Source organism: Watersipora subatra, chromosome 5 (assembly GCF_963576615.1).
Source record: "Watersipora subatra chromosome 5, tzWatSuba1.1, whole genome shotgun sequence".
In the NCBI taxonomy this organism is placed as follows: domain Eukaryota; kingdom Metazoa; phylum Bryozoa; class Gymnolaemata; order Cheilostomatida; family Watersiporidae; genus Watersipora; species Watersipora subatra.
In genome coordinates this window covers 54,291,967-54,517,114 of record NC_088712.1, presented here as the reverse complement: position 1 = coordinate 54,517,114, position 225,148 = coordinate 54,291,967, and the positions used below count along the sequence as shown (strand labels likewise).

At 35.9% G+C, this 225,148-nt stretch overlaps 5 protein-coding genes, 2 long non-coding RNA genes and 1 pseudogene across 13 annotated transcripts; 4 read left to right on the top strand and 4 right to left on the bottom strand.

The window, feature by feature from the left end:
• The first annotated feature begins 6,891 nt into the window (after window positions 1-6,891).
• LOC137396689 (RRP15-like protein) lies at window positions 6,892-58,884 on the top strand. The gene is made up of 8 exons (XM_068083004.1): window positions 6,892-6,980; window positions 7,185-7,276; window positions 9,090-9,248; window positions 9,561-9,674; window positions 13,314-13,399; window positions 14,986-15,082; window positions 25,345-25,455; window positions 58,187-58,884. The coding sequence occupies exons 1-8, from the start codon at window positions 6,917-6,919 to the stop codon at window positions 58,313-58,315; spliced, it is 852 nt and encodes a 283-aa protein (XP_067939105.1). The 5' UTR covers window positions 6,892-6,916; the 3' UTR covers window positions 58,316-58,884.
• A 4,593-nt stretch (window positions 58,885-63,477) lies between these two features.
• On the bottom strand, window positions 63,478-64,938 carry LOC137396310 (uncharacterized). Its single transcript, XR_010978525.1, has 2 exons — window positions 64,769-64,938; window positions 63,478-64,664 (listed from the first exon to the last, which is right to left on the bottom strand). It is a non-coding gene; the product is annotated as an uncharacterized lncRNA (long non-coding RNA).
• Window positions 64,614-77,660, top strand: LOC137396309 (transcription factor kayak-like). Of its 2 annotated transcripts, none has more exons than XM_068082527.1 (4): window positions 64,614-64,740; window positions 65,582-65,887; window positions 71,021-71,131; window positions 76,519-77,660. In XM_068082527.1, the coding sequence occupies exons 1-4, from the start codon at window positions 64,678-64,680 to the stop codon at window positions 76,879-76,881; spliced, it is 843 nt and encodes a 280-aa protein (XP_067938628.1). In that variant the 5' UTR covers window positions 64,614-64,677; the 3' UTR covers window positions 76,882-77,660. The 2 variants fall into 2 exon arrangements, with proteins under 2 accessions (XP_067938628.1, XP_067938627.1); XM_068082526.1 differs by lacking the exon at window positions 64,614-64,740 and adding an exon at window positions 65,048-65,289.
• A 7,365-nt stretch (window positions 77,661-85,025) lies between these two features.
• Window positions 85,026-202,038, bottom strand: LOC137396285 (uncharacterized). The gene is made up of 3 exons (XR_010978523.1): window positions 201,893-202,038; window positions 91,912-92,044; window positions 85,026-85,351 (listed from the first exon to the last, which is right to left on the bottom strand). It is a non-coding gene; the product is annotated as an uncharacterized lncRNA (long non-coding RNA).
• On the bottom strand, window positions 96,546-116,051 carry LOC137396346 (sprouty-related, EVH1 domain-containing protein 1-like). Of its 3 annotated transcripts, none has more exons than XM_068082578.1 (8): window positions 115,921-116,051; window positions 107,371-107,618; window positions 106,850-107,045; window positions 104,554-104,588; window positions 102,253-102,395; window positions 100,672-100,737; window positions 98,867-99,011; window positions 96,546-97,834 (listed from the first exon to the last, which is right to left on the bottom strand). In XM_068082578.1, exons 2-8 carry the CDS (start codon window positions 107,560-107,562, stop codon window positions 97,214-97,216), a joined length of 1,398 nt encoding a protein of 465 aa, XP_067938679.1. In that variant the 5' UTR covers window positions 107,563-107,618; window positions 115,921-116,051; the 3' UTR covers window positions 96,546-97,213. The 3 variants fall into 3 exon arrangements, with proteins under 3 accessions (XP_067938679.1, XP_067938680.1, XP_067938681.1); XM_068082579.1 differs by having other exon boundaries at window positions 96,546-97,831; XM_068082580.1 differs by having other exon boundaries at window positions 100,672-100,734.
• Window positions 117,123-152,546, bottom strand: LOC137396283 (protein numb-like). 2 transcript variants are annotated; one of them, XM_068082480.1, is made up of 11 exons: window positions 152,465-152,546; window positions 151,160-151,322; window positions 148,285-148,359; window positions 145,176-145,316; window positions 137,239-137,379; window positions 133,512-133,620; window positions 133,036-133,249; window positions 122,099-122,229; window positions 119,209-119,409; window positions 118,607-118,787; window positions 117,123-118,485 (listed from the first exon to the last, which is right to left on the bottom strand). In XM_068082480.1, the coding sequence occupies exons 2-11, from the start codon at window positions 151,301-151,303 to the stop codon at window positions 118,122-118,124; spliced, it is 1,701 nt and encodes a 566-aa protein (XP_067938581.1). In that variant the 5' UTR covers window positions 151,304-151,322; window positions 152,465-152,546; the 3' UTR covers window positions 117,123-118,121. The 2 variants fall into 2 exon arrangements, with proteins under 2 accessions (XP_067938581.1, XP_067938580.1); XM_068082479.1 differs by having other exon boundaries at window positions 119,221-119,409.
• On the top strand, window positions 155,347-196,144 carry LOC137396805 (nicotinamide riboside kinase 2-like). 3 transcript variants are annotated; one of them, XM_068083115.1, is made up of 7 exons: window positions 155,347-155,375; window positions 167,761-167,844; window positions 169,899-169,992; window positions 170,272-170,320; window positions 171,910-172,015; window positions 184,882-185,060; window positions 195,587-196,144. In XM_068083115.1, exons 2-7 carry the CDS (start codon window positions 167,804-167,806, stop codon window positions 195,667-195,669), a joined length of 552 nt encoding a protein of 183 aa, XP_067939216.1. In that variant the 5' UTR covers window positions 155,347-155,375; window positions 167,761-167,803; the 3' UTR covers window positions 195,670-196,144. The 3 variants fall into 3 exon arrangements, with proteins under 3 accessions (XP_067939216.1, XP_067939218.1, XP_067939217.1); XM_068083117.1 differs by lacking the exon at window positions 195,587-196,144 and adding an exon at window positions 186,113-186,183; XM_068083116.1 differs by lacking the exon at window positions 155,347-155,375 and adding an exon at window positions 155,869-155,963.
• A 992-nt stretch (window positions 202,039-203,030) lies between the features above and the next one.
• Window positions 203,031-208,879, top strand: LOC137397478 (uncharacterized; annotated as a pseudogene).
• The last annotated feature ends 16,269 nt before the right edge of the window (window positions 208,880-225,148 follow it).

Here is a 225,148-nt window from a genome sequence, read left to right as displayed (position 1 = left end):
AGCGAGTAGTACGCTTGTTGGATATGTTATGGTAGATTAAGGAAAAATTATGCCGAATTTGGATTTTTCGAATGAATAACGCAATTCATCCGAATCTACATACACATCAGTGTTGATCTCGCTTTGTAATCTTATTCTATTTTGACTATGTTTAGTTTGCGCATTTTTGCTCAGGTTGTGTGAGCTAATTTGATTGTTATTGGTCCAGGCACTAGTGGAGGTGTTCAGCTATTATAAGCAATGCTAATATTTGCCAGTAATAGTACTTCATTCTATAAAACCAACAATTAAAATACACAACTAAAAAATTTCTGAAACAATAATATTAAGGACAAAAGGTTAAAAATAGCCAATGAGTGTCACACTTTTACTTGAATGGTCATCAATATTCGTTCGCTTAGTCCCGTACATATGCGAGTCTCGACAGTCAAATGAGAGTCTCGACAGTCTACAGATAAAGAGGCTTAGAAATTGAAATAGAAGGAACCTTGGCAGTGAGAGAGAAGTAGCTCGGCAGGTGATAAATAGAGGCTCTGCAGGTAGTAAAAAAAGGCTTCGCAAACATAAAAGAGACTCCACAGATGGAGTGAACAAAGATTCCGCAGACAGAGAGGAATGAGGCTAGGTCATTGGAGCTGCTTTTTATAGATGTCTCTGTTAACCTAGGAGAAGGTTTTTAGGCGCTCAAGTTCTGTTCTTTGTTGCAGGGGGCTAATATTTGAAAGTACTGATCAGAAATTATGACTAAATCTAGCTATTTTGATCATCTGTTAGAGGTTTAATTTTTGGTAACAGTGCGTCTTAGGTCGGTACAACGCGCATAGGCTACAACGCATGCGCAACGCGCATACAAGGCACTTGCAACGCACAACCATTGTGGATACAACGCCGACACAAGTAATTAACAACACTTGCGCCACAACGTGACACTGTTAACACATTAATATTATTAATAATATTAATGTGTAATAATAATAGTAGTAATACTATATTATTATTCAATATTCTATTTATATTTATAGTCTGTTAATAAAACAGGTCTAAAACATTACACAAAGTATTCTATTTATTTTCTATTGACCGCTGTATGTGCGTTGTATCCACAATGTTTGTGCATTTCTTGCAAACCGAGTTGGTCGAGAACCAAAGCGTCCAAGAGCCAAGGTTCCATTGTATATAATCAGTACACAAATCGCAAAATTTTAAGTTCGAGATAAATTGTTGTCGATATCTTGTGGTGGAATAAATTAGCCCTGACGGAAAAAACACCGAAGGAGCATCGTGTTGCATTTAGGTCCCAAAATATTTCTGAACGGAGGCATCATAACTCGTGGACGCATTGCGTATAAAACTTCGGTACATGTGTATGAATACATTATGATCACTACTCAGTTGTAGAGTGTCGAGATAAGAAACTTGTCGAGGCATTTGCGGTATTCGTCGTGAGTTCAAATCCATCAGAACGCAGAATTTTAATATCAAGATTATAATTATGAGAATTATATATATAGACGAGCGGTGCCTCCTGGCGTTGCCCGGGTATTAAAAATCAGCTTATAAACAATCAGAAGCGAAGAGAGTTGCCTACCTCTTGCTATTAGCTTGGCACAATGCCATTGGAAGATAGTATCAAAAATCAAATTATAAACAATGAGAAGTAATGAGATTTGCCCGCCACTTGCTATTAGCCTGGCACATTGCCAATGGAACATTCCAGTAAGCTAGTTGATAAACCTAGGCTTCTAATGACTACCCAATGACGTTGCAGCAGCGTTGTCCAGCTACAGCTATTCTAATAATTGCTGTAGCTGAAGGGACACACATACACGCATACTTTGAGAAATATATATATAAAGTCCAAATCAGGGTCAGACAACTAGTAATCGATCTTGCGTGTTTACTGGCGAAATTTCACTTCGATATTATTTTCTTATTTAAAATTGGATTGTATGGTAATCAAATTATTAATTTAAATAAGTTGAAAATGGCTGATGACATGTATCGTAACATGAAACATACTGCAAAAATAACTTAAACCTTTGTCGTATAGCAGGCAATCATTGGTGCACACAATCAAAGCTGGTTGGTTGCGATCAGTTGGAAGTCCAGATATGCAATATACATGTACTAGTTTTAATGGCTTGTTGTTTTAATGCAAATTTCAAAATATTTTTGCTTTGCAATATTTTGCAGCGAATTGTTAGTCTATCCAGCAATTCAAACAAGCGGTGTCTCTGTCAGATTTTGATTCAGGCGCATGCACACTGTTCATAACAGGTCACCATACCGTCTGGTTTTAGAACGTCCGCCAGCCACGCCATTACTGAATTATACTACCCCTGGAATGGCATTGGCCTATCTAAACCAATGAACTTCCGTGCAACGATTTGAGCGTCATCTTGATTACTGCTACAAGGGCTTCCGGCTGTAATTAGTCAAACGGTGGATCATAGTTATCTCCAAAAAAAAACTCGTTTATCTGCTGGAAATCAGTGTTTTGCCATTAATTGCTACCACCACGACAACCCTGAAACATGGAGGGTTAATGATATATCATTTCACAGGTGAGTTTAGCGTTTTATTCCTGCATTAGTAGCACTACGTAGTACAGCAGTAGTTGTTTAGAAGACGCTTGCTAGTAGCTGGTTAGTAGCTTGCTAGCAGATGGTTAGAAGCTTGCTAGTAGCTGGTTAGAAGCTTGCTCGTAGATGGTTAGTAGTAGCTTGCTAGCAACTGGTTAGTAGTAGCTTGCTAATAGCTGGTTAGTAGCTTGCTTCTGTTACTACTCACAGCCAGCCTCTAGTGAACCTTTACCTGATTTTTATTATTTTACACATCACTATCGTTGGCTGTTTTTACTAGAATTAATTTGTACTGCTGGTTGATTCATCTTGGCTGGTGTTGGAGACAAAGTAGGTCAGTACTGGTGCTGCTAAATTCAAATAACAACAGTCACTGTTCTCATAAATCAGGAGTGCCAGTTACATGGAACAAACTTTGTTAGTAACTGCAATCCTTATCATTCTCACTAGAGCAAGTTTTTTTTCAATAAAATAAACTTCTGCTAGTTGATAAAAATGTTTTAAAACACAAAAAAAACATTCTGAGCGTCAAAGGTACACTTTTCTAAAAGGTTGAAAGTCAATCTTTCAGTTTTTTCTTTGTCAAAAAAGTTTTCCCTAATTATAACTGACTATAAGACCACAAATCCTAATCTGTATGTTTTTTTAGTAATTTGATTACCTAGTTTTCTTATTATCAGGTTTCCGAGTAAAGAGAAAGAGCCAGGAAGATGGCATACTTGGTGGACTGTTTCCAGGCTGCAGGAGATCTCCAGCAAAAATACAACTCTATGTAGTGCCCTCTTCAATGAGTCTATGATCGATAAAACTGGTCAAATACGGTCAAATCTAGAGTTGTTCTTTAATGCTGTGCGGATGTGTGGTATGTAGTACAGTGCTTGTTAATTCATCTCATACAAGTATAGCTGAAAACGCACATATTATGCTTTGCAGTATGTGATTTCACCTGCTGGATATAGCTTTTCAGACCACACACTGCTTTCAAGCAAAATAGATCAAGTGGGCGAAATCAAGGATGATACAAAAAATGGTATCACCAAGCTTCAAGATAATGGGCGCCAAAATTTAAATATAATCAATTCAAATATTGCTGGACACCATGATATTGCTCGACTATGAATCCATTTTCTTGGTATGTTTGATTGTAATGGGGACATTTTGGCTGATACCTTAACTGCCTAACAATTTTCTTTTAAAAATCATTATTATTCAGTTCATATTTTAGCCCCATTCCCATTTTATTTCCAATTGCAACCAAGGATAACTGTTATAATTTTAGGAGGCTGGAACAACAACCCATCAGTAGAACAGTTTCAGCATATCTTTAGGCGCTTGGTTACAAGATGTGGTGTTTCACTAGGAGCTACTGGTAATGTCAGATCTATGGATGACACTGTATTGTTACAAGCTTCTACTACCTATGTGCCACCAACTGTTGGTAGTGAGGATTATGTTGAAGATATTATTGACAGACAAACTATGCTTCCCAAAGGAATGCTAAACATTACATCACATCCTGTTTTGGTAACATTGCTGTATATTTATCTGGTTGGCTTGTCAAAAAACTGCTTAAAAAGTTGCGTTGTGAGCCATATAGACTCTCCCTAATTCAGTTTAAGGAAGTTAGCAAATATGATGATAATCATGTTCTGTTAAAAGTTAAGAACAACGATGGCTTGATTTCTCCTTCTGATGGTGTCGTAACAACTGCTCTTTGCACCGAAAAGTATCTGAAGGCGGCTACATCAGCAAATCAATGTTTGAAATATCTCAAGATTCTGAAGTGTGTAAAAGAAGAGATTGCACGCTATGATATATTTGAATTAAAGCAACATTGTACTGACACTTCTGTAGGAATTGATAATCATCACTTTTCACTACTAGCTTTAGTGGTTGAAACATACTTTGATTTAAGACAGCACCACTTTGCCAACTTAAGAAACCTAGATTTACATAAAATGAACACCAGACATAATGCTACAAAAACATATTATTTAGAGGACAGTGAACTGTTATGTCGATGTGACATAAATTGTCTATAGCCAGTTTAAGTTAGTATTTATTTTTAAGACTATATATATGCATACAAATTGTACAGTTTGCAGGCAAGTAGTAGTTCAATTTATTATATAATTTATATATACTATAATGCTATTAGATGTTATATTAGGACCATCAGAGCATCTGGCTCATTAATTTTTTATGCATAGATCATTTATTTTCTAAATCACAAATAAATTTTGTGGTCAAGCATACTGTAGTTAAGATTTATAGTTTGCTTTTGGTCTATATCAACGAATAACACATATAAATATAACAAGGCTCGAGAGACAGCCCCAGTAATTTTAGACCAGTTTCACTTACATGTATTGCATGCAAACTTTTAGAACATATAGTACTAAGCAATATTAATCAGCATCTTAATGTAACGCTCAACCCAAACCAACATGGATTTAGACAGGGTCTCTCATGCACTACCCAACTTGTCACAACAGTAGATGACATTATGAAAATGGTGGATGGAAATGACTCGGTACACGCTGCAGTGTTGGATTTTTCGAAAGCTTTCGATCGAGTACCTCACGGTCTCTTAATTGAAAAGCTGTTATTTATTGGTATTGACTCAGCAGTAGTTAGATGGATAGCACATTTTTTGGCAGACCGAATGCAGAGAGTGGTTGTGGAGGGAGCAACGTCTGGTTCTCTTGCAGTAACTTCTGGTGTTCCTCAGGGTTCCGTGCTGGGGCCCTCTCTTTTTCTAGTTTACATTAATGACATTTGTAGCATTGTAAAGACATCGACAATAAGACTTTTTGCGGACGATGCCCTTCTTTATTGCCCGGTTAACAGCTTAGATAGTTCCCAGAAATTCCAGGAAGATTTGTTTTTGTTGGAAAGGTGGGCTGAGCATTGGGGTATGGTGTTTAACACTGATAAGTGTCAAATAGTCAGGTTTGGTACGAACGGTCTTGATAGTTCTGTGGATTACTTTTTAGGAGGAATAGCGTTAGAGAATGTATCAGCTTTTAAATATCTTGGAGTTGAAATTACTAGTGATTTTAGTTGGGACTTGCAGATTGATTCGGTGACGGCAAAGGCTTCTCGGAGGTTGGGTATGATGAGGCATGTGCTTTTTAAGGCCCCCAGAAAGGTGAAGAGGGTTGCATACCTCACCTTGTGTAGACCTATAATGGAATATGCAGGTGAGGTATGGGACCCTCATTTAGTTAGGCAGATAACATCGTTGGAGAATGTGCAGCGAAGGGCTGTGCGTTTTATTTCAGATTTGAGGGGAAAACAGAGTGTTACGGAAGCAAGGCAGTTTTTGGATCTAGAGCTGTTGGAGGCAAGGCGTAAGAGTGCTCGCATGACATTGATGCTAGAAATTTTAACGGATAGCAAGCACAGTTCTTTTGTTGATAGTTTTAAGCATTTACAAGATACAACTCATGATCATAATACAAGGTCAACAACTAACGGGGAACCCCCCGCCATTGAGTCAAATTCGAGTTTTTATCAATATAGTTTTATGCCCAGGACTTCCCGCAACCTGCGAGGAAAGCCATGAAATTTTATCGAATTTTTGACAGACATTTTGAAGGCCTTCTTTTACCCGCGAGCGGGGTCTAAAGGCTCGAGTTTTACCTAGACCTAGACCTAAACACAAATCACGATATATTGAGTGTTGGGACCTACTGGCGCAGTAGCTAAAGTTAATCTAGGCTCGAGGCCAATCTAACCACTTTTTGAACAAAGCAATGTAGGTTGCAAGATTTTAGATCTTAGTCAATTTTAACCATGCCAATAGCCATCTACAACAAAACATATAGCCTAGAATCTATAGATCTTTAGCTAGCTTGACTTTGATATATAGGTTGAATGAATATGTAGATCTTTATCTTGACTCTGATATACAGGTTGATTAAGATTGGAGATGGATAAAAGCACTCACAAGCTCATTGAGATTAAATGTTGTACAATGTTGCTAGGTTACTATATAATAAATTGAGCATGACCATGTAACATGAAACAAGATGGCGCTCAACTTTGAACGCAAATAAATGACCTTGGCCATTTTAGGAATAGTATAGTTCAGTGCACGCCATCAGAGCCATCGAGTGTAACACTCGATGAGTTGTTGCACTCGATCGATGTTACACTCGATGGCTCTGCACGACATACTCTCCAGAATATTGTAACGTACGTATACATCTTGTTTACGTTACAAAATGTAGTTCTGACAAAGGCTTTAGGCTAAATATGCCGACTACATTTCTCACTGTTCTAAAAGCATTTCCGTAAATATGGTGAGCGTGGTACCAAGAACGACCGAGATGCAGCGAGCTTCTGTCCAGGTTGAAGTCGATGACAGTGATGAAAGCTCTAATTTCGATCATGGTCAGAGTGATGTGTTCATTTTAAAATTATTATTGTTAAAATTTAGCAAATACAACCTGTAAACTATTCTCTGAAAGAAAAACATTTCATATCTTACCTTCGATACTTACAAAGCTTCTTGTATTCTTAGCTAGTTATTATATTCGTTTGGTGTTATGTAGCTTTCTGATTGAATTATGATATAACATATAAGTTGCCATTTAGATGCTGACATTAAAGACGAGCCACTAAGCGATGAAGGGGAGTTTGCTGCTGGGATGGCTAGTGATAAGGATCTTAGCTTTAATGATATCGAGGTGCATGTTTTGTTACTCAGGATTAGCATTTCTTTTTATATGCTTTAAAGGATTTTAGTAAATAGCTTTTGGCTAAAGTCAGGTTTTTCGAACAACCTGGTTTTATCTGAAGATATTTTATTGCATCATTTTAAATGTCATCTGCAAGTTTAATGTCATTTTGGTTGCAAACTAATTTTCATTTTTCAATTATTTAAAAAAATGTCTTTCTTCACTAACTGTGTTATTAAATTATTATTTTTTCAATTCAATTATTATTCAATGTCTATGCTAGGAAAATTTAATTAAGTTACGTTCTTCATCTGCATGAGGAAATATTTTATGCCAGTAATTAATGTTTGACAGCCCTAGTTTGCTTCACCAAAAAGACACCATTAATTTCTGTTCAGTTAACTTTACATTTCAACTTTAAAGAGTTTTTAGAGACATGATTTACTTGTTATTTACAGTAAAGGTGAGTTGCTTTGAATTAGTTTGACTTTTCCTAATATTCTCTTTTTTTGTTCAGTTCTGTTGCACCTTCTGTTGAGATAAATGAGTGGAGGTGATGCAAAAGTGTATTTGCTAAAAGCTACACAAACAATTTTGCTCATAGATGTAATATAAAATGCTTTTTAGTTGCTTGTTGTTGTTTTCACAAAAGTGGAACAGGTGAAACTTTGACACATGATAAGAAAAAAAGTAAAATGTTTTTACAAAACGGTCTTTCTTCTATGGGAGGATTTGAAGTAGCCACTGAGTTTGAAAACGCATCAAATGGCAGCGAGGAATATTTAAACAGGTGTTCCATCCAAATTTATTTATGGTTAATCCTAGCACAGCTGGGATTATTGTAAGGAAATTTGGGAAGCAGCGTAGTTCCTTTCCTTTTATCTTTAAATTCATTCACAATTTTGCGTTGGCATCTTGTAAAATACTGTGAAGTTGAAACTCTACTGCATGTTGCAGTATTGACAAGAAATTGAAGCACATTGAATAAAACTTGCCTGACATCAGGCAATTTCTTTTGATTACTATTTACATATCTCTACTTTAAGATGAGCTTACAAAGGTTTTAGAAGATTTTATAAGAAAATATCAGTATTTTTTATCATTTGCAATTGTTTTTGATGTTTGAGGTGATCTGATTACCAGGATGTTTCAAGATTAAAATTGATAAACTTGCACCACAATTAAAACGCTCAGACCAAGCGAAAGTGCGATTATGGCGTATATAATTGCAAAGAGGCCAACAGAATAGAGACATGAAACGCTTCAACTTAACTGCAATAGCCGATATCAACTATAGCAACAATATCAACTAGTGATGTCATTTCACGTATGTTTTCCTTTTGAGTGTTTTAATCGCGATCAAGTTTTATCGACCTTAATCTTAAAACATTGTGGCAATCAGATCACCTCAAACATAAAAAACAATCTCAACTGATAGAAAAATACCGATATTTTCTGATAAATCTAAAAAGAATTGTGTAAGTTTACCTTTAAATGGTTTTTTCTGTTACCCAGAAGTCATTGTTAATATTGCTAAAGTTAATAACAAGTCGAAAAAATTAATTGATAACAAATCCATATTGATACAAATTGATACAAATAGCAAACTATTTGGAGGAGTGTAAGTAGACACCAGCACAGTCTATAACATCAAGCATTCACATTTTATAGACCAGGTTCTCACATATTTTGTGTTATAATATGTCCTTGAGGAGTACTTTTAATGAAGTTGTCTCATCAGAAAATAACATTGTATAAAGACGGCGCTACTTGGTGACTAACAGAGGGATGGGGCATGAACTTGTGGTTTTGTGTTATCCAGGTGAAGGAAGAATGTAAAGACAATGTTAATTTTGGCATGGCCTCTGTTATGGCTAAAATATTAAATAAACCAACAGAAGGGTCAGCCATTATGTCCAAGTCGGTCTCAGAGAGACTCCTCGCTGCTCGTAAAAGGAAACATCTTGAAAATGCAGAGCCTGTAAGTTCATCGATTTGCTAGTAGACAGGCTTACTATTAGACTGTATTTACTACTTTGATTGTTTATGTAGGTCAGTAAAATATTAAATTCATAGCACTTGCTTGACTTGCCATAAAATGTTGCATTGCTGACAACTGATAGTACATAATCTATGAGAAACTAAAATTGCTGAATGGGATCTACCACCAAAGTTCTCTGGTCTAAGAGAACCTTACCATGTGCCTTTTTTGTGAGTTTGAATTGAGTGTTATCCTTATTGATTCCCAGCTCAAAGTTGAACTCTTTTCATCGAATAATTAACTTGCATTTAGGGAGGGAATTTAGAAGTGGTCAAATCTGAAGGGGGAAAGCTAGCTACAGACAAATTGGATGTCTCTAGAAAGAAGTTGAAGAAGACAAAACAGGCCACTCTCTCCATACAAGAGGTAGGATAATGTTATTTACTGAGTTGAGGAAGGTCGTTGTGGCAAGATGTCCACCACTATGTTTTGTCTACAGTACTCGTTTTGGGTGAAAATAATAAGAAAATGTGCTCGACCTGCTGAAATTATATCAGCATCTTTACATATAATACATGCCATTTGTTACCTCCGTCATTTCTGCAACTGTTGCAAAGATTAAGAAGCATTTGATAGCGTATGCAAGAACTTGCATACGCTATTTGCACTTTTGTTGGTGGTATCTTAGAAGTTGATATAGCAGCTCTATAAATAGGCTGATTAAACAAGCGAGGACAACTCTGTTTATATTTTACACCCATGATTGGCTTCTCGCACACTTAATATGATGGAGATAAGCAGTGATAGCTGACAAGAATTGGAAGGTTTCTTTGGCAAAGTCCCTGTGCGATTGAACTTTACTTCATCCATATGCATCATTGTCTATTGGTTGGTCTAATTTTGCTTGTGCGGTCAGGTCTGCCATCTGATAAACTGCTGCGTATTTTGTTGTCTTCTACAAATGCAGTCTAACATCTACTTACAAGTTCATCAACATATAGTGGATCCTCGTCATACGATTTTAATTCGTTTCAGTGTTGTAGCGAGAATGTCGTATAGTTTATAAAAACCCATAATAATTATCTTTTACAAACAACCCGTGGTAAAAATCATCAATATATTATACCGTAAGTCCTTATGCTCAAGCCGCGCGGCTTGTCGTTGGGCGCAGCTTTTGGTTCAAGGTCATAGGCCGCGGCTAAAGTCAAGTTTTTAAAACTTACATGAGGCTTAGGGCGGCTTCTTGATAAATGCGGTCTCTTCTCAGTTTCGCCCTATAACCATAGAATCGCAGTCATGATACACTTTTATGTACGGGATTTTGGCGACCTACTCGTATATTTTCAAGGTCATGTTTATGGAATACTTTAGACTAAAGAAGAATTTATCGCTAATGTTTAACTCACCAGTCATAGGTTATTAAAACCGTTTCATCTTTCCATAAACGTGAAGCCCTCTAACAGCGCAATAAAAATCTAGCTGAGACTTGGCAAGTAAGTTCTTGATGCAAGGGTTTAGGAATTTTAATTCGAACTTGGAAGTAAAAGAAAATTCTTTTCACATGTACTGATGTAGCCTGTTTTCTTATTCAAGAGGACGGGGGTATAGCAAAACCCTTCTCAACACTCTTGCTCCGGAAGGGGTCAAGGACGACAAAATCTCAGTCATTAGCCGCGGTCTGTGGGCATACGCGGCTTGTTGGAGGATTATTTTTTCTTTCATGAGTCATCTGGTTTTGAGCGCAAGCCGCGCGGCTTGAGCATGAGGACTTACGGTATACCCACTGTACATATTAAAAATTAGAAACAAAATAATACGTTAACCTTAATAGCTATAATTACCTACAGTAACTAGTGTGTTTAGTGGTATTATCTGCTATAAAATGTAACATTACAATGTACCATGTGCAGTACGTACCGTGGGGAGCTCCTACCTTCGAGGCAGACATAAAATAAATGTTGAATTTAACTTGAATGAATTTAGCTTAATAAACACATACTTGAAGCTAAGTTTTAGTATGTATTTTTAACTATTTTACTAAACTTCAATTTTGTCATCGGCTAAAATGTTATCACATTGTTTCCGGTTTCGTTTTTCACTATAACTAATAACGAATGATGCTGAACTGAGAGAGTGCGAGCATCGTATCTATTTCATGCGTTGTGGGAGGGATTTTGGCCAACAGCGTATCGGCATAATTGTTATTCCGACATATTCAGCACACCAACTGCTAAATTTTAATTTTGAGAGAAATTTTTGTTGATATTGTATGGCGAAAAATATTTTCTATAAAGAGGACGAAAAAACATTGTGTTCTGCATCGTAAGGCAAAAAAAATCGTATAACAGGGTCATCATAACTCAATCTTATATTTTAATAAATGATGTATCATTTTAGCTAATATTTGACACTCTACTTGTAATCTTTTCCAGCATTCGAAAGTTAAAGTTTCGAATTGACACAACAGTAAAAGTAAAGAGGCTGGGCAAAATAAAAACTGAAAACTCTAAAAAATATATAATGTATAATCCCTCTCAAGTCTAAGTTGGATTAAGTTACACTCCATATTTCTACCACCCATCCACCTCTAAATTTGCACATCACCCAGCATGTCTCTACGCCTACACCTAACTTCGGTGTGTAAGTAACAAGATGATTTGCTAAATATTCGAGTAACTAATCTAGTTTTTCAGTCTTTCATTTCTGGGCCGCTTCTGATCAATCTGCCATGTTGATGTTTATTCTGGTTATCAAACATCTGCATAGGCTGCATGTAATGAATGACTGAAAGTACCCCATGATATTATTTATCTCTTGGTCTTCTGTTCAGACAATATTGTATCCTTGCCCTGGGTCACTAGGTCATCAGATTTCGCACTGTTGACTGTGCCCACGTAGAACAGAATGTCAGTGGTCTTCAATATGACTAGAAATATTTTTGATTAGAGTTAATAAGATATTTCAATGTATGATAAATCTTCGTGCATAAGCCCGACTGTGAACCTGAAATTTTGTTTAAAAATTTGCGATGTGGATTGTACACGCCATCTAAAAAGGATATCTGTAAAATTCTCTCTATATTTGGGGTTAAGGCACATTTTAACATTCGCAAATACTAAAAATAATTTATTCGACAATAAGTCGCAAGGAAACAAACATTCAGTACTTGTGCTGACGTAATAAGTTTATTAGTCGTACACACTGCCATGCGCCATCTTCAGCGCTTGGTTCCATTTGTGGAGTTGCTTTGCGGTAATATCAAAAATTGCAGCAGCGTTTTGGTTGGTAATTATCAAAGCTACATTCACAGCTTTTAGAGGCTTCAAGTTGTGAACGTTAAATGCGGTGTTGTATTTTGCCCTTTATAGCTACAAAATGTGATCGATCATCTGGTTGAATAGGTTATATTGAGTCTATTAAATGAATAAAAAACTATGGTTGGCTCTTTCAGTTTTTCAGTCTTTTTTTAGTTCTTTCTATGTTGCAGACATGGAGGACAACTTCCTACTTATTTAATTTTGTCTGTAATTTCGGTGTTATCATTCCATTTATTATCTTCTTGACAGATTGGTTGCATCTAATCTCTTTCTTGAATTATAAAGAGAACCAAAACTCCTAGCAGGTCAATCTTTTAATCCTGACACCAAACTTTGTTCTCATTTGCAGAGTGATTAGTCTCTTCTGCTCCTGATGTATCAAGTTGATCTCCAATGATAAAGCAGTAATCATTCAATTGCTCAGACTCGTTTGTGTTTTAGTATTTTCTGCACCAAAATAGGCTAAAATCTTTCAAAAATAAGATCTGTTCCGTTGGTTATTGCAGTAGATTGTTGCAAAAAAAACGGCCAATGAAACTTGAAACAATTTTTACACCAGTCAAATATTACAGAAAAAACAAATTACCTATTAAATAAAGTTTATCTTTTTAGTTGCGAGTGAAGCCTACAGTCGTCAGAGATGTTAATCTTTTATAAAAAATGACATTCAAGTCTTGTAGTATTTCTCTATAGTTTGTATATGATTGAAAAGGAATCGTTATAATTTTCTGGATGTATTTGATTGTAGAAGCATGCTAAAGAGCATCTCTGTCATACCCTTCCAGACCCTTTGGACAAACCAGCTGAACTGAATCTCATCAAAATAGCTACCAGGTGTGTTCACAAGGTTTACCCCTGACACTAGTAGTCTACCAATCACAGACCACCTCTCATAGTCTCCCTATCACAGTCCACCTTTCATGTTTTGCCAATCACAGTCCACCACACATAGGCTACAACCCACTGCTGACCACTCATAATCCACAATACATAGCGCATCGCTCACAGTTTCTCATTGAGAGTCCTCAACTCGTAGTCCACAACTCGTAGCCCACAACTTGTGGTCCCCAAGTCGTAGTCCACAACTCGTAGTCCACAAATCGTAGTCCACAACTTGTGGTCCTCAACTCGTAGTCCCCAATTCGTAGTCCTCAACTCTATGCTTTTAGTTTGTAGCTCTTAGTTCATCATTCATTGATCACTTTTCACATCGACTTGCAATGCAATATTTTAAGTTTCACCTTCGGCCATTGACAAATCTTCACATAATTAGGGCATTTCTTAGATGCTGTTCCAAGATCCACCATTTGTAATCGGCATCACATCATTTTCTCACTTTGCCTACAGCTACTACATTTCATTGCTTTTCATCGTTTGCTGCTTAACATTGATATCATCTTGATTTGTGACAACCTCCTTAAAAAAGCTTTAGTTATGATATATTTCATTTATGAAATTGTCTTCTCTTGTCATGCTGTATTTCATCCCCCATGGTACTACGGTAGTTGTTTGTTATGGTGAATGCAACTCCAAGCATATGTGTTTATCTCCAGGTATAGCCAGCATCTATAGAAAGCTTGATTACTCACAGTTATTACTGCTGGCTTTGATTGGGTGTGACAGTGGCGAATCATTTACTTGCGCTATTTTAAAGGTTTCGCCAGCAGAATACCTTAATTTTTTTTTGCAGAGAGACTTGATTACTTTTTCAGAAATGTAAGAAGTTTAATGTTTTCTTTGTCACTCGTTTGACTGAAACTAGCTAAGGTGTACAGATGTTTTTAGGTAAAGCATGATTGCTTATTTTACCATCGGTGTCTACTAATTGAAAGTGATTCATTGGTGATGCGTGTACCTTCTGTCTTTCAGTCTTGCGCAAGGTTAAAGACATAATTATTAAAGATGAACTTGCACAACATTTAATAGATTGTATCAGAAAGTATCGGTATTCTCCTATCATTTGCGATTGTTTTTGATGTTTGAGGCCATCTGACTGTCAGGATGTTTAAAGATTAAAATTAACAAAACTTCATCGCAGTCAAAATGCTCAGGTCGAGCAAAAGTGCAATTATGATGTCCGGAGTTGCAAAGAGACCGACAGAAAAGAGACGAATCCTTGGAGTACAGCTCAACTATTTGTTGAGCGCCTTGACTCTATTCACGATATTGGTTTTATTGGTTCTCCAATAATCATTTCTTGAGAATTTTAAGTCTTTTTATTAATCTACATCTCGCTAAAATATTTATTTACAGTTTTTATTCTTTCTTTGTGTTACAAGTTATCTCCAATAAACTATTTACCACTATATTCTCATAAACAGTGCTCCTCCGTAATAACTCGTGTGGTATTTCCTCACGGTTCCTCCAAGGATTTGCATGTTTGTGCTAAACACTGAAGTATGCTGTGGATACTCTTATAGGGGTGTTGTTCAGCTGTTCAATGCTGTCAAGCAGCAGCAGGGAAACATAAAGGAAAAAGTTGATGCCGTGAAAAAGTCTGTGAGAAAGACAGATAAGGTAAAGTTTAATCATATCTACTTTAGGTAAAACATCTGTGATACTTACCATATATACTTTACTTACCATATGTTAATTACTTACCATATCTGTGTTACTTACCATATCTGTGCTACTTACCATATCTGTGTTACTTACCATATCTGTGTTACTTACCATATCTGTGTTACTTACCATATCTGTGTTACTTACCATATCTGTGCTACTTACCATATCTGTGTTACTTACCATATCTGTGTTACTTACCATATCTGTGTTACTTACCATATCTGTGTTACTTACCATATCTGTGTTACTTACCATATCTGTGTTACTTACCATATCTGTGTTACTTACCATATCTGTGTTACTTACTTTGTCTATGTTACGTACTTTGTTTGAGTTACTTGCTTTGTTTGCATTCCTTACGTTGTCCTAGTTAGTTACTTAGTTTATCTGACCTTTTTTGTTACTTACTATATCAGATTTACATCGTCTGTGCTACAAACATACATTGTTCACAACACTCATCTTGTTTGCCATACTTAACTCGGTTAACACACTTTTTATTGTCTAGACTCACCCTGTTCATCACACCTACTCTATTATACTTACTTCATTTGCCATACTTACATACTTACATCTACCATATTTACCTCATTTACTCATTATTTTCTTAAATATACATTTCTTGTCTTGCCTTTGTGTGTACGTAGGAATACTTTAAAGTATCCACGAATACAAGACAGTCTGATCTTGTTAGTATATACAGTAGATGCTCCTATAACATAAACCTCCTATAACGTAAATTCCAGGTAACGTCAAAAATTCACGTGAAGTTTTTGCTTCGTACTACGTAAAAAGTTCCATATAACATAAAGTGTCAGTACACTATAAATTCAATTTAAACGGTAACCTATATCACCGCACTTGAGAGAGAAAAAACCATGTGCGTATAATGTTATATCTATTATATATATATATATACAACTTCTATGACATTCTAGTTCGTCATGATAGATCGTCAGATGTGTCTACAAAACAGAGAATAAGGTAGCTGCGCAGTTGTTTATAAATACTTGAAAGCGATTGATTGGTGCAGGTGTTACAGGGTTGGTCTACCAATCTGAATGTCACGAGTTGGAGTATCATCGAAAGTTATCTTTTATTCTAACCTTGATTCCTGGGTACAAATGGACGACGAACATGTAGTACCGCTTTTTATAATAAAAAATTTTTTTGTTCTGATTTATTGTAGATGTATAAAATATTTGTTATTAGTTTCACTTTGCAGAATAGACTTTGCTGTTTAAAAAAAATGAGCAAATTGTTGTAAATGAACATCGAAGATGTGCGCCCCCCCATCAACTTGTTGTAAAACTACCCGATCATGGTCTATAAAACAAGTGACATTGGTAAGAAAAAGAAAAGTTGTCGTTGCAAACTAATAATACTGCTGTTACGGTACAGCCTACTAATTAAAAAGCTATTTTTAGTTTTTTCCTTTTTGTATGGCCAAAGATGTGAGTTTGGAAAGATTTTTGAACGGATTAGGCAATTTATATTTATTTTACTTTACGTTTAACGTAAATTCCCTATAATGTAAACTAAATGCTCCTTGAACAGATAATTTCGGTTGTGAGAGCTTTTACCATATTTACATGAACTAGTTGTGTGGTAAGTAGGCAAGCCTCCATATCATAAACAAAGGGCTTTCTTATTAACATAGAACTCGTGGAGAAAAGTAGACGATGTATAGGTGCATGAATATAACTGTTTTTATTGGCGACTAGACTAGTTCTCAAGTACTCGTAAAATTGCTCCTTAACTCACCATATGTAGGCATATGCTCTCTGAGCCTGTTTGCCATGGTAGTCATGTTCCTCTAATATAGGTCAATTCTGGCTCAAATATAGGTCAACTCTGGAGAATCATCTCTGCTAACAATGCTTGTGTAATAATTGTGTAATTATTGCAAAAGGCTTCACCAAGCACTGCCTGTCGTTCATTTGCTAACTTGTCACTATCCTAAGATCGCTGGGAGGTAGCAGATGGTAATTATAGAATTGTTATTATCAAGTGCAAATGGGGTGGATGGCATCTTATGACATAGTGTACACGTTCATTTTATCTGTAATAAACAGATGTATGTAACCTTGCATGGTATAATGCCTCAGGTATACTAATATTCCAGAAATAAGCAGGTCATTGGGTGCTATGCCATAGACTTTAGGATTCATCTTTTCTTTATAATGATGAGACAACTTCATATAAGTCATGCCATACGCTGAATATGCTAGGGTAAGGCCTGAATGCACTTGCAGTCATTCGTATGTATGAGCTTAATGCGTTCCAGGGCCGAGCTCGTATGTTAATTCTCTTGTATCTCAAGTAAATCTTTTTCATATAAACTAACTAAATACAAACTGATCAATTCCCAACCTTTGAAAAAGCACCTCAAATCCTGGTTTGAGGTGCTTTTTGGCCAATGCCTAATTCAAATATTTGAAAGCTTGAAGCATAGTTTAAACGCAATGTTGAAACGCAACTAAAACACAATGTTTTAAAACATTTTTATACTTCTTATGCTAAACATTTGTTGAAGAATTGAAACAGCTTATAAACAGTGGCAGGTAATGTAGTTGTTCCTTGTAATATCCTGGTATTACAAGGAACAACGTGTTTAATTGCTCTGATTCATCACCTACGCTCACAAAGTAACAGTACCTATCTAGCGGTTATGATCTGCAATAAGGTGTGACATCATTACATACAGTATTGTATATAGTTCTTACCTTCGAGACAGACGTAGTGGCTAACAAAGGTATGAGAGAGACAATACACTATGATTTGTGACATAAACTTAAATAATTTAACTAAACATAACATAAACTTTAAATTTTACTTATGCACATTCATAAAAAAAATTAATTTTACTTTTTTTCTGAACTTGCTTCTAATTTAACCTTCATGTTCATGTTTTATTATCTTTTTTGGTTTGACTCTTTTTGTCCCACATTTAGACTTGCTTTCACTTTTAGCTGGTCTTTTTAAATCCTTTTTGATGCAATGAGAAAGACCGATCGATGCTGTTCTCGTGAACGGTTTCGCGCATACGCGGCTACCTCGAGAACCGTCTTATATGCTCATATCTCAAATTCATCTCATATCTCAAGGTAATCATTCGCTTGGAATTTTCTTCAGATCTCAATTTCTCGTATGTTGGGGCACTCGTATGTCGAGGTATGACTGTACCCACAAAATACATGCCCGACACGTAGTGTAGATATTGCTGTGGCTACACATATCTTCACTACCAAACAATTGCATGGTGTTGACAAATAAATTGACCAATAAAAACTGGCCTCAGCCGTTTTAAGGCTACGAGTTCATTAGTAAATTTGGCAGTACCATCAACACATTTATTATGTTATATGGATCATCAGTAATTTGGGATTGATATGAGGTTTGTAGACCTATTTGTATTTTATATTTTGCTCAAGAAAAAAATGTTACTCGTTTGCAATAAAAGCAACAAAGTACAAAATGCTTTAGGTGCATAACGTAAATCAAATTGTAAAAAATGAGATTTATTTACCTAAAGTGTTTCATAAATAGTTTCAATTTATTTTAGTACTAGATGAATGCACGCGCGACGTTGCACAAGTAATAAAAAATGTTTGGACTGGTAATTTAATTTTAATCAATATATTTAATTACCAATCTAACTTTTCAAATAAGGGGTTTGTTTGTTTCTGTGTGTATCTGGCGAATGCATAATTAAAATATTTGAAAGCTTGACGCATAACTAGAACAAATTGAAAAACATTTTTTTATTTTTTATGTTACACATTCGCTCAAGATTTGAAACCGCTTATAAACAGTGGAAGGTAATGTAGTTGCTATTGACTAGGTTTCGTTACCTAATAAATTTGAGTAACTTAAAGATGTGGTTGCGTCAAAAAGGTCAATTTAATGAAATTAAAACCAATAAAAGCCTAAAACATCAGCTACAATTTGATGTCATTTTTGTCTTTGTAGACCAATCCTGTCCAGAGATATATGCATTTGAATGAGGCCATCTTTTAAAAAGCTCACATTCCAGCGGGTGCTTCATTCGTGACGTAACTAGTGATACATCTGAAAAGAGTCCATGAACGATAAATATAAGGTCGCTTCATTAGTCAATCATCAGCACGAACTTTTTATATAGGTCGTAATAAATGTTATCACTCGTAAAACGCGTTGTCTGTGATTTCAAATTTAGGGATTTTACTCTATTATTAAATCGCATGGACATCGATATTTATTAAATTAATTGACATCGTTACTTTAATGAATTACTCGATCGAGACATTTTATTGACGAACAACAGAATTGTAAAAATTGCTGTAAAGTTACTGCGAAGGGGACTCCGAGTTTTCAGGGCATCAGGTGGTTAAAGTGCTACGGAGGAAGATAGAATGGAGGTAAATTTATCTTTTACTTTGTGTCACCTATAGATATACTGTTGTGTTTACATTCAGATTATATTTCCCTGTTTGAGGTTATAATGTAATTTTCTGTGCTTGCGAGATACGTATGTACAGTGAGTTCTTGACGGCTTCTTTTTAATCCATAGCATCTAGCAATACAACGGCTTAAATTGATAAATATACTAGAAGTAATATTTTTAGTACTCATTAATACATGTACTAATTAATAAAATTATAACTTTTTGCTATCACCGATCATCGTTTTATAGTTTTTTATCGTTTCACCGAGCTATATTTGCTTCAAACTTTCGGTGGCAGTTTTATCTAGTAAATTAGATGTATGATTTGACTTTAGATGTTCACTTCTCACTTGTAGAAAGTGAAGAAAATCGATTGATCAATGCAAATCTTTAACTTCCAGAACCAAAGCTTCGAATCGTTGGCTTGGCGTACTTATGCTTTTGTTAAACATTCATTTTTAAAATCACACTCGCAATCCATCTACGGTAACTCCCAATTTGAAAGCTTTCAGTAGATACGCCATTAGAATGACATATCTGTGAATGACATATATTTATTGCATTTGTTTTACTCATTACAGGATGTTTATGTGGTCCCACCAGCCGAAGCAGCTTTGTCAGTGTAGAAACTGCCATAAATGGGAAAGAGAGACTTGATTGTGTGCTGCATAAACCATGATGTTTTGTTTGAGTTTGCTGCAGTAGATGAATTTGTCTTATTGTATCAGCTGAAACTATGTGAGTGGCCTCGACTTGATGGATGTTTTTAATAAAAGCTTTATGCCGAGATGAAAATTTTTTTGCTTGTAGAAATTATATAATAAAATAATATTGTTGAAAATAATGCAAAACATGATTTGCAAAACATTGAATATATCATAGCCCCGTTGACACCTGTGCTGAAATCTTTTCTGATAGATGGATTTATGAAGTGCAATCAGAGCTGCATGGACAGGCACTTTTGCATAGCTCGACCATTTGTTTAGTACTTGAATCAACTAATCAAATGTGACCAGTGAATTTTTTTCTACACATTGATACCAATAATAACTCGATAACATTGACAGTCGACTATACAATGTACATGACTTTTAGGGATGTAATTGGTTTTGCCACATATTTTTTTCAAAGATGCAGCTTGCTTATTTTACTTAACGGTAGTAAGAAACTAGTTTTCGGTGTGGGCAATGATATACATCCCCACCCCAGGATAGGTGACAGGCATAATGTGGGCGAGGCTTTTGGAGGCTGTATATCATTAGTGTGGGTAGCGACGGAACTGTGCCGATACAAAGACCTTATTCTACCTAGCTTGCTTGACAAAATTACCGTAGACTGGTAGAATTGGTAGTTGGTACTAATATGTTTACACAGCATTTAGAAGAAGCTAATATGGCAAGTTTTTAATTTTCTTTGTTTGAGGCCTTTGAGACATTGGTAATAATGTATCTGTAACTGGATTAAAAATTTTATTCTAGCCAACACGAGCAAATACAAGATAAAATATATGCCAATAGAGCCACGTTGGACTAGACTTTGATCACAATAGCCGATGTGAATACCAGCAATAGAGACAGGTTGTATCACGCGTTACATCATTTTGGGCAAGTCTGGGCATGTTTTTTTGGCCTGAGCGGTTTTACCGCGATCGAATTTTTTTGATTTTAATCTTCAAATATCTTGACAATAAGAGCGCCACAACAACACAACAAACAACATATCAACTGATAGACAAAAAAAATCCTTTCTTTTAAAATCAACTCAAATTTGACGCAACCACATCTTTAAGCTAGTTTAAATCTTTACTATAATAAGAGCCATGTCTGTTCTTTCGCATAATTCAGCACTAAGCTTGCCATGGCTTGAAATACATGTACTTGTACTTATAAATGTTACGCATCATGATCTTTCACGCAATCATGATCTTCAAATGTTCCAGATTATTAGTACGCTTAGATAAGAGTCATCATTCCATAGTATGGCGAGGAGGCCGTGTGGCGAAGTGGATAGCACGCCTGTCTGCAGAACTGGCGTTTCGAAGTTGTATTCTAGTGCAGAGCAGTTTTTCATTCCTAAAACTTTATTGATATAACTGGACACACAAACAGTCCAACAAATGACAAACAAACACTGAGATTTATATATATGTAGACTAGCTGCATTACCCGTGTTTGGGAACAGATTTACAAAAAGCAATAGTTTTATTGAGAGTTGTCTTTCATACTGTAAAACAACTCCAAATATGCAATCTACTGAAATTTTCGTGCTGATCAGAGTGCATACACATATGCAGTCGTAATTGTCAATAATGTTGAAGAGACCAAATGGAAATATGCAATGTGTTTTACAGCTAGTCTAAACAATGCATCAGTCTCGAACCACTCAAATCGCTATTGTCCTAATTTTGTACACAGAACTGATAATGAAATTGACATTGCTAGGCAAACTGAAGTTCTTCAAACTGGCAGTATTGAAAAGTTTTACAAATTTTAATTTTACATGTTTTAAGAAATTATAGAAAATATTTTGCTATTGCACTGCTAAGCTATCGCCAGCATTTATTGAATTGAGACCTCTACATGCTTAAAACACTAATCATGACTCACCAGTTCAGTTCATCAGCCTGTGTTTTGACATGGTATATACAAATTATGTAGCAGGTATGTGGTTGTGTTGATAAAATTTATTATCAATAAAATCTACTATATAAACTACATATATGGCCTCTCGCCTTTCCAACGTAAGGCATTGCATTTGGAGCATTTATTGGACATTCATTTCATAGAAAAATTCGGCCCTATACTGTGTTGCATGACTGTAGTCAAGTGCGAAGTTTTCTGCTCATAGACGGCGCTTGGTAGCAGCTGATGTAGTTAGTGCATCTTGCTGTTGTCGCCGTTTCATCTGCTCTGAAAATTCAGCTCGCCGAGCAGCTGTTGTAGCTAATGCATCATGTTCTTGTCGCCGCTGCACTTGCTCGAAGGTTTCTGCACGTCTGGCCGATGTAGCAGCTGCTCTGAGTCGTTTGACTCGCTGCTGGGTCAGCTCAGCAGTCCCTGCACTTCTAGCAGCTGCAGTATCTATTCTGGCTTGCTCTCAATGTACCTGTGTTTGTTCAGCAGTTTCTGCTCTTCTAGCAGCTGCTATTCTGTTTTGTTGTAGGCGTAGCTGTGTTTGCTCTGCAGTTTCTGCACTTCTAGCAGATGCGGTAGCTATTCTGTTTCGTTGTAGGCGTAGCTGTGTTTGCTCTGCAGTTTCTGCACTTTTAGCAGCTGCAGAGTAGCAGTTCTGTTTTGTTGTAGGCGTAGCTGTGTTTGCTCCGCAATTTCTGCTTGTCTAGCTGCTGCTTTGCGAATTCGGTCTCTTTCTCTACGGGAATCAATCTGTTCTTGCGTTTGGGCAGTAGGCTTTTTGGGAGGCATTGCACTGCTTCAAGCGTTTCTAAAGGCGATTGAGATGGTGTGATTTTTGAAATATACGCTCCTCGCTTTTTTCTCACCACCGCCTTTCGTAATGCTCGGACTGCCCGTGCAAGTTCTGTAGTAGCTGTAGTTCTGTAGTACTCGTAGCTGGAAAAAAAAGTAAAAGTAACTCAGCTGCGGAAGGAAATTAACATGTTTACTATAACAAACAGTCGCAAATCCAACGTTTTCAACCCTTTCACTGAAGTAGACTCATTTATGCGTTTTCTATGGTCGACCACCGTAGACACATTTTTGCGACTTTACCAGCAATTGCTAGTAGCTGAATTTTATTATTCATTGATAAGATAACTAACGATCTTAAGGACTTTTATGGTAGTGGTGGTGTTGTCCTAAAATTTCTCTATAAAATTAGCCCAAAGTTTAATATTTTAATCTTTGTTTGGGGATTTCCAACTTGAAAACGAACATTTTTGTGTAAGTTCATCAAAGGCATCAGAGTTAGAAAACAAATAACTACTTACGTTGATGACATATAGCCGATTCAGATTTTTTTGATTACACAGATAATTAAAATAGCAATAGCAACTGACTCTGATGGCGATGAAAGTAATGGTTTTGTAAGAATAAGGAACATTGTAGAGGATCATTTTGCTTTGTAGCTTCACATCGCTTTATCAATGCACAAAGTATAGATACAATGAAATTTTTGCATAGCAGTGCTTGTTAACATGTTGGCAAAATGAAATATATAACCAAAACAAATGTTCTAGATGGAGTTTGAAATTGAAAAAATATTGTATACATATGAAGCAATATTGGCAAAATGGCTGGCAGTAGGCCGATAGCTAAATTTGTACATGGACGCAAGTGAAAGGGTTATGTAGAGGAAGTGTGGCAATTCATAGACAATACAATATTGAATAAGAAGTACTTACCTTTTTGATGTGGAAATTTAGTAGGTGAGAACTGCATTTTTTCCAGTGACCGCAAGAAACAAACGTTTACACGTTACGGTACACGTTGGCAGTAAATATTAATTGCATGTAAATTACTACTCATTAATTTATTTTATTTAATGAGTAGTACATTTGTCTAGCTGTATAGGCACCTTTTTAACACCGCAACAACTTTGCTGTTTAAAACGGAACAGTGCCGTTGGGTACTGAAAAGAGGTGCGCTAACCAGAGATCACGTGATTTTTGTGTAAAAACGATGAATAGGTCATGTATAGAGGCGCACTAACCGAAGATTCCCGTTAATGCGCCCTAGCGGTAAAAGAAAAAACCCCAGAATAGTACGGTACTCTATAAGGCTGAAACGCAATTACACAGACAGACAACGATTGCCGTTTATATAGTAGATTAGTATTACTCTTTCATATATCTGTTGCCAGTGAGAATATCTTTGTCAATATGTCGATAGTCATTTGTATGAAGCCTTGTGTTGTCATTTGAAAGCGAATTGTTGATAATGAATAAAATCGAATCGAGATAGTTAATATCAACGATTTAAGCCAATCACAGATGTGCCGGTGAAAGGTATCTCCACTGATGTAGATCAACATGTTCATTTCAAAATTACTCATGACAATGTGTTGGCTACACAAAACATGCATTTGTAGGTGTGTTTAGTCAGTATTTCGGATTCCAATCGCATGCTCCATATCGGATTAGCCCATGTTGGGCGGTGCATCAGTAAAATCCATTGCATGACTTTATGTAATTATATGTTAACATTTTAAGCTACAATGACTGAGCGCTCATCTCATAACAAATGTATGATAAACTGCTCTATTGAATCATTCATGGATCACCAATAGAGTACTTACCATGTCAGTCACATGACGCCTTAACATATTGGAGAGGATAACTCCAAGTTTACTGATAGGCATACTACTTAATTAATCCTTATTGTTTAGCCGACGCCAAGATACGTCTATTTTCCAAAAGTATGGAAGCTGAAGACTCCTCAAAAGTGGAATATAATTTTACCATGTATTGATTCCTTGTATAACAAGATATAATTATCATTTTAATGGCTTCAGGTTAAAGAAATAGGCAATTTTAAGTTTATCTTCGTTTGGCAAAGATGACTGTCGGCGATCTGGCCAATCCTTCGATAATTCATGATAGTATTTTGAATGCAAAGTAATTTTCTTGCTAAGCACGTGCAAAGGCTGTAAGAAAGTTGTCTATCTAAGTTGTATCTAAGTATCTAAGGCTATCTAAGTTGACGTAAAAGTTGTAGTAGAAGTTGAGTCCAAGTACAAGTTGTCTCCCTTCTGCACTTTTCTGCACACTGCCCCCTCTACAGTGTTTACGTGGAGTGGAAGGGGTGATACTAATGTTTGCTATTTTGTGCAGGCCATCTCAGAGTTCACATCTGGTGACTTCCTAGACAGACTAAAGACACAGAAGGTGAAGACGGTTGGCAACCCAAGCGATGGTGAAAATGCCGTGAAACAGGAAATCAAGGTAGGTGGTTTAGTGTGATTTTAATAACCCTCTTACCAAGGTTAAGAATGTGAAAAATGTGCGTGAGTGAAGTGAATCACAATTTTCACCTTAATGCGAGTTTTTAAATGAGAACTAGGTCAATCTAATGACTAGATAAGATGGATTACTATAGTAACATTCTCACCTCCTTTAAGCCATAAATAGCTCTCGCGATTGCCTGCCAATAAATGTCAATTATCAAAAAAATATGTAACTTTTACTGTTTGATGTCACTCGGCGACTCTGCCAATATTTAAAATTTAATAAGAAAATTTAAGGTTTTTGCAGATTGCCTTGATTAGCATCTGTTTCACGGAGCCAGAGGCGCAGGGCAGACCTTGATCTATGGCTTACCGCCAACCGAGGTAGGAGGGCGCGAGGTAACGAGTTGTAACAGGTGTTACCGGTTACATTCACAAATGAGAGCTAGGGGTAGTAAGTTAGGAATGGCTAGAGAGGTTGATGACTTGGAGCGCTGATATATGGTAAAGGGTTGTATGCTGACGCATTTCTGGCAGCAGTCTGAGCACACACACCCCTCTTTTTACTCACATGTACTCATGTTATTAATAACACCTGCAGTCTAGTATAAAGCGAAGGCTGATTTATTAATCCATACCTATGTATATTAGTTTCCAGCACCTGCCGAGCGCTTTCATGCCTGCACTTAGCCACTGCTATTAGGAAGATCAGCCCACTGCTGATCTTCCTAATAACCATGGAAGCCATAGTGAGGCTGCTACTGCAAACCAGATTTTGCTATCATAGATTTTGTTAACATTTTCGGAGGTGTTTAGTAAACCGATACTGTTTACCAGAGTTCTCACTGAATACTTGATGAAGTAGGGATGTGGTACTAAACTTCACAGTCAGCATCCTGGCTCTGATTGGAGGTCATCGCTGCCTTGGCTACTCAGCGTCCATTTATTAGCATAATTAGTGGATGTTGTTGGCAGCATCCGTGGTGAGAAATGCGCAAGTAGACGTTAGAGATGTGGGTGGATGTATCGGACTTACTCATGCTCTGTTACGCGATTGTTTTTGGCATCATTCAGTAGGACAACCATGCATGGCTAAATTTGTGTGGTGATTCATTACTCTTGTCAGCAGATGAGTTGCTGTGGCGCTGCAATACCATCTCAAGACACATCTCTCTTTATTGTATTGCTGTGCTTCCCTACCTACTCATTTTCATCACCAAACTGATGACTGATGAGAGTAATCTCCCCTTGTTTATAATGAAATAAAAAGGCTCAAAACATGATGAAAAACAGACATATTTGGAATATATGAAAATAATATATTGTTAGAAGGTCCTTCTAAGAAGATTGTAATGTTTCCAGGCAGCAGCAACATATAAAAACAACTCACTTTACTATCTTTGACCGTTTTCCTGCCTTTTTGATTGTGGGTGAGTGAAATGCACTGTTCATTTTCATGATTGATGATGTTACCATATTTAGTTTTGATGGATAGAAGAGATGGAAATTGATTCCGGTGCCACCACCCACGACAACTAGCATCCCTTACGGGTGTGAGCTCCTCCAATCAGAAAGCCCTGTTTTATCGAGTCTCATGCATAGTTCAAATAAGGACCTTCACTGTTTTCCAAACGCTAATCCCAAAAGCACATAATAGTTTGTTTTATATAACCATTTGTGATGAGATGGCAGTTTTATTTATCTTCAGTTCAGGTGCTCCCATAGCGATTTAGAAGATTGTTTATAGCATATCCAGGCTAATTGCTTCTAATTATAGCACCGGCATATCGTTATGATCAAGATATTATTATGATGTGTACAGAGATTTATTGGATATATAACGCTCGGATTGTAGCTAAGAGGTAGGCGATAACAAGCAACTTTGCATTTAGTGGCAGTTCTCTGCTTACCACACAACTAGGTACAGAAAAACTATTGATTTGCACTCTCAATTTCAGAGGTTGTTCACCTGCAAACAAACGTGATTTCCTGTCAGAGATTATTTAATTATTTGCGCAACCATGTCTTGTTACCAAAGAAACCACAAATGCCAGTCATAAGACCTGAGTACATTTCGATGAAAACTCCCAGAAGCCTCTTTATATAAATCTGATAGGTTATGGAGTTATTTATAGTCATTTGAGTTTGTTTTATAAGTTAGAGGTTTTTGAAGAACTCTGGCTATTTCCGAAGAACTATGGCTAATGGTGAAGAAATATGGCTATTTCTGAAGAACTGGCTATTTCTGAAGAACTATGGCTATTTCTGAAGAACTATGGCTGTATCTGAACAACTATAGTTATTTCTGAAAAATTATGGTTATTTCTGAAGAAATATGGCTATTTCTGAAAAACTGGCTATTTCTGAAGTGACTTGCTATTCATTAAAAATTTAAGATTAAAAAGCTCAAAGAAACTAGAATACACAACATATATAAATCTCTCTCATGCTCTGGCCCAATGAGACCCCTTCGCGAGCATCATGCTGGAAGCAGTCATTGTGGTTTGTTGTTTTCCTGTTACATTATGCGGAGTGTAAAGGTGTGAGGTACTTGTGACACCCTTCATCATGCCTCTTAAATACCCTCAACTCTCAAAACATCTAATGAACTGAAGAAAAAGAGGATAATACTTGCAATTGATGAAAAAATGACTTAATTAGTAACAAGTTTATTAGTTTCTGTTTCACGGATTTTCACTTTTCGCAGGAGTTGTTCGTCCCAATTAACTGCGACAAATGAGGTATTACTGTATATGTGCATGTAGAAGCTCATATCAAACAATACTCTTACTCATATATAAATGAATGTGTTGATCTCATCAAGCCACAAAAACATCATCCAGCATTTCTTTGATTACTTCTGGGAATTCTCGGAACCCCCTATTCTCTGAAACCTCCTAAGTCTCCCCGAGGTATCACTTTTCCTTCTCCTTTGGGCTTGACTAGGGAATCTAAATTCCACTGACCTCTCAAGTGGCTGTTATTGTTATGGTACCAGTGCATAATCATTGATAGTCCGAAATGGGAAATTCTGGGACAGCGTAAAGATTCCATCAATGTCCTTATAGACATTAGATTCTATGAACTTGTTTGCTGTAGAAGGCTCTATTTTTTGAAGCCTCTAATCCAATGACCAAATCATATCCGTAATGAGGGCCAAAAAATTATATCTTCTCTCTTTCTTGCATCATATATTCACAGCTGCCGAGTTCAAATTCATAGTTTTCAGCATCTTATAGCGGGCAACAGGTGTTTGCAATCTCGCTGCCAACGTGTTACACGAATAAGACTGGAGTGTGGGAAATGACATGGCCACTGTAACCATTACACTTGAGTTCACATCCTATGATATCATAGGAAATCTATTGCCAAACCCTCTAGCCCCTTGCGCAATGTTCTTAATGTCCAAATTATTCAATTAACATTTCTAAAATAGTCAACCTTACCAGCGGCCATCTTCAAGACTGATAATAATGAATAAGAATAATGATAGTTGACGTCTGCGACAGTCTGTGACAGTCTGTGACAGTCTGTGACAGTCTGTGAGTCTGTGAAGGGATGTTTGTGCATACAAAGGTATAAGGATAATGATCATGGCAGTTCTGTCTCAGATATAGTGGTAGACTGATGACAAACAGATAATATGTGTGATTATTAATTGTAAGAACCTCTTGTACAATTCTCGAAACGTTGAAATCGTCCAACTCTTTCTTTTTTCCGGTTCTAGTAGATACTCTATTGAATTTTTGATAGGTGTCCCATCAACTGAGAGTCCCGAGTTGTTGTGCACCGCGGTTGAAAAATGTGCTGAGTTACTTTTCTTTTGGGTTTCAAGTGTCCTAGATATGATAAGAGTTTTTTCACGCTCATAAAACATGAAATCACTGAGAAGTTTTATACAAGGTCATGTGATTTATAAACATGCCCTTCCACTGATAAACAATCATCTAAAACTACATGTGTGCATGTAGATGTACATGTGGCAATATTGTTCCAGACACTGAATGCCAGACCTGTTGGACTCTAGTTAAAGAGTTATCCTCCCTTGTTGATAGTTTTGCACAGTTTCTTCCTCTTAGTATATTAGCGTGCTATTTATTATTTATGTGAATTGTGTCTGTGTCAGTGGGCTACCATTGTGATAGCTCAAGCCATTATTCTGGCCTTTGCACCCAGTGCAGGAGTTGTTTTACTCTGCCATAGGCTGAAAGGTATGATCCTTTAATATAAACAAATTACTGATATATATCAGTAATTTATGTATATATATATAAATTACTGATTATTGATAAATATGCATATATCAGTAAATTTACATTTACTTTTGTTATATATTTAACAAAAAGTTTTATATATTTGTTAAATATATTATTTATGTATAAATATATTATTTTCATATAAATGTATTATTTATGTAGAAATATATTATTTATATGTAAATAGATTACTTATATATAACTATATTATTTATATATGAAAACAAGTATGATACATGGGTAGTCTCGCTGTTAGAATTGGAATTCAATAAATGCTGACGATCAGTAGGATTTGTTGTATAAGTTGTAGAGAATTTTAATTTAGTTGGCTGTACAGTCGGATCTAGACACAATGGACTTTTAAGAATTTATTAATATACAATGTAAAAACTAAAATGCCATCAAGTTTTCAGCTCTCCACCTGAAGTAGTCTCCAACATATAAAGTGAGAAACTTCTTAAATCACCGCTGTTTTATTAGTGAGAGCGAAGAGGCCGGTTGACATTTCAGAAGAAAATGGGGGAAAATGTCTAGATGGCAAAAGATATAAACCACGTTTGTTTAACTTTCACCTAGGCTATGTTAGAGTAAGTTATGCCTCTACCCCTGTCACCACCTCTACCTCTGTCACCACCTCTACCCCTGTCACCATCTCTACCTCTGTCACCACTTCTACCCCTGTCACCACCTATACGTCTGTCACCACCTCTACGTCTGTCACCAGCTCTACCTCTGTCACCATCTCTACCCCTGTCACCACCTCTACCTCTGTCACCACCTCTACCTCTGTCACCACCACTACCTCTGTCACCACCTTTACCCCTGTCACCACCTCTACGTCTGTCACCACCTCTACCTCTGTCACCACCTCTACCTCCAAGACGGAACATTGCCTAAACTCTGTTTGCATGTTTAATGTAACAGTGAAACCAATTCTATTGATTGTTACTTTATTATTATATAATTTATTTGTTTTAATGCAGTAATTATTGAAGAGTTATCTACTTTTTTGGGATTTGGAAAAAAAATATTGCAGTGTTTATTTTTAGGGATATTTTCTCTAACATGTGACACTTTTGATGTATGAAACAGATCTTGGAGTGAGGGAATTAACAAACATTTTTCACTTGAGCATGCTGGGGTCAGTAAAAAACAGACTTCTGTGTCATTCATACCAAAGGTCACATATAATTAAGAATATCGTGACACGGAGTATTTAAAGAATGTGTATGATCGTGATAAGAATTTGTGATAGCCCTACGAAGGACTTGCAAAGTACTTAGCTTTCTACTCGAGAGGGTTATCTACACATGCATTAGGTTAGCTATGAGTCAACAGACGACGTGTTAATCTACTCTTGTCTTGCAATGGCAACGCCAGCAGCATGCGGATGCTGTTGCGTGCCGATATATCCTTTATTACACTATATCCCACATCCCACCAGGTGTAGAATTTAGGATATTGCTTTACATCCTGCACCTACGACCCTTATTTAAAATGGCTTTTGTTGCCTGGCATCTGCTTAGTATTTAGTGTAATATAAATCCAGTGCTATAGGTTATGCTGTTCTCCTTGACCTTCAGTCTAAGTACGTCACAGTAACAGGATAAAAGTACCCCCTCCTTGTTGCATCAAGACTTTAAGCAGCATGTAATGTTATGACTAGTCGGAAGGCTGTTTTGAGATGAAAGCTTAAAGGTCCGGCCACACGTAACGAATTATTCGTTCAATCTGACCGAATCCACGAATTTCACAGAATTCACAGATTTATTCTGCCGAATATCATAGATTCGTCTGAGCTGCGCATGCACACCGAATTCGTTACCGAAACGCGTTTAATTGGCTAACCAATTGTTTTTAGCGAGCACGATTCTAGTAGCTTTGACAAGTGGTATAGTCCAAGACACGTACGACGACACACAATAAAAGTATGACCGCGATATGACTTGATATATACGATGCAACTGCCTATATGCGCTAGAGATAGCGGCTGTTTTTGCGACGAAGCTTTTGCTGCATAAAAAGAAATTATAATTATTGAAAAAGAAATAATTCAAAGCTTCTAAAACATCTAAAAGAAAATTCTGGATACACGATGAGAAGTTCCTGTCATGGTGAACCAACGAGAGAGAACCAACAATAGCGCATATAGGCCGTTGCATCGTATGTATCAAGTCATATCGCGGTCATACTTTTATTGTGGGTCGTCGTACGTGTCTTGGACTATACCACTTGTCAAAGCTACTAGAACCGTGCTCGCTAAAAACAATTGGTTAGCCAATTAAAAACGTTTCGTTAACGAATTCGGTGTGCATGCACAGCTCAGACGAATCTATGATATTCGGCAGAATAAATCTGTGAATTCTGTGAAATTCGTGGATTCGGTCAGATTAAACGAATAATTCGTTACGTGTGGCCGGACCTTAACACTTTGAAGTGTGGCCCTGAGATAATTTGAGGAGTTGTTTTTCCATCTGATCCTATGCCAGAGTAAGCTCGGCTGTGTAGTTTTGCTTTGTTTTTACGTGCTTTCGGTTTACGTATGATTATGAAAATTTGGTCGCTTTTTGCATAGAACGTTTTCAGTATAATTCCGAAATTTCAAGTTGATTGGACGATCAGTTCTTGAGATATCGTCTAAATACCGAAGGCAATTCTAACCGACCAAGAAATGAAACATGGCAGAACATTATTTTCTAATGACAAACTGATTGAAATTCTAGGAAACTCAGCAGCCTAGTTTCGCTTTTTTTTGTCCTTTCAGTTTACACAGAATTTCAAAAAAGTTGTCTCTTCGCACGCAATACATTTCAAATCTAACTTTAAAGTTTCAAATTGATTGGCCAATTAGTTGTTGGAATATTGCCAAAATACTGAGGGCAATTCTAACTGACCGAGAAATAAAAAAATGGCCGCTGCCAGAACATTAGTTTCGAATGACAAACTGAGTGAAATTCTTTGTAAGGGATATAAAATTAGGTAAAGCTAGAAAGCTTCCCCCAGCAACAAGAGCTTTACACTAAAATTATTTTATTTCGTATTCAAAAGAAACATACAATAAAAATATACACTACATTTATTCATCAAAACATACCCACTCTATCAGGCTTGGTTTACATCAGCCATTATATTTCTTTAGTTACCTCTAAAACAACACATCTTTAAAAGAGTGTGAAAAAAAAATTACTATATTTGATTTCTGTTTGTTATCATAGAGCTTTACGAACTTGGGAGCTGCAAAATGATAATCAGTTCAAAAGGTATTGCGTTATTGTTATTCTTATTGTTATGCGTTATTATTCTAATTGCTTTCACAGTCATTAAAAGTTGCTAATACAGTCTAGGATCAGGAGACCTGCTTGTGTATACAAGGTTAGGTTTCAAAGATATATGCCACAACTGGTAGTAGGTTTGTTTATTGTTTGGCATTAGCTTGTTTGTTATACTAATCATCATAGAAAGTCACAACTAACTTCATGGGTATGTTGTCTAAAGTGAATAGTTGTCCGTGTGATAGGAAAAGGCAAAATATGAATGTGACATGGTGGTACAAAGATTTGGTTGCTGACGCCATCAGCGTACACTGCCTGAGCGTAATGTCGCCCTCAGTAGAGTATGTTATGTGGGCCTGTTATAAGGTCGCGGCTATCCTTGGGCATATCATTCTCTCTGTCGGGATCTGGATGCTTTCTAGGAAATCATGGCTTTACATTTGGTTGATTTTTGCGACTTTTTCTGGCCATTGTCTCTCGCACCTATGGGGACTCTCGGGCAGTGTCTATAACCCCCAATGGACTAATATGTCTACCAATCCATTCACTGCATTCTGCCATTAGAATACAAACCAGTTTGCTGCTGCGGGGCACTTCCTTTGTATTTTCAAACAAGTGTCAACCGCATAGCTGTGATTTTTAGTGTAACTGTAAGATATTCTGCTACACCTGCAAAAAATTCTATGCTATAATATATAATGGTTTATGAAAAGTTGACAGTTATGATGTAGCCCTGTGAAGGATAACAGTCTATGGATGATCTGAACAGCAATCTGAACAGCATTTAAGATGCACTGTAGTGATTTTTTTTAAAGATTTAATGACGTCCATAACTATTATTTCTTCAACATTTTTGTGTACGAGACAGCTTTGTCTAGAGAACTATAATGTTTTAATACTGTAATTGCCAATTTTTTTTGTACAAAATACTTCTGAAGCTACAATAAATTTTCGAAACATTTAGTGCTGGTTTCAGTCTAGCCATGTTGTCAAATAATGACACGCAGTGGCAGGTGAGTGGTACTTTGGGAATTGCATTTTGAATGACATAATTTGGACTGAAAATGTCATTGTTTGCGATGTCTCATATTTATATAGTTGAAACACCAGTTAACAGAGACCACAGTACATTGCTGTTAAGAACATCATCTCTTTTAGAGCTGTTAGAGCTGTTTAGAGCGTTATGTCTCTGGTAGGATGTTAGGTCTCTTGTCATCACCTGCACTCTTATCATCACCTGCACTCTTATAACCTCACATGTCAAATTCACAGTCTCGTATGATTCGCAAATTGATATTCTGTTGTCACACATACCATCCAAAATTTGTGTGACACCATCGGTGCAGTGTGTGGCTTGATTTGCAATTGAAATGAAATCCAGTAATAAAAAGATACAAGGGTGGTACAGTGCACTATTATATATCAAAGTACCTGCACAGCGTGCTACATGTATACAAGCACTTTCCTAATGTGCCACTCATGCGCAAGTACTTGTGTAGTGTGTAACACGTATGTCAGTACCTGCCTAATGCTTTCTCTAATAGGCAACTGAAGTTATTTTTGTCCAGTGTACAGGATGGTGCAAAGAAAATTGAATGAATCATGCTGCATCTCACTATAATTTTGCTCAATTCTAGTTCAAGTGTGAATCATGAATAAACGACCATACGCTACAATACATTCGTTGACTTTCATTAAATCATGAAATATTTGAATAAAATCAAATACTTTTGTCAAAATAGTGACAAGCCTTTGTTAGCAATCGAGCATCTTTCATCAACTTCCTGTAACCAAAGTTCAATGTTTACTAAATACAGTAATTTGTTGCAATCAGTGGTCATAAGGAAACTAATGATGACATCACAAGTTGGCTGTGAAATCATAATCCTGTCACGAACATTCACATATGTTGATGGATGAACTAAGAAGGTTGCATATTAATATCATATATATTTGTGGGAAATATGTCTAAATTATATATATATAATTGCTAGCTAGCTAATTCGATAAATAAATAACACCAAGTATGTCTGCTAATATAATTATATATATATATATAATTATATTAGCAGACATACTTGGTGTTATTTATTTATTGAATTTATTATTTTTATTCTTTAGTTTTAGTAATTTTTAAATGAATACAACAAACAGATAAGCAAAGATATCAATAAGCAATTTTAATCTCTGGTCGGCACAAATATTCTGGGGTTTCGGTGAGGGTGACAGTCCAATAAGCTGTGTCATGGGTTCGAGCCTCGTAATGGCCAACATGTTAGTCATCTCATTGCGGAATCGTATCTAGTGTCATTTTCATTCGAACAAACGTCTTTTTTGGCTTTAGCGTCCCTTACGGGTGGTGGCCTCAAATATTTTTGTGCCCTAAACTCCGAGAGTATGAATAAAACCCATGCACAAGCAAATTTTCACACAGATTGTTTAATTAGAAGGTAGCTTCAATAGATGACATACTGATGGACAAACACAAGTTAATTGGAGAAAATGCTCGCTTGGAAATGGCAAAGATCTAACTGCTCAACCTCTCGGGTCGCTGGTAGAAAACCCGGAGCTTGAGTAGAAAATTTTAATTATATATATAAATTAGTTTTTCACCCAAGTTAGTCCAAGTGGGCAGTAATATCGACTCAAGCGCGGGTCTCCTACCAGAGACCTCGGGGTTTGAGCACTCACATCAAGATCTTAGCCGTTCCAATAGCCGATTTTCTTTTACTGACTTGTGTTGACTGTTGCTGGTATTTAGGTAAGCCACATTTGATATGCTGGCACTATTGCACCCAATGCGCCGATGACTACCGGAATTACAGTTGTTTTAACACGCCAGCACTTTTCAATCTCCTTCTTTGAGGGGACATAGTTTTAAGCTTTTTCCTTTTATTTGCTGGCTATGTTGTAGTCATCATTACTGCTGTATCTATTATAGTAGTCCCCCTTGCTCTCCTAATCTACAGTATCTATATATGCATACATTTTTTTAAATATATTTTCAAGCTGATATAAATGAAGATATATACCATAAAACCTTTATTTGAACTCCATGGCGTTATATTTTTCAACACTTTCCTTAGAGTGGCGGTTTATTAGAGGTGACGTCCAAATAAAGGGTTGCGTTGTGTTTTTCAAACACCTCGTCAGAATGATCAGAAGACAAATTTAACCTTTTAACGGGCGAATTGAATGCCGCCTATATTTTGGACTCTCTTTCGGACAGTGTGACATTACCCCTTTTTGGCGCAAGAAATTTGCTAATTTACCTCCAATTTGTCATAGACGATTAAATAATTATAAACAAGAAAGCTGATATATGTCTCTACCAGTTGATATTTATTGCTTACAATTAACCTACGATGATCTTACAGCCTGCGTTGCAATTTGTGTGAGCTTTAAGTTTTACATTTCATTTTAAATTTCAAGGCATACTTTAATGTTATAACTATATTTAACTATATTTGTATAAAAGCTCATTGCACTCATCGATGTGTTTGCAGCCAAAACTGTCTTTTTATGTGCAATAGAACATGAGTTACGAGCGTCGACCTATTGGAAGATGAGTTCAGATTACCGCAATCATGCTATCAAATAATATGTTATAGATCTGCAAATTTTAGCATATATATTTTAGCATTTTAGCATAACGAATATTAGCATCGTTTGCTCGGCCAGTGGGCGCTCTCTCTGATTGCTGCTTCTATCGGAAACCATTTCATGTTCGTGAATAATTAGTGAAGCAGTTGAAAATAATTCGTAGAATAATTATACAATTAATATAATAGTTAAAATGTTAAGTATTCGTAAAGAGTAGTTATCTTTTTACTCTTATTTAATATAAATAATATAAATTAATGTAATTATTACTTTCATGCTATAAATGGTTATTTATGGTACACATACTAGCTGAATATGTTTGAAATTGTCTACAAAAGGAGTTGTAAGTATTTTAATAAATACAAACACACAAAGTGTAAAAGGTATTGCAACAAAAATAACATTGTGGCTAGGAGATGACCCTTGATAACAAGCTGATCTGTGATCTATCTGATATCCGTCATCCGATATCCGTCTAGCCATTCATGGACAAAGGAAGTTGCAGATGTACAAGAGTTCAGTTGCATTTGTTTTCAATGGCGTAAACTGAAAAATTATGGAAATCTTTGAGTCAAATGATGTAAATTCCATTGCAATGACCTAACCGACTGCGAATCACCCGGAGATGGCTGTTTTGGCTTAGCCAGCTGTCAATAATAAAATAATTTGATAAAGCTTTCATGAATGAGACAACTTCAATGAAAGAATTAAAGAATAATTATGTAAAATTACCAAACATGGTAATGGCCTGTTAGCTCAGTGGGTTGCGTATGTGATCAACAGGGATCTCTTACCAAACAGAAGTTATGCTGTCTTAGACTAATAACGGCCAACATATTACTGGTAAAACAACCAAAGCAGCCAGCAACTTGACCTACATAAATGTTATATGAGTAACTAACTGCTCTTGCTTTTGTCAATTTATAAAAATGTTAGCTTTTCTATGGATTTGTGTTTTTGTAAATAACTTTGTTCTAATTACAGTGCACCCTCGAGATATGATGTTAATCCGTTCCAAGACTGGCATCGTATGGCGAAAAAATCGTATGTCGGGGTATAGAAACCATTGTAATTATACAATGAAAAAATGCAAGGTAAAAATCGTCCAAAATTTTATAAAAATGCGGTACATATTGAAAATTAGTAACAAAATAGTATGTTAATTTTGTTTTAGTATGTATTTTGAATTAGTTTACTGAATTTCAACTTATTATCACGAAATTGTATCCTTCATAAGTTTCTGTCTTCACTTTCATTATAAAATTTAGCGTGTTTGGTTGAAACCTTTTTCAACCAGAATCCAATAAGAAAGGCCGAGCGATGCAGTTATCGAAAGCGGCCACTCACACACCTGACCATTTAATGGCTACCGAAAAGAAAAAAGAAATTTTATTTACTATTATACAGGACGTACATACCTCTGGAGTAACGTGACTTTAGCTGGTACATGTAGCGAATAAAGCAGAGAGGAGGTAAAAACGTATCAATGTTAATTATGTTGCTGTACACTTGAAGGTTAATTTAATACGTAATGAAATGGAATTTTTAGCAAGTGAAAGAAAGTTGTCTAGTCCTGTCCAATTTTTCTTCTGATTTAAAAGAAAAAATGCTGGTGCAATGCAGAAAACTGCTAGCTAGCTAATGCTTGTAGAAGGATCCAGAGAAGGTGCTACAGTAATTTTTCTTGTATGAAACGTGCACAAGAATCAATGTAACCATACGTACAAAGTTTGTACGTATTTATACACTAAAAGACAAGGCTTTAACAAGTTTCAGAAAGTAATGTGAATGCATCAACTATCTTGAGTAGCTAGTTCTATGAGTTACATACATACGATGAATTGTATTCACATAGGAGATAACAAGCCCATCTGCAAAAACATGGTTAAACAAGAAAATAAAACATAAAATCAATAGGAAACAAATAAAATGAATAAAATATGAAAAACGTGCCACACAAGAGATAAATAATATATATTATACATGTATTGTTTTAATGTACCATTCCACATCAGTAAATTAAACACTTGAAATATTTCTGCCAATGTGGGGTTTTCTGTATCTTCTACCTCCTCGCCGTTACTAATTGGTTGCTCCTTTTGAATGCTGATCGCGTGCATGGCCTTCTAACTCCTTCAAATCTTCAGTCGTAAGCTTCTTCTTGTGCTTGCTTTAATGGAGTTCTTGTTTTAATAATAATTGCAAATGCTGATTGGTTGCGATCATATTCCTTGCCAATGTTTATAATACGGGTGCCTTCTTCTTATTTATGACATCCAACTTTGTTGACATAGAAATCATTTTTCCTTCGTTTTGTATCAGTCTCAGATTCCATAGCTAACAAATTAAATGTAGATACTCGTAGTTATATATGTATGCTGACTAAAAGTTTATAGTAAAAGATGTTATAACGCTACAAATGAATATTTCCTCTGCCTTGAGTATTTTACATGAAATTTTCCACGCGGATTTCTGACATGAGAGAAGTCGATCATCGTGTCTCTTCTAAACGTTCTGAAAATGTTTTCGGCACACTATGTCTCGGTGTCTTTTTTTATTTCGACGTGCGTTATGAGCACACCGACCGCCAAATTTTAACTCGGGCGAAACTTTTCTCATAATCGTATGGTGAAATAACATTCGTATAGCGAGGTGAAGATCTCACAATGTTCCACTTCGTAAGGTGAAAAAATCGTATATCAGGGTAATAGTATCTCGAGGGTACACTGTATTTTATTATATTTATATCTATTGAAATTACATAGTAAATTTAGAATTGACCTACTCGTTGTTAACATAGTTATATTTTATAGGCGAGTTAATTATAAGTGCACTAAGCAAGAAGTTAGGCGTTACTTTTTACTTCTACTCAGGAGTAATCTTCCCATGGTTTGTCTCTTCACTTTTTGAGCTTTCTCCTATAGCACATTGTCAAGCAGTGTCAAAGGGGCGAACAGTCAAACAACCTTTGTAGCCAGATTTATTGTTGAAGACTATATGTACTGCAATGGCGGAATCGGTCTCACTTGGAAATATAAACAAACACTTACGCGTACATAGACACAGAGGAATCTAATTAGGCAATTTGGAGTAGTTGGAGATTGCATGTAGGTTTAAATATATTTATGTATACAGTAGGCGCTCCTACAACGTAAATAATGCGTTCCAGGAACAATTATGTTGTAGAAATGTTATGTTATAAGAACAGTAAAATACATGTTCAGTTACAGTAAAATACAATATCAGTTCCAAGATTTTTCCAAACTCACTCCTTTGATCATACAAAAACGAAAAACTTGACTTACCTTTTTTAATTTGTGGGCTGTTACATAACTGCAGCGTTATTAGTTTGCATCGACAACTTTTCTCCGTTTTCGGATCAATTTCACTAGTTTTATAGACCAGCATTGCGGTAATTTACAATATTTGATGGGGAGCGTACATCTTCTATGTTCATTTACAACGATTTGCTTTTTTTCTAAGCAGTTAAATATACTCTGCAAAGTAAAACTAATAACAAATATTTAATATGTCTATAAGAAAGCAAAACAACAAAATGTTTTACAAAAAAGCGGTGCTATCTGTTCGTCGTCTATCTGTATACTAGAGTCAAGATTAAGACAGTAGAGAACTTTCGACGATACTCCAACTTGTGCCGTTCGGATTGTTGGACTGACACTGTAAAACCCGCACCAATCGATTGCCTTTGTATTTATGAATAATTGAGCAGCTACCCTATTCTCTGTTCTGTTGACACATCTGACGATTTATCACGATGAACTAAAAATGTTGCGAATATTGTATACATATATAACAGGTAAACCGCTATACGCATGCCGTTTTTTCTCTCGCAAGTGCCGCGTGATAGATTAACGTTCAAATCAAATTTGAGAACTCGCCCGACTTGACGCTACGTTGTATGAATTTTTTTCGTGTAGTAGGAAGCAAAAATTATGTTTTCTGAAATTTACGTTATAGGAGCGTCTACTGTATGTATAAATGTATAAGCGTAAGAATATTAACTCCACGAGCTAGTTCATATTTGACTTTTATAAAATTAGATTTTCTTTTAAGCGCTCTAAAAAAATTTTATCAGTTCAAAATACAAAATTGTTAGAGTTATTTGCGAGATTGTTAGTTTTATTTGAGAGCTTCACACTTCAGTAAGTATTTATAAGGAGAGAGTTAAGAATACTAAATTACTTTGTTTAACTTGATATCGAGGCGATCTCATTTGATTATTGAAAAAAGACCCTGCCTGGGTCTTGAACTCCAATCCTCATGAGAATAAAACTAGTCTTAGCATCAGTATGAATTATTCTTCCCCAATTCTTACAAATCGTACCAGAGCCCATCTAAACACAGTTGGTGAGGCTTCAAGGAGAAGAGCTTTATAAAAATATCAGCTAATTTAGAAAACTTAAAAAAATCTATTTGGTTGTTTTATTTTTTCATCAAAGCTTCATTTTCTGCGTCGTGAAACAAACAGTTTTTAGGGCTTGTTCAAAGGCATAGATTAAGGAAGAGTACTTTACATTTAGCGAGTCTATCCATATCTTCATCTTCACCATCTATTCTCGACAGTCATCTGATGCAATTCATTAGGAAAGCTTGAATCATCAAGCGCTATCACGATGAGTCAAAAGCCCCTAACGGCGCTGAGATAGGACTTTGGAAGGAGGTGCTCTTAGCTTAGTCAGCCGCTGACTCAGCTAAGGGGCTGATTCACCGCCATCTGACCGATTGTATGGCTCTTAGATTGTATGGCTCTTAGTCGCCCAAGGCAATTACAAGAGCAGTTTCGATCTCTATAGAATGCATTAATATTCTCTAGATAGTGTTAATCAATATCTCGCTGTCAGTGCAGCATTTTATTTTCATCAACGGATAGTTGCTCGTCTCTGATTGGTTAAGAGCATAGTGCCGAAGTTCATAATTAAATCAAAAGCTGTCAGGTCGTTTCAGTGTTAAGTACATATTACGGCATTAATGCTTCCGAGTGAGGAGCTTATCTCTAAATAGTTCAACTCTCTGTCAATTGGGTCGAAAAAATGATGCTGCTTGGACTGGACCAATTTGTGCACTTTGTGCTTCTTTCAAGTCATAGGCTATACAGTAGACCCCCGAGTTACACTCTCCCTACCTGATGGTTTTTCCGCCTTACACAGTCAAATGCGAAGTTTTTTGGTCCCTTATTATGCAGGGTGGGCATTTTTCCTAGGAAAAACTGTTTGTCCCAGGGCAGCGGGAAAAACTAGTAAAAACTGGGAAAAACTGGTAAAACCCGGAAACAACTGGTAAAAACCGGGAACAACTGTGAAATGTTATAACGCCAGAATTTTTTATCCAAATATTTTGCTAAACTATGAAATTTAATAAAAATGGAAAACTGGGCTAAACAATTAGTTGTGTGACTCCATATTTATATCAATCAATAGCAATGGAGATAAAATAGGGGTTAAAAGTGGGAAAAATTAGAAAAAATCAACACCCAAGATATGGACCAACGTTATATAACGATGAGCCTTTTACAGTCCAATAATAGAACTGTTTTAATGTATATTGTTTAGCACTTTTTCCTTGGTGCAGACCAAGCTGCGCAACAGGCTTGGAGTGGAGAAAGCGTCCAAACTGGTAGCTTGATCCCAAAACCTAAAAACAATTTCTTTAGGGTATGATTCGGCCGAATACGAGGATTAACTTTTCTTAGACAATCAATTCTCAATATTCTAATCCGTTTGTTCAGTTCACCGGTCTCAACTACTTGGCATTATCTTCATTTGTTTTCGGTTTGCAATTATTTTCTAATTGTTGTATTATGCTTACTGTCATGTTTCACACATATCAACTTTGCTTTTCATTCAATATTACAATTTAATATATGTAAATAAACGAATATTATCTTGTGATCTGGTCTTTTCATTCAACATTCAGTAAATAAACCAATTATAAAGGTTATGTGCTTTCTTAGCCTGTGTACTGTTAAAGAGCCAGAAAGAAGCTCTATGACAGCTAAAGGTATAAGTGTATTGTTATTCTTTGCCTAAGCATTAGTCAACTTGTCAAAAAAGAGGTTTTTTATTTTTTCCATCTTTTTCCCCACTTTTGGACAAAAATAAGTTTTTCCCGAAGCGGTAAAAACCGGTATAAATCGGTGGTAATAACCGTCAAGGGAAATACTATGCCAACCCTGTTATTATGGCATTTTCTCCACCATATGGCAACAATAAATTGCCAAATTTATTGTTGAAATCCAAATTTGAACAGTATTGCTCAGTTTTTCTTGTCGAAGTAGTTTGAAAAATTTTTTCATAAGGTCAGCCAAAAGTTATAGTGAAAGCGAAACAAAAGCGCAGAGCCGGAAACCGGTAATAAAAAAGTAAGACGATGACAAAATTAAAGTTAAACCATAACTGTCACGTACAATTTTTATTGTAATTTCTAGGTAAATCAGACATGCTGATGCCGATTTTGTACTCAAAATAAAGATTGGTCCACTAACTTTTAGAGTAATGAAGGCTTTTTTACAGCGTTTTAATGTCGGTCTTGACAACAACACGATTGACATAACAAACTCCCCCCATAAATATTTGACGTAAATAATAAAATCAAAATAATCTCAGTCTTTTCTGAAAGGTAGATAAGCTATTTAACATTGCATATTTAAAAATGAGCTCAAAAAAGCGCAATAACAGCGCTAGCCTGTGATAAAATTGCGCTTTTTTGAGCTCATTCTTCTCGGTGTTTTTTCAGCCTATTAAACATCGTGTAACAAGCTACGAGCAATTTTAAATAGTTTATCCACCTTTCGGAAAAGACTGAGATTATTTTGATTTTATTATTTACATCGAATATTTATGGGTGGAGCTTGTTATGTCGATCGTGTTGTTGTCAAGACCGATATTAAAACACTATAAAAAGCCTTAATGACTTTGAAGGTTAGTGGACCAATCTTTATTTTGAGTACAAACTCGGAATCAGCGTGTCTGATTTACTTAGAAAATACTATAAAAATTGTACGTGACATTTATGGTTTAAGCTTCGTAAAATATTGAAGGTTAACTCTAAGTGTGTGTTTAATAAGCTAAATTCATTTAAGTTAAATTCAAAGTCAAGGGAGGGAGAGGTTTGCATTAGATAATTACTATAGGTTCCTATGACCCTCCTTACGATCTCAACGCCAGAATGTCGTATTTTGGGTCCACTGTACATGCATATGACTTAAAGATAAACTTACACAAAATTTTAGTAGATTTTATCAGAAAGTATCGGTATTTTTCTATTATTTTCGATTGTTGTTGATGTTTGAGTTGGTGTTTCAAGATTAAACGCTCAGATTCACAAGGTGCGATTATGCTGTCTATAGTTGCTCTTCGGCAAAAATACCGACAGAATAGAGATGCATGATGATCAACTTTAGCGATGATAGCAACTAGTGACATCATCTCGCACATATTTTGCTTCCGAGCATTGTACCCACAATCGAGTTTTGTCAGTTTCAATCTATGATCGCAAATGATAGGAAAATTTTGATACTTTCTGATAAATTCACAATAAATTTTTGTAAGTTCAATTTTACAATAAGCAAATCAAAATGTACGCGGTCATATTTATACAGATTGTCATCTGTAACCATTAAAAAGTTGAGATGTTCAGAATTTAGTCTAAATAATCATTCAAAACATTGTTTTACAGATGTTTGGTTTAACTATTTGAAATCAGGGCAAAATGAGGATTAATTTAATATATAATTTATGGTGTTGACTGAATTTACAATGAATAACAATGTTGTAAAAGAGAATTTAGTTTTCCAACAAAGGCATCCAGTTTGTTCCGCCCACCTCTGTAGATTTCATCGTGGAAGGCAGAACATACAAAAAATCTGTATTTTCAATAAAAATCTAATGGTATAATTCTTAGCAGAAGTGACAATGTAATCCCACGAGCAAACGAGCGGAGCGATGTGTGCGAGTCTTTATGATAAACGCATGTGCACACAACTTGCGAAAATTATTCATCAACAATGAGACGAACCCTTGGCTAGAAATTTCATCAACAAATTTAGGCATTGGAATGTAAAGTCGTTAAAGTATAATAACGATACAAAACACATTTAAACTTATTTAAATATGTTACCAAGTCTTTGTAAACCGTCGGTATTATCTTTAAACTTACCCATCTGATCGGATTATACACAAATAGACAGATTTATTTGAACGAAAATTGTCACAAAAAGCTTGAAAAGCTCGGTTTAATAAAAGTTGAGACCGAAAATTGAAACGCCAATAAAGCCGTGCGACCGATTGTAGAACTATTTAGTAGTGCGTTTTTCACGAGAAAACCGTGTTCATTTCACCAATCTATGGTGCTGTTTACTTGTAATCGAATTTATTCGAAGGTTTTTGTAATAAACGTAGACCGTTTGAGGCGTAGACCGATTTACAGGTACGAAATTGTGGTACACCGTTTATCAGCCTATGTTTTTTGTCCAATCACCGAAGGTTTCATTATTTAAAACGTTAGCCGAAATTCTTTACAACTTACGTACCAGCTAGGGCCGAACTACAACGCCCGTTTATGACGATAACATTTTTTTTATTTTGCTGCAGCTTTATACGCGTGAATGCTCCTACTGGCTTTCTGTTAAATATCGCTTATCAAAACCATTCTACATTCAACACAACCAACTTTCAAACTGTGTATAGTACATAGTTTACATACATTACAGTAAATTAGGCCTACAGCTTTATAACACTTTTATTACAGCTTTTATTTTGCTGCAGTTTGCAGAAATCTTCGAGACGCGTGAACGCTCATAGGTTTTCTATTATTGCTGTATTACTATATTAACAATATTGGTTATTTTAATAATATCAGTGCATTTTACTTATAATATTGGCCAACATTGCATTTCTCCTATTGCAAGGGAGAGATATAAACGTGTAATATTTTCCTTACATTGTTTTTGTTTGTCATGACCAAACACTTTTTAAATAAATTTTCTAAAAACCTATATATAAATACCACAACTTCTCGATATTGCTACCTATGACGTTTTGAAATGTAAACAAAATTGTGTATTGGTTTTCTATTATTACTATATTAATAAAATTGATTATTCTAAGAATATCAGTGCATTTTACTTCTAATATTGGCCAATATTGCATTTCTCCTATTGCAGGGGGAAAATATAAACATCTTTTCCATTCATTATTGCTTATTGTTGTATATAATAACACCCACACCCAGTACATTACAGCTACCATTGCAGTTATCCTATTGCACTGCAGAGCCATTTGATTGCTAATATTGCATTTCTCAACCATCAGTACCCTTTATTTTTTTGCCAATATCTCTGGCCATCTCTTTGGTCGTGGGCTGTATGACAGTGGAATTTCTAGTATTATAATAATATTTTTAAATATATTACAAAGTACCGTTTTTTTTTCAGTTGACAACAACATACTGGGTCGTCAAATACTGCTGGTGTATTAGCATATGGTACCTGGCTTGTCTTCTAGACAGTCGTGTCATCTAATCCAAGTTTAACTTCATCTACTAGACAAGCTAATTTGAATTTTGAATCATCATCTGGATATTTTGCTAAATTGTTTTAAACTTAATTTCGACACAGAATAGAAACCACCTTAATTACTTGAAGTTATAAAGCAAAGGCAGAGATATGTGCTTCAATAACAAATTATTGGAATTCTTTGGTTCGCACAGTCGATTCAGAGACTTCCGCTTGGTTTTCAAAGCATATTCCTAGCTTACCAAGCCCTGCATAGTTACTATTATTGTTGTTACTTGTGCAGTTCGGGGCACCATGAGAGATCATCAGATGTAATAACTATGTGTACAATTATTCCAATTATAACTATCTGCTGAATTATTCCAAAATGTGGCAAGATGGTCAATTGGTGTGGGCGGTCTATCATGTTGCAAGTCGGGAGTTCAAATCCAGTATAATAGAATATTTTTTATTATACCGCTCTTATAGTGAAGACTAGGTGAGTGTCTAACGTTGTAGGGGTTATTAAAAAGCCTTTGCACCGAAAATTTATTTTTATTTAACATAAAAAATTTACTATCATAACTTTTAACCTTCGTATCATGAGTACAGTGTTTTGTGCAGTTCAAATGAATTAACAGAAAAACTAAAACAACTGTGAAGGTGTTTAAATGTGAAATAATTAGCAAGTAATTGCTAGATAAAGTACGATTTGTTACAATGATTACAATGAAAAGTGAATTGATACTGATACAATTAAAATGAACTGAAAAGATAACAAAATAAAAATCACGATTAAGGCAAATTAATAATAACAAAAAGTATATAGAAGTGTGTCCATAAAAAGGTTACTGTTGCCGCAGAAGCTATCCATCAAAATTTTGAATATGGCTTTTGGTTCCTCTCAATAGTCGATACTGGCACAAATACAAAAATGAGATAGCGAAATTAAATACATCGGTGAAGCGCATGAGGGTACTTTGTCTCTCCAAACCAAGAGAGAATGTAGAGGCAATTTCTATCTGTAAATGTCCATGTGAACATTTTTTAGTTTTACAATTTCTAGCAATTGCCTTTTGCGATAACCGGAAACTGAAGACTGAAATTGTGACGTTGCAGTTGCACTGTAACGGAACATTTGAAATTGAAACGGCACAATTGAAAATTGCAAAAAAAGAATAATGAATAAGAAGAACAAACGCACAAGGTAATTCATAATAAAATGTACAAATTTAGCTTTTATCGCAGTAAGGATACTGTAGATGAGCTAAATCAGATAAGAACAGCTTAGCTTTGTGGTTAGGTGCGTGTGTTTGCTTACTTGCATTTACAGTCATCTCGAGTTCAATTCCAGTTGCAACTTTTTATTGCAAGGTTTTAATCGCTAAAAAAACAAAAACAAAAGACACACTGATATTTTTATATATAGATTATTAAGGAAGAATTCATTTATTGATATTTGCTCAACTTTTCAAAACAATTATTATTCACATTTTATCAAGTCTAGTTGAAGTTTCACCCAAAGGTTAGCTAACAGGTGATTGGTCTGTTAGCAAGCACCTGCGTCTCACAAACGATATATCAAGAGAGGTGCAACAGATCAAATGTTGTGCAATGTCAAATGTGTCTTTAATGCAGCTACTCAGAGAGATAGGAATGTGACAGGGTTTTAGTCAGGAAAATTTGTACTCGTTGAATGTTTTGCAGGTGTTCTCAGCTATAGGGTTGTAGCTAAAATATTTTCAATACTTAATATTTTACTATTTTTATAAAAAATTTATATTATTATATTTTAAAAAAGCTTTGTATGCGATTGAATTTTAACCATTTTTTAATTAGTTGAATTTCATCATATTTTAGAATTTCTGTAAAAATGACGAAAAGTATTAGAATGTGTTTAGTATTCTCACTAAACGCATTCTAATTCGCAGTATAATTATTTCGCTGATCATGCCAAACATATTCAGCAGCCAACTTTTATGAATGAAAAATTATTATTGTTTTTTTAACTTAACAGCTAGTTCCTTTTTGCCATCATTAAGTCTTATAAGCATCAGGCAATCTCACCCCAGCCAGGAATTTTATCATTGAAGGTTGACAAATTGTCACAGTCAAAATATAAGGTGTAAATTACCTTAAATTATAACATCATTTTAGCTGATTACCAAAACAAGAGTTTTCTAGAAATATTATTGTTACCGTTGTTGCTACAATAACACAGATATTTTTGTTTTTAGGTAAGAAATGGTTGTTTACAAAAATTATCATTAACTTTAGTAGTAAAATCCATAGTTTGGAGTTATGAAGTATCCTAGAATTAGAGCTTCATGATTTCCAAAAGTCACTAGACGATTCAATATTGCAAATGGGCGATTCGCGATATATCGCAATATTATTATTACAATCATACTTTGAGATACGATTGTCAGGACGTACGATTTATTTGAGATACGACATGAAAATTTCTAACGATTGCTCCGTTCATGGGAGCTCGCTTATTGTGTTTTGTTTTATTTTGGCTTATATACCCTTATTTTGTTATCAACCATGGGTCTCAAGGCTGCAGGGTCTCAAGGCTACAGGGTCTCAAGGCTACAGGGTCTCAAGGCTGCAGGGTCTCAAGGCTGCAGGGTCTCAAGGCTGCAGGGTCTCAAGGCTGCTGGGTCTCAAGGCTGCAGGGTCTCAAGACTGCAGGGTCTCAAGGCTGCAGGGTCTCAAGGTTGCAGGATCTCAAGGCTGCAGGGTCTCAAGGCTGCAGGGTCTCAAGGCTGCAGGGTCTCAAGGCTGCAGGATCTCAAGGCTGCAGGGTCTCAAGGCTGCAGGGTCGCAAGGCTGCAGGGTCTCAAGGCTGCAGGATCTCAAGGCTGCAGGATCTCAAGGCTGCAGGGTCTCAAGGCTGCAGGGTCTCAAGGCTGCAGGGTCTCAAGGCTGCAGGGTCTCAAGGCTGCAGGGTCTCAAGGCTGCAGGGTCTCAAGGCTGCAGGGTCGTAAGGCTGCAGGGTCTCAAGGCTACAGACAACGGTGGTACATGAAATAAAGGCTATACAGTAAAACCTCTTTTTTAATGATTTTATTGACATTTATCATACATCAATATGTTATTTTATCGTTGTGTGTTATTTCTGGTTCATTTAAATACAAATTGTTATATTATAAGTTAACTGTTTTTTGGGGTGGTTTTATATCATTGGAATGCATTAATACATATTACATTGTTTTAAATGAGAAAAATTGCTTTGGGATACGATTTTTTTAACATACGACGACTATAAAACGATTTAAGTTTGTATCTCAAGGTACTACTGTATTATGCGAAAAATTTGTGAATTTTTGTTAATATTTTTTGTATATATTTAAAAAAGCAACTGTTTTTTGTTCGTAATAATTAGAAAAATTTATTTTATGAACGCCCGTGTGGGTGAAAGACCAAAGAATGAGCTTATTTGATGACTACAATGCCCGTGAATTTTTGTTCCAATATCGCTCACTCTAAAAGCGTCAGATATGAAATCGCCATTATACGTTTATATGATTTGCAATATCACTTCAAGTGGTGGCGATTTTCGAATCGCCCTCCTTAAAAATCGCCACTAAAAACAGGTTGCAGCAGAAGAAACCAAGCGGAGGAACCACTGAATTCATAAAACTACGGATTATTGTAATAAAATCTTGAATATGTGTCAGACCACAGTCATTAGTTAAGGTCTGGCATGGTATTTGTGAGGGCTAGGGGACAGTTATGGGGTGGTCACACGAGCGCCGAACCGAACTAAATGACGCAAAACGACGTCGCTCTCAGCTGTAAAAAGTTCGGCCGAAGACATTTCTGGCCGAAACGAGCCATTTCGGTCCTGATCGAAATTTCGTGGCCGAACCCTTGCTCTTATTGGCTGGTTAAACTTCTAAAATTCTAGCGAGCATGCGTCACATTTCTCCTTACGTGCGTGTGAGTAAAGTTAAAAAAGAAATGAGACGATACTTTTATTTAGTTAAATAAACAACATGAAGCAATTTACGACAAGGTTCACCCAGACTTGTGATTGTGTTGCATAAATGTAAGATGTTGCACTTGAGTTTTGCATAAATGTTAGAGAATGGTTGTGATTTTCTTTCGTGTAGAATATAAGTAATGTGTCATGTTCATCCTGATGAAGTTGACTGATTTATTTATGTAAAACCACAGTACTATGATAAAGACTTTTTTTGTTTGTTATGTACTCAGCATAGAAAAACATTCATATGTTAATAAAAAAATATGATTATGTTGATGGGACGGGTTGGCAAAATCTTTGTATTGAGTGATTTATTTTGAGCAGCTGAACGATCTTCTGATAAATCTGCTGTGTAATTATAATTGTTCCTCAAAGTTTTTGGTTTACAATAGAAATATTTGACTCAAATACATAAAAACTACTAATGAAACCATGTCCTGTCTCTATACGTATGGTATCTAGGAAGCGAAGTGACTTCGGATGCCGTGTGACATGTGCCACGAACCGAACCAGCCTCCGAACCGATCCCACGTTGGTTCGGTGCTCGCGTGACCACACCTTTAGTCAGCCAAATAATTTATTTTTATATATGTTAAATCATTAATAAATTATTAGTTACATTGCTAGCATTGTTATTGCTTGTTTCCTGGCGGTTCCATGACATGAGATATCTGACAAGTGTAATAAGTAACTGTACAATCATTCTTAAATATGGCAATGCAGTCAATTAGCACAGGTGTAGGAGTGTTGTCTAGATAGTCAAAATTAGTGAGTTCAATTCTAGTTGAAAACAGTCTTGTTCCCTAACGCTGTTAGCATGGCTTCCAACAAATGCAAGGATGCACAGACACGGTGCTTATTACAGTGAAGGTTGTTTATTGTGTTGTCTGTCATGGGATCATCGCTCACACCTTCCCATGGGTTACTGTACTTGCTGTACATAGCTCTCTGCTGACACATGCTCACAAGGTGTGACATCACGTGTTTGTTGTTTGTTATGAAGTTATATAGTAGAATTTATACGTGGTAGGAACGATAAACACACTTCCAACTAAATCTGGGAAAGGTTCCTCAAGTTGTGGCTCATTCGCATATTTAAACGTGATCTATTTTCATTTCTATTTACCGTGTGGTATTTGTCTTCTTGCAACAGAGCTCTGACAGTTTGTTAGTCGAACAACAGACTTTTAAATATTGCTGTTATGCGTAGAGCTTCAAGATATGGTGACTTAATTGTTTGGTGGTGATTTTCAAGGTAGATGATTTGAAAATCGCCACCATTAAGAAGACATTGCGCATCGTATAAAAGATATAAAAGCGTAATGGTAATTTACGTCGCCTGACGATTTTCAGAGAGCGATACTGGAACTGAAACGCACGGGCCATCTAGTCTTATAATAAGCTCACTCCATGGCCTTCTACGCACACAGGCATTCATGAAATAAATGTTTCTAATTATCACGAACACGAACTAGTGTATTTTTAAATTGAAATATACAAAAAAATATTAACAAAAATTTACCAGTTTTTTTACATAGTAATAATAATGTCACGATATATTATACAGTACCACGCAGTCAGATCACCTCAAACATAAAAAAAATCTCAAATAATAGAAAAAAAATCGATACTTTTTGATAAAATCTACTAACATTTTATGTAAGTTTATCTTTAATATTCTGTGATATGAATTATTCATGTTGCTAGTCAGTTAGCTGTCAACTAACTATAGATTCTGGGACAAGAAAATGTCAACAATCTGATGATTTTTAGCTAATCTTCAATCGTTGTGTCTCTACCTTGATAACACAGGGACATACGGAGCATGATTCAATCTACCAGTTTTATCAAGTCTCCATCATTTTAACTAGCAGAACCCTGGCAGTCTCGCGTGCCATGAGATATTGTCAGGTGTAATAACTATGGGCACAATTATTCCAAAATATGAAAAGATAGTTGATCGCCGCAGCTGGTTAAGTGCTGGCTGAAAGTCTCAAGTTCGAATCTTATTGAAATCTTTTGTCTTAACCTTCAAGTCGTGGCTTCAAACAGACGGACATGACTATTATTATAGTAAAGATTTGTTTAAGTTACAAAAGTTGAAAACCGAAAAAATCGTTAACATATTTACAAAAAACTATTTTAGACACATTTATATACAGTGTATTATATTTCACTAAGTCTTCCATTATTGGCTATGTAACGCAAGCTCAGCCAGTATTCCTGGATTTCAGAGAACGTGCTATATACAAGTATCTATAACCTCCATAATCCATACAAAATATCATCGGTTTTAAGTTATCAGTTTTTTTGTGAACGGGAGAGAACGGTATCTCGACCACAAATCCTATTGCTATTCAAGATTACATAGACGTATTATTTCTGTTGTAACATGCCATCAATGAAGCATCAATTAAACTGTAAATTAAAGCGAATTAGAAACCTGATTATTGTATGCATTATAGTTTAGTATTTATTCTCCAGTTTACAGTACCAGACGGTGCAACGCAATCAATACTCTGGGACAATAAGTCAAGTTATCTTTAGTTGTCACCTCCCTTCTCATGGTGCAGGTCTCGCTTTATCCGCCATTGTCTAATAGATTATCGTTAGCTGATTAAAAATAAACCTATGTGATGTCACTGATTTTGGGTGTGGTTTGGAAACCTCTCAACAAGTAGAGCGGAAAGGATTTTAAAGTAGCTGACGTAAAAAGTGATATTTCAACTTAGCAATGTCATCAGCTAGTTTTTGGTACAGATTATACAGAGCAAGAAATTTTTTGTTGGAATCTCTGTTTTTTTAATATTTATTATATTTTATGTGAATGTAGTATTTTGGTAATAGACATTAGGCAATAGACCAAAGTAATCTTCCTTAATCTGTGACTTTGAACAAGCCCTCAACAGTGTTTGTTTGACAAAACAAAAAAGAAACTTTGACAAAAAAATAAAACAAAAGCAAATAGATTTTTCTAAGTTTTCTAAATTGGCTGATATTTTTATAAAGCTTTTCTCCTTGAAGCCTTACTGATCTCACCAACTGTGTTCAGATGGGCTCAGTATTCAAGTTGTAAGAATTTGTGAAGCATAATTCATACCAATGCTAAGACTAGGTTTTATTGCCATGAAGACTTTAGTTCAAGACTCAGGCAGGGTCTTCTTTCAATAATCAAATGAGATCGCCTCAATATTAGGTTAAACAAAAGTAATTTAGTATTCTTAAAGTTCTCCTTATAAATATTTACTCAAGTGTAAAGCTCTCTCTCTCTTTCAACTAAAACTAGCGATCAGGCAAGATAACACAAATAACTAAGAAGATGATCTTGTTCCCACTCGTCCAAGTTTATCAAATTATCACGCGTAATGACAGCTTTCGACATGAATTTATATACGGCTTTCTGAAGCTCAAATGGTCTCTGATGACAGAAGGCTGGTCTGATTTAATTTTTCATCCCATCTGTTGCTAATAGGCTACAGATGAGGTGGCAGTTAAAAGCATTTTTGCTGTTAATTAATTAGCCATTATAAATTACTGATGAATACCTTGAGTCAATCTTATCTGTATATCTGTAATTGATCTTGCCACTGACTTCCTTAGAGAGGCATAAAGTTGATCAGAGTTTTTTAGGCTCAATATAGAGATGCAGTCTGATGATTTCTTCAGCTGATTCTGTTGAAACTGAATCCGTTGAAAGGTACAAACACTTTTAAAAACTAAAGAAAACTGAGAGCCTTATTTTCAGATCAATTTTTATAAAGTTTAAATATTCTTCGGTAACCCCACTTGACCCCTTGGTGTCTCACACTTTTTTATTACATGGTAATATACTTTAGCTGTGTTTTTAACTGCTTCAATACTTTATATGTTATAATTTTGACTGCTATATTTTTAGTGAAACAATATGTAATTGATTTCGTGTATCTCATTCATCTAAGTGTTCTTATTAAGAGGTAAAATATAGAGAGGTGCGTTGCTTCTGTATTACAATTTCTGGATACAATTTGGGTATCTCTGCGATGCATCATCTTACATACCTACATAATCATGGAATTTAAATATAATTTAGATTTAACATCATTTTGAGTTGACTTGAAGATGAGAAAATAAATTTTTTACGAACAGCTGTTTTGCATCATAAAAAGGTAAAACAACCTTTCTGATATTCCCAACAAATCAGTTAAAAAAAATAAAACATTACACATTTTAATTTTTTATGTTTTACAATGCATAATACATTAAGGATGGCATAATATAATACATTTAAAATGGTTTTCCGACAAAAATTCTTACAAATAATTAGCATGGTTTTATTTAAATCGAGTAAGTTTAATGTCAGGTACGAGCCTCTTCTTAAGTAGAACAGGAGGTTTGGTAGACTCTGCTTTCCTCTTCGTGAACTCACTATATTCTTAGGATTTTCCGTTTAATAAGAAAATTAATTTAACATTTTTTGTGTTTCTTGAGAGATTTGCTTTTTTTGCATTTATCATGTCAGTACAGCCCGATCTGAGAAGAGCTAACAAAGGGATATAAGGATAAATGTGACATTTATGTAATTTACATATCTAACCTGGCAGCTAAATATTTTGTTTTGCTTTCAAAAGTGGCTTTTTGGTATTTTTAATAATATATAATTATATATATATTATATATAATAAATTTAATAGAAATACAAAAAATGGTTTTGAAACACTCGGTGTATATCTGTGTATCTTAAATATTTGTTCTTATTTCGAATCAAAAGGGTATATCTAGAGAAACTTTATTTCAATATACTTGTATCTTGAGGTGGGAAGCTTGATTACATGTACAATGGAACCTTTGTGTAAGCAAGTATATACATTGTTTCGATATTAGGTTTCCGATTTTGCTGTTTTTTTAATTTGCAATGCGAACAACAGCGGATCTTCTAAAATATAGTTAACCTGACACTACGCAGGACTTTTGTTTATATCGAATCTCATTTTTTATGTTTTGTCAGTCATGCTCACTGGTTTTGGCACAAGATGGTCATGTGAGAGATATTGGCATAGCATATACTCGAGCCTAATTTTTAGTGGAGATTCATATCTCAACGCCTCCTGCCACTTTGTCTCAACATAGCTCATGCCCAAACTCAGTCAAGCACTCAATTTATTCCCTTCTCCAAGGTGTCATACAGCCTCATGGTTGGCTGGTCATACGTCTTTCCGACTAAATAATTAGTACAGACAGTCTTGGTACAGCTAAATCACCTACACCTGGTCCATCAACTCATTTCACTGATTAGAGAACCTGAGGAACCTTTACTTCTTTTGTGCCTTCTTTGTGAGGGTGTAGGGAACAGCCTCTAATTAGTTAGTAGAGCAAGTTGAAGGTACCTCAGTCTATGTCAATGGGATAAGGAGAAAATTGTAAAGCTCAGATGCAGAAGTGCGGAGGTTCGTGATGGAAAAAATTTCTGATTATGCAGAAATCAAAATGCGTAAATAATTTCAGATTTCACCTTCGTATCTGGCCAATCGGGTACAGCTTGTCTGAAAATGCGAGCCTGTCGTCTCATGCTATAGAATCTGATCTGCTTCTCTAAGCAGAATAACATTAACCTTGACACGCTTAATTTATCCAATGAGAATACATCTCGCAAAGCTGACAAAAAAACTGATCAAAAAAAGTTCAACCGGCGTTCGTTAAAGAAAACAGCAAGGGAATGTTCATAGTTCTGAATATGGTAACACTTTTCGTCCTATGTCGCCCTCGCATGTGCCGGTCTTAAATATGTGTTGTGTAGTTAACCACCAATTTATGAGGTGCTAGAGTATGCTAAAATTGTTCAGTATTTACAGCTTGAAAGATGCGATGACATGAAATGTTTGTAAGTTTGTATCAGATAGTATAGATAGTTTTCTATCCTTGGAGATTTTGTTTGTCGTTTTAAGTGATCTGACTGCCAGGTTTTTTCAAGATTAAAACAACCAAAATTTGATCGAGGTTAAAAGTCTCAGAACAAAAGACGTGCCCAGCCTTCCTCCTAAATGGCGGCAATGGTCGTGCTTCCTGTTTGTCGCTCTCATTATTGACATCGGCTGTTGCGGTCATGTTTGCTGTGTTACGTGTCTTTATTGACATTGGTTTCATTTTGTACTCGCTCATAATTGTTGTAATAACCTCAAATACATTGCTCCAGATGTCTCAAGTAATTTGAAGATACATACATGTAGGTTGGTTAGAATTTGTCCCTTTGTTTTCCCTAAATGCTGTGTAAACATGAGTTCCTGATGCTGATGATTGGCTAAACAAGACTTTATTAACAGGATTAACTATTGACATGTTTTTTGAGGAAGTTTGAGCACATGTTTTTCATTGTGATCAAGTTTTGTCAATTTTAATCTAGAAACCTCCTGGCAGTCAGATCTGCTAGATCAACAAACAAAATCTTAAATGATTGAAAAACTTAAATTGAAATTGAAAAATCTTAAATGATTAAAAAAATACCTACAATTTCTGATCTTATCTGAATCTTATAGAAATTTTTGTGGTCACATTTTTAAAAGTATGTGTAATATATATAGATAATAGATCTTATAGATATTATAGATCATCTTATAGATAATACGTAATATATATTTTATATATTATCTATAAGATGTATTATGAAGTGCAGTATAAATATAGCCCCTTTCTCAGACTGGGCTTATCGTTTTGTATTCACCGTAAAACCTCCATTTGAATGCCATCGCACTCTATTTTTCAACCCTTCTCCTATAATGGTGTTCAAATAGAGGTGGGCGTTCAAATAGAGGCTGGTGTTGTATTTTTTAAATAACTCATCAGATTCTTGAGAAGATAAATTTAATCCTTTTATGAGCGAAGCGAACATCGCCTATATTTTGCACTCTCCTTCAAGCAGAATGACATTAACCCTTTTAGATGTAATAAATTTGCTAACTTACTTCCAAGTTGTAGTAGATCTCTAAATAAATATGCTTTGGGAAGCTGAAAAATACCTGTTGATATCATTTGCTTGCAATTAAGCTACGATGATATAGCCTGTTCCCTGCTTTGCAATTTGTTGGAGCTTTCAATGTTTCATTTCATTCTAAACTTGACGGCATATTTTCATTGTATAATTATATTTAACATTGTTGCATGAAAGTTCATTGCACTCTTTGATATGTTTGCTACAGTTTGCAGCCAAAACTGGCTTTTTATGTGCAATAGAAGAGGAGTTATGACCATCGATTCATTGTAAGCCGTGTTAAGATAATCACACGGATGCTATTCAAATAATATGCTATAAATCTGCAAATTTATAAGTTGTATAATAATAATCTATGAAATACTACAAATATAGGCTACATATATTCGAGAATAAGTGACATAAACGAACCGTACTTATAATCCATACAGAAACAAAAATTAACATTTTTGAATCAAAAATATTTGCATCGTTTGCTCGGCCAGTTGCTTGCTGGTTGTTGCTTTCGATGGAATGAACATCTTCTGGCTGTTCAATATCTTCCACAATGTCTTCTGACCTCAACTCTTCTGCTCAGCTGAATTAGTCGATATTGATGTCCAAACAATTTTTGGAGCATAGCAAAGCTTTTACCCGTTGCCTTTCTGTTGCCTTTTGCACAAATAATAAACTTTTAGCCTCATGGGTGCCAAGCACAACTTTTAGCCTAAAATTAATCTTTTATATACCGTGGTAAGTGTAAACTGTCATTCACATACTGTACGTCGAAGTATCAATACTTTGGATTTGGGAAATGAACTTCGATACGAACAGAAACGACGAAATAAGTGTTATTCATGTAACTGAGTCATTATTACTACGATTTTATGGACACTATCTACTGATCACTTGCGATTATGGATTCGGAAAGATCAAAAAATGTGAGAATGGTGGTCAAATAGAGGTGGCGTTCAATTAAAGGGCGGCGCTCGATTTTCCAACCCTTCTATAGTGGCAGTTAAATGGAGGTGTCGTTCAAATAAAGGGGGCATTCAATTAGAGGTTTTACGGTATTCATTGTCAAAGTTTCTGCTTCAAACTCCATGCTATATGCTGAGCAAATATCTTGACCAAATCTCTCATGCTTCTGTTTTAGGAAGAGCCAACATGGAGCGCCTTACGGGATGATTTTATGATGGGATCTCAGTCTATGAAAGACTGGGATAAAGAAGACAGTGAAGGCTCATCAAACCAGGGTTCTGTTGATTTAGACGAAGAAGATTAATAAGGGTAGTGGGTTAACCATCACCTAAACTGATGAACTCATGCGTAAAAACCTAGGCAATTGAATTGTAACAACGCAAAGAGTCTGAGCAAAAAGTGTTCATTCTCTAAATATTATGCTTATAGCAAAATATTTTAATGTTTGTATTTTGGCTCCATTATTATCATTATCATTGTTACAGGAACTTACAACAGTTAATTAAACTGTACTTTTACATGTACCTGTAAGTCTGTAAAGTGTGTAGATACCTTTCTGATGGTGACGTCTGAGATGACTTAATATTGTGAACTATTGTTATAAGGCTCATGGTATTGTCTCAGCATTGCGGTGCTGAAGTATTTTAATATCAGGGATAATGTTTAATTTCAAAATATTTTCTGTGTTCGGAAGAAATGAACAAGAAAATTACATACTGCGTGTCAACCAGCCAATAATCTTACAAATTTTTCTAGATTTTGCAGCCAAAAAGTGTAAAATAGGCTGTTGGAATTAAGTGATGAAATACCATCAGTTATGATCATATGAGGTGAATACTTCAAATATTTAACTGGTGATCAATTTTCATAGATTGGTTTCCTTCACAAAATCTTACACATACTTTGCATTACTGTGAAAAACATTCTATTACGAATTTATCATTGTTCGCTTTTAATGAACTATCAGTAAGCCTGTCAATGCCCAGGATTTTTTGCACTTTCAATCAGATGGCTCAGAGGTGGTGTTCAAGAGGCTGGTTTTCAGGAACTAGATGGAGTTTTAACACCAAACACTTTTAGTGACCTGACAAACGGCACAGAGCATATGTATGTTTAGTTTGGATGAAATCGGGCAAATATTGTGGAAATGCGCAGCAGACTAACAGACAGACGCAATGATAGAGTGGGATTTATTAATATAGATTTTAATGACAGTGAAAGATATTTTATGATTAATTAATGAATTTTTGCTTAATTAGTTATTTTAATGAGATGTACAAATTACTATGTTTCCATGATGCGCAGTGCTTCGGAGTTGCGCTATCTCCGAATCATGGAAACGACGTATTCGCACTGAAATCGCTGCGCACTGATCAGTGCGAAGCCAGTGCAAATTCGCAGCAAGGAAACAGCGACTGCGCAGTGGCTGCGCATAGCTCTCATGCCGTGGGGACGGATTCTTCGAGGGCCATAAACTAGTACAAAGGTTGTCCTGCTAATCTTGTTTTTTTACTATTCTTCCGATCTTTCACCTAAATTTAATTATGGTCTGCATTCACGAGTATGATGAGGTGATTACTTTCCTAGACTTTGTTATCGATGCCAACACTTTTCGAAAAAAAGGTGACGAGTCCTAAATTAACTTTTAAATAATAGATTACTTAAAAATACTTGTTAAAAATATATTACTATGTAAAAATTGTGTCAAGGTTTGTAAAACCTTGTGAATGTGTATTGTAAATGAGAGTATGACGACAGAAGCATAAAAAGGCCGTTTCTGACGTTAGGTATCCGTGATCGATTCTATTTCTCCATCAGGCGATTCGATTTATACACTTTCTCTTATCTGGCTAATTTGCGGTATTTGCTGAAAACCACTGCGCAGCATGGAAACGTACAATCCCCTCAACTTCGGAGGGGGCTGCTTCGCAGTACCGCGCACCATGGAAACATAGTGAATGTGAATTCTCTGATAAGTAAAACAACAACTAGGCCAATCAATCATAAACAAGGGAAAAAGGCATGTAAATAAGGCTCAGCATGATCGTCATGTTAAGCGCAAGCCTTCCCTATATACATCTTTTAAGAATATCATGAGGGTGGAACGATCAGTAGAGGCGAAACCAGTTTCACTGTTAAACTTGCCCGCGCATTAGTTTGTGTGTTAAGAGTTACGGCCAGACGACAGAACTGAAGGGTGACAAAATAAAAATTGAAAGAATATAACAATAATAAAAATATATAGGATATGTTTGTTTAAACTTTTATTATTCTGCGGTTGGAGTAACGTCATGGTAACAACCCCTGTTGGTGTTATTTACTTACAAATTTATTTTTTACATATAATGCAAATTTTACACTTATATTTTTCAGACTTATATTTGCAATCACTGAGGTATTCATGAAGGGGGTATTATAGGTTGGACTCAGAAGTGAACAAAATAAAATTTGAGCTGATTTTTATAAAACTATTTAGTTTTTTTTTCATGCAATTCAGATCTCGGAACGAATTGAGTTTCTTTGATGCGTTTGAGATTTTTTGCTTTCTCAACTTTCTCTATGATTTTTCTTTTGTCTGCTGTAGACCTGTGTGTTGTATAACACACTGCACGTTAACAGTCTGGTTGGCTCATTGCCATTTTGGTGGTTTGGCTGATTGAGGACATAAAACCACCTGCTGGTGACACTTAAAACGTGTGGCAGACTTTGACAAGTGCTTGCGATAAGGACAAGTCAAAACCCAAGTATCAAAGGTTATTGCACTGCACGCTTAACGATATTTGCCTGTTCATACTTAAATCCCATGCCTACCGTTGTTTGTTGCTCAATAGTTGCAACAGATGTGAGGGGTCATGTTTCAACAATAATTAGTTTACAAACAACTAAAATGAACTTGTCAGGTGAAGTAGCCATAGTTTGCACACGGCAGATGAAGCAGTTGTTTGCTACAACAAACTTTTCCTAATAGCGTGCTGAAGGAAATGTGCATCGTAAAGTTCATCAGTCTTGCAACATACTGGATTCTCTTTTATATAAATGATTTAAAATGATATATATAATAAATTATGTCTCATATTATCAGATTTATTCTTCTAATTAATGTTTTTTGATATAGTAATGGGGTTACAAAAAGGTTGAATCAGTGCATTTCTAGGTTCTGGAGCTTCAAACATGTTTTTGTGAAAGTGTTGCGCAAATTTCAGTAGTAGCTGTACCACTTAATTCTTTGATAACTAAAGAAATTTTTGCTAGAGACAATTGTAAACGGGTTTAAGTATGCCATCAAATTGTTATTTTGGGTAACCTTGTCACACTCGAAACGTAGGAAGATTGCATTCTTGAGGGATGGCACTCCATTTTGCCTATGGTTTATAAGCATACACATTCACTAGTGTTACATGCTACAAATTTTTGTCGTACTTTTCATCTTCTTAGCATGTAAATGGTTCAAAACGCCGTATAGTTAATTTTTCGAAGCGATTCAAGGGGACTATTTTTGAAAACATCGTATCAACAACAAAGTACTGCGTATGATGTAAACATCAATATCGTATTATTGCATAAATATTTGCGAACGGAGTTTGGATTTTCATTGTCTTCATTGGTGACGTCTTTACATCATCCTTACGCAGCTCTCAGTTTTAAAAATATATCTCCAAAATAAAAAATAATAATTCCAAATTTGAAAGAAAAATATTCCGCACGTTTCGACATTGATATTTGACCTTGGACGCATTTTAATCGTGTCAGCTGTGATATAAAATATGCACCCTGCTGTAGCCAAAAGCGCAACAGGCTAATATAGAAAAACGCAGAGTTGTGCGACAAGTTATTTGTAGCATGTAAACTTGTCGACTACGAATAATCAAGAGTTGTGCGACCGCTCGTGCATATCGTGTAAATACCTCCACCTCATTCCTACGATCAAAACCACCACTTCGAAGCTCAAAGATTCTTATCATGTAACACTAGTGATTGTGTGCTATAAGCTCATGTATATTATGGGCCATAGTATAAGTAAATTCTTTTAGAAATATACTGAAATATATATGTAATAGCATTTTTGTATTGTTTCCCAATACAGGATTCAAAATTTGTTAACAATTTGTTTGTTGTATTAACACATAATCATTTATGAGTGGTGCAATCTGGATTTTTATAAGGGAGATTTTCATCTTCCCAATTGTCCAGTATTAAGCATTACATCAATAAATATGCGCTTTTGGGAATCCCTGAAAGATGGAGTATTGTATCTACTTTGCTCGCAAGGAAAACCTGCGCAATTGTCACGTAAATAATGGCTTTGAGATCTTGGCTTGTCGTGTCTAACCCAGTGGCAAAGAGAGCCTTGATGTCTCGGGGACATGCCCAGTTGCGGATGGCAGTTTCAGCCTAGATGCCATTTCTGACACCGCTGGTAGCGTTTCCTGAGAATTGAGCCTCAGTGTGTTGTTCACAGGTCTGAAGCTTTAGACCGCCAGGCCACGGTTGCGCTGGATACATTCACAAAGAACAAATAGGAGATATTGTATATAATAGTAAGTTTTAAAAGTGACTGTTTCAGTGATATAAAGTAGGAAAATCCAGGGTTCCAAGTGAGAACAACTTTTATCTTCTCCTGCATTCAGTGGTGGTGACTAAAACTGTTTATGGTTGTGACTTACTGCTTGTATGAGTGGATTTCCAATCAGCTCAATTGCAAGCAGTCATCTGTGGCGAATTGGTATTGATCTGCCTCTTTTGGTTGGAGGCAAAGACCGGTACATTTAAGTATAACAGAGTAAACCTATTTTATATCACCACGAAATACTTGAGTTCATAGCATCATGAGAGCTAGCTATTCAATTTTTCTATGTTTTTAGTACCATTTAAGTAAAAGAACGAATTTCAATGTTCACAGAAATAATGAAATACATTATTCTATCTACCCTGTTGGACACAGTTAAAAAGAAACTGCACATTTTTGGTTAACCTAGATGGGATTCTACTTGTGATTATACAGAGGACACTCACTTGCAGGTCCTCAGTTGAACATCAATATAAGTACAACTGATATTGGGTCAAGGTGAATTGAGTACTTGCGAGCGAGTACTTGTCAGCGTTAACTTCAATTGATTTTCCAACAGCTAAATGCAAGATGAGTAATGCTTGTTTTATGGTGATGCAAATGTAAAACATTCAATTTTTATAGATTAATTTGTAGCCAAATATTTTACCTTATTTTGTAAATTTCAAATAAAACAACACAAAATTGGCATTTGAACACTGACTATGTATATAGTAAACTTATTATCTTCAAATATTCGGAGCGCAGCAGCTATCCGGAAAGTTCTTTTCTGTAGCATGAATGTGTAGGAAGACCAATTCTAAGTATTCTTCCTCGGTATGCATTCCATAAATTCCCTAGGTCACCACCTGTCTTTGGCATTATTAGTCACAAGGATGGCTTTTTGTACAACAAAAGTATTCAAGTCATGTTATCGTTTATTCGAGTATTATAAGGTACTATCACCTGCTCAAGAGAACAATATAACTAGATGATCCTTTTAAAATGAATCAGAAGTTTAAAGCACGAATTGTTAAAATAATGTCATGACCATCCAGTTCATAGGTTGTAATAATATCACCAAAATGCTCAAATATCACCAAAGCTTTCTCATGTTAATCTGACAGAATCCAAAGGGCGTAGCTGGTCAGACCATATGTAAGTTGGTGCCTAATTTATACCCTGGAAAATCCAAACTCAAGTTCATGAGTAATGGTTTTTTGACAATACTTATATTACAAACTTGTTATATGAACAACAAAATAATCTCTGTTAAATTTTTTAGTAAGTTTAAATGGTTTGGAAACAAGTTATTAAAGAGCATGCTGGGAGACCTGCACCGTAACTTCAGGTTCTCCAGCATGCTCTTTCTGGGAAAATCCAAATTGTTCTAGGCTTCATACTAATCGCATTGGGCGTTGGCCATTTCCTTATCAAAGTGTAACCTTAGGCTTGTACTTAGCATGATATTGATGACCTACACAAGCAAATAAATATGAATCAATTTTCATCGTGGTCAGTGCTTAGAATTGATCAAAAACTGTTATAACTCCATGACAAGGCAAGCTGACTAAGATGCACTTAGTAAACCATATATGACCTTAATTGACCTTTGCCTTTAGTTAATTTTACTGGATGGATTGATCTACTTATTCCACTACTACAATAGTTAGCTGGTTGGTGGCTTCTAAACAACTGATGAACTCAACATTTGAGTATTCTCTATTATTCCTGCTTATTGACTTCTCATCATCACTCTTTTGATTTAGTAGAACACAGCAAGTGCTTGTACTGTTTTCACAATATGTGCTCAGCAAACAGCTGATTATGTTTATCGTATCGATTTTTCATTCTTGTACTTCCGGCTCAACTCCGGTTACACAGCGAGCCAGTCATGAACTACGCGCTTGAACTCTTGTACCATCAATTGCGAAAGGCATAGTATGTGCGTAAACAAGGAGGCGTGGTTTCCTTTCTGGCCAATAGTGAGCAAGTAAAAGTGAAACTACACATAAGTAAAGAAACACGTGCGTCGTACATGCTGATGAATCACTACTAGCGATCCAGCTGCCTGAAGAAGTATGATCAATCAATTCGCCAAACGTATCTGAAATAGAATCATGCCAATGCTGGACTATTACCATCAACTTGTGGATCTAAACATGTACGACGATCAAACATTGGTGAGTTACTTCATCACACAATTCTTACCTAGTGAAGTTTGAGTATCCTAATATTCTAAGGATTATTCCTGGTCCATTTCCAGGTCAGCCTTACTGTGACGTGACGTAGAGCTAAGTCGTTCCGTTGCCTCTGATTCATGATATTTATGTTTACTACTTGTCGTGGTACCGAACCAGGGCTCTGTGGTAGTACGGTCCTAGCACATGGCAAAGAACCTTCAGTACTTTGGCCACTAAGTAGCGTCCCAATAGGTACTGTCTGATTGGCTAATCATTTAAAATGCTAACCAGTCGCGTGGTTCAGCCACATGAAGTTTGATGTTTGATCGACGTGGTAGCTGATAGCCTATATATCTGGTTTTCCCAAACAACTCTTTGTTTCACTCGTTAGCGTAAAACCAAGTTTCACATATGTTGATGACTTCATGTTATCCGCCAGCTTGCTATGCTGACATGTACAGAGGGCATGTGCCTGCCTATACATCGGCAGCACCTCCGTTATCTACGTCCACACCTCAACATTCCTATCAGCATAACAATAATCTTACGGTAGGAAAAATCTGCATTGAAGCTGCCTTTCAAAAGGGCTTTACAGATCACTGTCTGATGTATTTCTAAGTACTTTTGTTGTCTGCACTTATTTTTCTTTTTTAACTGATGAAAATGCTTTTATTGACCACATTGTATACTCGAATTTATTTTTATTTATTTTGGATAGAAGGTATCAGAACTCGCCAAGGTATAGTTATGTCACTTGAATTTTTTTACATCAGGGGATTTTTAACTTTGTTCTCTGACTATCAGCTCTGTTTTTTTCTGATTTTATGTTTGTGTTTTGTAGCCCGAGTTTTATGGAAGCAGTTCTCAATTGACAGCAAATTGTTATAATCCAACTCCGTCCCATATCGACCATGGCAGTATTAACCTGGATAGCACTAACAGGGCAGTCGTCCCCCCTATGTATGGAGGTTATAATTCGTGTACAATGCAAAGTATGGACCCTACGCTCAGCATGTATCCTTCACAGAGTATATGGCAGGGTTCTCAAACGATATCTGACGAAAAAAGAGGCCCTGTTATTATGGGTCAAGCACCCGCGCAGCCACCGGTGAAGCGAAAAGGAGGTCGAAAGCCTAAAGACGATCCGGTAAGAGAGGTTTATTATAAATAAGCATGAATAGTCGATAGGTATGATAGTATTTTAAGACAGCCAATGTGGAAGTAAAAAACTATAGGGGTGGCTTCATTTTAACAAAGTGCTGGCGCAACTAAGCAAGGCTACCTATTCACTCCATATTCAATCTCATAAACATAGCGTACTTTCCTAATTTGTAAATTGAACAGCTGGCCTTCTTGCCTACCCTCCAGTAAAAGAAGTGACATTTGAAGTTATTTTAAGTTTATACACAGGCTTTGTGGGTCTCAGCATACTCTAGCAAAGTGTTATGTGGTTTTATAGGTAGCTTTTACAAACAGAAAACTAACTAGAAATTTTGCCAGTCATGAGTGACTCAAAGTGATGCAAGGTTTGCATTATTTTAGACACGAACAGAAGTCAACACGCTTTATATTAGTTGCATCATAAACTTGATATCCTGTTTCTTCACTTAGCAATCACTAATCAAGCTTTTGTATAGCTTTAAAAAATAGCTACATCACAAATTCCTTGGTCAATGTTCAAGAACTGAAGTTGTGTTTCCTTCACATCTTTAGTAGCTTTCTCTTTGGCAGATAATAAATCAATTTCACATTTGAATCGCTATGGGATCATAAATTGTTCTAAGGTTAAATATCCCGGAATATGTTTTTCAAAATTATATGAACTTTTCAAAAAATCAGCAATAGCCTAGTAGTCTAGAAGCCTGAACTGCAAACAACGGGTTGGTGTTCAATTCCCAAAGAAGGCCACAGCTGTGACAGGAATGACACCCACCTTACATTTCTTTTTCTAGCTGTTGAGGTTCCTTTGCTACTTGACTCAAACATGTCCAGCATGTTTATGCAGCAATTTTCTTTAAAACGTCTCAGCCTCTCGGTGCAGTTAGCTAAGCGGACATGTTTGATCTTTGAGGGATTGCTCAAGCATATCTCCAAAAAATATGTAGAAAAGTGGCTTTTATCGAAAACTTTTGAACTTGCAGAAATTCTTATATCAGTTTTTGTGGCAAATGCCACTAAATCACTCAAATACATAAGGATTTTAAGCTATATGAAAATGTTAGACTACGTAAGGGCTATACTCTATGTAATCAATAGCCTTAGAACTGGTAAAGAAATGTCGGTGAATTCACTTTTATGATCTTAACGTCGAATTTCACCTTGCCAAGTGAGCTGATGAAAGAGGCCTGATGTAGTTACCATTTAATCATTAGAATTATTGCCATCTCGCAATAAAAGAGAGTGAAACGAATGCCAAGGATTGTCTGGATGGATTGCGTGAAAAGGGCAAGGCTATCAGCCAGTCCTTGTGTATGTTTTGTATTAGAATCTGCCAACTATTATGAATCAGAACGTAACACTAAACTTAGCATGTGTCTATAAGGAGTCAGGCTAACAAAGAAAGACACTCACAAACAGCGCCTCACAAAGAAACTTTAAACGTTGCCAAGTTTTTGTTTCATCATTTTTAGCATTTGTAGAGGCAGCCTGTGACCCCAGCCCTTATCTTCCTATGAACTTAACTAGCTAGTGATTTAAATGCTCAGTGAACAGAGTTTTAAGTAAGCCGGGTGAGATGTTATGCTAGGGCTGCCCATAAATGTATCATATTATTTAAAGTTTAAATACATGTTTTCTTGTAATATTTCTATTTATTTATATTAATATTTCTATATTTCTATATATATATTAGCGCGTGTATGTATGCACGCGCTAATCCATATACTTAGACATGCTGCTGTTGGCATCGGTCCTAGGCTCAGTGTATTGGCGTATGTACTACTTCTGTTTCATCTGTTTCATTGGCTAATTATTTCAGCATCGAGCTCACTTTTTGCTTTTTTTAAAACTTCCTAGAAATAATAAAATTGCAATAATTATTTTTATAATAAAAAATGAAAAGGAAGGTTACAAGTTTCCTAAAGCGTCCAACTTCCTCTGCCGATATCTATCCATGATTGGTACTATAAAATGAAACAGTGAGTACTTATTAAAAATGATGCAGCAACATGCATGGTACTGATTATTGGTGCCCGAAAACCTAAAGTCTGGTTCCCATATACGCCCCAAGCACCCGTGGCAGGATCGCAGGCTATCTGCGGTGGAATGGAAACCTACGCAATGAGTGCTGGCGGTTAACGCAAGAGTTCAGTGCGGTTCAACTTTCGCAAGGAGACGTAGGCAAAACATCTCCGTAATACAGGTGAAGGTCAGCACTTTTTATACGGCATTGCGAGCGGCCATGTTTATGCGATAATCAGTAGTGCAGTTTTATGTGAACATGAGCCACCTAGCGCCACAAGCGTTTTGCTGCCCGAGATTCCCGTTTCGGTCTTGCAGCCAACATAGGAACCAAGCTTAAGAGGGTACGTTAGTAAGGCTTGTTAGATAGTTCAATTCTTTGCTACTTACAGCGGTATTTGAGCTATAACCTTGGCTGCTGAACAACCTCGAAAAAAACTATCAAGGTTTATTTATTACGTTGATTAGGTTTTAGCTTTTTTGTAAACAAGATTTCTGTTATGCGGTCTTCTCACCATCTATCAGACTTTGGCAGTATAACCATAAGATTATGATATTAACTATTTCAGTTGTTCTTTTTTGATCAAATAAATTATCATCAAGGAAAACTTAAAATTTGTTGTAGAAATGTTTCTGCAGACTAGGAATGTTTTATTAAAATTACTAGCGAGCGGCAGCATTCGCCTGTTCGATTATACATAGAATATTGTGCAAAGCGATCGACAATGTCACTTCTGAAGATGTTTTATGAACCGTCGCTTAAGAAAGCTTTATCGTAATGTTTAGAAGATTACATCATCCCAGATGCGCTTCCTTTAAACTGTTCTGTGTTATGAAGTCATCCCTTTCCTTCTTCCCTTTTGAACACGTTTTTATACTAAATATATCTATGACTGGATAGCTGTCAATGAAGTACAACCAGATGGAGCTTGGACTCTCAGCCGGGTAAACCGACCTTCCACTGGCCTTGGTATAAATTTCTAACAAATTAGAATAAATTACTGCGAATGATCTTTGGCAATAACCATTTTTTGTGGGCAGTTCTATAATTCTTAAAATGTGTTTTTGCCGAGCCCAAATTCATCACACAGATGTTATGTACTTAATTCCACGTGTTTCTTATTATTTTGTACCAACAAACTTCATGAAACAGGTTTTGAACACAGGCTATAAAGTTAATAATTATTTCTTTGTTATCTATTGTTTTGCTGTTGTTTAATAGAGTAGTCTCCATCGCTTCAAATCATTGGGTTGTTATTATATAAGGCCATTATTTTTAACAATGGCCGAAGTGCAAAAACTGCACGTAAGTCGGGTGCATACAAATAGGCTCCGTGTCAATAAAACATTGTCTCCATCTTAAGTACATCAACGGCCAATAGAAAGCCCTTTTGCTTGAGACAATCCGCGTACCAAAGCTCCGCCTTTTCGCATTACACAATGCCATGTCTTTTATTTATTGATTAACAACCTTTCTGCCGTATTGCTCGAATAAAATTCCATTTAAACTTTGCACCAAGAACGGCACTCTGTCTTCTGAGGACAATAAGTGTAGTGCAGAATGTTTGCCAAGCCAGACTTAAGGGCAGCGAGGTCAGAGGTTATAAGGTGCTTTTTCTATACCTATCATGGTATATCCTTGCATATGACAGTTTTTTTACGGAAAGCAGTTTAAGAAACGTAATTTATGAATAAGGCTCGGTTGTCACCTCTAGATCAGTGACCAGGGTCCAATTGCAGTCAATGACCACTCATACACATTGTTTAGCGCATGGCATGGCAGGACAACCCGTTTGTATGGCAACACTAGCTGTTCGGGGTCTGTCAGATCGCAGCATTACCAGGCTAGTGATGTTGGTATGTGGAAGCTGTTCTGGAATGTTCACCCTGTGTATTGGAATAGTTACTATAAATAAAGCTTTTACAAGTTTATAGCTTGCATGAATTAAGGTTTTGCATTCTGATCATCATGGACAGCGCTACTCGCTACTCGTCAGCCAAACCACTACTTCAATATAATTTATGTTTGTGATCTATGAATAGATTTATGGCTCATGCTCTGATCTACTGCAAGGAATTTACAGGCATAAACATTTCTCTGTTGTTGGCAAGCTTTCTTTTTTCATACCATTTATATATACGATTCAAACCCTAGAATCTAATCATTATTCACCTAGTATCCTGATATGTCGATATCCTGATATGTCGATATTCTCGAGAAACAAGTTAATAAATGCCTGGTTAGTTCTGCTTCACCCATGGCACTATTAAAAGGATATATTTGGTAGAGACATCGTCCGGATAGCTGGATGCCAAATAACAAATTTTTACGTAACATTTGAAATTTTCTTGGCCCTCATCAAGCAATTATATGCGCAGTCTAGATGCGAGGGTAAATCACAGAGCTTCTTTAGGTCCATCTATTTTGCTATAAAATATATTTTATATAACTAAACAAAAATTATTGTGTTAATTTTTTGCTGTTGTGGCCAATGATTTCAGATAATTCTGAGCACCTCATGGAAAGCGTGTTCCTTTTACGCTGGTTTAATAGACAAGAGAGAAAGAAGGAGGAAAACTGAGTATTCTTATTTGTTGCTCTGAGCCATTCTTTGCTTGTGCATCGAGCTGGAAGCATTAGGTCATCAAAAAATTTCAAGTTCTTTACAAACGCTGTTTATTGTGGAATGATTTAATTAAATTTAAAAAATGGCGCACAAAGAGACCATTGTGGGCTAATCATATAATTCAGAACAACGGCATGCACTCATTTTACTGTCTTAGGCCTACTCCATCACAGATTTACGCAAGCATTTGATTTGGGACGAGTCCAGAAACTTATAATATCTTGGTGATTATCTACCGCTTACGGTGATTTCATGAGGATGGAATTTTTTGCAAACCGACAAAGTTGTCATAAATCCCTGTTTCGATTTTATTGACTTATCTGCGGCAGTAACGTCATTGGCTGCTCGTTTGTTCTGTTTTCTTACACCTGCTGGTATTGGCTCATTAAGAAATCCCTACTGTATAATTTATTGCGGTGCATTGTTTTATTTAATGCAATTAATGGGCTATCAATTATCCTATTATATCGTAGAATCTCCCGCCGATGGAAAAAGAAAAAAGACGATTACGCCGGCTACGAAATAAGGAAGCCGCAGCAAAGTGCAGAGAGAGACGACTCAATCATACATCAAGTTTATTGCAGGTAGGAAATACTTTTACGTACAAGTTATGCAGTGTCGTAATGCCTAATGTATGGTTTGTCTGTTGCTGCAATGAGAACAAACCATCATTTTATATAAGCATATCACATGGTAGTGCTAATCTGAAAATAAACTCAGTTAAAGCAGCTAGATAATCGCTATTGAACATTAACATTGTTTGAGATCGGCAATAAATCAAAATATTTTATAACCGCGCGCGAATTCTAGTTACGCAATTCTACGGTCAAAATGGTAATGAGCCACTCTCCGCGCTCTACGCTGTTTGATTGCCAATATGGAAAATAATGACAAACATGGCGCTCGTTGTCACAGCCAGCTGATAGGAATCTTATCTGCTACTTCATAGGCGACTGGCAGAGCTGGAAGTGGCTGAATCAGCAGCTTCCTGTCATCTCTTGAAAACAACTGGCTGGCTGATACATATTTCTCTCTTGTATAATAATTATAGTCTTTGCACGGCACGCCACTGTCTAACTAACCATATACGTCGTGTTACCTCACGGCAATAGGTCGCTCTGAATCATCTACCAGAGTTGATTCATTAATTTAATGAAGTCAACATTCTTGTGCAAATATACACGCTTACAGAATGTAAGGAATAGTTTTACTAACTCTGGTTGAATGTTATAAAACTAAAATTCAAGTAGTAATCTAGAGTAATACCAAATAGATGAATAGATAGATATATAAATAGATACATAGATAAATAGATAGAGAGATAAATAGAGAGATAGATCGATAGAGAGATAATAGATAGATAGAGAGATAGATAGATACATAGATAAATAGAGAGATAGATACATAGATAAATAGATAGATAGATAGATAGATAGATAGATAGATAGATAGATAGATAGATAGACAGATAGATAGACAGATAGATAGACAGATAGATAGATAGACAGACAGATAGATAGATAGATAGATAGAGAGACAGACAGATAGAGAGACAGATAGATAAATAGAGAGATAGATAGAGAGATAGATAGATATGACCTTTATTATCATAGGTCAAGGCCACTTGAAGCAAATTAGACCTTGAGACAGAAAATAATAAAAAGTATAGTAAATTGTGTGTATTGAGAGAAAAAGCTCTTTTTGCATAATTCTGTTCTATAATGTAGATTAGCAAGGTGTTGGTGTCTGGTATGAGGTATAGTGAATTCTCTAGGTACGTAAGAATGTAATGGATGGTCAGGCAGATTGGAAATGTGATCTGAGTATTTTGGACAGCAATTATCTAAAATACATTTAGCTTATCAGCAGCATAAACTACGCTCATGATATATCCAGTGATCTATCTGCGCTTGGTTGAAGGATTCGACCAATAGCAGATGACTTTCATACTTCAGCCATGTTTGTTAACATTGCTCTAAGATCATTTCCCTAATTAATTGTATTAGAGTTACCATGGATATTATTAAATGAAGAAGGAAATGCTTGGTGATAATTCCTTATTCCTATTGGCTGTTCCATATTGAATTTTTCGGTAAAGGTTAAAAGAGAACCAATCAAATTGCTCATTTAGGCAGATGAACCGGACATGTGCATAAAGATAGAAATGATGAATGAAGGTTATACTTCTCAAACTTTTAATAAATAACGCTCTGTGACGTTAATCAACTTAACCAATCAAATTAAATTAATCAATTAATTATTACATATTTTTAAATGTGCCTGCTCAGAACTAAAATTCTCTTGATAAAACAATCCTGTAGAAGATTCACCTCTGTCAGATGCCTAGTAGCACATACATGTAAGTAGCACATACGTGTAAGTAGCACACGCTCCTTTACAACTGAAACTGAAGACCAGAGGCTATCATATCACTTATTAAAAGTAAAAACATTAGCTCACTGTTCCATTCTATATTAGGCCTACTGCTAAGACGCAGCGAGAAATTATATTTTTAAACCTCCCCATGATGTCTCTTCTACGACCCTCGCGATTACTTCAAAACCAGCAGCTACTTAGAGCTGACCTCAGTTGCTATAAATAGATGACGGTTGACCGCAGACAAAATGAACTCAGCGAGCAACAGTTTGCTGTGGGTATTAAATTCAAGTGTCTCAACAACACTTTCTAGAGCGGAGATTCGAGGCAGTTTCGTGTCTTCAAACAGAAATGCTGTTTTGCTATGCTTCAGTTAATGTGTTATCTTTCACGAGTTTTGACCTCTCTGTGGCTGCTCCACTCGTCAACAACAACAAAAATCTTGAAAATTCCTTAATTCGAAGGGTGCCTAGCCGTTGAACCTGGTTATCTTAGTTTCATCAAATTCATGAACTGTTTTGTTGTTTTGAAGATATTGCTGTTTGCTCTGGGCACGTCTGTACAGACATACACATTCCTTCCCGTGTTATCATTTTCACATTAAATCAAAGTTTTGACAGTAATTGGTACAAAATCGATATAATCGAATTAAGGTAACCGGTCCTTGCAGTGCCTTTCCCATCGGGTTTTTTAAACTAGATTATCTCTGATAGAAATATTTGTGGGTTGTTTGAAATAGGTACCAGCTCGCCATCGAGTCTCCATTTTGGAAGCGTAACTGCACAAGAGAGTGATAGCTGGTGGTTGACTGATTAATGACTACTCGAGGATAAATTTGTACCAAGATATGACGTCATAGTTATGCGGTTGGTCCGAGTTCATGTTTGCCAAGTCGTACCGTCTGATTTGCCTGCTGGCTACAAGTTGTCACCATGCGCAAGGTGCTTGCCAGTGCTTGTTGTGTCATCATTAGTCGTCACACTTGTTAGGCCAACGAGTGCCTAGCGTCTCTAACATTCCAACACTCTCAGCTGATGACTGGCTACTTTTGCCATTTATGCCTACAAAAACCTTCCTATAAATGAATGAACACAGCTCTTTTGCATTAAGAGTCCCACTAGTTGTGCACCGATTCTGGAGGGAGCCAGATGGCTGGCTCAATCTTGGTTTGCACTAAAAATTGTTTTCTCACATAGCTTTTAAGCGATAAGATAAGATTTTTACAAGAGACAGTTTGAGATTGCATGTTTATTCAGAAGACCACATGGTATACTTACAACAAACAATGCCTATAAATGTGTGAATGTTCCCTTAAAAAAAATTTTTAAGATTACTTTATATTTCATAGAAAATCGAAAGATTTGATATCCAAATGTAGCTAATTATCACGGCACAGTTTTATTATTTCGTTTTGAGCAGTTAAATATTGCTCTCACTGCTTGAAGTTGTTTTGCCAAGTTTCAATGATCCATTGATATCGTTACGCATCTGTATTAGGGTTTTAACACCTGAAGATTTCTTAAAATGAAATTACCTCCTAAGTTTCTAAAAATCTCCTCACAAAAATAGTCAATTTTAGATATTTGTGTTTCTCAAAGTCGCATTCAGGTTCATCAAGGTCATGTAGTAGTCACTAAACAATTAACGTATCTGAATACAGTCTATAAATTTTTAGCCCTAGCTCTCTGCAGTAGCCTTCCGTGTAACAAAACATTTGAATGGTATTTCTATACAAAATAGCCTTCATTCCTACGTAAAATCAAGTGAAGATAACCCTGCTGTTTTTGTGACTTTATACTTCAAGATCTGAAATGTTAATAATATGTTGATAATAAATGCTACTCCGGATGAACTCGCACAAAGTTTCAGCAGATTTTATCAGAAAATATCTTTATTTTTCTATCATTTGCGGTTGTTTTTGATGTTTGAGGTGATCTGATTGCCAGAATGTTTTAAGATTAAAATCGATAAAATATGATTGTGGTTAAAATGCTCAGAAGAAAAATACGTGTGAAAAGATGTTACTAGTTACTATTGTCGCTAGATTTGATATCTCTATTTTGTCTCTTTGCAACTATATAGACACCGTAATCACACCTTGCTTGATCTGAGCGTTTTCCCGCAATCAAGCTTTGTCGATTTTAATCTTGAAACATCCTGGCAGTCAGATTGCCATATCGATACCATGCCATTGATATCGACACTTTTTAATAAAATCTGCTAGCTTTGTGTACATACATCTTTCAATATATTTGATAGTTTCACTACTGCGGAGTCTCAATCCAGCAGTATATTTATCAATGAGATACTCATGCAATAGCTAATTTATGAACACTGAAGCCATTGAAAAGCTTGTCTGATCACATAAAAAGCATAATTGACTATCAGGTTCCATACTAATCATCTTTGTCCAGCAATTATATAACACCTGTTTACAATTTGTGAGCTTAAGTCCTCCATTATCACAAGCTGGGTTTCAGGATTAAAGTTTTGTCAACATCGTCTTCTAATAAAGTATCGTTGTTTGTTCTCTTTATCGCTGTTGGCCGACTGTTATGCTTTGAAAATGGTGAAGTGATGCCTTCTCAATACCAGTTGCTGTCACTCGCTTTAAAATTGAGGAGCTCAATGCCTCTTTTGTAAAAAAGTTAAATTTTAAATACCGTTTTAGACGTAACTGAAATAAATTTTCACACATTTGTTTATGTTGGAGGTCATCAAGCCTTTCCAACGTAATAAAAATCTGTGTAGAACATTAAATTTTCTGTCTAAAATAGTGTTGTATTTTATGACTAGCAGTGTGTTTGGTTTTGTTTGAAATTTCTTTCATCTTCAATTCAAATCGCTACACTGTTTCCGTGACAACAATCCATGAACACTTTCATTGAACGCAATTGTCTTTAATGCATACGGAGGCGCATTTTCGAGTTTTTACTCAGATACATCGTAATACATTTATATGGAAAATAAAAGTTTCAAAATCGCCTATTGAGTCTGGCGTTCCTCGGAGTAGCCCCCCTTTCCACATTAAATAAGCTGAAAGTAACTCGTGGAGCTCCGGTAGTCCACTCTTATAACTCGTCTTTCACATGAGAATTTTTAACGCTACGGAACACCAGTCTTATTATAGTTAAGATTATTCTGCAATTCCGGAAGATGGCTGGATCCACGTAGTTGATAGGGTGTCAGTATCTTCAGGCGAATGTAGTGAGTTTGGGTCCCGTACTTTCACAATCATTTATGGAGCACATTAACTACCATCATGATCTATATTATTTCTACGGTGTGTTGGTATCGAGCTAGATGGTTTGCAAGATGGTCAGAGTTTTATAAATATATAGATTTTCTACCCTTTTTCTTATGTTTCTATATTTGCTTCTATTTAATTTAAAAGCACAGCAAGTTCGTTACTGAAAATTTTTTAACTGTAAATATTTTGGTCTGTTCAGCGTGTAAACAAATAGTTAGTCATCACGCTGTCCTGTCTGTTTTATTATTAATTTATAAATGTTCCTTTATGGTTACTTTGGATGATAGTTTTTTTTATACCATAGTAAATCTAACGTCCAATTAAAATGCAGCATTTTGTTTTTAGCAAATCGAACAGCTGGAAAAGTCACAACAATCACACGAGGAAAGGATATCGCAATTACGCAAATATAAAGAAGATTGCGAGAAGTTACTAGAAAGCCATAGCCAAGAGTGTGGCAGGACGTTCTCTGTTAGGTCACCTTCTTCCGCCTCTCTTTCATCACAATCCTCTTCTTCGGCATCATCCGTCAAGACTCCCTCCCCCGCTGTTCAAACAGACACTTCGCACACATCCATGCAACCATCTTTTAATCGCCGAAAGCAGACAAATCCAAGACTAAACTTAGACATCAGTTGCTCGGATGTTCATCGACGTAAAAGCAGTTCGAGCAGCGGTGACCTTCAGTCACCTCCTATCATTCACTAACTCACCATTTGGCAGCCGAGCTGCAGGCCAGTCCACAGGCTATAGCGCCCATGCTTGTCTAGCATTGTTACTTATCAAAGGCTATAGCTCCAAGGGTCGACTAGCATTTTATTTATGCTTACTGGGTTTAACCTCTATGTAAAAGCTAATCAGTGTGATATACGAATTAGCGAAGACCTCTTTGTAGCACATAATGGTGTAAAAAGTCACGCCCCTCCACATTCCCAGAAGTCATTGTATGGGTTGAACCAACTCGTGTTTGGTATGTTTTTACTATTTGGGACATCATATTGCATTTGGCGATTAGATTTCATATCTACTACTACGAAACATCTCATCTTTATGCTTTTCACATATCTATTGTCTAAATCATTTTTGTACAAATTAAATATAAATAATTATTTTAATTAAATGTGTCCTAACTCTAACCACACAAGGTTATGTAGCGTAGCCAATATGATAATGTTTACATAGTGTGAAGTGGTTTTATGGTGATAAAATGGTGCAGTTTTGATTGACACATACAGCGTATCCCAAAGTGGCCACCTGATGAAGGATTTGTATGTTTTTAGAATTATAATGTATATTTACACAACTTACCGAATAGTGATAAGCTGCCTACAGCTTTAAATTTGTGATGACGTCTGTTTAACTATTGTGCAGATATTTTTTGCTTAAAGTTTCGAATTTTTTATGTCAATCTTTCCCTTGCCCCTGCTCTATACACAAAACCATCTGCTTATCTTTTGAGGACAATAAAGAATTTCATGAAAGTTCTCGTTGAAGAATGTCACATAATCCAGACCTTATCAACTTCTCTATTGGTTAAGTCTACATTAGCTATCCTAGATTAATACCCTATCTACATCTGACGCGGTGTAAGTCTGACCCAGAGTAAATATTGCGTGCAGTCTTCCGGATTGGCAATATCAATTACGATAGCCATATTCCCACACTCAGCGATTGATAAGCTTATGAAAAAATTGTGTTAGCAGCAAAATTAAATACTATTTCCTTATCACCTTTATTGTGTTATCTATTGCATTGAGCCACTACTTCAAGCATTCATTGGCTATAACATACAAAGGGAATGATATGATATAATTGTCTATGTGAAGAAAAATTTATAGGATTTGACATAGATGTCTATGGGCAGGCTTTTTTCTTAGAAATGCTGATAACAGGTTGGTAAGACATTTTTAGATATACCATCTTGTTGCTGGTCTGTCCTGAATATTACAAAATATAATATTATAAAGACAGCATGTGACCAAAGACCTTAAGAGATACCCGCTGACACCTCTCAACTTTCTTGTTAACATGAAACCATATATTCAAATATAGCTAAAACTCTGAATCCATGTTTTTCTTATAAAAACAACTTTCAGCATGTTTCAAAAATTTTGAACCTTGAACAATCTATGGTGAGCATCTAAGAACAACCAGGTGAGATTGGAACAGAAGATTGCCTATGTAATAAGCAAATATGTACAAATTAATGATGATCTACCCAGAGTCATCCTCCTTTACCATTCATGTTAAATGCTACTAAGAGGCCTGTCAAATTTTCAGTCATACCAACAATGCCAAATTTTTTTGACCTTGACATTGAGTTGAGATAAAGGATGTTTATATCATGTCTGTTGCAATGAGAAGGGAGAATCATCCGCATTACGACAGAGGAAGTTGTTGTGATTAAACAGGATCTAGTTTCAGATGGCAAATATTTAACCCAATTAACCATAGCCTTATTTTGGTGCTTTTAAAATTTGGTAGTAAACACGACTATCCCTAATCTATAATAGAACCAAGGGTACAACTTGCTTCAAGGATAGACAACTCCACAATTTTATACTTATTTTTAATGTCATTGCACTAATAGTATGACAATGTCTCTTTGTGTTGATAAAATTGCTCAGTTCAAGTTATCTATTGAAATTGTTTGTCTGGAAAAAGAGTGAAAAATAATTAGCCATTAGGTTTTGTTTTAAAATTGAAATACTAAGCCTTGGATTGACAACTTTGTTTGATTGTTGTTAAACATCACACTCAAGGCAATGCTCACTGGCAAACCACTGGCTAAGGTACTTATTACAAGAAGAAAGGCACTGATATAGTTTTAAGTGACCTGTTTATGGATTGTTGAAGTTCTGCCTAAAAAGGTCAATCAGAGGTTTAGTTGATTTTCTCTATAACTTATAGATATACCGGTAGCAGCCAAGTTCGTAAAGTGTTCAAAAGAGCTGTGCTGTCGACACACTCAAGTGTATAATAAATATAAACATGAACTATATGTATTAAATTCACAAGTTTATAGAGCAGCATGGGTGAACAGCAAATGACAGTTCAAATTTCAAGGTCACTGAGCATCCTCACCACTAGTACTCTGGGAGTCTAGTGCGCAGTGAAAAATCATCAGGTGTAATAGCTATATGCACAATTATTCAGCGAGGTCAATTGGTTGATCTATCAAGATGAAGGTTGTGAGTTTGAATCCCGTACAATACAATCTTTTTGCAACCTCTAAACGTTGATTTGGACGGATGGAGACGACTCTTATTATAGTCATTGAAAAGAACAGCTTATATGAAATTCTAAAATAGCTTTTCCTTTTACCCTCTTAGATACATGGCAGTTACAAATTCTATTGAGTAAAGAAAAATTTGCTTTTGATTAACTTTATCTAAACAGAAAAATATGAAGGAAGGGAATTTTTATTTATATCTGATTGAAAAAACTTAGAATTTCAGTTTTTCACGACATTTCAATTTTACTACATTTGTTTTAAGATAGCTTCAGGTAAATGGTATTAAACTAATAAGGCCATATTGACTTTCATATCCTTACATAAAACAATTTAAAAAATCTTATTTAGGCCCTTCTCATCATTGACAAATATAATATTTGATCGCATAAATGACTAACACAGTATTTTACATGTATGTTAACATACATGTAAAATATGCTGCTATCACAAAAATTTAATTTATTACCCAATCTACTAAATTCTCAATCCAAATACTGTATTGGCACCAAGGCAACACCTTTGAGAGAGAAAACAATTCCAGTGTTGTAATGTTTGGGCATGGTATTGCCAACCTTGCAACTAGTCCGTGTGTTGTAACAGACATATGTGACCAAATCTATGTACTAAACACATGGCATCATCATCGTTGCTTGGAATGCAAATACCTTTCCTTGTATATTGGCTGTTTTGATATGTGAACTGTCAAAAAATATTTTCCTCATTTTGTACTAAAAATAACACTTTTCCCTGTATTTCTCATCTTACATAGTTAAAAACAATATGATCCGATGCCTGCATGTTTCTGTGTATCGCAAGATGATTACATTGAAACAGGCATGCTGCTCAGAATGGGCAGAAGGAACTTCCTACAAAATGTTGTTTTTCAAGTTGGTGATAAACCGATAAAATCTTCCTGGTTTCTGATAATGATTAATCTTATCTTCCTTTGCAATGTATTAAATGCGATTGCCTGTTTACTTGTAGACATTTAGGAAGTTTATGAATGCACTGACTGAGTCATGATACCATACAGAGGTTATGTATACTAGTTCACTGGTAGCCCTGTGCTCTGTGAGAGATTGTTATTATGTGTAATAACTATGCATACAACTATTCTTAGATGTGGAAAGGTGATTAACCTTTTCGCTGCCGTAGCTGCATTTATGCATTTTCTATGGTCGACTGCCGTAGATGCATTTTAGGGACTTTCCCAGCAACTGCGTAGTAACTGAATATTATTATTTGTTGACAGCATAACCCACAGTCTTTAGGACTTTTATGATATTGACAGTGTTGTCCAAAGATTTCTTTATAAAATTAGCTTAAAATATTGAAGCAATTTAAAATCTTTGTTCGAGAATTTCCCAACCAAAATCGAACAATTTTTGTGTAAGTTCTGTTAAGTACCGCGCTAGTCAGAAAACAGGTATTTACTTATGTTGATGACATTATAGCCAATTCAGATTTAGATTTTCGTGATTATACAGATAATTAAAGTAGCAGCACTGTCTATGATAGTGGTGAAAGAAATAGTTTTGTAAGAGTAAGGAACATTGTGGAAGATCGTCTTAGCTTCTTAGCGATTGTAGATTCACATAGCTTTATCATCGCACAAAATATACAAACATTGAATTTTCTGCATAGCAGTATTGGTTAAAATGTTGGCAAAATAAAATATGTAACAAAAATGTTCTAAATAAAGTTTGAAATTGAAAAAATATTGTACACATATCATGAAGCAATATCGGCAATTTTCAGTAAAATGTCTGGCACGAGGCCGATAGCCGAATTTGTACATGGATGGCAGTAAAAGGGTTAAGTAGGGCAATGGTAGCATGCAGGTTTTGAAACCGGCTGTGCAGGTTCGATTCTCATGCTGCACCGGTGTATTTTTCTAACACTCTTTGCTATGGCTACGATGTGTGGCTATTATTATAGTAAATATTGTTACGAAGGAAGTCGTGAAGTGGAGTGAGCCATTGGAGAACAAGTTTCTACTATGACCAGCCATTTTGAGAACCAGATTTGGTAAATCCATCTGACAAACAAATGATACATACAATTTATATATAGGCTTCTTGCCAGTTTTATAAAAACCCTGAAGACATTTTTTGTTTGTAAACTCGACTGAAAGATAAAATTTCAATTGACAAAAAAATATTATAAGTAAAGAATCTATTTGGTCGATATGAAACAAAATAAAGATTAACTCTGAGAATTTACTTAAACTTTAATAGTGGTGTGTTCCGTCTAAGACTTTCAAAGACTAGATAATGGCACGCCTAACATTTCACTTAAAGTCTACGATTCTATCCGATTTCTGATAAACTTTCATAATGATTTTTTGACTTTGTCAAAAACTGCAGGTGTGAAAGCTAGTACACACCGTATCGCAGAAGTTGTTCTCTCGGCAATGATTTATAGACCATGTAACCACATTCATGATTGCATCCCGAGGCAACGCAGATATGTCAGAAGACATTGCAGCTGTTAAACTTTCCCAATATTTCCCTGTAGTTTTTTCGATGTCAACCTGTAGTTGAGTATTCATTCAACAACAGGTACAACTTCTCGATATTTCTCCGAGGGTCGACGACCGCCTGTACAATGTGAACCATTTAGGTGATAGTAATTCACGGTCGCTAATAGCGTGATTTATTTATTTCCATTTATGATAGTCGCTGCGGGACTAGCATTTGATTCAAGCATGCAACAACAAAGATGTTTCTTTGCGAAAAATTGAAAAAAATGAGAACACTACGTCACAGAGTATTTGCTGATGCAAACACGGATGGGTTTGTGTAAAGTGAAAAATTTTATCATCAACAATCACCAAAGGATTGTGGCATCAACGTCGAGATACGGCGATATAGTGTGAATCAGCCTTAACGCAAATCCTTTGTAATTACAACAATGTAGTGGCAAGGCAGTTTTGAGCGCAACTGCGCGCTGTCGCATACATACAATAAGTTTGCTAAGGTTAAGGGAACATAGCCACCCACTCCCAATGTTCCCATGTTAGTCATACACTTTCTTGGATTATATCTGTACACAGTGTTCATTTTCATGTTCAATACTCTTAAATTATTGAAAAGAATAATCCATTATCTATCAATCCATTATCTATCAATCCATTATCTATCAATCCATCATCTATCAATCCATTATCTATCAATTCCTTATTTATCTATCCATTATCTATCAATCCGTTATCTAACAATCCGTTATCTATCAAACCAATAGACATTTTGCAGAGCATAACACATGTGTTATGCTCTTTAAATATAATAGAGAAGAAATAATAAAAAGTAAAAATACTATATGTACGGTAAGGTTAATAAACTAATGTACATATTTTGTTGAGTGATAATGAAACAACTAGACCCTTTAAGTTCTGATGTTCTAGTCTAGCCTAGGTTTTTAAAATCTTGAATGTATGGCTAAAATATTAAATAAGAGTTTAATATACTACCAAAACAGTAAATAAGGCTTTCATGTATAAAAGAAGAAAAAAGTAAAAGATACCATATTACCGAATAATGATAAAATAGGCTAACCTAGGGTTTTACGACCTTGAGATTCATTCAACGACGAATTCGTTCATCAACAGATTTTCTCGTTGAACGTTAAACGAGGTCCACCTGTATTTGACAGGCTGATAATATATTGTTGGAGCAACAGGTAGTCATTTCTTGATGTTATGGTTTGAGGGCTTCCATTGAAAAAGTAATTTTTTAAGCAAACAATCAAGGAGCGTTATATGCTCTGTAATGTTTAGTGTAACAGCTGTGAGGGTACTCCAAGTAACACTTGAATTGTTGATCATGAATCATGCCTTTTCCGGTGGATCACCTGATGAAAAGATAATACACGAGCATGACCAACATTCATAGCAAAAAGGTTTGAGCTTTGTTTCCACAACCAAAATTAGCAGAAGTGCGTGAAGTGCCATTCACTCCCCAAACATATCAAGCTCTTGAAAACAGTAGCAAAAGTTTGGTCTTTTGAAATCGCATAGTTCTCAAGTTACGCTGATGTAATAAATAGTGGCATTACAGGGCCTATAGAATCTATGGGACTGTATTGTAAAGTCTTTCCAAGTCTGATAAACTTTTATGGGTTTTTATATCTATCAGCTGATGGAAAGCAGAGCCTGAGTTTAGTTCCTGAATACACAAGTGATTGCATAAGGCGGTTCTAAGAAAACTTGGGTGTTTGATAATTGGGCTTATCTAGATAAGGTTTCCTTTTATTGACACATGGCGCAGATTTTTGGGTTGTAGACTTACATGTACGCCTGCAAGACTCGCTGTTTGAACCTAATTCATGACTCGCTGTTTGAACCTAATTCATGACTCGCTGTTTGAACCTAATTCATGACTCGCTGTTTGAACCTAATCCGTGACCATTTCAGATGGTGAAGATTGGCACTTCATATGTACATATAGCCAATTGTACACATTCGGAAACGTGTCGCTGCCAGTATTAATTTCTTTAGTATTCCAAATAAACCGTTACTACTACTTACTACTACTTACTACTAGATGAGCAGTAAACAGCTCCTGCACAGCTGCATCGCTAAACAAATTTAGCAAAGTAGAACCATAGATCTGTTTTACAGCTAATAGTATCTACTAGCAGGTTTTTAGTCTTTCTTATGATTGAGTATACTGTTAGGTCAAGGTTAAAATTTGGTAGATAGCGCTTGTTCAGAAGCAGAACCTGGTTCATAAGTCACAGAAGTGGAATACAGACAGAAGCGTTTGATCTGGCCATAGATTTCTGTGTGTATTGTATGTCTTTTCTGCATGAGACGCAACCAATGAAAACCAGGTTTTTAAAGATGTCAAGGTTAGTAGATCTTATTGTCACCATTTTCTGAACCAGCATGTTTGAGCCAAAATTAATTTCACTGATATAATGTTTTCTCTTTTAGTTTTTAGTTCTCATAGAAGGCATCCAGGCATCACAATCACCTCTAACAAAATTACAAAGATATTGAAAGTTAGATAATAAAAGCGTGTAAGATAGAGGTTTTCGTAAAGAACAGCTCCGCACCCCTCAGGGTAGAGGGCGTGCCGTTGTTCGAGAGGGTGCACGAATCAATTGTGAAGAGGGAAAAAGTGTATTTGTTGCTCCAACAAATAATTGTTGTTCCAACGAATACACTTTCTTTCTCACAGATATATTTTTCATCCCTCTTAAGGATCAAAAATGAATACCGTATTGCCATCAATCCTGAAATTGATCTGCGGCATTTCACTCACCCACAACTAAACACATTTCAATCAGATAAAAGCAGTGGGAAGGCAGGAAAAAGTCATAGATCATGAAGTAGGTGGTTTTTATATGCGGGTATGTGAAAACATTAGACTCTTCTTAGAATGACCTTCCAATAACGTACTGTTTCATATATTCTGAATATGGCTGTTTTTTTTATTATGTTTTGAGCCTTTTTATTTCATTATAAACAAGGGGAGATTACTCTTATTAGTCGTAGGGGTTAGGAAATGAAAACGAATAGGGAAGTACTGGTCTAAAGTCTGGTTCAAATATCTTTTTAATCCGTTCTAATCCCTCTGTTATCAGCTTGAAGGATAGTTATCAATTATGGACTGAGTCATTTTATATTTCATCAGCATGTGATAGTAACAAATAATGAGTCATTTACAACTCATTTACCATGAGTCAGTATCATCAACAACTCATGTGCTGCCAGCTAAAATACTAGCTTATCTACTGGTGAAAACAAACATAATAGTGATCTAACTGTAACGAGGGCCGGCCTTGGATGTCCTTACTTGTCGAAGGAATAACCACAAACATCTCAGTTGTTTATTGATAATTAAGTTTTGGTACCTCTCGGAGCAATCTCAGCCAGACTTTGGCACACTAGCTGGGATTATCTGCGGTCTCGCTAAATCAAGTATTCCTTCAACTTCTCTACAAAATATGCCAACTCTGAATTTGACAATCTGCGGTGAAAATGCAGTTCCTATTGCATAGTAATTGACATTTTCAGAGCAATGTGACGAATTATTTTACAAAGGCGGGTTCATATGATTCAATTTTTTGTTTCATCTTTTCAAAACTTTTAATTTTCAAAAAATGCCTGGTTTGTAAAACCGCAAAAGCATTCACAAAAACACGCTGTTCAGCACTATTCAGCTGACATACAATTGATCTACTGCAACAGTCAACACCGGAGCCTGCCAAAGTTTCTTCACCAGTATTTTCCGAGACAATCACTTTTATATTTGTATATTACAATCTTACTAGCTTTTGTGTTAGTTTTGCGTAAACACTCTTTGCTTCGTTTATTCAATAGTATTAAAAAGTGTAACATTGTGAACAGTTCCAAATAGTATTTTACATATTGTTCAAAACTTGAAAAAAATGTCAAAAGGCTTTGCAAAGTTCAGTGAACATCTTTGACTAGCTATTATAAAACCGCAAACATAAAAAAACTGCAGATGTCAGTGCGGCAAGAAATAATTTGTGGCAACTACATAGACAACAGATGCTGCCACAAAAAATCTTTTGAAACTACGCAACAACCAAACTAAAAATGAGGAAAAACAACTCTAAAAATCTGAACCAAACCACACAGTTTAAAGTTGTTACTAATCTTGTCTGAAAATACAGCCGCCGATTAAGTATTCATTGCAAACATTATGCATGCTTTTCTCACATGAAATAAATGCTCATAGCTTGTCTGTCAAGCAAATCATAAATGCAAATTACTTGGTATTACGTGGTATTCAGCCTTAAGTTGATTTTGTGAACTAAATTATTTCCTTTTCAACCATTCACTAATATCACATAAAAATATCACATCAGATGTGCTTAGAATTGTAATATATGGAGGTTATTGAGGGACTACTAATCGCTTAGCGTTATCAGTTTTTAATTTAAAAATAAACTTTCATGATTTATCGACAGGCGAGCGAGTGTGAAGGATTGATTGGACACCAAATGTGGTTTATAATCTGACAAATACCACCTTTTATCTGTCGAGATGGAAAGCGGTTGTTACTCTTTGGGAAAGTGTAGCTTACCATTTCAACATTGCTCAATCAATCGATAAATTAAATGTTGAACGCAAAAGATTACCCAACCAGGTGCAAGCGATGCAACAGCACCATGAAGAAATAGCAACACTCTGAGTTGAATATCAACAGCATGTTCTAACCTCTTTAGAATCTGTAATTGCTGAAACTGCTGAAAATTGCTGAAACTCAAACTGCTGCCACAAACTGCCGCTACCAGTAACAATAGTTGCAATTGGAGTAGCAGTTCAGTACTTTTCATGTTATTTTATAATTTTCAGTTAGCTGAAGTAGCTAAATTTTTTGCAATTTTTTGTATACCGTATCTCATTTAAATTTGGTAGAATCTTATCCTACAAAGGTAATCAATATGAAAAATATGGTCAAACTTCTGCATACAAAGTTGATTCATTCTGATGTATGCTTTATATACAAAAATAGTAATATGTCGAAGCAAATATTCTGATAAGAAAGCACTGAACTTTATCTAATTCGCTCTACAGTCCCAAACCTACAATACATGTACAGTGCCGTCAGAAATTATGAGACCACCTCACATTTTAAGAGACAAGGTGGTAGCAATGATTTACTGACTTAGTTTTACAAAAAACTATCATAAACCATATACCATTAGATGCGGAATTTTCTACTGATTAATATGAAGCAAATTTACATCACATAACAATCCATACTTATTTTTTATCCCAATCGAAAGGTATATGCAACTGATATGAATAAAAAAACGAAAAGATATTTTCGTTTTTTTATTCATTTTATTATTTTATTCATTTTTAATTTTTTTACGCTAAACTATTTGACTTTGTGAGATTACAGAATGCACAACACATAGTGATGACATCACGTTTTACCACTAACAAGCTATGTGGTTGGACACTGAAGAGATAACTTGATGACACTAATTCTATCACCAATGCTGTAAAAAAACAATGAAAGACTTCTGATTTACTTTACTAGAACAAGGAGAAATTTCTGCATCTAATGATGTACAATATGTGGCAAATGAATGAATTAATATGGTGCCAGCAGAGGTGCAAAGTTGAACAAAGGCGAGAATTATTGGGTGGTCTCATAATTTCTGACAGCACTGTAATTAGCTACTAAAATTACAAGTACACTAAACTATTCATTACATAAAAACAAAAGCATTGTATAAAGTTGTGCATAAAACTAAATGAAAAATCTATACAGTATATAAAAGACATTACTATGCAGTAATAAAAAATAAAACGCTATTTTTGTTGCTGCACCTTATAAAAGGAAGTGTAAGTTAAGTGATATGTAGATTTAGAGGTAAGTAGAAATAGGTACTTACCTTTGGTAACTTACTGTAGGTTAGACTAGGTAAAGTTTAGTCTAATTTGGCATGTATATTATTATTATTTTTATATATATTTATGTTTTACTCTAAGTTTTCACAAACTATATGTATATTTCTCAAGTATAAGTATGTCTGTGGATATGTGTGTCATTCCGGCTATAGATCTTATAATCTTGATATTAAAATTCTGTGTACTGATGGATTTGATCTCACGACGAATGCATCAACAATTTCTTATCCAGGCGCTCTACCACTGAGCTAGAACACCACAGTGATCAGGCCCGTTTTCATATAACGGATACACCATGCGCGTGCTAATTATTTTAGCCTTTAGCGTCGACGAGTTACGATTTTTCTATTCAGAAATATTTTGGGACCCAAGTATATGCAGCGCGATGCTTATTCATCTTTTTTTGTTAGGGCTAATTTATTCGGCCCCACGATATCGACAATAATTTATCTGGAACTTAAAATTTGGCGACTTGTGTACTGATTATATACTGTAGAACTTCAGTTCTCGAACGCTTCGTTTCTCGACCAACTCGGATTTTGACCAAAGATTTTGAGATTTGCTCGTCTCGGAGCTCGAACATAAATTCGGTTCTTGACCAAACCGGAGCATGCGCATTGGAATTAGAACAGCTTCGGAAACAACATGAAAACATTCGTTAACAAACAGAGAAGCATTTTACGCTTCATGAAATCTTTACAAAAAGGGAAGAACCATCTGGGACGGCGTTTCCTCTACCGAAGAAATTTGCTAGGGGGATAACCCCTCCAGGCGAGTTACCCTAAATTGTTTTGGAGGAGGATTCTCCTTTAAAGATGATAAGTAAATGTGCTATTGCTGTTTATATTTTCTTTTTCCTATGATTTTTGATGTAACTGATCTGTTGCACTTTTTGCTGTTTCATTATCAATTTCTGAAATTTTTAGTATTGCACCTTAACCTTTAATGTTTTTGATGTTTTAAGAGCCAAACATACAAAATGTTTACATTTGTTTTCTTTTTCCATCCTCATAAATAGAAAACCTTTTATAATAATTAAACACGATCTATATCTACCCGTTTTTATTTATAGTATGCGGTATACAGTCCAGTATACACAGTACAGTATATAGTACACAGTACAGTTTATGGTGTAAAATGTTGAAAAAATGCTTTACCGAAGTTGTTTTTTGACCTTGAAATGAATCAAAGTTGACATAAATTTATTCTAATGGGAAAAATTGTTTCGGATCTCGAACAACTCGGTTTTCGAACAACCTTCTGGAATGGATTATGTTCGAGAACCGAGATTCCACTGTATGTTATTAAAAAATATACTGTACGTCGCTAAAAGTTATGAAATTTTAAAGTTACAGTGGTTTGTGAACTTTTACAGTTCTTTTATTTATTTTTAATTTAGTTGTCCTGCACAAAATCTTTTTCTCATGATATGAAGTTTGAAAGTTACAGTTGTTTGAAAAAGTTTGAAACCTTTACAATTGTTTTTATTTTCTCTCCTAATTTACTTCAACTACGCAAAACACTTCTCTCATGATATGTAGTTTGAAAGTTAGAATGGCAAATGTTGTTATATGTTAAATACAAATCAATTTTCTGTCCAAAAACTTTTTTATTAACCGGGCAATGCCGGGTGGCACAGCTAGTAACTTACAAAACTTTGATGTGACTCCTTGTGAAGAATCAAATATTTGTTCAGCTTACGTATCACATCTTTGTAAATTTGTATGTTGCGGTGATTAAATGTAGAGATTTGACAGTTTAGAGAATAATTTAAGATTTGTATTAAAAAATACATTTAAAATAAAATTTACGTTATCAGTTGCTTCTGTTCTTTTCTGAAAAACCAGCGAGCTTATTTTTTTCAGTTTTTGCATTACTATAAAATCACACTAAAAAATTTTCTATTTTTGAAGATAACAAAATGAATGATTGAAAAATAACTTTTGGCTAAAATAAATCCATTAGGTTTGCGTGCTGAGAGTTATCCTTCAAACAAAAACAATCATACACAATTCTAGCATTTTGAACAGCAGGAACTGGCTTCTTAGTAAGGCAGGAAATAACTTGTGTACGTGGTGATATAATTAATGAAACAGGTTGCATCAGCTAAGCTGTCCTTTTGGTTGTCAACAGAAATTAACACATAAGCAAGGCATGGTCTTGCCACAAATGCATACACTTGGTCGCACAGAAATCCATACTGAATAGTCATTATTTATGCTGGTTTAGGGGTTTGATCAAACCACCTCTCATTCAAACTCCTTGCTATCAAATAACATGAAGCAGGAAAAAAGTTGATGGCTTCCTTTTTGAGGGAAAAGTTTTTACGGCCTATTAATCTGATGATAATGTTGTATAGATAGGTTGGATATATAGGTCCCCGAGCATGCCTGTGATTTAAGTTTTAATAATAAAAGACTAAATAAGTCCACAAGGAAACCTAGTTTCTAAATGCTAACTGGTTTTGTGTCAAATTCACAGCAGTCTAACCTTTTGCTACAAGATTTATTTAAATCCTTTAGAAACAATTAAAAAAATAAACTTCAAACAACGTATTAATGATAGTTACGGATTTTACATGTTAAATTAAAACTGTTTTTGCACTAATAAACTGTGAACTTTGAATTTCAAACTTATAATGATGTTGGCGGAACTAAAATTGTTTTTAGACAGCACCGTTCCAACAATGAGGGCTTTACCTCATAACTGAGACATTTCAGTAGGAAGGAAACATGTACACATTAATAGGAACTGTAATAGTATGTATACCATGTGGTCCTCTGAGTAAACATACAATTTCAAACTTCATCTTCTAAAAATTTCATGTGGAGACAATTATCTTTGTTACATGGCTGATCATTGACAAGCCAAATTGGTGCAAGCTATGTGAGAAAATAGTTGTTTTGTAACTAACCAAGATTGAGCCAGCCATCTAGATCAATCTGTAATCTGTATGGCCGTCTGTAAACAGTAAAAACTTGAAAGGAAGTCATTTAAATAAACCAAGGGGTAGTAACTACTTGTTAGTTGTGCATGCCAGTTGCCGGGCCCCTTGGTTAGTTACACTTGTTAGTTGTGCATGCCAGGTGCCAGCCCCTTGGCTAGTTATACTTGTTAGTTGTGCATGCCAATCGCCGGCCTCTTACTAGTTACACTTGTTAGTTGTGCATGCCAGTTACCAGCTCTCTTGCTAGTTACACTTGCTAGTTGTGCATGTCAGTTGCCAGCTCCTTGGCTAGTTACACTTGTTAGTTGTGCATGCCAGTTGCCAGCCCCTTTGCTAGTTACACTTGCTAGTTGTGCATGCCAGTTGCCTGCCTCTTGCTAGTTACACTTGTTAGTTGTGCGTGCCAGTTGCCAGCTCTCTTGCTAGTTATACTTGTTAGTTGTGCATGCCAGTTGCCGGTTCTCTTGCTAGTTACACTTGCTAGTTGTGTATGCCAGTTACCAGCTCTCTTGCTAGTTACACTTGCTAGTTGTGCATGTCAGTTGCCAGCCCCTTGGCTAGTTACACTTATTAGAACTTAGTTGTACTGTATCTCAGCAGATGAATAGATAGGCTAGCAGCCAAAACAGACAAATAACTACCGTAAACTAGTGCTATGAAATTTTTTTCTGGAATTTTTGCTCCATCTATTTCTCTTTCAGCTGAATTGAAAAATGTTATATGAATCAACAAAAATAGGGTTTGCAATGATGATAAAAATCACCAAAATTACTTAGCAAATCAAATATTTTATTGCGAGCCTTTGGCATCTTCCATTATGTTGGCATGTTTACTTGTAAGAGCAGTTTTTCAGTTTTCTACTACTAAATTAAGTTTTCTAGAAGTTATTCGATGTTTGTATCTTCTCAGACATGAGAAATTGACAAGTAGTTTTGTGACCATGCAAAATGCAGAGACTTGCAATATTGATTTGTATATGTGGCGCCAATCTGTTGATAATAATTGCGAGACGATATGCGTAATTATTTATGCAGATGTAGGGGTGGAAATTACTGTCATAATTTGAAATCTTTACATAGCCACTCTACCGGTTTCAACAGGAGCTTACAATGCAATTGCAAATAATATCTGTCAGACCAAGTGAAAATTATGACTAACCTTTTATTGATATATTGAGGAGTGACTCATCTGCTCTTTTATGCTATCGATTAGTTTCACAATACAAGAGGATGAGTCAAACCTGCACCCAGCGTCAATTCATCAAATTTGTGGTATGTCGTCAAATCAACTCCTACAATAACATTCAACATATAATGTAAAATTGAGCCTCAGGCTCCATTTCTATGGGATGAAAGGCGTAGGAATGACTAATCACACTCAGGGCAGAGAGTAACAGTATTAAATATGAAGGTTACGGTTGGTCGATTGCATGTTGACTCATTTCTAGTTGCTTAATCTAAAACAAAGTTCTTTGACTAAATGAGAAATTGTTCTTATTGTTTATTTGGCCAAACAATATTTATAAACAACAATTTACAACAAGCCATGTTATAGACAGAGATTGCGTTTGTTATTAAAGATAACATTTGAAGTTTGATTCATTTGACCTTACACGGAAATGTAAGGATTTTGAACATTGTGTATGCTAAAGCTTATGAATTATTGTTCAATTATTCAAAAAAATACTCAAAAGCATCAATCTACTACTGTTAGATAATAATAATTAGAAAACATGGTGGCAATTTATAGCTTATTTACAATTTATTCAGAGTTACGCTCTTCGTTGTCCGAGTAGACAACTTCTAAGTGATCATAAATGACAACATAATAAAGAAGATGGAATATGGTAACCTCAAGATGATCGAATACACTGTTTTAAAATTCTACATTAGTATAATAATGATAATCATAATAATAATAGCAATAATAGGCGATGTAGTAATTATAGACAAATAATAACATAAGTTTTATGGTTTGCACTACTTAAACAGATAAACATGCTACCATTCTATGAGCAAAACAACAAGCTACAGATGAGTTTAATATACCAACTGCTTATCCAATTTCACCTCATTTAATCTCAATTTAGAAGTGAATAGTTGAACAACACTTAGGAACAGGTTTACCTGCGGCTGATGAAGACTGCTATTAATAAACTAAGTTAAAAATGCCCAATTCTTTAATGGGTTTATGGGGAATAAAAAATAAAACCAATGCTGATTCAATTTTCATTTAGGAGAGCTAAGGATCTTTACTGATTAGCTATTAAAATCTATAATCAAGCTTACACAAATAAAGCTGCTTGTTTTATGCAGTTAAATTATGAACTTTGATGCACGTATCATGTATAAAAAAAAAGTAATTTTGCCTGTTTCAATACAACTGTCGGTTGTACAATCGAGGTTTCAGTAGTTTTTCTTGCACTGACTTCATTTGCTCTTAGAAGGATGTGAAAATTAGTAAAGCTGAAATAGCAGCAGTATTCAGCCACTAGCAATATAAGATTATAACAATATTTTCAAACAATTGAGTGGCTCATGTGTCTTATTTTGATGATAGAAGAAATATTTCCGGACTATGTGGTATTTGATGAAAGAGATGTTTTGAGAGATTTCTTTTTTCATAAAATAGGCAATTTTTATATTTTGGAGATTTTAAGTTAATAAAAACATAACTTCTCTAAAACCTCAAAATCTTGAATGCAAGTAACAAACTGTTTCACTGTTTTACATTTTCAGTCACTGATGCTCAGCTATAAATCAGCATTACTAAACAATGAATAAAAATGGCAACCTAGCAATTTCATTTTCAGTACGAAAACAAAAAACGTGTTAACCATTGAAGTTGAGAGTGAGTAATCTAAACTATTTATTGTAATATATGTTGCAATGAAAAGTTAGAAGTATGAACTTATTTGTAATAATCACAAGTGTGTAACGTTAACTATTTAGAATTGTGTGCACACATTAATTAATTCTGTTGTCATATCCCGCTTTTGTGTACCTTTTTTACACCTAAAAATTAGTTTTCACCATTTTAGTGGTTCATGTATGAATGATAGTAACTCAAACTGTATCAAATTTAAAACCCTGCAAATTAGGAGTTTAAAAATCATAAAAGAATTCCTATTTCAAAAAGAATTTAACTATTGAAAAGTAGAAATGACGATGCCGTGCAAATATTTGCTGTAGATAAAATAATACATTCTTAATCTTCAAATCAAAGATAACCCTGGAGTTGTTATTGTAAAAGATATACAACTCCAAACCTTAATTTTTTGTACTTATTTTCAAGAATTTGTTGTTCAAAATACAATTTAGTGTAGTTCAGTGCAAATCTGAAAAAAAATGAATTTAATCAAAAGTTGAGAGTTTGAGCAACCAGTTGAGTACTGAAGAAATGCTCAAAAGGAAGAACTGCTTGCAAAAAAATAAAAATTCATAAAAAAAACATCGCACAGTCAAAACCTGCACGTGAACTTATAAAACCTTGAAACAGCTTCATTTATAATGCTGAAAAAACAAATCTAGTATGAATAGTAATGAAAACCTCAAGTGGCAGATTACACATACACAAACACTAATTTACTAGCAGAGTATTTCTGTAGAATATATAATGAGGATATCTAGAGAGGCATTTATATAGCATCAATGGACCTACATTCCATTTTCTTAATGCCTTTTCGTTGTTTAAAATACACTTACCTACTGCCATATCTAATGTCTAGCTGCAGCATGATAAGGTCCGATAAACTCTTCAGTTAACTGGAGTTAAATAATATTATAACAGAAGAGCGTAAAAGTTTTGCTCATTTATAACCAATCAGGTAACAATCTATTTGCCGAGTAAAATATTCACATTAACACCTTCTAGAAAAGTCTGGAAAAATTAGAAGTGTACTGAGTACTGGAAAACATATCATGATAAGAAATTACAAATTAAATTTTGAAAATAGTCTGTAAATTGATAAGCAAGGAAAATAAAATGTTCACATCCTACAGAACATAATTACCGGTATATTTTGTGTCAACAAAATACATGTAGATTGTCTGCTCATGACAAAGCAAAGGTATACAACTTCAACTTAGAGGTACACTATTTGATGAACAAAGTAATACTGTATTAATATGGAATGCAGTAATATGTTGCATTCATCTATTTAAGCAAGCTTCCTTTTTGATTCATTTTATTATCAAAAAACAAATTTTTTTGAGCAGAATTACTAACCAATAAACAGAATTGCGCACTACATAATAGTGATTTTTACAAAGTACAACTCAAATTGTTAAAACCTACATAAAGTATATAAATCTCAGCGTTTGTCGTCCCGATATGTCCAGTTATAGTGATGAAGTTTTAAGAACAAAATATTCACTTGCCACTGGATTTGAACTCGGACCCTCCAGGTCTTCAGACAGATGTACTAACAACTACATGTACATTATGTGCCCAATTGATGATACTAATTAATAATTGTATACATACTTATAACATTGATTAAAATATGCATAATAGCATTGAGTGACGAATAACATCATACGAGTTGGCTTCACGACTATTGTTGTAAAGATTTAGACAAGCTCAAGTTACCAGCTTAAGTTACTCAAATCAGCCAATTTGCTAATTTAGCCATTGGCTAATTAGTCAACTTAGCCAATGGCAACTACGTTACCTGCCAATTTATAAGCTGTTTTTCATTACCTGTATAACGAGGGCATTCACCTAGTTTCATAAAACATAGCCACGGCGTAATATGACCAATGTTTATTAGCTTCATTTCTTCAAACAGTTCTATTGAGGTAAAATTCGACATAAAGTGCAGGAACATCGATTTCTTAGCGTTGTATGAAAGAAGTTTCTTACATGGGATCATGATAGAAAGTTGTATCAATCCCTCTACTATCTTATATACCGTGTAGTGTTAGTCCGTCATCAACTTCTGGCAACTGCCATGACTACTAACAAATGCCTTAACTACTTGCAACTGACATGACTACTAGCAACTGGCATGATTACTAGCAACTAGCATGACTACTCGCAAATAGCATGACTATTCGCAACTGCCATGACTAATCGCAACTGCCATAACTACTCGCATCTGCCATGACTACTCGCAACTACCATGACTACTCACAACTGCCACGACTACTCGCAACTGCCATAACCTCAGAAATCAATGTAGCCAGGGCCCCACTACTTCATACTACAAATCATACAACACTTAGCTGAGGGCATTGTGTGGAAGCTCCTGCAGTCAACGCAATTATGATCCATTCAACCTCTCATGACATTTTTCTAATCATAGGAGTTAGCTATATTTGCCTAATGTAACAACCCAAACGTACAAATACCAACGCAATGTAACCACTGTGGCCGGAAAGTTGTAGGCAGAAGTTGACACTATCTGTAAATAATTAATAAATTATCTTCAGATATCTCAACTTATTAGATGATTTACCAACAAAAGACTTCTTTACATACCCAACTTGACAGCCAAACGAGACTTCCGCCCGCCCGCATGACTGACATGATGATCGATTTAAAATGCTTCAATGTATTCATGCATCGCTATCTTCAAAGCATTATTGACCAAAGTCTAGTTTGATTGATTTTGGACATGAAACAAACAGAATGTGGTTTAAAGAAAATTCATCTACAAGCAAGGAAAATATCGGACATTATTTGCTTTGTCATAAAGATAAGTGTAATGACACAGAGCTTATAATAAACGATGTACATAGTTGAATTATCAATTATGACATGTTATTCAATCAAGAAACATAGTGACCAAATAGAAATAATTAAAATTTATTGCACAAAGGGCTGCATAATAATTACCACAAGTAATATAAGATTAATTTATACATTAATCTTCACTAGAAAAGTGTATCAAACAGCCTCAGTATGTACACGATGTAGGTATGAAGATCATAACATGGTTAAAATTCAACTTGGCTTCGCCTCGCAGACCATAGAAATAAAACTGAACATGTATCTGTATTTATATAATAAAATGTGTTTATCTACGCAATGAATAGCCTAAGTAATACTGTGCAGTAGTCAGATAATTATGACATCGGGGGTTACAGAAAATCTAGTTGAGGTAGGAGAGAGCAACTCTGAATATAGGACATCCATCCTAAATACATGTAATTTGACTGAGATTTATCAACAGAACCGAGAGAGAATAGCTCTCAATTACCTTCACATAATTGTTATGAATTACACACGCAGCAGTTGCTGACGATGTCATGATCTGTTAGCACAACATACATTGCAAAAAGGTAGCTTAGTACCAGAAATATAAAAGTCAGATAATAATAATGCATGTTTCGCTATAAAAGACTATTTGGTAGGAAGAATACAGAGTGAATGAAGCATTACACATTAAGTTAAAAGATAAATATTGAAAAGTGGTTGATGCAGATGCAACGCTTCCACAAGAAGCAAACGGGGTTGGTTATGTAAGACTTTCCTTGCTTCTCACAGGTATGTGTTTCGCTCCCCAGCAGTTTCTTTTTTTGCCCCTTTTGTTACACTGCTGACAAGGTTTATAGCACAAAATACAAGGAAAGATAATTGCCAGAAGTACAAATAAAGTTCGCCGACGACATTTTCTACCCTCGACCACTTTTACTGACTGCCAAGCAGGACTGTACCGGCCATTAGAGTCTGCAGTACATTTTCGTAGACAACAATTGAGAGCAGGCGTACATGTGCATGCCTCTGTCAATCTGTCGCTATCCCCTCGCCGCTGGCGACATGCCCCCTTTACATTTTCACTTTCATAGAAGCGTTCATCACAGACCTCACACAAGAGCTTTTCTCTGCAGGGCATTTCTTTACCCTTTGCACAAGAAGGGTTCTGAAGTTGTTTACCCTTGGTTGGGAGAGGAATAGGCTTAGTATTGAGTGGCACCGAGTCATTAGCACACATCGAGCTTGCCGCGCTACTAGAGCTGTCACAGCTTGCTCCTACGCAAGCATCTCTGATCTCTCGCTTAGGAAGGGGTGTTAACTCATAGTCCCTATAATCGCTGTACTTTCCTTGCAGCCGGGCAACGGTGCTTGCCATCGCCTGCTGCAGACAAATAATAATGATAAGGGTAATATGCATTTACGACTTTCAATTGATAGGTAAGAGTGCGTGACGGACAGGAAGTGACAGAACATTCCCTTTAAACTTTGTCACATACAACAGCCGACATATGATATGCCAAAATAACTAATGAATACAAGTGATCAACGACTAATGGCCCGGTTGAAGCATGCGCTTCAGTCCAACCTACATAACACACTGCCAAGTATAGAAGATCCTTTCCCATTGACACTGGTGAAATACCGACTTTTAACATAATAATATACATGAGTTTTTAAAGGTACAGCAACAGCTGAAGTAAAACATACTAGGTACTAGGTAAGGTCAATTTTATAACAACTCCTGAGTGAACACCTTTGTTTCTCAAGTGGTGCAAAGATGGCTTCATAATACGGTTGAAGAATCAAACAGTCATAGGTATTCCTTTAAAGACCTGCTTTCTGTTTGTCACATCGAATTGAAACCACATCAAAAGTTTTCTTTCTCTTCAACTACCAGCTTAACGCTTTTTAAATTGAGAAATCAATTCCTTTGACTTTATCTGCAGCTCTAAACGTGTTTGTGGCAAAGCATTTGCATTCAGGGACACGATAACTCAAACGTAATTAATACAAAATAACAACGCAAAAAGTTTGACTCATGCAAATATCGGCAAGCTCCTATCACACAAATTGGCTTTCCAAGCTCAACTCCATGGGTTATTTATTTGCTTGAGACATTTGTAGATGAAACCTCAAATGTGTTGCACCCTTCATCACTCCGCGTAAACCGTAAACCATACAAAACAAGGGAACACACTAGTTCACAAATGAACTCAACTTTCACTCAATTTAAGAGTCATTATTCAATCGACGATCCGGTCTATGGTTACACATATAGACCAGATGCCGAGTCTGTTGACAGAGACAACAAAGGTAAATATGTGACCATGTTCAAAAGATACCATTTGAATCAAATCTCCTGTGTGATGTTCCTGACGAAAAGCACTGTAAGTAAATGTGATGAACAAATTACCTGCTGTGAAGCTGCTCGGCTTAAGCTCGACCTATCCTGTTTTATGATGAGCACCTGTCGGGGTTTATGTGCTGCCACTGCAGAACTTGCTGCCATAGTAGACAAGCTCCTTTGTACCGGGTGTGAATTGAGATTGCTGACAAGCCTGGTAGTAAAAGAGTCATCGGTATATTACTGGCACCCCAGCTGAGGTATCTTCAACACTTTGATGAATACGTATCATTTGAGCATACATGTCTCTTACGAGCACGTAGCATGTTTCATATGAGCACACATGTCTCACACAAGCACACGAGATGTCCCACAGGAGCACACGACATGTATCACACGAGCACACAACATGTCTCACACGAGCACACAATATGTTTCATATAAGCATACGACATGTCTCATACGAATACATGACGTCTCATACGAGCACATGACATGTTTCAAACGAGCACACAATATGTCTCATATAAGCATATGACATGTCTCACACGAACACATGACATGTTTCACACAAGCACACAACATGTCTCATATAAGCATACAATACATATCATATAGTAATGAGCGTATACCTACATGTAGATAACCACATAGCGACTTGAGTCTAAAGGGTGTTTGACTGGTGGCAAAGTACTCCTTTTATGAATATCATTACGGTAGATAACTTTTTCTTAATTAAGAATAATGTCCTTGCGAAACAATTATAATCCTTCATCATGCTTGCAAATGAGCTGTGTGCAGGTCAATGACAAAAGCAGTCCTACCATTATGGGTGCGTATTCACTAAATATTGAATGCTGGGAACAACCCATTATTACTGTATCATTTTCGGTTGTCCGAGGCTTATGAAGAAGCTCCTTATGGACGGAGCTTCTTCATAAGATAACCTAATATTCATCATAAAAACTATAATTTTATCATCAATAATTTTATGAATACACACTGTTACGGAATTCGAGTCTAATGTGGGCCGCTGTCTTTCAATATAAGCAATAATATATAGCGCCAACTCAAAAGTCAGCATTGTCTAATATTAGTTGAAGATTTGATTTATAAATTAATTTTACTTGACAATTTTTTTTGTCCCATGCTCTCAATTACTTGAACAGCATTGACCAGTGTAAGACAGATCATTGACAGTTCAGATCAATCAATACATTAGTACAAGCATTTTCACAAGATTTATATGTACTAGAGACAAACAGCTTTAATGCTTTCCTATATTTGCATAAATGAAGTATTGCATGCTCAGCAATAATATAGGTAGTTTTCAGCATATTGCAACCAATCCTGCAAAGGACAGACCAAGATAGGCAAATCTATAAGTGTTGATATGAATCTATGAATGAAGACATTATCGACTGTATCAACTTGTGCCCCATTTTTAACCAAAATGTGACATAATCAGCGGACAGCAAATTTCCTTGTGCTTCACCGGATCTCATGCTGTACAACTTAACGAGTGTCCTATGGAGCAGTATAGGGCCTCCATCAGAAGTATACAACACTTTAGGAAGACCGTTGAGACACACTTCACGATAGAAAACGCAAGCAGTATGAATGTGTCAATCAATAGTCTACCAGCTTATTGATACCTGCTGACACTTGTTGGGAGACAAGTTGAGTCGACTCCCTAGTAACATGTAGAGGATGACACTTGTATAAAAACTGCCTATTCTCAAACAGATTTTCACTGATGTACGAGACAGCAAAACCTCCCACCATGGATTTCTACTCCTATAGAAAGACACCGGTAATGAGACTGGGCTAGTTTAATAACAGGTTTCAAAGAATAGCAAAGGCTCTGCAATTACCTGGGTGGCAGAAGAGGGGTGATAGGCTGTGGTTCCGCATCCACGGAGTGTGTGCTGAGAAGTCTACTAAAATAAATTTTTAGAGCAGTTGGTAATAACTAATATTGGTTTGTGGAAATTATAGACATAATGTTACTCAGTGACATATTTAAGCAAGACGTTTGAGATTTATTAATGGAAATAACCAAATCCAACTTATTCAACCAATTAATACGGTTGCAACCGTATTCTTACCTACTTTTTCAATTTAGCGACTTACACAAAAGCATTTGTGCCGTAATCTTGTATATTTAGTCGATGAAAATTTTAATTTATTGAAGCTCTATGACTATTCAATGATCAATTTTCTATCAACCTAGCTAAGCGATATACATCATTCAGAGTTTTACAAGCAAACGTGTATTTAGAACAGATTGTTTATAATTCACAAATTTACAGAAACAGAACTCTCTAAGCCCTTGACAAATAATTATACATCCTCCCTGTACAAAATAGAATACGGCAGACGGATGCCCAGACATCTTTTTGTGTCGCTGCAACAAAAGCACAAAAGTGTTGGGCAACTCCAAATCGTGGTTGAAAAGCAATCTCGCCCAACAGTGCACAACAATCTTATCACAATGAAGATGACTCTTATTTAAGCAGAAATAAATCTAGCCGAGTACGTACATACCTACGTGTGTAGCAAATGCACTTGATATTAGTAACACAGAACCTGCTTCATCCAAAATGACTGCCATGGCCTGAATACACCAGACTAATGTGGTAATTACCAATGAAAGGGCAAAAAAACAATTTTAATGTTCAATAAATGTTTCTTAGGACGACTCATTGAAATGTTGGAACATTTCTTCTCAGTAATAGCGAGCTCAACTTCCTTTCCTTCTGTTTGTACTAGCTGTGATGGTTGACATTCACTAGTAACATGGAATTATACTAGGTTTGGTATACTTGGAGTTCTACTCTACTCAAAGACTGACAGCCTGGCATTGGCGAGCTGCCTAGAGGAAGTTGTTCCCCACATCCAGTGCTACTTGACACCTTTTCATTATTACAGCTGCAAATGCTGCAGTCGCTCTAACTACATTCTCATTTTTCGAATCTCAGCCTTCCTAGGGACATCTCAAGATGCTCATTTAGTTAATGGATTAAAGAAGGCACCTTAAGCGCTACAACCTTTATTCAAAAACTCATTTGAAAATTTGTGGCAGGATCATGATTCAGACTCCTCAAGATTGTCAATAGGCCTATAACTGAAAATAGAAAAACTTACTTGATAGCGAATGTCATTTTTACTTACAGAAACTACGAATGATGAGCAAAATTTATTAAGATTTATTGTTGTCAGCTTCGCACACTCTACGGAGCAGCTCTCAACTCCCAAGTCTTTAGTAGATTACCATAACAACCTGCACAACTGAGTAAATCTAACCAGATATCTTGAAACTACACTTTTTAATAGTCTAAATATCAAATTAAACCTAACTAGTTTGAAAAACCATGTTTTTATTTAAATGTCCAACAACTCTGGGCTAAAATCTGACGAGTTCCGATGTCAGATTTTGTACCTCAGCAACATACCTATGTGAAAATTGTGTAGGTGGTGTCACTGTCCTCACGGGAAGTCGAGGAGGCGGAGTCTCGGGTGGTTCTTCCTCAGAGCTCAGCAATGAAAGCGGCTTTTCTGGTCGTTTGGGAGGCCGTTGCGAGACTTTCATAATTGGCTAGAATGAGTGGTAACAACAAATAGAATCGTTACACAAAATACAGCCTCAACTCTTTCGTGGCCAAATTAACTTTTTTACTGAACATAGTTAAATATGTGGTGAAACCTAACAGGCCCCATTTTACAATGGCACATATAAGTTGTCATAACTTTTCAACCACAAGTTATGTGAAAAAGCATTTGATACAAAATTAAATCAGTATTAAATTTTACATCAGCTGAGGCTATAAAAACTAATCTACTAATGTGCTGTAAAATGAGCTCTGACTCTTTTTTGACCCTATCCCTATTACCACGGGTAACAACTTGAGCATTTCCGAGTCCAAGTCAGAAGAGCTATTACTATAGCTTACGACATCAGTATTATTGTTAAAGATAACGGTAACTAGTAATATAACTCGACAGATAACCATCGGAAGTTCATTGATCTGCAATCTGGGAAGTCTTGATAGCTGCACAGGTCTGACACGGCTGGTCATTGGGAAGAAAAAATTGAAACGGAAATTAACATTTTGCAAAGTGAAACTCAGCGCAGTGGAAGCATTTTTGAAGAGGATGTTGCGCTCATGCGTTTTACTGAACGAAAGAGAGCGCTAATTGGCATGAAGCGCTCTATAATGCCACTTGTGTGACATAATACATGGCTGTTGTGTAAACTATTTTCTAGATGTTTTCTAAACCTTTTCTAGATGTTCAATGCATGCGGATGATTGTTTCTTTTCTTTTAAGTAAAGACACCATAGGCAAATTATAGTTAGTTAGCTACTCACTAATCAGAAACGTTTCGTATTAAGCCTACTAAAGCCACCTAAAACCTACTACACCATGCAGTTCTTGGCCATCTGCAAATGCTGTGCCGTTTGCGCCGTAATACGCATATCATAGTATGTGATGAGTTAAAGACTTTAACCCATGTGATGGGCAAGTTTTAAGCTGTGAGTACAAACATAGTCTATAGAAAGGTGTTTCCAGCAATACTTATGTATATAAACAATTAAGCCTCCCCAGGATGAATACTGGTATTAGGATGGGCAAATAGGTAACCAGCTCTTCATCTGCACCTTTTTACAGCACACCTGGTCAAAGCTAAGCATGCTAGAAACCTTTCAAACATCCATGACACTATAGGAATCCGCCTACTAGATCAACCCGTCTTTTGTGCTGACAGGCAGCCAATCAGCTCAGTCTTTCATAAAAACGTGATTTCGATAGCATGACTGTGGTTCATGTAACCTCAGTTGTGTATAAATACAGCATTTTCCATCTTACAGATTATAGCCTAGCCACCTTAGAAAAACATTTAATACGTCGTTGACCGAAAGCTTCTAAATCATGCACAAAAACATGAGAACCTCGCCACCTTCTAGGTTTGAACTGACATTTCTGTTGTACACGCTATGACATTTCAGTACAGCAATGTGCACTTTGTAAATTTTTGTTGTCCAGGAAATGACATTTCAGGACAGCATCATGTACTTTCGCAAGAGGAAATTTGAGAGATTTATAGGCCAGTGACTAATCCTCATCCGATACCAAATCGTTTGTTCGATAGTTCACACAACAGCCATGTATTATGTCACACAAGTGGCATTATAGAGCGCTTCATGCTAATTAGCTTTCTCTTTCGTTCAGTAAAACGCGTGAGCGCAACATCCTCTTCACATATTGATTTCCATTTTCAATCAAGAAACAGAGTGACAAAGAATGAAGAAATCTCATGCAATCAGCTTTTCTTCTAGGAACATGTGCTAATCCCTATTAGATGAAAGCCCATCAACATACAACTTGAGAAGACAACTCTAGCCCTCTAGAAACTCTCATTTGTTATTGCTTGCCAGACTGACAGAAATACCAAGCGAATAATATTTACAAAATATAATGCCGCCAGTCTTCAATGAACGCAATAGATTTTTAATTATAGAATGGGTAATTTCTGCTTATAGCACGGGCTCCCGAGAATAGCCTGTATCTTATACAGCTACAGGCAGTTAGTTTAAAAAAAAAAACAAGCATCCGCAGAACAAAAACGCAACATTAGAACATGCAATGTTCTGGATATGAAATGTATAGTCTCAGAGTGTGCAATGCATTAAATAGAAATTGGGGAAACACAGTTAAGCTATAGTAACGAAAAAGAGAGGGCATATCAAACTAACCTTGGCACCAGGGTTATCCGCCTTCTCGCAGCGATCTACAATAGCCACAGATGTTATCACTGACATACCATAGCCAATCCGAATAGGATACGAGTAAGGTCTAGAGAGTTGAATACCTAGATACTTGTACCCGCAGATTGCTTTGCCCAATTACATTTTTGGCAGATGTCGAGAAAAAGCAAATAGTCCCTCCGACGAAGGCACACAATAACATGCTGGTATCCAAACCAACATAGAACCACATAACACACAAGTCAATCCAGCAGATCATCTCCGGGAGAATTAACAGTCCATAAAATCAACAAAGCACAACATACTATGATTTCCGGAGTCTGCGATGCACCTCAGCAAGCCAAACATCACAGACTGTGATCCTATACGATAACTAAGACTGCGGACTACCGGAACTATTTTTTATAAGAGAGCTAATTCTAGCCTTACCCATCGGCAGCAACCACGCTAATGTCAACATAAGCCAAAAGTGAAACACATTTTCCAAGAATGAAAAGTGATTCTAAACTACTACGCAGAAGAACGCATGCTTTCCTGTGGCTTGAAGTAATTTGAAGAGTGCTTCTTGTGCCAAACCGAAAAACAGCGGCTTACAGGAATATTTACCGGTGCAAATAAAAGGGCATAGAAATTGGTTACAGCAGCTGGTTTGGTTATGATTGAAGAGAGAGATACCACAAGATCTGTCAAGCAAGCAAGACTCCCAAGAATAAAAAGGATCAGTGTTACATCTGATCAGAGGATTTCCAAGTTCAGATTGAGCTTTTCTCATGTTCACACATTTATCTCTTTTCGACTGACCAAATATGATCTAATGGCAATGGTTTATTTGTTGTCTGACTGCTGGTGCATGTAATTATCATGTAATCTATTTTTGACATACACGAATGCTTCAACGTCATTGGAATGTAATGAGTAATTATAACAGTATACTATCTCAAAATCTAGGCGGGCCACAAATAATTCCTTCAAATAGCTGGTACTTCTAGAACAGAAAGGAAAAGTGTCAACTCTGCTAAGGGAGCCCACACACTGACTAGTTAACCTAGGCTTGTATCCTAAGCAGAATCTGATCGAGCAAAGGCATCTATGTACTCAATACAGAGCAAAGCGGTTAAAAACACTTGGAAACTCTGAAATAATAATGGAACTTGATTTCATAATATTATAATTATTTCTTCTGAGAAATTTTAGTAACTAGTCCCCAAGCATAAGGCTACTAGCCGCCATGTTCAAACTGGTGAAAAAAACAGGGTTTTTATAGCTCAGAAATATGCTGAGGGATGATGTAAAAAAGCTTCCAAACATTCAGCAGTAGCAACAGAGCAACAGTCATTTATTTCAACAAACTGATACCAATTCAGTTGTTTTCTATTGATCTCAAGGAACATATACATGTATATAACCTGGTGTTTTGAAAAAGTTCTTTTTCACTAATGCCAGTCGTTAAAGGAAAAATGAAGACAAATACTGACTGAACTTGATGCCGAGATGTGAAAAACTATTGTGTGATGAGATGAAAAGATTATAGGATATAGTTTCACAATTGTAACTTTTAAAACAATTTGAAGTTTATATCAAATATGACATTGCAGTATGTTAGAGAAAATCGCAAAAGAAAATTGTACAGGAAATGGGATAACATAATACTAAGAGAGTTTGTTCTTTACCAGTTTGATACAAGACGTGTTTTGCTATTTGTTTACCAACTACTCCATTTTTAGCAGACTTGATAGCGAAGAATTAATCACAGTTCCAAGCTTTAATCCATCCCCCCTGACCTGACACAAAAGACTGATCATGGTTATAGCCACAGCCTAAATTGCTGACCTGACACCAAAAGAGCCAATTACTGACTGGGCTAGTGCAAGTCACAGCTTAAGTAAATGAACTTGTACATCATTGACAGAGTCTCAATCAATGGCAAGTGAACTGTTCACATTTACACAATGAATGTAGGCATTTACCAATTACTATTTTTTGTGAATGGAATATTAAACATTGACTTTCCCCCACCTTCATAGGGCAGATAATGAAGTACTATAGAGTGATTATAAGCTTGGTGTAATCGCCAATTTGGGTGTAACATTTCCAAACACAAATCAACCAAATTTTTTATTTTATCCGATTCATTTCTTGAATGTAATCGTGTTTTTAATAATTGAGAGAAATGGATAATTTTATTTTTTAGAAAAAAAAGTTCAATTGCCACTTCTAAAACCAAAACAAGTCTGATAAATACAATGAAAAATATCTATCAGCAGCTATCTGGTGTAAGCCATACCAGTAGTAATATCGGCTGATGTTGGCGGAAACTTTCCCACTATACTCTGTATTCTCTGACGGAACTTGGTGGCAGCAGTACAATTGCTGAAAGTAAGTCCATGCCTTTGACTGCCTTTAGCTGTGCTCCAGTGGTGAAATGATTGTGTGGGCTCGTGGTACTCTATATCAGGAGTTATCGTACACCGGAGTATTTCCTATATAGGAACAAACAAACGAGCATTAATTGATAATAAACAATGGTGACCCGCTAGCAGAGCTGAGACCAGTTAATCATTGACAATGAGAGTTCCTGTTGTTGCTACCACGAGATCAAATGTCATGACAGTGAATGAAGCAATGATAGAGAGTAGGTGCAGAAAGACGGTGTAGGAAATGGCCAAAACAAGCCATCCGGGTGGGTTACTCATCATATCAGGAATTCGGAGTATTCCGGTGCCCTTTAAAGGCCAGTCTCGCTTAGAATGCAAGACAAAAATAGCCAGATGTGAGATGTTTACTATTGCTGCTGTCATCACTTACCTTACTGTCAGCAATCCTGTGTGCAACAATATCATAGAGTTCATTACACAGCTCCAATGTCACTATAGACAATGGATCTACATGGTGTGTGTTTACGGGGCGCCACAACTCTGCCTGCTCATCCTTGACCATAGGCTGAGCTCTTACTCGGAACCCGGCTGCCGGAGCCTTGGGACCAGTTCCATCATTCATGTTCTTGAGAAGCAAGCTTTAGTGCATTGGCCATGCGTTCTGTGATAGTTGGCAGCCTGACCGGGTAAGAAAAATGGAATAGTTGAACATACAGAGATAAGACCTAAACCAATTGAGAAGGTGGAAACCAGAGAGCAATGAATGTATATGACACACCCATGAGCTCAATAACCGAAAACGCTATTAGAATGTGAAGGGAGTCCGAAGATCCGGTGCGCTTGTTCACAAACTAACAGATCAAATTCCTGAAAGTAAGTGCCAGCCCAAACCCTCGAGACTAATCGTGATGACAAGAACACTGGTGAGAATCTAGTGTGTGAACTGAATAATCAATGGACTGAAAAGAAGCCGCTGCCTTTCAGCTGATGACTGGGCCTTTAACAGTAAGAACAGAGGAAGTAGCCAGATTCATTCACATGGAACAGAGCTTGTAGCTGAGTGCTGGATCAATAAATGTGAATGAATGAAGAGCTTGGCTTCATTAACAGAACAACTTCTTACATCCTCCAGTGGATTGTATAATCGCATTAGATCATTATCGATAGCAGTCGGGTAGACCATCACTAAACACTAAAAACAATTGGATTGCAACACCACCTATAAACTAATCTGAAAATTTTATAAAAACAAACAATGATGTGCTTTTTGGAAATAGGTATTATCTTTTGAATAATAGACACATTTTTTCCTAGAGCTCTCATGTTCAAATTTAGCAATGTTCAGGTTTGGAAAATGCTGAGATGATACATCATGGCAACAGCAAGTTTAATGTTAGACACAAATCCTCCCTACTTTACATACTGAGTGCTCAATAAATGTATACATGATGATACGCTGAATACCGTACTTTTCGGACTATTAGCCGCTACTTTTTTTGATGATTTGAGCCATGCGGCTTATATAAGGGTGCGGCGATTTTGTGACTTTTTCTTTTATCGCTAGGGCGCATTAACCAGATTCTCCAGTTAGTACGTCTCTAGTGGTGAAAGAAAATACGAAACAATGCCTAATGGTACTGTTCCGTTAGGCACTAAGTTAAAAAGCGTCAGGTAATGCGAACAACCCGTTTTAAACAGCAAAGTTGCTGCTGTGTTAAAAAGCACTGTACTGAGTTCTGTGGCCTATACAAAAGTGCGGCCTATGTATTGTTTTATTAACGTTTTTTGAAAAATAAAGCAAATGCGGCTTATATAGGGGTGCGGTTTATAGTCCGAAAAGTATGGTAGTTTATGTGTGTATGTACTATTTACTTCCAATAACTAGTAAAACTCCAAAATTTTTCACAACATATACTGCATTGGTTGTAAGTCAGGACAAGATGATTGTAATTAACCCATTGGTCATGCACTCATATCCTGCTTCAACCATCTCATTTTCAACTAATGCCCAAACATCGTCGACCACTGCAATTATAATCCTAGGTATTTATCATAAATACAACACTTGCTTCCAAATACTTGTCGCAGTATAAATAGTGCAATGGATGAAACAAATTTGAATCACCGATAATTACAAGACCAATCAGACTAGATTTTGTTTACAAGTGCTTCTCTTTCTTATGACTAGTTAGTTCGCTCTAGCTTTGAAAGACTCATAGGAAAATTGTGTTGTTTACTTTTAACAATAAAATAAAAACTGTATCTCTATAACCTGACACCGATGTTTTTTCATTTACATTTTTTTGTACAAAAACAAAAGTATCACTAAAAATTCAGCAACTGTAAAATATCACTTTCATTCAAATCATCTCATATGATGAATAGTGTTTCAATAATAATTGGTCATAAGTACACGCAGTTACTAAAATCATGTCCTTACTACCTATGCTGAATGAAAATAACTTTTGTATCGATAAAAACTGGAAACTAAGTATAAGCATTGACAATTGCAATAGTTAACTAAACATATTTAAAACATAGGACACTATATGTGTAGGTACTAAACTGTAACAGTAAGCATGAACCAGTTGGAACCTAATCAGAAATCAATTTTTAAAGAGTTAGGCAAGTTCTTTATTGTCATAACCACCCTAAAACAATACTCAGTTTTAACCTATAATGCTTATAATTTAAATCTAAACCTTTTGTAGTGTTGACGATATGACAATTACTTATTACATAGAACTTGGAAATGCCATCTAACTTTAGGTAATCATAGCATGTCAATTGTAGATCTCACTGTATATCACAGCTAAAAAACTCTTGAAAAAAGCTTAGAGATATGTATGCATGACAGTAGCGAATTAAGGAAGATTGGTGTGGGCCTAGTTTTACTTTGTAATAATTAGTTGTACCAATTAGTTTTCCAGTAAGTGAGGTTTTTTATGAAGCTACGCGATTATGGTATTTTTGGAATTAACTAACACACACATGCTTCAACAGCTGAACGAACTTTTATATTAAATAACTTGATTGAACATGTTCTATGATGGTTAAATATAAGTACATTTCTCTTACCGATAAACATGCGGGTACTTCTTTCGTTGCCTATTACTCCACAACTGGGATTTCTAGCAGTAGTTACTACTATGCAAAATTATGTTATAAAGCTACTACAACATCAAGAAAAATCGACAAAACATCCCAGTTGTTAACTAATATTTAATGAGATAAACATTACTCGCTTTAGCGATATAGAAACAACAGCCAAAACTTTTTCCATAAACTGAGCTGATGTGCAGGCAACTGTAAAATACACAATGGGCACGCCTTTTAACAATTCTTAAGCATGTCTTAAAGATGCGGTTGCATCAAAAAATTCAATTTAATGAAATTAAGACGCATAAAAGGCTAAAACATCAGCTACAATTTGATGCCATTTTTGTCTTTGTAGACCAACCCTGTCCAGAGACCCTGTCCCTGTCTCTTTTAAAAAGCTCACGTTCCAGCGGGTGCTTTTTTCGTGACGTCACAAGCAAGGTATCTGAAACGAAACCACGAGCAATAAATATGAGGTCGCTTCGTTAGCCAATCATGAGCACGAAATTTTTATATAGGCCGTAATAAATGTTATCACTCGTAAAACGCGTTGTCTATGATCTCGAAGATTCTCATCGTTAGAGAATTCATTCTCATCATTACTGATTCAACGCGTTTCAACAATTACTAAGTTATACATAGTTTTAAAATGGCTTGAAGTTCGAGCGACAGCGACTCAGAGTTATCTGAGCAACTTTTAGTAAAAGATTGGAGTAGACAGTCTATGGTCAAAGCGGACAGGCGTCAGCAGCGTTTTGCTGCAGAGGAAGACAGAATGGAGGTAAATTAACTTAGAGTCTTCTATACTCAAGTAAATGTAATATTTTTATAGTCATAAATACATATACTAATTAATAAAATGATAATTCTTTGCTATCTCCAATCATCGTTTCATAGCTTATCTGCCGTTTTACCTAGCTATAATATTTTTTTCGAATTTTCTTTGGTAAATTAGAGTCATGATTACAAATTATTTTCACTTGTAGGAAGTGGGTAAAATCGATTGATCATTGCAAATCTTTACTTTCCAGAACCAAAGCTTCGAATCGTTGGCTTGGCGTACTTGTGCCTTTATTGAATGTTTATTCGTTTTTAAAATTACACTCGCAATCTATTTAACTCCCAATTTGGAAGCTGTCAATAGATACGCTTTAGAATGACATCTATGAATGACATATTTATTGCATTTGTTTTACTGATTACAGAATGTTTATGTCGTCCCACCAGCCGAAGAAGCTTTGTCAGTGTGGAAACTGCCATACAGGAGAAAGAGAGACTTGAATGCGTGCTGCATAAGCCATGATGTTTTGTTTGAGTTTGTTGCAGTAGATGAATTTGTCTTATTGTATCAGCTAATACTATGTGAGTGGCCACGTCTTGATGAATATTTTTAATAAAAGCTTTATGCCGAGATGAAAATATTATTGCTTGTAAAAATTATATAATAAAATAATATTGTTGAAGATAATGCAATACATGATTTGCAGAATATTGTAGTGAATTGGATATGGTATATGGATGTCCGCAAAACTGGAGAATGTGAGTTCAAATCCAGTTTGCAGCAGACTTCTCATCCTTAAAACTCTATCCCTGTCTATATTCTTTTCAAAGACGTGGCTTGCTTATTTCACTTAGGTAGTATTCGGTAAGAATACTACTAGTAAGAAACTAGTACGTAGACGGTGTAGGCAATGATATACAGCCCCGCCCCAAGGATAGGCGACAGACATAATGTGGGCGGGGCTTATGGGAGGCTGTATATCGTTAGTATGGGTAGCTGCAGAACTGTGCTGATACAAAGACCGCGTTCTACATAAGTGACTTGACAGAATTACCGCAGACCGGTAGAATTGGTAGTCGGTACCCAAATGTTTACACAACATTTGGAGAAAGTGAGTAGAACAAATTTTCAATTTTCGTTATTTGAGGCCTTTGAAACATTCATAATAATGCATCTGTAGCAGGATTTAAAATTTTATTCTAGCCAACATGAGCAAATACAAAATAAGATATATGACAATAGAGCCGCGTAAGACTAGACTTTTATCGCAAATAGCCGATGTGAATACGAGAGATAGAGACAGGTTGCCTAACGCGTGACATCATTCTGGGCACGTTTTTGTGGCCTGAGCGTTTTTACAGCGATCAGATTTTTTCGGTTTTAATCTTCAAATATCTTGGCAATGCAATCGCGTAACACAACAAACAACATATCAACTGATAGAGAAAAAATGCTTTCTTTTAAGATCAACTTAAATTTGACGCAACCACATCTTTAACCAATAGAATAAAGGAATCACAAGATGTTCAACTAAAATATTTCAGGCAATCAGATATTTCAGGCCAGAGTATCTTATACTGCAGAATATCTCCATGTATAAAATTTCAGATTATCAGAGTTGACTTGGTCTTCCAAACTAGATTTAATCAGATGCTTTGTTGTTTATTATTATTATAAACATCCTAAATAAGGTTGGCAAATTTTAGCCCATGCGATTTGAATGGAATAATAAAACAGCTCATGTTAAACCATTTGAAGGATTAGAACTGACAGATTATTAATGTTTCACATGAAAGAACTAAATTAAAATGCTATTGATCTTGAAACAATTTCTATCACTAGTACACTTATATGATAAATGATGACAAATAAAATTATGACAATAAATATGACAAATAAATGATTATAACTGCTAATGTAATAGATATAGGAAGTGAAATAGTTATAAGATATTTGTGACATGAGAATGTTTACCAACTTTAGACAGTAGTAACTTTTTGATACATCATTTTTATATGTAGGCCTACGTTCTTCAGTTTAGCTTTTGTATGATCTTGCATGCAAATGCTGCCAACTATTCATTTCTACTGTTACTCACACAATAACACAATACTTAGCATAAACGTGTGAAACGGAAACTTTAAAAAATCAGCAGTTTCTATAGTTTAAGACCAGCTAGAAATAAGTTTTTCAGGTGATGTTCTTGTAATATTTAAACAGGTTGAATAAAAAACATTCAAGTAATATTACAGACTCTACTAGGCCTTACTACATATGCTTTTGTACAATTGCATATGTATAAATATGCAATTGTACAAAAGCAAATACTTTGAAAACTTCACTTATTCTTCGAAGAAAAGTATAGGCCATTGACAATAGGATACAATTGTAGTAAGAAACCACTTTCCAAAGATCTTTTCATCAGTGGAGTTCGGTGGCTGCTCAAAGATTTTAATGTCTTGTCTATGCCAAAACCACAACTACTTGGCACATTCAAATTGAGATGAGATTGAGAAGCCAAAATTAGAGCCAAACTAATAGTATTATAAAATAGGGTATGGTAAGTATAAGCTCCCTGCGAAGCACTAAGACAATGGCCAATTGAGTACATACTTATATAAGAAAACTAATATCCAATTAACTGGAAATAGTAATGATGAACACTGCGGTTAACTTTCAAAGCCTTGTCTTAGGTATGAATAACTTGGTAAATCCAATCCTAACAGATTAGCGTTGTTAAATTTGTGCCCGTCTGTTTGCTCAAACCAGAATTTGTTAAATATGTGAATTAAATATAGTCGAAATCGAACTCTGTTCTATGTAATCAAATTAAATAAAACGGTCTTTAATAAATTAAAACATAAAAAGATTGGGCTTGAAAATTGCAAAAAACTTTCTGCCATATCATGCATACATTTTATAAACAGGTTTGAAAGAATGTAATTGTGACAAAATCCCGAAATAGGTTGATAAGCATTATTTTATTAGATGTCTTCTGTCAACTATATATTCGTATCTGAATTTAGTAGCAAGTGCAGTGTCAGCTAGGAAATCCCCTGACCTCATGTACTGGTTTTCGAGTACAACCATGAATAACACACAAATAATACCATTACTGTTCATGACAACTCGTAAAAGGAATGGATTTTGTGTCATAGAAATTAACATTGCAGTATAAAAAGAAAACCACTTGTAACAGATGCCCTTTGCTGATAAAATCTAGTTTGAGGCTTCATATTGTGATAGATGGATGCCTTTCTACCTGCCTGTTCAGGACAAGCTAGTGCGAAAACGACATGTTGTATTTAGTTATGATTCCATTCACTAACAGAACATTTTAAAAAACTGCAAGTATCCCACTGCAAAATTGTTGCGTAAACAACCTTCAAAACAAATTTCTTGGCACCAAAACTGACCAATAGACACCATCATAAAACATATGACTGCGACAGTGAAGTGAATACGTTGTGTCTCATTAGTATCCTATCAACTACTCCTTTTGTTTCAATATATCATGCAAACTTAGATTAGTTGGCAACTTGGATGCATTTAAAAAGGTGAGCTGGAAAAAAATAGTTCTTTATTAGCAATAAAGCTGTACCTTCAATGACTCTGAAATTTAGTAGACAAAGCTGGATAAAATATACTTTTGCAAAACGCAACTAGAAAAGTTATGATGCAGATATTGAATTTTTAATCATTGAATGACTGTAAAGCACAGTGCAAAAAAGCATTTACACGCTGCTAAAAACAGCGCAGATGCTAAAACATTGGCAAAATTTTATTGCTGAACACAAATTCCTTAAAACAATAGCCTGTGCAGCCACCTAACTTCCTTTCAGTGTATTTGTTTCACAAAACATAATGACCATCCGTTGTCTAGAACACGTCGAAGAAACTTTAAAATTTGAAGATAAATTTTGTTCAAAGATGATTTCTAAAAGTATATGAATAACTGGTTTATTTAGTACGGCATTATATGCCATATTTAACCTATTTTATAGTTGCTAAGAAATAAACTTAACCAACATGTAGTTAAGTTAATGAAAGATTTAATTTGCAATGAACAAAATATTGTAAGGATAGTTCATTTTATATTTTAGGGAATTTTATGCTGGCTTTCGGTGATGTTTTCTGAACTTTTTAGATATTGTAAATATGAGTTAACCTACCAAAAGAATTCATGTCTCCATTTTTCCTATTCTTCTAATTATTGCCACTCGAAAAATGTGTGTATAGAACATAACTTGCTCAATAAAAAAAAGAAAATGGGTTATGCAAGTGCAATTCGTAAAATTAACCTCACTGTAAATACACCAAGATTAGTTGTGAGTGGGTTGATGTGATTGCGCTTTACATTACCGAGACAACGTAATTGATGATGACGACTAAAAAACCATTCTTCTATTGGGGCATGCTACTAATGCAGCTACAGTTTATATAAATTTGTCAATTTCATGTACTATAAAACCTTTGGCAAAAATAAGCCAATGGCTTCATCTGACATTGAATAATGCCTATCATATTTCACTACTTGATAAGAGAAAAACACATACTAAAAAAAGTAAAAATGTAGATGACTTGGTTTAAAAAAATACCAAAACCTGTAGGGCTAGCATCAAAGTTCACACTACGACAGTAAATTTTAAGACGTTAGGAGCTCGAACAACCTTCTTCAATCTTTCAGCATACTGCAGATTTGAATAAATAAACTCAGTTAAAGACCGTGACAAACCAGTTATTACTTTCTTATATCATTGCATAGACAGTTTTTATTTACTCACTGTAGAGCTAGAAACAAAAAGCAACTGACCGCTTGCCTGGCAACAAAGTTCTTAGTCCAGTAGTAAGAGTAGTAGTACAGGAATAACAACGCACATTAGACTAAATTGCATCCACAAGTTTGTGATACATTACACCAAAACTTTGTGCAGTACTCCGTAAATTTTTACACAAAATTACAAATTTAGAGGAAGCGTAGATCTTCTACGTTAGTTATATTTTGTAAGAAAGATAACTGAAACGCAGTGGTTTGGTCGCTAGTAAAAATATCCAAACGATTACAACAATGAACCTTAAAAAACATAAGAAGGTTATTACCAATGTTATGCGTGAGATCCAAGCACTACGAGAAATAGAATCTAGCTCACAATAAAAATTCCATCACTCATGCTTCGATAATAATAATATTCTTCATCGTGGTAGCCATAAGTGCTTCACAGATGTGTCTCAGTCCGCAACAGAAATATGCGTGATTTGGCTAAAAAGCTTTGATATGATGAATTAAATTATATTTTAAATATTACTGCTTAAAAAATATACTAAAATATAACTGCATTTAATAGTATTTTAGTTGAAAACAAAAATACAAGTAATTCCTTTCGCTTCCGTTATGCGGAGTAATTTAGTCATTCATAAAAATGTTTGACTTGAAATCTACTCGAACGCTTCGTAGTTTTCGCGTCAGAACCAACGGTTCAGTAATTTCATTGAGACGCTTATGTGTAGGGGAACTAAACTCCACTTCTCCTACAAGAACTTAAACGATGCTGAGAGGTGGCTTGAGGGTGACATGTCTCAATAGACCTGCCAACCCTGGAGTGGGGAAAGGAGTGAGAGTCTATTTTGGGGGCAATGAAAACCCGAGGATTCGATAAGTGGGGTAAATTTTCATAGCGTATAAAACACCACAGGAAAGATAATACCTCTCTATAACTCTATATGGAAGCCACATGTTGTGGAGGTTATTGATAGATGAGAATGCCACAAATAGGTTAATGCATGTATAGTTGTTTATTAGTAGTAAGTATATGATTACTACTTGAAGATTGGGGCAAAAAAACAGGTTTGCTTGGGTAAAAGGGGCAATTGCGTGACACGGGCGTGAGATGCGTGAGGCAATTGCGTGAGAGTTGGCAGGTATGTGTCTCAAACCTTTTTCCAAGGTCATCAATTATCAACATTTCGTAACACCACGAATTACAAATGGCCAGACTAGGTCAATGGAGGAACCACATAGAGAAATAAAGCCCTTGGTGAGAATGTACTAAGTTTTGGACTCTTATCCTCTGAGTTAAACAGAAATTTCAATATATCTTTGATTTTTGGGCATAATTATAGTACCTTTACCGACTGAATGACTGAACTGTTATTCTTACCATCATGAATCTAATACACGTAAAGCCATAAAATAGTAATTTTAACCCAATTTTAATAACCATTGAAATACAAGCAGAAAATCTAATGTTTCAAATACTGCTTTAAAATCAACTGAAGTGTGTAAAAGTTAATGATTCAAGACAAGAATACAAAATCGTGTTATATTTGAAAGCAATTTACAAAAATCTACACATTATATAGCAAACACCTCAAAAAGATACTAACAGAAGGCTTAATTACTAATACATGCAATTGAACATGGCGACGAGAAAAAGCTTCTCCAATTATGGAATAAACAAAGCCAAGAACAATTTTACAGTTTCATTAATATGCTAGACGGAATAATGAAAATATTCAACAACACGTAGAATATTGAGCAGAAGTAATCTTTATGAACATAATCAAGGTGAAACAAAAAAGCAAATGGATATAATTTACTAAGCGATATGTCCCTTTTCATGTAATTCATTGATAGAAGTTATTAAAAACTAAAAAGGTTATAATAAATTCAAATTTGAATAATATATATAAGACAGTGTATTAGAATGTATGGTATAAAAGAAGTCTGGACATTGTGCTAGATAAAATGTTTGGGCTGTTTGGCAGTGCATACTGAAAGTGATATTCTTATTAGGATAGAAAAAATTGAATTTAGTTACAAGCCGAATTGCCCCAAAGGTGGAGATAGCTCCAAACAGGATCTAGAGGTAAAACTTGTTCGATGCAAGCCTGAATGTGACTATAAAAAAGGGAAGGTGCAGCCATCTCACTAGCTGATGTTAGGCGATTGGGAGTTTTTAATATAACCTGTCGAACCAAGAATAGGGAAGTCTAGAAAATACTTTTGATTTCATTGCCAACATAGTTTTCTCTATAATCACGAGCTAGTTAGTGTCACATTGCCATGGAGACACAGAAGTAGCTATCTCTGTCACTACAAACTAGTTAGTACCACATGTTTCTAGGGTTACACAGCATGATTGATAGGAAACTGTTCGCCGGAAATAAACCATATCCAGATATGTACTCGCAGCAAACTGCTAGTTGAGTCGTTCTTTTAAGCCTGTTTGTTAAATGCTGACTGCCAGAGAACTTGGCGATTGATGGATAGACCAGAGGAGAGAAAATTCGGACGAAGGGGGTCACATCTTCAGCTCAAATTCTTTACTAAACTGGGTTTGACTCGAGGCTTGCGGAGTGCTTGAAGCTGAGCTAGGGCTAGTTACAGATCCACCAGTTAGGAAGGGATTCGTTGAAGGGTTGTGGCGCAAAGCCCATGCTGTATCGAAAGGATTCTGGGGATTAGCAGCTGCCAGAGGAGCGACTATGCCCGCTGACATACCACCATTGGTCAGTCCAGTATTATTGTTGCTATATACTTGCTGATTGGTTGTAGAATGTGATGGCAGCTTGAAGGGATCGATGGTGACAGAAGATGCTGGGGAGCTCGTGACTGGCTGAGAGAGGAGGCCATATTGAGTAGATGCCCCGGCAGAAGGGCGTGGCCTAGAAAAACCAAGATTGCCAAAATAATGTGCCAAATATGACCAGATCGCAATCAATGAACAATATTTTTTACGCAGTTAATTGTGTTTACAATGATTGAAAATTAAAAAACGACAGTTACCTAACAGGAGACGTCGCAGTCGGAGCTACAGATGTAGAGCCGATAGCCGATTGCTGTGTGACAGAAGCTGAAACAGGAAGAGGCTTAGTGGGAGGTAGCCAAAAGTCATTCTCCTGAGGAGCAGGCGCACTCCATGGGTTTGGCTGCTTGACTGGATCAACTCCATTTAGTGCTGTTGAACCTAATCACACAGGGATACTTGTTATATGCCTAAATAGGAAACTAGACCAGAAGCCCATTGTACGTGAATACAGGAAATGCCATCGGAATGGAAGTATCAATGTACAACCAATAGGTAAAGTTCAGTAAAAGGTGATATTATAGAGCAATTAAAAATAAAATAATACGCTATAGGCATTTAACTGTAATCTATTCACTTGACTCGATAGCATTAAGTTCAAGCAGCCTCGAAATAATAGATTGGCAGGCTCTTGTAGTGCGCAAAGTAAATCAGAAAGCAATCCAAACTTTTGGGTCAAGTTTAGGGATCTTATTAACCACCTGGTTAGCTGGCCTATGCACCAAGGGTACTCCAATTTATAGCAAGAACTCAAAAGCAACTTGAGTTCTTAATACAACTAATTATGCGAGAGGTTATTGACAGAGAGCAATACCCGCTGTGACAGTAGGTTGGCTAGGAACTGGTGCTGCATCTTTGCTCTTTTTTTCTTCGTTGTCGAGACCTGTGAGACCCCTCGTTAATTGTTGGCACATCTCAGCAATAGGATCTAAGGCTTCTGCTTGTTTACCAGACTCATTTCCAGTGAGAGCCGAGGCCAGCTTTGCTGACTGTGGGGGAGATTCTAGAAAAAATAACAAACACTGTCGAGTAGACGAGGTTCACAAGTTCACTCTGACAAGAACGAATACAGTTGGCTATAAATGTCATCAGTGACCGTACACCTAAATCCAAAAAAGTGCAATATCTAATGTTGCATGGCGAGAGGAATAGTTCGTGAAATGATTGTTTTGCAACAAAAAGCCTTAAAGCCAAAAAATACTGTCTTACAGAATGTCTAGGAGTAAGACAGATCTATCGACAAAATAACTAGCTCAGAAAATAAAACATCAGGAAATACATTGTTGGGTTATAAAATATTTAAAGCTATAAAATATATTGAGCTGTAGACTATCTCAGACTATATACTATCTCAGACTATATACTATCTCAGACTATATACTATCTCAGACTATATACTATCTCAGACTATAGAATATCTCAGACTATAGGGTATCTCAGACTATAGGGTATCTCAGACTATAGAATATCTCAGACTATAGAATATCTCAGACTATAGAATATCTCAGACTATTGAATATCTCAGACTATAGACTATCTCAGACTATAATAGACCATCTCAGACTATAGACCATCTCAGACTATAAACCATCTCAGGCTATAGAAGATCTCAGGTTATAGAATATCTCAGGCTATAGAGTATATACCATCTCAGGCTATAGAATATCTCAGGCTATAGACCATCTCAGGCTGTAGACTATCTCAGGCTATAGAATATCTATCAATATAGAAAGCTGATTATCAGTATAGACTAGGTCTACAGCCAAAGTGTAGACTAGGCCTACACTGATAGCTCCCACCTTAAGTATCCTAGACCAGGAGGCTAAAAACAAAAAGGAGACAAAGATAAGGAAAGATGATTTTTCATAGTTTTTCAATACATATACTTCAATGTTTTTTGTTTTCTGTCCCATGATCTAATTTACTTCAAATAGCATTGACTGGTGTAAGTAAAGTTCATATTTATCCATCTAGTGAAACTCACAATTTGTGTCAAGTATTCATCTCAGGTGCTTCCGACTTGAAATTTTAAACTAATGACAGTAATGTATACTGCTGTCACAGATGTCAATGGCCCGTGACACAAGTGTGGTGTGAGCCACTGAATGTGTCACGTGAGAAAAATGTTTTAGAATTAAAAACTGGCCACCCTAAGTGAGACTTCGATCTCTACGCGATGAAGTGCTGTTGACACCTGAACACCATATTTTGTTCATAAATAAAATAACAAATTTCTGGTCGGCAACAAAACCAATGAAAGCAACCATGCAATTTGGTTGCGTAGACAAAACGGCATATCAGCCTGGAATACCCAACCTAAGTTTTGTTAAACGGTGGCTGGGCCAGAGGCCTGACCATTTTACGTAATAATGGTTATTATTTGTCGATAGTTAAGGTTGCCAACTGCATGATCCTGAAAAACTAAAGCATTGATAGCTGATGCCTGAAAATATCGCAAAACTGTAAGCTTTAATGAATTTTCTCTATAAGATTTCTCGACTCATCGCTCAACTCATTACACTAGTAAAGATCTGTTGCTATGCTTTTGACTGCGAGTGACAGACTTGTGTCACGCCGTGTTACACCCGGCACAGTTTTCAAGGCTAGCGCCATTTTTATGCACCATAGAGTAAATCAGAATCTATCAAAATTGTTAACCAATTAATTACTGTGACCATATAATGACATTTTTCCAATAACACTGTTATAATCACAACAAATGTTCAATAAATCAAAGTTAGAACAGCTCGAAGGAGTTAGCACTCTATTTTATTCCTATTTGTATAAAGGAAACAAATTAGCTCTTTATGCAAGAAAGTTATACCGTTGCTTACTCCTGCAGCTATTGGAAAGGAAGTTAAGCATCACTTTGCTTAAAGTGAATAAACAAAAAGGTTACAGCTTCTAAAAGCTGGGCAACATGATCTTAGCTTGTTCACCAACAGTAAATAAACCCCATTAACTGTCATAGAAGATAAACAGCATGTCTACTTGGTTACAAAAAAGTGTTGTGTTACTGGAGAAAGTCTACAAAAATAACTCTGACACAAATGCTTTCGACTCGCAATAATCATAGCTAGAAACCGCGGGAATATTTTAGGCGCAACTACATTGCTATAAACTAGATTGACCAAGAAATTAATCGTGAAATTGTTGAAGCGTTTCCTATAATTAAAACAATCTAAAGTGAAGGTTAGGAAGATTTTTTGGTCAGGAAGCATTTTAAAGTTGAAATGACTTTGAAATAGTCTATCAGTGAGCAAAATATTTTTGGAAACATCACCGACTTCCTTATTCACATCTTAAGAAAGGTTGTTTTGATTTAACCTACTGTACTCTTAAATTAAGCGAACAACAATAACAAATATTTTAACCAGTTGTAGAAAGTGAAGCTTGACCAAGGTCGTAGTCAGCACCAAAGTCTTTCACTCAAGTGTCCATGTTATGTCTTGCGCATGCGCAATAAATATGGAAACACTAACAAAGTCTAGAGAAAGATAAGCGTTGTGCGACTTCCTCTGTTTTAACCGTGTGCAGGGGGAACTAGAGAGTTTATGTACATTACAACAACCGGATATTTATAACTATTAACATGATTCTAAAATTAATGTTTGATTTATAAAACCACTCGGTATAGGAATCCTTACTCAGAAGTTGTCTCTGACCAACTCATGGGATTAGCAGGCACCTACCTATTGGTTCTTCTCCTTCAATGATGGGAACATTAGTGTTCGTCTTATCGAAGTCAGCCTGCTGCCTAGATAGATTGCTCGGTAGCTCGTTTAGCCTAAGAGATAAATTTCTTTTGAAGGGAGATGTTTGGCTGCAAAAACAATAACTAGAAATGAATGAACCTGCCAACAAACAGTGCCCAAAGTAAAGCCAAATGTTCAAAGGTTTTAAAGGTGCTGTGCAATTGGTATAAGCCTGCGTAATGAAAGCACTACAACAAACGAATCGCTGCGGCAAATCAAGTCTATCAACCTCCTGTCAGCCTTCAAGGACAATCGGAGCACAGGCAATGTCTTGCTGTCAATTTGCCAGATTAAAGTTGCTAGCGCAATGGTATTTCAATTATCAAAAAAAAAAACAACATGTAGCATGAACGGCGAGTGCCATTGTACCTGAAGTATTCCCATTTTGTGATCAAAACAGAACTTTTAGTCAGAAGTTTTTGAATCATGTTCATTATCTCGGGTAGCAACCAACCTACATGGTAGTATCAGCGGGTCTGCTATACAATGATGAATTATATGTTTGAAAGCCGGACTGACAACAAAACCCGCATAGGAAATAGGAAGGTCTTGTGGCAAATGGATGTTTGGTTTCTAACCCTAAAATACCAAAAGTCAAATGAACATGAAGGATTTTACTGGCTGAATGACAAACGACTGATTGGAGAATAACTTGGGCTTGGCTCTGGATGGTACCTGAATAAAACATCAATTTTCATAAGTTGTATTTTAACCGGTCCTTGAAAGAAAGACTTGTGAAAGCGTGTCTCTGTCTCCTCTTTGTTGAAACTACCGTGTTCAAGTCTAATATTTAAGTGTGACCTCCATTTTTTGGTAAAAGATCCCTACCGATGACGTCCTTGCTACATACTTTCAGACGTGGGTGGGGCATGCTTTACTAAAGTGTTTTTTCATCACTTGCAAACGTTTGAAAGGTTTACAAAAATCATATGTAAAATAGCTATGGAGTATGCATTCTAACATTCTATCTGTGTTAGGTAAATGTTGAAGTGTTACTGATGTCCCAACGATAAACATTTCTGGCTTATTAGTGCACCCATTTTTCGCATGTGTTTCAGTACATCTATGATCACTCTATAAAACTACAATAAGTTACCTCAATTGATTTTACACACCTTCTTTATAAATCATCTCTCGCATATTTAATAGATAAAGTTCTCATTTTTAATAAAGGCAAAGATTACACCAGAGCATTGTAAACTGCTTCAGTCTACTCAAGTCCAGAGTTTAAAACTTGCTATAGTATGTGACGAGTCGCGAGATGTTTGTGAAAGGTATCAACATTTTGTTATTCATAACTTTTGGTATCGAACTTCAGAACGTGTTTAATTAAAGGTTGACTTGCAACAAAATTCATATTACAGTTATTTGGTATCAAAAGATTCACCATATCTTACTCTGCTGTTTGGTAGGTGCAAAATATGTGGAAATGTGATTACAAGGTCTTAAAAGCTCAAAAACGAAAAGCCGCCGTAGACTGGAATCAGTTTTTTTCTCTGACGTTGTCATTACATTTGGTTATTGTTTTGTCCCGTGATGTTCTCATGAGAATTGAATGGCCAATAAAAGGCTCAATATAAAACTTGTCGTAACACTAGTTTATAACCAACACTTCGGGTTTTACCGAAAACCCCGTATCAAATATAGATGCTCACTACTTTACAGTTTTGTTTCGGCTTGGTCTAATCATCTAGTCGTAATCTGATCATGTGACCCAATACTTCGCAAATAATTTCTGCAGCACTTTTCGATTATCACAGGTGACCAACAAGCTCACCATGATTATCAGACGATTATATGGACTCCTTCGAGCTGAGGTTAAAAAATTAAACGAATTTTTACGGTATGTTATAAGATATCAATGCTGAAAGCGACAGCGTTGCAATGATGATAAAACATGCCTAAGAACAATAGACATGGTTTTATTGAATGCGTGAAGTATATTTGTGAAAATATTTCGATGAAAGAGGTTGCATGAAAGTGTAAACAGAAGCCATATTGTACAACTATGTCCCATTTGAGCCATTTTGGAAAGAGATTCTAATCTATGGCGGTTTGTGATGGCGCGATTAACTGTTCATTTTTGAGCTTTCAGGGGCTTGTAATCACATTTCCACATATTTTGTACCTACAACATAGCAGAGTAAGACATAGTAAATCTTTTGATAACAAATCACTGTAATGTGAATTTTGTTGCAAGTCAACCTTTAAATATAAACTAAGGAATGGTAGATCATTCGTGAAGCTTTAGCGAAAGATTTGACTGCGTAACCGGTAACACTAAATCACCTTGTGTAATATATTTGAGAAGCTTCCACACACTCTGTAATGTTGTAAATTCTACCAGCAAGTACAAAGTGTTGTGATGATCATGAATGCACACCGTGTTGAACTAAATATTCTATATATCGCATATACTCGCACGGTCACCGATATTACAGCTACAAAGAAATTACCAGACGAACGGGCCAAGTTATACACAAGGGTTGGGGCGATGACAGAAATTACAATTAAATTGATAGTAGTTTGAAAATGAATCAATAACTAAATTAATTCATTTAGGTTTGCGAACTTGCACTAATAATTGGATTAACAAATGATTTTCTGTTTAAATTCAATTAAACATTAAATTACCAAACCAGTTTGAAAAATGCACCAACAATTAAATTAACATATTGATTCATATTCCAATTAAATTATGCATGTAATTAACAGATTAATTGGTAAAATAATTGCATCAATAATTACATTAATGAATTAAATTGTGATTAAACTGAATTATGTATTTAATTAAATAAATCAGTTTGTCAAACAAGCGCGTTAATAATTGAGTTAGTGAGTTAATTTTTTTCAAAAGCTGAATAACTCACTAAATTGTCAAATAAGCATCTGAGAAAGCTGCATCAATAACTGAATTAATAAATTATTAAACCCGCATTATTCATTTAATTTTTAATAGTAATTGAAAATTTAATGACTAATTTAATGCTATTGTGCATTATTGATAGACCACAACCCTGTTATACGCATGTTTCTAATCTTGTGCAAATAAAATGACATAACGCAGCCGCTCAGATGACGCAATGCCACTAATATTACCATTACCAGTCCTACGCCCAGTCATAAATATTGAGATAGCACTAAAAGTCATCCTGAAAAATTGAAACTCAATTTTAATATTAATTTTTGACTCAACCTTACATAAGTAAGGTTCTCCATATTAAGTGAATTGCACACAAATACTTGGTTGCCATTAACCCAAACAGAACACAAAGAATTCGGTGGCAGTTTTAACATAAATTTTTGTTTTTACAAAATTCCTAACTTTCAGACTTTTTGAAGTGTTGGCTTATATAAGTGGTGTTAAAAACCACAAAACAACAAGGCACAAGGCTATTCACCTAATTTCTTACACAAATAAGTATTTACTGTAAGTGTATATGTTCTAGTAAAGCACACCAAACTGTGAATATACGTGGTTATAAGCGAGTCCAGATACCTGGTACAATGTACGAGTCATGAAGGGGTCACCGTAACTCCTAGTTTTTTTTTATACCTATTTAACTTATTTATCAGGCAATGATGAGAAACAAATATTTTTTCTTTGCCAGATTCATATTTCTAAATTATTAATAACATACTATTAGATAATTTTATAAAGAGGATCACAAGTTTTATTTATCTCTTCAATAGAAAACCATTTTTTTTCCAATTTAATACATTTCAGGTTCTTGAAGAATAAACATCTAAGAATAATTGCTAAGTACATTTGATAATTTTTCGTTTTGAAATCATTTTGCTACAATGAAATGATTTTTTTTTCACAAAAAAGGTTTTGCAAGAATGACCGGCAGCAAAAATAATCTAGCAAGTGTGAGTAAATTAACAAAGAAGTCTAATTAAACAATATTAATCCATTTCATTTCCTTAGGCAGAGTGCTCTTGAATAGAATTCATAATGACAAGCGATTTAAGGCTGTCAGCTGGTTTGAAAGTTAAAACAAATGAACCAGTGTAAGAGCATAGAGTAAGCAACATATGGCAACCAACTAGTATAGCTATCATAGCTATAGCATAAAGTATAGCTATAGTATAGCTATCATAGAGGAGAACAGGAAAGAGTGTATGCGAGCAAAATAATTAGCACTAGTTACAAATGAGCGAGTACCGTCTTCTCGACTCCAACACTTCTGCCCACATCTGTAATTTCCGTCGCTCACTGTATTAAACCAACACGAAGAACCGTTAACAGTAGTGTAGCAATTCATACATAGTTGCATGTCTAGTGTACAATTAAGGCAACCAGTACAAGGGTCTCCAGCTGACACATAGAAAATGCACCAGAGATGTAACACTAATATGATGTGACATGAATTACTACTATAGAAGCGGACGATAGATAAGATTAACCATTAGTAATATGGTAAATCCCAACATGGTATCTTTACTGTACTTTAACCACAACTTGGCAGCAATTTACTTGTCATCGTTGTTAACATTAAATTTTATATGTCAACAAACTCTCGAATTGAAAACAAAACTAAGACTCCTAATGCATGATTTCACAATACCACTACTTGGAAATATTGAACAAAACAGAACAAGCATACAACAGCTCTGAATGAATTGCTCAACATAGCGCAGTACTTCTAATGAAAACAAAAATTCTTCAAAAATCTGGAGCTTGATACGGCAACTATGTACACTAATAAAGACATCATATGATCTGTCAGAAACATGTGATTATTACAACCATTCCATAGTGAATCCTTCGTTTTTCGGCCATCGTTGTCGGCCATCTTTATAGACAATTTTATTGTTAAAAACACGAAGCTTTTGCAATGAATTTTTGAAAACAATGCTTTTGTTTGCAATTTTTTATTATAGTATCAAAACAACACAAAAAAGTACTAGTAAATAAAAGAATAACGATTGTTTTTCACAAATATGGCGGCTTTTTCGTGAACGAGCGCATGTGCAAACGACTTAATGACGTAAAAAAAAAACGATGGATAGGTGAAGAGACGTTTTAAAGACGGGGAGAGTGGCCACTTGTACCCTTCAGTTGAAGTTCTTAGAGCCTAACAACCTGGCTCAATTAACTTTTCCTCTAACTTATAAAACCATTGCAGAACTGTTTATTCTATTGAACATATCCAAATCTTAAAGGAGGTGAAATATAGCAAAAAATGCTAATAAGCAAGACTGTGTCTTTAGCAGACCTGTGAGACTAAGTTTACATTTGCTTTCCTTTGACTGATGAGGGATCAATTACACAAACGGTCAAACCATGATATGCCAAGTTGAGCCGTTCCACTATCTTTTCTTTGGCTGTTGAAACTGTCATCATATTGGAACAAATTCTTTTATAGGAATACATCATATTTCGTTTAATTTGTTTCAAATCTCGCAAAACAAGCGATAAGAACTTCAGTAATTACTACACAAAACTATGTAAATCTAAATGTAAAAGTCTGAAACATTTGTAGAACACTAAATATAAAAATAATAAAAAATAAGTTTTTATTGTCACAAGGCCTTTACATTGAAGATAGGTGAATTGAGGTGCATCCTTGGCAATACAGAAGATAGAGGGTGCATAGGTAAAGATGGTGATAAAGATATGGAGGTACTAAGTTACTTTAACTCAGACCACGCAAGCCTTAAAATACCATCTAATTATATAGATCTGTTTTCATATTTTACATTTTTTTAAAATTTATCTTTCATAATCACTCATTTTATACCTTCACACCACTTTGACTTTTTTTTCATGGTAACTACTAGATGTCTCCAAAGAATTTCTTGAGAACATCAATGCGAGGGAACTTGCTCAAGTTTCACTGTTATTTGTTTTAGCTATAGAAAGCATTGCCGTATTTATTTTTCACCACTACTTTCACACGCGCTAAATTTTAATGGATCCTTAACATTGCAAAACAAGTAAGGTATGAAATGATCTTTGATATTATTTGGAAACATGCTATACGTCAATGAATTGGTGTGTTTATATGATTAAAAATCAAGGTGTAATTGTACACAGTTGTGATTGCAGTAATTTGTTTAAACTACGGTAATGTAAAAATTAAAAAAAATACACTGCCCTTATATTTTTGGTAAAGTAAAGACTAAAAAATTGACATGATTTACTACAAAAGCTAAAAAATAACTACCAACGAGCTTGTAATACCAAAATACGCCAGAAAAATCAAGTTCAGTAGAAGAGCCCCACTGAAACGCTGCTAAAGATCCCAATGATTAACAGCTGGTACAATGAACAAGGTTTTATGAAAGTATTGATTGAACATGACAGAGGGTAAAACTTAGCGCATAAACTTACGGTAACTGATATAAATATTATTATAAGTTACCCTAAAATAAGTGTAAACTGTATGCTAAAAGCAGACTTTGCAAATGAGTTGCATTTGAAGCTGCTACATCTCCTTTAAAATTCTGTTTACTCACAGTTAGTTGGCCAAACTTGCTCACTATAAAATTTCTCCTTTGATACCAACTATATCATCAATTTAACAACCAAGAATTCTCATCAATTATGGTTTAGCTAGAGATATGACAGAGATATCAAACGTAGGGCAGTCTGGGAATGGTAAAGTACCCTCTAATAGGGTACTTTACCATTTATAAGAGCGGTGCAGCGCTGCACTACTCTATAATCTTTTATCACAGCATTTTGGTTAATATTTACATACTTACATTATCGCTTTGTTAAATGCAAAACAACATAAAGGATGATAAATGGAATATTCCACTCAGCAGTTATTGAGTGCACTGTGGAGTCAAAAGTGCAGTATCAATAGTTGCTAGTTTTGTCATTACATGTAATTGCGCATCCTTAATCTATCCCTATGTTCCTGCGCTTAATATGATATGCCAACTTACAGCTATTGTTAATGGAGACTCATGGAGACCTCTATTACTCATGTTTAATACAGAAGTTGTCTTCTATCGATATTTAACCAACTGAACAAAGATAATGTCAAGGATTGGGACATTAGTTGACATACCGGTTTAATAACGTGGCAACACCACTGCTGTAATATCGACCAGTTTGCGATGCTTGGTTTGTTAACATCTCAATAAACATGGTTTAAACAAGGAACTGACAATAAAACATGACCATGGTTCTAGATTGCTTTAATAGACAGATTTTTTCACGTGCAAAATATAAACCCTGCCCTACACCCAAAGCAATTTAAACATACGACGTTCATAGCTGTTTAGTAAATATATAGTAAAAAATCTAGTAAAGCTTAAAAGAATATATATAAAAATATAAAACAGATAAATATATATATAAATCGGATTAAGCTTCAATTACTAAAGCTAGAGTGAGCTCCACTACATATTCTTATCCTACCTCTAAGACTACCACTCTGTTTGCATGTGTCAATTACTAAAGCTAGAGTGGGCTCCACTACATATTCGTATCCTACCTCTAAACCTACCACTCTGTTTGCATGTGTCAATTACTAAAGCTAGAGCGGGCTCCATACTTATTCTTATCCTACCTCCAAACCTACCCCTCTGTTTGCATGTGTAAATGCAGAGTAACACTAAGGCTATCTTTCAATCGATTACGACTCTACTAATTTAGCTGTCCACCTAATTTAATGCAATGAAGAGGATTTAATACTATGTATCATTACATGCGGCATCTATTAAAGATTTGTCAAAGATTTGTGAGCTGTGAAATGAACAGGACGAACTACAGTGTAATACTAAAAGTAAAATTTGTCCGAACACACAATGTTTTCATACAATATTTTAGCGTACATTTAAAGATCTGTAAAAGAACTTGAAATGAATTAACTTTGCAATAGAGGTCTAACCGCTGTTGAAGAGTCTTTATAACAATGCGAGGAAATACTGCCGTGCAACCACTCATTCTCCATATGATAAATGTCAGATGAGGTGGTCTAAGAAAGTTAAGGAGTCTGGTACATAACATACAATATCTCATACATATAGTACATAACTGCCCTATATGTTTCAGCAATAGCTTTCAAACCATAAACCATGATCCCAAAACCAAGACCAGATTTGACATATCTAGTGCCATAAACCACAACCAACTCAAATGTAATCGGCTAAATTCATTTAATAGCCTCAGCACTCGTTTAAGAGCTCCTCCTATGCAATATTTTAAAACAAAACTTCTACACCTACTATCCCTTGACTAATAATAACATTCACCTATTTTAACATTTCTGCATTATATTTTTGTTTTCATAACTAGAAATCTGTTGTAATCGATATCCATATCTATTGTGACAGAGCTTATACTTGGCCACTTTAATTAAACACTCATATCAATCCTCAAACTTGCTTTTTACATGTTTTATGATTTCAATTCCAACATTACTAGATTGGTTAGACCATTCATTTTTTTGTATATTGCTATTCAGTTTACTTGCTGCAGTACTTTGTGGAAAACATATCGTAAAATATGACTATTTACCCCACAATAAAGAATGCTCATATATATAACATGTACTAGTTGCCTAGTCGAACTAGTTTCAAGCTAGCTGGCATCCAGCAGCGATCAAAAGTCTTTATGAACTTAGAGTCAAATCTAACTGTGACTAATTTAGTATTAATGCTGACCTTGACATTCGTAGAATGCTTATTAACACTTATCTGTAGGCTAGCCAGAGCCCGGCAGCAATTAAAAGACTATCATACAGTGCACCAAGAACAAGCAAAGGCTACTGGAAAGCCTAATTAGAAATTATGCGCTCTTGATATGGGGATGCTATAAGCTAGCACAGGGGTTCCCAACCAGGGAGGAATTCCCCCTAGGGGGGACTTTTGAATATACAAACGGAAACAGAGAGGTGCCTGATTTATTAAATTTTTAATTTATGTCCTGCAATGCCGTGTGAGTTTCATCATTGAACCCTTTGGGTTTATCTATATCACTAGTAGCTAATAATGAGCTACTAGTCAGAACCCAGATATATGTGAGCCCATTCATCCAGACTTTGATTGGGTAGTAAGTTAAGCTATTCATAAACCAATTCACCGCCATGTCGAAGGTCATGTATTGATGAGTATTGTATGTGTGGCATTGTGTGCTGTATAAAAATTAATAATATGTTGTTACATGTTTAGATATGTGCAATAAAATGGGATTATAATTTGTATCGGTTGTTTTTAGTCATGTGAGTTGAAAGTACGCGAGGAATCAGATTTATGAAAAGGCATAACTTAATGAAACTGAGCTGAATGGAGAAGGTTGGGAACCCCTGAGCTAGCAAGGATGGACACGAGCAACCCCTAAGCTGGCAAGGATGGACACGAGCAACCCCTAAGCTGGCAAGGATGGCCACGAGCAACCCCTGAGCTGGCAAGGATGGACACGAGCAACCCCTGAGCTGGCAAGGATGGACACGAGCAACCCCTGAGCTGGCAAGGATGGACACGAGCAACCCCTGAGCTGGCAAGGATGGACATGAGCAACCCCTAAGCTGGCAAGGATGGACACGAGCAACCCCTGAGCTGGCAGGGATGGACACGAGCAACCCCTAAGCTGGCAAGGATGGACACGAGCAACCCCTGAGCTGGCAAGGATGGACACGAGCAACCCCTGAGCTGGCAAGGATGGACACGAGCAACCCCTAAGCTGGCAAGGATGGACACGAGCAACCCCTGAGCTGGCAAGGATGGACACGAGCAACCCCTGAGCTGGCAAGGATGGACACGAGCAACCCCTAAGCTGGCAAGGATGGACACGAGCAACCCCTGAGCTGGCAAGGATGGACACGAGCAACCCCTAAGCCGGCAAGGATGGACACGAGCAACCCCTGAGCTGGCAAGGATGGACACGAGCAACCCCTGAGCTGGCAAGGATGGACACGAGCAACCCCTGAGCTGGCAAGGATGGACACGAGCAACCCCTGAGCTGGCAAGGATGGACACGAGCAACCCCTGAGCTGGCAAGGATGGACATGAGCAACCCCTAAGCTGGCAAGGATGGACACGAGCAACCCCTGAGCTGGCAAGGATGGACACGAGCAACCCTTAAGCTGGCAAGGATGGACACGAGCAACCCCTGAGCTGGCAAGGATGGACACGAGCAACCCCTGAGCTGGCAAGGATGGACACGAGCAACCCCTAAGCTGGCAAGGATGGACACGAGCAACCCCTGAGCTGGCAAGGATGGACACGAGCAACCCCTGAGCTGGCAAGGATGGACACGAGCAACCCCTGAGCTGGCAAGGATGGACACGAGCAACCCCTGAGCTGGCAAGGATGGACACGAGCAACCCCTGAGCTGGCAAGGATGGACACGAGCAACCCCTGAGCTGGCAAGGATGGACACGAGCAACCCCTGAGCTGGCAAGGATGGACACGAGCAACCCCTGAGCTGGCAAGGATGGACACGAGCAACCCCTGAGCTGGCAAGGATGGACACGAGCAACCCCTGAGCTGGCAAGGATGGACACGAGCAACCCCTAAGCTGGCAAGGATGGACACGAGCAACCCCTGAGCTGGCAAGGATGGACACGAGCAACCCCTAAGCTGGCAAGGATGGACACGAGCAACCCCTGAGCTGGCAAGGATGGACACGAGCAACCCCTGAGCTGGCAAGGATGGACACGAGCAACCCCTAAGCTGGCAAGGATGGACACGAGCAACCCCTGAGCTAGCAAGGATGGACACGAGCAACCCCTGAGCTAGCAAGGATGGACACGAGCAAAAACCCTGTGAGTAGTGATTCCGATAGTGAGCGACATTATCTGTTGACTATCGAGCAAAAATAGGCATCTTAAACCCCGTATCATGCTTTTGACAACTGAGACATATCTTCAAGTTCTCACGCCACAGCGGCAGCGTTCAGTGTGACCTCTCACCTATTGAGTTTGTTGAATGTGTTGAAGGAGCCCTGACGAAGCAGAAGATTGGCTGAAGCGTGTGGTCGCTCTACTTGAGCTATTTCCATGTTTTGACGAGTAGTGCTTGGTGACCCAGAATTTGAGGCTATAGGCTCGACTACCTTTGTAGACTGTGGGTCAGCAAGACGTTCTGTTAATGTTGCTTGTCTAAAGGAGCCTAGTCTGGAGAAACCTTCAATAAAGTTTGAAAATTTTTTATCTTTGAAATCTATTTTTAGTAGTAAAGCAAAAATAATTCATAATGTGTAAGGAATTCAGGTATAGTAAATGTACACGTCAATTAAATAGATGTCTATGGATGCAGGTATAGTAGATGTATAGCTAAATAAATAGACATCTATGAATGTTCTATGAATACATATAGAGTAGATGTTTATATCAATTAAATAGCTGTCTATGAATGTTTGGAGAATAAAAGGTGAAGTAGGACTCACTAGTTTTGTCATCATTATATGACACTGATACAGCCTCTTTTTCCCTCTTTTGTTTCCTCTCAAGGCAAACCCCAAAGGCGCAACCTACTGCATGGCTCAACCGTTCACCCTGGTAACCAGTCAAAGAAATATGTTAGGTCCTCATGCTACATTAGCCATGAACTATAACCATACTTAACCACTACGCTGTTTTTCTCTCACTCTATATTCAGTCGTGTGCAACATAAACTGGAACCTTTTGTTAAAAAACTAAAACTCTCATAACATTGTTACTCACCAGGAATTTAGTTAATAATCATAGATTATCTATTAAATTAATTCTCATTTTGTCTTATTTCAAATACTCGTATGTTTATCAAACACCTGTAAAATTATGTTTTTGAATCATTATGTAGGCTAAATTCTGAAAATTTCATTTTTATACTGGTTGAAGATAACAATCTGTAGAGATATGATTCACAGAACATCCTTTTTCATTTGCTTATTTCAAGTCATATGCATGAATATAACTTGAGATAATTATTCAAAAACATAATTTCAAAGCTGTTTGGTTTACATATTTGAAATCAGAACAAAATGAGGATTAAGTAAATATATAATTTATGGATATTGACTAAATTCACAATGAGTAACAATCTTGTAAATGAGAATTCTAGTTTTCCAACAAAAGGGTCCAGTTCATTTTGCACACCACTGCATGTATACATTTTAATTTTTTAAATTTGTCAATGTTAAAACCTTTTTGATTGCTCTATTGAATAATCAGAAAATAATTACAGCTGCTAACACAGCCTCTGGCCCACGCACACTCACAAAGTTACATCTACGACACACTGGAAAAGAACTAGTCAATGTAGTTACACCACCAAAAACTTTCACCAATTCAACAGCATCGTAATATCATCATTATAACAAATATTTTACCAGGGGTGTACTGCTCAACCTATTGCCAACATAGTACCACTCCACGAACCCATTACTACAAGACGCTCAAGAATGAGTCGCGTCTGAACAAGCGCAGACTCTCTCACTGAAAATAGTGGCTTCCCTCGAGTAGAAATGCATTCTACTATTCAGTAACTCACAACTCCAATACTGCTATGGGAACTTGACAATTCCAAAGCATGACAAGAGGAAGAGTTTGTTATTGTTAGTGAGATACACAGAGACATGCAACCGAGTAGGCATCCTCTACTAGCCAATGCAATTGGAGAAACGAGAAGAGATAGAGAGCATTGCAATATGGAGAGAAGACAATCACCTTGGGTGGCCCATGATATAAGGTATTGCAATGACTTTACCTAAGTCTAGCTGTGAAAAATTCAAAAGCAAGGAATAATAAACGGTTTTTTAAAATGCTTTAGAAAATTTCTTTGAGCTTATGGAATGGTTGATTTATTAAAACCCAATTGTGTATATTATAAACAGAGTGCATTACATGCATTCCTAAACATGAAGCAAAGGAACACTCATTTATACTAAAGAATGGGCAAGGAGATTTTCTGTACAAATGCACTGAACGCCAATAAGATATCATCTCTCATATAGCAGGGAGACATCTATGACATATAAACACTTCTGTAAAAGAAATGACATTCGAGCATTTATCTAGAAAACTAACAAATAATATTTAATAAGAACAGATAACTCCAAAACTAACACAAACACAGATACGGTAGAGTTAAGCAGAGAGGTCTCAAGCAGAGAAAAGATGAATCTAGCATTTTGGCAGACCCCAGCGGTGGTACACCCCAGCATTGTTGACAGCTTTAGGTTACCAGAGGCTGAGTGTGCATGTGAAAGCATACGTTAGTGCAGTTTCTGCCGTCCAGTAGCCTAGCACAAATTAACAACGAGAGATGGTAAACACGTATACATAGACATAGAAGCTAGTTTATCTAGTCTGCAAAGTGAAACTTGAAACATTAAGTAGCTTTGCATGGTTACATTATATGGAGTGAGGAAAGCTGACAGCAACAACTGGGCAGCACAATATATGACAAGCCTAAATAAATGGAAGGATGCTGGGTCTACTGCTAAGGGCTTTACCGATTCAGAGTTGCCTACTCTAAACCTAAGGTGCCTTGCAGTTTTACCACAGAATTCTGAGTGATTGCTTCGGGTAATGCTTTCCACATTAAAAAGTAGCATCGGCTTTCTGAAAAGTTTACTGTTGTTCCGGTACAATCATCTTGCAACTAGGTTGGACATTCTTGTTTTCAGGTAACTTGGAGTCGTTTGTCCATGATCCACTCGCAACTACATGGTCACTATTGCACTCAATTAAATTGCGGTTATTTTCCTATAATAATCTTGAAACTGTATTCCAATCCTTGTTTTGAATTAATCTGGAGTTGCCCTCCTATAATCGTTTAATTGTGCAACTGTACTCATCGCAATTCCTCAATCAATAATTAGGAAGAAAATGGTGATGTTCTTTGTACTGGTCCCCGCAGCAAGTTTTTAGCCATGCCTGACAAATTTACTGCTAAGGCACTAGAAAGCGACAGAGACAATAGTGTTTAATTAAATAGCTACATTGCTAATGACTGAAGTGCATAACCAATTGAGAAAGAGCAGACAACTCCAACCAAGCTTGACATGACATAAAATATGTAAGACATATGGGTCATGATATCAGAAAGTGGGGTTAAGTTGGAAATTATCAAAATTAAGATAATTGCTCAGCTTAACAAAAGAAAATTTACCAATTTTCCTGCAGAAAATTTTTTGTTTCTATGTTGGTTAGAACTGGTTTTATAGTCAAAAGTTTACATGTATCTTTTTAAAATCGTTAAAACGAGAATCCAGGAAAATAGCGTTTAAAGTTTCAAGTCACGTAACTATTTGTTTACAGTGAGAATCACCTTAGCAACCACTATTAAATTTGGCCATAATTCCACAAATACACAAGTTCTAGGACAGAATTTTATGCTGAATCTGAATATTTTTATTAGAAAGTTCTAATTAATTTATGTTGATAGATAATATTAGCTACAAGTTGATAACCAAACTTTTTTGATTGCAAAAACTCGATTTGTTATTGCGCAAGAATATAGTAACATGTAACATAAAAATACCTTTCACCTCATAGGCAATACAATGAAACTTAATTCTAAATCCAAATAGTTAAATTTGACAAATTTTCAACAGCGTGAAGTTCACTTTCGTGAATGAAATTTCCTAACGCAGTCTGAACTTTTTTTTTCATAACCATCTTCGGCACCGACTGAACATGAAAAATAATTTACACCAAAACCTTCTTCATCAGATAATTCTGCATCAGTGAAATTACAAAGGTGTTCTTCAAAAGTTTCATTTATATCTTTATTATCAATCGTGTCAATGAAAAAAAAACGCTCGTTTGAATTACCCGACACTGTGTTTTATTATTTCTGATTTGCATAGCAACGGCTTCGCGAGGCAAATTTAGGCTGTTTTAAGCTTCTATTAGTTGGGCAGAGTTCAGATTTTGAAAGAGCATACTTGATTGACCTAAATAAACATAAATTTAACAATACAACAAATGCACATGGCATTGAGTTTACTAACCTGCTATTGGTATTACGCAAATTTAATACACGCGACTTAACCCCACTTACAGAGATCGCGGACCCATATACACTCAAATCAGCCCAAAGAAGAACCTAGTTTACCAAAGTAGCTGCGTAAGAAAAACTACAGAGAAAAAAACTAAACAAACATACAGGTTAGGAAAGTAACTAACCGATTCCTTGAGGGCGAGGAACCCGTGACACATCCAGCGACGAGTTGTACCATCCCGACAAATGTAGGAAAAGCCTTTTTCATGATTTCTATCAGGGGCGCAAAATGACACTTTCTCTATTGTCTGATCGACAATAAGACCCTGTCATGAGAGAAAGTGCGAGCAATTATGCAGCTTGACCACATACAGATAATGATACATCTATTATTACAGTTAGTAGTTAAACAGTAAAGATTGTTTGAAATTATGAGGCTTTCTTACTAAGAGTAATCAAACTTGTTTTTGTAAAAGCTACGGCTGGAATAGTTCTTCAATGATTTACAGCTATTTGAACATGGCATGCCAACAATTATATGGCAATGATGATAAGTTTTACCAATTGTTACAAACAGCCCAATGATTAAGAAGATTAGAATGTTGACAAACTGTCAATTATGAACCGTTGCCAACCGGTTACATCAACATAATAATCACTTTTTCAAAAACAAAAAGTTTATGCAATGAATTCAAAGGATTTTCGTACTCAGCTGTTTTTATCATTAGCTTGCGGCTTGATGCTTTTTACTCGAGCGAAATATATCATGGTAAAAAGCTGCTCAACCGGTATTGCTATCACATATTGTTGATGACCTATCTTAGATGACAAATATCCTGATGATACCTCAATAACTAGCTAGAAAATCTTACGAGAATATCATAGCCTTCACACGACAGATACCAATCCTTATTGGTCAACCTATTTGTGAACACCACACATCGTTTACTGGTGCAGGCGTGTCCAGTCAAAGCAAACATCTACACTAATCGATACATATCATCGGTGTGTGTAGCCAGATGTTTATACTAGCAAAAGAGGTAGTTTTAAACGATAGGCCGACTTCAAACAGATATTTTTGATCATTTTTTGTTGTAAATAAGGGAAAATTAAAAAACAACGATGACTAAAGAAGTATTGAAATCTTATCCCTGAGCTATGACCTTATGAAAAAGCTCCATAGAACTGCACAAGTTAGCACAGATATTTGAATCAACAACTCTAACAAAAAATGTCACAAAATAAATTGCTACCTTTGAAATTATTCAGCCTTTAAAGGTTGACTTGCAACAAAATTCACATTACAGTTATTTGGTATCAAAAGATTCACCATGTCTTACTCTGCTGTGTTGTAGGTGCAAAATATGTGGGAATGTGATTACAAGCTCTTAAAAGCTAAAAACCGATCAGTTAATCGCAGCCACACGAGACCGCCATAGTTTGGACTCTCTTTCTAAAACGACTCAAATGTGACGTAGTTGTACAAGATGGTTTCTGTTTACACTTTCATGCAACCTCATTCGTCGAAATATTTTCACAAATATACTTCACGCATTCAATAAAACCACGTCTATCGTTCTTATGCGTCTGTTTCATTGTCATTGTAATGCTATCACTTTTAGCACTGATATCTTATAACTTATCGTAAAAACTCGTTTAATTTTTTAATCTTAGCTCGAAGGAGTACACATCATTGTCTGATAATCATGACGAGCCTGTTGGTCACCTGTGATAATCGAAAAGTGCTGCAGAAATTATTTGCGAAGTATTGGATCACATGATCATATTACGACTTGCCAATTAGACCAAACCGAAACAAAACTGGAACGTAGCGAGCATCTATATTTGATACGGGGTCTTCGGTAAAACCTGAGGTGTTTGTCATAAACTAGTTCTACGATAAGTTTTATATTGAGCTTTTTATTGGCCTTTCAATTCACATAAGAACATCACATGACAAGACAATAACCAAACTGTAATGACAACGTCATCGAAATAAACTGATTCCAATCTAAGGCGGCTTTTCGTTTTTGATCTTTTAAGAGCTTGTAATCACATTTCCACATATGTGGCACCTACAACACAACAGAGTAAGACATGGTGAATATTTTGATATCAAATAACTGTAATGTGAATTTTGTTGCAAGTCAACCTTAAGAAAAGGAGAAAACTCAAAATACAAATTTAATGCGATAATGCATTTATGCTAAGTTAGTACGCACACAAGGAAACAACATATTCTAACAAGCTGGATGCAATATTGATATGTAAGCCTAACAACTAGATGACTGAGATCAAACATTTCACTAAACAAGCTCACTCAACACCAACTAAACAACAAATACTAGATGCGTGTTGGTGGCTTGATGGCCAATAAAACTAGGCCAGAGAGGAGATATTATACACTCAAACACATATTTAAGAACAAATACAACAAATAATATAATATACAAAAATAATGGGACAAAAAAAGTAAAAATGAAGAGCAACTGAATAAGCAGCCGAGCAAAACTATGTTCATTTAATGATTTGGTTATCACAATATTCGTGTACGTAAAATCATGCTTTTCTATAAATAGAAAACATTTATATTTTTACTGTGAGAAAAATTTAATACATCTTTAAATGTGTTATTTCATCGAAAATCTATTCTCAGATAATAAAATAGTGAGTGATTCCAATAAAAATATACAAAATAAAAAATGAAAAATATGCCATTGGCTATGACCAGTCTCAAAATATTATTTTTTCTACAGCATATAGTTTTTTACATCTGCGCTATAAAAGAAAAGTACATTCAGATTGGAAAAACTACCAATATCCATCCTAGTACCAATATCCTTACCCTAATGTTGCTGGATGAAAATCAGAGAATGGTGAACAGAAAATGAAAGCATTTTATGGTGCTAACGATGGGTTAGTCTATGCGCTAGGGTAACCCTAACTGTACAATTTATCGACATAAGAACATACTTGCACAAATCAAAATGAGCTGCGAACATTGTGAACTTTTTCGCAAGACATCCACCTAGGCTAGTTATATTTACTTTGAACCTCGATATATGATGATCATCTCAACATATGAATTTTTTGATATGTACCATGAAATTTGAGCAAACATCTGTCTTAACATATGAAATAATTTTTAACATGAGAGGTGCAAAGTTTCATTATTCCATAAAATCCCTAAAGCTATCTAGTAATAATTGTAAGAAAATGTTTTTTACAAATACTTGTGAGGCCAAAAACCAGATAGATTTTCGAAACCAAATACTTTTAGCGACCTGGTAGAAGGTATGATGCACTGTGCGTGAAGTTTGCATGAAATCAGCCACAAAGAATGGAAATTATAGCGTTTACACAATTATAAAATGTTATTTATTAACATAAATTTATTTTTTCTTATATATAATTAGTTAAACATTGTTTTATAACTTGCACTTGGCTTGATACTATATGCAATCACTGGAAGGATTTATCATATAGAGTCAAGCCATGGAAAGAATAAAAAAAACCCAATGTACTCTAATAAGTATATCCGCTTTTACCTAGAATGATTTTGAGATACAAAGCAAATATTAGACCGGAGTATCTTTGTAAGTTGAGGTTTAACTATAGGCTTATCATATTGCGGAGAGCTACAGTATATTAATCTGTTACAAGCGATTGCACAAGCATTACTTTTAGCAACAACATAAAGTGACAGCTAGCTACTACTCCACTCATATACGGGTCAATAATACATATATACAGTAATCCCTTATTTTTCCCGGTTAATCGGAACCAGCGCCCAGTGAAAAGTGAAAATCTGGAAAAGATAAACTACTAGACTCTTTTGTATCCAATAAAATCATTGGATTTATTATCATGGTTTCATTAATATTTTTTTCTAATTAATCTAATTAATTTTCTCTCATTAATCTTTAACATTTTTCTCCTTTTCTTGTGTTCCTAAGACAATTTTCAGGGTTGATGACGTTTAACTCTTTCGCTACCATAAGTCGATGTATCGGCTTTTGCGGTAACATAGGCACAGGCCATAAGCCGATGTATCGGCTTATTTCTGTTGATAGTGACAGTGAAACTCTATTGATAAGCCGATGTATCGGCTTATCAATAGGGTTTCACTTTTCTTTTCATTACGAAGCCTACACATAAGCTAGACCAATCAAATTTCGTTTCCAATGAAACAACCTTGTTGCCAATCATGTGCAACCAATCGAAAATCTTTTTGCTAAGCAATTCCATTTCTAATTATTTTTCAAAACAGGAAAACCAGATCGCTGTTGTCATGGCAATAAGAAATTCATTGCATTTTTTCAATGCAAAGGAAGCGTCAAAAATTTTTCGAGAGTGAGATTCACTAAACAATTTTTTACTTATTTTGTAGAGAATTTTGTTTTGAATATGATGCATTTTGCAGTAAAACAATATATGCATTGATTCTCGAGATATGGCATAAATACTAGCGGGTATATCGAATTTCCAAAAATTCGTTTGAATTTGGTCAGAATAGTGATTTTTGCGCAGTAGCGAAAGAGTTAAGAGGCTTGATAAAGGGTGTCACAAACACATTGCTTTGGTGATAAGGAAAGCAGCGAAATGCGGCAACCATTATCACTTGATGGTGAAGGGATCTCGCTGGAAAAAAGTATGAAGAAATTTATTAACACAAATGTTTTCATTAATATTTTTCACCCGTGAAGTGCTCAAGCCATGAAAGCCGAAACACCAAGTATAGATGGATTACTGTATGTCGAGTATCAAGAAGCTGAAAATGATTACAAGCGATATTATATAGATAGCACACGTCTAGACAGAATATATATATAGAATATAGCACATTCCTGGCACGCTCGGACAAAATGCGCTTCTACGAAAGACAATGCAAAAACTGTGCATAGCTTTTGAAGTACTTCATGGGCTTCCACCTATGAAAGATTGCAGAAAAATGTGTTTTCACATAAATTCTATCTTGTCAACAAACAGCAGTTAAAGCTACGATTAAGAATTATTCTGCAGTAATCCAACTCGAGGGGATTTCTTATAGATATTAACTTTATTTACAATGGTAAATGCCGTTTAGAGCAAATTTAGATCATCAGGCAAAAAACACAAAACAGTAAAGTAAATTACGTGTATTGAAAGAAAAGCTAGTTTTGCCTAATGCTGTTCTATAATGTAAATTAGCAAGATGTTAGCATGTGGTATAAGGTGTGGTGGTTTTTTGTGGGAAGTAGAAATGTAATGGATGGTCAGGCAGATCGAAGATACGATCTGAGTATTTTGGACAGCGATTATCTAAAAACATGTTCAGCTGCTCAGCATCAAGGGCATTTAGACACTGATCCTAACTATAAAGAGAACCAGTTTAGCATGTGAAATTAGGGATGAATTCCCTGTGAGTTTGTCACTAAAAATCAAAAACTAAACATCCAAAAGTAGAGAAGTCGCATTAGCCAGGACCATGAAATTCAACCTGCCCAGCGTCCAATCAGCTCATATTGACTAAATATGGATGTTTCTGTAGTCGATTAGACACAATTCAGGGTAGTTCACTTTAAATTCTAATATATATTTATGCTCTAGTATTGGTTTCTAGTAACATATACTCAGCCGTATCTAAAGGAATAAGTCTTTTAGCGAATCAATGCTTAGTACTCTATTCAGACCGGTCCCGCTTACTCGAAAGTTTCTCAAGTTGAAAATAGCTTCATGTAATAGAAACACAACAGGAAGTGTTTTAGCCTCTATTATTTTTCTTCCTTCAGTATCTGATGGCCGTGAAAAAAGACGTTTTGGCACAAGTTTATGAAACTATTGAGCAAACATTTTGTGCTGAAAACGATAAACATTTCTCCTTAGCATTTAGTGCTGCATATTTATTATCACAAATCTGACTTGTAGCAGCAGACATTACAAAAATAACTGTTACTGAAGAGTGTGCACCAAGCTACAACTATATTGCTAATTGTTATCATCATAATTTCGATAGTAATAAGCTTCGATCAAAACTTCCAAAAATTTTGGAAGTTTCGGTTGAAATCCCAAAATAGATGAAAAGCACAAAAATATTTGTCCGAAACGCGGAAAATTGTCAAAGCTGTGCATGCAAACCAAAATCTTCGACAAAATGCTTACAATTGACTGAAATGATTATTAGCGAGCATAATTTCAGCAGCGTTCGCGATTTGTTTGCAACTCACTTTTGCCTTGAAGGAAATTTTATCTCAATCTGAATAAAAGTCAAATGGAATTGATGTAAGTTCAGGTGTGCTACAGCAAATTTATAGTAACACAACTGTGTTCGTTAGAAAAACTGTAACCTAAGCATGCAGAAAATGTGCTTGTTAAAAAATTTATTCTTAGTCGTCTATATATTATCCATCTTCAAAAATTAGTCTTTCCAAAAAGATAGTGAGGCTGCAGAGCATTGAATGGAATACCGGGTAGGTTAAACTCGGATGATTACGATTGCACAAACAAAGACCGCATAAACAGGTTATACTTGATAGCGCAAGAATGATTTGATTGTTTAACTTCGATATTTCCTGGCTGATTATGTTTGCTTGAGAACAAGCTTGAGTGAAGAGACCTGTATATTAGCATCATCACCTGACAGTTTGTATATATATTTCTTATATCACATATAGAAAGGAACTTGACTAACTTCAGTTATAGCTATTGTCTAGTGCCTCCAAAATGTAAGTTTATTTAGAATGACATATTGATGCCAGGTGATAAATCAACTATGGTGAGATGCAGCAAGACTTCTTTTATCAGTTCAAAAACCAACTGCCACTAACGATTTAAATGCATGACTGGAATACTATGATGTGAAAACATCTGTAAATATATGTTAGTGTAATGCAAGAGAGCGTGTTGCATCTAATCGACCAATTTCAGGCCATTATAAGCATTAGTCTTCTTGTAACTTAACAAAATGGAGATTTGTATTTTACATCCAACTCGAACACATCTACAGATTCAACTATCTAGCTGTTAATGTCTACAGATTCCACTATCTAGCTGGTAATGTCTGCAGATTCAACTATCTAGCTGGTAATGTCTACAGATTCAACTATCTAGCTGGTAATGTCTACAGATTCAACTATCTAGCTGGGGACATCTACAGATTCAACTATCTAGCTGGTAATGGCTGCAGATTCAACTATTTAGCTGGTAGTGTCTACAGATTCAACTATCTAGCTGGTAATGTCTACAGATTCAACTATCTAGCTGGTAATGTCTACAGATTCAACTATCTAGCTGGCAATGTCTACAGATTCAACTATCTAGCTGGTAATGTCTGCAGATTCAACTATCTAGCTGGTAATGTCTGCAGATTCAACTATCTAGCTGGTAATGTCTACAGATTCAACTATTTAGCTGGTAATGTCTGCAGATTCGACTATCTAGCTGGTAATGTCTGCAGATTCGACTATCTAGCTGGTAATGTCTGCAGATTCGACTATCTAGCTGGTAATGTCTGCAGATTCGACTATCTAGCTGGTGATGTCGCTGTTAACTCTATATGGCAGCAAGACAAAGGTGGATAGCTACAGGATCTTTCCTTTATAAGTCCACTGACATCTTTCTTCATGAATTGTTGACTCAAACCAAAGTAAGGCATCCTTGTAAAGAATAAACAGAGTTTGTCCTTGAGGGTCAGAGTCTCAATCTTGTTCCACTACATTATTTCATTTATTGTCATGAACTATAACTGTTTTGCTAGCAAAAGCAGATGTTAATATTAGGGATGGGCCGTGATTGGTTGAGACATTTAAGAACTTGGACCAGCATTTTTAAAGAATGGCAGAACCCTGGTACTCTTGCACCAAGAGCACCAAGGCTACCTTGGTGAGACGATAGATGCTTTTGAAACGGTTACAAAACTTAGAATTACGTGTTAGCTGGCTACAAGATGACTTTGAAATGGAATGAAAATTAGTGATTACAAATAAGGCTCCCCTGCGTAACATGGGGCTAGTACATTGTTTCCCTTCACCCAACTCAATACAACCTTCCACAGTAATGGAGTGGATGTGTAGATGGGAAAAATGCTGGTATTTAGAGCATTTTCAAGCGTGTGAGAAAGAAGCTGCAGAGCGAATGATATTACCTGCCCGTCATCGGCTGAGACCCCTGCTTTATCCTCTATGACCCGCAACGAGTCACCCGACACGTATATTATTGCTTGCACAACTTTCTGACGCTTTTTTACCTTCTTTCGGAAGCTAATACGATGGGACTTCTTGGCATTCTGGAAAGGAAGAGCGTGCTAGCAATGCACCAAGCGAACACTCAAAAAACGCAAACTAAAGCTAAACAATATCTAAATTATAGACAACGAAATAGGAATCCTACTGGTGACAGAGTTCATTCCCAATAAGAATATTTGTAAGTCCAAGGGAATGCACTTGCTGATCACCATATTCGATCACCAGATTTCCATGCTGTGGAGTGCTATGCAAATAAATCACATCACCAGATATGCACTTCTTTAGATTAGACCACCAAAGCCATTCTAACAGGAGCAAACCCAATTTGGAAAACTCAATAAGCGTGGTCAGTGTTGTGCGAGACAAAAATTTCAAACTACTTGCTAGTGTGGAAATCCAGTGATGAGAGGGCCAACAGTGGAAATGAGAGGAGTTGTCACCACATGCCAAAATACATGCATTGAAGAACATATGAAATATCTAATTTGAATTTTCTACGATCAGTGACATAGTTGTGATTCTAGCACAACAAAAAAAGTAAATTAAAAAGAACTGAAATAAAAGTCAATGCCTTTTAGCAAAAGTTGTGATGCCATCAAAACCTTTGCCACCTTACCACGATGTGTTACTCTGGCAACATCTACATCCACACGGTGAGCTATTAATATACTGTTAGGCAATTTTATATATATGGTCTTCAAAATCAGAAAAACTAGAAGTGTATTTTTAAGAATCGAGTGAAAGCTTTCGTTACGAAGCATGCTTTGGAAATGGAGGTGACAACTCCCACGCACCTCCTCACACAACTTTAATGGAGAATTACAACAGTCAGCGGGATACAACATCCTAGGAATCAAGCATGTCAAGCTGCAGCGATGTCCACTACCTTACTGATCTCATCAACAACTCTCAGGGCGTCCCCTGACACGTACAATACCGCTCTCTGGAACTTTCCTTTGCACGCCTGTTATATACATGGCATACAGTGTTCTGAAGTGATCATACATCAACAACAACATAATGCGAAGCTACATATTTAAATGACCTCGTAGAGCAGTCTAACCTAAACAGCTTGGCGGTATCGATTTATAAACAATCGTGACAGCGGTATATGTAGCTACCTATAGCGGAGAACATACATTTATACCTACATATATTTGAGAACAAGGGAAGAAAAAGACGATAGCATACTAGAGTAAACAGACCAACAGTAACTTTGGTTGTACAGTAGGCGCTCCTGCAACGTAAATAATCCGTTCTAGGAACGTTTACGTTATAAAAACAGTAAAATACATGTAAATTGCCTAATCCGTTCCAACATCTTTCCAAACTCATCCCTTTGTCCATGCACAAAAAAACTTGACTTAACTCGTTTAGTTTGTGTGCTGTGCCGTAACTACAGTATTATTGGTTTGCATCGACAACTTTTTTCCTTTTTATGATCAATCTAACTGGTTTTATAGACCATGATTGCCATAATTTTACAACAAGTCGATGGGCATATTTTCGAAGTCCATCTACAACGAGTTGCTTATTTTTTTAAACAGCAAAGTCTATTCTGCAAAGTAAAACTAATAACCAATGTTTTGTACGCATACAATAAGGCAAAACAACATATTTATCAAGGCGGTTCTACCTGGCCGTCGTCTATCTGTATCCAGGGGGTCAAGGTTAGGATAACCTTTGACGATACTTCAACTCGTGATAGTCAGATCGGTAGATCAATGCTGTAACGCCTGCACCAATTGATCGCCTTCGTATTTATGAACAATTGCGCAGCTATGATACTCTCCTTTTTGTCGACATATTTAACGATCTATTACGATGAACTAGAATGTCGCGACAGTTATATATAACGCTATACGCACAGCGGTTTTTCTTTCGCGAGTGCAATGAGATAAACTAACATTAAAATAAAATTTGAAAACTCGCCCAACTTGACACTTTAACTTATATGGAATTTTTTACGTAGTAGAAAGGAAAAACTTCACATAAATTGTTTACGTTATCTGGAATTTACATTATAGGAGCGTCTAGTGTATAGAGATTTGGTCATGATTTTTAGTTACCCTCAATACCAAGGGCTAGCCTGTAATAAGATCTACAATAACCTCTCACTTTTTACGCTTAACTGGTACTCCCTGCGGTAAGGGAAAATCCATGAAATAAAAACTAATAAATTCATACCTAATAAAGTTACTTTTTTATTAGTTGTCAGTATTTTCCTCATTTTTAGGTTCATTACATGATTTTGAGAGCCATAGGAACTTAAGAGGCATGATGAAGGGTGCCACAACCCCTTGACACTTTTACATTTCACAAAACCTAACGGAAAAATAGTGAGCCACGACCGCTGCTATCACAATAATACCTACAGAGTGACCTCAATGGTCTACAGTATGACCGAGATGTATGCATTTGACTTTTATTCATTTTCGTGGATTTTTAATGAATATATTTTACTAAGTACCCCTAAGTACTGAGGGGTTACTGTATATTCTAGCATATATACCTTTTTTCCGAGACTAATATATCAAATTAAATTTTGAAATAAAAATTCTTAGTAAAAAGCTATGACAAACTAGTTATTAAAGTGTTTCAAAATGTGTACTTTATTATTGAATATCAACAAACAACTCACCCTCCCAGATTACTCTTACCAACACCTCACTCTATCTGAATACAACTACCAAAATCTCAGTACACCTGAATAAATCTACTAACATCACATTATAGCTGAATAAATCTGCCAACATCTCAATTTACCAGAATACATCTACCTACATTTCACAGTGTGAGGAATTGTAATCCGTTGGCTCATGCAATTTAAGTAAGTGAATACGAGAGAAATCGCTTGTAGCCTGCCAACCGATACTTCAGCTCTTTGCCTAAGGTATGCCAGTAATGTCACTTTGTTATTATTTGATACAAAACAGCTTTCATCAGCACAAAAATGATGAGACCAATCTAAACATCAGAGTGACAGAAAGTGAGATAAAATGGACAGACCTGCCGGAGAGTTTTGTGAGCTTCTTCGCAGACCTGCATCCCTCGCGACTCGTATACCTCCATACACCCGAGATACTATAAAAGAATGTAATACTTTGACCTTCTAAATGAACTATATACTAGAAATTCCAAGTCTAGAAGTGTCACCAATACATTGCAGCTTATATTTGCACTGCCTATGAGAAATGGTGGTAAGGAAAAGAAAAGAGTCAGCCATAAAACTGGCCAGGCCAAGAAATTTTCTCAACATGTATTCTTTAGAACATAATGATTAGGCGATTCACAGAATGAATGAAAAACAGTAGCATGTAAAAAAGCCATGAAACCGCACAGTTACAACAATTCTCAGCTTCCATTTCGAGATGATGTGAAATATGGCCATTCCCTTTGATCACCTAAATGAGCTCCTACAGCAAATGTCAAGTACATACTTATAAAAATGGTGTCGGCTAATGCTGCAGTTTTCACACGTTCCAATATGATACCTAGTTAGATATTATTAAGTCTTGAGGCAAGTCATTCACTCGTCCGCCGACATGTCATCATCTAGAGAAAAATTCCTTCCCCTAATTGCTCTTCGTAAACAAAAGCTTAGTAACAAATCTAAACTTAAACCCAGTTTCCTCTGATTATTTCACATGAATAGTAAAATCACCGCCCCAGTCCCAGTCCGCTCCCTCATGTATTATAAACCTCATTAAGTCAGCAGCAAACGTGAGCCACAAAATACTCTCCCAACAGCTACTCAAGTTAAACACGGAACATCTGAGCTGACTAAAAGTGAGATCCATCATTTATGCCAACAAGAGACACTGATAGAAAAATAATTAATAAGCTAAATTCTCATCGGCCTGGGTGTTGCATTGCTGGTTGCAAGTCGCTGGTTGCAAGTCGCTGGTTGCAAGTCGTTAGCTGCAAGTAGCTGTAGTTCACAAAAATTGAATGTTACTAAATCTATGTTAATTTCCTTATATTAACAAGGTAAATATTTAGATTAACAATTTATTTCAAGTGCTTGCAATTTATTTCAAGTGCTTGCGATGGTGTCAAGATACGACGTTTTAAACGAAATACGATTTAACACTGATCTACAAAAAACCTTTTTTAAGACCGAATTATCAATGATAACTGCACTGTAGAGAGATTGGTTTAGCTCTTTAACCTCATCAAAAAGGAGTATTGAATGGTGAAAGCCATTGATAAATATTGAGGGATGCTATTGCTATTGAGGGATGGCAGAGGGAGTTTCTGACACGATTCTGCTATTTCAACTAAAGAAATGTTTTCTCTTTCAAAATGCTTTTCATCAAACTGTAGTCTCTTTTCAGGATTCTATTTATTCCCCAAATGCTACATAAAATTTCAGCTTTTTATCGTCTGATGCAGCCAAATAGATTTTAGATGTAGTGACACCTCTTGAATGACTAGCATAACCACCATCCTGAATTAAACCAAAATGATTCCGCGCTTCAAATTGGCAATTGAAATATACACTACAGATGACAATATTATGCTGTAAATGCCTACAAGCTCCGAGCTGTAAAACTTTTAAAACACAAACACCTCACTTTGTTTTTAACTGGATCAAAGGAGCGTCCAGCATAAACTTGGAGACTTTTTACCTCAAAATGCATAATGTTATGCAGCTGGTACTGAATATGTCAATCGTATTAAATCATATCCATACCATATTATAGCGATAGAAAATGCTAATCATCAGAGTCAATATGATAGAACGCGTTTACGTTACAACTTATGTAAAGCATAACTCAGAGAATCCTTCAGGAAAGACAAATATAGAGCTCCAATATCATCATTGATCACTATATGTAACAAATGGCATGAATTTGTCAACAGACATATGATATAAGATTTGTTATGAATTATCTATACAAAAAATACAGTTCATCATAAATATTTCATCAGCCATTACTCTTCATATAGCGGATAACGCTTAAATTAGTGTTTCATATACAATTATCATGTCGTGAGTAGGTGCACAGGTTTCACTACTTGCCCTACTTATTTTAATACGCATAGTTAGCGGAATGATCCACGCATGAAGTGTCATGCGAACGAATACTTCAACCTAACATAGCAAAAGTAAAATACATCACTAAACAATTCACATTGCATTCCTGTCTCCCTGCTGAATCATACACCACATGGTCACACAGTTTCCCCTAATGAAACATTAATATAATAATTTATGCTCTTAATTCACTAATGCATGTCATTTTGTCACATTCACTCTATTCTATTTGCCAGCCCAAAAAACATCTTGCATTGATGTGAGCACTGACATGCTGAACACTATGCTGATGGCTGTGGCATTAGGTCCAAGAGTTACATCATTTATTCCGAACACTTTGCAAGTCTGAGGATCTGATTATAGTAGTAGAAAATGCCCCTTTTACTGTCAGAAAATTCATTGCTGCAATATTATTTCTGTCTAAGAAAAAAGATTGCTGGAAATAGTCAATAAAAAACTTGTGTAAACATTTCATCAGGGAGAAAAAAATCATTACGCTATACCACTCTGCGTAGCTAGTGACCAAAGACAGTTCAGAGCTATACCACTCAGCGTAGCTAGCGACCAAAGACAGTTGAGGGCTATACCATTCAGCGTAGCTAGCGACCAAAGACAGTTCAGGGCTATACCATTCAGCGTAGCTAGCGACCAAAGACAGTTCAGGGCTTTCAGAGCATCAGCATGATCGTGAGCCAGTCTGACGCAGCTCTCTAGATACCGAAAGCAGCAAGAACAAAGGCTAAATATCAACCGTCCTTATGCTCATGAGCAAAGTATCGAAACCAATTTGTCCTTAGTTATATGTGCCACTATTGCTAAACATTTTGTGTCTAAATAGTTTACCTTGACCTGGAAGCTGCAGGTTCCATCTCGAACCTTGTTATCATCCTCTTGCCATTGGTGTGGTTGCGCTGACTCAGTTTGTTCTTGCGCCTTTCGTTTTTTCTTGCGCGAACGGAAACTCAGAGTTCTCCGAAAGCGATCCATCAAAGGGATGAGAAGGTACCTGCTAAAAAATCTTTGTAATTGAGAAGAGTTAGACAGCTGGCCATCAGCCACAATGCTCTTTTGTTACCGAAAAAGGTGATATAATCTAGCAGCTGACAACTAAGCAGTTTAGTTTCTTTCTTGCATTTCATCCATTACACCTGGCCTGACTAGGGTGAAAAGTTGAAATTTCATCACCACTGATTGCCAGATAGCTAATCTTGCTCAGTGGCTATCATAGTTATGAAGAAGACAGTTCTAATAGCAAATAAAGTGAAACAGATTTTAACTTTGGCAGATTAAAAAAAAAATGTAATATATATTTAAATCTTGCTTTTTTGTAATTTTAAAGCTCAATCTAAATCTGATCCTTATAAAATTATGTTATCGCCTTTTTAACGTCAGATACACTGTACACAAAAAACTAAGGCACTAGCAGACAACTCCAGGAGGATTCAACAATATTCAAAACTGTACATTTTGATAGAGCCTGGCAGATGACCAAGTGATGACGAATGACGAATGAATGATTCTCATGAATGACCAATTGACATCAGCTTAAAGCTGATGTTTAACAAAGTAATGCCAATTATCTGTAAGATAATCAAAATTTTGGAACTTTGACTTTTGAACTCAATCAATATAAGCCCTTAAAGACCAGTTCACACTATATCGCCGTATCTCGGCGATAACAATGATTTCAGTCAATAACTTCGGTGATAACAATGTTCACATTATTATAAACAAACGCTGTTGTTTGCTTCAATTTTAACTTTTCCCGAAGGAACCTCATTTTTGCCACGTGTTCGAATCGAATACTAGATAGATAAAAAGAGACAAATACTCAATGGATAAAGCTATCCGCAACAGCGAATCCCCTTTGCCAAAATGGTACGCATTGTACAGGTGGTCGTTGATGCTCGGCGAACTATCGTGAAAGTTTGACAGCTGCAAACTCTTCCGATGTATCCGCGTTTCATCATCGACGCCATCGGTTCACGATGTACATAGCCGACGATGAACGCCAAATAAACAACAGCAATATAGTGTAAACCAGTATATATTGAACAAGAACAAGTACTTGTAGAATTAACTAATCGATGGTCACTAATTTACAACTTGCTTGTCAACTTATTAGCTAATAGTCAAAGCATTTGTCACCTTCAAAAACTTCCCCGTAGCTGTACTCTCGCCAAATATACAGTTTCAAGTTTCAACATGTCATCTAAAAATTTAATGAATGTCAAATAAGTTATGGCATTGTGCAATGAAAATTGATAAGCGCTTCCTAAAGGCCATTTGAAGATGAGTCATTGTTCACTTACAAAATATGAGCTATAGATTGAGCTATAAATACTTATGAAACGCTCGCATATCAAATACGATGAGACAAAGCCTACAAAAAAGGTGTAATATGATATTTCCATTCTTTTTAAGTTTTCCTAAAGTGTAAATATTGTTTAGTAACATCTAGTTCATGTAAAGACTAAGATAACGCATAAATACTAATACATTAAAATCGTTATACATGTACGACATACAAGAGTACCGCCATTGTCTATCATGTACTACAGAGCAATATTAGCAAAGACACAGGTCATCTCTGACGAGATGATCGACGCGAAGACATTCTAAACATTCATCGAGTTTAAAAAAGTTTGTGGAAACACAGGGTTTTTCTATAGTATAAGCCATTCAGATAACTTACTCAACACAAAGAGTGATTCGCAATTTCATTTTTAGAAAAACTCAGGTATTTAACAATAAAATTTGAACTACAACACTTGCTGATATGGAATTTAATTAAGTTTGTTAATAACATTCCAAGAAAATATTGTAGGGCCTATAACGAATGAGACGGGTTGTATTTAGTTTGCAGACTGCCTAATAAAGTGACATCACCATAACAACGGTTTGGCAATTGACAAAAGCTGATAGTTAAAGGAAGTTGTCAAGTCAATGAAGGTGCTTTTATTTGCATGTGTTACATATGCATTAAGTTGATCTTCAAATAAATTATGTTGCTGATAAATGGTAGTACTTGACTGTTTGTGACACCTCAGATAAAACATTCTGTTCAATGGCTTACACCTCTCAGACACAATAATTCCAGACATGAGAAATGATTTATCTCCCTCCCCTTTTATCTCCTTAGTTAACCTGGCAGGTATACAATGCACGAAGCAAGGTAAATCAGGATTAATCAAGATTGCACTGTAGTAGATACTGACATGAGCCAAGTCTACCTGACCAGTTGTTTGATAAAAATCTATGTCTAACCGTTTGTGGTAAGAGTTGGACCCAAGTTTACTTGCAATGACCAAAATGTTGGTAAGCAAATCAAAATTCTGCAATAAAAAAAGAAAAAATGGAAACACTCAACTAAACCCTAACAGTGTTTGTGAATAATCACTATAATCATCCATTATGACTTATGAAATATTGGCAGCCAGCAGCAAACTTTATTGGTGAGGCATATTGAGCCACCTAAAGTGTTACTGGTGTGAATACTATGAAAGAATAATAAAATAGCATACAATAGAAAAGATGAAAGAAATTAACTTTTTACATCATACAGCGAAATGAATTTATATTTTTCCATTGTGACACAACATGCACACAAAAAAATTGTGGGTTACAACTGTCATTCATGTCATTGTCTTGTTGACTAATATTTTGTTAAATATTTTCTTGTTTTAGAATGGAGACCGAAACGAGCTCCCTTACTGATAATTAAGGCGACAATGAATGCAAAATATGTTCTGACTGTTTGAAAATAATGGTTGGCTTAAAAGAATTGTTCACAAAGAATGACAATATGCACTAGTGCTAGATATATTAGCCGAATGCATGTGAATTATGTTCATGAATTGACACTACACTGTTGAGAAAACACTTAGTAAACAGACAAGCTTTTGCCACCTCTCAATCCACTATAAATAATTTCCTAAAATACCATTGCCTCATAAGCATGGTATATTAGTTTGAAATGAAGAACAAATTTATGCGGTGAAACAAAAGAAATGTATAGTTTATTCTCAACGAGCTAGATAACTAGCTAACTAACAATCTGCAAGAGAAAATGTTTTAGGTGACCGACTTTGGATAGTTACAGAAACAACGCAACTAAGCATTCCACACAAACGGTCTACTACAAAGCCAAAATCAAACTTACATATTCCTTACACCAGTACAATCAACATATTTACAATAGCAGACTACAATACTAATCTAAATCATTATACAATGCCCCTGTAACCATACCTGCCAACTCTCACGCATTGGGCGTGAGACTCACGCAATTACACCAAAGTAAAAATAAAAATGCGTGAGATTTTTGCCCCAATTTCTACAATTTTATATATACTATCATTGATACATCAATTGCCCCAAAACCAAATCTCACGCATTGCCCCACTCTTGGGTTGGTAGGTCTGCCTGTAACCATGACTAAAATCCTAACCAGTTATGCAGATAGCAGAAATATCTCACCATGATCGTCATAGAAATTTTGCACAAAGCTGCCATTACAATCAAAATAAACCAAAACTCAGAAACTGCAAAAATTTAACTTGAGGATTATTTAGTCTAAAGTCAGCTGTAAAACAGCTATTCCTACATGTGTCGTCAAAACAACTCAAGCTTACAGCCTAGCAGCGCAGATACAACACCCAAGGCTTTTCGTCATAGCGGCATTAACTAACAATAACATATAAATAAAACCGTTAATTAAGTATGTGATGCTGAAATAAAATATCAAACAATTCTATAAAAAATCTACTTGAACGCTAACAAAAGTTAGCCGAAAACTAAACAATTCGTAAGCTGACCCAATTATTAACTAACCTCGCTTTCAATAAGGCAGCGAGCCGAATTAAAACTTGCGTTTAAATACCCTTGGATCCTGCAAATGTCAGTCAGCTAATATGTCTTAGTATAAGTAACTGTGTGTACGGTAGTTTTACGGGGATAGCTTAGTACACTAAATGTAAGCCTAAGAGACTAGCTCCCAAGTATTGGAACTTTTTAGGTAGGTCCATGGGTTAGAGTTCAATGGACGCGCAAGCGTATGGTAGGTCGTTTCAAGAAGTTAGTAAGAGTCAATTCGTTTTACTAGTAGCGGCTGGCGTTATTGCATTATGTCGAGCTTTTACGTTCATTGTAGACCAGTAATATTTTGTTCGATAGTTTTTTTGTATAAATAGTTCAGCCATTGACAGCAGCTTGATGAAGAAGGTTGAACAGAACACCTAAATGGAATTGTTGAGACTTGGAATGGCACATGGACGTCATACATAATCTGCCTAATTAACCGGATGTTCTTGCGATGACAAAGTAACAGCAACATACTTGAAGCACATTGTACAAGCCACTATTGCTACTAAAAAAACTTCCATTCTTAATAAAAGCTGGCTGTGTCACCAGACCTGCCAACCCAAGAGTGGGGCAATGCGTGAGATTTGGTTTTGGGGCAATTGATGTATCAATTGCCCCAATGTATCTAACAACAAAGAATGAGGCTACTTATGAAAGTACTAAGCAAAGAAGATATACATCCTGCACTCACAGAATCTTATGACAAGCTCATTACCATACCAACAAACTTTATACAAACTAGATCTCAAAGACACGGAGTTCCAATCACTCTACAAACAAACAGGTCACTCTTCCACAATAGCTTTTTACCAAAGACAATACGAGACCTTAAATTGCAGACCTCTATGTAACATTAATTCATAGATTCTAATTATGAAACCAATTACTGGAACATTGTTTTACAAAGAAAAAATCCATTTGGGTCTAATTGAGGCACGCCCCTTACATCCCTAGGTGGTTTAGCGTGAAGAATCCTACGAGGTAATGATAGTATATATAAATTGTGGAAATTAGGGCAAAAATCTCACGCATTTCTCACGCATTTTCATTTTTTCTTTGGGGTGATTGCGTGAGTCTCACCCTCAATGCGTGAGAGTTGGCAGGTATGTGTGTCACCTCGATTTATAAAGGAGGCAGCCCGGAGCTAGCCGACAACTATTGCTCCATATCACTCTCAAGTATCCTTTTTAAGTTGACAGAGCACATCTTACTTCATTACCTAAAAGCAGATCTTGATCGACCATTATCTTAGTATTCGCTAATATACAGCATGGCTTCATGAAAAAAAATGTCTTGTGAGACACAGCTAAGTGCAAACTTTAACAATATGATTGAAACAGTTGAGGCATCCTCTATAATCCACTCTGTAGCACTGGATTTTAAAAATGTCCTCGATAAAGTCTCCAGGGCTGATGCACCAAATATGGTGACTTCCTGATCTAAACTACTGGCTCATAAAATGAAGCCAGGATTTTCTGGCAAACAGAAGACAGTGAATTTTCATAAGAAGACCAGTGTCTTCAAAGATGACACAAAGTTCTGGTTTTTTAGAGCTCACTTCTTACACCAAAATCTTTTATTATATACGTACAAGCTTTCCATGGAGTTGCGAGCTGCAATACCAGTCTCTATGTAAATTATAATTTATAAATACCAAAGTAACTACTGAATTGATGCTACAACGAGTCACCTCAACTTTAATATAAAAAACTAAGTGTTTGCTGAATGGATGGCATCTTTTAATGACACCAAATGCCATGTTACTAACTTTGTTAACTGGACTTTTTGTCCGGCTTACAAACTAAGGAAATGCCATGTTACTAACTTTGTTAACTGGACTTTTGCCTGGCTTAAAAACTAAGGAATACTTGTCTAGACTGAGTCAGCTACCCATAATATCTGAGAATCATCAGGCAATCGAACTTGAAATTTAATCAATACAAAAAATATTAAAAGGCACTGGGTGCTATAGAGCACATTCTTCAATTTTCCATGATTCCCCCGAAATGGTTGGCTTCAAGAAGAAAGCTGATGTCCATATATCTGCCATTGTAAAGAACTCTGCCCGGCCCTTCACTTTTCACAAGGCTGATAAATCAAACAAACACACTGAGTGTTTAGGAAATAAAATAGATATATATTTCGCATATATACAATGTATATATATATTTATATATATATATTTATATATATATATGTATATATATATGTATATATATTTATATATATATTTATATATGTATATATATATTTATATATATATATTATTATATGTATTTATATATATATATATATATAAATACCCAGTCAATGCGTGCGCATTACAAAGAACAGCATGCAAGAGACTGCCAGTGATCTCTGACTTTCTTGGCTCATCTGGCCTTTTTATATATGCTTGTTCTTTTGCTTGGTTCTACCTCCTTTACTCTCAGTTAGTCTTGTCTAGGTGATTTGGCTCTTGTATATAAATCATAATGTGACTGGTTTAGCCGAGCCTAGTTTTTTAGACTTAGCAGCTGAGATGGCCCTGGCCTTTCCAGCTTGATTCTGTTAGCCGAACTGGCTATTATGCAATTGCTCAGCTTATTGCATGCCACTACTTCCTCACCTTCTAGCCGAAACACTCCGTGTTAGTGCCCGGCTGGCTGACAGCCACACCATCACATGTATACACAGTAGTTTTCTGAAAAAGCATGATCAAACATCCGGATCTGCTGGGTATTGAGTAGTTAATGCACATAGACGGCAAGAAATTAAAAAAAAAGGTGGTAATCTAATCACCAACAAATCTGAAGTGTGGCATAAGACAGCAATAAACTCTAATATACGCAGCCAAAGCAATAGTAACGCATTGTTCACCAAATAAACCATTTCCTCACACTCTACTGTTCAAGAGTGTTCAAAGGTAGGCCCAATTCTTAAGCCACAACACACGACCAAATGAGCGTTAACCGTTTACCAATTTAATCATAAAATATAGATGGGGATACAGGTAAGAAAAAAAGTCATGCAGTGTAATAGAATGTCATGGGGTGAGGAGTTCCCATGTGCACATTCACACCAAACCACAACAGCTGAAATTACATTTTAATACATTTTATTTTTGCAATTGTGTTTTATCACATACTTTACACTGGCACAGCCAAGGTTGTCTTCATCCAATATAAGTTATCCTCAAAAAAAGCTAATAGCTTTTTATCAGAAAAATTATTTGAAAAATACCCTACAGGATAAAAAAAACTCGATAGTTATAAAAATTTGCGATTTCGCGCACAGTCAATTCTGCGAATTATTAAATTCCGTGAATAATTAGTTCTATTTTTAATCACAAGAGAGAATAACTACTGCCTCAAATTAAAAACTAGCCGCTAGGCGTAAATACTAAACATAGTTGAGTTCCAAAACCTTTTTAAAATCATTGCTGGGGCTTTGAGGTAACCCCATTGCCAATGCATCACATTTCTTTACATAATTATTCAAGGTTGTCAAAGATATGCAGAATGGCGTCATCGCAAAAATAGCCGCTAGGCAGAAGTACTAAGCGTAGCTGAGTTCCAAAACTTCTTTAAAATCATCGCCGGGGCTTCGAGTTTAATTGCCATTGCATCAAACTTCTTTACAAAATTATTCAAGGTTTTCAGAAGTTATTCGGCATGGCTTCGTCATCGCAAAAATCTCTCCTACGGTCTTTTTACATTGAAATCAACTCTAATAACCTCTAATACCGAAGTTGATGACGACAATGATTCTGATCTGGACATTATGGTATGTATTTGATTTGCAGTGCAGATACGTTTTTCCATAATTAACTGCGTTAATTCATTCTTTTGTTTAAAAACTGATCGCTTTCATTAAATACTTCAGCTATTGTTTTTGTACTTCCTTAACACTTATTAATTTTTTTGTGTGTTTACTGCAGATTGAGAATAAAATATAATCTATTCCGATTACGAAAACTAGAGACAAGTAGTAATATTCATCAAGGCAGGAATATTGGCAGAGAAGCAACCAGTCAGCCTAGACCTCTTCATCAACAACAATTCCTTGATATCGCTGCAGCAAACATGATTATATTATATATTTCATTTCATGTATAGATATATTATAATTTATTACAAACTTGAGTGTACAAATAAAATATTTCAAATACAAATATTATTTTACAAACGGTGAATGGAGTAAATATAAACAGTTTAGTCCATATGGCGGTTGTCTAGCAATAAAATTAAACTGGTACTCTTGATAAGGGAATACTAGTGCTCTATAATGGTGCTCTCGGACTAGTTATTTTGGTAATAGCAGCTCTATATCACTGTCACAGTCTTGGGTAGATGTTAAAAATGATTTTCTCGCTACTACATGGCTGGTAAGGGAGTTATCACCAGAACTCTCCTCGTAGCTTACTATTGCAAAGTTCTACCGGTTGGCCAAAAATTTGTGCTCGTAAAGGCGTTTTTGTTCCTTTTTTTAAAACAGATATATTCTTCTCGTTAGCAGCTGCGGTCACTTCTACCTCAATTTCAAGACCTCCCTGAATGATTGGTGGTCTTCTAATAATGACATCTACCACCCTTGCAGTCATTGTGCCTCCGCGTATGATGAACAATCTCTCTCACACTAAAACAAATAAAGAAGCGGTAGAGATGGAAAATATAAATATTGCGTTTTACCGAAAACCAAAGTAAAATTCAACTAATTTAGTAAATGGTTTTGAAGAAAACTCATTACTCACCACAAGTTGCTGGTTCATCAAAGACCTCCAAATCGATGAATATTCGTAAAAACCTCTGAATGCAGCAAAAAATTTATAGCTTAGCACGATCGACTCGTAGTTGTAAGCTAAATAGAAACCAAAACACGCAATGTGCGCATGCGTAGGGTTAACTCTATTGCTAGCCGCAATAGAGTTAACTCTTCATAGAGAGTGACTGTTTTCAGCCGCCAATAAATTAATCCGCGAATATGTATGAAATGGCAATTTTCGCGAAATTTAACTTAGCGAATAAATTCATCCTGTAGGGTAGCTGAATTGCTATTCATAATGAAGTCCCCAGCCAACATTGAAACCTAAACATCATTGAATCTCACATTTTATGTGATTTAATTGTAAGACTCTTCAAGCAACTAGAAATACAATGCTCTCAGATTAAATCATGTTTTTTGGTTTCATCAATTTCTCTAAAAACTGTATCACCTCGAAAATGTAAAAAGAAGTGCAGAATAAATATGTAAGATCTTTTTTATTCTGATAGAATCACATGATCCTTTTGAAACTTTTTATAAAATACCCTAAAAGGACCAGTATAATTTATACTAATAAAAAATATGTAAGAATAACTTTTACAGAGACTCTTAGTCAAAAGGTTAAGTGACTGAAGCATGAGCAACTCATCGGTCGGTGGAACAGAATCTAAGCAAGTGAAACCTTAGCAGCTTTCCCACAGTTGTGGTTTGTCAGCAAGTAAAACTGTTGTCTTTTCATCTCTTCGGTTACTGTTATATGTGCACTAAGTATGTGCGACCTTGAAGCAATGTTATGGGTAGTCCAGCTGGTGTTATCTTTATGACTCATCAGTACTGATCAAGCAGTCTAGATAAGCAGTCGTCTTGAATTATCCTTGTCAACATTCATACAACAAAACTACCTTGAGGAAACTCCACATTATAACATGGTGTCAGGACGTCTATAGCATATAGCGTGGATTATCACTTCTGGATAGTAATGGCAGAGGGTGGTTTGCGAGCTCCAGGCTGCTTTATATCTAATGCTGGCAACCCTAGTGAGACTAGCAGAAGTTGGCATGAATGGCTTGAACAATTTAACTTTTATATGCTAGCAACAGAGAAGTCAACAAAAGGGGGAGAAATCCAAGTAGCCATACTGTTAACCCTACTTGGACCACAGGGTCAAGAGATATTCCGAACTTTCAATCTTCCTGAAGAAGACCGCAAGGATATTGAAAAGGTTAAGGAGGCATTCACCCGACACTTTACACCGCAAGTAAAAACTATCTATGAGCGGTACAAGTTTCATAACAGAGCACAGCTTCCAGGTGAATCATTCAACAATTTTTTAACTGCACTACGCGGACTCTTGTCTACTTGCAATATACATGCTGATGAACAAAATAGTGCTCTGATAGACAGGATTGTATGTGGCATTAACTCACCAGAAGTCAGAGAGGACATATTCAATTTAGATGGCAATCCGGATTTGAACAAAACCATACAGCTGTGTCGTCGGGCGGAAGCCACCAAACATTATCTTACAGATATGAAGATCGACAAAGAGACTGCTAATATTAATACGGTACAACAACCGACTCATCTAGCTCATAAGAACAAGAACGGCAGCAGGGTAAATAACTGTAAATACTGCAAGTCGAATCACGCTAAAGGAGCATGCCCTGCATACGGCAGAGTGCCGAAATTGCCACAAGATGAATCATTTCAGCATAGCTTGTATGGCACCACAATGTAAGTTTGCTGCCAAAGCTGCATATGATCTAGTAGAGACCAGTGGAGAACAGAATGACATAACTTTTACTGTGAACAGCAACAACAAGAGCCGAAGAGAATGGTGCATCACCGCAAGGTGCAATGAAAAGCCGCTACATCTCAAAGTTGACACTGGAGCTTCATGCAATGTCATGCCTAAAGGGATATTTGACTCTTTATTGGTGCATACACCTCTACAAAAGTATGGCAAGTCATTAGTTTCATTTAGCAACCATGAATTAGATGTACTAGGTAAAGTAACATTGTTGGTGGATGTTAGCGCTCGTTTTGTACCACTAGATTTTGTAATAGTGTCATCAAGTGCTGGTCAGAAGACCTTGTTATGATTACCAAGTGCAATGGAATTGGGTTTAGTCAATGTCTCAAATACAGTCAGCGATGACCTTGCTAAAGCTTACCCAGATGTATTCAGTGGTTTGGGGTGCCTCCCATGCAAACATGCCTTGCAACTGAAAGAAAATGCTAAATCAATAATTCAAAGTGCAAGAAGGGTTCCCTTTAGATTGCACGATAAGTTGAAGGACACTCTTCAAAAAATGGAATCTCAGGGCACTATAGCCAAAGTGAAACAGGCCACAGATTGGGTTCACCCTATTGTAAATGTATTAAAACCAAATGGCTCACTTAGAATTTGTCTAGATCCTACCCAGTTGAATAAATGTTTACGACGTGAACATTTTGCATTATCAACAGCATCAGAAATATCTGCTAAACTATCTAAATCGCGGGTATTCACAACGTTAGACGCTACATCTGGCTTCTTACAGTTGGAGCTAGACGAAGATAGTAGCCTACTCACCACATTTGCCACTCCCTTCGGTAGATACAGGTTTTTAAGGTTGCCATATGGTATTTCTTCAAGCCCAGAGGTATTTTGTCGCAGTTTCTGAACTATTTGAGGATATAAAAGCCGTGGAGTGCTATGTCGGTGACCTCTTGATTCATGCACCTACAATGGCTGAACATGAGGCAATCCTTAAATCAGTGCTAGAGAGGTTCAGAGAAAGGAACCTCCGGTTAAATGAGTCTAAGTGTACATTCAGACAAAAGCACATCAAATATCTAGGTCACATAATTGGGGATGGGGTCATCAAGCCTGATCCAGCTAAGATCAAGGCAGTCATTGACATGCCTCAACCACAAAATCTGGAAGACGTTTGTAGGTTGCTTGGAATGGCAACTTATCTCTCAAAGTTTTACCCTAATTTGTCAGACATAACCACCCCGCTGAGAGAATTAACCGAAAAAAATGCGACTTGGTCGTGGTCAGGCACACATGACGAGTCCTGGGCGCGACTGAAGGCTATGGTGACATCCACTCCAGCATTACGAATGTTTGATCCAGACCTGCCTATTGTATTATCTGTGGACTCCAGTCAGTTTGGCATGGGTGCAGTGATAATGCATAACCGGCAGCCAATTGAGTTTGCTAGCTGCACACTGACAGACACTCAGAAAAAGTATGCTCAAATCGAAAAAGAATATCTGGCAGTTCAGTTTGGCTTACGAAGATTCCATCAATATATATATGGTCAACATGTAGTGGTGGAAACGGATCATCTTCCACTCATAGGAATCATGAATAAGGGTCTTAATGATATCAGTCCCAGGCTATTGAGAATGAGACTACGCAATCAATTATATGATTACACACTTGTGCATAAACCAGGTAAAGCTCTAGTTCTTGCAAACACACTATCGCGTGCCTTTTTGGCAGATTTATGTGAAGATGCGGAAGCGCTAAGCTCACTAAATAATGAACAAATTCATTCAGTCACAAGCAGTGTCCTTAGAAACTCAACGTTCAAAGACCGGCTCCTTAGCACAGTGCAATCAGACAGCACTCTACAAATCCTTAGCAGCTACATACGAAATGGCTGGCCAGCTAAGAGGAGCAAGTGCATTGAACCACTGAAACCATTTTGGGCAGCAAGATACGATTTGACGACACACGATGGTCTGATACTTAAAAACAGTCAAATAGTCATCCCAGTGTCTATGCGCAAGCAGGTAATAGATATTATTCACATAGGACATTTAGGGGTTAGTAAGTGCATAGAGAAAGCCAAAAATTCCGTGTACTGGCCAGGTTATCAGGGGCAGATACAGGATGTGGTGTTGAGTTGTGCAACATGCCAGGAGAATGTTAGGGCAAATGCACAATGTGCTTATGAACCATATGACATACCGCAGTATCCAGTGCAATCTGTAAGCATAGATGTTTTTCACTTAGCTGGCAAAGAGTATATAGTCACGGTAGACATATATTCCAAATGGCCTACCTGCTGTGAGCTGAAGAGTGCAAAATCAAGTAACATTGTTGAGATACTGCGTAGGCAGTTCCTTGACTTTGGTAGACCTGAGATCCTAGTTTCTGATAATGCCTCGTATTTTACATAATTTGAATTTAAACAGTTTCTAAAAGAACTTGAGATACAGCACATCAAATCTAGTCCGTATTATTCTCGTTCTAACGGCCTTGCTGAAAGGATGAATCAAACTATCAAGAGCAGCCTGAAAAAGGCCCATGAGTCAAATCAAACATTGTTTGATGTCTTAGCCTCCCTTCGATCTACACCACTGGGGGGTAAATTACCATCACCTTCAGTGCTATTACAGTCAAGAAATCTAATAAACAATCTTCAGTTCATGCCTCAACAGCTCAAACTTCAAAAAGTAGACATTAACGTCATTGAGAAAGTTTTCAGAGAGCGCCAGTCGCAAGATATGTTTAACACAAGCCCTGCTAGGCGACCTATTGGGATGTGTGTAGGCATGAAAGTTTGGTGCCAACTAGGCCATCGGCGTTGGGTAGATGGTGTGATCATCCGGAGAGCAGAGACACCCAGGAGCTTTTATGTGGATATTGGCAAGGGTAGAGTTTTTAGAAGGAACATAAAATTCTTGAGGCCATACAAGGAAGCCCCAACAACCCTGCAATCTTCGCATTTAGATAATAGAACCATGCGTAATTTTATGGCAGTGGAACATAAACCGGCACAAGGTGTAGACCGCAATGACACATGGTCAGAGGCCACACAGCCTTTAACCTCATCAGATACCTCACAGTCTTCACATACCACCCACCAGCCCAGTAGTATTTATCAGTCACCTCCATCTGCGCAAACCCACACAACTAGGTCAGGTCGCATATCCAAACCACCAGTGAGGTACCCCCAGCCAGAAAACTAATTTTAAAAATTGAGCATGTAACACTCACCTCGCTTAGTGAGCTGCATCCACCGACATACATTTTATTTAACTCAGCTCCAAACTCTATTATAAACATTTTCTATTTTTATGCTTTTGTATTCACTGACATTTTAAGTTTTGTTTTACTGTCCTCCCAAAAAGGAGCGTGTTATATGTGCACTAAGTATGTGCGACCTTGAAGCAATGTTATGGGTAGTCCAGCAGGTGTTATCTTTATGACTCATCAGTACTGATCAAGCAGCCTAGCTAAGCACTCGTCTTGAATTATCCTTGTCAACATTCATACAATAAAACTACCTTGAGGAAACTCCACATTATAACAGTTACCACAATTTTTAAATTTTAGGTGTAATATGTAAAAGGTTCTGTGTGGAAAGAATGTTGGATTTTTAGTGCTTATAAGCCTTTTGCTCAACTTTTAAAACAAGATTTCTCATAAGAAAAAAACAAGGTGGGGTGTCGCTGCCGTGTTCTTCACTTGCCAGTCCAGCAGTTCGAATGAATCCCTGTGATCTTTCACTGAATATACCACAATGGAATGAAATTATATGGTTTCAGCCATTTGTCATGGTGTGCAATGAAACTTGAGGGTAATTTGACTGTAAATTTTGTAAATCATTGTCAAACTTTCCTCTTGCTGAATGGGGGTAGTCTTATGTTACAGTGACGGTATATGTATAACTACTCATTTGGTCTTTTAGTGGGCCTTACAGAGTCGCAGTAGCAAAGATCATAATTAGGAATAACTTCCATATCTAGTTAACCTTTCAAGCTGTTATACTTTTATTTTCACCTATTATATTATAATCTGATTTTAAACAGATTCGCCTCAGTCTAAAAAGAAACCATCCCATAGTTATCAACTATTGACTCACCAACTACTCCCACTCATACTGGAGACTAACCCGCTCTGTAGAAATGCTCATGGGATTATTTAAGAAGACAGATAATGAGTTTCCTATTGACTTTTTCGTGTTTCAATTTGTCATTATTTTGCTGGTATTCAGCTTTCACACACATTTTTTGGTTAATTTTGTTCAATTCTGAAGAAATGAGTGACAATCTATTATATTATTTACTCTTAAATTTTGGGGGTTTTGGGCTTGGATTTAATAATGAAATTCTATCGTTCAGGTATCTTTTTTATGAGAAATGTCAGTCATGAAGATATTTGATAGCTTATATCTTGATTTTTAAGTATGACAGCCTATCTGTTTATCACGAAAGGTCGGTTTTTATTAGGTTTTGAGCATAAGATGCTGGAGCATAGCTATCTTTGACTCAGGTTGGAACGCAGTGTTCTTTAGTCATAAGGCATTAATTTACATTTAGATGTTTTTTAAGAAGAATAGCATAATGCTTATGTTCAAATCTTGGCCACAGTATCCTTTTTTAATCCTCTATTAAATCCTCTATTAAAAACAATCGCTTTTTTGGGTTTTTGAGAATATTCCATGATACGAACCCCCATATTCCACTGGATTTTGTCCCACTAGTTGGTGTCAGAAAATTTTCATATCAGACAATGTGTAGACCAGTATTACCACTCAATCATAGATTTGCAACTCTATTCAAGTCAGTCATTAACAAAGCTTTAAACCAGAACTGTCACGTACAGATTTTATCGTATTTTTTAGGTAAATCAGCCACGCTGATTCCGATTTTGTTCTCAAAATAAAGATTGGTCCACTAACCTTCAAAGTCATTTAGGTTTTTTAAAGCGTTGCAATATCCGTTTCGAAAACAACACAATCGGCATTACAAGCTCCGCCCATAAATATGTGAAACCTAGCTTTTTCAGGAACGGAAGTTAGGAATGTTTAGTCCGATTTAGAATAATAGAGATGGGTGTCTTAAAACCCATTATTATCTAAATCCAGCCTGTAAATTAATCTCAGTCTTTTATGAAAGGTCTATAGACTATTTAAAATTGCTCGTAGCTTGTTACATGATGTTTAAATAGGCTGAACGCCGAGAAAAATGAGCTCAAAAAGCGCGGTTTTATTGCAAGCCAGCGTTGTTATCGCGCTTTTTTAAATATGCAATGTTAAATAGCTTATCTACCTTTCAGAAAAACAAATTATTTTTAAGGCTGAATTTAGATATTAATGGATTTTAAAACACCCATCTCTATTATTCTAAATCGGTCTAAACATCCCTACGTAAATTCTGTTCCTAAAAAGCTAGGTTACGTCACGTATTTATGGGCGGAGCTTGTTGTGCCGATCGTGTTGTTTTCGAGACTGGTATTAAAACGCTGTAAAAAAGCCTTCATTACTCTGAAAGTTAGTGAACTAATCTTTATTTTGAGTACAAATTCGGAATCAGCGTGTCTGATTTACCTAGTTAATACGATAAAAGTTGTATGGTTTAACAAAATCAGTCATGTTTTTTACAAGTGCAGCGCCGGCTCCTAATTAAAAATGGAGACCGTGTTTTAGACTTTGTGACAGCTTTTGGAGGTACTCCTCTTCACTTGTATGAATCCTATCAAAGCCAGAGTGTGTTTTTGTAGACTCATCAAAGCTCCTGTATTTGTTTATGGAGGCTAAGATTGCTGCACATAAAATTTTGTCGTGTGGAGAAAATATAGACGATCATCATGTTAGTGTCCCAAATTCAGTTTTTGAATACTTTTTGGACTTTTTTTTATCAAATTACGTTCTTCAAAGATTGGAAAAATGGTACATTATTCTACAGTTGTTTGAATATGCTGTAGGTCATTCATGTTAGTGAGTAACAAGTGGATTTCTCATTCCTTCACTCTTGTTTCCTTCACTCTTGTTTCCCTCTCACCACTCTAGATCAATTGTCTCAATTTACAGAGCAGACACTGATTTTGCTTTTAGTTATCCATGTATAAAAGGACCTACTTCAGCTGTTAGATCAGACATGGCCATGACATGCTGTTCAAAGGTGATTGGTTTTGGAGGGTAATACTTACATTTGATATGCAATAATTACTTATCACTTACTAGAAGATGGCAGAAGTAGAACTTGATACAGTAAGCTTTACGCTTGTAAATAATTCGAGATCAGAATTCAACTAGCTAAGTGGCTGGGAGTTACCCTACTACAGATTAGTAGTTATGTATAGACCTCTTGCTGATGGCCATGATTACCTGAAACTCAAGTTGAATAGCTGGAGGTTGGTTTATGAAAAGCATGGAAACAATCAGTTCTACTAGTGGACCTTAAGGTTCAAACACACTAGGCGATATTTAGTGTGATATCGTGCTGCGTGGCACTAATCAAAACTGGATTCCGCTAGGCTAGTTGATGCTGAGTAATGCTTAACTTGCTCAATCAGAACTTCATTGCACGCGAGGTGCATTTCGATTGGTTGTTTTTCTGCAGAATGCGATGCTTTGGCTGTCAACTTTTTGACTTGAAGGTTGACTTGCAATAAAATTCACATTACAGTTATTTGATATGAAAAGATTCACCATGTCTTACTCTGTTGTGTTGTAGGTGCAAAATATGTGGGAATGTGATTACAAGCTCTTAAAAGCCAAAAAACGAACAGTTAATCGCAGCCACACGAGACCGCCATAGTTTGGATTCGCTTTCCAAAACGGCTCAAATGGGATGTACTTGTTACAGGATGGTTTCTGTTTACACTTTCATGCAATCTCATTCGTCAAAATATTTTCACAAATATACTTCACGCATTCAATAAAACCATGTCTATTGTTCTTACGCGTCTGTTTTATTGTCATTGTAATGCTGTCACTTTTAGCACTGATATCTTATAACTTACCGTAAAAAATCGTTAAACTTTTCAACCTTAGCTCGAATGAGTACATATCATTGGCTGATAATCATGATGAGCCTGTTGGTTACCTGTGATAATCGAAAAGTGCTGCAAAAATTATTTTTGAAGTATTGGGTCACATGATCAGATTAAGACTTGATGATTAGTCCAAGCCGAAAGAAAACTGTAAAGTAGCGAGCATCTATATTTGATACGGGGTCTTCGGTAAAACCCGAAGTGTTTGTCATAAACTAGTGCTACAATAAGTTTTATATTAAGCTTTTTATTGGCCTTTCAATTCACGTAAGAACATCACGTGACGAGACGATAACCAAACTGTAATGAATACGTCAAATAAATAAAGAGATTCCAATCTATGGCGGCTTTTCATTTTTGAGCGTTTATGAGCTTGTAATCACATTTTCACGTGTTTGGCACCTACAACACAACAGAGTAAGACATGGTGAATTTTTTGATACCAAATAACTGTAATGTGAATTTTGTTGTAAGTCAACCTTTGATATTTGCCAAAGTACAGCAACAACATTTCGCTATTTTGTTATGACTGAAACATCATCAAAATGAACACTGAATGGTTCATAGATTTAATAAGAGCACACCCAGTCCTGTACGACACAAAGCACAAAAATTACAGACATACCCAGTTGAAAAACAACATTTGCGCGTCAATCGTTGCACATGTTGATTATCTCGATAATGGAAAATATTTATTATATTAAAAATTACTATAAAGTAAATGATATATGAACTCGTTAAAGATTAACGTTAAAAATATAGGAATCGTATTTTTCTTATGTCTTGTAGTGTGTAATATGTGAAAGGGGGATATTCATTTACAAAAGCCGAAGTTGTTTACGTTGTTGTCTAGATGGTGCCATATTTACTTGAATTTATTAACAGCTCCGAAGAAATTGGTGATACAGAATTTTGTTGGCTGTTTGCGCGTATGCCCACGTTATCGCTTTCTGGTGAGTCGCTCAAGTGTGTTTAGGCATATGCCAGCAAATCTCTGCGCTCTTCATGATGCCCGCAATAAAATCGTCTAGTGTGTTTCAGCCTTTAGTCTTGCAGCTTTTGTGGTTCCAAATCATCTATCACGGTTTATCTACTCGCAGTATCGGTTAAACTCCTCTCTAACCGGATATTCAAGGTTCTGTTGGAATGCTGAATTGTGCATTTTTCAGCGAAAAACATTCATGTGTTGTATTACAGTGTCTCATGTGGAGGGAAAACCACTTTATCCACCAAAATAAAAAGCACCCTTCCTTCTACATGTGTTACTTATCACCAAGATGATTATTATTGGGTAAGAAGAGTAATTTCAGGCAATTATTTGTCTTGCTGTATTTTGTGATACGGGATCCCTCTAGAACGAGAACGCCTGCTTTGTAAATAAACAGTTATAAAACGTTGGTAAACATGAGTATTATATAGATGTTATGTTTATTATGCAGTAAACCGGTTCATATTTTTTATGATATACAAAATATATCATAGCTTATATGTTATGTGAAATGTGTTAGAAAGTAAATGCTACAGTATCTATATAAAATATTGTATAGAACTATGTTGTCCATTGTTTCAGCCAGAAGAACATTCTTTTTGGAAAAATGATGGAACAGACAACTGGGATGGTATGTTAGTTGCATTTTCTTGCATGTTCACCTTACTTAGGGGAGTTGGGTTCTCTTTTTTAGCTATTTTCTCACGGGGAATAGAGGTTAATTTTCAATAGTAATTGCTTGGCTTCTACAAAATTCACAAAAAATATTGTAGCTTCTAAGTGAATGCAAAAACCGGTTCACATCATCAATACAGATGTTGATTTTTTTCATAACTCTTCCTGTGTTGACGAAATCTGGCATCATCGCAGTTTAATGTCTGAGGGACATATCGTTTTCCTAAAACTTTATGTACTCTAAGAGTGATTATCATGTTACCTGTACTTATTATATTTATATATATAATAATTGCAGGTAACAAGTATTGGGCTACCAGTGTTAAATATTAGTTTTGTGCTTGCAATCTAATCACTATAGCAATAGCTTATACACCATGTAATGGCTGTATGGTGACCTTAAATAGCAAAGCACATAAGTAGCTGTCAAAATATAGAGAGGACAACTCATGGTAGATATGAAATTTTAAATTTTAGCTGTTGTTAGTCTGTGCATATTTAAATTAATTGTAATCACTACAAACAAAACAGTTTAACCTTGGGTACTTTTTGTATTCTAGAATAATTTTTACTCAGGTTAAATCACAAATCTGTCGGCAAAAATGTTTTACTTTATAATTTGGCAGAATATATCTTTTTCAAAAAAGTGCGGCGAGAAAGCAACTCTGAGAACATTTGAAACTTGTTTCAGAGGTTTATCATAGGGTCGAGTTTTTTATATAATTCTAGTAATAAGCCTGATGTTGCCCCGATTTTTAGTAAGCCCTGCGATGCCCCGATTCTTTCATTTTCAATCAGGTAGCCAGCAGGTGGGTGTTTAAGAGACTCATTCTCCGGAACTAGATAGAGTTTTGACACCAAATGTTTTTATCGACCTGGTCGATAAAAACTGCTCTATGGGAACTTGCAACCAACATAACTTTTTTATATTGTTTGTTTTATACTCAAGTTTTAAAGTTGTATCTTTAGCTATTATGATCATCTTCTCTACTTTCGCTTGTTTGTCAATTTTTTTTGACATGCAGTTGTCTTCATAGAATTCATGATTTTACAACAAAACAACAAGTTTTAAGCGCTATTTCAATATTGTTTGAGCAATGTAGAGCTCAACTATATGAATGAGAACTGTATGTGTTCACGCATACTGATATACTAAACTGCACTATTTTGGGAAATTTTATGTCATATGTTATTTTATGTCATATATTATTTTATGTTCTGTTTTATGCTGGAAATTACTTTGTATGTTGAGACAACTACCTTATATGTTGAAATAAATAGTTTGAGTGTTGAAACAAATACTTCGTATGTTGAAGCAAACACTTTGTATGTTGAAACAAATACTTTGTAGGTTGAGATGAATACATGCTCAATTTTTACGTCCTACGTTGAAAGACTTGTATGCTAAGATAATCATTATCTTAGGTTTTACTTTTCATGCCTTAAATTAAATAAATTGAAATTATTCAACTGTAGTACACAGTGATTTGGACTTCTTGATTTTTAAATTATTTTAATCGTAAACTAAGACTGTATGTTTTATAGACATATCTGCATTTGATTTGGAGAAGCTGTTAAAGGATTTGCAAGAGGAGATAAGTCAAGGCACTCCATATATTATTTTGGATGGGATCATGTTGTATGAGGATAAGTGAGTGGAAGTTTTACTTTGACCATGTGCATTCATAAATATTTGTAGTAAGGGAAGATAACTGATTCAATCTCATATGAGCTTAAAACACATAAATTACATAATTTTTTTATTTTATATTTCAATACATCAGAGTCTTGGCTTTCGAATAAGCTATTGTTTGCCATGGTGAGACAGACATTGGTTGGTGTTTATAGGATTTCCCCAGAGCTCTACCGCGAAAAATTTTACTGGCATAGTCTCGAAAATTGTGACATCACAATTCTCATATTCGTTGTTGTGTGCTCTTACCGCTTATTTATCAACTACGATAATGACGCTAGTGGCAGGCGAAGGTAGGACAACTCCAGAGAACGAATGAAGATGACAAAGGAATCAGTGTCATTAGTTCTCCATGTTATTTCTATGATAAGTACCTCAGACTCCAAGAACCATACTATATTTTCCCGATGATATTATGCACTAGCTCTTTATTTTTAATGTGATGTTGAGGGTGACGACTGAGACTAATTAATTTCAAGCATTGCGTGATCTCGCGAAAGTGCGATTGACATTTAGTCCAAGGGTCACGCAACCGCAGGTCATAATTTAATCGATGTGATTTCATTACCTTTATCAACGACAGTACATTTATTGAAGCATAATTAATTAACCCAGAACATGTGTTTGTATTGGTCGGGTGTTAGCACGATCAGGCATTGTTGATTATCTAGAATCTTAGTTTATTATTAGCGCTCTTCGGGTTTAACAGCACTGATTGTCACAGAAAAACGTAGCCTCAATGGCAGCGAAAGGGATCGACGACCTAAGGCTAACTGAGAATTAGGACGTCACATTTTGAGTACCTGATCCAAGTGTTTTTTTTGCAGGATGTACTTTTGACACCCCGTTTTTCATAGTTCTATTATTCTTTGTGTATTGAATATAGGCTCATTCGAAAGCCAAGACTCTGATGTATTGAAATATATAATAAAAAAATTATGTAATTTATGTGCTTTAATAGAAAACTATCAGAAGTTTAGATGTACAGATGATCATATCATACGGTATATCATTATGCAGTAATACTCTTTACTTTGCTGTCCAGCTTTCGTGGCTTCAAAAACAAATTCAAAAGAATAAATCAAATTAAAAACTAAAATATATATAAATCTCTCATACCTGTCACAGTATTGCTAGATGTGACAGGGTTGTTATTCACGGCTGCTGCAGTCAAAGCAAGGCCAACGTTATTACTGCTGTTTATCTAGTATTTTGCAATATTATCACATACTCATTATATACCCTACGCATTATGTGGCTCTCAGCATGAAGGGCCAGGCTTGTAGGGCAGAGCTAGCTAGAGAGTGGTAGAATACACATGTGAAAAATAAAACCTGCTCTGAAACACTTACTAGAACCAACATCTACATACCAACACAAAACATGGCGTCGTAGGCAGGATTGTTGTTGAGCCATAGCGGATCGCATAGAGATATATACTTACAGCTAATATTATGGCTAGCTCTGGAATAAAAACACCTGGTGAGCTAGATTTTAGTAAGTCACAGGAGACATGGACTGGATGGCTGGCTCGATTTCAACGATACCGCCGAGCAAGCGGTTTGGATCAGAATTCTGCTGCTAGGCAGACGGACACCCTAATATACATCATGGGTGAGGAGGCAGAAAAAGTACATGCGCAATTGGTCCAACTCCAACTAATGATGAAGCAAAAGAAAACCCACAGCTGCTGAATGAAAGGACAGTTACAGCATTTACGAACTACTTCAATCCACAGAGAAACACTCTACACTATACTATATTGTTGAGCAGTCGAGATCAGAAGCCAGAAAAATCTAATGAAGAATACATTAGAACCTGTATGAACTGGCTGCTAACTGCGGATTTGAAGAACAGCAAAAACAGATGCTCAAGGTGAGGTTATTGGCAAGCATGAGTGACAAAGCTTTGTCGAGAGAACTGCAGCTTGATGCAAATATCGCTTTGGAAGACATAAAGCAAAAGATGAGAGCCAAGGAAATAGTTCTAAAAAAACCAGAAAGCTGAAATAGATGGAGAGCGCGCTGTAGCAGCAATTTGCAATGACTTCAGAGGCAACCCGACCGCCCTAAAGCCCCAGGGTAAGGGTTCTGCAAGGGTGAGGCAGACGAATGAAAGAGGTGATGCCAAGGGAAGTACGAGAGACTTTATTAAAGACTGGCTATTGTTGAGGTAATCATGAACGTGGAAGATGCCCAGCATATAGTAAGAGATGCAATAAATGTTCTAGATTTAATCATTTTTTTAAATGTGTAGGTCTCGAACTATAAATGTAGTAGAGCATGACATTGCTATCAATAAAAAGTATGTGGGCGATTCATTTAAACTTGATGTGGTAGAGGTTTTTGAGCTAAAAGAAAGTCTGTCAAAAACTAAATGGCTTGTAGATGTAAAAATGAGTGACCACAGTTTCGGTGCTAAAATTGATACAGGTGCTGAGGTATCTGTCATGTCAAAATCAGTAGCTAAAAGTGTAGGTGTAACTCATTTGTTGAGAACGAGCTCTGCACTGGCAGGCTATACTAGAAAAGCTATTCCTGTTCTCGGTAAAGTTCACTTGAACATCGCTGTCTCACACGCTGGCTCGTATAGGCAGTGTAAGGAATTGTTTTATGTAGTAGCAAATGATGCTGATACCCTTTTAGGTATGCCTGCTATAAGGGCTCTTGGACTAATACCTAGTATAGAACAGGTAAGTGATACTCAAGTAGAGTCAGGTAGAACCATGGGGATACTCGGTAAGTATGGGAAGGTATTTGAGGGCCTGAGCAAATATCATACGCAGATGAGTCTCAAACTGTAAGAAGGAGCTATAGCTAGGACAGCTGCAACTAGATTAGTGCCAGAAAAGGTTAGAAATAGTCTGAAAGTGGAGCTGGAGTGTTTGGAACGAGAGCAGATAATAGCTAAAGACAGAGCCATTCGAATGGCTTAGTCCAACAATTACTGTCATTGTAAACAAACCAAATGGCGCAATCAGATTGTGTTTGGATCCACAGTATTTGAATTCACAGTTGGTTAGGGCACAATGTAAGCTATCCACTCCTACTGAAATTTTTTCAAGGATTGGTGGCTCACACTACTTTACATGCTTGGATGGAAAGCTAGGTTTTCACCAACTTGAGTTAGATTTTGCCCCATCTCGTCTGACTTGTTTTTTGACACCATTTGGAAAGTTCCATTGGAAATGGTTGCATATGGGAGTAACTAATGCACCTGAGCGGTTCCACAAACTGATGGTAGATATCATTGAAGGGGTACCAGGAATAGAATGTTATGTGGATGATATACTTGTGCATGCAGCGAGTGAGGAGGAGCATGATGCTAGGCTAGAATGTGTGTTGGAGCGTATGATGAATGTTGGGATTACATTGAGCCGTGAGAAAAGTGTGTTTTGTAAGTCTAAGGGAGTTTTTTTTGGGTCATGAAATATCAGGGAATAGCATCAGGCCTCACCCAGTAAAGGTTGAGACAGTGCAGGCTATGACTGTGCCACAAGACAAAAAGGCTTTGGAATCATATTTGGTGTTTGTTGGGTATCTAGCAAAATTTGTACCAAAGTTGTCTGAATTGACTGCCCCATTGCGACAGGTGTGTAAGAAAAATGTTCAGTTTTGTTGGGAAAGCCCACAAGAGGCCTTTGAGAAAATCAAACAGGCTATTTCAAATTCACCAACCTTGGCATTTTTTGACCCAAAAAAGCAAGTTACTCTGTCGGCTGACTCTAGTGCTCACAGCCTCGGGGCAGTGATTTTGCAGAATGACAGACCAATTGAGTTTGCTGCCAAGTCACTCACAGATACGCAGCAGCGGTATCCTCAGATTGAGAAAGAGTTGTTGGCAGTTGTTTTTGCTTTGACTAGGTCAGATGAAACTACAGTATAAACCAGGTAAGGAGATGATTCTGGCAGATGTTTTGTCTGGCTCTTGCCCTGCAGGAACTGATGGATTGGAACATTTGGGTACAGATCCTCTGCTGCAAGTTTGTCAAATGACTATCCAATCAAGTCCTGTACATGTAATGGATAAATATAAACTTGCTACAGTGGTAGATGAAGAACTGTCAGTTGTTTTGAGTTACATTAGGTCGCGCTGGCCGGTTGCCAGAAAGATGTGTGCTGGCAGAGCATTGCCATATTATAACTTGAGAAACATGTTGTCTGAGGTGGATGGTGTTATTATGTATGGGTACCGTGCGGTTGTTCCTGTTGCTTTGAGAGCTGATGTTATTGACCTCTTACATGCAGCACATCAAGGGGTTACAAAAATCCTAGAGTGTGCTCAATCTCATGTGTTTTGGCCTGGTATCCGAAGCGTGTGGAAGAGAAGTGTATGTCTTGTGAAGCTTGCATGAGTGTAGAGAGCGGGAAAAAAAGAGCTGCTTATTTCATATCCTGTGCCAGCGTATCCATTTCAAACTGTTGAAATTAACCTATTTAGCATTGATGCCGATCACTATCTAATGTTAGTTGATTACCTGACTAAATGGCCTGTTGTGAAGTCGTTGAAGAGTATCTCCAGCAACACAATTGTGCAAAGTTTAGAAGGTGTGTTTGCTGATTTTGGTGTGCCTGGAAATGTAGTGAGTGATAATGGTCCTCAGCTATGTAGCACTGTGTTCAAGCAGTTTTGTAAAAGCTATAAGATCAATCATGTTACCAGTTCTCCTCTGCACTCATCAGGCAATGGGCAGGTGAAGCATACAATAGGCATAGTTAAGGGCATGATGAACAAGTGTAGACAGCAAGGCCGAAGCTGGCTAGGAGGTCTCTTAGCGATACGCAATACTTCAGTAGCCTATGGGTTGTTGTCTCCTGCACAACTACTTCAGGGTAGAGTGTTGCGTGATGGTATGCCTGCGTGTGAGACTGCTTATGCTGTTAAGTCATATGATTTGAATGAGTACAGTGAGCAGTTGGGTAGGATTAAATCAAGAGATAAATTTTACCATGATAATCATGCTGGTAAGGAGAAAAGCAAATTGGATGGATGCCAGCAGTGTTATTTCACAACTGCTACAAAAGGCTGGGTGTCAGGTAAGGTAGGAAGGGTTGTTGGTGACACAATCGCATTCATATACAACCTAGTCATGTAGGTAGCTCTGGAGAAGCAAAAGGTTGCCTTCAATATCAGCAGGTAAGTGATCAAATAGCACACCAGCCACACAGCCAGTGTCTGAACCAGCAAGTTCTGTTGAAAATTCTGTCAGTGTGCCAGTTCGTCGTTGTTCACAACGAGTGACTAACCCTGCAGAAAGATATGGAAATCTAGTGATGTATACTATTAAACAAATCTAGCTATAATCGTGGCAGCAAGGACTACTGGGCTCCATTTAATATGTTTGTATAGTCAACTTGACCTTACCTATGTTTTTATAAGTACCTGCTATGACTGGAAGTGTCTATGTTATCTTTTATGGCGTGTGAGCACTATTATGTAGTTTTGCTTTTCATTATACTTTTATGCACATTAGCAAGCATTACTATTACTACTACTATTCAGTTTTTTTGGAACATGTTATATCTGGTTGCATTCTCTGATATTCGATGCAAGGACTTTCACGAGGACTGTGTTATATTTACTTCCCAGAGAAATTTATTGCTTTGTTTATAAAAAAGGAGGTGTCACAGTATTGCTAGATGTGACAGGGTTGTTATTCACGAATTATGGACGGTTAGGCGACAGTCAATAGGGCGACAGACACTTAGGCGACACTTTCGGTTCGAAAGGCGACAACTTCAGACGGAAGGTCGACACAGCGGACAAACAGGCGACAATTCTGGACATTGAGGCGACAATTCTGAGGGCTGGATTAATTCAAACTATTAAGTCCTGTTATGTTGTTGTGAATTAGTAGTGAACACTAACAAGACACCAACTTTATTGATGCCCAGATCGGAAATCTTGCATTAGTATATTTTTCACGCATTGCTCCACCTTATTTCCTTGGCATCTATTACCTGCTTATATCCTCATTAATCTGATTACATTATTCTTTTACACACAGCAGGATTTCATAATGTATTAATGAAGGTACCAAATATTAATTTTATTGAGATGGTTATTATTAAAAGAACCTGCTGAGATAAATCTGTCTTTAATTGCCCAACTATTCTTCTGTTCATCCTTTTCCACAAATTTAACAAGTTTGTCAACTCTACTCGGCCGCAGATGTCATTTAGACAGTCACTATTTTCTTTTTCACTTCCTTCCTTGAATGCTTGGGAAAACTGGCAAGTTGCTTATCAGTGTGACACAAGTCTGAGATTCCTTACTGCCTAATATATGACATCATTGAGGTACCAACTTTTTTAACCTCTTTGAAGCGATACATTCTTGAGTCACTAGCATACCGCTGTTGATGAGTCATTATACTATCGCTGGCTCATGTATCATGTATTAAAACCCTCAGTAGTAGCTCTCTAACTAATGTATATTCTTGTTCTAATTGCTGTATTAAAATAAATACATACATCTGAGTTTAACTTGATACATTTTAATAAATTTGCTTTTTGTTATATTTATACAAATAGTAAAGCTGATTTTTATCATATATAACTTTCCAAAATACATACTATATCAATAGTTTGCAGCATTAATTTTTTTTACAATAACTTTATTCTGATCGATACTATGTAGATAAACCCATCTAGCGATAGAACTTCTCTTTCCTATCTAGAATGACGAGATCAGGTTCACGATTATAAATTGGCAACTGAATATTACTTTCTACCAATTCTAAAACTTACATGAAAAGATAATTTGAATTACAGGAGTATAATTGTGCACAGTGACTCGCAGGTACTCGAATGCACTTGCACTTCCAATCATACACAAAAATAATAGGAAATTCCCTACACCACTATTTAATAAAGTTGTCATTAAAGTTCAAGCCGATGGCTGTTTATGTAATATCTTCCGTCGTTTCTAAAGTCTGTCCTTTGTTAAAATAGCCAGGTATAAAAAATATTCATAGTGCGTGTTAAAATGCAAAATATGGTATATGATGTGGCACATGACAGCATTAACCTGCAGCTGAGTATATATCACATAAGTCTTTGAGGTGTTGATCACTCCTCATTGTCTCAAACTGCAAGTTGTGTGTGCCATCGGGATCTGTGACAAGGTTGATTCAGTCAAATATCTCAAGTGACTCTAAGGGTAGCATGGCATCAGGATCGGTTGATTTCTATGCTTTGAAATAGATCATTTCTCCATAAGCTTTCTATGATGCTGTTTAGTCTTCTTGCGACAAGCTGCAGAAGTTAGTAAAATATGGATATATCTTAAACACCTATGTCAGAAAAAGCCTTCATTCTTCATACTCAAATAAAATCTCAGCAAACATAGATTAGTGTGAACCGCAATTTAGCCTATTGAGTCTGCATTATAATGACATTGGATTATTATCATAATTGTAAAGAAACAAGGATAAGGAAATAATTCTTTCCACAAGTAAATGGGAAATCACAATAATAGGGAATTGTCTTTTCATCTCACACAAAGAGCAAACTCTTCTCCCAGCTACGGTGAATTTCGACGATCGAAACCATAAAACTATTTCTTCTCGAGGTAAGATAACTCTTAAGTTTCAACAATCAGAGACAAGATTGTCGACAATTAAGACGAGAACGTGACTTTTCGAACTGTTTTGAACAAACATGCTGATATTAAAACAAGTTTTGGTGTTTTAATTGAATAAGCTAGATGCATTTTTATAAAAATAGACTTAATATTTTGTTAATTGTCTTGGGCTAGCATAATCAGTGAAATCCCACCAATGGTGTTTAAAAATACATGTTACTATTTCGATTTATAAAAAAGTCTGTAAAAAGAAAAGGATAACACTGTCAAGGTTACGTTTCAAATATATATGTAAGCATTGCACATGACGACAGAATCTCATAGTTTGTCAGTACATGTACTGTTTATCTAGTATTTTGCAATATTATCACATACTCATTATATATGCATTATGGTGCTCTCAGCATAAAGGGCCAGGCTTGTAAGGCAGCTAGCTAGAGAGTGGTAGAATACACATATGAATAATAAAATCTGCTCTGAAACATTTACTAGAACCAACATCTACATAAAAACATAAAACACTCTTGTCTAGTGAGATCCCTCCACCAGCAGTCGTCAGGCTTCACCGTTTTTATTATGTTTTGTGAAATGCAAAAAGTGCTTGTGACACTCTTTATCATGCCTCTTAAATGCCTATGACTCTCAAAATTGTTTTATGAACCTAAGACATGGCAGAAAATGCATGATTCATGAAACATAAATTTGTTAGCTATGAATTATTAGTTTTTATTTTGTGAACTTTTAATTTTCCTTGGAGTAGGCTAATTTTTCTGAGTAACAGAGCAAAATGAGGAATTATTTTGTTCCCTCCTATATTCTCTCTGACACGGGCACACCTATTAGTGTTATCTTAAGTAGGGACAAGATAAAATCCGGGCTTCTTAAAGATACATCTATACAGATAAATCTATATACTGTATATCAATCTCAAAGTCAGGGTGTTGTGTGTATGGCAAGCTGAAATTATTAAAATACAACGTCGAAAAATCTACATCGCAATGGATTAGAACTTCAAACCGCTGGTTCACAAGGCGATAATCTTACCCTTCAGCTACATGAGATGCAATGGATTCACTAGCCAGATAGTCATTATCTGGATTAAAATAGGCACAACGATGCTGTGTTACACGCAACATCACTAAAGCTTGCTCTCACTGCTCTTATTTGTAAAATTAGTAATATGTACATGCATACTAGCTTACTCAAAGTAGCCAGTGGCAACTACATTACCTGTCACTGTCTATAAGCTTTTCATTTGAAGATACATTTATACAGATAAATCTTTATTGGTTGTGTGTAGTAAATTAATTTTTCTAAATTTGCATCATATTCCAAAACCATCAATAATTTCTTTATGCTTTAACGGTGATTTGCCTAATTTTTTTTATAGCCCAAAAACCTATGATAACCTCTTAATTTATTTTTGTATAGCCTTATTACATAGGGATTGTGTGAAACTAAATATGTACAAAACTAAAATAATTATTAATAAGAGAAAGTTGTTGTTTTTGTACCTTTGCTGATTTCGGAATGGACTCACCAGCCACCTGAGAGTACACTAACAAGCAGACATCATCCTCGTAAATTAATGGATTGCCGCGACGACTTTTGTGGCATGCGAATAAAAATGTAGGCTGGGTGGTGCAACAGATCAAAAAGACAAGTAGTGACAACTTAATCTAACATTTACTAGATGAAGTCTGAAACTAATTTAAACCATAACTGTCACGTACAACTTTTATCGTAGTTTGCAGGTAAATCAGCTACACTGATTCCGATTTTGTACTCAAAATAAAGATTAATCCACTAACTTTCAGAGTAATGAAGGCTTTTTTTACAGCGTTTTTATATCGGTCTCGAAAACAACACGATCGGCACAACAAGCTCCGCCCATAAATACGTGACGTAACCTAGCTTTTTAGGAACAGAAATTACATAGGGATGTTTTGACCAATTTAGAATAATAGAGATGAGTGTTTTAAAATATATTAATATCTAAATTCAGCCTTAAAAATAATCTCAGTCTTTTCTGAAAGGCAGAATAGCTATTTAACATTGCATATTTAGAAAAGCGCGATAACAACGCCAGTTTGTGATAAAACCGCGCTTTTTGAGCTCATTTTTCTCGGCGTCCAGCCTATTTAAACATCATGTAACAAGCTACGAGCAATTTTAAATAGTTTATATACCTTTCATAAAAGACTGCGATTATTTTACAGGCTGGATTTAGATAATAATGGGTTTTAAGACACCCATCTCTATTATTCTAAATCGGACTAAACATTCCTAACTTCCGTTCCTGGAAAAGCTAGGATTCGTCACATATTTATAGGCGGAGCTTGTAATGCCGATTGTGTTGTTTTTGAAACGGATATTGAAAAGCTTTAAAAAAGCTTAAATGACTTTGAAGGTTAGTGGACCAATCTTTATTGTGAGTACAAAATCGAAATCAGCGTGGCTGATTTACCTATAGAATCTACGATAAAAGTTGTATGTGACAGTTATGGTTTAATGTTTATGCTTATTATTATTCTTTATTATTCTTATTATTTCAAACATTTTATCTTTAATATCTATCAGTCATTTTACTTTTACTTATGAAGCTGCATTGTTTCAAGAAACTTTGCAAGTCATTTATTAAAAATTATATTTTGTTTTGAGTAAAATATGTGCTCGAACTAGTGTTGGGCCGGTATATAATTTAGTGCCGGGTAGGATATCCTTGCACTTTTTTATCGGTTTTCTCGGTGTCGGTATCCTTTGTATTTACCATCTTCGGTATTCTTTGCGAACTAAGAAAATTCGGTATTGTCGGTATTGTAGTTCGGTATATGGTTTTCAGTGTGTGTTTAACTTCAGCTTATCTACTGCCCATTTTTATATAACACAGGTGGGGATAAATCAAATATAAAACGTATAAATATATCAAACGTATCAAATATCAAACGGGGGTTTTATCAAATATAAAACTTAATACACGTTTTATATTTGATAAAATATAAAATGTATATTACGTTTTACATTTTATCAATGTAAGACGTAATATAATACTAGATACATATAGGTAAGCGTGGTAATGTACGTTGAAGAAAGAGTTATAATATAATTCGCATGTGTTGTGTTTTCAGAATGTCTGAGAAAAAAATTTGATTGCCAATGTGTGCTGAGCGACTCGCATTGATTAGCGCGTTCCTCAAAGATGCATTTTTGCTATTAACCATAACATCAATTGACATTTTTCTTCATATTTTTCATTCCGTTACATAGCGATTGTGGGTGAGACGTCAAATGAGCTTTTTCATAAGCAGCTCATTATGCAGCAGATTCTCTCGCGCACACTCGCTGGTAATGCTGTAGCCTATCAAATACAAAAATCTTTCCGGATAACCAATTACCGATAGGCTTTCACGGATAAGTACCGATCATATCAAACCGGCTGCAGATAACTAGCTGTCACCGAAAATGATTGGTTTTCCGGATACCGATAATCACTCGGTGTCGGTAAAAGCGGATAACTCCTTAGCGGCCCAACATTAGCTCGAACTCACCCTGTACATAATTTGATGGCTAACATAAAATAAATAAAGTGGCACCTCTGCTTAATAAATCAATTCGTTCCGAAAATGGTTTCGTATGTAGAAAATTTTGTAAGTAGTAATCGATTTTACCGTATAAATGCTCTAATCCATTCCATGCCTTCACAAAACTCAGACATGTCATTTGTATAATTTAAATACATGTCATGGTTAAAACCTGTACAAATACATGTTAGAATTATATCACTACAGCAGAAGTAGACAAGATCTACTACTGGCATGTTTGTTTACCTCTGGTGTTGTCCGTTTTGTATTGTTCAAAAGAAATGCTTTTAAGAATGTAAGTAGAACGATTCATTTACATCAGCACATACTAAAAAACTGTTATCGTATATTGAAATCACATAACTTGAATAGCTAGGAACAAAAGTTGTCTTCCTCTGTATGAAATAAATGATTGCTCAAAATTATACAACAAATGAAAACAAAACGCTCGTTGTTTACCGACTTTCGTTAGCAAATGTACTTAAGTGAAATGCGTTGTATGGTGTACCTACGGGAAACAAATGGGCCAAAATACAAAACAAACAAATGTGCCAAAATACGAAGGCCTTTAGTATCTAGAAACATCTTTTGTAAAGCGAAGTGAAATTTCTACCAAAAGACGTTTTTTGACTTGAATATTTTGTATGTAGAGCCTTTCGTAAGTGAAGGATTCACTGTATACTTACAGTGCGCCACCGGGTTATGATGTCCCTGTTATACGGTTTTTTTCACTGTGTGATGTCGCACACATGTCTTTCTGTCCTTGCCATATGAAATGTTTTTGCCATACAACATCAACCAAAATTTCCTTTTGGAAATTCAAATTGGGCAGTGGGTGTGCTGATTACATCGGAATAACGAAGATGCTAATATGCTATTCGCCGAAATCCCTTTCTACAATGCCTGTAAGAGATACGATTCTCGCTTTATTAGTTCAGTGTTGTTTGTTATTAATTATACAGTGTTATTTGTTATAAGTTATAGTGAAAAAGAAAGCAGAAACAGATAGGTGATAAAATTTTAGACAATGACAAGGTTGAAGTTTAGTAAAATGCATGTGCATACTTAAGCTTAGCTTTAAGTGTGTACTTACTGAACTAAATTCATGTAACTTAAATTCAAAGTTTATGTTATACGTTATATGTTATACTTTATATGTTATACGTTTTATGTTATACGTTATATGTTATCTGTCTCGAGGGTAAGAGCTTCCTACCGTACGTACTGCACGTAGTACATTGTAATGTTACGTTTTACTGCACATCCTAACCAGTAAATACACTAAATACACCAAAGTTACTGTAGGTAACTATAATTACTAAGACAGTTAATAAACCTAACATATTATTTTGTTACTAATTTTTACTACCGTATGCATATAGAAATTTGATGGTTTTACTAGGAGGTGTTTGCATTAGGTAATTACTATGGGCTTCTATACCCCTCTATATAACATTTTCGCTTTACATTACCCACACTGGAATGAATTAATATTGTATGGCGAGGGTCCACTGTGTATCCACTGTATTAAGAAAGGAGAATGTTTTATATTTTAACAGATGAATGTTTTCATATGGTAGTCTATATAATTCTTGTGTTATGTAATCTCATTTTTCCTTTTGAAAAGACTGTTTCTCACTTCAGCCTCGTTTTTTGCAGGCGGTTGGATAATCTGATTAATGACAAATACTTTTTCACACTCCCATTTGATTTGTTCGAAGAAAGGAGGCTTCGGAGGAATTATCAGCCCCCTGAACCATTTCCACTCTACTACAAGGAGGTCTACTGGCCAGTCTACCAGCAGCAATTAGTTCTAGTCAGGAAGAGAGCTGACATAGGTTAGTGGCCCACCGTTCTTCCATTCTTATATTCAACTCTAATATCTACCTTGCACTACTGTTGTACATGTTCACATCTTTTTGTACTCACTGGAGACATAAGAAGCAATGTTTTGCCATAAGCACTGTGATATTTAATATGATGTTAACTACTACATTAAATAGGTGTATTTTTGAAGCAGTATTCAATCTCAAATGTGAATTCGCTAGTGAAGGGAGGATATCAGTTTATATAAGTTTACTAGCTGCATTACCCGCGTACGGAAACAGATTCACATGCAGCATAAGGTTTATTGAGAGTTGTCTTTCATACTGTAAAACAACTCCAAAAATACAGTTTACTGAATTTTTTTGCCCTGATTAGACTATGCATACACATATGCAGTCATATATGTCAATAATGTTGGGGAGAACAATGGAAATCTGCAATATGTTTTACAGCTAGTCTACAATGCATCAGTCTCAAACCACTCAAATCGGAGTTGCCCTATTTGTGTACCGAGAACAGATAATGAAATTGACATTGCAAGGCAAACTGAAGTTCTTCAAACTGGCAGTATTGAAAATTTTGCATCTTTCAAGAAATTATACAAAACATTTTGCTATCGCCAGACTTCATTGAATGCAGACTTCTACATGCTTAAAACACTAATCGTGGCTCACCAGTTCTTCTATAGCCTGTGTTTTGACATGATATATACAAACAGTAATGAGGTTGTGTCGATAAAATTTATATGTATAACAGCACAGACAGCATGATGTTAAGGCAGATACAGCATTAGCACCTTACAATAATAAAACATAACGCCAACGTGATAGCCTTTTTATAAGATACAATAAGGAAAAAGAATGTATGAAAATATATAGATATCCTGAAAAGTATGTTAGCAAATGCTGCATGTAGATAATATGTAGGTATAGCAGAACATGGACAACATAGCATGACATAACAATAACATAATGTTAATTCAATGCAAGCATGACATAACAATAACACAATGTTAGTTCCACGCAACGGTGCGGATAGACAACATTTTTTGTTTTTCTGTCAGGTGTATGAACAAACAGTTTTCGGCTTGTGCCTACATTTGAGCAGGCGACGTACAGCTGGTCATGGCTAAAGCAGGGTGACAGTAAGTCGATACCAGCTGCTCTCTTTCTTCTCACCATTGCCTATCGCAACCCTCGGAGTACCCGTGCAAGTTCTGTAGTAGTAAGTTACAGTAGGCCTACTCGTAGCTGGAAAAAAAATTAGTTACACAGCTGCTCAAGGAAATGAACATGTTTGCTATTGCGAACAATGGCAAATCCAACGTTATTAAGTAGTTGAGGTGTGGAAATTCATAGACAATACAACATTGAATGAGAAGTACTTACGTTTTTGAAGTAGAAATTTAGTAGATAGAGCGCAGTAGCAGTATCCATGCAAGTTCTGTAGTACCTGTAGTTCTGTAGTACTCGTAGCTGGAAAAAAGTAAAAGTAACTCGGCTGCGGAAGGAAATGAACATGTTTACTATCACAAACAGTGGCAAATCCAACGTTTTTAACCCTTTCACTGAAGTAGACTCATTTATGCATTTTTTATGGTTACCCACCGTACACGCATTTTTGCGACTTTCCCAGCAATGTTCTGCTTATGTTCTCCTTATATGTTCTGCTAGTAACTGAATTTTATTATTCGTTGATAACATAACCAGCGATCTTTGGGACTTTCATGGTAGTGACAGTGTTGTCCTAAGATTTCTCTATAAAATTAGCCTAAAGCTTAATTTTAAATCTTTGTTTGGGAACTTCCAACATAAAAACGAACACTTTTGTGTGCGTTCTGTTAATGCCTCCTTGTTAGAAAACAAATAACTACTTATGTTGATGACATTATAGCCGATTCAGATTTTTGTGATTACACAGATAATTAAAATAGCAATAGCAGCACTGACTCTGATGGTAGTGAAAGTAATAGTTTTGTAAGAATAAGGAACATTGTAAAGGATCGTTTTAGCTTCGTAGCTTCACATCGCTTTATCAATGCACAAAGTATAGATACAATGAATTTTTTGCATAGCAGTGTTTGCTAATATGTTGGCAAAATGAAATATGTAACAAAACAAACGTTCTAGATGAAGTTTGAAATTGAAAAAATATTATATTCATATCATGAAGCAATATTGGCAAAATGGCTGGCAGATAGCTAAATTTATACGTGGACGGAAGTGCAAGGGTTAAGTAGTGGAGGTGTGGCAATTCATAGACAATACAACATTAAATAAGAAGTACTTACCTTTTTGATATAGAAATTTAGTAGGTGAGAACAGCGTTTTTTCCAGTGGCCGCTAGAAACAAACGTTCACGTGACCTCGGTACACGTTGGCAGTAAATATTAATTACATGCAAAGTACTACTCATTAATTTATTTTATTTAATGAGTAGTACATACGTATGTATAGCTGTATAGGCACCTTTGTATAGGCCGCAGAGCTCATGATGGTGTTTTTTAACACGGCAGCAACTTTGCTGTTTAAAACGGAACAGTGCCGTTGGGCACTGTTCCGTCGGGCACTGTAAAGAGCCGCACTAACCGGAGATTTTGGTAAATGTGCCCTAGCAGTGAAAGAAAAACCATAGAATTGCCGCACCTTTATATAAGCCGCTTGGCTCAAATCATCAGAAAAAGTAGTGGCTAATAGTCCGAAAGTATGGTATTTACTACTAATATTAATTCAGTTGGCTTTGTGCGACCGAATGGAAAAACGAAACACCGCTCTATAATGCACTTACTACTCATATTAATTCAGTTCGCTTTGTACGACCGAAATTCATACAACGAAAAAAGGAAAGACCGCTCTATAAGGTGGACAAACATCTATACACACAGATTGCCGTTTATATAGTACATGTAGATCTTATTGGGTACCTGCTTTGACTTACATTCTGATAGACTATGAGTATCAATTTCTTAAGTTAATACTATTTGTTTCGTTTGGGCCAAAACTAAGCTTAGATTTCTCTTCCGTTACCAGCCATTCCTGTTGCAGACTCTGCATGTCAGCACTGCGTGTGCACTTGTTAATAAACCGTAACAAATCTTATTCTAGAAAAATTGATAAATTTCTAATAAAGATAATAATAATATAAGTAGGTACAATTTCTTCTGGTTGTGAAATAGAGCCATCATCTCTCATCCATATACCTTCCTTTAACAAAGATTTGAAATTTTCTATTGTGATAAAAAATAATATAAGACTGTATATTATAATTTAAGCACTTATATTATTACATGATATAATACAATACAATAGAATACAGTATAATACATGTAATATAATATAACATAATTTAATTGAATACATTATAATATAAAAATATATGGAGAATTATAACATATCTTAATGTACAGTATTGATTTTTGCTGCAGTACATCATGCTATTCTACATGTATCGCATCACGTAAAATAGTTTAGAATACGAAATTAAAAAATTATATAAAAATGCTCACTACAATTTTTTGTAGTGAGTCACACTTGACTGAACACAAGGTAAGGCTTTATGGTGAGTTACGCTTGACTGACCACAAGTTAAAGATGTAGTTGCGTCAAAAAATTCAATTTAATGAAATTAAGACCCATTAAAGGCTAAAACATCAGCTACAATTTGATGCCATTTTTGTCTTTGTAGACCGACCCTGTCCAGAGATATATGCGTTTGAATGAGGCCCTCTTTTAAAAAGCTCACGTTCCAGCGGGTGCCTCTTTCGTGACGTCACAAGCAAGGTATCTGAAACGAAACCACGAGCAATAAATATGAGGTCGCTTCGTTAGCCAATCATGCGCGCGAACTTTTTATATAGGCCGTAATAAATGTTATCACTCGTAAAACGCGTTGTCTGTGATCTCGAAGATTCTCATAATTAGGGAATTCATTCTCATAGTTACTGATTCAACGCGTTTCAACAATTACTAAGTTATACATAGTTTTAAAATGGCTTGAAGTTCGAGCGACCGCTACTCAAAGTTATCTGCGCAACTTTTAGTAAAAGTTTGGAGTAGACAGCCTATGGTCAAAGCTGACAGGCGTCAGCAGCGTTTTGCTGCAGAGGAAGACAGAATGGAGGTAAATTAACTTAGAGTCTTCTATACCTAAGTAAATGTAATATTTTTATAGTCATAAATACATATACTAATTAATAAAATGATAATTCTTTGCTATCTCCAATCATCGTTTCATAGCTTATCTGCCGTTTTACCTAGCTATAATATTTTTTTCGAATTTTCTTTGGTAAATTAGAGTCATGATTACAAATTATTTTCACTCGTAAGAAGTGGGTAAAATCGATTGATCATTGCAAATCTTTAATCTCCAGAACCAAAGCTTCGAATCGTTGGCTTGGCGTACTTGTGCCTTTATTAAATGTTTATTCGTTTTTTAAAATTACACTCGCAATCTCCAATTCAACTTGCAATCCTACTCCCAATTTGGAAGCTGTCAATAGATACGCTTTAGAATGACATATCTATGAATGACATATTTTTTGCATTTGTTTTACTGATTACAGAATGTTTATGTAGTCCCACCAGCCGAAGAAGCTTTGTCAGTGTGGAAACTGCCATAAAGGGGAAAGAGAGACTTGAATGTGTGCTGCATAAGCCATGATGTTTTGTTTGAGTTTGTTGCAGTAGATGAATTTGTCTTATTGTATCAGCTAATACTATGTGAGTGGCCACGACTTGATGAATATTTTTAATAAAAGCTTTATGCCGAGATGAAAATATTTTTGCTTGTAAAATTTATATAATAAAATAATACTGTTGAAGATAATGCAAAACATGATTTGCAGAATATTGTAGTGAATTTGATATGGTATATGGATGTCCGCAAAACTGGAGAATGTGAGTTCAAATCCAGTTTGCAGCAGACTTCTCATCCTTAAAACTCTATCCCTGTCTATATTCTTTTCAAAGACGTGGCTTCCTTATTTCACTTAGGTAGTATTCGGTGAGAATACTACTAGTAAAGAAACTAGTACGTAGACGGTGTAGGCAATGATATACAGCTCCGCTCCAAGGATAGGCGACATAATGTGGGCGGGGCTTATGGGAGGCTATATATCGTTAGTATGGGTAGCTGCTGAACTGTGCTGATACAAAGACCGCGTTCTACATAAGTGACTTGACAGATTTACCGTAGACCGGTAAAATTGGTAGTCGGTACCCAAATGTTTACACAACATTTGGAGAAAGTGAGTAGAACAAATTTTCAATTTTCGTTATTTGAGGCCTTTGAAACATTCATAGTAATGCATCTGTAGCAGGATTTAAAATTTTATTCTAGCCAACATGAGCAAATACAAAATAAGATATATGCCAATAGAGCCGCGTAAGACTAGACTTTTATCGCAAATAGCCGATGTGAATACGAGAGATAGAGACAGGTTGCCTAACGCGTGACATCATTTTGGGCAAGTCTGGGCACGTTTTGGTGGCCTGAGCGTTTTTACGGCGATCAGATTTTTTCGGTTTTAATCTTCAAATATCTTGGCAATGCGATCGCGTAACACAACAAACAACATATCAACTGATAGAGAAAAAAATGCTTTCTTTTAAGATCAACTTAAATTTGACGCAACTACATCTTTAAGCATTAAGTCAACAAAGGTTTTCAATTACTGATTTTGCAGTTTTGAATGTCTGACTTGTTTGCCAATATTATTATGTTCAACATTAGTATTATAATAATATTAATAACAACATTAGTGTTATGATAATATTAATAACAACATTTGTATTATGATATATTAATAACAACATTAGTATTATGATAATATTAATAACAACATTAGTATTATAATAATATTAATAACAACATTAGTATTATGATAATATTAATAACAACATTAGTATTATAATAATATTAATAACAACATTAGTATTATGATAATATTAATAACAACATTAGTATTATGATAATATTAATAACAACATTAGTATTATGATAATATTAATAACTGTTATGTTTCTGCACAGAAGCAATTAAATAGAGTATTAAATTAGAGAAATGGTTTATTGCACCCTCCAGAGACAACTGATTTGATAACAGAAAACCCAAGTATTTATATGTTTGGTCATAGAAAAGCTTTGTAAAAAGCTACAAGCATTATTAATAGCTATAATGAGACAGTAATATATAATATTAGCTTGTATAAAGCTTTAGCTAAAAAGCATAATGTTTGTTGGCAAAGTACCAGTAATACTTGGCACTTGCATGACACCTCCTCACTAAGCTAAAGGTTCTTTCTGGTTCTCTTAGACCTTCGGGGTTTGTCTCTGCTATACTCATCTCCATCAGGTAGACGAGGGTTGCGTGGTCTTCTTCTAGACGGAGGTTGCTCTGTTACAGTTGTAGGGGCTGGTAGTTGCAGTTTTGTCTCCTCTGTTATATCAGAGTCAATGCGAGGCCAATAGACAGCAGTTCGAGCTAGCTTCTTCATTCTTTCCATTCCAAAGTGTCCAAGGTGAAGGATCTTTAATACTTCCTGTTGTAACTTGACAGGAATGACTACTCTGTTGCCATATAGAAGACAACCTTCAGTGATAGAAAGTGAATCTGAGATCTTGTGGAAGAGTGACAGCTGAGTCTCCTTCATCTCTTTGTTACCAGGCCATCCTTCTGCTGTGTAGCGCATTACTGTGGCTAGTGTTGGGTCTTTCTTTGTCTCCTTTGCTAGAACATTGTAGTCTGTAGAGTTGAGCTGTTGTCCAATAGTGTGAATAGTGCATACTGTATCAACATCATCCTCATCTTCTCGTGCATCAAACTCTTTATCAGGTCCAACTGGCAGTCTTGAGAGGACATCTGCATTTTGATGATGCTGGGTAGATCTGTATTCTATGGTGTAGTCATACTGATTTAGTACCAGTGCCCATCTTGCTAGTCTGTTGGCTGCTAGAGCTGGAACTCCTTTGGTAGGTCCTAGAAGTGTGAGAAGAGGTCTGTGGTCAGTTACCAAGATAAACCGTCGACCATACAGGTACTGGTGATACTTCTTTAGAGCAAATATGATTGAGAGAGCTTCTTTTTGTATTTGTCCATATTTCCTCTGTGTGCTGGTCAGTGTTTTTGAAACATTGGCTATTGGTCTCTCACTTCCATCAGGATAACGATGAAATAGTACAGCTCCCAGTCCAGTTTCTGAAGCATCACATGAGATTCCAATGTCAAGATCTGGGTTGAAGTGTGCTAAGACACTATCAGTTGATAGCATATCTTTCAGTTTGCTGAAGCTCTTTTCTTGTTCAGTGCCCCACTTCCAGGTCTCTCCTTTGCGTGTCAGTTTGTGCAATGGTCCTGTGAGTTGTGACAGATTGGGTATGAACTTGCTGTAGAATTGTGTAGCTCCTAAGAAAGATCTTAGCTGAGTTAAGTCTGTTGGAACTGGCATCTGTTGTACTGCATCTGCCTTCTTTCTTTTAGTGATTCCCTTTGAAGTGAGTTTGTGTCCCAGATACTCTACTGTAGGTTGAGCAAAACAGCACTTGTCTTTTCTACATCTGAGCCCTCTTTCTTCTAATCTTTGAAGAAGTCGACGTAAGTTTTGTAGATGGCTCTCTGCATTGGCTCCACTCACTAGTATATCATCTAGGTATACTGCTACTCCTGAGAGGTCTTGTGTCAGTTGCTCCATGATTTCTTGAAAATACCCTGGTGCTGAGCTTATGCCAAAGGGCAACCTCTTCTGTAGTAGTACTCCTCGGTGTGTTGATAGTGCTAGTCGTCGTTGACTTTCTGGTGCCAACAATATTTGATTGTAGGCATCTGCTAAATCAATCTTTGTGTAGCAATAGCCTCCACCTAGTTTTCTGATTAGATCTTCTGGTAGTGGGATAGGTTTCCTATGTGTTTCTAGCTGATTATTGATAGTCTTGGAGTAGTCTCCACATACTCTGATCTTCCCTGCAGCTTGACCTGTTGTAGATTTGCGTACAGGTACAACTGGTGTTCCATACTGGTTGAATTGAGTTGGTTCCCATATGCCTTTAGCTACACCTGCTTCGTATGCTTGGTTGAGCTCTTCTGTCAAGGCAATAGGAACTGGTCTGGGTCGGCAAAAGACTGGCTTTGTTGAAGGTTTGAAGTTTATCTCTAGTTTAAAGTTCTTGAGACATCCTAGCTCGTCTTTGAATATTTCTGGAAATTCTTTGCACATCTCCTTACACTTGATTTGTAACCTCCCATCTGGCTGGTTCTCTGTGATTGTTGATACAAGGTTCTGTTGTAGCTTGTCATCAATAGAGATGCCTAGTTGCTGTATAGCAGTTCTTCCTAGTAGGTTGAGATCTTGTACAGCACTAATCACAAATGGTAGTCTGACTTCTTTCTGTGCATCCAATTGGGCAGTTAGCTCACATCTGCCAAGCGTCTCTATGAGATGTCCTGAGGCTGATTTGTAGTTAACTGTAGTAGGTTTTAGGTTTGGCTTTCCTAGCTTCTCCCATATTGATTTACAGATGAAGTTGTCACATGCTCCAGTGTCCAGTTCAAGTGTGAAGTTGTCTCCCTCCAGTTTGATGTTTTCAGCAAGTTTCACCATCTTGGTTGATGTGCATTCTATCATCTTTACTGGTTTTTCTGCTGCAGATGATTTCTTTTTCTTGCATGCTCTTTCTATGTGACCTTGTTTAGAACAAAAGTTGCAGGTGGCTGCTTTGAATCTGCAGTCATCCGCTGTATGGTTAGTTCGGTCACATCTGTAGCATAGCTTTCCTTCCTTCTGCTTGTCAGGTGTAGAGTTGTTTTTCTGGATTTGTTTGTATCTTGATATCTGTTGAGCAACCTTGTTGACTTTAGACGAGTTTCCATAAACTGTCTCTTTGGCAACTTTAGCTGCTTCTTCTGTTTCCTGTGCTACCTGTATAGCTTTGTTGAAGCTGAGTTCATTGTCCTTGACCTTGAAGAGAGATTTGAGAACTGCTTCATTGTTTACAGAGCAGATAAATCTTGTTCTGAGAGCCTCATCTAATGGATCTGTAATGTCTATGAAGGCACATGTAGTTGCATCTTGACGAATTCTGGCAGCTAACTCTTGAATAGTTTCTCCAGGTTTCCTCTGCATGTCACTCCAATACTTGTAACGCTCTCTAACAATGAAGCGCTTAGGGTCATACTGGTCTTTGAGAAATTCCAGTATTTCATCCATGTCGAGGTCGTTGATCTGCTTGGGTGTTGAAAGCTGAGCTGCCATATTACTAAGCTGCTTGTAGAGTGTAGGCTGTTGGTTGGTGAGAAAAGTGCCAGCAATCTTGTCTTGATGAATAGAATTTGCTGCAATGAATGTGTTGAATCTGTCTATGTAATCTGTTAGTAGCTCTGCTGTTGGGTCAAAACCTGGGAAGGCTGGAACAGCGGTTGCAGCTGTTTCTTGTTTCCGTTGTAGGTTTTGTAGTAGTAGCTCCATCAGTTTCTTATTCTCCTCCATTCTTTCATCTTGCTGACGTCGCAACTCCTCCATTCTTTCATCTTGCTGACGTCTGTATTCCTCTTGTTGCTGCTTGAACTCCTCATGCTGCTGTTGTCTATGCTCTTCTTGCTGCTTTCTCTGCTCCTCTTGCTGCTGTCTCTGGTCCTCCTGCTGCTTCTGCATTAGCTTGATCAGGTCTGCTACTTCTGCCATTGTAGTGGTGCAATTTTGAACAGTTACTCTTGTACTAAACTAGAACTCTTTGTATCGATTTTATCAATGATAAAATCTGAACAAAACTCTTTGTAACTGTTCAAAAGAGAAATCCTTGTCGCCAATTAGCTTCTGTTATGTTTCTGCACAGAAGCAATTAAATAGAGTATTAAATTAGAGAAATGGTTTATTGCACCCTCCAGAGACAACTGATTTGATAACAGAAAACCCAAGTATTTATATGTTTGGTCATAGAAAAGCTTTGTAAAAAGCTACAAGCATTATTAATAGCTATAATGAGACAGTAATATATAATATTAGCTTGTATAAAGCTTTAGCTAAAAAGCATAATGTTTGTTGGCAAAGTACCAGTAATACTTGGCACTTGCATGACAATAACAACATTAGTATTATGATAATATTAATAACAACAATAGTATTATGATAATATTAATAACAACATTAGTATTATGATAATATTAATAACAACATTAGTATTATAATAATATTAATAACAACATTAGTATTATGATAATATTAATAACGACATTAGTATTATGATAATATTAATAACAACATTAGTATTATGATAATATTAATAACAACATTAGTATTATGATAATATTAATAACAACATTAGTATTATAATAATATTAATAACAACATTAGTATTATAATAATATTAATAACAACATTAGTATTATGATAATATTAATAACAACATTAGTATTATGATAATATTAATAACAACATTAGTATTATGATAATATTAATAACAACATTAGTATTATGATAATATTAATAACAACATTAGTATTATAATAATATTAATAACAACATTAGTATTATAATAATCCTTTTTAGAGTTTATTGATGCAGCTGAGCCATTGGACAGCCTGGAGAAGCAGTTAACTATAGCCATATTGTCACCAGCAAGAGGGTTCTGACCTGATGAATATGCCTTCACCTCATCCTGATTTTACACTTACTAGTACACCAATAGCAATAATATTATTTTTTATACTTGGTCACACCATTCCCATGTTTTACATTTCATGTTTAATTTGCACTGATTCATTGCAATAGATTATGCATTTCAAATATAAATATGTTTGCAAAGAACATTATTTTTGGTTAACTATTTTAAAAAAATGGTATGAAAATAGTTTGTCAGTTTTTTGACGACGGTATATTATCACACACTAGTCTAATCATGTTATCAATAAGAAGTATTTGTTAAAAGCTCTCGTTGTTATGTTATCAAAACCAGCAGCAGTCTTACAATCTTGTTACTGTCATAAATAGGCAGATCCTATATGCACAGTGTACATAGTTTCTTTTCAATTGTTACTCAACTAACAAACCTACTTTGCTGTTTTCACTTCAGTGTCGTTGAAATAAAATTGACCAGGAATTGCTCTACACATGCGACAAAAGTAGTAGGAGTCGTTCCTTCAATACTACATACAGAGAGTAGGAGTTGCCCTGTGGATACCACAAACAAATAGCCGGAGCCGTCACTTCAATACTACATACAAAGAGTAGGAATTGCCCTGTGAATACCACAAACGAATAGCGGGATTCATCCCTCACATACTACATGCAAAAAGTAGGAGTTGCTCTGTGAATACCACAAACAAATAGTAGGAGTTGTCCATTGAGTTCTATTCAAAATTATAGCCATCTATTAAAAATCGCCTGTACAGAGCTGGAGTTTTTATACAAGAGTGTAAGCTGTCTCGTGAATAACAAACCTAAAGGTTTCTAGTTTTGTGTATTTACTTGTGTTACTTATTCAGAAATCTATATACATATTTCTCAAACTACACTGTATGTCTGTGGATCTCCCATTCCAGCTATAGCCCGCTGATTTTTTTCCGATGCGGCCACGCGTTATGATGCCCCTGTTGAAAAATATTTTTTCGGTTCAATTACTATATCTGGGGTCAAGGCCAATTCTTCTTGCACAGACAATTATATTGGCTCCGTATCATCGTAATCAAAGTTTTAATGAATAGCTTCTGGTGGAACAGTAACCTTTTGTACGCACTCACACACACACACTGACTGCTATGCAATAATTGTTATTACAAATTCTACATATTCAGTATTTTTATTTTGTTTTCTCAGTTTGTATTAATTGTATCATTAACAAATCATCTTTTATTGTAATCGTAGCATAACCGACTTAATTTAGCTATTACTTGCTAATTATTTTACATTTATATCTAAACCTTTTTATAGTCGTTTTATTTTTTTTAAAGTATTTGACCTGAACGAAACATTATCCTCATGGTCTGAAATTTGAAAGTTGTTTGACAAAGTTTGCAAACTTCTACAGTTGTTTTTATTTTCTCTTTTAATTTATTTCAACTACACAAAACACTTTTTTCATAATATGTAGTTTGCAAGTTAGAATGGCAAATGTTGTTATTAGTTAAATAAAAACCAATTTTCTGTTTAAAAACTTTTTATTACCCAAGCAACGCCAGGCATTCTACTAGTGCTTCTATATAGCAGCATATTAAATTGTTAAATGAACACAGAAATAACATTTATAAGTCTAACACACGAACTCAATGCAGGTAAATGCAATAACTGTTCTTCATGCACAGAGGAAAAGTTTTAATCAAGTATGGATTATATCAATTTATTTTATTGTATCAACGATGTTTCATGTTGTATTGTAGTGGTTATGGGTTATATCAATTCTCTGTTATTAGTCTATTACAGAGATGTTTCATGTTGTATTGTAGCGGTTATGGATTATATCAATTCTCTGTTATTAGTCTATTACAGAGATGTTTCATATTGTATTGTAGCGGTTATGGATTATATCAATTTTCTGTTATTAGTCTATTACAGAGATGCTTCATGTTGTATTGTAGCGGTTATGGATTATATCAATTCTCTGTTATTAGCCTATTACAGAGATGTTTCATGTTGTATTGTACCGGTTATGGATTATATCAATTCTCTGTTATTAGTCTATTACAGAGATGTTTCATGTTGTATTGTAGCGGTTATGGATTATATCAATTCTCTGTTATTAGTCTATTACAGAGATGTTTCATGTTGTATTGTAGCGGTTATGGATTATATCAATTCTCTGTTATTAGTCTATTACAGAGATGCTTCATGTTGTATTGTAGCGGTTATGGATTATATCAATTCTCTGTTATTAGTCTATTACCGAGATGTTTTATGTTGTATTGTAGCGGTTATGGATTATATCAATTCTCTGTTATTAGTCTATTTCAGAGATGTTTCATGTTGTATTGTAGCGGTTATGGATTATATCAATTCTCTGTTATTAGTTTATTACAGAGATGCTTCATGTTGTATTGTAGCGGTTATGGATTATATCAATTCTCTATTATTAGTCTATTACAGAGATGTTTCATGTTGTATTGTAGCGGTTATGGATTATATCAATTCTCTGTTATTAGTCTATTTCAGAGATGTTTCATGTTGTATTGTAGCGGTTATGGATTATATCAATTCTCTGTTATTAGTCTATTACAGAGATGTTTCATATTGTATTGTAGCGGTTATGGATTATATCAATTCTCTGTTATTAGTCTATTATAGAGATGTTTCATGTTGTATTGTAGCGGTTATGGATTATATCAATTCTCTGTTATTAGTTTATTACAGAGATGCTTCATGTTGTATTGTAGCGGTTATGGATTATATCAATTCTCTATTATTAGTCTATTACAGAGATGTTTCATGTTGTATTGTAGCGGTTATGGATTATATCAATTCTCTATTATTAGTCTATTACAGAGATGTTTCATGTTGTATTGTAGCGGTTATGGATTATATCAATTCTCTGTTATTAGTTTATTACAGAGATGCTTCATGTTGTATTGTAGCGGTTATGGATTATATCAATTCTCTATTATTAGTCTATTACAGAGATGTTTCATGTTGTATTGTAGCGGTTATGGATTATATCAATTCTCTGTTATTAGTCTATTACAGAGATGTTTCATGTTGTATTGTAGCGGTTATGGATTATATCAATTCTCTGTTATTAGTTTATTACAGAGATGCTTCATGTTGTATTGTAGCGGTTATGGATTATATCAATTCTCTATTATTAGTCTATTACAGAGATGTTTCATGTTGTATTGTAGCGGTTATGGATTATATCAATTCTCTGTTATTAGTTTATTACAGAGATGCTTCATGTTGTATTGTAGCGGTTATGGATTATATCAATTCTCTATTATTAGTCTATTACAGAGATGTTTCATGTTGTATTGTAGCGGTTATGGATTATATCAATTCTCTGTTATTAGTCTATTTCAGAGATGTTTCATGTTGTATTGTAGCGGTTATGGATTATATCAATTCTCTGTTATTAGTCTATTACAGAGATGTTTCATGTTGTATTGTAGCGGTTATGGATTATATCAATTCTCTGTTATTAGTCTATTACAGAGATGTTTCATGTTGTATTGTAGCGGTTATGGATTATATCAATTCTCTGTTATTAGTCTATTACAGAGATGTTTCATGTTGTATTGTAGCGGTTATGGATTATATCAATTCTCTGTTATTAGTCTATTACAGAGATGTTTCATGTTGTATTGTAGCGGTTATGGATTATATCAATTCTCTGTTATTAGTCTATTACAGAGATGTTTTATGTTGTATTGTAGCGGTTATGGATTATATCAATTCTCTGTTATTAGTCTATTACAGAGATGCTTCATGTTGTATTGTAGCGGTTATGGATTATATCAATTCTCTATTATTAGTCTATTACAGAGATGCTTCATGTTGTATTGTAGCGGTTATGGATTATATCAATTCTCTGTTATTAGTCTATTACAGAGATGTTTCATGTTGTATTGTAGCGGTCATGGATTATATCAATTCTCTGTTATTAGTCTATTACAGAGATGCTTCATGTTGTATTGTAGCGGTTATGGATTATATCAATTCTCTGTTATTAGTTTATTACAGAGATGTTTCATGTTGTATTGTAGCGGTTATGGATTATATCAATTCTCTGTTATTAGTCTATTACAGAGATGCTTCATGTTGTATTGTAGCGGTCATGGATTATATTAAGAATTTCTCTTGGTGAATACTCATCAATTTTACACTTGCACAAAAATGTAAACAAATTGTGTGTCGGCCTGTCTGTTAGCCTGGCAAAGCGTTTCTACATTTTTTCACGTTTCTACAGCGCACTACAAACGATTGCCTTGATTGCCTTCATAGCTTGTCGTGAAATCTGTGTAGCTAATTGTATTGAACATCTCCATGTGCCACGGGCTGTCTGATTGGAGAAATCCTGGGCATTGCCAGGCTTAATGTTGTATAAAGTAATTTTTTTGCACACTTAGTTAAATAATTGAATTTAAATGAAGTTAATAATCAACTTTTTTACATTTTTGACTTTAATTGCCACAATTGAGTCAGACTAAAATTTAACGAATCTGTCAGTTTTATGATGGATAGGTGCCAAGTAACATGCTGATAAAGTCAGCATTACCAAACTGAAATCAAATGCTCATCAATAAAATCTCCATTGAAATTATCAAATTGCTGAGGCTTAGTTAACACTTATGAGATTCTTGACAGCAAAAATTTTCAGACTGCAACACATCTTTTTAAAAGTTGTTGTTTCAAACATATTTCAAGATACAAATGATGTAACATTTTCAAAGCCTATTTTATGAGTTGAAGTACAAAAGATACTAGTTTTAACTTTTAATCACTTTTGCATATTATCTAATTTTACCATGTACATTGCTTTACAGACTTGGAAGCATTTTATAATATGAGAAAAGTTATGTCTGAATTTTGAAAAGAAAAAAATTAAAACATTCACAAAGTGAAAGGCATCTTAAGTTATCAGATTTTCAGGTTTCAGAATGACTTCCAATCAGTTAGTCAAAATGCACCTCTATGAAATATAATTTTATGCTTCCTTGCTTCGCAGGTAAAGAAAATAAAATATCTTAAAAAAATGTTAATTCTAGAAGCTACTTTAGAAAGTTACATAAGTAGAAAGTCAAGGATTTATGGTATTCTAATAAAAAATGAATAAAAAGAGTTTTTTGTGTTCTGTATGTTCATCTTGTAAAGGAATTTACCAGCCCTTTACTTTAGCACGATCTAGACTATTACATAAAGAAAGAAGAATGAGTATGGTTTCTTTCGCTTTTATTAAAAAAGGAAATTCCACTAGTCGACGAGCGTACAGCTATTGCTCTGCTCAACTGAGTGAGCGCGCTCTTTTATATACAATAAGCTCTCCCGTTCCGGCTAATTGAACCTAGTGAGAAAACGGGCTAATAGTGGAAACAAGTAGAACCGCTAATTCGTTGGCATAGTTATACAATGCGTTACAACAGCGATACAACATAAACGAAGGCATAGTGATATAGTATAACGAACAAATAAAAATGATAAAATAAAAAGAACAACACAACATACACATATAAAATATTGCAGGAACTACAAAGTCATGACCCGGCATCCAACACAATCTTTTAAGTAATGAGTTACCGTAATAAGTAGCTTGTGGTACAACTGCTGTAAAACTTTAAAAACTTGTGGCATTGTATTACCTCCAATTGTAAAAGTTGATATTATCAAGTCATATCTTCCCTGTATTAGCATACTCTTTGAGCCAACCATATATATACAACTAACTTAAGTTAAATTGAGTACATCGTTTAAAGCACTTGTGACAAGTTTCGGTCTTAGATTCTATTGACTTTGGCAATTAACCCAAGTTGCTGTCAAGGTTAACGCTCGTATCAGCACAAAAAAGAGTTGTCCCTTTGGCAATAGTATGTCAGCTGCTATTTGAGACAATAGTAATTTCCTTGACTTCAACCAATGATATACAGCCCCCCCTGTATATCCTGTATATCAGAGGGGCTGTATATCATTGCTTCAACTAAAATCAGGATATAAAAATGTAATATGATGCTTTGTTATCTTTTCAACAAATGAAATACATATAACCCTAGTTACAAGGTTTACGCATGGCTAAAATCTATTTTAACGTCTGCCTGAATTTTTGATACGTATAAGTATATTTAAACCATAACTGTCACGAACAACTTTTATCGTACTAATTAGGTAAATAAGACACGTTGATTCCGATTTTGTACTCAGAATAAAGATTAGTCCACTAACCTTCAAAGTCATTTAGGCTTTTTTAAAGCGTTTCAATGTCCGTTTCGAAAACAACACAATCGGCATTACAAGCTCCGCCCATAAATATGTGACGAAACCTAGCTTTTTCAGAAACGGAAGTTCGGAATGTTTAGTCCGATTTAGAATAATAGAGATGGGTGTCTTAAAACCCATTATTATCTAAATCCAGCCTGTAAAATAATTTCAGTTTTTTATGAAAGGGATATAAACTATTTAAAATTGCTCGCAGCTTGTTACATGACGTTTAAATGGGCTGGAAGCCGAGAAAACATGAGCTCAAAAAGCGCGGTTTTATCACGAACTAGCGTTGTTATCGCGCTTTTTAAAAATGCAATGCTAAATAGCTTATCTACCTTTCAGAAAAGACTGATATTATTTTTAAGGCTGAATTTAGATATTAATGGATTTTAAAACACCCATCTCTATTATTCTAAATCGGTCTAAACATACCTACGTAACTTCTGTTCCTAAAAAGCTAGGTTACGTCACGTATTTATGGGCGGAGCTTGTTATGCCGATCGTGTTGTTTTCGAGACCGATATTAAAACGCTATAAAAAACCCTTCATTACTATGAAAGTTAGTGGCCTAATCTATATTTTGATTACAAAATCGGAATCAGCGTGTCTGATTTACCTAGTAAATACCATAAAAGTTGTTCGTGGCAGTTATGGTTTAAATAGAATGACTTGAATAGGAAAGCAAACACAATTTTTTAAAAGCCGATAAGAGGTAGCATTATCTGTTTGCTAATATTATGTTATTATATTTGTTTGCTGTAACCTAATTCACCAGTTTATTCAATGAGAGTAAACACTGACTCACTACAAGGAAGTTTCAGCCCAATGAAAATATATGGACACAACTTGAAAATCATTTGTATTATACGCATTGTAAACAATGGAAAGGTTTTATTCGGAGTAAAGCCTTTAACATAACATGCAATAATACGCTAAGAATAATACTATTAGAAGTGTTCTCAAGTTTAGTTCCTCATGGAGGGCTGCCAAAAGGTAAGAGATCTGTTATCGCCTAATATGGTAATGCTGACTTTGAGAGGAGACTATAAAAGGGAGGTGATAAGAACAGCAGCCATTCGCCGACTGAAGCAGCGAGAAAATGGCAGAGAAATCTGACATAATGAAGGTTGTCTATTATCTAATATATTATCGTTATTCATTTGTTATAGTTCGTGTCATTCTTTCATCATAATTCTAGGTAGATTTTGTATGTAAGTATACTTATTGATAGGTGCCTTGTTGCGCTTGTAAATATTGACATACTTTTAGTAGTACGGGGTACATTACCATGTTCTTTTTAAATTTTATTATAACACTAAATTCTAATTAAATTCGTTTATCTAATAATATATCTGCTTATTACTACAACCCACTATTTATTGTAGTACAGTATATTAGCATTTTTAATATAATGTTTTAATTTTGTTTGCTAAACTATCTTATGTGATGCGATACCTGTCAAATAATATGATATATTGTAGCAAAAACAATACTGTACATTAAAATATGTTATAAGTCTCCATATATTTCATATTGTATTTTATTGCATTAAATTATGCTACAATGTATAACATTGTGGTATATTGTAGTATATTGCATTAGATCATGTAATATTATAACATTAAATTATAATATACAATATTATATCATTTTTATCTCAATACAAATTTTTGTATCTTTGCTAAAGGAAGAGATATTGATGAATGATGGCTTCATTTCAAAACCAGAAGAAATGTTTCCTACTTTCATTATTAATATTTTTTTATTAGACATTTGTCAGTTTTTGTAGAATTAGACTGGTTAGGTTCCTTCATATAATAAACAATTGTACTATATTGTAGTTGATCATGTATATATTTGTATTTTATATAATATATATCCTAGATATATTAAATTTATATGATATATATATTTTGCTATAGTATATTGCTATATTAAATGAGTATATTTTTATAAGTATATGACTAAATTAAATACATATTTATTAATAATTAAATAGTGTGGTAATACTAACATAAATGTTGTAATAATTGCAATAACAATAATTATTAGTATAGTAAAATTGGTGATAGTAATATAGAGTAACAATATAATTATTTAAGTTTGGATGACTACAGGACAATGACTACGTAGTACATATTTTCTAAAAATCTATATAAATATCACAACTTCGTGATATTGTTAGCTATGACGTTTTGAAATGTAAACAAAATTGTGCATTGGTTTTATATTATTACTATATTAATAATATTGGTTATTCTAATAATAGCAGTGCATTTTACTTCTAATATCGGCCAATAATGCATTTCTCTTTTTGCAGGAGGAGAGATATAAAAATATAATCTTTTCCTTTCATTATTGCTATTTGTTGTATATAATAACACCCACACCCAGTACATTACAGTTACCATTGCAGTCATCCTATTGCACAGCAGTGTCATTTGACTGCTAATATTGCATTTCTCAACCATCAGTACTCTTTCTTTTTTGCAATCACTTTGGTCGTGGGCTGTATGACAGTGGAATTTCTAGCTAACAAACTTTCAAACTGTGTATAGTACCCAGTAGCTTGCCATTTTACTTCTACTTTTGCATTTTTGAGTTATAATAAACATATTTCCTTATCGTTGTTGGTAAAATACATACATATTTAAAAATTACTTAATTATGATACTAGAATAATTTATTTATAATCTATTTAATTATAACAATAATGATAATACTGATAGTAAAAGCAAAAGCTGTGTCAATAATGGTAACGCAGCAAATACTTAACATTTTAGTCAAACATTTACATTTACATGCACTGATCAATATTATATAACTCTAATACTCCAGATATTTTTACTCTGCTAGTATTGAGTGTGTATGTTTGCTATAATAAACCATTAACAACCGTGTCAGTAGCGCATTATGTATAAGTGAATTGCAAAATCTTTTCATGAAGATAAAGCTCTTAAACCTGACCGCTTTTTACTTTGTCGAACTAGCTAATTATTGAAATATTTGTAATAACAATATTAATAATCATAATAATTATAATAGCAATAAAGAGAAATGATGTCATGTTACGAGAAGAAAACCGAAGGCGAGATTGGTAATGATATTTACTGAACTATTAGTGATCTAGACAAGCGGTTCCATGAGAAAGGCCTGATATCCTTCTGCTTGAAAATAACATTATGGTACATTGTGATATATTTTACAATAAATTATCTTAATATAATACAATGTCTTATATCGCTATATGATTTTTTTTATAGTTGTAAAAGTTTATAGATTGTATATCATGTGTACTTGTTAATACATGATATATTAGGTATATGATATAATTATAGAGATGTAGTAATTATAATAATATTGAACTTACGGAGTATAAAGATTTCTGCTCTTTCAGAATCGTTTGTTTTTAAATATTTATTTGTTCGCTCATTTATCAATTTATAATTTAAATGTTTTTATGACTGTCAAATTTATTAATTAATGAAGTATCTGTGATAATAACAAAAATGATAAGAAAATATAATGGTAATTATAATAGAAAAAGTAATGTTAATTCTGGTGATTACATAGTAACATATTATCACGTTTTAGACATTCATTTCTATAAGAAATGTCTGATATCCTAGAAGATTATGTTTGTCAAATTTGATTCATCAGCTAATCCATTTTTAGATGGGTGAAAGCGAAATGCGCGGATCAAAGCTGATTGGAATTTCCATGCTACTTTTGTCTATTCTACTGGTTGGATCTGTCGCAGCTATAATCATCCTCTCTATTGGTCAGGGAGCTCAGCCTTGCACCCCTAATGAATCCAAGTCTGATTCTATAGACCTAGAGGCAACAATCACTGTTAAAACTGATGACAAGGAGGTAAAGTGATAGTACTTTGATACGATAGTCGCAGACTATTATTGAAGACTTATTGAAGACAGCAGAGTTATTCTTGCTGACATTATTGTTTTAAATTGCTATTCTAAATCTTAATTTTAAATTGTAAATTCAAAAATGAAAAATGAAAATTCTTGAAATTATGAGTTTCAATAATTTAGAACATAGGCAGAACAACTTTTAAGAAGAAATTTTTAGAAACCCCAAGATTACTATTGTTTGTTTTTGCTTACCAGAGTGAAGAGAAAGTTGAATACAGCAAGGAGAGACACATCGCGTATCTGTATGGAACTAATTGATCTTTTGACATGGATGACTTGCGCAAGGTAAATAATGTTTTAGCAAGTCTCCAGGTACTTTAGCCGGTGCTCAAAAGGTGCATATCGCATTTGAATATCAAAAGCTCTTTGAATCTATATAATTATATAAATTGAGGTGTTTGTTGGTTTTTTGATATGCTGTATATCTAGTAATAGAAACTAGACATTGAAATGAAAAATCTATTTTGCACTGAAATTGAGCTAAGATACTTTGGTTTTGCAGACATGTGCACTAACCACTACGCCACACGGCTACCTTGCCATACTACGGAATAGTTGTGGGCATACTTATTATACTTTCGAATATCTTATTATTGGTTACTGCCACCACTTGTGAAGATTAACAATTAATAGCGCAATGGCTTGTCTAAAGCTAGCGATAGCTAGCTTTAGACAAAGCAATTAGCTTTGCCATAAGCTGTGGCAAAGTGACTGCGTAGTTTAGTGATAGTGTGCTTTGCTTAACATCCGTACATCCGAATGCACGGGTTTGATTCTTGTGAGGGACAATCTTTTTTCTTAATGCCCAGGCGGGAAGGAAGGATGATCATGGCTTTTATTATAGTAAAGATTTCACCAAGTTTAAGTTACTCAAATTCATTGGATAAAAAAACTTGGTAGCCAATGGCAACAGTACATTACCAACTTGGTAGCCAATGACAACAGTACATTACCAACTTGGTAGCCAATGGCAACAGTACATTACCAACTTGGTAGCCAATGGCAACAGTACATTACCAATTTGGTAGCCAATGGCAACAGTACATTACCCGCTACTGTTTTTGAGCTGTTTTAAATTTGGAACAGGTGTTTAGCATAAGAAGTAAGTAATGTTTTTAACAATCGGTTTTAGCTATGCCTCAAGCTTTCAAATATTTGAGTTAAGCATTGGGCAGAGAAACACAGAAACAAATAAACACCTTTATTTAATAGTTAAAATGGTAAAAGTTTTATGTTTTTCAACAATCAATTTTCTATTACTCGTGAAACTCCGTGCATTCACCTAGTATACTATATAAAGAGCAGAAATTTGATATTAGAGAGCTTCTAGTATACTAATGTCACAATGTGCCAAACTATTTAGTAGTGATACTTCTACTAAATAATCCTGACATTCCTGCATGACTGCATAAATTTCTATCTACATGTATATATATAAAACTCAAAATTTGTCATTTCTCGTTGCCTGTTTGCATGTCTGGCGGTCCAGTTATAGTTATTAAATTCTTGGAATGAAAAGCTAGATTTGAACTCATGGAGAATGCGACCGTGTGTTTCAAACACGCGCTCAACCACTGAGCTACACAGTCCTTAGCAAACCATTGCTCTTATCATATACCATATACCATATACTGTATGCACACGCATTCGGTGCAAAAGTGCATGCCAAATGTACATTTTTGGTTAGTAACTAATATTACTTTTTGTATTTGTTATTTTTTGAAATTACTTAAAAACTAATTTTTTTGCTACTACATGTATTATCTAATTTTTTAAGTTGTAATTTCTAAATTTGCGGTTTCAATTTCAATTGTGTGTTAAACTTCTATTTTCGATTTTTCGTAAGGCTCGATTGCTGAATCAGTAAAAGCTAATACTTTTCGTGCTGAAAATTGTATTATTTGGAGTAGGAATAGCCTTTATATTTTTTCTCCATTCGGTGAAATAAAGTTATAGACAAAGACAGTTGATATCTCATTTTTACATTTATACTAGTATCGAGAGGTACTAGTATCATCGTATTCAGAGTTTTGATGGATAGTATCTGCTAGAACAATAACCTTGTTTTTATACACACACACAATTCTACGCACGAAATATTATCATTAATTCAACATATTCAGGATTTTCATTTTGTTTTCTCAGTTGGTAATAATTTTATTTTTTTTCCGTTCGGAATAATTTTATCATGACCAAATCATCTTTTATTGTAATCGTAGCAAAAAAGACTTAATTTACATGTAGCTTCCTAATTATTTCACATTTACATTTAAACACTTTTATAGTTGTTTTGTTTCTTAATTTATTTGTTCTGCACAAATAATTTTTCTCATGATTTGAAGTTTGAAAGTTAAAATGGTAACTGGTGTTATATGTTAAACAAAATAAAACTTCTGTGCAAAGACCTTTATTACTCGGCCAACGTCGGACAGTGAGCTCATAATTTAAACAATGTGCCAAGCTGGAGTAGCTATTTAAGCGATCGCTATTCTTTTCGTTCTCTTGATCACATTTCGTTTTATAATCTGCTAATACAAAAAGTAAAATTTAATCAAAGTGCTCTGGTACTTGTAATACACTGCCACAACTCACCTAAACTAAAAATGGTCAAAATGGGAGTCATCTACTCCTTCTCTATATTAAATAATTTCTCACTGTCTTAGGATGATAGTCAATTACTACAGAGCCATGTCAGAAACTTTCATAAATATTTTGAAAGTATGTGTATGTATGCTGATTAGTAATTTGATTATAGGGAATCCATCTGACAAGAAACAGCAGAGATGGTATCTGCTACATCATTCCTGTTGGAGCCAACCAAACCAAGGCTGACCAAATGGAGGGTTTCTTCAACAAGTGGAACCAAAAGGAAATAGCTGTGAGAGGAGAACAAGTTCAAATGCAGGTGTTAGAAGGCAAACTCACTGATACCAGTTTCCTCACATAAAAAGTTCATGATGAGTGTACTAATGGATTCAAATGGATGGCTGTGATTGGAGCAGGTGAGAGCCTTTGATGTTCATAGCAAGTGCTGCCACAGTGAAAGCTGTTCAACAGATTATCCTATAAAATGTCATGTGAAACACTTTTGAGTCAGCTAAGAAGTGTTGATACAACAACTAAAGTCAAACTCATGAATACCAAGCTACTCGCTAGTTGAAACTTAATCAGATTTAAGTCATTTTAGAATTAATACCGCTTTTCATTACTAAATTTAAATCATGTGTATATGACAAGAGTTGTCTGCTCATAGCAATTGATGTGTAATCTATATATCTAGTAATAGTTATAGACATAGATGTATACGGTTATTAGTCAGGCCCGTATTCCCGGGGGCGGCTGGGTGCCTGGGCGGCTGAGCCGTCCCAACTTTTTAGGAACTTTCCGCGGCTAAGTCCAATCAAACTCGGATAACTCACCCTCGAATAAAATGTAACATTTAATCTCAAACACAAAGTTAACTCGAATGGATTTGTTTGGTTCCTTCCCACGCAATGATAACTTGCTTCAGATAACGCGACCTCAACATCATTTATTCGAAAAGTTATTTGCCCAACGGCTATGGAGACGGTTTTTATCGCTGTAGAATATCACTTTATTCCAAACCATAGAGACAAACATCAACTTTTAGTAGTTCTTAGGCGTCATTTTATTATCATCAATGGCAAAATATTCTTGTTAACGACTTTTATAAAGGTTTGCAAAATATCTAGTTTTACCAAACATCCTCTTGGCCATGTCCCATCGAAAGCGTGGAAACTTCCGTATGAACTTAAAATAAAATCGGCAAAATTGATCTTTATTAAAACGCTCAGAGGAAAAAGATGTCTTTTTTCTGAGCGTTTTAACTGCAGTCAAGCTTTGCCTATTTTAATTTAAAAACGTTTCGTCAGTCACATCACTTAAAACAAAACAAATCTCAAAAAATAGAAAAATGCTGATACTTTCCGATAAAATTTTTAAAACTTCACATGAGAGGCCCAGCTGAGGCCCTACATAAGAGAAACCTGTTGGGGGCTTACACCGCCCCCCTCCACACCTCCAGGTGTTCATAACTAGTCGCCTAACATTAGCCACCCCAACTTGCAACCAGTGAATACAGGCCTGTTATTAGTAATGCTCCATAAACTGAAACTGTAAAGGCAGACAATCATGTTTGATGCTAACCTGAGTTTGACAGACTCTTATGTTATAAAAACCTCTAATATACCAACTCTTACTTGGTTCAGTGCCCTACCACAACTCACAGATACAAGTTTGAGACTTCTTACTTGCTCTTCTGTCATTGATGTCTCTATACTCTCAACTGAAGTTTCTTTTGCCCATTTAATAGAGGATGAGGAGAGCATTGCTAAGAGAAGCGCTGAACTGAGCAGACAGAAGAGAGGCGTCAACTGCCATATTCATAGAGTCTACTTCTTCTGTACTATTGATGGGTTACAATACATCTGCTACCAGGACTACCTACATTGCTATTTCACCTAAGTGACAAACGGACTGTCTGAATATTTGCGTGTTCACTTAACTTTATGTATTCCTGAACCCATTTTATTGTTGTTACAAGTATATTGCTGGAACTAAATTGCTTCTGAATATTTGTGTAAACTGGCCAAGAAAGATATTTTAAATTCACACATTTTGTGTGTAAATCACTTTACTGATTTCTACTTTTGTGTTAGTATTTGAGAGTGTTTTACTTCTGTTGTGGATCATATTTAATCTTTATTTCATTCAGTTTAGTTTCTTTTATTAGCTTCCCATGTGTCTTTGTTTACAATAAAACAGATCTAGGCTTGCCACAGCAAACCAAGACAGAACTGTAAACTCACTAGTTGGAAAGAATTCTAGGTTTTGTGCTAGTAGTGCTTTCTGATTGACACCTCGGCAACCAACTGTAAGATATAAAAATTATTATTGTTTCAGCTCGTTTTACTTGCTATTATTCACATATGCATTCAACATATAATATAACTAGTACACGGTAAGAGGGATACATCTTCAGAATCTAACTTAAATGAATTTAGTTTGTTAAACATTCACTTGAAGGAAGTTTTAGTATGTGTTTTAGTAAACTTTAAACTTCTAGCTTAGTCACTTAATCATTTATCTGTTTGCGATTACGTTTTTACCCTAGCGAATAACGCTGAACTCACCATGGCAACCAATGTATATCTCTTAATAACATATATAGTCAGAACACAAACCACCAAATTTTAATTTCGAGATAAGTTATTGTTGATGTCGTGTGGCGGAACAAAATAACCCTAATGAAAAAAAGATGAAAAAGCAGCCTCTTGCATATACTTAGGCCCAACATATTTCTTAACAGGAGCATCATAACGTGTGGGCGCAATGCTGAAATAATTAGCATGTGCATACGCTATGCCATATGTGGTAGTGCCTTTGATCAATACGCCTTGTATAACTCAATGGTAGAGCGCGTGGTTTTAAAACTTGCGGTTGCATTCTCTGTGAGTTCAAATCCATCAAAATGTGAAATTTTAACTGCGAAGATGTTAATAGATATAATAGCTAGACATACACACACATACACGTACGCACGTACACACTTATACACATACACAAAAAAACACACAAACTTTGAAAAATATATGTAGATTGAACCATGCTAACACTTATGTTGGTCAAATTAAAATTATGCACTGAGAATTTGCAGAATATATGCCCCTGTAGTTTTCCATGTATGTTGATTGATATGAGTACAAATAAGCAGTTCATATTATAACTGTGAGATGGTCAAGGGCTTAGCCAAGTACAAACATTCCTTGATTTGGTATACTGAAATAGCATGGGACCAGGTGCTATCACCCAAGTGGTGTGAAGACACAAATATGAGCTATTTTAAGAGACTTAATGAGCTCTTCGCCGCTCTACTTGGAATCAGCCACGTTGTTGTGACATTGTTGGGACATTTGGCCGCAATGTAAGCCGTGGCCTTGGCTGCGTCTGCCCAATGTTGGCTGTCTGGTTAGCATAAGATGTTTGCCCTCTTCTCCTGTTGGTTTTGTAGAAGATAGTTGGCTGGTCGGCATCCTAGGATCAGATGTGGGGTGTATGGCTGGGTGTCTGGCTCATTTGTTTGTGGGTGAATAAGGGTCTTCTGCTCTTTGACCGCGGCTACCACTTCTGTTGGCTGGGGATCGGGTTGATGTTCTTTCTAAGGTTCTGTTATTTTTCTTCGGGAGCTCATTCCTGTTCTCCCTAACTGGCTGTGCTGTCTGGTTGTTGGAACCGGCAGACCTTGGTCAAGGGAAAGGTACACGGCTTCATGTGTAGTTTTGATCTTCAGTCTCAGCTCCACAACAACTTCTGCCACTGGGGCCAGTCTATGTGGTATACCAGATGACTGGCCCCAGTCTATGTGGTCCCAATCTATGTGGTATACCAAATATCTGTATCAGCTACTCTCATATTTCCCATATTTTACACTACTTAATTTCTGGGCACCTGTTGCCACCTGCAAAGGCAAATATAACTGGTAAAATGCTGCAACACATGGTACAGGCCCTGGATTTTTCAGAACAGCCATGACGTCGTTGTAGGCGTCCTGGGGATACATCGCACAATCTTTACAACGGCTCGCGTGACTTGGAATTCGTTTATGGTTAGCTGCTTTGTCTATGGTTAGTTCGTCTATGCTATTGTTGCTTTTCACATTGAAAAGCTGTAGGTAACTCATGGAGCTCTAATCTTATATCTCATCTCTTTACTGAGATTATTTTAACAACATGAATGCTGCAATTTGAGAAGGTGGTTGAATTAGCGCAGACAAAAGAGTGTTACCCTAGAGAGAGACAGTGGACTGTTACCCTAGCAAGTTAAACATTATCAGTTCGAGTGCTGTACATAGCCATCATTTATGATGGACTTACATTACAACCTATAGCATTTCGTCAGTATGATGATTGCAAGTGAGATAGTCAATATTTTATACATGTAGATATATTTATAATCTATGTTTTTCAAATAAATACATTTATTTGCTACTTTTGCGGGTAAAAATATAAACTGAAAAATGCCTGAACACGCTTACTCCATTTGACAAAACACAAAAATCTATTTTTTAATGTTTGGTTTTGGTATGCATATACCAGGTATGGTTCTGGTATGCAAAAGGCAAGTACCAAGTACTTAATCTCAGCAAGTATTGCTGTATGTATTACTGTAGGTATGTATTTATTTTCATTATTTTAATATACAACATGTAAAAGATAAGAAATCTGTAAAAAATGAGAGTCCATATGCGCAATAGCAGAACTAATCATGGCGCCAAACCCAAGTCAGCAGACAAAGCAGCTAAAAGTCAATAGACCTAAGCTATCCCAATAATCCAAGCAGATGTTGTTTCAAAGTCACTTTAAATTTGTGAGCATTGGCAATCAAGCGTAGACTGCCAGGCAATAGGTTCCAAGCCCGTGCTATCTGATAGGAGACCTGTCTATGTCCACACGTAGTAGAAGAAGACAGGAGTGAAAGAGATAGTAATGAATGTCTGGTAGGGTAAGCTGGATGTGATGAAGAACGGTTGTAGAATTTATTATGTGCTAGAATACAAATGCGTAAAGTATAAAGTTGATGAATAGGTAAAATGTTACTAAGTTTAAACAGTGAAGCAGAAGAATATGTGGGAGGTTTATGATAAATGATTCTAAGTAATCTTTTCTGTATGGTAAGTATTTTATTTAGGTATGTAACAGGGGCATTCCCCCATGCCTCAATACAGTATATTATTTTACTGTTTATCAAGCTGTTGCATAGTAATATGAGGGTAGTAGTAGGAAGATAGCCAGAAGCTAGGTAAATTAAACCTAAGCTTTTATGAAGTTGTTGTCGTAAGTTAGCTATATGAGCGGCCCAATTTAGTGTTTGACCTATAGTTATACCAAGAAATTTTATGATGGTTGTCTCAGAAATAGATAAATGATTCATTTTTAAATTTCCAGCTAATGAAAATTTGTATTGTGGGTTTTTTATTACAATATAATTTGTTTTGTCAAAATTTAATGTAAGTTTATTTTGATTATACCAGTTTTTTATTTTGTTTAGTCTAGAGTTTAATGTATCAATCTAATCATTTATTTTATTTAAAGAATATAATATTACTAACGTAATATTGAAGCTAACGAAGCTAGCGAAGCTAACGAAGCTAGCGAAGCTAACGTAATACTTGTTAAGATTTTAATTGTCTTGACATTTAATATACTATATAGCCTAAGAATAACAAATTAGGCAAAAGGATTGAATTTAATGAAATGTAAAAGGAGTGATAATGCATTTCTGATCAATTTTACTGCAGATAACTTCTACTCATCACAAATTCAGTATCAGCGTCTGTTGCTCTGCTGTCGTAGTTTTATTTATATAATCGAGCTGAGTAATGTAATATGAGATATTTTTATTCCAGGATTAAGGTTATGCAGCTTGGCATGTTTTGCAAGCTTCATGCAGAATAACACAACTCTCTTGTGTTTTTCAGCAATTTCAAAAGTTTGTTGTTTCATGCCATGTTATCAGATAGGCTGAGTATTCATTGAGTTGCATGAAAATATAAGAGTTACTAGATAGACATAGAATTAGTTTGATAATAACATATGAAAAGGTGTTAACTTGCTGTGTAAGGCTTGGCTCTTAGATCATCAGCTAAAACAGTTTCATGAATTGAGGAGAAAAGTGGATCACTTTATTGAATGAACACAATTAAAAATAAAAACATGGGTTGTTTTTAGACTACCGTTGGCAGGCGTGGCAAACAAATAGGGAGAAATAACAACATTAAAATATTTGGTAACTTCTTTACTTCTGCTTTTGGCTCCTTGACTGATCCTAGTGTCAGGGTTTGAAACGATAGATGACCAATAAGTCAGAAGAAATAATAAATTGTGGAATCACGGAACACCACAACTGCTGCAAAACATTGCACTAAGCACTGCGATACATAAACAGGCAAACGTGAAAATCTAGGGTTATTGCTATGATGCTAGAAATATCAAGCATGGGAGTTGTCCAACCATTACAGCTGGTGCAATGTGAGTATATGGGACATCAATTGGATTGGGAGTTGTCTGACCATTATAATGAAGAGCTTAATGAATGAAAAACAGCATAAAATTGTTACTAAATCACGATTATTATTGATCAACACCACTTAATATGATAGAGACTAACTGGCTACAACAATTATTAATGGATATTCAGCGAAGCAAACAACTCTACAGAGTATCAGGCACAAATGGAGGTATATCGCCAATATTACAGAAGCCAGCCAAATTTATGACTTGTTGGAGCGAAGAAGCAGCCGGCGTGCACCAGATCAGCAACCAGCCATCAGTGAAAGAATCATTTACACAACGTTATTTAGTGTATTTAGTTATAGCTTATAACATCATTATAGTCTAGAAAATGTTGTATTGTAGAGCAGTAGAAAAATATAGCATAATTATTCATTAACTCAGATATTGTATTTTATGAGAAAATATTGACGAAATGGTTGTAAAAAGAATGGCATAATATGATAATAGTTTCTCTTGCTTCATATAAATTAGCTAGCTAGTAGCGTCTTAGGACGAGGATTACTGCAAAATTAATTTTATAATGCTGCCCTGTTAGTTTTTGAGTTATGGCCAGTTTTGTACAATTTGTTACCGGACTTAGAATATTTTTCAATTCTCATTCGCTTGTCGTCATGGAATCCCAACCACAGTAAGGAATTTTAGCTCACCGCAAGGAATCTGAAATATAAATTAAACAAAAGCTTACGCAAAGACCGCAAGTAAAACACAACCAACCAATGACATTCGACAATGGCTCAAGGACAAGTATAAAAGAGGGGCAAAATCAAGGGAAGAGCAGGAGAAGCTGGCAGCGAGCCAGACGGCAAAGGGGAGCCACAAAGAAGAGCCAAGATAGGAGGATTAACATAAGCCCAAGATAGCCAAGGAGCCAGCAGCAACCAGCTCGCCGAGGATAGACTCAACAAACCCGATTCACCCAGAAAGAGGTGGCAAGCCAGGAAGCCATAAAGCCCTGAGAGAAGAGAGCTAACTCAGCCGCCCCTGTTTACAGTAAGAGCTACTGCTACACGCCTAACACATACGTACTCATTTAACCTAGTAAGGCCATAACAAATAGGGCTAAGTATATAAGCATATTGTTATTTTTGCTTGAGCTAGTAAGCCTTGACAGAATAATTGTTATTTTGACCTTTGGAGGAAAATAGAGTTCACAGACGCTTAGAAACAAACCACTGGCGTGTTATTGTCAATTATAGGATAATTACCTGCAGAAAGTTACCCACAAGAGATAGTAGGCCTCATAATCTCACAATCCTAACACTACTTGTTGTGAGCATTGATACTTGGGCTCATTATCGGCAACAGTGTGATACTGTCAAACTGATTTCAAGGAAAATTATAATAGTACCCATCCCCATTGATTGATTTGTTGGCTCAATTTTGCTTTATAGCAACGGTCTGATTTTTGTGGGGCAGAAGTGCCACTTTGTCTGCGGTCAAAAGTTGTCTTGGGAGAACTTGAACTCAAGGTCCAGAGGCTAACCATTACAAATAGAACCATAGAACCATTGCAGTATTTCACTCAAAGGAAACGCACAAAAAACAGTACATTTCATATTATTATTTAAATATCAAATTATTATTATTAGCCTATTTTTTATATTCATTATTAAAATAAATATAATAAATTAAATTATTTAAAATTTCTCCCTTGACACTAGCATGAATTTCACTCTAAAACAAATAAGGTGAAAACAAAGATAAAAACAAATTTCTATTTTTCATTTTTGCTATGGTGTGTAATTAAAAGTTTTGTTGAGTCATTACTTCTATCTGTTACCATATTTTCTCCATATGACGAAGATTTCGTAAACCGATTTCAACACTTATTACTACATTTTTGATAAAAGTCTAACATATTTACTAACAATTGCTAACTATTTTGACACCAGGACTCTCACACTAGAATATAATATCATAGTTACGCAGTGAACAGATTTATCCCAAACAATAAACTAAAATAAGATCTTAAAGATTAAACTTCAATATATTCATCTAATTGATTTTTGATTTTTATTTATTTAAACTTCTGTCAGTTGCTGCAGCGCGCAGTTGGAACCAGCTGACCCAAAATAATAAGATGAAAACCAAGACCAACATAGAAGTAGAGGCCTTCAAATAATAACAGCAAATACACATCTCGAAAATGCTTTCAAAACTATGCCATATCAAAAGTTTGTGTAGTCTGCATTGCTTAAGGTGAGGAAAGAAATGATATACTGCAGTCTATAACGAATCATGTATAAACAGGATGTGTCTATGACTGAGCCATGATACAAACTAAACACGCGGTGACTTTACGGTCACGAGGTGTTCCGCTAAACAAGTCTCTAATTATTGTAGTCTTAAAGATTATTGCTAATAAAGTCAAAGACACCTTCAAAAGACTTGGTAAGTTTAGTAAAAGCTAAATAAACTTACTTGTTTATCACAAGAGAATCTGTTTTATGTTAGACTAAACAGCAGTTGGTTTAGTATGAGGCTCTGAAGCTCTACAACAATAAAACGAATTTTACAGGAGTTTTGTAGTAACATAAAACAGTATATATATATTTATATAGTACATATATAGTATAAATATATATATTTATATGTATTTCTCAAAGTATGTTTTATGTTGTATGTCTGTCTGCATTCCAGCTATAGCTATTAAAATCTTGGAATAAAGATTCCATATTGAAGAAGATTTGATCTTGGACCCTACCGTTCACCAATCCAACACTCTACCAAATAGGCCACAAAAATTGAGTTGTTCGCTTGCCGATATATGTCGCTATATGAGAGCACACACCCAATGGCTTTGCATACCACGCAGGATGATTGCGTAAGTAAGTTATTGTCATTAGTTAGCTTACTAAAATTTTCCATTGGCAATCTGCCAGGCTAATAGCAAGTGGCAGGCAACTCATTACTTCTCATTGTTAATAAACTGACTTTTAATACTCGGACAACGCCGAGTAGCACAGCTCGTATATATGTATATAACTATTTCAAACTCCATCATTCAGCTATAGCTATGAAAATCTAAGATTGAAAAGACCACTTCATGATGAATTAAATCTCAGAACCTTCTGTTCACCAGGAAATAACCTAACCAATTAAACTATGCAAGATGCAATGGATTCATTAGGCAATACGAGTCATTATTTCGGTTAAAACACTCATGGCACTCTGCGTTATGCAACGTCACTAAAGCTTGCTCTTACCCCTCTTATTAGTACATGTAAGATTAGCATTATGGATAGTAGCTTACTCGAATTAATCATTGACAACATGCTAGCCTAATGGCAAGTGGCAGGCAACTACATTACCTGCCACTGTTTATAAGCTGTTTTAATACCCATGCAACGTCGGAAATTTGGCCAGTAGTTATATATGTGTAAAAAGCTGCTAAAGTTGCTAAGATTGCTAAAGCTTAATCAGCTATAACTGGACGGATGACAGACAATGACAGACAGGTAGATGGCGATATATATATATATATATATATATATATATATATATATATATATATATATATATATATATATATATATATATATATGTATATGTATATGTATATATCTATTATATAAACGGCAATCGTTGTCTATCTATCTGTGTATCTGTCTGTCCGCTTTATAGAGTACCGTACTTTTCGGACTATTAAACGCTACTTTTAAATAAGGGCGTGTCTATTCGGTGGTTTTTTTCACCGCTAGGGCGCATTAACGGGAATCTCCGGTTAGTACACGCCTCTATTATAATACGTAACCTGCTATTCATCGTAGGGATGGACGATAAATACTGATATGCTAATAGTATGAGTTGTCTTCTCGATATATTGAGTCACCGATAACTCCCAAATATGAGCAGCATAAATAAATTATATGGCGGTCTTTTTTTTCGATTCGATGGTACGAAGCAAAAATAACTAATATGAGTAAGTAGTAAACTTAAATTAGTAGTAAATATTAGTAGTGAATTAAATAAAATTTACTACTCTTTAAATAAATTAATGAGTAGTAAATTACATCTAATTAATATTTACTGCCAACGTGTACCGAGAAGGTCATGTGAACATTTGTTGTTTTTCTTTCACCGCTCGGGCGCATTAACCGAAATCCCCGGTTAGCACGCTTTTTAAACAGCAAATTTTCTGCCGTGTTAAAAAGCGCCTTCCTGAGTTCTGCGGCCTATACAAAGGTGTCTATACAGCTATACAAATGTACTATTTATTAAATAAAATAAATTAACGAGTAGTTATTTACATGCATATAATATTTACTGCCAACGTGTACCGAGAAGGTCACGTAAACGTTTGTTTCTTAGAGCCACTGGAAAAACGCATTTCTCACCTACTAAATTTCCACATAAAAAAGGTAAGTGTTTCTTATACGATGCTGTATTGTATATGAATTGCCACATCTCCACTACTTAATAACGTTGGATTTGTCGCTGTTCATGATAGTGGGTCATGTTCATTTCCTTCAGCAGCCGAGTTACTAATTTTTCTCCAGCTACGAGTAGGCTTACTGTAACTTACTATTACAGAACTTTCACGAGTACTCCGAGGGTTGCGATACGCTATTGTGAAAAGAAAGAGAGCAGCTGCTATCGACTTACTGTCACCCTGCATCAGCCATGACCAGCTATACGTCGCCTGCTCAAAAGTAGGCACACGCCGAAAACTGTTTCTTCATACGCCCGACAGAAAAACCAAAAATGTTGTCTATCCGCAAGTGTTGCGTTGAATTAAGGGAGAGAGAGAGAGAGGGAGAGAAAGGGAGAGAGAGGGAGAGGGGGGAGAAAGAGAGAGAGAGAGGGAGAGGGAGAAGAGAGGGAGAGAGGGGAGAGGGAGAGAGAGGAAGGGAAGGGGAGAGAGAGGGAGAGGGGGGAGAGAGAAGGAGAGATAGAGGGGGAGAGGGAGAGAGAGGGAAGAGGGAGGGAGAGAGAGGGAGAGAAGGGGAGAGAGAGGGAGAGAGGGGGGGGGGAGAGAGAGAGGGAGAGAGAAGGGGAGAGGGAGAGAGAGGGAAGAGGGAGAGAGAGAGAGAGGGGAGAGACGGAGAGAGGGGAAAGAGGGAGAGAGGGAGAAATGGAGAGAGGGAGATGTAACTGCATATTTGGCGTTGTTTTACAGTATGAAAGCCAACTCTCAATAAACCTTATGCTGCCCGTGAATCTGTTACTGTAGGCGGGTAATGCAGCTAGTATATATATATATATATATATATATATATATATATATATATATGTATATATATATATACAAAATAAGATCAAGGACTTGCGCAAGAAAGTTAGTAGGCTCAGTGAGAGATCTAACCACAGTTTGGAGCGTCCAAAAAGGGAAGCCACAATAGAAGCTCTAGAATCTGCCAAACAGCGGCTAGTAGCACTCTCGGCACGACTGAAGCGGTACACCAAAAAGAGAGATAACAAGAGAATGAACAAACTGTTCATCAATAATCCATCTAGAGTGTATTCCCAGTTCAAAGGTGAACTGCAGAGGCCAATGTCTGAGCCTCCCCGATCTAGCACTTCAAAGTTCTGGAAGGACATCTGGGAGAAAGAGACCACTCATAACACCACTGCAAATTGGTTGAAGAGGCTTAAAGAGAACCATCAACACACTGTGGCTCAGCAAGGACTCACCATCAGCAAAGACAACATTAAGTGCAGAGTGCAGCGTATGAAGAACTGGGCAGCACCTGGCCATGACATGATTCAAGCCTTCTGGTTAAAGAAATTGACATCACTCCACACTAGAATGGCTAAGCAGATGGAATACCTAATAGAACAAGGTGACCATCCAGAATGGCTGACCAAAGGACAAACTGTGCTTCTGATAAAAGATCCAAAGCAGGGGCCGATTCCCAAAAACTATCGACCAATAACGTGCTTGCCCACCACTTGGAAACTGCTCTCAGGAATAGTTGCAGACAAACTGGAAGAGCACATGAGTCACTATATGACCAATGCTCAGAAAGGAATTGGGCGCAACACCCGAGGAGCTAAACATCAGTTACTGGTGGATCGGACGGTCTGTCAAGACAGCAGGAGAAGGCAAACCAATCTTGTCATGGCTTGGATTGACTACAAAAAGGCCTATGACTCAATTCCCCATAGTTGGATACTTGAGTGCCTCAGTATGTACAATGTTCACCCTGCTCTTGTGGCATTCATCAAGATGTCAATGACCAAATGGAAGACGGAACTGGAGGCTAATGGCAAAAAGCTGGCGAGTGTACAAATTAAGCGAGGCATCTATCAAGGTGACTCCTTATCACCGCTGCTCTTCTGCATATGCCTAAACCCTCTAAGCAATATGCTGGAGGAGACTCAATATGGGTACCAGTTCAAGAGTGGCACCAAGATAAACCACCTCTTCTACATGGATGACATCAAGCTGTACGCCAACAAAGAAAGGGACATTGATTCGCTAATACACCTCACTCAGGTATACAGCAAGGACATCGGAATGACCTTCGGTATTGAGAAATGTGGAAGGCTAATTCTTAAGAAAGGCCATTCTATGCTCACAGATGGCCTAAGAATGCCAAATGGTACCATCAAAGATATAGAAGAAGGGTACAAGTACTTGGGGATTATGCAAAGCAACATCAACCACGAAGCCGAGGTACGTCACAAAGCCATTACCGAATACAAGAAACGCCTTCGGCAGGTCTTACGGAGCCAGCTCAATGCCAAGAACCAAATCATGGCAATAAATACCTACGCACTGCCAGTAATAAGATATCCAGCAGGCATAATAAAGTGGACTGAGGAAGCCATCAAAGAAACAGATATAGCAACTCGTAAACTGCTGACCATGCATGGAGCACTCCACCCAAAATCTGATACTATTAGATTGTATCTTGATAGGAAAGATGGCGGTAGGGGACTCAAAAGTGTACAGCAGACAGTGAAAGAGGAGGAGCGAAGCATCAAAGCATATGCAGCCTCCATGGCCATCTCAGATAATTTGCTAGCTGAATTTCAATCGGCTGCTCTTACAACGGACCTACGCCCTGATGATGAGGAAATTGACTGGCACACGAAACCTCTTCATGGTGCTTACCACCAACAAATATCTAAGGTTGGCGATCTTCACCAGACATATATGTGGCTGAACAAAGGAAACCTAACGGCCAATACAGAGTCGCTAATCATGGCAGCCCAGGAGCAAGTGCTCCCAACAAGGCAACTCCAAACGAAAATCTATCACACTAGAGACGATCCTAGATGCAGACTGTGCAAAGATGCACCTGAGACCATCCAGCACATCATCAGTGGATGCAGACAGCTAGCAGGGAACGCATACACTGAGCGGCATAATCATGTCGCAGGTATTGTGTTTAGAAGTCTATGTGATGAGTGTGGCCTTAATAAACCACAACACTGGTGGGAAGCTCCTGGTAAGGTCAATGAAAATGACCGCGCTAAGATCCTCTGGGACTTCTACATCCAAACTGACAAGCATGTCCTAGCAAACCAACCAGATATAGTGGTGGTAGACAAGGAGAACAAGAGGGCTACTATAATAGATATAGCAGTACCCAATGACTACAATATAGCCAGCAAAGAAAAAGAAAAGGTAGAAAAATATCTCCCTCTTGGAGAAGAAATTGAAAAATGCTGGATTGTAAGAACAACCGTAATCCCAGTAGTCATTGGGGCACTGGGCGCAATAACACCGGCGCATAAAATGTGGCTTGCCCAAATACCAACAACAATCAACTCAGGTGAGTTGCAGAAAAGTGCGCTATTGGGAACAGCTAAGATCTTGAGACGAGTGCTCAAACTCCCAGGTCTCTGGTAAGAGACCCGAGTTAGAGCAGAATTTACCACCCATACGGGGTATCCGGGGTGAGGAAACAATTTAATATATATATATATATATATATATATATATATATGTATATATAGATGTGAAATATATATTATCTCATATTTCACACCTACAACACAACAGAGTAAGGCATGGTGAATCTTATGACACCAAATAACTGCAATGTGAATTTTGTTGCAAGTCAACCTTTAACTTGCTTATGCATATTGTACAAATAACTTGGTATTGTTCTTTTGTGACTGGCTTCTTAGTGGTGGCAATTAGTGCTAGCCTGGCAAAGTTTTTCATCAATCCAGCACTACTAAGCAACACTCTTGTCGCTTTCTCGCTGTGGTTGCAAACCTCAATCACCACAGGCGAAGACAAAGTCAAGCCACCCTGATTCTTAACTGTAATTAGGGAATTCGTTGCTTGGTTTACATCAACGTTGGTAACATCCACGATGCTAGTGATACAATCATTACACTTCAGCTTTGGTGACCTAGCCAGCTGTAAAATCATCATTCTGTCTCATTTTTGACTTCAGACATACTTGCATACTCATCATATTTAGTCATGTTTAGTTCAGCATATTAGTCTATTTACCTAGCCAAGGTCTGGCTCTTTGAGTGGGTGGGCTATTTCCCCTCCCCTCTCCATTCCCCTTCTCTCTTTTCCCCTTCTAACTTATTCTTTGGAGAAGGGGAAAAGAGAGAATGGGGATAAGAGAGGGTTGCAAATAAAGCCATGATAGCTCATGATTTGTGTGCAACAATTCATAGCTTTTATAGTTTTAATCTATGGTGGTTATCAGATATTATCACAGAATTGCTTTAGTTTACTGGATTATGTATACAAGAAGATTTTTATGTGAAAATAAATGTAATTTTGTTACCTGCTTCCCATTAAATTCATTGTAAACAGCAGTGCAGTCAAGCGTGAGGTACAATACAGTGACGTTGCGTCGTGCTATTTAGGTCTGACAGGCTTTTTCCCTATTGGCCAATCTAGGTATATATATCTATGGAGATTCCTAATTCTTATCAAAAGCAATGGCAAAAATTCCCCGAAGCATTCATACTCTGAAGCAAAACATTCCGGCTCAATCCATACTATGAAAACATTCGTACAGTAATTTTCTCATCTAATAATATATAATACACTTGTTCTTAGAACAGTTCCGGTGCAAGACATTACTTGTTCATCACCATCACTTGCAGAAGCAGCGAGAATAACAGTTTCTTCCCCACTCCTTGATGTGCAGACCTCGTTACACTCCCACCTAATGGTAACGCCAGCTCCAATGATACCGCATTTGAGTTTCTGATCAAAGTTGGGGTTGAGAGTCACAGATCGTTCTCTTGAGTTTCCTTCTTCAAAGTCAATAACTGAAAAACAAACCTTGATCATATTACTTTAATAATATAATTACCAACAATATTGTAAAATGGCCAATCTTTGAAACCTTGACAATATGTTGGTGGAGGTTTTTTCTAAATCATTCTTATACAAACGAATTAAATTTATGATATAGCTAACTACATAGACACCTACAAGTTCCCAAACCTATAATGTCTATTAAAACTAATGTATGAGTGCAAATTAGATTATAAATGCATTTATAACCTAATTATATTGTATCATATTATGTGCATTTATAATGGCTTAATATTTTTATCTAGATGCTAAACGAAACGATTAAACCAGAAATAACATTATATGGTCAGCAAAAAAGTATGCGTAATCTTTAATCTTACCTGCAATCTTTAATTTTACTTGCAATCTTTAATCTTACCATCCTCTCATTTTATGGATACCTACTATTTTTGTTATGCATTGAGACACTTGGAGACTTACAGCGTGGATCCAAAGTAATTTCTTGTTTGACAATATCAGGGTAGACATTCTCAAGGGCTGAATGAGCTGTATTCCTGCAAATCAAAGTAAGCCCATCTCTATCATCTTCTGTTGGAGTGTAGGCATTGGTATTCACTATTACCTTGCTTCCTCCGATCACCTCTGTAAAGGGACAAACACAAACTAGTTAAGTTCGAACAACACACAAGGTAGGAAAAAGAATACTTTCTATTAAGTGTGCTTTACCTCCCGGGTTTGTCGCGAATCACAATAATGTGAACATGTAAATTTATAAACCGATGCATTTAAGTCTCAGTGTTCGTCTGTTTTTGTCTGTATGTCCATGTTTCCAGTTATAGCAAAGTTTTTGGATTGAAAAATACACTGCGACTGAATTTGAAATAAGAGCTTCCAGTTCTGCCGACAGGCATTTGTCCAATACGCTATCCTATTAAACTTGCTATGCTATGAAATAAATTTTGCGCATTGCTATTATTCCTGCCAATCTTTCACTCCTCGACTCTTA

What these genes read in the sequence shown, in the direction of transcription:
- LOC137396346 (XM_068082578.1), bottom strand. Translation starts at nt 107,562, where the DNA reads ATGAATGATGGAACTGGTCCCAAGGCTCCGGCAGCCGGGTTCCGAGTA. An exon ending in ATCAGCCGATATTACTACTG is followed by an intron (nt 104,589 to 106,849) that starts GTATGGCTTACA and finishes TGGCTATTGTAG; the next exon opens with ATCGCTGCGAGAAGGCGGAT. An exon ending in CGGATAACCCTGGTGCCAAG is followed by an intron (nt 102,396 to 104,553) that starts GTTAGTTTGATA and finishes CACTCATTCTAG; the next exon opens with CCAATTATGAAAGTCTCGCA.
- LOC137396689 (XM_068083004.1), top strand. Translation starts at nt 6,917, where the DNA reads ATGCAGCGAGCTTCTGTCCAGGTTGAAGTCGATGACAGTGATGAAAGC. An exon ending in CTCATCAAAATAGCTACCAG is followed by an intron (nt 13,400 to 14,985) that starts GTGTGTTCACAA and finishes ATACTCTTATAG; the next exon opens with GGGTGTTGTTCAGCTGTTCA. An exon ending in CCGTGAAACAGGAAATCAAG is followed by an intron (nt 25,456 to 58,186) that starts GTAGGTGGTTTA and finishes CTTCTGTTTTAG; the next exon opens with GAAGAGCCAACATGGAGCGC.
- LOC137396805 (XM_068083115.1), top strand. Translation starts at nt 167,804, where the DNA reads ATGGCCATGACATGCTGTTCAAAGGTGATTGGTTTTGGAGG. An exon ending in AAGGTGATTGGTTTTGGAGG is followed by an intron (nt 167,845 to 169,898) that starts GTAATACTTACA and finishes GTTGTATTACAG; the next exon opens with TGTCTCATGTGGAGGGAAAA. An exon ending in TGGAACAGACAACTGGGATG is followed by an intron (nt 170,321 to 171,909) that starts GTATGTTAGTTG and finishes TATGTTTTATAG; the next exon opens with ACATATCTGCATTTGATTTG.
- LOC137396283 (XM_068082480.1), bottom strand. Translation starts at nt 151,303, where the DNA reads ATGGATCGCTTTCGGAGAACTCTGAGTTTCCGTTCGCGCAAGAAAAAA. An exon ending in ACATTCAACAAACTCAATAG is followed by an intron (nt 122,230 to 133,035) that starts GTGAGAGGTCAC and finishes TTGTTTTTGCAG; the next exon opens with CCAAACATCTCCCTTCAAAA. An exon ending in ACTGCGACGTCTCCTGTTAG is followed by an intron (nt 118,486 to 118,606) that starts GTAACTGTCGTT and finishes TGGTTTTTCTAG; the next exon opens with GCCACGCCCTTCTGCCGGGG.
- LOC137396309 (XM_068082526.1), top strand. Translation starts at nt 65,152, where the DNA reads ATGTTGATGACTTCATGTTATCCGCCAGCTTGCTATGCTGACATGTAC. An exon ending in AGCATAACAATAATCTTACG is followed by an intron (nt 65,290 to 65,581) that starts GTAGGAAAAATC and finishes TGTGTTTTGTAG; the next exon opens with CCCGAGTTTTATGGAAGCAG. An exon ending in GAAAGCCTAAAGACGATCCG is followed by an intron (nt 65,888 to 71,020) that starts GTAAGAGAGGTT and finishes ATTATATCGTAG; the next exon opens with AATCTCCCGCCGATGGAAAA.